This window comes from Anas acuta, chromosome 10 (assembly GCF_963932015.1).
Source record: "Anas acuta chromosome 10, bAnaAcu1.1, whole genome shotgun sequence".
In the NCBI taxonomy this organism is placed as follows: domain Eukaryota; kingdom Metazoa; phylum Chordata; class Aves; order Anseriformes; family Anatidae; genus Anas; species Anas acuta.
In genome coordinates this window covers 15,862,301-16,150,658 of record NC_088988.1, presented here as the reverse complement: position 1 = coordinate 16,150,658, position 288,358 = coordinate 15,862,301, and the positions used below count along the sequence as shown (strand labels likewise).

At 38.0% G+C, this 288,358-nt stretch overlaps 4 protein-coding genes and 4 long non-coding RNA genes across 26 annotated transcripts in view; 2 read left to right on the top strand and 6 right to left on the bottom strand.

The window, feature by feature from the left end:
* Positions 1-50,674: 50,674 nt before the first annotated feature.
* On the bottom strand, positions 50,675-73,102 carry LOC137861956 (uncharacterized). Of its 2 annotated transcripts, none has more exons than XR_011099949.1 (3): positions 72,926-73,102; positions 71,857-71,977; positions 50,675-50,733 (listed from the first exon to the last, which is right to left on the bottom strand). It is a non-coding gene; the product is annotated as an uncharacterized lncRNA (long non-coding RNA). The 2 variants fall into 2 exon arrangements; XR_011099948.1 differs by lacking the exon at positions 50,675-50,733 and adding an exon at positions 60,003-60,205.
* An 11,219-nt stretch (positions 73,103-84,321) lies between these two features.
* Positions 84,322-103,058, bottom strand: LOC137862023 (uncharacterized). 2 transcript variants are annotated; one of them, XR_011100012.1, is made up of 3 exons: positions 99,031-103,058; positions 86,079-86,183; positions 84,322-85,374 (listed from the first exon to the last, which is right to left on the bottom strand). It is a non-coding gene; the product is annotated as an uncharacterized lncRNA (long non-coding RNA). The 2 variants fall into 2 exon arrangements; XR_011100013.1 differs by having other exon boundaries at positions 86,083-86,183.
* A 148-nt stretch (positions 103,059-103,206) lies between these two features.
* On the top strand, positions 103,207-196,090 carry CHD9 (chromodomain helicase DNA binding protein 9). Of its 14 annotated transcripts, XM_068693652.1 has the most exons (44): positions 103,207-103,341; positions 110,956-111,027; positions 111,707-111,792; positions 119,053-120,656; positions 121,594-121,602; positions 129,518-129,523; positions 142,052-142,111; positions 143,337-143,674; positions 152,754-152,865; positions 156,358-156,504; positions 157,886-157,954; positions 158,041-158,096; positions 158,666-158,783; positions 159,318-159,404; positions 160,795-160,932; positions 163,085-163,206; positions 164,558-164,801; positions 165,922-166,098; positions 166,898-167,041; positions 167,695-167,950; positions 168,747-168,957; positions 170,999-171,194; positions 171,808-171,975; positions 172,533-172,712; positions 174,229-174,339; positions 175,042-175,238; positions 176,548-176,747; positions 177,237-177,396; positions 178,325-178,414; positions 179,347-179,450; positions 179,563-179,680; positions 180,318-180,375; positions 180,707-180,749; positions 180,901-181,120; positions 181,268-181,470; positions 181,739-182,647; positions 184,599-184,762; positions 185,626-185,898; positions 186,706-186,874; positions 187,715-187,854; positions 188,340-188,561; positions 189,313-189,441; positions 191,687-191,791; positions 192,619-196,090. In XM_068693652.1, exons 4-44 carry the CDS (start codon positions 119,220-119,222, stop codon positions 193,480-193,482), a joined length of 8,754 nt encoding a protein of 2,917 aa, XP_068549753.1. In that variant the 5' UTR covers positions 103,207-103,341; positions 110,956-111,027; positions 111,707-111,792; positions 119,053-119,219; the 3' UTR covers positions 193,483-196,090. The 14 variants fall into 14 exon arrangements, with proteins under 14 accessions (XP_068549753.1, XP_068549746.1, XP_068549743.1 ...); XM_068693645.1 differs by lacking the exons at positions 121,594-121,602; positions 129,518-129,523; positions 142,052-142,111 and having other exon boundaries at positions 184,602-184,762; positions 185,626-185,850; XM_068693642.1 differs by lacking the exons at positions 121,594-121,602; positions 129,518-129,523; positions 142,052-142,111 and having other exon boundaries at positions 184,602-184,762.
* A 3,272-nt stretch (positions 196,091-199,362) lies between these two features.
* Positions 199,363-221,082, top strand: RBL2 (RB transcriptional corepressor like 2). The gene is made up of 22 exons (XM_068693653.1): positions 199,363-199,640; positions 199,781-199,911; positions 201,175-201,375; positions 202,798-202,862; positions 207,539-207,667; positions 208,241-208,401; positions 208,507-208,571; positions 209,276-209,462; positions 210,373-210,539; positions 211,217-211,326; positions 212,303-212,406; positions 212,763-212,900; positions 213,420-213,584; positions 213,822-213,933; positions 214,546-214,818; positions 215,292-215,566; positions 216,111-216,287; positions 216,452-216,523; positions 216,905-217,019; positions 218,087-218,289; positions 218,715-218,879; positions 219,578-221,082. Exons 1-22 carry the CDS (start codon positions 199,407-199,409, stop codon positions 219,746-219,748), a joined length of 3,420 nt encoding a protein of 1,139 aa, XP_068549754.1. The 5' UTR covers positions 199,363-199,406; the 3' UTR covers positions 219,749-221,082.
* LOC137862022 (uncharacterized) lies at positions 213,358-222,561 on the bottom strand. Of its 3 annotated transcripts, XR_011100010.1 has the most exons (4): positions 221,852-222,561; positions 221,365-221,406; positions 219,290-219,419; positions 213,358-216,983 (listed from the first exon to the last, which is right to left on the bottom strand). It is a non-coding gene; the product is annotated as an uncharacterized lncRNA (long non-coding RNA). The 3 variants fall into 3 exon arrangements; XR_011100009.1 differs by lacking the exon at positions 221,852-222,561 and having other exon boundaries at positions 221,365-221,484; XR_011100011.1 differs by lacking the exon at positions 221,852-222,561 and having other exon boundaries at positions 219,290-219,397; positions 221,365-221,481.
* A 3,498-nt stretch (positions 222,562-226,059) lies between these two features.
* AKTIP (AKT interacting protein) lies at positions 226,060-238,406 on the bottom strand. Of its 2 annotated transcripts, none has more exons than XM_068693656.1 (10): positions 238,255-238,406; positions 234,662-234,775; positions 233,219-233,424; positions 231,200-231,264; positions 231,012-231,112; positions 229,610-229,698; positions 229,437-229,535; positions 229,115-229,222; positions 228,658-228,718; positions 226,060-226,994 (listed from the first exon to the last, which is right to left on the bottom strand). In XM_068693656.1, exons 2-10 carry the CDS (start codon positions 234,701-234,703, stop codon positions 226,884-226,886), a joined length of 882 nt encoding a protein of 293 aa, XP_068549757.1. In that variant the 5' UTR covers positions 234,704-234,775; positions 238,255-238,406; the 3' UTR covers positions 226,060-226,883. The 2 variants fall into 2 exon arrangements, with proteins under 2 accessions (XP_068549757.1, XP_068549755.1); XM_068693654.1 differs by having other exon boundaries at positions 226,060-226,991; positions 238,255-238,383.
* A 516-nt stretch (positions 238,407-238,922) lies between these two features.
* LOC137861896 (uncharacterized) lies at positions 238,923-246,373 on the bottom strand. Its single transcript, XR_011099912.1, has 3 exons — positions 246,151-246,373; positions 239,728-240,129; positions 238,923-239,490 (listed from the first exon to the last, which is right to left on the bottom strand). It is a non-coding gene; the product is annotated as an uncharacterized lncRNA (long non-coding RNA).
* Positions 246,374-281,859: 35,486 nt separating this feature from the next.
* The window catches only part of RPGRIP1L (RPGRIP1 like), a 70,940-nt gene continuing 64,441 nt past the window's right edge, over positions 281,860-288,358 (bottom strand). The window contains exons 25-26 of the mRNA XM_068693790.1: positions 286,261-286,394; positions 281,860-282,444 (exon numbers count right to left, since the gene is read on the bottom strand). Of these exons, the coding sequence (XP_068549891.1) occupies positions 282,341-282,444; positions 286,261-286,394 (238 nt within the window). The 3' untranslated portion in view covers positions 281,860-282,340. The remainder of the gene's footprint in view (positions 282,445-286,260; positions 286,395-288,358) is intronic.

Genomic DNA, 288,358 nt, shown 5'->3' with positions numbered 1-288,358 from the left:
AGGGTATGTTGCTTTGTGTGAGCTAACAGGTACCCAGGGCTGTTCTGATGATGTGATTGGGACTCCACGATAAACTGATTTACTCAATACGCTATGAAACCATAGGGCAGCAGAGGGACAGGCACTGAGCTCTGCACTCTGGGGACAGTGACAGCACCCAAGGGAACGGCACAAAGCTGCATCAGGTGAGGGTCATGATAGGTGCTAGGAAAAAGTTCTTCACTGAGAGGGTGGTCAAGCACTAGAACAGGCTCCCAAGGGCAATGGTCACAGCCCCAAACCTGCTGGAATTCAAGAAACATTTGGACAACTCTCTGACTTAGAGTCTGATTTGGGGCAGTGCAGTGTAGAGACAGGAGCTGGACTCTATGATCCTTGTGGGTCCCTTCCAACACAGGATATTCTAACAGGCCAAACCTGTTAAGTTATAAATAAATGCATCTTCCTTTTTCACAATGGAATTGCCACAGTGGTTCTTAAAGTAGATTAGTTTTACCAAACATTGTGTGCTGTAGGAGCCTTTTCTGATGGATGTGATAAAGCAGTGTGTGTTCTGACTCTGTGAAAGTGTAAACATGCAAAGCAGCACATTTTCCAGGGTTGCATAAGAATAAATATTATCTCAGAGTTCAAGTACAAATGGTCTTTGATTAAATAAACTGGGTACTTTAATTTTTATGGATCTATAACATTGATATTTAATGTTCTGTTGTTATAAATGATAAATGGAGTTTAAACACACATAACAATAAGATATTAACAACTATACTGTAACTTTTGTCAGGCAGTAATTTGCATTTAATAATTTCAGTCATTTCATTATTCAGAATTCCTATTTTCCCTTTTGGGCTTTTTGACTCCTCTTTTCCTCTGTGCTTAGGTTACTTTCTCAATGCAGCAAACTATTGGGATATAATGGTTAAATAATGTGAAATTGCACTGATGCCAGTGAAATAAAAGTGAGTTTTACAAAACCAAGTTCCTTCCCTGAACATAATAACAGTAAATTTCTAGTGTCCTGTAGTGCAATATCCATTAGATTTATTATGTTGCAATTCCCAATCCCACTAGTTCTGCCTGAGGGTGAGTATATTACATTTCATCACAGTTTCATTTTCTCCTACAGATGAGAAATGGGAATGCTATTGCAGTTATGTAGCATGCATGTGTTAAATCTGATCTCTAATAAAATCAAACACATCACAACTCACAGCACTTTAGCACAGCGTCGGCAAAATGAAACACCATCTGTCATCATGTAGAGACTGCCTTATTGTAACACAAAATCAAACTGCTCAGTGTGAACATTGTTATTTAATAAATGGGTAAATGGAAACTGATAATTATGAACTTATTTATTTTAAATGACTGGTTAAAGCTACAAAAAATGCATTATAACTTATCAATTAGATATATGGACATTATACTAACACCAAGAGCAAACATCCGTAAGTCAGAATTTTAAATGCATTTAGTGAAAGAGAGATAAATATGTGAAACAGACACTTTCAAAGACCTGTCAAAATGTACGCTAAGGATAGGAACAATGAGGCAAAAAAATCATTGCCTGTACTAATGTGACAATTGTAGTTTCTGATATAAAAACAGCTGAAGCCTATGTTGTTAAAGCATAGCAAGCTGTCCAAGCTGATAGCAACTTGTAGCAAGCTGGAAGGTTTAAAGATGAAATTAACATCAAGCTATGGTCTTAATGGGCTCTAATGCTAAAGGTTAGTCATCATTCTAATATTAACTGGATTTCTAGGAGCTTCTAGTTTGGCCTTTTTAATTCATATCAGACTCAAGAACGATGTGACATATTTGCTGTTAGAGAATTAATTACCTTAGAGAAAAAAGCATTTGTCAGCTAAACTGTTCTTTTCAATTGGCAACAACAGATAAAACAAGACTTTGTGTTTATAATTACAAGAATCTGGATTTGACAATTTAAATGCCAGTTTCTAGGAGTCTCGGTTTGTTTTTGCTGTTATAACAAAAACCTGAGTCATTTACCCTCAAAAAGGGACCTTTATACCCAGAATATGAAGGTTTTGAAGAGCTATTACTGTATCTACAAAGATAACGTGTTCTGAGAAAATCTTAATAGTCCCATTGCCCTCATAGCACATCTAAAGGACCCCTGAGCCTGGTACGATGTCACCAGAAGTGTCTAACACAGGAACAGCGAGGTTGCCTGATGTTTCAGGGAACAAATAATGCCAGTCAGATCTCCCAGGTTTAGCAGTGAGAGTTCTCTGTCCTGATGATATTGCATCATGACCTGAGCAACCACTAGCAATTCCAGCAGAAATGTACTAATGGATTTGCATTTAGGAATATTCTGCTGATTTAAGACTCCGGTTATTATAAAAATTTCAATATAAACAATAATTTAATTTTTTTACCTATTCATTTTCGGGTTTTGTTGCTTTAAGGGTTTTGTTTGTTTAAAAAAAAAAAAATTATAAGTAGTGTTTTCCCTTGGAAAAAACCTTGTCCCCTGTTCTGAGCATGCCATTTATGGAGCTTTTATGCATAAGTGGGTGCAGCCATGAACAGAAATCCATGATTTCTGCAGTAAAAATGAAATCTATATGCGTGGTTACATTTTGTATTCCATTTATTAGACTGCAGATGCATAAAAAATGGACAAATAATTGAATGAGAAAATGCATTTAGCCTTAAATAAAATTCTCAGCATTTAAGACTGTAACAATCCAGACAGTTATTTCTTTGGCTTGCCTTGCTGTTCTTAGGCCTTGAAGCATCTCCATACAGCAATACCTACCAGGCAAGACCCCAATAAAACTTAGGCACCAAGTGGTAAAATAAAAACAGTGAGTGTCCTTTATCCTGCGAATTCTCAAGGCACCGTACGATACAGCCATTTACCTACCACTGAAATGCAGCCACTTGCAGTGAGAAACACAGCAGCTGTTTAACAGCCCACATTAACACTACGCAGCAGTCTAGGACAGGCGGCAAGGAAGAATACCCTATTGAGATGAAAGTGGAAAGAGAAATTACAAAACCTAACTATAATTACCAGGGTTGGATTGAGGCCAGGAAACAGTCACTATAGCATCTTGAATAACCACAATAAGTCTGCAACTTGGTTTTATAGCTCAGCCAGGAGATGGCATCTCAATCAGCACAGAGCTCTCTAAGACCATACTGGGACACTGCTTTTAGTGGAGAGCAAAAGGGAAATTAGGGATGGCGTATCAGCTTTATGCAGAGTTGTCATGGTTCTCGTTGGCTAAAATTAGATCTTGAACATTAATTTAATGTAGAGTTTTTGTGTTGATTATATCAGATTAGGAAATTATACAATCATATATGAGGCTTTTGAGAATAGCGAAATATTCTGCACACAGGGAACACTGATATACTTTCCGTATGTGCTTCATTTATGAAAGCACTTATACAAGGGAGCCCTTAGAGAAGTAACATCTTTCCAGGAAGACTCTGGAGGTTTGGTTGCTAGGAAGTTACATATGCTTGTGTTTTTAATGAGATTTAAAGTATCATGCATTATATATTATTTTCTGCATTTAGGATGTTCATTATTTGGCTTATTTGTACCTCATTTTGCATTTCTGGCATGTAATCTCTCTGCATACAAAATATCTTTTATAAAGAATTCCCTAAGAAATTTCAGAGATTACATTTCAGATTTTTCCCCCTCAAAAAAAAAAAAAAAAAAAAAAAAAAAACACTCATATAGCTTTTTCCTTTATTGACATCTGCTGCAGGCATTCATTCATTGAGAATTTGTTTCTATCAACTTAAAGAATTTATCTTGGCCTGTACTGCAGTAACTATTAATGAAGACATTGTGTGCCTTCTATCCTTTTTTGTGTCATATATCATCAGAATCCTTCCAGCTTGGTTTTCAGAAGATATGTTTAATGTCTGTAGGTTTTATTTCCATGAAAATCACAGAAGTAGTGTTTAAAGAGAATTTTTATAAAGATAAAATACTCAGCTTCTCTTACCTTTAAACATTAAATTTTACAATTTACAAGGACAGCAATTGCACAAAAGGAATTTAAGAACTATTTAGTTTTAACTGCCCATCTCAGGAAAGCAAATCATTATGTAAATGCACAGAGCCAGCTTTTTATATGGTCTTTCTTCATTTGCATAATAGAGATGCTAATCAAAGGTCAAAAAATGGCAGCAAACATTTCTGTTGAAAGTAGAGAATGATATGGCAAATAATTATGATGGCAGTTTTGGTCTAAGGAACTGTTTTGATCTGCAAATAGTTTTCAATAATTTTCAAAACTGCATATTTAATATTCATTGAAAATGATAGGCTGGCTTTTCACCAGCTTCCTGTACTGGTATTGGATTGCTACTACACCTACATTACACAGAGAAAGAAATAGAGCAGTTTCAGCATTTTAACTTTAAACACAATTTGAGAGGTATGAATATCATAATCGGTTTGAATATTTGTACAAGTTGTATTACAAGTGCAATAATATGAGATGTTCTGATCACTGCATTATGCGCGTAACTATTATTCATTGCTGAAATACCTGGGGCTGGCCAGGTGGCTGCAATACCTGTGTGCACACAAGCAACCATACACCTCCAGTGTTGTGCTGGTCCCAAGCACTGCCAGTGACCCTATTTCCTGGTTATGTCCCACTATCTCCAGTTGTCCCCCCACATCCCCACTACTCATGCTAAACTCACGCTTGTTTTTATTTTTTCCTCCCTCTCCATCACTGCAGCCTGTTCTGACCAACCCAGCCAGCCTGCCATAAGATGACAAGAGTATGCTAACTTATTTTAGGAAGCAAAAAATGTATTCATATTCAGAAAGAAATCTCTTGGGAACAGAGGAAAAACATAAGAACTGGAAACCTCAGAGCATGCCATATTTCCATCTGGTGTATATCTTCTATAGCACTGTCCAACAGGACACTTCCCTCTGACCAGTCAGTCTCAGAAATTGCTAAGGAACAGTCCCCTTGGTCCTCCTCTTGGACCTTCTCCCTCTGGTGAAGTACTGGCTGCATTGAACCAAGGTGGGCAATGCTTCCCCAGCCTGCTTAATTGGCATCTCTTACCAGCTCTGCTGCACCTGTCTACTTCCAGCGCTGTTAAAAAACCCTTATCTTCTAACAAAATAGCTCACCTTGGCAACAAAATCTATGACCTAGTCAGTGAACAACCCAGCACTGGTGTGTTGGGGATTATCACAGTAACGGGTATAAAATCACTCAGAGAAAAGCTTCTGCCACTTCTATGAATTCCTGCTGATCATCCATCTCTCAAACACATGTAAAAAAAAATATGCAAATCTGAACTTTACAACTCAGTTTATACCTGGCCTGGACTGTATTCAAATGCTAAGCCCTACCTTTCATTTTATAGCAGGTAGGAGGGCACAGATTATAGTAGCTATGTATTACAGTGGTCAAGGTAATAAAATCTCCTGTTGCAAACACCTCACAGGCAATTTGCTATTATAATTGCTTGATACGTGACAGGCAGTCAGTATTTACACTGTTTTATCGTTAGCGATAAAAAATTGAAGGCTTTATACCAGTACCTGCTCCTGCTATGACATTGAAAGAAACTCATATGAGACAAATAAAATATATGAAGTGGCTTTTGATCTTCATATGTGGTTTGTTTTGAGAAACAGAAGCTTAATAAAATTTCATACACGAAGTTAGCATCAGGTTTACTTAGTCTCAGATAGAGTCATACTGGGCATTTGCGAAAGAAAATTTAAGTCCTTGATGAGAGAAGTTGATAGCTGTTTCTCTAGAGAGACTGTCATGAATTAAGCTCAGTTTCCATGAGCAATCCCTGCACACATATTGGTAGATGTGGGAACTTTTGCCTGGTTCCCAGAGTTCAACACATTTCATGGCAATGAAATTAACAGGTATAACTTGAAAGGAATGAAATGTTATATCTGGTTATTTCTTTTGAAGTTTCAAAAAAATGACTTTTTCCACACTGTAATAAAGCATAATTTTATTCCTTGTATGGAATAAATAGAAAAGCGGTCAGTGCGGAGCACAAGTGGAAGGAGCAACCCAACAGTAAGAACCATGACTGCATAAGCACAGCCATGCTAATGGTACTCAGCATCTTACTTGAGGCTTCCCTTCCCATTATGATTGCTTTTGCCAGAATACTTGTGCACTTACTGCACTTCAAACACATTGCATAATACCCTAATTTTAAGTCTAGGACTATCTACAGAGTTCTCCTCTTTATTTCTAAAGACTCCCTTAAAATGTTTGATCTGCTACAAATGTTTGAAGAGTTTGGTGCGCAGTTGAATCGAAATGATTCCTGTGTTGGTTTGCTTCAGATGAAGGAAATAACTTTTTATTTACAAAAACACAATGCTTAATCACATGCTTTTAAAGGATAAACTGTAGGCAATGGCTCTACAGGTTTGAGAGTGCAAAATCACTGAAACACAAAACTGTAACCCTACATTAAAAAAAATATTTGCAAGTTTGTATTCAGAACTTCCCAATGCATGAGACAACTCAAAGGCTATAAGCATTCATAAACATCAACCAACCACCATACGATGTATAAAAATTATGCCTTTTCTTTGTCTATTCAAAATTTGTTGTCAAAATAAAATTAAATGGCAAGATTAATCCTGTTAGTGTTTCCAAAGTGTGCTTTCGGTAACATGGGCATATGCTCTGTCACTTATTTCTCCTGTCTCCTGCAACACTGATGGACACAGCTGTGTGCTCCCAACACCCTCTAGCATATGGAAGTGTTCCCTACATTCAAAAACTGGGAAACAGAAGCAGAAAGTTTTTAAGAGTCACCCTGAAAATATACAGAAATTAAACCCACTGCTCATGGTTATGGGGATCATACTGGAACACGGATAAGCAAACAGATAATGCCTTAAACACAAAACTCTTCTAGCTGCAGCAGAATATTTACTGTCTGACCTGCAGCTCCCACACTCCACTGTTGTATATAAATCACATTTCTGCGATACAGGGAGATTTCACTTGCAATTGCAGCAAAACCTCATTAAAATGAACTGGCAGACGGAATATTTCTACCTTACAGAAAATTGGTGAAAAGACAAGAAAATATTCCTCGCCTGCACTTGATATTCAAACATTTTCAACCACTCTAGTTGCAATATTTATGTTGTACATATAGAAAGATGGATATATCCAAGCTGTAGAACACAAAGTCAATATCCTTCCCACGTACAACAAAATAAGCCATGTCTTCTGTTGCCTGCATGCACTTCTGCACACTGATTTACAGTTAAACTGCCACCACAGAAAACTGAAATAACTCCTCAAGCACAGCTCACATTTTTCCAACCAGTTTTTTGAAAGGTGGCTATTAATTCCCTCTGAATATTTGACAGAAAGCAAACAGGTTATTTTTATGAGTTGATAAACTCATGACTTTAAACTATCTTTCCTCAATTATCAGTAATGTGTACTGTACACTTCATTTGGTTCTTTCTTTGGAACTGAGTTAAAGAATAGTAACCACATATATGTGTGATATATAACCACAGCTACCTTCTCACGGGAGTTCATTACTCAGCAAAACTATTCATTTAATTGTACATAAGAAAAAGTGTTGATTATTCCCACAGGGAATGCCTTTTTAGCTTAAGTGCTAAGCTTCAGTCCATCCCTGGCAGAAATAATCCTTTCTGCAGGGAAAAAAAAAAAAAAAAAAAAAAAAAAAAAACACCTTTGGAGGATTAAATGACAAATTCTGAACTGAGAAGCTGATACTGGTACTCTGTTCCTATTATGCCTGCAAGCAGGGTATTGTTTGGGGACCAGAAGTAGGAGGGAAATGGTGATGGCAGGATACTGTGAGAAGACTGCCAGCCTGGAAGTTTCCTCACTCTGCAAAGCAGTAACTTTTCCATCTCTGAATGGCCCCATTGGAGAAGATCAACATCTGAAAAACCACAGCCTACACACTTACATTTTAAGAATGCATCTTAAAACAAATACTGAGTCCTCCTGCTGGCTTGCTGTCAGAGCAGCGTGTGCAGCCTGCAGCAGGGGCAGCACTCAGCTCCCCAGCCCTCAGATATTGGTACCCTACAGCGACTCATGGGATTTTGGCAATTTGATCAAAGGTTTTCTCCTCAGTGGAGAAGTGGCATTTTAGACCATTTCAGCAAAAGCATGCCTTGTTAATGCATGTACGTAAATTATTCCATATTGTAATCTAAAAATTTGAATTGTTTCACAATTGGAAATCTGAACTTTATTGGAGCTTTGACAAGCAGTCGAGCTCTGCTGAGTCCGTGAGAAGCCTCTACACCAGCTACATTGCTATTCAGTGAAGGAAAAACCAGCACAAGTATTTTATACCTTTAAAACTCATTTGAGCTGGAGACATGATAGCTGGGGTAGGCAGAGTTCAGCTTCTGAAGGCCCTTCTTGATGGCATACAGCCTCCTGGCAGCAGCTAACATCAAGCTTAACATACCAAGAGGACCAAAGTCAGCAAGTTGCAAGCAAGCATTCCCCAGAGGAGGGCATTTTGCTTGTGCCCTCTCTGTGAAGGCTCCCAGCAGCCTCACATTAGCATTACCTGCCCTAAACAGAAAGAAAACTCTGAAATTAGAAAGCTGATGGCAGCAACCTGCACACCTGAGCAAATGTACAGTAACACGTTTGTCAGTACCTGCTGGCTCCCAAGGGCACAGAAAGGGTCCTGGACAGGTTGCTGGGTTTCAGCCTATGCTGAAGCCTGAAACCTCATGCACCACTCCTGCTCTGAGAATACCTATAGCTATTGCAAGACCCTTTTTCTTAAAAGCTGAGATTTTTATTTTATACATATGTATTTATTTTAAGAACCATGGCTACCTGGAAAGGCAATCCCACAACAAGAAACAATATACTACAACTTTCAAGCCATCATTCTAATGGGCTTAACAGGATTATATCATGAATCTCCAGTTTAAATTTACATACTTCAAGAATATCATTGTAGGCCAATAAGCATATTGAGTATCTATCACATTTGCAATAAAACCTGAACAGAACTACAAAATTGACAGCATGTAAAATTTTATCTTCTCTATGACAAGAATGGTTGATTGCACAGAGGTTCAGAGTCTGAAGAATGAGACAAAGAACTGAAGTTAAAAACTTGCCAATGGGTGATGAAAGAAATGCTCCAAGAGGAAAGGTGAAGCTTTAGTAACTTATCTTGAGAAAAGCAATAGACTTCCGTCCAGCCATAGAGGGGATTTTTAATTCTAGATGAATGTTGTGTTTCATTTATTAGTCTTAGAAATAAAGGAAGAAAAGTAGGCAAAGACATTTCTCTGAGCCTAGGCACCAGCCAGCTTTCTCAGAGCATAGGTACCAGCATTTTACCACTTGGGTATGGGGAGGCATGGCAGTGGAGAAAGAACGTGGGAACATTTTAGTATAGCAAGAAGAAAAATAGAGATAGAAAAATGCTTTGTCTCTCCCCTTCTCTTAAACTGTGCTGCACAATCTAGGAAAGGGATGGTTTTCTCTTTCAAAGAGGATTTTAAGCAAATTTGTGCTGACACTACTATTCCCCTTTATACAATTTGAAGCTGGTTTCTAAAGGGACAAAGTATTTGATGTTCTGATATCAAGACGTGTGAGATTTTTCTTAGATCCTCAAAGTGCAGGATGACAGCCTCAGAAAAAAATGAACTGATGACAGAAACTAAAGAAGAGGCGATTTCTTTCTTCTGGACATTTAAGCTCATTTAGTAACTTTTACCTAATCTTTGTTATAACTCAACCATAGACTAGAATATAACACACTATAGACAGAAAATGGAACTTAAATGTCTACAAAAGGAAATGCAACTTACATGAGGTAGGTTATAAAGTCATTAAAAAAAAAAAAAAAAATGTTCAAAAGCTTTGCAATGAACCAGGGAGCACTAAAGGCAAGAATTTCTGCAAACCCTGAATAAAATCCACACTAAGCTAAGGGCCTCTTCCTGGTCTATAATCAGTTTATATTCACTAGGTTTGTTTTTGAAGTAACAAAGGTGGGTTAATAATCCCTGTGCTGTGTTCCTAGGTATATCACTTATTACGTTCATCACCAGCATGGAGAGCCATCCCTTTGAAACTGGTCACCCACTCACTTTAAGCCCAGATTTGCCTCAGGGACAGTAACAAAGATATTTCTGCCCTAGGATCATTTACTTCTTTCCTAATCCCTACACCAGCTTTGACACCGGCACAAGAGTGAACATTCCCCAGCAACTTTGGTGTTCCAAATCAGTTTCTCAAGTTGTCCATTGCAATACTTCAAAACCCAAGAACAAAGAACTTACACACCTAAGGCAGCTGTTCCACAAACAACAGGCAGATAATATCTTTCCAGACAACAAGAAGGTAATCCAGAGGTCTGGTACACCCAAAAAAAAAAGTGGAAGAACTTCAGAAAGACAAAATTCACATCAAGCGTACGCAAGATAACCTAGTAAAATAAAAAGAATTTTTACAACTCTTTGATGTAAAACTTCTCATTGGTTAGATTAGAAATACTTGTAATATGAGAAACATCTCTACCTTATGTTGTCCCTCTTTTCAACCTCAGTTCCAGAAATTTGATTTTTTTCTTGCCTTACTAACCAGTGCTAACACTTTCAGGATGGACAGTTGGAAAAAACACAAGTGAAATACTAACCCCATAATCATGAAAACAAAACAATGTTTAAACAAACAGCTAAATCATAATCCTGAGCCAACGAGCTGACTGTTTACCTTCAAACATCAAAATGGAAGTTGAAGATCACCTAAAAAGCTAAATTTTAATTGAGGAGAGACAGCAGAAGGAATTTAAGTTGCATGGATTTTAGAAAGGTCACCAAGTCTCTGCTTCTTCCTCCATTCCCTTTCCACCCTTCTTTCAGTCTTTTATTTCCCTCTGCACCACACAACTGAAAAGAGCATTTGGTCCAAAGTCATTAAGTATGGTATTGGGGTGAGCCACATATGTGGATAGGGAACTGGCTTAAATGTCACAGACAGAAGCTGTTTATGAGGCAGAGCAGTTTGGGACAGAGGGATTAGTGGAATGCCACAAGAATCAGTATTAGGCCCATTTTTGTTCATTTTATATATCACTGACCTAGGACATGAAATATGTATGAAGGTGAAGAAATTTGCTGATGAAACAAAACCTAAGAATGGAGCCACTAAAGACAAAAACAGAACAGCAATAAAATTCTGAATGACAAATAGACGAGGATCACAAGCTGATACTGTTAGTGGTTTCACTGGCATCTGCAATTCATTGTAAGGAAAGATAAGGTTATGAGATTACAAAAAAAAAAATAAAAGGTAGTGCTCTCTCAATAGCCATATGTCACAAAACATTTATCAGGAGTCGAATATGGTCCTGGTACTGCAAAAAACTTGAAAACCATCTGCACAAGGATTAACAGTATTTAAATTAATAAGGCGAGAGAGATTCTAGGATAGATACAGTAAACAAAAGTAGGACTTGGAATAAATCACTCTAATACTACAAGGGAGACTCAAAGCTACATTTGGAATGCAGCCATAGTCCTTGTCCCTTTAATATAAGAAGAATATTATGAAAGTGAAGATATGAAAAAGGCAATCAGAATATTACAGAAACTAAAAATTTAGTTCACTTCACAAAGGAGTGAGCAGCCAGTAGACCTTGGGTTAAAAAAAGATCTTAGGGGATGGAAATCTTTTTGAAATATAAAGAACATCAACTGGAGTATAAAAGAAAGAATACAACTACCTAGAGTGAAGGAATTATAGTGATTTGAAGGCAATTTGTGAAAGTTATTTGTCTCAATAAATTTATTTACAGATTGCATAAAGTGAAGAGATATAACACACCAGTACGATGACAACCAGCATTGCCTGAAGAGCTATTCCACACGATGGTCAGGAGCATTGTATGCCATGCAGCAGTCCCACTGCATCAAAAGTAATTTCACACCGTGCTGTGTGGGTCACCTGGTAGATGGTGGTCAACACCACAGTTACCCAGAGGAAAAAATAATAAAGCGGACAGATCAGAATTACTAACTCATCTACTCCTACTGCATGTTCATCCTAGACTATATTAATAGCACAGAACTGCACTAAAATTAATGAGGTTTTGAAATTGCAAGGAATTTTATGACTGATAACACACTGTGGCACAGCACATCCTTCAGAGTCATACATTATCCCCCAAGGACTACACAATATACCAGGCCACTGAGGGTTCCCTCAGCTTTCTTTCCAGGATATCCTCAGTTCCTTTTACCCAGGTCTGATCCACCTCTTCCTGAAATTAGTAGATAGATTCCTAACAATTTCAGATGAAAATAGATTGGCCCTCAGTTGCTCGTGAATACATGCAACATCTTCAGAATTACTACATGGCATGACAACGCAAGGTGAGAAGGCAAAAGAGTATATGATTTCTGTTGCAATACTAAAATTTTAATTTAAGAAAAATCTATTTTCTTAGCCTGTGTGATCTTCTCCTACCAACCTTAGTAACAACCAAAACCAGATTAATGTTATTAGAATATTATAAACTTTCATTATGTTTAATGTAAGAATCTGACAAGAGATTATATTAAATACATTTTCACCAAAATTAAAATCACATTGGAAAATTAATCCTACATTTGTCAGCTGTAATTTCAGTCTCTCTGAAGTGATTGTTACAAATTGGAATCCTAAGAAAAACACCACACTAGGTACCTATCAGCCAGATAAAGTGAATTTGGAGAGATGAGTTCACTTGATTTGATAGCCACCTGCAAATACACAGGTTGTGTTCTTGTCATCTGCACTAATTATCCAGACATGACTGGCTCCCATTAGCTCTAATATGGTCTCAGAGGAATTCAACAGCAATGCCTCAGGTTGAAGGGAGAGAGGGAAGGAAAAAAAAAAGTGGCAGTTATTACTCACATCTGGCATCTTTTTCTTTCCCCCCCTCTTTAGTGGGAAAGCATCAGGTGCTACGAGCAGCACAGAATGACACTCTTCCCTCAAAGGTCTTACTGACCTCATGGCCAAGCAGAACAATCGGAGAAAACATGCTTTTGGGGGGAACCTCTTGTTCTGAAGTCTTTCCTGCATTTACTCCATCTTCTGTGCCAGGAAAAGCACCAAAGTAGCTCAAAACCAGGAGAGGAGCGGAGCCAGGAAACTTGACACCTGACAGTGCTCTCTATTTTTACTACCTGTTGAGTAAGGAAACCATTTGGATGTGATTTTTATTTGTATCATTCCTGATATTCCCTAATAAAATCATAAGAAGTTCAGGGTAGGGATCTTTATTTTACACCCCCCTCAAATCAAGATATTAGACAAATGCATGTTCATTTGAATTGTGAGTGCATGTGTGCAGTTATCAGTGTATGTTGGGACAGGTGCAGAAACTTTTCACAATCAGTTGATTAATCACTGTTGTCACTGGGAAACTGAAAAAAGTTTTCAGACTACTTTTGTATAGGACCTGCTCAGAGACAGTGATTCTAGTGCAACAGGACAGTCACGATTTGAAACAAAAAACAAAAAAAAAAAAGAAAAAAGTCAACGGGTCAACGGCCTTTATAAGACAACCTGGAAATACTTGTATGCAGAAATTATGGTGGTGCTACAGCAGTGTTAAGCTGAACTTGCTGAATGACGATATTGCCTACTTTAGAGGAATATGATATTCCCTAAATAAGCTATTTAGCTGTATTCCAAAAAAAAAAAGTATATATTTTGCAACCATTGATTCTTTTATATTGCAGTTGTTATACATCTTGTATAATTATAGTGTAATTTAGCAGGTTACTTATTGCAATGACTTCACTTCTATATCAAGTTTGGATTTTCAAGTGAGTTATAATTATGTACCTGTTAAAAAAAGGCATGTGATAAGATCTTGCATAAGTACTGTTACACATGAAATAATTTAAATAGGGAAAGTTTCAGTGTTCCAGTTAGTGGAATAGACAGTGTCCTCCTTCAAGGACACTATTTATGCTCTTCAGCGTGGCCATGACCAAAGTGCACATGCACCTAAAACAGGAATTAGATAAATTTCAGGCTAGAAGGATTTCACTCTTTTTGTGCTGATAGAAGAGACATCACAAGGTGCAGTGCTGTGGAGATTCAGCACTTAAGCATAGCAGGATTTGTCCACGTGTAAACTTAGAAAATTCTGTTTACTGTGTCTGCAAAGAGAAAGTATTGCTATTGATTGCAAATAATTTTATACAGATGTTTGCTTACAGGCAAGTAAGCCTAAGAGACTAGAGGAAAAATAGTGATACAGATCAGACTTGTCAAAATCTAATTTAGCAGTTTTTGATCAGAAAGCAGATGACAACTGATGACTTTATGCAAGCTGTTCTGAAATGCACCACGAGATGCCAAATAAAGCACAAAAGGAATGCTTCCAAAAATACAGTACATGCCCTCAAAACCTTGAGTTTTAACACAGATGTTATTTTAGTTATTTTCAGTCTTTCTTACAGATTACTTTTAGTTTCTACAAGACAGCAAAAAGAAACCTCATTTTATTGAAACAGATCCTAAAGTGAATAATCCATTTCCCTGGCTCCTAGCCTCTACACATCATATCTTTTCAATGCCTAACCACCACTGATATCATCAAATTCAAGGTATCCATTATTCCATTATCCATTATATGATTCATTTCTAATGAAAATTACCTTTGCAGTCATCTTTGTTAAAAAAAAAAAAAAAAAAAAAAAAAAAAAAAAAAAAAAAGCTAATATCTGCCTCTAGGTTCCTGCCTTTAACTGCAACTGCTTCTTCTGTTCTTTTTTTTCCCTAAATGATAACAGGCTGTCAATATCTCACTCACCTTTTTCAGGTGCCATAGCACATATGGGAGGGGTGGAGGAAGTAGAACAGAAAGTTGCATCCAGAATTCACTGAATATTGAAAAACAATCTACCAACTGCACATTGGTTTGCTTACAAATAGCCCCCAGCACTGCAGAACTAATAAGCTTATCCTCCCACCCTCCCAAAAAAAAAGACAGTGTTGACCCCACCGGCTGAAAATGACACCACAGAAAAGCAAACAGCATCTGAGGTAAGAACAGAAAATACTAAATCATGTTCATTTACTGACAATTTTGTACTATTTCCAAAGATAATCCTGATGTCAGAGTTGACTAGTCAACTAGCTATTAGTAAGCTGAAAGCAATTTTAGCTACTTTCAGTAGCCCTGATAAACTAGTGATTCAATATGTCAGCTTGAGAGTGATGAATTTCAGCGGTTTCAGAATGAATCCTACAGTATATTATACATGTCATAACAATCCCACTCTCTCCAGAAGTTAGTAGTCATGGAATATATCACACAGTTTGACAAGCAAATCTCTCAACAAGATCTACGTTTATTTCCTATGACCTACAAAGCAACTCTTATCACAACAAATGGAGCAAGCCCAGCACATCTCAGCATAAAGACAGATTGAGACAAATCTATCTACGTTACAGAACAACCTCAGAGGACTATCAAAGTAAGCTAAAGATATATGCGCTCTCTCACAGTAAGATTTTAAAATCTATCTTAACTCAAACTAGTATGTTCACAGCTAAGCGAGAAAAGATGTGCCAGGAACTAATTAGGAAACAGATAAGATCCAAGGTCTTGGATTCCGTGTATTGTACTAAATAGCATCCTAATAGCAAGATATGGTCAACTGTAATTTTTGCCAGAAGTAACCAAGGAAACCACTTATCTGAGTGCATACATGGAGGGGGGGAGGTAGCAAAGGAATGGACTCAAATCCAAATTCAGAAAACTTGGAGAGCTAGCTGAAACAAGCCTCCAAAAGATGCAGCTGTTTGGAGAAAGAGCTTATACATATTTATTGAAACTTTTTTTTGGTCTAAAAGCACAGTGAAGACAAAGCAGATTCTCATACAGTACTGAGAATAGTATGGCAGTCAATATTGGTCATGAGGCAGTGGTGTCACAGTAATTCATAGTGAGATTCATGTTTTGGTAACTTCTGGATCTTTGATAAATCTTGCTTACAAGACTTGAACGTCTCAGCAGCGTTTATGCAAGTAATCTCAAATAGTCAGCAACTACGTCTATACTACGCTCTGCAAGATCAGCTTTCTGAGAGGTTGTAAACACAGCAAACATCCTCTTCCATTTCACCAGAGCATGCCCCACACCAGTCAGTTCAGTCCCACCTGGTAGCACAGTGACACACTGGGCTTGCACCACCTCGGGTGCCGGGCAGCAGACATCGGGTGCCACCAAGAACTTCTGCCTCAGAGAGCAGCATCACACAAAGGTTTAAATACAGGGCTGCTGAACTGAGACCAGTCTGAAAACTCTCAAGCCGCAGCAATCACAGGATGACTTCCTATTTGTAACAGCGTACTGTAAGCTTTCTTCCTGGCACTGCAGCACATTCTTGAATAACCTCATGAATTAATGCTGTAGATGCCTATTTAGAGCTAACCTTGAAAATTGTCCAGGAACGTTGCTGTTGTAGGGTGTATGCATCATTAGAACATGATCCAAATTCTTTAAAATTGAGACATGCAAGCCCCCCTGCAGTATTTTGTCTATGTTTTACAGAGCATTAACTGCTACTAGCTCATTTGCAAGATATGAATTACTAGCTTTAATTTACAGAATTGCACATAGTACCTGCATCCATCCATGCTCCAGTGTCACTGCTGACAACTGCGAATATTCTGATAGCCTTCTGTAGGAATTTGAGTATGTCTAGATGAAAGGATTGCTTCAGAAGTACACATGCATTCAGTTCTAACCGAAATCAATGAGCATTTAGCATCTACCTGCCTTGAAAAAGATCGAGGTCATCTTGATTATGAGGCATTTCTTATCATTGAAATACGAAGGCTATTATATATATATATATGTGTGGCTTAGGACAGCAGGCAGAGTTGCCAGACTTGGCTTTTCTTTGTGTTAACTACAGTGCTCCTTATGGTACTTTTCTTTAGATTACTACTGTCACTTTACCATTTATTCACTACAAAATTATTGAAAACTTTAAGCATACTGAGTTCATTCATTTGCAAGTGTAAAAATAATAAATATACCAGTGGCAGAATATTGACTGTGATACTGTTTAACTGTTATGATGCCTGTTTGGTAAATGAGTAATTAAAATGAGCCATTGTGTAATTGGTTGCACCATAATTGGTTTCTGGTTGGTTGTTTTTTGTATTATTTTTTTTTTTAACTTAAAAAAAAATAGAACTAGATTAGAGTAGTGCAGCTGTATTGGAATAGAGAGGGAAAAGAGGGATGTCTCCATGCAAATTCACAAGCAGAGGGAACACTTTTCAACAACTTAAAACCCAGCTGCACAGCTAATTTGCCAAAACATTTTTTTTCTTCTAAAAAATAAATAAAAAATACTCAGTTTTACAGCCATATGTGAACACGTCCCAACTTCTATCTGCCTGGTAGTTTGGAAGGGGATGCTACCTTCTCTCCACATTTATCTATTTAGATGAAGTGGGAAAAAGTCAATTGCAACAAAGATGGAGCGGAAGTCAGTGTGGATCTGTGTAATTCAAGAGGCAGTGCCACAGACGGGAAGGGAAAAGAAACCGTGATGTAGCAGAAGAAAATTGAAGGAAGATGGTTGCAAATATATTTCTAGAGGGTAAGGGGAAAGACACTGAGATTGCTCTTTTTTTTTGGCTTAATGAATAAATCATTTTTGTTTCCTCCCCCCGTATGCACCTGCTGCTTTGAAAAGCCCCTTCCACAACCAACAACTGAACAGCAAATGCTGCACAATGACTCAAATGTTGCTGGAGCCATGCCAGCAAAAATTACCACTCTTCAACCAAGATAAACATCATATTACTTCATTACCCTTTTAAAACATATGCAAATTAAATCCATTATTCTTTTTTCTTACAGAAATGAAGTTCCTTTGGCTGGAATTCAACGGCTCCCTTTGTCATCATTGACCATGAATGGGTGAACTTCATGTAGATGATGCCCATTTCCCATCTTTGAATCAAACATTAATACCATTTGACAGTAATAAATAACATTTATCACAATAGGGATCTACTAATGATTTTCCCACTAAGCTGGCTCATCAGAACCTATCAGCTGACAACTGCATAAATGAGATTAGCATAACAGCTGCCTATGACAAATGTATCTAAATCATTTTAATGCCAGCTAGCTCTTTGATCTCCCTATCACGTTGTTGCCAAAACTAAATCCATTTCTTCAAGATACATGTTGTTTATTACAGATACATGTGTATATCCCACACCATTATGGACTCTAGAGCTTTCCATAATTAAAAGAATTAAAACCACCGATTGGATACTGCCACTACAGTGTAAACTTGCAGCAGTGCACTTCAGAACAGCATTCCACTGCCTATTCAATCCGCACCTCTCTCCCAAATTGTAGGATTCAGCGCCGAATAGCTGTGTGTTGCTCTGGCACAAAATACATGTTTTAATGTAAATACACGTATTAACTGCTTTGTGAGCATTAGTTACGGAGGCATCATTTTCATACAGTTAAAACTAATTCCCAGTAAGATAGGACTTGGTTCCATGCACACGTCAACACAACGAGTCTTTGTGTGTGTTTGTATGAATGCCAAAGCATCAGCAAGAACAACTCACTGGTAGTGAACTGTGTTGGTGCGTTGACTGCTATTGAAGGGATGCCTGTGAGACCCACACAAGCTCATGACAACAGCCTTCAGACTAAAACCAATGACAGAAGTCTTTGTTGCACCTCCACAGCAAGGTTTTTAAAAGCACCTCACCAACTTCCAAATCCTGCCTTAGCTGAGTCAGAGTGCTCCCCACTGCCTAAATTCAGGTTGCCAGTTGTGTAGGGCCTTAAGGATACAGATGGCTTCTCTGAGGTCCAGCACACATGGGAAAAGATAACACCTAGATGAAGTCATGGTGCTTCGGAAGCCAACACAGCATAAGGAAAGAAAAAAAAAAAAAAAAAGAGAACACTATTAAAAAATAGGTTTTCCTCAAGGCATTTTTTGGGAATATTAAGTTGTAATTTTCAAAAATATTTACCTCCCAACTATTCTACCTACAGATAAGAAAATATATCTACTTGAGTCTGCTGGCATGTAGACATTTCTTTAAAAAAAAAAAAATGTTCCTAGTCCCCTGTTTCGAGCCATTTTGGAGCCACCAATATCTTGAAACCTGTCAAAGAATCTCCACTGACTTAAGTTTGGATTACTGGTGACTTTACATACAGACTGCCTTCAGGCATACCTACACTCGAGTGCCCTTGATTTAAAGCCCAACTGTGCACACCTTGCCTGGACTGGGCGCCTTCACACAGCACATTTATTTTGTAGTTCATTGTAGAAATTTGCATGTGTTTTCCCATCTGTGTTTTCAGGCAACTTCTAAACAGAAGTAATCATAGCTATTTATACATAAACCATCTTAATGGCTATTCTGTGAATAAATAGAATGCAAACTAGGTGTCTGTGCTGCATTTAAAGTTAAAATAAATACCCATTTACACAACCAGCTAAGTAAATTCTGCAACATGAGTCTTTTAACTTCAACTGAAAACCAAACTAGAAATATTGAGTTGCACCAGAGCTCAGTTCTCCTAGAAGTAGCACCAATTCACAGTGGAAAAGGTTTTCCTTAGAAATATTAATTTTGAAAAGTTTGAAGGGTTTTGCATAAGCATGGAAAATGTGCAAGTATGAGAACTAATGAGATTGCAGGCTGAGAACTGTTACAGTATTCCAGTTAGAGTGCTCTGTAGTAAATATCTTGTTTTTAATGCTGTTAGATTCACAAGCACTTTGTTCTTTCTTGCTTTGCAATTAAAATTCATGGGATGTTTTCTCCACATATTTTTCAAGTCTGCCTGCATTCTCCATATCTTACACAAATTTCTGGCCATTTTTTCTTCATGTGAAATGAACAGAATGCATGGTCTTTTTTTCCAAGCCTTTTGTTTTCTGAAGCCGGCCATTTTTCATGGATGAAACTGAGGTACACACTTTCCGTTTTGACAGCATTTCTTATCATTCCCTCCAGTTAGCATTGTCACCTTTAATTATTTAATTCTGAAGTACAAGGAAGGCTGATTTATATCCATGAAGTATAATTACAGGCAGATGGAGGGCTTGGAAAGTAAAAACACTGAACTGGGGGTGTAATAAGTGCCTGTAAGCTTCCTGAGAGAAGTCCTCCGTGCCACCAGCTAAAAACAAAAACCCAAACAATTTAAACTAAATGAATCCAGGCTGTTGTAGGCACTGAGTTAATGAAAGCGAATATAAAACTAATAAAGTGCATTGGTTGTGGTTGCAAGGTAATTTAAAATGTTTTCAAGTACAAATGATGAAATGTGTTTGTATTAATCAAAGTCATCTTCGAATGTGCCCATGGTCAAAAAGGCTTTTTTTCTTCCTTCAAACCTCCACTTCTCCTGAAATCACTTTGACACAAGTCCACTCTGCATTTTGAAGAGAGAAGCGCTTTCTGCAGTTCTTTCATATGGTAATGTACAGCATATTTTCAGCTGCCTTTTTTTAAAGTTTAAACAAATGGAAGGCTTATTAAGAAGATATCATAATTACATGCAGCTATTTTACTAGCTCTTATCTGAAGCAAAAGCAAGCAATTAGTTGAGAACATAAATTCATTCAAGACACTTACTGAACATGAGGGAATAGACCAATGGGAGAAAATAGGCCCATTTTACCGTTTCATCTTCCCTGTAGGAAGACAGCAAACAACTAGCAAGCTACCACCACCTACCAAATAGCTCATACGCTTGAAAAATTAACTAGGATTTCAGAAGGCTGCAAGATGGTTTAGCAAGTGGCCAAACATACCAAAATTCACCTCAGTAGTCCCAGCTGGAGGACAGTTAACCAGACAAACAAGAGAGCTGCTGTTATAATACACAGGAAAACCGGGACAGGCTCGAGTGGTCACCGGTTTGGTTCTCACCCGCAGAAACTGAAGCCCGCTGCTTTCTTAAGATATCACTTCATTTTCAAATTATGGACCACTGAAGAAGTAATACTAATACATCAACATAAGAAGATTAGTGCTTCATTCTGAATGCAGATACCAAATGGAAAATATTATGACCACTGTTAATGCTTATTCTGTTTGACTTTCTCTGCTTTTTAAGCATTCAGTTCTCTAGAATGCAGATCACCGCCTTCCCCCGCCCCTAGCATGTGACACATTTCACACGTTTAGCATTAGGCACATGAGCAGTGGTACAGGGTACTCTGGAACCATTTGTGAGATCAAGTTAAGCACCTGCTTAAAGGTGTTAGCACGTAAGGACAGCCTTCAGGTTTAAAACTGTCATCTAGACCCTCAACTGCAGCCATCACTCCCTGCACAACACAAAGCTCTGTTGGAGAAAACCCCACTGAGAGTACACAGCTGTCGGGATTTAAGATCTCAGGGACATGGCCAAGTTGTGACCTCCCAGGGGATGGCACAAGGCAGGACAGACCAGAGCAGAGGGCACAGCAGTGGGGGGAACAAACAGGGAAGAACAGGTTCCTTGTGGAGACACCGCAGTGCTACATCCAACAGGATGCTGAGGACACCAACATCACTGTTCCAAAGGCAGACCTGGAGGCCAGGGACAGGTGAGGAGCAACGTGCAATTTGACCACAGTTGGCACAGTCTGGAACCTGCAAGGTAATCCTCCACTGGGAGCCTCTGAACTCAGAGATAGTTCTTCAGGTTTATTATATAGGAAGCTCAGAGATCTTATTACCCCTGGTAATCCAGACTAGACTTAATACATAATGGGTTACTCCCTATCCTGCTTTACTTTTAATATTCCTTTCTGATTAATACAAGTCAAGTAAAAATAATTAGAAACAGGCAGAGGAGAAGCATCTACTCCTCCCTTTTTGTCAAGTGGGTAACCAAAAAAAAACAAAAAAACACCTTGAAAGCAACCTAAGATTTTTCCTACTTCTATTCACACCATATACGTAGAAGTTTCTCACATATTTAAGACAACACCTTCATGCAAATCTTCTCTCTCCACAAAGATAGATAGGATATTTGTGCTGGAATTCGTTAATGTTTTCCAAACCACTAGAAAAACAACTGTTTTTCTAGCAGAAGTATTTGGCAGGCACAAGGGCAGAATAATACTTCATCTTTCTGTAGCTGCCTTCACTTGCAAATCTCAGTAGTATTAATTCATTTTGGAGAAACACTAATGATAGTTTTTTTCCTCTTGTCATCGATTGGGCTCTGAATATTTCTTTTAATGAATGCGACATAATTCATGCACAGTCACTACTGAACCTAGCAAATTCATAATTAGTGACAATTTTGCACCTGCTGTTATGGGTAGATGCTGTTCTCTTTAATTTAACTTGATACCTTGATTATTCATCGGAAACGGCAGGAGATGCCGATTATCTTACATGTTTCCTGAAAAGAACATAGCACTTCCAGCTGGATAAATACAGAAAAAATGTTTTCAAGAATTTTCCAGCAATCAAGACACCAACCCAGCAGCGCACACGTTGGGCCATTGCATACATGAACATCACCCCAAGGATGACAGTGATATTTCATATACTTAAAAGTGAATATGATAATAAATTTGACCATATTTTTAAGCTAAGCTACTAGCTGAAGTTGGAAGCATTACATGTGTTTTATGCAAGAGATGATCCTGCTGGAGTGTGTATCTGACTCCAACATCAATCCTACTACAAAGATATCTGAATTTCGAACCACAAATGCCATGGGGTAGCTTGAGAAGTTCTTTGTGATCACGAGGAATGGATTACAGACCAAAGAACGGAGCACGGTCCTGCTGGATACATGTGTACTCACAGCTGCACAAATTTCTATTTCTTAGCTCTCTTTACCCTACAACGCTCAAGTGTTAAGTATATCTGACAGTTGAAGCACATTTTTGTTCTCTAGACCTAATATATAGAGACTGAGTCTCCCAATAGCCTTAACAGTTCTTCCTGCTAGGAGCATAAAAGCAGCACTTCCAAATAGGGAAGGGAAAAGGAGTCTTGTGTATGGGCACACAAAGCTTTATGTCCCAGAACCAAAATAAACCCTCTGCTACCCCTTCAGTAGTTCAGACCCAGAAAGTCAGAGCACACAAAGGTTCTGCTGGCATTTGAGAAGTTTTTATAGCCCAGCCTGGATCAGCTGTGAAATGGTACATCACACACGGCTTTCCAATTTCCAGTTATGCCTTACACTCCAGCATTCAAGGCACCAGAAACCTAACACAGGCCACTACTAGTGGATGATCCTACAGTGATGAAATCCCTGCTAATTCCATTGTCTTTCAAAACAGTGTTTACTCCCTTCTAGAAACAATGAGCACCACACCGTATTAAGGAATCCTTTCCACCCTCTTTTTTTCTTGAGGACAGGTGGGTCAGTGTTGGCAGCACAGTGCAGGGTGCTATAACGCATGTCATTTCAGTTACCCTTACTACAAATGTTGTTTAAATACTTTAAATCATGACCCCTTCCTCAACTGTAACCAAGCAGGAGGGAAAAAGGAAAAAAGCATTTGCAACCTCCTTTATCTGGCTGACAGATGCATAATAAAAAACATGCAAGGAATAAAATTCTTGCTTGGAAACTGTGCATGATCTTTCAGAGTACAAGTTACATTTGAGATTTGATTTTTCTGGTCGTTTCCTTTAAAAAAAAAAAAATAATAAGCTACATCCTCAGTTAATCTTAACCTACTCCAAAATCAAGGCCACTTGATCCTAGCACTGCTAGGATTCTTCTTCCATCTCAGCAGGGGAAGCCATACAGTGTATTCAGACATTGTTTCAGGTGCACCTTTTTGCATCTCCTCCTCTTTGGAGGGATCCTACAGACATTACATTTTTGCTGAAGGATAAAACTCCCTACAAGAGAATTGTGTGTTGTGAATTGGTTCCACAGAGCCAAAAATACAGGCCCAAGTAGGTATTTAAAAGTAAATCTGATTATTTTCCTAACGCAGCCTATAAACTTACTACGTAGTTTAATTGCTCTCTAGATAACTCACATTACAATTACCATAAACTGAGTTCACTACTGGAGTATTCACAGAAAATGCCATAACTTCATAATTACACAGATATAATGGGAATTAGACAATAAAGAAATGCATACCCAAGCATTCCTCCTAATATCAAATAATTATGTTTAGGTAGATACAGAACCATCAGCATACATGAGCACACCACTGACTTCCTTTTAAATTATCAATTCCGTGATCTCTAAATTAAGAAGATTACATAACTCTTGAACAGATCAGTGTCAGAGGCAAGAAGGGGTATTGCTCAGAGCTAGCGTTGTGGTTTCACCTGAGATAATTTTCTTCCTAGTGGCTGGAATGGTGCTGCCTTTTGGGTTTAGGATCAGAATAATGCTGCTGACACACTGGTGGCTTATGTAGCAGAGCAGTGCTCACGCAGAGCCAAGGGCTTGTGCTGCTAGCGAGAAGGCTGGGGATGCAGGACAAGCTGGGAAGGGACGGAGAGAGAAAGCAAAGGCTGTGTGGTGCTGAGCTGCCCACAGGTTAAACCACAATAACTAGTAAGCTGGTACCAGGAACTCAATCTAGGCCATTAAATTCCTCTACTACAATAACTACAAGTCAATCTCTTCTGTCACAATACAGTCATATGAAGACAAACCGAATTTGCTCTGAACAACTGTCTCTATCTTGCCTGCAGCTAATGAAACCTTCAAGTGCCACCAAGATGAGCACAGTGAACACTGCAGAGGTACAGAGGAGTTTTTTTATGTTGGGTGTATTCATGTAAAACGACATTGCCCTGTGAGCGTCTCGCAGACAGTGAGGTTGCATTGGACATGCAAGCTAGGAGCCTGTCAACTGCTCCTGTTCTTCATCAGCCCCTTTACCAACCAAACGCTCCTGCTGGTCCTGATGAGAAGCCACAGTGTGAGAGTTGCTCTGGTGCATACTCATACATGTACATCAATCTAGGCTAAGGATGCCAGACGAACAATCCCCACACATACACTCCCATCTATGAAGACAGTGGTTTCTCCTACAAGAAAGCCATTTCTCTGTCAATAAAACTCAGCTACTACAATGAGATATTTGCGACAGTCACGATACCTGTTACACTAACTGCTGGAGGATTTTTACCTCTTTGCTCAGAACAGTAGTTTGGATCTTTATATCCCATAGTTGGAACACAATGAAACACAGAACCATGCATACATAACATCAGTCTAATACCTACCCTTGATAGCAGGTTGTGCCTGCATGCTGGTTCAGCTTTAGCAATTCAAGTGCCACATAAAAAATAAATTTGCATTCTTGAGTATTCAGTTTCAATGGGTGACTATAATGAACACAGACACATTGAATACAAAAGAAAACACTGGAAAATCAAGGACTTGCTCTTTAATCTTCTAATAAATGTATTTTAAAATGTTTTCTGCTGACTCAAGGATTGCTTATGTAGATTAAAATTCAGTTTTAGCATACACCAAAAAAGCCATGAAAATTGCATCTTAAATTCTGTTGATATGCCAGGATTTAAGCTCACTATTTCTGATCCAGGCCATAAAAGATTTGAAAGGATTAAGCAACTCCTCAGGACATGCAGAAAACACCATCTTTGCTGCTGTAATGTAGCCATGAATATGTCCTCATGAGAAATGTTTCTATCCATTTTCAATCATGTAAACACATGTCAATTGTTCAAACCTATGGGAGAAAAACAAGCTGCTTTTCCCCCTTCATCTGTTGTTCAGAAAGTTGCTGCTTTGTCTTTAGAGCTCTGCTGATGCTGCTTTCAGCAAGCCAGAACTCCATTGTTATAGCCTGTCTTTTCATATGCCTCTGGGGACTGAAAGGATGGTGCAGATGGTAAACAAACATGCTTTATCGTCTTTGAGCTTAGACTGAGAAATTCAGATTTGTTTTTCATTTCTGGAGTGCAACTAAGCAAAGAGATCGCTCAGATTTATAATCAAGCTGGTTCTCAGTTCTGTGCAACTCTTCTGTGCTTGTAGCGTCTACCATAGATATTTCTCAGACACAAAAACTTGACTGGCAAGTTTTAGCGTTTCGTTATGTACCTAAATGTCATCAGGCTATTTCATTCTGCTTACGCATTATAAATGTAAGTCAGAACTCTAATGAAATGAATTCATAAAACCTGAAGCTTCATCTCATGTGTCCTATTCACATATGGGGCATGGCGTATGAATATACCTGAATTAGCACACACCAATTAAGGGCAGAACTTAATGACAAAATAGGGGTATGCTTCCTTCACTGTATTGTGCAGCTAGCTCTCCACCTGAAACTACTGATTCCCTACAGAATGCTATTTTCAGTCATATCAGAAATCTAGATTATCTTCAACATCAATGAAATAAATTGTTTCAATGCTACCAAAAACAACTTTATGCCTATCTGACCAACATACATGTAGATCTAAAGTGTAGCATGTAATTAGAAAGAAACAGATTTTGGTCAAGTGCAACATTTTACAGAAAGATATAGCAATGAAACAAGAACACACTCCATTTGTTTAAACTATCATTAGCAGAAGCGTAAGTTGTTACTACAACATGCTTGATATTTGCTAAATGGCATAATAAGAACCACCACGTTCAGAGTCCACAGTCCTAGAACTAAAGCTGCCAGCTTAATCTGGCACATCAGAAATATTAAAAACTATGCTAGCTACAAACAGTTAATCACTCAAGTTGTAAACCAAAAATTAACCCTCTGGATAATAAGTCTGCTCCCTGCAGATGTCACCACTTACTTAAGCCAGAATGATAGGATCCATGTATGTCACACAAACCACTAACCACTGAACAGTGTTTCCTACTTTCATTAGTCCTACTGTGAAACATGATGCTTGAAGACCAAACCTATATTCACCAGTTGCTATTGCAGTGACTATTGGTAGAAGATATTGTATTTTGGAGCAGCAAGAAAATTTGAAAGATCTAATTTCTTCTTAGAGAATAAGAGCAACAAGACTGAAGTCACATATTAATTGTGAATTTATACCATATTCAAAAAGAAAGAACCTGGGCATTTTTTTTGTTTGTTTGTTTTTTGTTTTGTTTTTTACATTACTCAAAAAAATACCAAAACTTGGAAATAGTCATGCTGCTATTTTAGATAAAAATTTAGTGTCTCAGCTACTTTTAAAGCAACTTGAACCACAAAGAGATCTGTACTAGTTCTGTTCTCGCTATACAAGTTCTATCCAATTCATCTTTCTTTCTCACAAATCTGCCACTATGATGCAAGGACAGATGCTGCAAGTCATGCTGGTATGGATTTCAACTTGAAATTTGCCTTTGGAATTCCATCATTGTGAAACATTGACAAATTTCATACGGAGAAAGTTCTAGATCCTTCTGTTTTAGAAGGTGAGGAGGATACAGCCATAACATTTATCCAGCCTACAAACTACGGGCCTTTTGCTGAAAACAAAACTGTATACATACTGCTGTATACACCAATATGCATACTGCTGTATAATGAAATTGCTGTGTCTCTCCTTTAGCCTTCACAGGTCAGAAGCAGTCCAGACTCCCAGCAGTCTACGTACCACAGCTGAAGGTAATTTTCCAGCTTCTCTTGTTTGCAACAGAATGTTGCATATTTTTCGTTATACAGAATTTCTCCACAAGCCTCTGGAGAGGCTAGTTTTATACACAGTTGCTCACCATCCAAAGCTGATCATATCACTCGATTCACACAGCTTCTTGCTTATAAGGACTTTCTCATCCTACATTCAGGTATTTCAAAGTGTTTTCAGATTTCAAAATGTCTAGTACAAGCTCCTTTTATTCAGCTGGGCACTGGAGAACTCTCATATGAAAAAACAGTAAGGTTTTCACCATATTATTGTTCGCTTTCATCTTCTATTTATCACCATGTCTTCAATTTCATCTCTAAATTACAGAGCTAGGACATTCTGATAGGCACAATTGCTGCTGCTCAGTTTACTACCTCCTGTCAGTCCTTGATTGCTTCATGACTTTTATTCATCACAGCTTCAATTTATTCCTTGTACAGAGTGACCAAAGCCCAGAAAAAGGAGAAAAAAAGATCAGGAGATTGCTGTAGTTAACTCTTCAGGGAGGTAAAGAAAGGAATAACTTGAATAAAAAAAATCATCTAGCAGAAGTCACAATAGCTCAGTGAGTAGTGTATGCATGTTTACCAAGTTACTTTTCTAATACGTTATTCTGCAAACATTCATCTTCCATCTGGTCCTTTTATAAAACTTACTTTATTTTAAGATGTAACAGGAATTCTCTGTATTTCCACCTCTTTACACAAGGGTTGTACTTGCATTAACATGCTTCCAACATGCAACAGAAGCATGCTTGTAACAGGTTGCTAAGGGGATTTAAAAAAGGGGATCACTGATTTGTAAGCATTCAGAGATTTTGAAATAATTGGCTTCAGGCCATTTCTAATATATGATTGAGGAGGTTATCTATTGAAGGCCCTTACTCCTAGTCAATTCACTTTGAAGTGGAGGGCCTCACGGAGCCCCTCAGTGTATCCAAGGCTTAGAAGCATATCTATAGAGAAACACTGCAGAACCTCCACACCTGGATAACATCTACAAACCTACAGATCTACAGAGAGATTTACCCTGCCAACATATAATCCATCACATTCTCAAACATACAAGTTTGAAGGGGATCCCAGAAGTGGAGACATCGGTAGGTGTGACGTTAGCAAGTGCCCCACTGGAAATGGGGGTTCTGCCAGCCAGGGAGCACGCACCTGCAGCCCATCTACCCCGCAGGCTTTGGCCTAGTGGGGTGCACACATCCCACCACCATGCACACCTCAGTCTTTCCACTTCTGGTTTTATATACATGAATATCCACCACAACCACCTTCCTTCCCATTCCATACGAACTATTCACCTTATGCAGGCAGTTTTTTCCTCAGTTTCCTCTCAGACTGCAGTGGCCCACTGAAGCTTCAGCCTTCGAGTCCCTACTCAGAGAACCGTGGAAGGAGCAACTTGCCCTCAAGAGCAACCTAGTCGGCTGCTGCTCACCCTTGGTGCCAACAGCAGTACGGCAGCAGGGTGGCTGTGCTGAGTGCCACCTTGCCCAAGCAATGTCTAAATTCTCACTTTTCTACACAGAGACAGAGCTGAGGTTTGGGTCTGTGCAATGACTGAAGCTGGTGGCACACTAGAAACTGAAGGGACCTAGAGGAGGACAGATCCACAGCTGCATTTAGGTATCACTGGCAACTCATTAAAAGGAGCTGAGCAGTCAGTAGCCTTAACTGAATATTTTGTTGAGACCACATTGGTAGGATCCAAACTTAAAATCAAAATGCCTTGGGGCAAATAAGAGGTTTTCTTCAAGTATCACCCTACACATACAGGTATGCACTAAAATGACAAACAGAAATGGATATTTCTCTCATAACATAACAATACCAAAATTAAATGATAGCATTTCAAACACACAAATCTTCCAAAAAACACCCCACTGGAGACCTATAAAACCAGCAGCAGAGGCATCCTGGTTTATTTAATCACTTAGGGAGCAGCTTTATTTTTCTCCTCTCCTCCCCCCATTAAGTTCTTCTGTTTAAAGACAACCTTTATATAACAATAATTTCTTGTTCGCTGGTACTTACAAAACAAACTTAATCAGATATTTATTTGTACCGCTTAATATCTGAACATGCCTTCTCACCTTAATAGTTGTCAGATGACACAACCAGTAGTCATCTTTAATGCATTTATGTATAATTTGAGGCAGGTAGGGATAGGTATTATTCAATTACCTGTACCTTATGTTAAGACATGCAGTCTCTACAACTCCATTCTGCCATATTTTGTGTATATCATGCATCTGTTCATACAGGTCCACTAGTACCTCAAAATATTTATATTTTTGCAAGTTTTTTCTTTTTTTTTTTTAAAAACTACACTATCTGTTGCGATTCACTTTATGCTGAAAGTTAGCTTAGCAATATGAAAATACAACCTGCCTACAAAGTATGTCAATACCACTTTGGAATATAACTGATGATGATGATAGGCATCATTTGTATGGAATCATCCCACAGGCAACATTTTAGAAATCACAATACAGCAATACACTGCAATAAGCCCGGTTAGAGAAGTGGCTCTCTGTATGGAAGGAAGAACATAAGAAGAGGTAGGCAAATCAATACTATCTAGTTTTAAGTATGCTCAGTGTTATCTTGTGCTACTACATGATAGATTTGGCTAACATACAACATAATACACCAATACTTGCTATGTCACCGAACTTCAGTGGAGAGAAAGATAATCTAGTGGAAAAAGCATCCAACTAAAATGTTGGAGGGCAACCTCTTAAGGGCATAAATAACAAGCACAATAGCAATGAATAGTTTGTGCTGAGGTTTAATTCTGCTTTTAATATGGTATCACCCTGTGCTGGTAATGATACAGAATATCTTTATCCCAACAGATCCTCTAGAAGCAGTGACTGATACAGCTGAAGGAAGAAATCTATATCCTGCCATACTGACTTGGGACAGCTCTGCCTTCTTTACAGAACCAAACTATCTCTCCACAAGATCATCCAAGGTTTTGAAGTATATAGCCCCACTGATTGCTTGATAAGAATGTTCACGAAATAATAATAATAATAAAAACTATTTAGATTACACCTGAATACATTTAACCTCAGAAAGAACACTAGCTATAATCCCTGCATTTCTGACGGTCTGTTCAGATTTACTTGTTTTGAAGGGTCCCCAATGCTTGCTCACAATTGCCCAATTTCAGGTTAGAACCTGAATAATGCATCTCTAAAGCATTATTAGGATTTAACACTTATTATTTGGACTCTTATTAAAAACAATATTTAAAAGTGCACCTTTTCTATTTCCATACAAGAATTGGTAGCAATTATTTTCTGTCCAGCTTGCCTTTAATGCAAATCTGATGTGTGAAAAAAAGGACAAAGATAACTAGCAGAGGTTATTTTAATAACAAAAAATCATTTCATGATTAACCATTATACATATCATATTGCAGCATGGGATCATACATAATAGCAGCATGAGAGAACCTGTAATAGCAATATGAGGGCACTGCTCAGGGGTTTAGTGTGCAGAGTGAACAACTGTAATAAAAAAGGTGAAAATCATGGAAAAAAAGGCCACAATTATGGATACCTTTTGAAATGGAAGAATAAAGGCTCAGAAAGTGGTATATTTAAGTACTTTTAAATGTGTTTGAAACTTTTATATCCTACTCAAGTCTCAGTTTTTAATGAGACACCACAGATGAAAAGGGGACAGAAATAATTTTGAATGAACAATCAGGGGAGTACTTGAAAATCAGGAACATTTGAGGGGGTTTAGGGAAAAGCGTTTAACAGAACTCTTTGCTACAAAGGTTGAAAATGGTTCTCACTTATAATATCACTGTTGAAATAGCTGTAATTACATCTATATCTTTCACACAAAACCCATACAAAGAAAGCACTATTGATCTAAAAATCACAATTTAGGTAAAATATATACATCTCACTAGAAATACTTGTACAATATTTTCCTTAAATTCGTTTAATATCATAAGAAAGTGCCAGAATTACTCACGGCAATTATACAAGAGATACTGCAATTTCAAATTACAGTGAAATAATACAGTGCCTATTTATCAATTCAGCCTCAAATGTTGTCCTACTTACTGCTTCATTGAAATTGTAGTTTAGATATTGTATGTGCCCATATTTTTTCTATAGGCATTTCATTTAAAATATGCCTTGCCTTCATTAGAATACAGCAGAGGCATGAAGTGCATAATCTACAATTCATATAAGGCAAAGGGCATCTCAGAAAGATATTTCGATAGCAAATTGAGCTGGAAGAAAGCGTTTCAGTTCAATTCATGAAAATGAAGAGATTTCTTTTTAACCTACCTATCTCAGTGTTCCATGAGCAAGATTTAAGAACAGATGGAACAAAATTTTACAGATATAACAGCAAACATACCAGTAAAAAAAAGCTAGATTCTCAAATGCTAAGGCATCCAAAATCATCTCTCATTGCATTATCAGCAAATTTTAAAAGACCTGTGCTCTTTGCAGTTGTGCACCTACTGTAAAATTATATCTTAACAAGTTCCAGAGGTCTGTGGAGGAGTTAAGAGTTTAATACCAAAGCTGAAAAGTTTGCTCAGAACATAAGCAGCAATTTCAAGTGGTGACATCCAGCATTATTCATGGTACCGTGAACAACAAAAAATAAAATAAAATCAAGTATGAGTGATATAAGAAAAACAGTATTTTATCTCGGGTCAAAAGAAACACTGTCGAACTCAAGTCCACAAGTAAGATTACTCCTTTTCCAAAAAGGGCTCATCATGCAAATTCCCTAAAACACCAAAACCTGACAAATGTAAGTGAAATTCAGTAATATTTCATAAAATAACCCTATGATGAATTGATCGATTTCTTTTGTGTGTCATCTGTACATTGATTTGTAGATTTCACATTAAAGACAAGCTGATAAAGGTAATGTCCTTAACTTTTGCAAGTTCACTTATTGCCAGAAAACCTGATGCAAAGGTGACATTGACAACTGCTTCAAAGCAGGGTTCTTCTGCCCCTGACACTGCAAATCCACTTTAACTTCTCACAGAGATCTAATACAGTTTGTTTGCCAAATCAATATCTTTGGAACACTTGCTCCTCTCTGAGGTTTAGAAATGAATGCCTAGACCAGTGCACCTTGTTAGAGAGAAAATTTTGTCTGCTTTTTAGCCAAATCAATACGACTTCGAAGAATAATATAGTAAATCAATAGTAAATATCTTCTGGATTTATCTTATTGAAAACTGATTTACTATGCGGGCTCTTGAAGCAGTCTATATTTGTGCTGTATTTAAATTAGACATTATTTCAGCAGACTGAAATATAGCTGCACATGACTTAGCAAAACGCATTCAATGCCTGTTAGAAGTATGGGTTGTGACTACGGTGCTCAACCTGCACCTACTGCTCTGTAGTCTTACTGTAGGTGCTACCATAAGCTGGCAGTTACCTCTTTTCATTGAATGAAGTGGTTCAACGAATCTCTACTTTGATCAATTACAAGACATCGAAATACATACAGAAGTCTCACTCCCTAACAGGATTACACTGACAGTAAATGCGAAGGCAGGAATAAAAACAAAAAACCTTCATTACACTCACAGCACTTCAGTACACTTACCCATTCTTACACGAGTACGTACCATGACCTCTGAGCTATTCTGACATACTACCTCCAAAAGCCATTTTTTCTTAGGTTTACAGTGCCTGATAATTAACTTTCTGTGTGCTTCACCATCATGCTGTCCTACAGTCCAGGTATTATGCTTCTAAAGCAACATTAAACTCTGCAGAGTCACTCATGCTCCATCCCCAAACACCGCACTGCTCCTCTCGGGCCTACAAGTACATTCAGGCCTACATTCAGAAGCAATTGATTTTGTTGCTCTGTGGTATGTGCAAGAAATACTGCTAGAATGCAGCCTGGAGAGTATTTGGAAGGGTACTGAAAAACAAATCAGCAGAAAAAAATACAGGAGCTCCGGAAACAATTTTTTGTATGACCTGAAATGAAAAGATGTTCTGAATAACACCCCATGGAAGCAGATTGGAAAAAGCATATTTAACAAGGATTAAAAGATAAGAGATTTGAAGATGAGTTAGAGCCTGGAACAGAAATACTGAACACAAGTGTAATCCTAGCTCTGCGTTATCGTGTGGCCTTCATAAAGTCAGTTAGCCACTGCCTGGAGAAGCAGCTTCATGCTCTGGCTTGTCTTCCTCTGTATCAATGTAAGTGTTTAAGTTAGACCGAATATGTGCAAAGCACACAGAACACATTTGGTATGTTACTTTCCCAGAGTTTCAAGCAACACTGTTCTGCACACGTGATGCCAACTGGAAGAATGTGACAAAAAATGCAATCCCAAAAGACCGAGACTTTAAATGCATATTTAGCACTACTGTATGCATGACTTATAAAAAGCATCCCATGAGGACAAGCTCTATTGAAATTCAAGTCACAGTTCATATTAAGTCAGTTTATTGTTTTCCATCTAATAAGTGAATTACTTTAACTCAGGAACTGTTTGTACATTGAAATGCTATTTCTTTATGGATTTTTATTATTTTTTTATCATTATTACTATTTCAAATACAGGTCTGGACAAAGAGTATACTGTAGTATTCAATAACTTTTTCTTTTTTTTCCATCAGGAACAACAGAAAATGCTAAGGGAAAGGTAGATGCAGACTTCTTTGAAAGCCTGCAATTGTGTCACTACAGAATTTGTTTTTGCCTATGTCCTCCAAGCCATGCTTTAATACGAAATTAATTTTATGACTGTATGATCATGATGTGACATTTTATTCCAACACAGACACCTGCATAACCTGTGGATAGCTTATGAAAACCAGACTTCTTGCTCCTAGTGCTGCCAGATTATTGGAGAAAGATGTAAATATAACTTACACTCATGCTCTTCAGAAGAAGCAGCACAGAATTTACAGAGTATGATGAGTACTGGTATAGCTTTAGCTCCTCCTACAGCTCCATGATTGTGTCACAACCTTCATTAAGACCTGAGGCGCTCTCAAGAGCACTGGAAACCCATGCTACAAATACCAGTTCATTAAGAGTCGAATAGGGGTAAGCTTCCAAACAATGATATTCCTAATAAAAATTTGAATAGTTTAACACATTGCACTAGCTGTTCTGTGCATCTTTTTTGGTCTTTCAAGAAAGAAAAAGTCAAAGGACAGGCTCCATTCCTGTGCAATTTACAAGCTTGGAAACGTGAGCATGCCTTTTCCATCTCTCATGAAGATGAGATTTAAACCCAACCATTCTTAATGTATTACAAGAAATACAATTATTTGAATTAGTTTTTCATAAGTTATATCTTCATGAATATATTGGTTCATGTTTTATTACCTAAAAATAAACTATAGCTGAAAGGGGTGACAGAATAAAGAGTAAGTCATGGAATAAAGGGAGCATCTGACAGAGGTGCTCCTGGTTCATCAATGCAGAATTAAACTGCTAAGTTATGCTAAGGGAAAACAACAACTACAACTTGAGCTCAGTACCAACTAAATATAGCATCCAAAGGGACACAGAGGGAATATCCTATCAAGATTGATAAGGATCTAATGGTTTCCACAATATTCTCTGAAGAGGAAACTATTTTCAGTAACATAATTCATGTACAGTAATAATGCCAACGGAAAACAGTATAAAAGCATTTAAACGTGCAAAAGATTAAAAAATGGTCCTTCTATAAACATCTTTTATAGACTTTCCACCCATCCATCATCAGAGAGGTAGAACACCAGGTCTATGCATCAGATCACTGATGGAAAAGGAGTATAATGGTCAGAAACAGAGCATAAGGACACACTACTATTTTGTTGTATTGGGGGTGTGCTTGCTTTAAGATCCAGTAAAAATAAAAACATGAAGTTGCAATACAGTACCTTCACTCAAAACATCTCAACTGCAATTGTTGTAACACAAAATGCAGTATCTGACTAGGTAGTGGTAATAGATGTAGTTTTCCCAAACCCATAGTTTTGCCATACTTCATTCATATGTACGTACTAAATTCCAGATGTGTCACATAGGTCGCTCACCTTTTAAAATTAGAGCTATACAATAATTTAATTATACTGTAAGTCTTACCAGTACGACTAAGTGCAACTTTATTTGGGGGGAAAAAAAGCTTTTGAAATAGTGTTTTAAGTTGCTTGTGAAATACAGCCTTATAATGAAATCCTTCTTGTTCTCAAGATATAGAACACTCTGCCAAGTCAAATGTTTAGAATTATAGCCAACAATTCTATTCTGTTTGTAGTACAGTAGTACAGTACATTTTCTGGCACATGCAATTTTTACTTTAATTATTTTATTCTGGGGAAAAGAGTACAGATTTATTACCAAGGTGGACACCAAAGGCAATATTATTATAGTTCTAACAGGTAAATAAACCAATACATTTCTTCAAGCCATAAAGCAACTAACTGCACTCAGAGAAAATAGATCTGAAGAACTGGAGCAGAAGAGTTCAGAGGGGAGTTACAATATCATTCTAAGAGCAAAAGGGCTGTATATCGCTCAGAGAAAATAGTTGACTTCCTTAATATCTACTCAAGTTCTAGAATACACCAGTAATCTGAATTAGTTAAAATTATATCTAATTTTGTTCAAATAATTTTCTCAACCTTACAATATACATATTTTTTTATATATATTTTTTTTCAGATGTTTTCCCTCACTGACATTGGGATACAGCCTTAAATAGCTGATCCAAAGGGTTAAGTTGATTAAAATTATAAATGACAGTAAATATTCCTGAGTAAAGTAATCAAATATTTGAGTAAAGGGGGTAAAGGGGGGGGAAGGGGGAGGAGAACAGGGTAGACTCATAGACTTGTAGAGTAAAAATTCTGTAGTTTTATTATAGTCATGATTTAGCTGAAATAACAATGCAGTATCAGATCACAGAAGACAACATGAAATCTATCTTTCATATGTTTTGACATCTTAATATTTTATACATCAAATTCAAAATATGTTCAGAAGCTCAGAAGGGGCAGATAAGATGCCATTCTACACATCAGGGAAATGGAGCCATTTCTGGATTGGTATTGCAGCAATTCAGCAGCACACATAAGTTTTTAAGGCAGGACATTAAGAATTACTGTTATTCATTTCAAATTGCTGCCGATAATTACAGAACTCAATTGCAGAGCTGGAAATACTCCAGATATGAGAGGTGCTAATACCTTTCATCTTACAAAAAAAAAAAAAAATGACATGCTCTAACACTTTTAGTATACTGCCTCTTAGCACTACACTACGGCACAAATTTACAGCTAATTTGAAGAAAAGAGCAAGGCACCTTATGACAACATCATTACCAACAGAGAGGAAAATCTGCTTTAAAGTCACCCATCTAAGTAGATGGAACATCTACACATTTGTGAGGACAACGGAATTGCAGCCAAGATAGCTGGGTTACAATGCCTTTCTGTCAAAGATAAATAGGTAAACAGAACCTTAAACTGAGAAAAAAAAAAGTACTACCAACACCACAGAATTGCATTCAGCTTCTCATTTGTTTTTGTTGGTCTGATTTTTCAGCTGACTTCAGCCAAGATTTCCAAATCGCTTGCCATAGTTAGAAGGCATTGCTGTAAGAATCACACACTGTCAAAAAGAATAGAGCCACACCTCTCTTGCTTGGGCCTGCTCACTGCCTGAGCAATGACCTGAATAATGCCTTGAGTATTGCTTGGGTTTTCTAGAAAAGCACTGAGTTTGACTAAGCTCTTGATTTAATCTGGCTCAGCATACACTGGCAATACTGAAAACATGATTTGACCACAGATCTCTACCTGCACAACCTATTAGTCTAGACAGATCTTCTTTGGATTGACTACTCTGCTTAAAGATCCTTACTCTTAAATATGCTGGAGTTTTCATAACAATGAAGAAAAAGCATTTTATTATAATCAAATAACTGTTATTTGCAAAATTGTGCGTCAAATTTCAAGATTGTACCTCAGATTTGCTGTTGCAGTCCTAGCCATATGATCACTGCAAAGCTACTCAGTCACGTATAGAAAAAGGAAATGCTAGAAATAGGCAACTCAAATGCTCTTTACATTACTGGTCCTAAAATAATAATAATAATAATAATAATAATAATAATAATAATAATAATAATAATAATAATAATAATAATAATAATAATAATAATAATAATAATAATAATTTAAAATAAATAAATACTTGCTTTTTAAAAAGTAAAAACAAGATCTTAATTACCAGAAGTCATGAGTCTCCCATGCTTCCTTTAAACTTATTCCATAACTGAGCAGTATCATGCAAATAACAACACTGATGTGCTACATAAATTATGCTCTTGTGATCTGTAATGGCAGTAAATCACTAAAGAGATATTCAGATTAAAAAATAATAATAATAATAATAAACAAAAAAAAATAACACCGACATACAGACAAAAACACACACACAAAAAAAAAAAAAAAAAAAGATTTAATTGGGTTTGGGAATTGTAACTATTTCATGATGAAGAACAATGGAGCTTTGTACTTATGGAAGATTAGTCTTCCATTGAGTTTTTCAACTATCATATATATATAATTTAAACAAAGTTACTTACTCCTTTAGTAATAGCATTTCTTTCAAAACAAAGAAGGAATTTGAAGGAGAATATCCCAACATTTAGAATAGCTGAATTGTAAACAATATACATAAAAATTAAGGAGAAAAAAAAAAAAAAAAAAAGATAGCTTACAAAGTCAAGCCTTTAGATTAGGAAACATCCAAGTTAATGAATATCCTGCCTTACTCAGTGCAGAGAATGGCAGTTTGCTTAATGAGCAGCTCTTCAGTACGTGGTTTCTTTGTCATTGAACCAAAATGACTCCCGCTTTATTTATTGCAGTATTCTTGAGGCAGTTAGTTTTTCCACATAATTTTTCTTTAGCATTCATCAGTATTCTCTCCTACATTTTACCAAACATGGATTAGTATTGACTTCTCATACTATTCCCATGAGGTGAGGATCTGGTATTTGACATGACAATACTATTTGTTGCCACCCAATTCACGTATTATATTTTTTCAGGTACAATTTCACAGAAAAGAGCCTTTCTAACTACACAGCCCTGATTCATCAGAGGAGATGCATGCTGAATGAGGCAGACATCTCACAAAAAGAATATAGGATTGTAATAGTCTATGTTATAGAGTCACACCAACACTCACCAGGGACATAAGCAGGGCTGGAATTCTGCCTGTAGCTTGACAACCGAAAAACCAGCAGTAGCAGAGACATCACAACATAGCTTCAAAAGATAGCAGTGATTATTTTTAAAATACCTACACCATTTTTCTACTACTATTCACCTCAAAATTCTTACCTATCTTGCAGTCCAGTATGGTATGTTTCTCTCATCTCATCATTCCTGGTTCCCATTCTGCTGTTTACACAAATCTGCCTTCCAGTTCTAATCAGCACTTGATTTTCATCTACGACCTCAGTCTTTCTAAGACTGTTTGTTCCCATTCTTATGGCTTTCTCCTTATTTCCTCAGACTTGTTACCTACATCATTCCTCCTGTACTGCATTACCACATTATTTCTTGTGGTTCTGATTACGAGTTTCTTTAGCCTTTTATTTTTTAAAATAAAATCTCTAGCCTTCATAAAAAATAGGGCTGACAGCACCAAACATAACTTTGTTATTATTAATAGAAAAGCCACAGGTTATGGTGGCTATAGTTTCTACAGTCACTCCCACCCCAGCAAACTTTGTATTTTTAAGATTGGGTTATGTGCTCATATATTAGCAAATTCATTTCGGAAACCACACAGACGATCACAGAACAACATGGTTTTAACACTTTCACATTGCTTTCCAAAGCATGAGGAGCCAAGCTAACTGAGCAGAGACTGGCTTGAACTATTCCCTACTACTGGAGTAAATACAACTGAAAATAATATACTAGGGCCAAACATTAAACAGCAAAAGATGATGACTGAAGCCACAGGTAAAAATCAAAGCGCACATACTACTCTAAGTACAGTAAGAAAAACATTAAAACAAAAGCAATTAGGAGTTTCATCCTTCAGATACCAATTTAAATTTATTATACTCTAGCAATGTTTAAGTGGTCTCAGCAACTTTTAAGGAAAACAAATATTACTAGAACTTGCATTTGGACTCGTACTTTTTCTCTAAGTCAAAGAAAATCACAGACATCAATCTAAATGCAAACCTAAGCTCTTCATAGTTCAAACAGGTAGGACTAATAGAACAGTATACAAATAGAGGTCAGAATTGGGCACACCACGCATTTTCTATTTGTTATTAATAGCTAGATTACACCCCAAACTATTATTGCAACAGGTTATTTAACACTGCTCTGACAAGCAATTCAGCTAACCTGTTAGTATTATTACATAGAAAGCAAGTTCACAACAATAATAAAACTGTATCTTCATTAACCGTATAATTATTTTTTTAATATAAAATGGCAGAAAACCATCTTCTTCTTTCTTCTCATTCACCATACAATTGAAAAACTGACTTATGCAAGACATCAGGTAGTGACATAAAATGAATGTAAGGATCCTAGTTTCATTTTCAGTTATAAAACATGGAAACTCATCTCTGACAGAGCAGAACAAAATCTAGCCAGGAGAGTAATTTTTCAAACATCTAGCCATAAAAATAGAATGATCAACTGTATTTCAAACCCAATCATTAATAATAGAATGATTTTGTTCCCAAAAAGTACAGGTTTTATGAGACTATTTGAGATTTCACAATGGAATCTCTATCAAATAACAGTTTTATCCCATGTACTACATACATATGCTTCCCTGCTTGGCATGCAATTCATTTAGCATTACAAACACATTTCTAAGTGTATAGCCAAGTTTACTGCTACATCAGAAAAGTGTTTCCAGTATTTTCCAGTACACCTTGGGAAACTTCTTGTCATTCAGCAACTACATGTTCAAAACAGATTGACTGTTACACCTCAGCTAGGTAGACAGGTGTAGGTTTATGGAAACATTCTAAGAAACATGGAGCATGTTTTTTTGCTGGTTATTACTGTAAAGAAGGAAAGAATGATACTACACAGTTCTACTCTACGTGACTTTTAATGTTTTATCTAAAGTTGGTATCATCAACTTTTATACATGATGATGGAGAGGACTGTTCATAACAATTCACTGCAAAGCTAAGAAGATATATTACAGAAAACTATTCTGTATATCTGTAAAATACGTGCATCTGAATGTGAAGACATTTACAATAAATGGAGGGAGAGGGAAAGAAAACAAAGTTAAAGTTGGAGAGTAGTCTAATCAATGAGCCAAACAGCCACTGAATTTGCTTCGAATAGCAATTATTTTATCACCTAAGCATCCTGCTTCAGCCACATGTTAAAGTCCTATTCTATGGCCAAAGGAAGAAGTTATTTTGTAGGCTCATATTGCTATTAGGAGAATATGCAGAGTGTGGGGAGACACTTTGCACAAGGGCTTGGTGTCATCAATGAGTTAACAACTTTTGCAGTGGTGTGGTGTGACAGATAGTGAACTTGAAGTGGCATTTCCCCAAAAGCTGTGTGGTCACATCCTGTGACCCATAGATGATAAAGATAGACAAAGGTTTTGTGAGCATATTATTGACACCTAAGTCTGATTTGTCTGAGCAATTCACCTTGAAGCCAGCTGCAGACAGCAAAAAGGAAGTAAGAGGTGGAGCTGCAATTTCTTTTTGCTGCTTTGCTTGGCAAGTCCTTCCAAGATGACTCAAGCCAATCTGTCTGATCATACACACCGTTCGTATTTGCACATCCAGTCACATTCTTCCTATAAAGCTTCAGAAAAAAGGCTCTGCCTTGTCAAGAGTTGTATCCTGTCTGGCCAACGGAAAGGGAATTATGTTGATCAGGTAGAACTGTAATTAAAAAGATACAATAAATCTTGTCCCACATATATTTCTAACTACTGGTTAAAACTGAACAGTAACAGTCATCTCCAAAAGGCCAAAGGAAAAACTGCTCTGGGATTGAATCTGCTATTCCTTTATTTTGAAATAAATGGTCAATACCCGAGCTTCACTGACATCAGTAGAAAAGCTCCTATTGACCTATGCAGAGCATGGATTTTAGCCAACAAGTCCGATAGCACATTAGGTCCCATTTGTCTTGAAGAACTTCATTGAAAGAATTATCAAAAACAATTAAAGCAGCCTGGCTGAAGCCATGGTAAAGATGCAGCATGGATGCATCTGACATGTCTGCAAAGCTAGATAAAGGCTTGTGTTCTAGGAAACAAAACCAGCAGAACTGAGCAATAATATTTCAGAGATAAGAGTGTAATTTGAGTATCAACACTTTCAGGGAAGGAGCAATTAAGAGAAATATTGAAGTGCCTAAGAAATAGCTTTGTGAATCCTTATGTCAGACTTCTAAACAAGAGAAAGTGGGTTTTACATAGCACAAGAAAGATCAGCTTAGATAGGAAACCAGCTAGTGGGAAGGAAACAAGTGTACTGACATTATCTTAGATATTTGAGTACTGCGCTGGATATTTTTTCAGAAAACTAAGCCATGCTATGCAGTTTAGCATAGAAAACATTGTGTTCTCCAAAACTGAAACATATCCCACTCTTTTTAACCGTCATAATTTTTATGTTTGAATGACTATGTGGCAGTTACTTATAGGAAAATATATACTCTTCTCAAAGCATTTCTCATTAAAGTATGCCTAGCTGAGTACTGGCACAAAAAAGAGATAAAAGAGTACTGGCACAACAAAGATAAAAATTAAGTCAATTGAATTACAGGCTGCAGTTTATTCAAAACAGGTACCGTACACCTTTCCTAGACATGTCCCCAACAACAACAACAACAAAAGATTGCTTTCATTTTTTGCTAACTTGCTGGTTTTGTTTTATTTTGAACAGATTAGGCATCTTTATCACCCCAAAAAGAGCATGCTGATCTCTTCACTACCTAAAAATAAAAACTTACATATAAAAATGCATTATTGTGGCAGTTTGTGTAAGAAGCATAAGACTTTATTGCTTAAAAAGATCATGCAGTTATTTGTGTGATCTCAGTGGAAACAGGCTGAGCTTTTAACAACTAAAGACAAAACTAAATTCTGACTTTCTGTTGAGCTAACTAGGTTACCTTAACATATCAAACTATGTAATGTCTTAGACAATTCATCACAAGCATACTGGCGGGTCCAAAAAAAAAAAAAAATGTTGCTGAATGCTGGAAACAGTTTACAAGAATATGAAAAAAAATATATATAAATAAATGTGATGTTGCAAAAGCAAAAAGAAAAGGATTCTATTATGTCACTACCAAACTTCTCTAAATATTCTATCACTGCAGTTAGGACTATTTCTCTGGATTACAAGTCATGCTCCAAGCCACAGTTACTACGGTAGCTGAATTTACCACTGAAAAGATTTGTCTTGGTTCCTAAACATGCTTTTTTAAATTCTGAGTACTAACTAGTTAAGAAAGTAAGGAGAGCATTCTTAGAAACTGTAGTTGCTTATTTAAGTACTCTTTTCTACTTGTTGTCTATGAGCGTGCTCAAATGAAGATATTATACTCTAGTTATACTAAAGCCTGCAACTATATCATTTACCTACAGCAATTTATTCAAGGTTTCATCATCGCGCTGCTTTGAAGCTGAAAATGAAAGAGTTTACATTTAATGAAGACCATCTGAAGTGTCCCCATTGCAGCTGCAGGCTCTGTAGAAACTGTAGTGCAGGAGGCAATATGCTGTATTGTAATGCAGATTTGCTTAAGAGTGCATCTGCAGCAACAAGATCATTTCCCATGGTCTTCACTGTATTTCTTCTATTATTCATAGAACACAATGTAAATGAAGCTATAAATTTTAGCACATACTAAATGTAGAAAGATAATGGAAATTGTGAATTATGAATGAATCACTGTTATTGTGATTCCTCAAGGATTCTGATGTAGATGATTATATGCATGCAAAGACACTGTAGCTAGATTTCGTTATATTGATCTTGAAAAATGATTTTAAGAATATTATAATTAATATACAGAATTCAGAGATTTGTTTTTCATGACAATGCTAAATACAACTAACCGTCAAAGGCAATTACATATCAATGCTACCTAGGGGCAGGCAAGCATACTTGTATTTAGGATTACTGAATTGGGAAGAGAAAGATAATAGCTTGCAAAAATGTGTTTCCCAGCTACCCACATGTGTTCTTTCACATTTAAATAAGCCACAGGCAAAGTTTATGGCGCATTTTGTAGTGAGCACATTCATATGCCAAGTAATAAGCAGTAAGATAGGGGCTTTTTTGTATAGGGTGGCTGGAAGTAGTTTCTTTAAATGGAAAAAGTATTCTTCTGCAAATTGCACAAACAAGCAACCTACAAATATCAGTCTATTTGCCAGATTTATTACGATAGCAAGAGGTATTAATTATTATTCTTACCCATTAAGAACAGTTCTGTTGGTGATATGACCAAATTCAAGAGCTGTTTTAATTCAAACATGTTTGGAAATTAGTAAAATTATTCACTAAAATTGCTCTAGCTATAATCAACATCATCAAAACACTTGCAAAACCTTAGGGCAAGTCTGGATCGCACCAGATATAAACAGTAGCAGATGCATATTAAAATGGATTGGATCCTCAATTTCTCATGCATTTCTGAATCTCTGGAATCTGGATCATTTCTCAGAACAACCTTTACTCTATTTGTAACTACAGAGCAATTGACTGACTGTCATCTAAGTAAACTTGTTGACTTAAATACAATTATTCATCTAGGAAAGGGATAAACAAGACATTTCTTAACAATTTATTACTGCATGTGCCTGTGATCTATACCAAACATCTGCACCGTTTTGTGCATTTCTGGGTCACAGACTTCAGTTACCAGGCAATGCAGGCACCTCACATATTCCTGAATTCATTAGCTAAGTATTAAGGGCCTCTGAGTCCTTGTCCATTCTTCCACATTCGAATCCACACAAAGAAGTGAACTCTGAAGAGAAGTAAGGGATAATCATGAAATCTGTGCACCTCTTTATATTCAGCACAGTCTCTTTAAGTTTAGGCTAAAGCGTATATGGCCAACATGTAAAAAGGCTTTGACACATTCTGCTATGGAAAAAAGTAGGATATGAAATAATGACAGCTTGAAATATGAGTTCTAAGGACCATGCACACACAGGAAATAAAAAACAAAAACAAAACCAGAGTAAACAACTACCTGTACTCAGGTAGTTCCACCAAACTTGAAAGTTCCCAAATGAAAACACCATTAACTGTAAGATATATACTATGTTTACAGAATTAAATATAAACAAACTTCAGATGACTATTAAGGATTCCTAATATTTGAAGTACTAGATTTTTTTTTAATGTGTATTAAACTTGTTTGCATTAAGATTTTTACCATATTACTTAACATTTTCATTTGTAGAAAAAGCCAGTTTCACTGTTCTGTTGCATATTGTTGGATGTTCCATGCAGTATTAAACCTAATGCTCTATTCTTCACTTTTCTTCACTATTGACCAGCAGAGCTGTAGGACTCTAACAACCTGCAATATGCCCATGGTGGTCCCCAGCTTCTGACAGCCTGACTGGCTGTGAGGTCCAAGACCAAGGGCCAACTCCAACTGACTGGGACAGAAGGGGACACACAGCATGAGGAGTTGGTATCACCACTGCTCTATCGAGGACGTTGGCTCACTCCAGTGGACATTCATTCAAATCCGTAGGAACTTCGCTGTTGCTGTTAGCACACACATCTCCTAGAAACCCCTAAAGACCCTTCCCATTCCAGGAGGTCTTCAGAGTGTGTCACAGCATCTGTCAGAGCTAAAACTGCCAAGTGAGCCAGGCAGACAGGCTGCAGGCCCAGCCTCCATGAGCTCAGCACCACAGCGCTCCCCTCGTGCCAACTGCCCCCTGTCCTGGAAGCCACATCCTCTCGTAGAAGGTGGGGCCACTTTCATAGCTCTCCCACACAAGACCCCTACAGCCTGTACAGTTCAGAAACTTTGTATGCTAAAGAAAATTAAATGATTGCTTCCAAAGCATCTTTGGTATCTTTTAATCAATTAGAGGGGAAGAACTTTAGGAGCCAAACAAGAGCAGCAGTAATTCTTCACTATTTCCTGCCCGTGGCATTCATTACAGCTATAGAGGAAATGACTACACAGAACATGGATTATGTATCACTGTATAAACATGTCCTTTGATCTGGTATAGGCATTACATTACTTTCACATACATTACATACATCAGCTTTCAGAAGTAACATTTAAAAAAAAAAAATGTTTACTTGCAAGGGCTCTTGTGAAGTTAAACTGGGATGAATAGGCAATTAAAGTTCAGAAACAGATGTAATTAAAAACACTTTCAAGTAGTTTTGTACATGGTTAAGTGATTCTCACCATATGAACTTTAAAACTGTTGTGCATAATAAAGAGAATAACTCTGAAGGGAGCACATGGTTTCTTGTCTCTATCAGTCAGGGGGGTTGTTAATGCCTGCTACAGAACCAACTGTCCTGATGGCACAGTTGTTTGTGTTTTCCTTTTTGTTTGGTTGTTTTTTGTCCTCATCACCAGATGTATCAGGATTTAGAGATACATTTAACCACGTTTCAGAAAAGCACCTGATGTTTTATGAAGTCAATTTTATACTAATGCTATTCAAAAATCAAAATTCTAGCACCAAACAGCAAGCTTAGTTTTGGTTCTGAAGTGATAGTCAACTCAAGAGCAGGCTAGACCAAATCCTCAAACCCAGACACCGTTTAGCTCTAGCAAAACTTATTCTCTACCAATTCTGTTGTTCGTGTCATTCTGTGTAACTGATCAACAGCAAGCTTCAGTATGCATACCAGCCTCAATTAAAGATTGATACAAAAACAAGTGTCTGCAGATTTTTATTTCATTTAAGTTCAGCAGATTCTTTAAGTGTGCAATTTTCCTTCCACTCAGTATGAAAAGACATACTTAATTTTATTTTTATTTAAAAAAAATCACAAAAAAACATCTAAGTATGAAGTTGGTTGCTACCACTTTTTGAACTTTTCCCAATGTCAATTCATGAAGACAGAGGAAAATTTTTAGAAGAATTAAAGCACGGTTATTTATTTGAATTTGAAGCCCTGTTGACAAAAATGTTCTCTGATAACATCAAGATTGATGATGATCACACACCATTTGTGTTGAAGTCAGACAAATGAAATGCTTAAGAAGAAATCCAAGAAAGAGTTACACACCTCTGGTGAGTTCAGTAGTCACAAGGACACAACACACCAGGTGAAGTCCTGGTCATCAAGTATTAACAGTTACGTGGTCAGTGCACAGGTTCTGAAGGAATCCGATGTTAGGATTTGATTATTGCGTATTTCAATGTGTTTAAACAGCTCTCCTGAGAAAAACATTAAAGATTATGGTCTCCAGAAGCCTGTATGTTAGGCACTACCTTTTCTGGTGGTTTATGAGGAAGCCAAATGACAAATATAAGTTGGTATGTCAAAGATAATATGACACAGCAATGACTGGGAGCAGAGCGTGGGAGTCCTAACTACCTCCTGATTAAAAAGTTACTTGCCATCTGTTGAGCTTTAGAATAAAATTAAAAAAGGTCCTGTGCTTCCAATGGTGCTTCAAAACTAAGCCTCTGCTCCAACAGTAACCTGTATTTTATAAATCTAACTCTATGTATTTACAAATAGTGAGTCACAAACAAAGTTTAGTTTTCCAAGGCAGATACCCATTTGCACCCCAATAAGTCTTAAATAGGGTGTATTTTGACCAGTTAGATGATAAAAACAAAAAAGGCAGTATTACAACAGAGCTGCTGTTACCAGAATTTCATTTTATAGCATTCTCAAATTTAAATTACTCCACATACTGCTGTAAAAACATTGTTCTATTACTAACATTCTCAGTGTGCTTTTGTTTTACGTATTTTGCCATTTGTCCATAGAAATCCGTTTTGTAAAACATATTGGCAGACTTGTAAAAGGTGATTTATGGTACCATTTAAGCACTTATCACTTGCTATTCATTATTGCAGCTACACGATTCTTATGGGCTACAAAACACTAAGCATCTCAGCACAGCAAACTTTTTTTAGTTTAGGAGGGTTCATTATTTTTCAGACAAAATATTTTTTTAGTGGCTTGTTTATTAACAAGTCCATCTACAAATGTACATCTACAAATGATCTCCTAATTCCTCATTATTCATCAGCATGACAAACCCTTAGGTATTAATCTTGAAAAAAATACAGCTAAATAAACTTTAAGCATGAAAATAGCTTCCAATTTTCTCTAGAGATGTATAGAACTATATACTAATTGTTTTTTTCTTTCAAAATTTGAAGTGATAGTTTTAACTACAAATTTGTATAGCTAGCTAGCAAAATAAGCCCTTGTTGGTTTTTTGTTCGTTTGTTTGTTTGAAATAACCCTTCCCTAGGCCCCAGCTCTGTATAGCAGTAATTTTGCTTTTTCTACCCATAACAGGTAGTTTAATAACATCCCACACTTCTTCAAACTTCTCCTTATTTTTACGCATGGGCCATAGTAGCTAGAACAGGACAATCAATGCTTTTCTACCAGCTCAACCAGATTAACTCCATAGACGCTACCAACACTAACTAGTGAAGTAGCCACCAGACAGCAAACCCCTAGTATAACAGCCTTCGAAACTGCAAACAGAAAAATTACTTCAAAGTAATTACTGCACATGCAAAGTTCAGAATTCAATATTAAAAGGCTGACCAAGTGCAAAATAAAGGTTCTCAAGTACTTCCAAGTTTAATGACATGTAAAAAATGATAGCACCTCAACACACCACAAGTCACTGTACATATTAAAAATCTTTCTTCTGTGCAATCCCGCTCTGAAAACTCTGCAGAGCCCTCTGAAAATACATACCTGCTCTGTCAAACACGGGACCTGAAGGCACCAAAGTGTAAAAAAAAAAAAAAAAAAAAAGTGAAACCTCCCTCATAAGAACCCTGCACACTAGATTTAAAAATAGATGGCATTTGGCTTTTGTTGGAATTACAGGTGTTAATTCAAATAATTGAGCATGATGTTTGCTATCATTTGAAACTAACATCAGTAAGATATTAGAAGACACCTCCAACTGTACTTGCAAGAAAATCAGTTTGGCTTATGGGAAAAGAAGCTATTTACTTACAAAACTGATGGATAAAATCTCCTTCTAATTTTTTCATGCGTGTGTCATGCATGCATTAAGTTCTATGAGCAAACATTTCAAAGCCTATTTGAGGTTGCTGAGCTACAACAAACTAAACTAGCATGTTGTTTACAAATCATCTACTTAAAAGCAAAGTAATGAATAGTTAGGAGCATCATAAATCACTCACATAAATGTTATACTTATCAAGCATAAACATACATAATAAACATACATATCACAAAAGCAAACTGACAAACATATAACCAGGAATTTGAAAAGCTTTTTTTTTTAATTTAAATATTACTTTTCACATTAATAACTAATCAAAATATTAAAATAAGCAGTAATAATAGTCACCAACTAACACTTGGTTTTAATAGTTTTACCTGGGGGCAGCCACTGAAAGCCCTTGTCAATCAAGCACTTGGTTTGGTTTGTACCAGCTGCCACACAATCCCTAACCCCTTTCTTCTGCGCACAGGATAAAGGACAATCATAACTTATATAAATACCTTAAATTGAAATACTTCCTCATCAAATACTAATTGAGTTTTCAAAGATATCAAAAAACAGAAAGTTTGAATGAGGAGTGACAAGACAATTGTGAAAAAAAAAAAAAAATACAGGGGCAAAAAGAAATGACTAAGAGAAAACTGCTAAGACATAGTAAGTATTTCTAACAGCGTGCAATAGAAACCAGTTTTTAAATCTTTCTTTGTCTGTGATAATCTTCAAAGCCTCTGTTTTGAAGCCAAATAAAATCCCAATCTAGCACTAAAACAGAATAACAAAAACTAGGACAGAAGTCTAAATGCACAGAAGAGTTCATTTTGTTTGAAGCAAAAAAAAAAAAGATAACACAAATCATCCAATTAATTTCTTATGTTGGACAGAAGCAGTGCTGCAAGGGGCCTCAACACACTTAGGTATTTTAGCAGGTGAGCAAGTATAACTGTGCACATGATAAAAAAATCCGTACAACAAAAGCATCTGAAAAATGATGTCCCACATTCCCACACATTTTAAACTCAAAATCAAAAAAAAAAAAAAAAAAGTTATCATATACATATTCGTGACACTTCAAGTTGGAAGTAGAATGCTGAGAAGGGATGATGAATCACTGTTCAGAAGCCTGGATCTCAGGATGAGGATTTAAATGTTCTTTCCAAAAAGGCTCATTGTCCTTACATGATTTTTATTTTTTTTTTTAATTAAAACCAATAAGCAAATAAGCTATTCCACTTCACTATTTCCTATATAATTTTGGGGTGGAACTTTTAAGTAAATGCATCTGCAAAAGCACGTTTATTCTCAGAGTATTCTGCAACTTCTTGTTATCCTGCTGGTTTGATCAATTCATTTTTTTAAATCAATACAACATGAACTTCACTTTGACTTGAATACGTCATTGATTTATTTTCAGTTATACTAACTTAACTTTGTTTTTGTGGTATTTTTTTTAATGCTGAAGATACTACAGTAGAGTCAGGTACTGTGGCTTACTTATTTTTCCATTAAGCAGTCAAACTCTAGATAGTTGAGAATCCAGGTGGAATTAACCAGTCAATCCAAACCTGTTCACCTTTATTAGCCTTTGCCTTTCATTTAAATATAATCCACTGAGAATTTTAACTACAATTAGTGTTTGCACTTACAGTGGAGGGACTTTACCTTCATCATACCCTTCTAGTCCACAGATGTGTTACATGATAGTAGTAGTATACACACTAACTGAATGCATAAGCAGGAAAATTTTTACCTTCAAATGTAGCTTGGTGTATGTATCTTGGGATCTCTGGACCTTCTTCATGTCTTATCCTGTAGTTGATGAAATTGCAAGCTGAGAATGTGAATTATGCAAGAAAAGGGTATCATAGGGAAAGCAATATTTAAAAGCAACTCAAAAATCATGCAAGTACTATGAAATTCAGAATTTGGTTAAGATTTAGATTTGGTTATATTCTCTGCAAGGATATCTTCCTTTGGGGAAGAATCCACATCTGCACAGAGGTGAACCCCCCTTCCTGTTCTGTGTACTTTTTCAATAAACCTTATTCCCCTGACTTCAGCAAAGGCAGTTTAGCAATAGTAAGTTCATGTAGAGCCATTGCCCCACATGACCCACATAGGTCTACAAGAGTTAACATCATTTAGGTCACATCCTGCACAATCAGCATTAAAACATCTAAAACCTCACAGGTTATTCTGTAGTAACGCACCAGACCTTTTCCCCATTCGTAACTCTCACATCCAACTTCTTGCTTAATAGTTGCTGTCTCTGGATTGCTACTCACCACTTGACTCATTTCTGATCCCAGCTCTATTGCTGGCTTTCCTAGCAGTTGCTACAGTGTGTTTTTTATAAATAACACAGAGCAGAGAATCTGCCTGTGATGTGGAAACTACAATCTCTAAAGAATCCATACAAAAAATACTCAGGCACCTCTCTATTTTTGTATAAATGTAAAATAGCAGTATCTTGAGATTCTCTAGCTCATCAACCATTGCAGGATGACTGAGTGGCTGCTAGAGAACTTCAAGAATACCTTGACATCTTGTTAAAAGCTTCTGATTTGCTGCTTTGGAAACAAATGGCTTCCTTTATAAAGGTTTACAGCTTCATCCTTCTACATACTATACCAAGTGGCTACAAGTCTATGCTATCATACCATCCAACATATACTTTGTGAAAATAATTTTCTACTTCAGCTATTTTAAACCAAGTCTCAAAGGTATTCTAATATATCTGGCTCAAAGTATGATTTTTTGCCATGTTACTCACTGCTGACAAATTACTTAACTGGGAAGATTAGAAAAAAACATTTCATCTCCATTCTCCAGTCTTTCCATTCCTAGAAGGCTTGCCAGGCTAAGAAATAACTATGGGGAGCCCCCTGTTAAAATGCTAGCAGTGATAATACACATTAATTTTCTCCACTGTCTCATGAGTGTCTTCATGCCGAGAAGAGAATCGTAGTTTACATATTGATGAGAACAGCATAAAGATACTTCCCTGTAGCTTTACATGGGCAGTATACAAGAATAGGACTGCAGGGTTCCCCAACTCTCACCTGAAGTTTCTGTGCAGAAAGGGACACATTTATAACCCCCTACTGCTACAAAGAAGAAAATAATCTGTTCTCCATGCCCACCATGAACAGGACTAGTAATGGGTTTAAATTACAATGAGAAAGCTTCAGTTTAAATGTGAACAAAACCCCTTCTATTAGCAAAGACTAGAAGGGATTGCCTGTGGAGACTTCAGTCTCTATCATTTCTGATCTCTAAGAGTAGCTTCGACAAACATCTGTCCTAAATCTTGAGCTTTGAACTGTCCAATACATTAAGCATGGCAAGGTTCCAAATAAGCTCTCCAAACTGATGAGCTCTCCTGCAGTTTACATATGCAATGCTATTCAAGCTATATTAAAAGCTACTTTGCAGCAGGTACAATATTAAAATCTGAATTTTATTTTATTATCATCCCTGAAGGAATGTGAAATACATTAAAATAGTGTTGTGGGCTTGATTAAAACCAAGCAAAGATCCATCATCACTTTGTAACTTCCAAAACTCTACCTATGAACTCAGTAGCAATGAGTTGTACCTACAAACTCCATACACTGAGGAATAATTTGCCATCAGTTCACAAAAGCTGAGTTTGACCAACTATAGCATCATAATTGTTATAACCACTATATCAAATAGTCAGCAAATAAACACGTTAGGTAAGAGAACAAAGCAAGATGAATTTATTAATCTTTATTTTGAGATTACATTGGGAAACTGACTAAAACAAACAAACAAACTTAAATACGAAAGCGAAGGGTACATGAAAGTAGCTTAACTACTTGATTAACATATAGATGCTGTTTATCCCTGTAGTCTAGTGCAATAGCAAAAACACACCCAGAAATCTGAAGCACAACACAGACCCCTTCCAGAGGGCATGAATTTGACTTACCACTATGTGTGACCACGAAGACTTTCTGGAGTCGGGTATTTAGCAATTCCTTTATAAATATTACTAGAAAACAGCTTTGCAGCACAGTGACCATTAAGATCTTGATCAAAAAAATCCTTATTAAAATTACAATGTTTAATACAGTAAGAATCTTTTTTTTTCTAACAGGCAAAAGAGAGAAAATTTTTGCAGAGTACCTGAGCACAGCCCTCCACAGCTGAAGTCGGTTTTGTAGTTGACCAACTATTGGCTACTTTGCACTCTGTAAGCTGAAAGAAGCACAAATACAGGAATTTGGGAGAGCAAAAAGTAAGTGCTTGTGTTCAGGTAGACTTGCTGCAAGACTTGTTAACATGGGGACGGTTAGCAGGTTGTTCCATTTGGCCCATCTGTTGTACTCAAGGTTGATTAAATTTGGGGAGGAGAAAAACAGAGTGAGGTCCATCTTCTAGCATCGTATACTTGGTACCAGGCAAGCATAAGGGACAGGAGAGGATTTCACTAAGAAAGCTAAACGTTTTTCAATAGATTTCTTATTTGCCTGTTGACCACAGAAGCGACACACAAGGGAACAACCTGACATTTTGATTTTGAACTTCTCTTCCCCCGTTTGTGACCTGCACTGGGGTTAACATTGTGTTATTCTGAGACTGCATCCAGAAGCCCCACAGGTCTTTAGACTTGTACAAAAAGAATATGTATTAAGTTAACATCTTCCCGATTGCATTCGGCTTACTGTTTAAATGCTCAGATGTAAACAAACATGCGTTACTAGCTGAACATGGCTTAGTGGCCTGAAATTTAACCTTCTTCAATAATTTCACTGGTATATTCAAATAAGGACACGGGGATGAGTTGTAAAGCCAGTAATATGCTTCAGAAAATGCTTTTCAAAATAATCCATTGTAAAAAAAAAAAAAAATACAGGACTGCAGCTCTGCAGCACAATTAACAGGAAGCACAAAGATCTAGAATGAGAACCATCTTGTTCTGGGTAATTCAGAACTGCAAGCACTCACAAAAATCAAACAGCATTTTCCCTTTGAAGCACAGGGCTACTTTTTTTGGACTTTGCATTTAGGAAGTTAACAGGATTGGTCAAAAATCCACAAGTGTGCCTTTATCAGAATCAATCCATCATGTCTGAGTTCCCAGACATACAGGATCGCATTCTCATCCTTTCTATTGAAATTATATTTGCTATCAATTTTAAATGGTGAACCAATTCTGTTCAATGATGAATGAATCATCACTGCAGATACCAACAGCACAAATAAATTACAGTCTACTGCTGCATTGTATCCTTTTGGGAAAGCTGCCATCATTCTTAGTACAGAAAGCTCATGTGTTGTAAAATTATTTCTATCTTAGTTGTTACACAATATTTGAAATGTCCTTTTTCCTCAAATGGGCTTTTTCCCCAGCTATGTTCTGGATGCAGCTCTCACTTTGCATTTAAGCAGGGTTTCAGGTGAATTAAAAAGGACAGATATGGCAGCCCTAAAGTAATATATGAAAGTCTTATTGTATTAGTCATTTTTCCTGTCATTTTGTATTAGTGTCATATTAGTCTAATGCAATACTAACATGATACTGAAATGTTAGCATATTACAGATTACTCAGTGTGTCAAGCTTGAGTCTGATCATATTACTTTGCTGTGTGTATTTCAGTGATGAAACCCTTCCCTCCCACCCCCTGAAACTGTGCAGGACTAACAGAAAACATAAGGCACAGACTGTGCAGCAGTCTCAGGCTCGTATAATAGGTATTAACATCTCCTGTGCCAAATGAAAGGACCTAAGACAACTGACAATATTGATTCAGTCTAGGCATTTGTTAGTACAAGTAAGGTTTTCCTTTTTACTTTAAAGTGATTTCAAGTCTTCCTGCACAAACTGAAGAATTACCAAAGTAACAGCATTTGGAAATGTTCCATGAGAGGGGAAATCCACTAAAAAGGTAAAAGCGTTAGATATCCCCTCTGAGTCTTCTTCACAGTTAGCCAGGAACTACTAGATTTTTTAAATTTTTATTAAAGTCATACAGTTTTCACAGAATCACAGAATCTCTAGGTTGGAAGAGACCTCTAGATCATCGAGTCCAACCTCTAACCTAACACTAACAGTCCCCACTAAACCATATCCCTAAGTTCTACATCTAAACGTCTTTTGAAGACTTCCAGGGATGGTGACTCCACCACCTCCCTGGGCATTCCGTTCCAGTGCCTAACAACCCTTTCAGTAAAGAAATTCTTCCTAACATCTAACCTAAAACTCCCCTCTCTGAGTATATTTTATTCCAGTGACCTAGCATCAAGTATGAAGTCAAATGCGTAACCGAACACTAGAAGATGCAACTGGGTTTTCTTGGTCATGTCCTGGATAATAATCATATTCAAGTAAGAGTACGTAAACAAAAGCAGAACAGAAAAACCAATCAATCCATATTACTGTTCTCTTTGGTGGTAAGCATTAAAACCGTGTTCTTGGAACTTGTATTTGAATGATTCAAGCCCCCAGACACAGGTAGGAGTGCAGGGGATGACCACAACAGCTGGTGACAGCCATTATAACGTGTGACATTTCCTCTTCAGAGGAAGAGGTGCAGCCAGTGTTTGTTTCAGAAGTCCAGATCCCTTGTTCATTTACATAACTGAAGCACTTCAAATATTTAAGTAACATCTAAAAAGATTTAAATAGATACCTTATTGGAAACAAATACAGCACACGAGAAAAACAGACCAAAGCTGCTTCTTAAAGATCTTTATTAGGCTTGGTGGGCATTCACAACTTTGAAATACCTTTATTTTTAAAATTGCATTCTATAGGGAATAAACCACCAGCTTCTTGTCTACGTTTAACTAGATGTTGCAGTGGAGCGTTTTTTCATATATTAAAGGTTTAACATGCATACCACACTCACCTCTGTTCAACTACAGAATGATATCAAAAAAGCTCCATTTGGATTATATTAGAGCAGTGTAAACTGCAAAGTGACTCCTGCCATCAAACACTATAATTTTTATCTCCTCATATGTACAAAACACATGTGTTTGTATACACACAAGAATTTACTTCTCATTCACGTCTTTAATCTCCTAGCTATCCCAGGCACAGGTGGGCTTTTGTACAAAAAGACATGGTTTGTAACTACGGAGCACAAAAAATCATGACAGAACCATGCTATTGAGTCTTCAGAGCTTTAAGTGATTTTAGACAGCCTATATTTTCTGCAAGGATCAGAAAAGAAAGTTTCAGCCCAGGCCTATGGCTTTAAGTCAAAACTCAAAATATTAGGTTTATATATAATCAAACACTACAGGAAGCTAGACTACCAGTTTAATGTCATTTCACTGTACTGAACGAATTCTAAGCATATGATTTGATGAGCAGAGTTGTATTGAATTTGGATAAATATTTAAAGCTTTTCAGAGTCCTATGTAAAATCCAATAAACACATATTTGATCAAACTGCCATCTGCTGGGTATTCCTGGGATTTAAGTGGTTTGGTTGAACACACGCTTCTGCGTCTGAAAATACTCTAACAAGAGCTACGAGAAAATCTTTCCATTTCCATCACGTTTTTAGCAGTTAGGTTTACAATAAGTAACTGCACTCGCTCCAGCAGAAATGCTGTCAGCAGCAGCACCACAGGACTGGGCCATGCCACTGCTGTCCTGTGTCCCTGCACAACCTGCTCGTCTTGCCCACATGATCTCTTATATGCGGCTTGCTGTGGCCAGCTCAGTTTGGAGTCACTTCTGCAGCCCCTCAGCAGAAAAGGCACACAACAAAATTCACGTGACCTAAAGCCACGTATATCCAGTAACAGCACAATTTAGTAGAGGTGCTGACTGCCAGGTCAGGAAGACAGGGAAAAAACAAATAAACAACCAAATGCACAATGGTAAGAGAAACATGAAAGACTAATAAAGGAGTAATGACAAATTATTTCAACTACCTAGATAAAAAGGGCCATCTGTAACAGAGGAGCAAGAATGCCTTTTCCAGGCCATCAAAAAAAATACTTCTCCTTTGAAGCACCCAAGGTTGTAGCTATCAAAAAGCAAGACTATCTTGATAGTGTGCTAGACAAATTTAATAACTGGGGTCAAATGTGCAAACAGAGTGCTCCCGGAAAGCTCTAATTACAACTAATGGTGGTACGCTCAACTTTTAAGCGAGGTTTCAAATTCAAACAGCCTTGAAGGTGTAAGAAAAATAACTAAAATCTTCAGGCTTAAAAAAAAAAAAAATAGCAAAGGGAAGCACACAGTAAAGAAACACCTGTTGTTTTCATCTTCCAACACCCCTTCTGCAGAGAGGGCAAAGTGAAACTATAAAATACAAAGAGCCATCAACTGAGCTGATCTGACAGGCTGCTCCAGAGGGGCTCATTGACAGCTTTCTTACAACTTCTCCAAAGCATTTTAGTCTAGGCACTCAGACCTATCTCACAACCCCAGTATTTCACCAGCTGTTTCTTTCCTCAAGTCCCTGATTACATTTTAAATATCCTAAATCACCTTTCTCAATACTCATTTCTAGCACATTCAGGAGGTAGAGCTCCAGGTACCACAATTATCACTGAAACAAAAGAATTCCTTTAGGGCAGAAGGAGATGATGGTGCATTGCTACATAAAGAGTTGCTCCATATAGCTGGCAGATCAGAGTTTAAGAAGGTACATTATGCACCTAAGCACGCAAAAAGCTTCATGGAAAAAATACACAGCTAGCCATGGTACCTGATGCTTGGGATCTTCCAAAAGGCAGGGCATCTGCCAAGAGGAAGCACAAAGGATGAAATACTTGTGACAGGACAATGCTGAAAAATAACTGTCTACAAGAGGTTTTTTGCTTTAAGAATATACTGCAAATTAACTCATTTCAATCTACTGTATGGTTCCCATTGGGGTTTGCATGAATTATTAGGAAGACATGCAATTTTCCTCACTTGAACACCTACAGAAAGTGTATGTTATTTAAAAACTCACTGGGATAACAGGGTGGAAGGGCAGACTTCTAACTTCTGAGGTTTTTCAGAAGGCTAACCTTCCATATGAAAAAGGAAGTTTGAGGGGGGAAGAGAAATTTCAACAAACCAAGTCAGTCAAGTGTTATCATTTTCCTTTTGAGCACAAGCAGAATTTAAAGACACTTGAGGAAGACTAAAGAAAATCCAGTCTGTATACGTAGCTATCTTGTGTAGAAAAAGAATATACATGAAAATACATACTAGCTTATCACACTTTGATATTGATATAACTGTCTTCACGAGAACTTATTATGATAGAAGTACACATTAAAAAAGTAATCATCACAATCTGAGTTTAAAATGTTTAATCCGAGTTAAAAATAACTGTTATGTTGTAGTTTTTGTATTACTACAATACCAAACTCAAGTGCAAATTGAACCAAAGGAATTCAGCAGAACACCAGATCAGGTTATACTACACCATAATCCTATTCAGGACCAAGTCAGCTATGCAGAATCGCTGTTTGTCAATGGAGAATGAAACAATCCTTATGTTACATAAATCACCATGAAATGCTTGGGGATACCGATGGGTGGAAAGTGCTAAATAGACGTTGTCATTTAACATTGGTCTTTATCTTTTAAGTCCTACAAAATTCAAATGCATGTGTGGGCTACAATCCCTGATTTTATTCCCCTCTGTCCACAGGGATGATTTACAAGTAGTAGAGTTGGATTGCTAGTCCTATGTGGCATTTTGCATACCATCAGCAAGTGCAAACTCTGGTATTTCAGAATTAGAAAATACTCATCTTCTGACATATGCTTAGAAAACCTGCAGCCATTTTGATTAGTACAGGCCCATTAAATTCTTGGGAAACTGCAGTAGGAGAAAAAGCACAAACTGGAGCTAAAAAGGGTACCTCAAAATCAGTGCACCACAAGTCAACCACATAAAAATGCACCTTATATCAAAAGCCAGATATAAAGTGGTGTTCTGGCTTCATGGAAGCGAGGTTTACAAAATACCTGGGTCAAAATTCTGTACTCTTATAGTAGTAAAGTTGTACTGAGACCAAAGACAACTACCACTGCTCTGTTGTGAAAAATGGCTAGTATCTATCCAGTAGCATAATGTGTGTATAAGGGTTCTCTTACTGACTACATGTTCTCAAATCTTCAGTTAATCTGGATGAGGTACATGGTAGCTATCCAATTTGACTTTGAATGCCGAGGCAAAGCACCAAGCAGTAGAGAGTCATACTGATATCTTTATATACTACATAAATGGTATCATTTCACGAATGTTCAAGCCATTGCAAAGCCCAAGAGATTTTTGATTTGGCTGGGAATACTTGATTCAAAATATTTTAAATGAGCAAAACATCTACCAGTTGTTCTAACCATCATATTTGGTGTATTGTAGCCGTTAAGCATATACTGTTTACAGCATGTGAGTAATAAATTGGGATTTTGTTTAAGTAAATGGTGAAAAAAATGACTTCATAGAACACAATCTATTTTATAAAGCCACCGTCATGGAAGAAATTAATGAACATTTTCCTATTAGAATGCCTAATCATCCAATACTACTCCAAAAGCAAAGCAAATAATGAAAACTGTATGACCCTAATATCCTTTTCACATTGTGTTTTTTCATTCTATGACAGTTGCATAATTTAAGTGATTAAGTTATCTTTGCAGGTATCACTTCAATTTAAGAATACCTAAATATTTTAAGTAATGCAGCAAGTACCACCGCTTTTCATAGCAGAGTCAGTGCTAAATAACCTGGAAATACTTCAGATGTTATTAGTGCCTTTTTTTTTTAAAGAAAAAAAAAAGCTGCACTCATGGAGAGAGCATTTGGTCCCCATTAATAATAAATGCTAGAAAAAAGATACCAGATACAGCAACCAGATACACTTTAACATATATTCATCCCGTCACACTGATGTGCAAATAGGTGAACTAAAACATACTTTTGTTGTACCTCAATTACCTTCTTATATAACATTAAGTAAAAGTTAACTCATAACTTTTCCTGGCATTTCCTCCCTCCATTAACCAAAGATGTACTTGCCCTGAAAAAACATGCATCTCATAAACAGGATAGATCAAATTTATTTTTTTTTTTTTTGAGTTATTTAACTAGAACATATTCTTATCTACAGTTGGATTAACTTGGGCTGAAACTCTCGTACAAATTCAAAGCTGCAGGTAGTAGAGGTCCTGTTACCTCCTAGTTAGGATAGGCTGGTCAAGGAACCTGTTGTTAGGGCTCTGTCCTTCAAGGCTCAGAGTATGTCTCTTACAGAAGAGATGACCTTCACACTCTGGCAAAAGACCTGTGAAACAGAGGGCACCCAAACAATCTACTTCAGGCACATGTACCCAAGCATAACAACACCAAGAGCTGAAGACATCTCTTCCTAGTCAAACCATTCTACACAGATTTCAGAAGTGCAGGCATAGGCAGAGTGAAGGGAAAGCAGAAGTATGCGATATATTTTTCTGTTTCCATTTTACATATTATGAAATGAAGGGGAAAAATGAAAGGGTTGCCATGGAGAACACAAGTTTCTCATTATTGAACACACAAATTAGGTGAAAGAATTAGAGAGAGGGCAGATGCTAAATACGTGTTCTTCTCGAACTCATTCATACCACTTGTATGCTCATATTCCTTCAATTTATTCATGCAGATCCCTTCAACAGGTACCAGAAGGAATTACACAGAGCATGAATATGTTAAATTTGGGTTTGTTTTTCAATGAAGTTCATTTAACCTGCAATTTCCATATAGTCTTATCGCAATGTGAAAACATCTTTAAAAAAAAAACAAACAAACAAACAAACAAAAAAAAAAAAAAAAAAAACAAGGAAAACATGCAGTGGTATAACATTCCTCATAATACAGAGCATATTGCAAATTCACAAACAGCTCCACACAACTTACATTTCAAAAACAGATAAGTATGCCTGAGAAGGACATTTTCTTGGGGGGGGGGGCAGGAAGTAACCACGTGAAATACTGTGGTGTAATTGCATAGAGTGACTAGGAAACCAATCATAACTAAGATATGCTTGACTAGAGTCACTCAAGCTCCACCTAAAAGACAGAAAATAATATCAATGGGCCTAAGAGAGGGAATGTGAGGGAAGTTGCCATCATCAGAGGAAATACCATCACAAGGACTTCTGGGATCAGTCGACGGGCTGAGCCTCTCTTCTCCCCTCATTGTGACACCTTTGGGTGAGATTTGAACACTTGGTTATACTGGGTGTCTCTGCGGAAACTTGGAAATCTCTACAGAGTCTTTCTGCCTTTTAACATGGTAATATCCAGGCTGTGCACCTGTGTATTTCATGCATGCTACCTTGCTTTTGCAGACAGTAAATTATTGCCAGCAATCCAAAGAACCTGTGTACATTTTGCTGTAATGAATTACACTTAACTGCATTGTTCCTAGCCATGATAGTTCTCACCGAACGCGACTAGAGTAAGGGCATGATACTTTATTGGTGCATCCATGACCCGTGATAGTTCAGTGCTCTGAATCTGACCAGACGCATATCGGTTTATGCATTATTGGTGAATCTGTGATTGTGATAGTTCAGTACCCTGAATCCAAGCAGACCCGTAACAGTTACTCGGCTACACCCCTGAATGCAACAAACATGACTTTTTAAACATTGAAATATCATATATCAGAAGTAAGCAGTTAAATTTTGCATGGTGTAAATCATGAAACAAGTCAGAGTACAGTCGTCTGATGCAACTTCCATTAAAATGGTAAAATAAGGATATATAAGAGAAGCATCTTTACACTGTGAGCAGCTATAAAAACTAATATTAGGATCACTATGACTAAATTCAGAAAAAAAATATGTTCTTTAGGTTCCATTAGCATGAACCAGATCTTTGTTTACAGTACAAACTTACATACTGAAGCAAGTAAGAGAGTCCTGAATATTTTATCCTTTAGTCATATGCTTAAACGAGTTAAGCATTACCTACATTTTTTACTGCTTTTGTCAGAGGTAAAACAAGGAGAAGAGTTAAGCGTTAAAAAAAAAAAAATAAATAAATAAATAAATCCTAGTGTGGCTTCCTAACAGAAGCCTTCAGAAGATGAAGAAAATCAGACTTTGCTCGATTTCTTTCTTAGGAGAGCCACTAGTGTTCATAAATGCCACGCGCCAGACTATGCAAAACACATAACCCCAAACTACCGACATCTCCAGTCAGTGTTGGACCCACTCCTACCAGGGTACTTCGAGTCACTTCCAAAAGAGTGCAAGGTTTCAGAAATTGAAAAAGTATTGCCAACTATTACAACTTTAGTAACTGTGAGAATCTAACACTAACCTCATGGTATACATGTTTATCACTTCTTATTTTTGCATCTTTTTGCCCTTTCAATTCTACAGTGTTGTGAGACTACTTTTAAGAGCACAAGAGCTGAAAGTGGTGGGAGAAAATGACTGAAGCTATTTAAAAACGTACCTGATACAGTACATAAACTGTTTGACAAGGTACGTGAATACCATCATATGAGGAACAAAGAGCCTTTATTTTTTAAACATTGCTTTTTACACTTGATGATTTTGCCTGTCATTTCAGAACCCCTTGAATATGTTTGTTAAAACTCATGTTCACATTAACTTTTGAAGGTTCACCTTCTATTTTTTTTTTTCATTTATAAGCTTTCTAAGTGTCAGGGACATTGTTAACTGTGAATGGAAGTGGATCAAAAAAGCCTAAAATAATTTGTGTAGCAGTGAAGGCAGAATGCTAACTGATCTCTGGGGTATTCTGTTCAAAGCTGCCTTAAAAAAATTAAAATTACTTCCAAGTTCAAAGAAATGTAGTAATGCATAGTTAGCTCCAGACTGAACAGTATATTAGGGAACATCTTTAATATAGGCTAACATAATATTTTTCCAGACATGCTATGCTGGACATGCCCTACAAATGCAAAGGTTGCTTGTTTTGTAATTCCCCACCCTCTTCCCCCTCCCAAAGTAAAGGAAAGCTGAGGTGGGAAACTTGCTAGGACAGTTATCAGTATTTGCTTGAAAAATAAAGTAACAACAGTAGCTAGTGAATTATTTCATCAGAGCAATTTGGTAAATAGTTTCCATATATTTCTTGTTGATAGCAAGATACCTTACAGGAAAAACATAACAAAATTGCATTATGTAGTCTACAAGGTAGCAGCGGCGTGGCCCACACCACTAGCAGCCACACCAACAGTAGAAGAGGTTTAAGACCTTGCTCCCTGAAGATTCTCTTATAGCAGACTCATGAATATTTGGGGGACAGACACTTAACTACTTCATTTATTTTGATATTCAGAACAACTGAGGGAGTACAGTAGTTGACAATATGTCAGTTTATTATGACATCATTATAAAATATATTTTTTAGAGTTCAGCACAGACTGATTTTTCAGGTTTCACCCATAGAACACCCATTATTGACTTCCAAATAGATAAACAACATGTTTTCCTTATGCCATGATTACCATTAAGTGCTTTAAGGGAAACATGCTCAAAATAAATACTTGAAAGAACAGACAAACAAAATTTAACATCTTGTCTCCAGTAGCGTACTAAGGACAGAGGTTAGGCACAACAGCGGTAAAATTCTGTCTTCAAGTTAAGATGAATAAAGTTTGCCCAAGAATTCAATAAACAGCGTTTAAACACTGTTCAGAAAGCAACCTCCTAACTTCGTTTCCCTTTGTTCCAGCCCCAGACATATGTTGCATCTTTCATGTTTGAACAGGAATAGCTGAGGTAGCCAATAGCAGTTAATTTCTATTAAGTAGAGTGATTTTATTGTTAAAATTTAAAACCACAACTCTAAGAAATAATTCAGAATACATAGGTATTGATCTATGAAGCTCTGGCCAGGTAAATTGCAACCAAGAAGAGGGCCAGTTTCATTGAATTAAGAGTTATTAATAGTTGTCTAGCTTAAAACTACTGTCATTCTGTACAAAGTACTAGGGATGTTTTACAGAGAATGTTCTATTGATGCTCATGTTACAACCAGAGAAACGTAAAATTGAGGTGATAAGCACCCTCTTTTAAGAGGTGGTTATTCATTTTTACAAAAAGGTTATCACCTTACAACACATTTGACACTGAGTGTGATTTTTTCAAGTAGCATGAGATATTTAAACTGTTATGCTTGAAAATCTGTAGTAGAAATAGGGGCAAGCTGAAATTTCAACGTAATTTAAGGTCTCTCAAATAAAGAGCATTCTACCATGCTGCTCCCTCAAGGAAACTGTGGAGTCCTTACACAACAGATTTTTCCACCATAGTTTCTTAATAAGCAGTGCACAGGGATTATACACACAAAAATCTTCCATATGGAAATCTAACACTGCATAGAAAATAAGATTAACTCTGGCCCCAGTTCTGGGGAAGAAATGCTGGCACAAATACTGTTCTTACTGCTGAATTAAGTAAATACTCTGTTCTTCAAGCTGCACTAATACTTTACACATTCACATTACTTTTCATCCTTGTCAAACTGTTGCATTTCTAGAACTCTTTTGCTTGTTTTGTAGCTTCATGTAACTAGTCTTTTTTTTAAATATATATATATATTATTTTAATAAGTATAAAATGAAGAGTGTTTTCCATAAGAATGTGATTCTCTAAATGCTGTAACATCAGATTTCCTGCAACGTGGATAATTTTCTGTATTTACATAAAATACAAGAAACGTGCACTTACAGCATTCCTGACTGCTGGGGGTTTGAAACATTTTAATTATGCTGATAATTCAGTCCTTCTTAGTATTTAGTATTATATTTATTTACTATTAAGTTCACACATCAGATGGAATTGAATGACAAGACTCCTACATTTTCCCCTCCACTTCTGCCACAGAATCTTGATATGACAGTGAACAAGCAATTTCATCTTGTTTAATGCATCTGTCATTTCTACACTGTACTCATATAAAATTGCACTTAATTCTATTTTAAAAAAAAAACACTCACTGGTCCTGGAAGAAAAATGTAAAAAGTATAAAGCATAAACTGCATAAGAAGCAGTTTAGAAAAAAAAAAAAAAAAAATCCCATTAGAAAACACTCAAATTCAAATGGCCCAATAAATTCACAAAATTATATACAGTTGTGAAATTTGAAAATAAGTGAAATGCTAGAGAAAAAAAAAATCTCTTACAGTGCAGTAAAACCATGTTAAATTTGGGAAACCCAAAAGCAATAATTACGGATGGTTAAGTTTCTGAATATTTGTGCACAAAGCTGTCATGACTATGTACTCTTCAAAACAAAAGAAAAGCAGAACTGCACTTAAAGAACTTACAATAAGCTACATTGGGAATAGCGTATACTTAGGATTTTAAAGCCCCATTAAAACTTAATAATTTGAGTCATTCTGAGGAGAACTACCTAATGGTTTATAGAATTTCTTGTCTAGACTTTTATGAAGATTATTCAATAAAAGAGTCTAGTACATATTTACAAGAAACAGCAATAATAACAGATTTAGCAATAATAACAAATTTACCTATAAATCAAAACACTTTAGTGAGTCCTGTCATTACAAAAACTGAAATTTAGTCCTTCTGCCAATCAATATTGGAAGGGGTGTCAGATACCCAGCCTTTTTTACTTGGCTTCTAGGATTCCTAACATGAAGCCTGTCTCAATTAAACACAACAGAACATGCCATTCTATATCTGATCCTCTGATTCTGATTGTTTTTGCAACAAAATGAAAGTAAGGTTGGCAGTTTACAGATTTCTTCTGTGTAAGCAGTGGACACAGCCTTTAATCCTGCATACATTTTCAATTAGCATGCAGTCACCTACAAAGCACAATCCAGTTTCATAAGACTATATGTTGTCAAAACAGACTCAGTTTTATAGTATTAACCCAACATTACAATGAATAAATACCAGTTAAATACATGAAATGTAGATATTCCTAAACAGTGATTTTCATGTCACTGTACTTTTCTCCCAGTTTGAAAGGCAGGTGGACCAGCTCATTATTGTGTAACTATCAGCTGCATTATTTCCATTAAATAAGTTTCTTTCAAGTCTATCAAACAGCAGCACCCATTAAGTTGGCCAGGAACAATTTCCAATCACTATAAAAAACAGCACCCCTATTCTGTATCATTTTATCCAATTTTCCTCAATTTATTATTTTTTAAATGCACAATTTTTCTTCTATTATTACAACAAATCTCCTTTTCAAGTCATACAACGTGATGTTACTTTCTTCCTGCAGCAAACAGTACTAACAGAAAGTAGAAGTGATACTAAACGTTGCCCACAACTGTAATGGAATGTCTATGGAGTCTGACTTTCTACACTAGACTAACTACCACTCCCCCAGATATTTTTAATCAAGCAGAAGAAAAGAAGTAGCTCTGGAACTAAACAGGAAAGGATTTTTCACATTTAGCCTTATTATTTGGGGGGAAGAAGAATGCAGAAAATACATGTAAGTGTTTAAAAAAAAAAAAAAAAAAAAAAAAAGAGAGAGAGAGAGAGAGAGAAAGAAAGAAACAAAGGAAAACCAAGCAACACCTTGTCTTAAACTCCTTCTCCCAAACAGTTCTTCCCAGTTCAAAGTCTTGCATTGAAATATTTCAGTTCAACCTTCTGGTGATGTCCCAAGCAAGACATCCAAAGCAGAATTTGTGAAGGACAATAGCAGAATTTGTGAAGGACAATACACAGGCTTGATGAGAAACAAATACTTGTACACTTATGATACTGAAGATCTACGCGGAATCAGTTCCAGAATGAAATATTCACTGCTACAAGTGTTCAGCCAGCAACCAGCTAGTATCGTAGTACACAACGAACTCCTGCTGCATCATGAAAAACTAACTTTGTCATGATCAAATAATGGTTATACATAGCAAACCATGAAGTCAATGTGGCAAAAATAAAATACATGATTCGATTACTGAGGAATCCATAAAACCAACACAAGAACACTGCAGCATTCCGGCTCTTACAAGCTGTTTGCCAGTAAAACATTCCTTTCAATACAGATTCAATATTTCTACTGCTGCTCAAGCATCTTTTAAGCAGTGTCTCAGGTGAGCAAAAAAAAAACACAGGTCATTGCTTCATCTGCTACTCAGGGAGAGAACTATACATACAATGTGACGTTTGGCAGTTTTGTAGTTTTTTTAATGTATAATAGGTATACATTTGTGTTTATGGAGAGAAGATGAAGCAAGTTGTTCCTTGCACTTGGGACAGGAAGATTTATAACTCTTTAGTTCCTGCACAAGATTGTTCTACAGACTTGGGCATAGCTGAAAGCACTTTCCTGCCCAAACAAAATGCATTACTGCTTCATTACACAGCTCTGTGAAACAAAAGGTAAAACATTCATCTTCCCTGAGCTTAAGATATTTTTAGGAACCTCAGTGAAACCTCTCAGCTGCTTGCAGGTAGCTTCACACTGTAGGGGGAGGCACTGAAGGAACAGGGAGAGACTGGTACACTTACACGTACCAGCTCAGGGTTTCTGTAGTGTCAATTACTTAAAGCCTTGATATGCAGTGTTCTTATCTGCTGGCTTAAACAAATGCAAATTTATGCAGCATAAACAGCAAAATTGAAACATACCAAGATAAAACTTTCTGGAATAGGGTTACATGAGACTTCCATATCTGTGTGATCTTACGAGAAATGGTAAACAGAAAAGAGAATTAACTGAAGGCCTTCACAAGTGTTGCTTTACATTGCTCCTTTCAGATATTCCACAGAAAAGATCTTCCTACCATTTTAAAGCATTTCCCTAAGCCTTGTCACTTATCAGATCTTACATGTAGTTCTGAAGCATTACAGCAGCAACATAATTATAGAAACTTTTGAGACAATCTTCACATCTCAACTTAGTTAAGGAGCAGAAAAACGACACTAACAAAGCTACAGAAAGGAAACAGAATGATGATGGGACAATGTGAATCACGGCATTGTGCCTGCTGCTGCATGTATAGGAACAAAATCTGTACACTTAAGAGAGCAGCTAGTAGAGGTCAGCCAGAAGTCTGGCCCTGATTATTAAAATGTAAGCAATTAAGGTCTTTTACCATATATTTTGGCTCGTTCAATTTTCCCTTTTGGTTAGGGCACTATTGTTAAGTTCATTAAACTGCAGTCATCTCCCCACCAAACAGACTTTCTATTAAAAGGTTAATAATGGTCATATAAATTCACTCAAACATATCATTCTTTTTATAATAAAAAGGTGGAATGATGATCAGAAATTAAAATGATGCTTCACCTCAACAATAAATGTGTTTAAAGAGTATAAAGATAGCAAAAATTAATTTTGGAGTGATCAACTCCTGAATTTAAATGAATATAATTATGTAATCATTAAATTACTTGATGGACTTCATTAAGCTTATTTCTGGTTTTGATGTCATTTTTCTTTCCAATTAACTCAGCTGTTAAGATTAATTTCATATAACTAGCAAAAGTAAAGATCAGAGCCAAGATTCACAGCACTTAGGTTAACAGAACACCATACAGAATTGAAATCGATGACTTCTGCAGCATGAATACAGATTTGCTATGTCCATACCACACTAACTACTGCAAGTCCATAAGAAAAGCATTGTTTTCTACATTAAATGCCATCTAATATAATGCCACTTAACTAGAGTTGCCTTAGAGCTTAGTGTACTTGATTCAAATCTTAATATTACAGAATCACAGAATTTCTAGGTTGCTTTCAGGCATGAAAACAATGAATGGATGCCTTACATAGGTGAGAAATCTGTAAAGGATTCACACTATATTATTTCATTAGTATTGGTCTGTCATGCAACTCTTTAAAATACCAGATTCTCTCAAGTTCCATCCACCCTTTGATAATAGAATGAGTTTTACCAAGGAGATGCAAATCAAGGCAAAATGTTTTAAGAAGTGGTGTGTCTTGCTCCTAGGAAAAAAAGTGACCATTACCATTAACTATAATCCCCTGGAACTATTAAGTAATTACACCCAGCACCATAAAAAACACATTTCTACTGCCGCACTAACTGTTGTATATGAGTGAGAGGGAATAACATCTGAAACCAAAGTCAAGATGACAAAACAGATTTGCTTTTTCACCTAAATTCTACTTACGAACATGTAGCCTGAAATCTGTGAAATATCGAGATCTATTAACAGGTCAAGTTCTCTAAAACAAATCATCCATTTCAGCAGAAGACAGAATTTAAAAGACATTGCCCCTATGTATACATGTATTTCAAATAAACTTGACTGCTAGAGACAGACTGCCTGTTACACGCTTACTTCATCTTATCTGCTAAGAAATTAACAATGACTTTTGTTTGAGTCACTGCAAACAGTAGTATATCACTACCAGAAAACAATTCTCTTCCACAACCACCTATGTACAAACTGAGTCACAAAACTCCAGCTGAAACCTGTCAATAACTGTTTTGCTTTACAACAGCCTGATGCTGTAAGGTTCAGAGTACCTTCAACTTTTATTCAGATTAAGAAAGATGTGTGCCAAAGTGCTCACTTACATTAGGTGTAGGACAGTCAAATTAAGATTGTCTTCCAACTCAGTTGGAAGACAAACAACAGGATTCAAGTCATTTTACCCTACAAATTCCCAAAGAAGTTTTTAGAAGTCTGAAGATGTGCCTTATCATATGTAGCACCATGTGACTGACAGCTACCTGTGCTATACAGAGCAATTCAATGTATTTAGCTCTTTTTTTCACAGGAATTTCAAATACTGCAAGTCCACTAATATGTGATTTTAAATAACAGTGTATTGTTTACCTTCAAGGGAAAAACCATTGCATCAACACTGCCCAAGTTAGGGAAAAATAAGTTACAGATATTTTAGAAAAATGTCAGTTTACAACTTCACAACCTAAACAGCATCAGGAAGATACAGATAGTATTACAGATCATAAAAGGTGAAGTAAATAAAATGGAAAATATATAAAAACACATCAAAATCCAACCCTAATCTGCAGGTAAAGCCTTTGCATCCAGCAGCAGTTAGATATCAATACAGTTCTTCCATTAGGGTCTAAAAACATCAATTCAGAGTTGTATGAATACATGTTTACAAAATACCAGGTCACAAATTTAATTAAATTCCTGAGGATTCTAGTAAACTTGTGTCTACTGCTCCTGTTTTCCTGAACAACAGATAAATGAGGTTTCTAATGTAAGCTGAGGTTGGTGGTTTGTCTGTCTGTGTGTGTCTGTGTTTTTTTGTTTTTTTTTTTTATTGTTTAAAACATTTGTTCCTGCTTCTTAATTGAACAAACAATGTAGGAGCCTAGTTTAACAGCACTATAATCCCCCTACAGGCAACATGACCAAAACTGGTCAAAGTCAGTCATGCTCATGATAACCTGATAAAAAATAAATAAAAAGGGATTTTCTTTCTACCACAGAAATAAAGCCAGTAAGCCAACAGAAACTGTGGTGGCACAGTAACTTACTTTATGTAACTGATGCTACTCTATCACCTGTGCTCCTATGTGGTTGGATAACATACCTGCATTCCTTGAGAAGTATTAGCCCAACAAGATTTTACTGGATATGATGTAGCAATATCATGGTCCTTACATTCAAATACATTGCTAATCCAACACATAAAAGCAAAATCAATACAACAAACCTTGTTTAGGATCTCCTGTCATAGTGTCAGATGTAACTAGAGGCAGATGATTGGTTTTGTGGCTGTAGATACAGGTATTGCCACATAATCAGAGGATAAAAGGTGTTACCTATTTTGTGAGTTTATTCCTTGGTATTTGCCAAGATTTACCGGATGTTCTTTTCAAGCAGTACCTAAATATTATATTTGGGTTATATTTTATCACAAATATACACCCATGTATACAAATGGATGCATGTGTACAAAAAAGCAATGGGTTAGTTGGATTTGTTTACATCACACTGTAGCACAAACAATGTTATTGAACCATAACATTCAGATAGCCACCACATTTTTTCCAGTAGAGTTGGCATGAAATCAAAAAAGTAACAATGCAAGATTTGCTACGTTATACTTCATACATTGAGCTAGAGCAATGATTATTTAAGTAGTTTCCACACAGATTCCCAAAATGCTCTTTATTTTCTGCTCTTAAATGGGAAAAGCTTGCAGTGAGTTATCATCAACTAAGAGCATCACCTTCGGGGCTTTTTGTTCATTTGTTTAAGCTAAATTAGTTTCTGATCTATTAAGATTTAAGAAATGAATTTTGGGGCCTGATCTTGTCAGAAACCTATATGGAGCTACTGGGAGAGTAAGCTGCAAGTTTCCAACAGTTTAAAAGCAGGCCCTTTTGTGGATGATAACCACTGGAAGAGTAAATTTATAACAACACCCATTTCTTTAGTAATCAGATCTTAGGAGAGACAGGAGGAACATACATCTGTAATATCAAGATCATTGAGGAAAAAAAGAAAAAGGGAACAGAAAATCCTACTTGTCATTAAGAAATCAAATTTGTACTCCTTGTTTTGAATCAGAGGAACATATTCAGTTTATTCTACTAGACCAGGAAAAAAAAAAAGGGATGATTTTTGAAATAATTTTGAAATAATTTTGAAATTTACTAAAGCCATAGGATTTAGGTCACCCCCTTGAAGGAGAAGAAAAAAAAAAAAAAAAAAAGGACTATTTTTTGCTGGCTTAGTAGCAGAATGGGAAAAACAGAATAGATTTACAGATAGATATAAGGGAACTGAAAGCTAGAAGAGTAGAGTCATGATGCTTCTTCTCATCCTCCAATGTAGCTCCCTAACACTTGCTTCACTTGCTAGTAGTATTTACTACTTTGCATAATGGAAAAATAAAAGAAGCTGCAGAGATGCAAGGAAAGGAATAAAGCAGCAGATTAGCTACACATAGGAAATATCTAGAGCAAATAGGTAAATAACTTAGCTCAGATTCAGAGAAGTCCAAGTAGACACAACTTACTGGGATCTGTGATTTCAAGCTTCTGACCAGAATTGTCTTTCAACTTGAACGTGTAGAGCAGTAGTTGCCGTCTTTCTTCTCCTGAAGTCATTATAGTTCAGTAGTTCTTGTCACAGTCCACCTGAAGCAGAGACAACACAAAGCTCTAGTACTAGGGGAAAAAAAAAAAATAAAAAAAAATCTATCTTATATCTTGATTCAAAGAACATCAACAGATGTTCCAGAGATCTGTTAACTTATGCTAATACAATCAAATACAAATCAAGACTTCGCTAATGCAGGTACATTTGTCATCACTATTCCATACCTATCTATTCCCATATCAATTGTTTATTTTAATTGAGGTAGACTAAAAAAATGCTATGGGCAGCAATTAATGAGTGGCTTGAGGTAAACTTAATGAAAAAAGATTATGCTTATGATGTTTTTTTGTCCTCCTCTTCTTCCTACTTGAAATTATCAATATACACTATGTAAATATGTACACATTTATATGTATAAATTTTGTACATAAAAGACAGACTTGAAAGTAGAACCTTGATGGGTTGGGTTTTGTTTCTTTGTTTTAAATATGCTTTAGACAGTCCCAGCTGCTGGTTCACAGAATTCAGACTCCAACTCATCCCTGCCACTGGTTTTATACTTATGAAAATATGATCAGAAATAATGGCAAACACTGAGTACAGGGATTTAACTGTCTTAACTGCCAACTGCCAGAGATTTTTCACATTTGCTTCCAAATTCATGGACACTTTAATCCATTTGTCAAGACTAGGAAAGTCTTGGAGTTACGTTGAGTCAGCAGCTGGCTGCAATACTTGCAAAGAGCCTGATTCTCCAGTAGTTTTTATACCTGATCTGATTCTGAAACAGCTTACATTTGCACCATTTAATTCAAAGCTAAAAATGAAAACAAGCACATGTGTTTTCTCTACAATTTCTTTATAAAACTCGAGTTAGAAACAGGAAAGTAGATATTTCGTAACATAGAAAACTTCTCTGATTAGCTTCAATACTGTAGCGGTTCTTAAAATCTCTTCTTTAATGCATCACGTTGTTTTTGACATACCATGGTACACAATATGGCATGACACAGCTTATGCACCCTGATGTGCCATGGTAGAAACAGTCAACTAGTACACCTGAAAAGGTACTTCTGTGGAAGATGCTGACCGCGTGGCAACCCTGTTCAACCACGACAGAAAGGGGCAGGGGCAGTATGGAACAGGACAGGAGGGAATAGGGTCTTTATTAGCCCTTAAGTGTTCTGCAAGCTACATGCTCACAGCTTTAATCTATATATTACTAATTAGATCAACAGGTTTTCTGACAATACTGATTAGAAGAAAGCACTAAGCAGATGCTTAGCTCACAGCTTATTACAGAAGGCACAGGTGAACACTGAATTAGATACGTGTTGTACTGATCCGTCCAATGATCCCATGACCCATTAGGTTGGCTGCCTGTATTATGTACTGAGGCTGTGAAAATGAGAAGTCACTCAGCACTTCTGAGTGGGAACACCACCAATAAACACATTACTGCCACACATCAGTTATCTGGAAATAACAGCCTCCCAGCCCATTAAGAATAAATCTAAAATACTTCTGGAGGAAGAAAACGAAGATACTGCTGCAATTTCCAGCATATCTCCAATGGGTTTTGTTTATTTTAACAAACAAATTACACCAGAAATGCTCAAAAGGTTAAACTTGGCTTTGGCTGAATTGCCAAAGGCATTTGTGGGGTAGTGGTGGTCATGTGCTGTTACATGTCTAAGTTCCTGCCATCAAAAGTTCCTCTTCACTGTTTACTTAGTTCTTTAGGTAACAGTTTTGAAATTATTGGACCATCCCTACACATAAATTACAACATATGCTCAGTAGTAAAGCAACGAGATCACCTTGGCATTTTTGAAGTCTAAGTGCAGTCACTCATGAACTCTAGAATCAAAACAAATAAAGATCTCTTTCACTGCTGCCTCATTAAGGAGCTTTCAGGACACAGTGACAATAATTGTCTTCCCTTCCCCCATTTTTTGCTTTGTCAAATTCCAGAATTATGCTGATAAGTTAAAGGAATTTAGAAGGGATTTGACAAGAACAGATAGAATAGAATAAACATCTGTGTACTGAAGTGTTCAAAGTTAAATAAAAATTAACTCTGCATTTAATACCAATACTTTCAAAAAAGAAAAAAACCACGTCAGATTCTCAAGGAAAAGAATAATTCCCTTGTGCAGAATAACCTACTCAGCTTGATTTCACAATTATGGACTAACTTGAAATATTTAAATGTAAGTTTTCAGAATTCACCTATTACAGGACTAAATATGATATGGTCAGACCAGGTCATTAAGTCATATTAAGAAAACAAAACGGGAAGAAATAGACATACACATTCTCTTTGAGGGTCAGAGAGCTACAGACAACTTAGTGCAAAAAGTTCAAATATCAAAAGTCAGATCAAATGCAGTACAGTGATAACAAAGCCTTAGTTTCAAATGAAGAAGATGACAAATCTTTTGCAGAAGATTAAGTTCCCTCTGATGAACATTCAATAGAGCTATAGAGTGTGGGGAACTTCAGATCAATAACCAGATTTGCTATAGCAATTTAAAAATGAAGCTGGGAAGTATCAGCAGTAATAGTGTATTTAAGCAGATGCCTGCAGAGGTTCTCTCTAAAAAGGACTCTAATGAGTTTACACTCTTACTCCACCTATCGTATCCAGAGGAGTAGGAATCTAACGATTGTTTGGTCCTCTTGCAGCAGTTAGTGTCTTATGCCTCACTAGATTAGATAAATGAGATAATTAAGGATCATGTGGAAAAGCTTGCTAATGATTAAAGCAGACATTGAACGAGCTTTTTACGTATTCATCTTCCATACGATTCAATTCTACCTGATTTACATCTGCAGTTGCACGTTTGTGGATCATCATATATCGAATAGCAATTTGCTTTTCAACTTTCACACTTTACATACATGAGAAATCTAACTAATGCCACTGTACACTGCTTGGCAGATACACCAGGCGGACAGTAAAACCAATGTTTCAGCAGGAGCACATATTTCTGAAATATGAGAGCACTCTAAAGAAACAAACAGGTAGTCATACTGACATGCAAGCCTATAAACTGTAAAAGCTCAGGAGCATCATCCACACAACCATACTGTCCTTCAGACAGTAAGGTGGTGATATGGTGGCAAGAGTCTTCTCTTGTAAAGTCTTTTTGTTACCTAAAAGAGTAGATAAGTTTCTTCCAGACAAAATGGAAGACTACGGGTTTTGAACATATGGTCAGGATGCATGAATTTGGGTGGCAACAATAATAATGGTATCTGTACAGGCTTCCCAGCTCATTAGTCCCATGAACTAGAAAAGGTTTAGGAAGATAATATCCAAATAACCTCAAGTTAGGTTTGTTTTGATTATACATTATGACCATGACCACACTTACAGCCAAAATAATCCCAGGAGCAGCAATTTTGTTGTTGGAGTAACACTGTAGCTTCATCAGAAAAGCTTTAAATAGGATAGAAGAAGCGAGAAAAGAAACAGCTTCAGAGATCGTCAAGTTAATAAGTAATTTCCCATTGAAAATGTTTTCTTTAGATCAAACTTGTAAAAGGTCACTTTTGAAAGTAAAAGTTTTCATTGGTTCTACATTTTTTAAGTCAATAAAAAAATATCTGGTGTTTCAGTATAGGTCTTCTCAAACGAAATAAAATTCAAAGGAATCTCAATCTTACCACAAGGGCAATACTTTTAGACCTATATACACGTAGTATCTGGTGTCCCAGCAGCACAATACTATTTTGTAAAACAAAATCCATGATCAAGAATCGATTACACCGTGTTTCAACTGCATGTTTCCAATTTCTAATGCTTGTGCAGTTGCTTGTAAAGCTTTATGCTTACTGCTGCTTACCCTGTTTTTTGGGTGCAAAAAAGGGAATCTCACCACACTTGAGCCCAATTTTAAGCACTAACTTACAAGCCCAGGGAGATAACTACACAACAAGGAAACACACAAACTAATTGAACATGATAGCTGCGATCAGCTGACTTCATCTTTTTATATCCTAAAAGCTTTCAAAGTGTAACTGAAGCAAGCTTATGGCCTTCTGTTTATGGCCTAGCAGAAAGTTGTCTCCTACAGCAGGAGAAAAGGTCATCATTCCCCAACTCCCTCCCTTCTCAGAGGTCTCTCCAACTATCCCAGCAAACTGCTAACAAGGCATATGTTGAAGGAGAAAATAGTACCATCCAAGATGAATTTGAATTATCTGAGTCTGTTCAATATTTAGTGCTTTTTTTGTATGCAAATATATTATTCCAAGTTTACGAAATGCATTTCTACACTTAAATACCAGAAAGGCTAAATGTGGAAGCTTCCCCATATGAGTAGTAGCACCCTGCAGAAGGAAACTTCAATACGGCCAAAAATGGATGCTCAGTTCAAGAAAGTGTCCATTTAAAGCTCTGAAAACACTGAAAAGATGTTTAAATCGCTAACAGAATTACTCATTTTTACTTTTTTCCCCCCACCTGACCTCATTTAGCATAGTGGAAGCCTGCTTTTCCTGGTCTATTAAGACTTCAATAAAATCATTCATTTACAGTTAACTGCAACAGTATTCACATTTAGACCTGAATATTAATTGACTGATAATGAGATGATAAAGCTGCTTTTCTCTGCAGGTGTACCAATCAATTTCGATGAAACCAGAGCATTTTCCTGTACTGAATCTGAAATTAAAAAGTGATTTATATTTTCTAATAAAGTGGTTTTCATTGATCTCCTTCTGAAAAAGTATGGTTTCATTTGCACCTTTTTAAATTATAACAGTTTCCGTTTTCATATAAATGATTTTCCAATATTTTTGGCTCCAATTGATGATTAGCTTTGATACAGCTTTACAGAGTTAAAATCTTCCAAATAATTTAGAACTTTTAATAAACTTGAACATTTCCAGTCAGAATGAATCTGTTTTAAAAGACAGCGTCAGGATCACTTTTAAGTACATATAAATGGAGAAGTCAAAGAAAAACTGTTTACTATTATTAGTAGTCAATGTCACTCCAAAACTAATATGTCAAAGACTTTTACCAGCCATCAGTAACGAACTCCAGCTTGCAGCAATTCAAAGTATCATTATCTACTGAAAACTTCTAGCAGATGCTTGAACTAAAAGCAATTAGATTTCACTTCAAAATTATTGTCTTTCAAGAGATAATAATTAAGGAACAATGAAAAGAATGCTGGATTCTGAATAAGTGTCCAAACACCAGAGTCAGCAAAGGGACCAAGCAAATTGGGTGCAGATAGCTTGCTTCAGTACCAAAGGACCACAAGAGGAAGACGAATGAAAATGTGAGGTATGGGGTGGAATACTTATATCTATAAACACTGCTTTGCACTTGGAGAAACTGAGGACAGAAGCCTGGCCCCAACAGCTCTCAGCTCTGGAGGTCTGGCACCTTACTGAGCACAGATGCTCACCAAGCTGCCACCTACAACATGTGCAAAATGCAGAAGCACTATACAATAAGAAGGATCAATGCTTAATATTTAAGCAACTGGAATATAAAGTGTTTGGGAGTGTAAAGAAACTGACCTGAAACAAGCAAAAGAGTTATGTTTTCTTAAACAAGTGAGAAGCAGAAACCAGACCATCTTCAGCCCTCTCAGTGACTATAATCACCATGCAAGTAACTACTAACACTGCAGGTGACCATGAACTCAGCCACCTCAAAGTTTTTCATAGCAGTAAAAACATTCTTTAAGGAATCATGTAGTAATACTTATGTTTCAGATACCAGAGGAGTCCTAGATAAACTATGGATTTGCAAGTGCCAGCCATCCAAAAAGCAATTACTCATCAGAATACATAGCTCATAACACACAACCAGCTTGAGTAAGAACATTGCAAGCAAGAAATGCTCAGTTCTAACATCTATTTTACCAGAAGATTTAAGCTCATCAGACTGGATCTGATGCCAACACTTCAGACAATCATCCCAGAGCAAGCCAAAGTGAAAAACACGCAAGCCAAGAGATTTCATGGGTCTCAAACACATACATGGAGCCTGACAGATAACAAGAGGTTCAACACAAGCTGCAGAAGGTTTGAATAAAATGGCCCAGGACTAGGAAGCAGACTAGGGCAGAAGAAGCATGATCAGGAGCCAGGAGTTCAGAGCTACAGATACAGAAATGATTCCAGGACCCGGGAGCTAAAATTGTAAAGCAGTTTTAGTGAAGGCCAAAAGAACAGCTGAGATGTAGCACTCAGTCTTTCACAGGCTTCTCTTGAATGATCTGTTTGGAGTAATATTTGCCCATCACAACAGGGCCCAGGAATTTAACCAGATAAACAACAAGTATTCATAGTAATTACTTGAGACTTGTGGTAGATGCCTTAGAATAAATTCATCAGAAAAAAAGTAATTTTGGTTTGACAGAAGTTACAGAAGTCAGATGGATCAATGAATCAAGGAAAGCAGTAAGAAAATATTTATTATGACAACCTCTAAGTAAATTTTCGTATACTTTATAGATGACAAATTTATTTTAATTAGAGATCACTTCTTACTGCAGAACTGCTTGACAGATACAGGAAATGGCTTGCAGTCACAAAGTCTGCTTGCAAAGATTCATGGCTTTTGGAGTTTTCTAGAGCTGTATGCAAAAAATCATGAATAAAACATCAGTCATTTTGCTCTGGTATAAGTATTTCATTTGAAGAACTTAGCTTCTTAATGCTATCATCTAGCCATACCATACCACCATGCATTGAAAAGTAATTAATTTTCTTACTCCACTGTAAAAGTGAAATGAATTAAAATTGATTTTCAATCTGAATTTTCAATGGTAGCCCTGAAGTTGTTTCTCTCCGGTTTGTTAAGGATCATCATCTAATGGAGTAACTTGTGATGATTTTTAACCACAATTTAGAAATACGTCTTACATTCGAAGAGGAGTACGCAGCCGTTCAATTTATTCACACCAAAAAAAATGTGCATCTTCAGCATTATACTGAACTCTTCCCAGAGTGCTCCCATCACATTTCTCTAAAGCAAAGCACAAGTATGTTTTTCAGCCATTACAGGAAAAAAAAAAAAAAAGTACTAATAATTACTGTAAATTTCAAAGTATCCAGAATCCAGAGGCAACACGTATTACCTGAAAGGTCTCCAAATAGGATCCTCCATCAGGTCACTGCCCTTACCTTGTCCTGCTGAGCTTCTTTATTTTTAGTAGGTAGTTTGTACCCTTTAGGAGCCATGTTTAACACTAAAGCTGTTCTAAAATGTTACGCAAGAGCTCAACACAGTCAAGACTCAGAGGAAGTCTGCTTATAAATACAGCTTCCATAGCTTAGTGTTACAGATAGCCCAGGAGTGGCCTACAAGCACTGGTTACAACGCAGCAATGACAACAGCAAGTGTTTCAGAACTTAAGCACTAGGTAGAAGAATACTTGAGGCATTCAATTTATAACATCTGAAAAAAAAATATGCATTAAAGACCTGATAGTTAGCAATATATAGCTTTTCCAATTCGGAAACTTCTACATGTAACACTGGTTTCTTGCATTTTCCCTACTAGTCGTCAGGAAAAGCTTGTGTACCGCATTCCTCTACACAGCGGTGGCCTTAATTCCTTTTACAACATCGCCCTCTAGCGTTTATTGCCCTCAGGTATCTTCTGGAAGCAGCTCATTTCCCTTGCTTCAGTGATTTAATACTTTTGAAGTTTAATACGTCTTAGCAAGCATTTTTGTAGGCAAAAAGTGTTCAACAGCTGGGAGAGGAGATGAAGGATATGCAGATAAGGTCTCACTTAATTTAACCCAAACTTCTTGGCATTTCAGTTCACTGTAAGAAGTATAATTTGCATATAGGAAGGACTGTTAATCCTGAAGAACCAGAGCACTCATCTCATCACAAATTTCAGTTGAGACTACTGATTTAATTCTCACTCCATGTTGTCACAAAAGTGGAGAATGAGACACATAGCACATTCATAGGCTTATTTGGGCAATAAACTTGAAAGGTAGCATTTCAGTCAATCTTACTAACCTTATGACAGAATCATAGATGATTTGGGTTGGAAGGTACCTTAAAACCATCTAATTGCAAACCTCTGCCACCTCCCACCTGCCCAGGCTGCCCACAGCCCCATCCGGCCTGGCCTTGGGCACTTCAGGGATGGGGCATCCACAGCTTCTCTGGGCAGCCTGGGCCAATGCCTCACCACCCTCACAGTGAGTAATTTCTTCCTAATACCTAATCTAAATCTACCCTTTTTTAGTTAAGACCATTCCCCCTGTCCTGTCACTACACCCCCTGACAAAAACCCCTCCCCAGCTTCCCAGTAGCCCGCTTTTGGTACTGAAGGCCTCTGTGAGGCCTCCCTGGAATCTTCTCTTCTGCAGGCTCAACAACCCAATCTTAAACTGATTTTACTACAGAATGCAAAGTTTTTATATTAAAAAGGGGTTGTTTATATAATTTTATACATACAAATATGTGGGCACACACTTAAGGATTCAGGATACAGGTAAGTATTTGAGAAATGTAAGTGGTTGTCCACCACTACTAGATGGCAAATGAGGAAAAACAAGCACTGAGGCAGTATTTTTTTATTTTATTTTTTTTTTTATTTCCAAAAAGCAGGTACTACTGGGACACAGCAACATCTAAGCGAGGAGTATCTGTAATTACATATGCAAGATGAAGGCCATCTGTTACAAAACATTACAAACCTCCTTCCCATTACTCTCCTCCCCCTGCTAGATGGCATGGTGGATTTACATAATGCCCAGTAAGAATCTAATTGCAAAGACAGTGATACCATGAGTCAAAGGCATGTTAATATTTTACAACCAGCTAAGTAAAAAGACAAAACAACCATTTCTATGTGATTTCAGCTCTAAAAAGCAATGGAGTGACAATTCAAAGAACTGCAGCAACCAAGCTGGCTTTAGTTTAAGTCATTACCTATATGTCCACACAGATATAATTAATCCTGTTCCATGACACCCAAAGCTAAATTAAATATCCTGCCTACTTACGATGTAGCATGTTATTTTTTTTTTAGTCTTATCCATAAATACAATTGCAAGCTTTCCCTAAGCATGTTCCTTTTTTTGTTTTTTAACATCAGAATTCCATATGCTCCAACGATGATTTGTGGTATTTTTGATCTGGATCAGCAAAAAGCTTTCATAATATATTTTTATTCATAATAGACAACAGTGGAAAGTAACAACAGCACAGAAAATAGGATAAGAATGGTTACAGGTGAGAGACCGAACTCATAAGTGAAGACACTCCATTTCAGGAGTGAGGGAGGTATAATTATAGATCCTTGGGAGATGGATCAACTTCCTTGCACAAGATGGGAAGTTGGATGATCACTGAAGGCTGCATAGAAGAAAGTTATTTTGCATTTTTCAATCCCCAGATCAGCTCTGGTTTCCAAAATTGTGGCAAATATTTTATTTCTGGGATCACTGACAAGACTCCATAGACTTTCTATTAACTGTTCTGTCCCATTTGCCACTCTGTAGCTTTCATAATCAATTATCCACATGCCAAAATTCAAAGAACATGCTCTCAGTATCGTTATAAAAAATGGTGTTATTTTGAGGGCAGCAGGACACAAAAGACCACACAGCCCCAGCACCTGCTCATAAGGCAGTTTTCAGTCATCTCCGCAACTGTTTGCTTATCAAAGACTTGCTCAATAGATATTTACTAACACTTGCCCAAGTAATTGTTTTCCTCCTCCTTTGAATGTAAAGCAATAAACCAACCGTTTTTCCCTCCCAGAGACAGAGAAGCGATGGGAAAAACAGAAAGCTCAACATAAGGGCATATAGCAACTCTCAGAGATAAGATTACATAATAGGGTAGATAGGAAGAGTGCAGGAAGAGTGAAAACAAAACCAACAAAACCCTTGATGTTTGGAGGTCAAGTACTCTCACACCAGACTCCAAGATCACGTGCCTACCACACAGCTTTCCTTTCCTTCAGTGTTTGTGGTGCATCATAGCACAACGCACAACCTTCTGAGCTAGTACACACATTGGTAGCAGGACAGCTAGCTAGCCCTGCCCAGGGCTCCATGCTGCTGCTTGTGGTCCAGTTCTCAATATCATTTCAGATATGAACAAATGGGTCTGAATCTCCCTGACAGTATCACTACAGTTCATCTATTACAACAGCCTAGACCCAAAATCCCAAGCTCTGCAGAGCAGTTCCTCTGATGTGCAGACTAGCTATGCTAGATGAGTAAATCATGAAGAACATGGTAGGACAACATTTTATAAGCCTTTTTGTGAGGAAAGGGAGACACTGTTGAAAATTACCTAAGTCTGAGTTGAAAGAAGCCAAAAAGCAGTTACAGGATAATCTCCTAGGGAAAAGAGGAAACTAGGTATTGTATCCAATGTTAAAGAGAAACTACAGGATGTTGAGTACCACTAGCTTGGTAACTTATGCCATCCTCTGTTTAATTTCCAGGATGTAAGAATCAGAAATATAATATGCTTAGAACATTATAAATAATTTCCGTACTAGTAGCTTGTAGTGTGTACATAGTAAGTTCTGAGACTTGAAGTCTGTATCAAGAAACGCTAAATCATTATCTGGCCAATGCCTTAAGCTAAGTACTTGAGGATCAAGTGCCATTTTAAAAATTCATGTTAGAAATGCCAGCTGTGAAGTGCAGGAACTGAACTGGTAATCCCAACAGAAAGAAGTACAATTGTTCTGGAAGCACAACCTTGCCCTCCCATCAGGGAGTAAAGCTGTAAATATACCACTTTAGGGAACACTGCACTGGGTCACTGGGAGAGCAAAGGACATGAAGTTCTCCACATGACCATTCAAATAATAGATACCTATTAGATACCAAATAGATACCTACCTCAGGTCCCAAGCTACCACTAAGAATATAGGATCCAGTGCGTGAGAGAAGAATGCATACACAACAGATATGCAAGCAACCGCCACAGGCTGCTGTTTACATTGGCCACCTGCCACTCCCAGCCACACTGCATGCACCTTTGAAATGCCGTGGGTGCCACCAGTCACTCGGATGAAGAACCACCTGCAAAGTATTTTCGGAACTTCTCAAACTAATCATCCCATAGTACTCTAAGGTAAGACACTAGCCCCTCCGCAAGTGTAGCAGTTAGACATCCTTACAGTGACGGTAACTCCTGTTGTAAACTTCTGGATTTGACCCCTAGGAGCTTCAGGTTGCTAGGTGTACCCACGTACCAACACGGTCTGGTAGCCTACACACTGGCAGTGAAATTATGCACAGGTTGCTCTAGCTAAATTCTCAGTTTACACAGTGAAAGCAGCTATATTTCATACTCTCAAATGAGCGTCGCCAGCATTTAAACAAGATATGCTAATGTAGACATACAAAAACACCAACTAACATGCATTTGGCTAAAGAAAAGCTCTAACAATCTGCTGAATTATGGCTTAATTCTGCCAAGTGTCAAGTTCCCATTTGGAAGCGCCAACCCCCTTTAACTTGTCTTCACTGGCTTTTGAGGCTATAATGCACACACAGCAAGTAGTAACAGATCTGATCTTTCCTGCTTCCCACCACCACCTCCATGCCAACTGAGGTATGCCCAACAGGCGTACTGAATAAATTATATTTACTGAACTCAGACTACTCATTGAATATACATCTCCATGTTAGATACCCACCACAGCAAGAAACAGACCGTTAAGAGAGGAGTCACCTTCTGTTATTCCTTCTCTACCCAACAGTTAGTGTTACCCCTTAAGAGACAGCAGGTTTTCATTTGTGTAAGACACAGGATTTAAAAGCTAAGTTTTTAAGCAAAGAACACTGACAAAGCACATCTGAAAAAGCAGAAACAGCAAACAATTTTTTTAGCTCAGAAGTACATGAATTTAGTTAACAGAAGTGTCTTAAACACCCAGCTTTACCCTCTAGTCAGTTTGAAGTGCTACACTGCCAACCCTCAGAAACTTAGGCAGATGACCAAATATATCATATATATGCCCCTTTGAGAGTTGAAGCCAGATCCTCTTCTTTTCTAGAGTTTGTCCACAATTCAGAAACAGCTAGAAGTTTCTGAATTGTGGAAGAAGTTGAGGTAAAACTATCAGACACCAAACTCAGATGAATAGGCTACTGAAATAACTTTAAAATCTGCCTTATTTATGAAAAAAAGTTCCAGAATATACTGTTCTTGAGTTGTTACATATGGCAATCAAGAACATTTCAGTGCTATTACAGAGCAGGCATCCAGCCTTTCTTGTAAAGTGAGTGCGATACTTCATTAAAGATGCACACCATCCACCGTTTAGTGGACACACAATAAAGATTTCGTCTTCTCAGAATGGACATATATAAACACTATTCACAAGTGCTTAAATCATGAGAAAACTAGGAAATGCCAGACTGTCTTTTAATTAACAGTCCAAAGTTAAGTATAGGTCAGCCCACAAAGAAATGTACACCAAGGTGTGTGCATGTCTAAGCATGTGCACATCCCTCACTGCACGTGTTCAGAACTGAAAGAACCAAATATGTTACAACATTAATTTACTTGGTTTACATCTTCAAGCACAGGAATTGTTGCACATCTTTTCATCAACAGGACTGAAGACTGATTATAATCAGGATTTTTAAACTGCTCAAAATTCCAGCACATCAGATCATAATGAAGTGTAGTAAACATGAAGGTATATCAATGGATCAACATGCACAGTTTGGAGAATAGACAAAACTTCACATGTAGTTGAATTTGTATATACTGAAGTACATTCATGTTTATCACATAACACTTTCAGATTATTCAACATATATTATTGCTATTTATACTTGTCATTACAATACAAACTTAGTCAGAGTCAAAATCAACAAATACATACACATACATTAAAAAAAAAAAAAAGTCAGTTAATGCCTTAGATTTAGGTCTCCATTGATTTCCACGAGATTACTTCAGACTTCAGTGCAAGTTTCCAGGAAGCAATGTTGATAGCTTGCTTCTTCTGCAACACACAAACTTCTGGGTATTCACACAGGGAATCCATCAAATTCAATGGCATATCGCACCATCGGCTGTAAATACAGACTTCCTTCAAATCCTGTATGAAACTCGACTTGATCTGCACAGTCTGTCAGTAATACAAAGATCAATCCCTTCAAGCACAGAACACCAATAATTAAGTTGCTTACTTCATAGCTGCAGTTTGTATTTGAAGTACATCAATATCCTATTTCAACTTGTTCTGTCACAAGCACTGTCCTTCAAAGCCAAATTCTGGGCAGCATCAGCAGTTGTTTCTGTGCAAGGGTCATCTTTTTCTTCTTCTTCAGGCTGTTCTCCAGGTTTTTGGACAGATTCCACAACTGCTGTGCTCTTACTGGTATTGCAGCCCATTTTGGTCTCAGTCAATGAAGGTTCTGTGATTTTTTGGTAGAAGTCTATAGAAGGCTCACTGCATTGAAGGAATGAAGTACAAGGAAATGAACTCCTAGCTAAATAGCATTCCCTATTGTATTGTTAAGAGCAAGTATGTTTGGTTTCTGTGACAACACACTGATCCTGCTAATCAAGCACTGGCCAATAAAGAGCTACAGTTTAATGCAGCCAGCAAAAGACAATTTTTGCTGCCTTTCTAAAAAGCCTATGAAACTGTTCTTCACTCATATTTTTCCTAGATGAGTAACTCATGATTGCTTTGCCCAAGGAAGCCTATTTTATTTTATCTTCTAAACACTCTATAGTTTAGTTACTAGGAAACAGTGCCTTGCTACACACACACAAAAAAAAAAAAATAGTCACAGCAGCAAGTCTATATATTTTTCTAAGCATTTTCAGTATTGTAATCTATACTACTAGGTTATGTAGACACCTGACTTAAGACACTAGTCTTGAATAGAAAGCTATGAAGTTATACAAATCCATGTGCCCAAAAACACTTAAAATATCAGCTTGAATATTAAGTCTAGTACAAAACAAAAAAAAGCATCCCAAAAATCTCACTGAAGTAGCTGGAAGTTTTCAGCTGAAAAGCAGGAGTGAATGAATACACTCAGAACTCAAGCATGCCAAAAACAGCAGGTCTCTACCAGAAGCTAAACCAATAAGCCAACTGGCATTCTAACCCAACATTCAAACAATTTTCTAATAAAAACTTACATACAATGAGCTCACAGTGACTGGCTGACTCCTATCATCTATCTGCTACAAACTAAAGCCAGTAGTACCTCCACGCGCAGGTCAACTTCATTGGTGTGTTTCCCCCTATGAAAAGAGTTATTAAAAAAAAATGCAGAGATATGTTTAGCTAAAAAATCATATTGATATTTCACACAACTATATAGTAGGTAAGTGCTCAACAGTACTAGACCTTATAGCCACAAATTGAACCCCACACTAATTAACTTGATCTTTCATAATCAGCTATTCTTAATATAACAAGCATTGGGACCACGGTTGCAGGGTTGCCAGTACACAACGAAATAGGCCCTTATTTTCTAGACCTAGAAAAAAAAAAACAGCAGTAAACTTCATTACTGGGTGTTGATCTGCATATGCTTGCAAACAGTAATAGAGATACATTAAGGTGAGCTGTCTTAATGTGAAGGATGTCCATATGGGGAACAGGGTACAGGTGCCTCAAACATGCTCAGCAGAAATAAAGGGAAAGTTGCTCACTGTTCCTTTGAGGCAGAGGCTAAATATATTGCATGATATTTAAGATTCCCCCCAAATTCAGGAGAATCAGACTTGTGCATCTGAAGCAAGTCCAAGCACCACCACGCAGTTTAACTGCACAACTCAGTGCTTCTCAGATGACTACTGCTGCCCAGCTACCACCAGGGACGTTGCTCTCTGCTTCGAGGCTTTTGTGTTATGTTCCCTTTTACTAACGGCTGTTAGGCAAGAGGGTGTTTTGTTTACATCATTTACTACCTCCCATTTTATTCAGCTAACATTAGGAACACCCACTTATCTTTACAAGCATTGATAAGCCAAGTTACAGAGCAGGAAAAAGTTATTTAAAAGAATATTACATAAACTTGTGTGCTCCTTAGGTATATCTGATTTGCTAGTTGAATTTCTACTGTTACTCTTGGCATTTAATTGCATGTGCAGCATAGACACCAGAGCAACCATAACCTAGTCACTACATTGTAGAATTTGTACCTGCCAGATTGATTTAAGCCAAAATGTCTGATAAAATGAGAGGAATATGGAGCTGTTCAGAATCTGAAGGCACGAGTGTATTTTCTGGGTTTTGTAGGAAAACAGGAATATGACTCTACACTTCTGTATTTCTGCATTTGAGTGCTTAATCCACATTAGTATACTTCCTCCTTTGAACGTGATTACTCCTGTGAAAGCAGAATAGTTATAAGGATGTAAAAGAATCGGGCAAAAACTGATTCCCAGAACTCCTTAAGTCTGCCTATGTAGGAATTAACAATTCTGGAGCATTTACTGCTCCACCTTTTCAGAACACTACCTCAAATTCCCCACTAGATGGTAGCTGAATACTATGCTGATTCTGCAGTATTACACAGCCTAGAGTAGCCCTAGGAGTTGCACCTGATTACAATTTTTAAAGGATTACTCCCAATATCTTTTAAGAAAAATAAAACCTTCCCAGAGGTGGCACTGTCTTAAATATTGACTGATTTACGTTTCACAGAAGTTTTGAACCAGGAAGTGAAATCCATTAATGTCATGCCTTTGGCACCAGTGAGTCTCTTTATGTGAGCATGGGCTTCATCAAAATTGTAGATCTTGCTAAAAATGTACCTTGTATCTTGTCACAGATGGCTTCATCATACATTTTTCAGAAAATAAGGGAAGGGGTACTACAGGAAGTAGGATAAAATCAGTTTAGGTGGGAGGGAAAAAACTGTCCAAATGCTCTCAGGCATGAATACTCATCACAACATGCAAGCAAACTGTAGATGCTCTCGGTTCTCAAATCATTTGTTTCGAAGGTTAGCAGCCAGAAGCCATGGACCCTAAAAGCTTTGTTAGCATGAGAACCTTAATTTTTGTACTTGAGACGTGAAGTCTAAGTCTGTTGTACTGAACATAACAAGTTTAGGCCCAGACCTAGATACCATTCTGGTTACAAGAGAGAACAGAGAGCTTGGCACTGCAGCCTTTCTGAACTGAATGCACCCACACCCTGCGCCCTGTTACAACCAGTAGTCTAGGTGCAGCAAGAACCCTTCTTATAGGGGCTGTACACAAAGGGGCTGTACAGACAACCCTTCGGACCAGCCTGCAGGTTGTGGCTTCATTGCCTGTAAGGAAGCTACGGTGCTTACAGACAACAAGCCAACACCATTTCAACTTCCTTGAACGGCTATACATGCACCTTTCACTATCACTGTTAAAAATAGTCTTTATTATTTTTTGGCAACATCTATGTCCTTTTCTCTTTCTTTTTCTTTCTCAACAGAAAGCAGGTTTGGATAAGAGGCACAAAGATAATTACACTGTCCTGCAATGGTAGTCTACTTCGGCCTCATTGCAAATCACTTGGTTCAGTCTGTTCTGTTTGTGATAGTGAACAAATAAATGCCTGTTTGCCAGCTTTTGCCATCAGAAATCTTTAGAATATCTTGATTTAACATATTTACTTCCTTCTACTGTTAAAAGATAGCATTTTCTGGAAAGCTCTTCATTACAACCCCAAAATTAATATTGTAAAATTCCACAACAAGTTTCTTCAGAACAAGCAATCAATCATTCAGCTGAAGTACTCGTGTCCTGCTTGTAGCAGCAGGCTCAAGTTCAGTGCAATTCAGATAGCAAACGTCACATATTAGAACTGGACAATAAATGCAGAAGAAGGTTATCTACAAGTGTTTGAAGAAGGCTTGAGGTGTATTAATTACACTTCTAACCCATTCCTCAAGTTTCTGGCCCCTCTTCAAACTGGCCGCGCATTGTTTTCACATCTGAGTAGCAGTCAACATACCGATGTGCTACAAACTTCAACAACTACACCACTGCAGCAAATTCTTGTTCCCATAGCAACACTACTAGCTTTCCATCCCATGTTTCCTTTAAAAAAACTTGAAATGCGTAATAACCAGGCAAATAGGAAAGTCTACTGCACAGTAAGTTCAGAATATTGCTTCTCCCCATCTTTATTGGATTAATAAGCTAAAACAAAGTCTTTTTCCTTTGTCTGTCTAGTAACAAAATATTATTTATGAACTACTTTACAGAAATACCCTAAAAGCAACAAAGCAAGCTGCACATTGCAATATACTGAGCATGCTGTGCTGCCTTAAATGAGTATATTCGTACTCTTTTCTTCCCATAGAAATAAAGGAGATCATCTCATTAAACTCATGAGTAATCCACCTTCTCCAAGGTGGAAAGACTGCCTAGGTAAACCTCATTTACAAGGACATCTCAGTGCTTCTTTTAAGATGTGAGTTTATCAACAGAAGACAGCCTCCACATGCAGGTACATAATCAAGTTATTTTAGTTTTGGGGTTACCATAAGGTATGACTTCCCCACTGCTGTTCTCTGTGCTTCCTTTGCAAATAAGAAGTGTTAAAATTTCCAGTGGCACAGCACATGCTGTCACCCCTCCATTTCTTTACCAGAGATTTCTGAAATTGAATGGCTCAGCTGGAACGGTGACACTCCAGCCTTAGATTAATTATGGCTCCTTAAGAGGATAGCATAAGGAACAGATATTAAGTAGTTGGACAAGAAATGACTCCCTGGATCCCCAGCCCTCCTTGCCTCTGAGTCCTAGCTGCTGTTCTGTTGCTGTCACACACGCCCATGTTGCTGTACACCAAGAAGGAGGAACCACGACAATCTGTTCTCTTGAAAAAACACAAGCTGTGTTTGGCTGGCTAAGAAAAAAAAGTCTGTCAAGCTAGTAAATATGTTACAGTACTTGACAATTTTACCAAACTAAGTTTAAGAAATGAGCTTTTGGAATTTGAGTGAGCCATGTCACTCTCTGAGCCTTGTATTGTATGCTTCATGAACATCATAAAGGGAGGTATCGTTGTAGAGGTAGATGCCAAATTCCTGCTATCTGCTAGGTGAGGGAGAGAAGCAGCACGTCTGCAATGAGACATGACAGAGGTAAGGACCGGAGAGTGTAAGCTTTTTCCTCTTTCTCCAGAAGACTTACGTCTACATAAAAAAGGACTGCCAATTTCCTACACTAAATGGGTATCTGTCATAAGCCTGTTTCCTGTTGCACTGATAGTCTTGTTTCCTAGTCTGATATTGCCAACTCAAAATTATGTCCATTAACGATTTCACAAGTAACCAGCCAGATCACACAGCTTCCTTACACATTGACGAGTAGGAGAACTCTTCAGGATCTTTAAATATCAGGGACTGCATTGCACCTTAAGTGCAATTTCACAAGAAAAGAAACCAGTCTCCTCTTGGCAGCTAATGAATCCTAGATAATTCACACAGTTTTTGAGCAATCCTGAAGCCTAGATTCATGTGCCCTAATTCCAAAATCTGCATTAGAGCAGAGAATTAATGGGCTGTTACACAGCTCAGCATTGCAGAAGTGAGAAGCTGGATATTCAAGTACTACCTCAATACCTATAATACTATGTCAAATACAAATCATGTCAAATCAGTACCTGCAAACAGATGCAAGAACAAACACTTTAGAAGTGAATAACTGTATTTATTAGAGGTGTTAACAAGGCACACACTTAGAAATAAAGATCCCTTTTAATTTAGACTGTTCTAATAGTTAACTAAATAGCATAACTTCCTGTAACAATGAAGCAGAAAGCAAACATTTTAGATTGACAAACTGAAATCATGGTCTTTGTTCCAAATTACCAAGGTGAAAAAAAAATGCAGCATGGAGGCAGGTCTTATACTGGGGACAGAAAGCATAATCAAAAAGAAAGAGAAAAAATACAGAGTTCAGGCTGGGAGATTCAAACTAAAGCACAGGCTGATAATGATGAGCAAGTGCTGCTTTTCCTGTAGCTCATGAAAGAGCTGGGAAGTTTCTAAGGGGCAGGGGGGTGCTGGGGTGCAAACACATGAACCCAATTATTTCAAGATCACAGCAGGATCTTAGAGCACAGCTTCATAACCTGGGAATTCCCATTCTGCACTCCTCTCAATGCACGCAACTCTCAAGTGCCTTCCCAGTTTCCCTTCACATGTAAGTATTGCTTTAGCTACCTCAGAAATAAAGAGTTATTGCCCAGGCATCCACTGCTACAGTAGCAGCATTTGGGGGGTCTAGAGGGTTAGCAATCTGCACAACTAAGTGTAAAAGCCTGTTAAAACATTAGCACAAGCAAGTAACAAATTCCACAAACCTGCTGTTCAGAGCTTCTAAAATTGTTGTAATATATTTTGCATAGTACCTTATCTAGCTGAGCTTATTTGTGACTCCAGTTGTTCCATTATTTAAAATTATTAGAGGTTCACGAGCTGTAGTTATTAATATAAGCATCCATATCAAACATACTCTTTGTAGTTTAGAGGCAGCATTCCTAAGCAGCCTGATACCCCCACCAGATGAAAGGCCTTAAGTAGGAATAAAACATAACCTAAGCCCGTTCTATTGCAAGTTTGAGTCCAACTGAGATCTTATACCAACTGCAAAGCTGTGAACCAAGGCTTTAAGTATGGAAATCACCTAAAGACTCATTAAAAGTAAATATCAAGATGACAAATTCACAAATTAATTCCAAGACCAACGAGTACCTTAACATTCACTTTTGTCAAGTGGGAGATTTTGTTTTGTATTTGTAAGCTAGAGCAGCAGTATTCAACCCAATTTATTCCAAGTCAAGCAGCTTGTGTATTGAAGGGGTCAACCTGTACAGCTGGAAATAAGCATGTTCAAACCCAACAATGACACTGGTTAAAAACATTAAGATACACATAGGTTAAACAGACATCAGACATTTAAAATGCTGTTGGTTCAGCACGTTCATGAAAGAGCTACAGGTTAACAGCTTACGTCAACACAATCAATACCCTTCCAAGTAGAGGGTTATTTTCTTTTATCCCTTTGTAAATAGCTTCTTAGTCTCTCCTTTCTGTTATTTAATTTATCCAATCCTATCTTCTGTCCACTGCTACCTTTTTCCTCACCAAACACTCCCCCATGCTTTGGCCAGTGTAGCTATGTTCATAACCACCAAGCTCTGCTCTTGTTCTTCCATGCCCAGAAGTTCCAGCTGCCCATAAGAATTATGCCCACTGCTTTTGAATCCTTACAACACAATTATATACACCACTATATAGAAATAAGATTCTTTAGGAGTTGAAGGTGCAAAGATCCAGAGCAGAATTTTGTAACTAAGCTACGGAAAACTGAACAGAAGTAAATTTAGAAGAATAAAGAGCAGTACTTCTCTGTGCCTTCTTCTATATTTGAGAGTCTGTTCAACTCCGTGCAACAATAAATTTGAGATTATCCAACTGGATAGTTGGTTGTTATTGACATAGTCAATATGACTATTGACATAGGCCCAGTAGTTATTAAATCATTCTCTTGAAGGTTAAGAACAAAACTTCTAAACACACCAGTTCCAAGCCCTGCAAGCATCCCATTCTCAACTCAGAACAAACGTTCTACGTGTGCTAGCATCTGTCTGGCAGGATATGGCCAACAGCAACGACCAGGACCAGGACCACTCAAGTCAGAAAAAGCAAAGGCAACAAGTAGGTCAGAGCACCAGACAGTACCATTTTTAAGCAATCTAAGCAAAGAGTTTTCTTCTCTAACAGCATCTGAACATAGATCAGAAAGTTTCAAAGAAAAATGCCCCAAGATTACAAAACACATTTGTCTGTATCACAGGTGAAGAGCCTCCTCCCTGCTTTAAGGGACTGGTGTTCCCCTCCTCCCATTTCACACTGAGCTCTTCCCTGCAATAACAGAGAGACATCTTGTTTAATTCAAGTGATTCCTAGTTCCATCTTGAAACAGCCCAGTTTGGGACAGGCCTGAACTGGGGCAGGGCAAAACACTACCATGCGGCAAGCAGCTGCAGCAGGGCTTTGGGGTCTAGAGCATAAGCCCCTATTTCCAACTTTGCAAAGTAGGTTTATGATCTGGAATTCAGGCTCCAGTCCTCATATAACTGACTGTTAATAGCCAGCTAATAGGAGCCAGCCTTTACAAGGAGCCAGCTACTTGGGCTAGCTAGTACTGCCAAGTCAGACCATACCACTTGGACTGCCTACCTTTACAAATTCACCGTAACACTCTGATGTAGTTAAATGCTCACCACATGGGATAATATCAGATTTGGTGGGTCACACACACTTCCCCTGGACAACAGTTACAGAAATTTTTTTAAAAGGACTCAACATGGCACACAGCAAGTGGTATCTGGCTTTGATGCTACAAACGCCTTGACTTGAAGACAATTGCTCACATCCCCACAGCTCAGTCTGAACTGCCAGAACTCAGTAATTGTCACTGGGATATCAGGTTCTCATTGTTTTAAAAGAAGTCTCACTTTTTGATATGTCCATCAGAGAACTGAAAAAAAGCAAGTTAATATTCTTCAGATAAAACCTATTCTAGAGATCGCAAATTTATTTTACCTTAGTTATCAGAAGGCTTTTCTTAGTCTGCTGAAAGACTCTACACTGTCTATTCATTTCCCCTGTAACCCTTTTTCTCACTATTTAAATGACTTCATTAGCTTTTGTAATTCCCCTCCTCCCAGCTTGAGTCATAATCCTGTAGTGTGTATGCTTCTCAAAAAGAAATAAAAAAATTACATATAAGTACAGCTTTTCCCCAGCAGATTCTTATGACTCCATTAGCTATTCACGTAATTCAGCTGTGAATATGCCTTGCCTATTCAGCAATACATGCTTTTCCGTAACACAGCTCACAAGTTTCTGTGCTAACCAGTAGGAAACAATTTCAGATCTGAAAGTCACTATGGCAAATTGGAAAAACACCTTGTTAAAACACATTTCTTCAGCAGGCAGTCCCTAAAATAACAGCCATTCTTTGGGTTGCCTGTCTTCCATTTTCCACTGAGAAAAATCATTCTAGACCAAAAGTTTAAAGTTTCTTTAAATCCAACAAGTGCATGGACTAAAGGTAACCAATACAAAAACCAATACAAAAAAAAAAAGTCTCTCCTTTAGAGTTCAAACAGTTATGTATTGATAACTTCAGTATTAGACCCTATACTTTCATTTTGCTTTAAAGGACAGGATTAAATGAACCCCCCCCAAACACACACACACACAAAAAAAATATAAATAAAAAAGCAGTTTGCAGAATTAGTAGCAATTCACCCACATCTAATCATTCTTACAGGAGTTAGGCCTTGAGGCAAAAGAATGCTATCAAGTGTAACGACAAACATGTTCTTACTGCTGTTTGCCATACTTATTGGACATAATAAACTTGATATGCTGGAGGCTATAATTAATCTCTACTAAGTGAACACTCCTCTTATGATGATTTGTCTACTGAGCTGTCAAAGAACAATTAAGGCTTTGATAAGTAAATAAATTAGTTCATTACAGTCCCTCTTCTTCTTTAAATGAGCTCATAGATTATTATGTGGCTCTCCCTACTCCAGTCATCAGCAGCTACAATTCTTGGACCCAAAAGCTAACACAGACACTCCTTTTCAAACTTCTACATTCAACTTTCTCCATTACTTCCACTAACTTCAATTTCATGTTGTGTTTAAAAAGAGTTTGCAATTTTTAGTGCTAAGAACTAGGTTTTAAAATGAATGAGGCTAGACAGTAACAATATTATTTGCCTTCTGTTGCTAGACCTCAGAGCAATGCTTACATCTCACAAGAACGTGCACAAAAGTAAAGTTGCAGTGCCCTCTTGTGAGCAGTCAAATCTCATTTTTGCAGAAGTACTTTCAGCAGTGATAGGGTGAGGGGGGTGCAGCATTAATGCTACAAACTGAGCCAAAGTAGAAGCATTATACTTTTTAACTGGTTACCTACATATGGACACACACAGAGTTCTCCTGCTTCCTGAATAGCATACCTGAAACCAATGAAGATATTTGTAAAAAAAGTTAAATAATATTTAAAATCAATTGAACTTAAGAAACAGGGGAATAGATTCATTCATTTATCCCTTCAAAACTTTGAAATATGAAAAATCAATACCAATTGCTTCAAGCTGTTATTACGGGCCACAATCTTGTTTTATTAAATACCATTAAAAAAAAAAAAAAAAAAAACTAGCATGTACACACACATATGCAAGAAGCTTTCCCTACAATTTAAGCATTAGGTAACAAGTGATGAGGTGCTGGAGGTTACAGCAACTATTGTTGGAAGTTTAAAACAAAAAGGGAGCAAGGATGTTGTAGTAAGGAGTGAAAAAGCAATAAAGCAGTCGAACCAACAAGCCAGTACAGCCAAATGCAATCCTAATTCCTAGATGGCTGTGAGGGAAGCATCAGGAGATGGCAATTAAAGTCTGTGCAGATAAAGGAAGGCTACTCAGATAGAACAGACAGTTAGAAGTTCCCAAAGGTCAGCGCTCTGTCATCACAAAATCCAATTTCTATTATGCATCTTTAGGAAATACAAGTACAAATATCTGGATATTCGCTTTAGTTTTGTGGCATCAGTCACAAACTAGACCAGTGACAGAAAGCTCAGAAACAGTACCTCACAACTGCTGTCACCTAGGATCCACACATTAGAATTAACTTTCTGAAATGCAGCAGTCTTTGCCAATATGTATTTTGTTAGAAAATGCAAATTTTGTTTCTTGTGCACAGAGCTGGTTTACTATGCACAGTAATAGTCAACAATTCAATGAAGACAATCACTGCTATGTTTAACCTCCACAATGTTTCCCTACAGTTTCCTGAGGTAATGTTTTAAAAGACCTTTAAGCTTAATTTTGCCATATTCTTGCACTTCATGACTAGTAGTTTCACAGAAATTAAGCTTAGCATGAGAAACACAAGCCAAAACATTCAAAAGTTCTTAAAAGTTCATCTTACCACATCAACTAATCACTTCTAAGCTGATATTAAATATTTGATTTCAGCCCAGAGAGTCAAGGTCCAAAGGAGCTTCGTTTGTTCAGGCACAGATCCAAAGAATCATTTTAACTGAATTTAGGTGCACGGGTCCAAATTGCTGCAAAACCCCAGTGAAACGAAAGCACTCTTCAGCGACTTCCTAAACCCTCTGGCAGACAGCCACATCTCTGTTCTACCTTCAGCTCCCCAGTTGAGAGTTTCAGCACTGCAGATGGGGAGAGCTGCTGCTGCCTGCTTGCACTGCTCTTACAGCACGCTGGGATCACTAGGGATTGACGAAATCCCTGGGACCAAATGACTGCTGAATCCCACACAGCCTACCCTGAATTTGTCCTCAACGGAAGAGATGTAAAACTTTCTGTTTGCAAGCTGCACCCTCCCTTACTTGTTCCATACTTAAAATTGCAAGGCAGGCTCAGCAGAGCCACTGCTGCTTTGCACTACATGAACCAACGCGGTCTCTGGTCTAGACGGGATGATTTCTGCAGGGTGTATGTTTTGGGTGCTCAACTGCACAACTCACAGACATTAGCAGCTACTCCATGATACCTCAACAGCTCACAGGATGATGATTTGTCTTGTGACAAGCTAAATGGAAACAATGAAGTTCACACAGTACCAAATTTATTTTACAGGTAACTTGAAGACCAAGTCTTGTGTCTAACATATACCAGGCCAAGTTCACTTCAAAAATACAATGCATACACCAAAAAAAAGTCCAAAGTTAAAAGTTGTCTAAGACCAGGTGAGTTTCACCCCAAGGTTACAAATACAGAACTACAGAGAACACATTCTCACTTTCAGTTTCGTGATTACTTCAGTATTACCTCAGAGCAAGTTTGAGGATGTCTTACCCAAAGTCAACACTGACAAGAGACTGAATCACCGCTTCATCGTCAGTTTTACCAAAAAACCTATGATAAGCCGCATTCCTGTTGTCAGGCAGCAGAACAATTGGCTTGGCATGTTACATCATCTGGATTTATAAAACGGATGCCTGAATATGTTGAAGATTGCACAGGAGGTTTCTGAATATGTTCTAGGGATCTGAGGTTAGAAAGCAAGCTTCGAGAAAGGAAGCTCCTGCCAGTCCCCCAGACTGTCCAGGTCTCTCAGTGGCAGCCCTGTCTTTGAGCAAAGCAGCCTGTCCTTCTCACTTCAGCATCTTCCAACACAGATGTTAAACACAACTAGTTCCACCATGGATCCCTGGAGTATTTTATTCATTACCAGCATTTGCGCTGAGTACTAAGTACTCCACACCTGATCATCCAGACAGTTTTTATTTTCCTAAAGTCCAAAAAAAAAAAAAAAAAAGACAAAAAAATAGTTTTTTGTCCATGTAGAGCATAAAATCCTTAGGCATATGAGTATTGCAGGAGATCGTATGAAAAGCCTCGCTGAAGGTAAGATAAATGACATCCACTGGTAATTTTACCTTAAAAAGAATGCTTTATAGCCTATAAGATTAGAAGCTCTTGCTTACCAGTAAAAGGACATCTTTAACTTCATTACCAGCTAAAACACAGCTTTAAAAGAAAATGGGCTTCTAACAGCTACACAGTTATCTCCAGAACCATCACAAGAGGGCAGCAGAAGCTTTCTACACGTACAAAGTTAAGCCATGCGGCTGGTTTGAGCACCAGCTCACGCAGCCCAGTCAGGCTCTGCAGTTCCCAGTGCCATCAGACAGATGAACGCCTCACACAAAACTGAGGTACCAAATCCAAGTTCTTCCAACACCTGCCTGTGGCGGTAGAGCTTTCCATACACAATTCAGTTTCCAGAGTGTATTTCACTGGCTTGGTATTACAGAAAAAAAAAGAAAAGGAAATAAAGAGTTACAGAGTTATTATTAGCAGTTCACTATTTGTTACAGTACACTTCACATAGAAAGAAGAATAAATAGCATTTTACGCCAGAAGACTGCACTAAAACTTAATGTTTTAGGAGTTTACTTCATATGCCACTCACAACTGATGACACTAACATGAATTTCTTTTACAAAGTATATATGGGACTCAACATTCAGAGGTGCCTAAGAAAAGCCAGTACACGGATCACACCAGCACCAGAGTTAGTATGTTTCATGGCAAGTTTTCAGGGGGGCACAATACTAACAATTGGTTTTACAACTAGTTTTAGACCACAACAGCAGTCCCGAAGCTAGAACCCTAGTATGGTTAGTGGAGCTACACGGGGAAGTGCCACAAGCCTATCAGCAGTAGTGTGTAGTCACCCTAAAGCAGTAACTCTGTTTATGGGGTAACTTCCAGATGATAGTTTTGTTACTCCTTCAAGAGAGTTGCTTCCCTACAGCAGTCCACGAATACAGCAGCTGACAAGGTAGTAACTTACTCTGTTTTGTACACTCAAGCTACCCGAAGAGTTGTCTAAGCCTCCTTTTTAAGTACTCTGAAGTGTTTCCCTATTCAGTACTCAAAATGAGATAAAGCCCTACACTGGCACTGACCTGTCTTCCCACTCCTTCCCAATCTTTCATCAGAAGCCACAAGTCCTTAAGATGTATCTGATTTTCCTATAGTATGAGCTCACTGTTTTCACATGAGTAAGAGAACCAAAAACCCTCACCAGGGAGTAGAAGCTACCACTAAACCCCTGCCCATCTCTAAAAAGAAAACCCTGTGGCTATAATCTTTGAAGTAGTTTTCCCAATAGATTTCAGTAGATTTTCTTGTCTTATAACACCTGAAAACAACTGTGCTTTTTTTTTTACTATCAAAGTAAGATTTCTATTACCAGGGCAAGTGGCAAAAGAGAACAGAAGCAAAAACAAACAAACATAATACTTATTTTAGTAGGAGGCCGGCTATCATCTCATAGCCGGGAAATAACCTCCAGAAAATAAAAAATCTTCAAGAGCATAAGATTTCAAAGAAAAAACTACACTTACTTTAAACCCTGCAGTCAAATATCAGGTAATACCATATCCATTCAATTTTTGGTAATGTAAAGAAACAAAAAATCGAGCATGAAAACAAGAAAAATACAACAATAATAATTTATTTTTTTTTACTACATGTTCTCAACAACTGGTCTACTAACATGATTTTAAATACTCACGGCTATTTTCAGATTATCGTAGCCACTTCCAAGATACTTCTGGACTTATGAATCTCTAATACGTTTCTACTTCAATAACATCTCCTTACTTGCTATTTCTAAAGCGATTATCTTTACTTTCTTTCTCTTGAAAACTCCTCCCCATTTGACTCCTCTATTGAAAAAAAGCAGTAAGGCTTCAGTGCTATCTTATGTAACGCAATGAGAGACAGGTGACCTCAGTCCTGTGCTCCACCTGATCATCAAAACCTCCAGTTCTGTTCTTGAATCAGCTACCTTCTTCCTAACACAAATGCTTAGCAGTGGTTCTTTACCACAGTTCCTGTTTAGACATGATCTTTGCAGACTATGCTTTAAACCCTGACTCAAAAATCTCATCTCAGCACCCAGACTCACAAAGTATCCTCAGTCTACCAAGAGATGAGTGATTCTCTCAAAAAGGAGCACAGCAAACAGTTAAAAAAAAAAAAAAAAAATCCACAAAACTGGTTACTACCAACAAATCCCTAAAAGAAAAAAGGGCTTTTTTAGTTTCTTACTGAAAACAGGACTTAGACAAAAATACTTTTTCAGTAAGTTCAGATTCTCAAACGTTCTCCTCTCATACTGCCTATTTCATGGCAGACTTCATTTTAGTACTACAATTATGCTTTTATCAGCTAGCAGTGTACTTGTGACTGTCATTGTGGCAAGCGGAGAACCAAACTACAGATGTAGGTGTTGGAGAAACAGCAGTGGAAGCAGCATTTTGATATCCCAACTGCAGGGTTACTTAATTCACATCAGTAGTTTCCAACTGCCAGGCAAACTTCTAGGACATATCAGTCAGAATCAAACAGTTTGGGTGCCGAGAGGTTTCCATGTTACAAAATAGGTTGCCTGCAAGTATAAACAGCAATCAGATTTTTATTTGCGGTTATTTATGACAATATTCCATCTCTTTTTGATCCAGACCCTTGGATGCAATTGTCCCCACACACACAGTCAAAAGAATTAAACTTAGTGCTAACCTAAAAAGATTTATAACCATAGTCTGGTTTACATCTGCCTCTGCAAGGCCATGAGAGAAACCATCTGCCTCTACGCGCTCACTTTGCATCTGCAGTGTTTCACATCTGCAGGTGTGGAGCACAGCTCCTCCGTGCAGGAGCTCCCGTGTATATTTCAGATCAAACGTGTTTACAAACTGCCAGCCGACAACACAACAAAACAAAGTAGACCTCCCCAGCTTGAACTGTATGGGAACCTATGACTGTAAATAAGTCCAGAGGTAAAATAACACGAGCTTACCCTCACCCTGCAGATTTGTTAAGGGCTCCAAAAGTAATCTGAAAGTGTTCTCCTCCATGTTCGTGCAGCGTGTTGTAAAGGCAGCGCACCGGGTAGCCACGAGACATCAACCAAGGCCCAGTCTGCGTGGCACTGCAAGTCCTCACCTGCATCACAGATTCCTACCAGGCTTCTAGAGAGTGTCGACAGAGACATATGAAGAGTTGCTCTAATAGCTGCAATCTGTGCAGGCAGCCGCTGTTTGCTTTCCCAAGTCCCACAGAGTGGCTACAGAGAAGGATCAAAGCAGTCGCTGTGGCAACAATGGGATCTCAGCAGCTGATGCAGTGCCTGCAGACCTCATTCCAGTCCTGACCTCAATACCCCTACAGCAGCTTCCATGGATAATCAAAGGACAGGAAACCAGGCAAGTGCAGCAATCAATTTCCTCTTTTTTTTTTTTTTTTTTCTTGGAAAATTTTATCCTGCACCCAGACAGGGTAAAAGATGAGCCAGTAAAGTGTGGGACTTCTCCTCCTACAGCCTATGATGCATGCAAGTGGTAGGTCCCAAGGCAGAACGAGTTGCTGGAGTTCTGTGGGAATCCAGAACACAAACATGCGTGTGCTCTAACTGCTGTAGGTAGGACATCCATAAATAAAGGAGGGGAGACACACCGTATTCTTCCTACTTTATCAAACCCAATATTTTAGAAGAGTCATCTGTATGTATTGATAGATCAAAGCATTGCAACTAGCTTGTGAGGGAACAGTGGTGGTGAGAAAACAAATATCTCACAAAATGTATGAAACCAGCTAAAATTATAATTGCTTTAAATACTGGTAGCCTTTTGGATGGTGATATAAAGTGACAGAAGTTTAGCGAAATTGAAAGAAAACATTTAGCACTCTGCAGAACTTCTGTGACAGTGATCCCCAGAACTGATGATATGTTTAAGAAAATGAAACCCCAAACAAAAATCTACATTTAACTCTGCACATTTAAACAATCTGTGTTTTTTTTTTCCTTTTGTCTAAATGCTAAGAGATTCATGAGATTCAATTTTCTTTTTCAGCAACAGAATAACCAGTCCCATGATCCTGTTTCCAGTCATTCATGTGATTTATGTGATTTATCATTCTAAGCCTGTGTTTTCAACTTATGACATTACCATTTAAACTATCTACATCTGAAAACCCTTCACACTGTTATAATTGCATTGATAGCTTTATTAAGGATGCACTATGATTGGCTGGCTAATTGTACTAAGAGGATAAAGGTTGCCTTTCTTTTGAAGAAATACTTTTTCAGAGAGAACAGAAAAGTAGAGACATATGTGCTTTCTTCTCAAAACCATGAGGACAAAAAAAAAAAAAACCACCAAACAACAGGCACGTTTATTTTTTGAAGTTATCTTCCATTGTTCATCAGAGAAAACATACAGAAGCAAAACCTATAGGGCTGGCTAAAAGAAAAGAACTTCTAAGAGAACTTTAGCATAACTGTTAAAAGCAGTCAGAGAAAAAAAAAATAAAGCTTTAGCAATGAAGGAAGCGGAAGAAGGGAAATAGAATATTAGAAAGCTGAAACTTCAATTGCTTAAAGGTTTGCATTTTGAAGTAATGGAGAATAAGAACCTATCTTATGTTTCTATCAATATAAGCTTATTTAAGCTATTTAGAGATCCTAAAATTCATGTATTATGACATGTAGTTATCTGAACTACGTAAGAAATCTGATATTGGCTATAATAATAAGAACTCTTTTTAGAAGACAGAAGCAACAGGTTGCAGAGAACTAGAAGCGCGTCCCTAGTTCCCTTCAGCAGGCTGCAGAGGATGCCGAAGAGGCAGATCCCTGCTGCCCCTCCCCGCACAGCCCATGCAGTCCTCCTGGGCACCACGCTGAGGGGAGGGCGACTCTGGGAATCCCCCCGCACTGCTTTGCATCTTCAGTCCTCGGGGGAACCAAATCTTCTCGCTGAGGCCTCCTCTGAAGAGTTGTATAACCGCTCACCTGGGGAGCTTTTAATCTCCCCCTGCTGCACCCGGTGAGGCAGCAGAAGCCCCAGAGCCGGGTGCCCCTTGCAGCCCCCCCTGGCTGGAGGTGATCCCCTAAGGACTCCTGCCCAGGACCTGTTAAGAGTCACCTCAGTGATATGATCTCTAAGCGTTTTGTGAGCTGCTACTCCTCGATTTGGATCTCCAAATCAATACTCGACGTGTGAAGTACTCGGTTTTGCCTGCCTGCCCCAGACGCCAGTCAGTGTGGCAGGGGAGCCCCAGGCGCCGCGCTGGCACACCCGAGGAGCCCCTGTGGAGAAAACCCCGGCCCTTCGCGGCGTGCCCGCGGCCCTGGCGGCGCTGCCTTCCCACACCCACCCCTGCAGGGCCGCGGCTGCCACGCCAGGACCACGACCGAGGCCACCGACCCGCAACCCCCCCCCCCCCGGCCGCCCTCACAGAGCGGGCAGCAACCGCCCCTCACAGCCCCAACCCCCCTCTGAGGGCTCAGCCGGGAGCGCCCCGGGACTCCCCATGCCCGCTCCCCCCCCGCCGGGGCCTGCCGGGTGCAGGCGGCGGGGATTGGCCGCAGCGCGCCGAGGGGGCCATGTTGGCTGGCCCGGCCCCGCCGCCCGCGCTCCATTTTATCCCCTCCTTCCCCCCCCTCCACTGCCACCGCCTCCCCTCAGCCAGGGCCGGGGGCAGGAAGCCCGCCCCCCCCGCCCCGCCCCGCGCGCTGGCCCCGCCCCCTTTTCCTCCCACCCGCGGGTCCCCTCAGCCCCGCGCCGCCGCCGCCGCCGCCGCTCCCGCTCCCTCCCCCCCCTCCTCTCCCTCCCCTCCCCTCCCGCCGTGTCAGCGCGCGGCGGCCCCCGCGCGCCGCGGCCAATCAGCGCGGGGCTGAGAAATATGCAAATGAGCCCCCCGGCCCGGCCCCGCGGGCTCGCTGGGGCCGGTGGGGTCGCGGCGGCGGCGAGCGGCTGAAACTTCGGCACGGCCCCGGCACGGCCCCGGCACGGCCCCGGCAGCCGGCGCGGCCCCGGTAAGCGCCCGCGGGGAGCCCGGGGAGGGGGGCGTGGGGCCGCCGGGGAGCCGCCGCCGGGCTGCGCGTGCCCGCGGCCGGCCCGGTGGGGAGCTGTCAGGCGCGGGGCATCCCCCGCCGCCCCGCTCCGCTCCGCTCCCTCCCCCCGCGGCCGCCCGTGCGTGCCGGGCAGCGGGGGAGGCTCCGGGCGCCGCCGCCGCCGCCTTGGCGTAATGGCGAACCCGGCGGTGAGTACGTGCGAGAGGGGCCGGGCTGCGCCCCGCCGAGCAGGCCGCGCTCCGGGCGCACCGGCCCCGGCCCCGGCGGCGGCCCCGGCCCCTCCTTCCTCCTCCTCCTCCTCCTCCTCCTGCTGCTGCTGCTGCTGCCGGGAGGCTCGGCGCGGCCTGCTCCCCGCACGGCTCTGCCCCTGCTTCCGCCCCTCGGCCGGCACGGCCCGGCCCGGCCCGGGGCCGCCGCCGGGAGGGAGGGAGAGAGAAGGGGGGGGCCGGGCCGCTGCCGGGGGTGAGGGGCAGGGATGCGGCGCCCGCAAAGTTTGGAGGGGGAGAACGGGGCCTGGCCCCGGGGCCTGGGCGCTGCCAGGTGAGGGGAAGGGCAGGGGGCGCTGCCCGCCGCGGGGAGGGCGAGGACGGGGCTGGATGCGCCTCGGCCCCCCCGGCGAGGAGGGGGAAGGGAAAGGGAGGGGAGGGAGGGGGGGGCTCCCCACAGCTCCTTGGTTGAGGGGAGCTGGGGTGCGGCACCCCCAGGGTGGGCAGCGGGGCGCCCCCCCCTCGCTCCCCGCCCAGGTGGGCAGAAAAAAAGGGTTTGCCAGGCGGGGGAAGCCGAAAGGGAAAAAAAAGGAGGCGGCTGTGGCAGCCCCTGGGCTGCATCCACGGCAGCAGGAGGTGGGGAGTGGGGCAGGGGAAGGCCGGGTGCTGGGGAGGGCGGCCGGGGGCTCTGCTGGGCTGGGGGTCGCTGCTGGGAGGGCAGCCCCAGGCTCCTGGCCGCAGGTCCCTGCTGCAGGGGTGGGAGCTGAGAGCAGCCGTGGGAGCACGGGGCTGGGATCTGTTGGCTGGCGTTTCCCAGGTAGCAGGCTGACTTCCTTGTGGGATGACAAGGGGAGGATTTCGAGGCCAGCTCAGCACTGCAAATCGTGCTGGGTGAATTGGTGGCGTGCATCGTTTCCCACTAAAGGGGAGACATTGCGCTGGTTCTTCCTGAAGCATAGAGCGGTGAAATGTGAAAAGCTCGTCGTTCCCTCCTCGCACGCGTTTTTGTGGGCAGGGACACGAGGCAGGTGAGGAGAGCAGGCTTCTCTCACTTGGCTGCATGGCTCTGACACGAAGGTTGATGTGTGCACTTTCAGTTCTCAAGAAGTATTTTGCACTCCTCACTGTCTTCGTATAAGTGCCATAAATCTTCAGCAACTACAAACTTCCTTCAGTTCGTGAAAGTTGTTCAACTTCAGCACTGTGAGGAAATAGAGCTCGGTCTTCCTGCCTTACGCAGAAGAAATCTGAACCCTTTAGCAGCACTGTGCGTACTCACGGGGCACAAAACAGCAATCTACATCCATAGAGAAGGTTTTTAGTTCTCCTTGCGTGTCTTTTTCGAGAGTGCGAGAAGTAGCCATGAAAAGTAATTCGCATCTCAGGAAGATTAGGCCCATCAAATGTGAGACCTTTCTGCATCTCTTTCAAGCTGTGTCATTTGACACCATCGAGCTCCTATTTGGTAGGTGTGAGGTAAAATCATTCTTTCACTTATATTTGCATACAAATGATTGCACGGTTAGCATTCAAGGCAGAATGTTAACATTCAGTCATCCTTGAGAAATACCTGGGTTTTTACCTGGCTCCGAGTTTTGATGGCTTGGTACGTAGATCAGCTTTTTGCTAGATTCTTCCATAGGATAAATATTTTTCAATTAGTAATTATTCCTTTTATATACTTTGTTAACTATTAAAGAATGAGTAGCAGCAGTTAATATCTTTTGGTTTTATCGACTGACAGAGTTTCTACCACCTCCCATTTATACTTTTTTCTTTCAGGCTTAATAATGACTTTTTCATTGTTCCTGCATCTGGCAGATGGGACTTCCAAAGCACCACGGACTTAAATATGCAGTTTTTGTCATCCAAAGAGCAAAAATTAATATACATGGCCTTGAAAGTTAACCAATGCAGGGAACTGTGTGCCAGGCGAGGGCACACAGAGAAATTGGTGGGAAATAGAGTGGACTTCAAGCCTGGGGTATCGGTAGCTGCCCAATTACAGCCCACTGTGAACCCTCTAACCTTACACTAAATGTGAGGGAGCTTTCTCTTTTTAATGAGAAAGGGGGGCAAACTGCCTCAGTTTACTGTGCATTTATAGTATGATAAGGACAGGCACATAGGTGGTTACAATGCCTCTGCTGGTTTACTTCGTGCTTACTGGTTTGTGTTTAACCAGGTAGTCCCATTTGTTAGAATTTATGCTGCTCTTCATGGTGAAGGTGTGCTACCTCCTCTCCCTCAGATTAAAGCTGTTATTTTGGCTGGAGGAAGAACTGGGATTTTAAGCCCCATAATTTTTCAAGGATTTTGAGGGATCTCAGCACCTACTCAGAGCTGCTGGTGCTAAATGCTCCTGAAGATTCCTCCAAGGGTTCAGTCATGGAGAAATCTTGATGAAGGCAGAGTGTTGTTTTTAAAAACTATTTTTAGTGATGTTATCTAAGTGATGTATGACATGAGCCAGTACTAGGAGACTACAGAAGCCCTGAAACAGACATTGTTCATTTGTTTCCCTGTATAAAGAGAAGGAAAAGTTAGCGATGCAGGTGGATTAAAACAAAAACATCCACATGATGCTTTAAAATTACCTTATTTGTGCAACCCATAAAGTAAATGGCTGCACTTTTGTTCTTGTCTTAGAGGGCTAGTTGTAAGATTTTTTTTTGTGTATCTCACAAATCTATAATACTAAGAGTTAAGTATATTAATCCTTCAGACACTTCAGCAGTAAAGGTAAGCTGGACAATTATGCATGTATTTTATGGGTCAGAATTTCTTACAATGCAGTTCCCTTTTCTTCTTTTTCCTTGGTATCAGGCTTGTAGGTAATGGCCAGGTGTTCAGACACATTTCTTTCTTGGATACTGTTCATGCAGTTTAGGATGAGAAGTTGGATCTGATGGAGACAAGCGGCATGAGCCGACACAGTTTGGGATTGCAGTATTAGACTTCTTTCTGCCACTGTTGTTAACTAAGGTGTCAGTCAACTTTGGGCCCTAGGTTCTTAAATTGTTCAGTTGAAGTATGTTTTTGGGTTTACCTGAGATCTGGTAACTTTCACGCTCAGTTTCTTTTCTAACCAAATTAGTTCGTCAGATAGGTTGTATTCTTCTGCTCAGCTGCCTTCATTTGTCCTTTTCTATAGCCTCTTCTATCAAACAGTGTGCTTAATGAGCACCTAGAAATCTCCCACTCCCAGGCTTATCTTATGTGCTCTAATTCCGTTTTCTAGTGCTCTTCCTGCAGTTGGTGTCAGGAATGCAACGGTAATGTGTATGTGTAAATGGGGGATGGAGAAACCAGTTGTCTCTTAAGCCAAACATTCAAGAACTGATAGTTAGAATTACTGGAAATATTTTAGGATGTTATTGGAAGTAATAACTCTTTCCCATTCAGCAATATAAGCTATTGTGCTAAGGTTTAATTCTTTTGGCCGTACAGCAACCACCAGAAATGGTTTTCAGCTCTTTGAATGAAGGAATGGCAGGATTCTCTGATTTTTTTGCCCCATGTAATCAATCCATAAATGTGAGCTGGCCAGATGTCAGAAAGGCTGAACAGAAGACTTTCCTAGTTACAAAGGTGTGAAGAGAGGTCTTTTTTAAGCAGTTTTTTTCTTTTAAGTATTGCATGACGAAGTATGATGTGGTTTGCAATGACCATGTTTTCGAGGAACTGCAGAGTTCAAAACTTGCGGAAGATGAGCTTTAAATCAAACACTTTTAAAATGGTGTGGTTAGCAAAGCTGTAGCTCAACTTCAGAACCTTTTAGCATCTCAGTAACACTTTCAAAATGCATGTGTAGTAGTATTCATGTGGATACACAGCTTTAGAGGACCAGCTTTAGTGCTGAAGTGAAAGGCTACTCTTGGGTTGAGTTCTCCTTTAGTGCTGCCTTTGCTTTGTTACGAGGCTACAAGAAAAGGCAGTTCTTTTAACTCAGAATTCAGCAGAAATATTGATAGGATGTGACACCTGTCAATGAGCCAATGCATTGATCTTCAACTTCTCTCTTAGGATTTACCAAGAAGTCAAGTTTTCATGTCTTTAGACATGAAATAGTAGTAAATGCACATTACTTTTATTTTTTTTTTAAAGAAAATAAGGTAAATATTTTTGTTTTCATCTTAAATCAACAGTTAAGGTTTGCAGCCAGATAGAAAAATTTCCTTTTTTTTTTTTTTTCTGAAGACAAATAATATTTTTTGACTTTGTTCTTTATCTGAGTCATATTCAGAAAATTTAATAACTCTGGTTACCAAATGGTTTCCTTCTGCAGTGTCCTGTTGGGCATTTTTCCTTGTGTTGCACGAGCAGTGTTAGAAAACTCAGTTGTGTTCTGGTCACTAAAATTGAGGGAGTTTTCCACAATTTATTCTGCAAGTGGCTTTTATAGAGCAAATTATTTTATTACATTTGGTCCTTAACGTCTCAACAAAGAAAAATTTAAGTTTCATAGAGTTTAGGTCTGTGTAGTGGCATGAAATTTGCCTCTGATACTCCATTTTTTAGAGGGAATCTGAGAGGTAAATTGGACATTTTTGTTTTCCCTTACCTTGTAGCGAAGCCACGGCAGTTGGTGGCTTCCACCAGCATTGCCACGTGTTGGGGAAGAGATTGGGCCTGATGCCATGGGGCGCCGTGCTGCTGGTTTCAGCATCCAGGTTTTGGAAGTTTTTTTTGTGTTTTTTTTTTTTTCTGTTTTGCAGAAGGTAGGCTAAAATCTAGGTTCAGAGCCAGAATTTCAGGAAAGTTTTTTAAGAATTAACGCTCGGTTGCCCTTGAGAGACAGATGAGTATTGGCCCATTTCAGCAGGGGAAGTGTTTTAGAAGTCTGCGTTGTCACATGCTTGTGGCAAAGGATTGGTGTTACAGCAGGAGCCCAGATTCTCTGGCAGTCTATTGTAAGTGAATTCAAGAACATGTTCGTGAAACAATGAAACAAGATGATAAATGTTATTTTGCTTGAGATAATATCATTTTTCATCATTTTCTTAAGAATAGTATGTTAAACTAGTCACAAACTCAGAAGGTTTTGCTTAGCATGTGCTTGGGAAGGACTTTTTTGAGAAACTTGGATACCAAATTTGCTTGAAAATAGTTTTAAAGGAGAAAAATTACATGCAGCTTTGTTTCTGAAAGATACAGATGAGTGTAATAGGTGAAACACTTGATGCCAGCTTGTGTAGCATGAACCTGATTGTCCCAACCTGTTCTGTTGAGCAGAGCGCTCATGGCACTGATGTCCATGGTCCTCTTATGTCCTCAGCTGGTGGTGTCCAGACTTCAGTTTGTGTTGTTTGGTGTGTTTTGGTTTTTTTTTTTGCAAATTTTTAGGAGTTTCTCTCTGTCAGTGTCAAGTCTTTGCTACTGTTGGTCTGTACTCACAGCTCATTTGTAGAACAGACGCGAGCCTTTGAATTGTTCTAGTTGGTACATCCAGGTCATAAAATTGCAGTAGTTCATAAAGATGCTTATCAGATGAGAACATGGGAATTGTTGGGAGTTAATATGCTAACAGATTGTGAGCTGAAAGAGGGCTGTGCTGTGAAGTCTTTCTGTCTCTGAAGGTTCCTTACGAAATCTGGTTTTAGGCCCTGTGAAAAGGAGAATGCTTTTTTCTGGTTTTCAGTGCATTCATTTCTCTACCTCTTAAAAACTGCAGTAAAGTTCCTCAGGAAGATAGTGGAATTCAGAAATGTGTCTCGGGTATAATGCTGGAGTTCATGATAAAAGCAGCTGGCAAATAATTAGAAACCTTCTAATTGCACACACAAGAAATTTAGAGAGCACCGAGAGGTTTTTCTTTTTAAACTTAGAGGGAAGCCTGTGCAACTGCCTTTCCAGTGATCAGATGTGTAAGTTACAGGGACGTTACACTGAATATCTTGTTCTAACTCTTCTGAGAACTAAAGAGCCCGTTCCTATTCAGTGCGGCTATGCTGAGATTTGTGGGCAGATCTCTTAAAGAGAAGTTACTCTGCAGAATGGTATTTGCACCTGAAGAAGAGCAGACTGGGAAATTCTGTGAGCTGTATTAGCAAAATAAGCAGCACCTCTCAAGTTCTGAAATTTGACTCTTCCCTTTGGAGAAGCAGAATGATGGTAATGTTTAAAGAGCACAGCAAGTTATTAGAATAGCTTCCTTCAGTAGTCCTGTGGCAGAACCCTTGAACTTTCTAACATTTATGTTCAGTAAAATAAACTGGCTCAAGGATAAGCCTTACACGCTTTACAAGATGCTTCTTGAAACTCTAGCCATCTTCCAAGCTCCCGAACAATTGTACCATGTTGCCCTTCTCCATACCGCCTTTGTTATTGTTCCTCTGTTGAAATTAATGCCTGCAAAATATAAATGAGAAAATGGAAAGTGTGTGTACACCTCAGCCATTTTAATGCAATGTCTAATGCCAAAAGGCTAGGTTAAACCTGAGCTGAGACATTATGCACTGAAGCAGCAAAGGCACATGTACGTGTTTTGTTCTGAGCAATGTGATTTGAGGGCAGTAACCTTTGGCAGATAGGGTGAGAGAAGGAGTTGAAAAGAATAATTTCTCAGTCTGCTGCTGCTAAGTTCTCTAAAGGGTATTTGCCAAAGACCTAAGACAAAAACACACAAGGATTTTGTATAAAACTTAATGCACTCTTTAATTAAATCTAGGATGGCGCACTAAGAAGTGGAACTTAGGGTTAAAATGATTATTTTACACTATTTGAAATGCATAGCTTATATCCTGTTGCAGTAATGTGTATAAAAGTCTGCATTTTGGGGTCTAAAATGAGAAAGGTGGTTATTGTTCAAAATCTTGTGCGGAATCCTAGTTCTCTAGGATTCCATCAAGAACATGAGAAAATCCTTGTGCCCATAGGTTTTTGTGCATGGTTTTTGAGTATTTCATGATGAGGTTATGTTAGTTGGTCAGTGGAAGATAAAAACAAAAAAAGTTTCTAAGATAGCCTAATATGTCTGCATCTAGTTCTACATAACTTTAGTTCTGGTTCTATTTAATATAAGCTTCCTCATGTATCAGCAAATTTTCACAATTTAAGATTTAGAAGAAGAATTAAGACCATGCTCCAAAGACGGAAACTGTACAGAACTTTTTTTAACCATACAGATATGTACATAATTGTGTAATTAAAAGCTCGCGTACAACATAGCTTAGTTGAGAATCTGGGGAGACAGACCTTGTTTTGCATCTTAAGAAAGCTTTAAGTTCCTTTTGCATGTGTTTGGCACTCAGTGCAATCATCAATGATTCTTTCTCTGTACGAAATACTACTTATATTTTACTGTTAGAATAATGTATCGTAGTTCTGTTCTTCTATTTACATACATTTTTTCTTCTTTTCAACGTAGGATATTTCAAACTGCTAAGTACTCCACAGTTGTCTCCATATTGGAAGCTGTTCAAGGAAGCTGGCCTGAAGAGTAAGTAATATCTTTTTGTTTTGAAGATTTCTGAACACACTGCTTCAGGGAGGACAGCTATGTTTTCTGATAGCAAGGAACTTAAGATAGTGCTTGTCTTGTATAGTAGTTACAGGTTAATTAGACTTCTGTTTTTTACTGCTTCGGTTTCATATGTAGGAGCAATTACTTGATTGAAATATAATAAATAATATTTTTCAAGCTTTTATTCAATTAATTTATATATTGTACAACAACTTTTAAATAAACAAGTTTAGGAATTAAAGTATATTTTGAAATGCTGCATAGTACTTGACAGTTGAATAATTTTGAACTTGATTCTAACATCTGGGTGTGAAGAGGACTTTTTGCATAATGGGAGATCTATTTGACATTACATAAAAGGATAAATGTAGTAATAGTATTCAGAAAAAAAAATTACTGGGATGTTGCAGTTTTTTGTTTTTTTTTTGTTTTTCTCCCAAAGTTAGTAAAAATAGGCACTTCACTTCCTTATTTATGAGACGTCTATAACAGCATGGCTATTGCCGATTGTACATTAATTCTGGTGTTCTTGTTTTTATGGTATCTATTAAATAATTGAGTTCCAACTGTTGTATTTGCATAATAATATACTATTATTTCAAGTATAATCTTAAAATTGGTTTTGTGTGACTTGTTTAATATGTTTCGTTTTCAGGTCTCTAATGATGAGGTGCTCATCTGGCCATAAAGAGCATCTCTGAACTCAATTCTTCGTTAAAGAGATGTGTTCTGTATTCATGGGTAAGGAGTTTCATCTTAACTTGCATGCTTTTATGTAGTATCTTGTGGTATATTGTTAATTTCTAAGATTTTAGCAACTGGTGTTGTACAGGTTCATCAGTTACTCAGTATAGAGCTCCTTAGGTGCATGTATGGGCTCTTAATTTTGACCCAAGCTATTCATGCAACTTAGGAGTTCTAATACCTAAGTATCAGTGGTCTGGCTTTCATATTACATTAACTTTTGGTTAGATAGTGGGACAGAGTTTTTGTATATAGGTGAACAATAATTCTAAATAATTACGATTTGGTCAGTGAGTTTTGATTCCTTTTTGGATATATACAACAGTTCTATTGGCTTTCATTAGACATTTACCATGCATCTGTTGAATTTGGAGCTCTAGAAAGAAAAGAAAACAACAAACAAAAATAGATGTGAATTGTATGTAATTAAAAAAACAAAAACAGTTTTTCAGTAGTAAAAGCTGTATCTCATCTGAAGAAATTTTTGGGTGTTACTCCTACTTCAAAAAAGTAGAAACAAAAAACTTGCAAAAATCCTACTAGAGAATGGGAGTTTTTCTAAATGCTACTAATATTTTAATCTTTGTAGGTCTCTAAATAAAACAGCTAACTTCATATGTTGCAGAATTTGGTATAATGTGTTCCCTTCATATATTAAGCACTGCTTGTTGAAATATCATTTTGAGACTATAAAATAAACTTGAGTTATAAATTAATGTTATAAATTAAACTTGAGTTAGAAATTAATGGATCCTTGAAGAAATACATGAAGTACCACAAACATTGCTGATATCATTGCACGATGTCATGGAATTTTATATATAAAAATTTTGTGATACACCTTCTCTTTGGTGTGGTTTTGCTCTGAGCTTAAGAAAAGCTGTTCTCAATGAAGGATCTGTCCCATACGTAGTGCCTGCCAATCTCTTTGATAATGGTAGCAATTTGGCATTAATTGCATTGAAAGATGTTTCATTTCCATGTGAGATGTCCTTTGTCACGTTGGTTCGCTTGAACTTTTATATAAAAACTTTAAAAGTGTGTAATTGTCATTTGTCATTTATTTTTTCCTGTAAACCTTCAATATTTATTTCCCAGAGGCTACCTGCTTAGGGGAAAGGAGGAGAGGTGTTAGATGGCAGTTATTGCATTTGTGAAGGGTACAAGGGGGAGCAGTGAGTGATACGAAGCGTTTGGTGTAAGCAAAATAAGTGCAGATATGCAACCAGACCACCCTGTATCCATATGGCAAGTACACCCCAGTCAGTGTGCTCTGGTTGTATGCTCTTACTCAGAGTTGGAGCCGTAGCTGTGGACAGGAATCCCCTGAGAATTTAAAGCAGTTTCAAATCTTTTTCTGACCTTCAAATCAAAATATGAAGGACTTATCTTTTAAGTATTTAATATAATGTCTCTGAACTCTTTAGTAGAATAGAGTTCTAAACAAAAGTATCATGTTGAGGGTGTGACTTTATTTAAGGTACAGTTTATTATTCCAAAATAGTTAGAAATGCATATATATGAAAGGCAATTTTAAAATTAAAAATGCATACATATATATATATACATACACGTGCATGTATAGATATAATACACAACATACTAATATAATATGCATTGTATAAATTAAATGTGGATATTTATTCTCTGTTCAATGAAACAGACTACCCAAGCAAACTTTTTACTGATTTTAGTGATACAAGAAAGAGAAAACTCACCTCTTTGATCTGTATTTGCTATAGGTACCGTAGCATTCTTATTCAAAGACTTGCTTCTCTCTTTCTGTTAGAGTCTAAAACAGTTCATCTCTACTAAATGTCTAAATATTCTTTTTCTATGCTCTGTATTTCTTGAATTTGAGCGAATTGTTCTGTCCCTTTGTGTATTTTAAATTTAACATGCACATTGATCTTAAAATCTATAATATACTATCATTTATATTGAGCATCACTGGGAAATTACTTCTGTATTTAATTTACTGCAGCTTTTTGAACTCAGCCAAAGCTTTGGTTATAATTAAATCAGATAAATAATGATAGTGTAAATGTAATTTATTTCTAATATTGGGGGAGGGAAGAGCCCTATCACTTCTGAATATCGTGCAGAAGTGATCAGATTTTTCAGTATTGTTTCTACCACAGTATACCTCTTTTGACATAGTGTTTCATCTATTAGATGGGCAAATGATACAAGTCCACCTGCCTGTCATGCTGTTGTATACTACATAAAATTTAGCAAACAAAACTATTTTTCAGTCTTTCACAGATCTTGTTTGGAAGCAAGTCTGTTATGCTTTGTTGTCTTGCTTTAAAACAAACAAAACAAAACAAAACAACAAAAAAACAACCTGTCCATGCATATAACATAAAACTCCTCCCTAGTTATGGCCATCTGTGTTTACCTCTTCTATTTCCTTTACATGTAATCTGGATTTCTGTTATGTTATGCTTGGATGACTTCAGTTCTAATCTCTTCTACTAACTTGTCCCCAACTTATTTCTGAGGCAGCTTTTATTATGTGTCTGGATAGCCATTATTTCAGCTTCTCACATAAAAAATGTCCATCAAAGTCACCTGCTTCCTATTATCTGTGATGCTGTCATATGTCTGTCATGTGAAGCTGCGATACTCAGTCCCTCAAAGGATGAAAGAGGAGACGTCATTAGTAATGTCTGAATCTTTACCTGTTTGGCGTGCTCATAACTAAAGCAGCTAGTTTGCAGTTGTCGCTTCATCGTTAGTAATCAACAATGCAATTAATGAAATAATCAGGTTTTATTTTGCATTTTACTGCTACTCTTCATTGACTACTACTTCTCTTCTTGCAAGGAAAATTTGTCTTTTTCTTACAAGTTCATTCTTTTTTTGATATATGTGATAAAATACATTTTTCTGTACTTTTCGTCTGTTTATTGTATCTTCTCCCATTGCCTTCATTTCTGCTCTCGCTTGTTCCTATAGCTATAGCTTGTCTTTTTGCAACTCTTACCTTCCACACATTAATCTACTCTAAAAGAAATTCATCTCTTTGAGACTTTCAGGCTGTCTTTATTTCTTCTTGGCCTTTCTCTCTGACTAGAGCAAAAAAAGGTTGTTACTAAACTCTGATGGACAGCCAGAATGGAGAAAGTTTGCTTTTTTTTTCCCTTTGCAAGAAGTTACATTAACCTTTTTAACTTGAAACCTCCGTTTCCTAACCTCTGCTCTGGTATCGATTCTGTCTTGTTGCACGCGGACTTTTTAATGAAAGGGATCAAATAGGGCTGAGTGTACCCTGCTTCATTTCTAAGTGGTTTTGGATATAAATAAAACTTGAGAAAGGTGTAAAGTTTAAAGAAGTTAGAATTACAGAAAAAGTAAATGAGCTGATTTTGGAAATTAAAAGGAACAGGAGTAGTTAATTGATTTATATTGTTTGTAATAGAAAAGATGTTTTTACAAACATCTAGGTTACCAAGTTGTGTACTTTTAAATGAAAAACATGAGCTATGCAGAAGTGAGTATATTTTCATTCACTTGGACTTGTAAGATCCATTTTAATACCATTTCTTCTGTTTTAAAACTTTGGTTTAGATCTCTACTATAAAGCTTATGCTAAGAACTAATAAATTATAAGTGTTCTGTTTAATGAGTAGTGAAGTGATAAAAATAGAAGCTGGAAGATGTTTTTGTTTTAATTCAGGTATGTTCGCAGAATAACTTGATACTTCTTGCATGCTGTGCTTTGTATGAGGTAAAATTGTAGAGTTAGCAGTTGGAGAAATTTAATGTTTAAATGAGAAATGCTTTAGAATATACAAGGATGACAAACCTTGAAATGTGTTTCAGCATGTCTGAAGAACACATCTGATGTTTTTTCTTAGTTCTTGTTCCGTTTTCTTGCATAAATCAGCTTGATACAAAATTGAGATGTTAGAAAGAGAGAAGCTAAATGCTAGTAAGGAATATTGTTGGATGTCTCTGGGTTCCACTATATTAAAAAAAAATAAATAAATAAAAAGTGCAACACCGTGGAAAATTACAAGTTTACCTAATGTCCTATACTTGGTAAATGCTGTTGAAGCAATTCCAGCTCATAGGGGGGCAGTAACTTCTTAAACTCAAGTAAAGAGACTGTGGTCTTCTGATTGCTTTGTCAGTTTGTACCTCTGGTGTGGTGCCCTTTTTATTTTCTAGAATTTCTCCAAGTAGGTCTTAGACTTTGCTGTTGTAGAAGGATCTTAGCAACTTTAAGCTGGGTTGAGATTAATGTTAAATCAGTATAAAATAATGGTGAATTGAGAAATACAAAGTATTACAGTTAACTTAGTTTCTATAGCAAGTGTGATTATCACAAATTCGGGGTATAAGGGGCATGTAGATGTTGAATTCTATTTATGAAGAGAAATCAAACTGGATTGCTGTAAAATAGAATTATTAACCGTAACAGTGTTTGCTTGATGGGAAATAAATAGTTTTAACAAAACAGTGTTGGGATTTTGGGTGGGATTTGTTTGGTTGGTTGTATTTTTTATTTGTTTGTTTTTTACATTCTGCCTCTTGTTACTGTAGTTTGCTTCATTGAGTAGGGATTCAAAACTGGTTTCCCCATTCTGATTAGAATGTGACTGCAAGAGGAACTTGTCTTGAGTGAGAAGGGTTTTGGAAAAATACTCATAAAATACTGTCTGCACTTGCATTGTTAAACCTCTGGTTGTCAAGTACAATAGATGAAAGTCTTAAAAGCACTTATTTCCTAAAATGTTCTTCTGCCAGCCAGAGGTAAAAGAATGTCCAAAATTCAACTTGGTACAATAGAGTTGTTGGGGAAAAGAAAAGGCTGGATGAAAGTGTGCTAAAACCTAACTGTAGCTGCTATCATTTTCTGGGTAAGGGGGAGCAAAATAGGGGAAGAGAAGCACTTACAGCATGTGAAAGTTTCCATGTGAGAATCTTAATGTTTCATTAAGTTGGATGTGAGAAGGCAGAATTTTTTTTCAAGGTAGGGACGGAAAATCATGCTTATGTGCCAATTTAAATCAGAAGTGTGCTGTGGTTTGCCTTCATGTCCCTTCATGATTTGCAAGCTGAGCATTTAACATTTTCATATATAAGTACAGCAGAGACACAAGAAGCACAGTCACTAAGTAAGTCTGGAAGATGACTGAGTGCAAGGGTTAGTTTATCCCAATCAGGTATTGTTGAAGTTCCCAGGTATGCTTTTCTTTGGGCTGAAGAAGCATGATGCATTTTATGGACAGTGAATTAAAAAGCTAAGTGTAAAAGTACTTTTCTGGTCAAAAGACAAGGTGTCTTTGCAACAGAGTTGTGTTCAGGCTATCTGCAGTGGTATTCTTTTGAAAATAAAGTGTTTATTTTTATTTTTTCCCACTTGATCGTTTCTTGTCTACATAACAACTTTTGTCATGATGTATGACATGCATCTGCTTAGCCTGGAGAAGTTTCTCGTGTGTCTAGCCTTCAGATTTCTCATTTGGAAGTCCATCTTGTTTGGATGCTTGATGCTGACATCTTCAGGTTACCTTTTCTTTTTACATATACGAAGACTTTTTGTTTTATAAACCCTTTGCATCTTAAAAGATATATTAGAAAATATATAATATATTTTATATTGGAAAAGTTTTGTAGTCTCTTTATTTCTTACTTTTTTTCATTATCATGTAAGGAAGTTGGAAGAACAGGGATGGGAAGCATTTCTTGTCTTTTGAGCGAAGAAGAAAATTGCCATGAGGCAAGCTCAGAGTTACAGTGCCATGACTGTAATGATATTAGTTTTTTTTTTTTTTTTTTTTTTAAGTTATTCAGCAATAAAACACGGAGAGATTGTCTGGTACGTGCTTTTTCAATACATGGACATTGTTACTCCTGTTTGATTCTTCTAGGCCATTGTATAATTAAACTCAAGAGTGTGTATAATATTTACTGTGGAGTTGCTGAACTGTACATCACTTACCCCACATAAAGATATTGTACATCTGGTTGTATCGGTATCACTAAAGACAGAAGAATTTTTTTTTTTCCCCTCAAGTTTTTAGTACAAACTGAATAGCCTTTCTTATGAGTCACAGTGAAACAGAGTCTATCTGGGCATAACCAAGGAGCTACGTGCAGTCTGGTGAGATGGTTATGCTCAGTCCCAGTATGTAAATTTATATTGTTACAGGCTTCAAAGCTGAGTTTTTAACAGTTGTGTCCTCGATAACCTGGAACTTGACATTTTACACATGGCTACTTTAATTACCATCCATCTTTCCACAGGTGGGCATCTATTAAATTAGATTATTCTGTGGCTACAATATTCTTTCCCTGTAATTAATCTTACTTGGTTTTATTTTCTTAATTAAAATAGCTTTGTTCCCCAACTTATCTTTTGAGTTGAAATATCCTAAGATGAGAGATGATTCTATTAGAAATGCTACAAATGCTTGAAAACAATGCAGGTCTTTAGAGGTGTTGGTTTGGCGAAATGCAGATAGAGATCTTTCCTCATCTTTTTTGGTACTTTTCTGAAAAATGTGTGTGTTCAGTAGGTCTGTTTTATTCTATATCTTTTACTGACTAGGGGATATAGGAGCTCATCTAATTCATCTTGGCGTAGCCTAGTTGAATTACCTAGCTAGAATAGTGAAATAGTTCAGACGTGGAAGTACCTGAACATGGATCTTTTAATAACAGTGCAGAAAAATAGTTATTGTTAAAATGCTTACAAGATAACACATTCAAATTCCATCAAATATAAATAGTTGCCTTACTAGATCACTTTATATTGGAAAACATTACTGCCTTGATTAAAACAAAAAGTGTTGTAAAATACGTCATCCGCATGGATCCTAGTGTTGGCTTATCTGTCTGAAGGTGTTTGGTATGGGGGAAGTTGTCATTCCGTTGAATTTGATCATAAGCAAATTAATTTTACTTCTGGACTACTGAGAAACACAAGTCTGTTACAATTTGGTATCTTTAATGAAAATGAGAATCTGAATTTGTGCTTAGATAACAGCAAACTGGAAACAATTTGAAACCCATATATTTAAAACATCAGATTCATAAGGCTTAAACTATAAGAGCTGTAGAGGACATTTGCTAAAAGCAAAAAACAACTCTTAAGTGATTTGTGCTTTACCTACATTATTAAAATTATGAATGAAATATCAAAAATCCATAGAAATATGGGGAAGGGAAAGGAGGTATGAGGAATGACTTGAAATACAAAGCAATTGTGTGTAATTATGCTTCTCTTTTTTTCCTCTCCCATAGGATGCTTTAACACTTTAAGACGAACATTTCATCAGAAGCACTAATGGATGCTGGTATGCCTTGGATAAGGTGGTGACCACTGGATGTAATCTGTTTCTGTTTACTGCAGAGAGCCGAAACTGACTCCTTTTGGAGTTGAGAGAAGTTAGCAGTACAGACCTACCAAGATGACTGATCCTATGATGGATTTTTTTGATGATGCCAATCTTTTTAGCGAGACCTTAGAAGGTTTGTCAGATGATGCCTTTGTTCAACCTGGACCTGTTTCACTTGTTGATGAATTGAATTTAGGTGCAGAATTTGAACCTTTGCACATAGACTCCTTGAACCATGTGCAAGATGCTCAGAATCAACAAAAGATGAGTGAGTTTGAGCCGCTGAATCAGTTTGATTCTTTGAAACTTCACCAAGTAAGTACGTCTTTCAATAGCTCAGCAGACAACGTCTTATCGCCACACTCTCAATTCAACTGTTCACCAATTCATCCACAAACCCAGTCTAATGGGATGTTTCCAGATGTGGCTGATGGTAGTCCTATGTGGGGTCACCAAACTGCCACGACTGTTTCGAATCAAAATGGGTCCCCCTTTCACCAAGGACATTCTCAGTCTATGCAGCAAAACAAAAGCTTTGTAGCACACCATGACTTTGCCTTATTTCAGGCTAATGAACCGCAGCATCAGTGTGCCTCACTACGATCTCAACAAAGCAGGAACAACACGGGGCAAGATGCTCTGAGTCAGCCAAAAGACTTCCTGGAAGTTAATGTATCTACTTCTCACAGAGTCAACGTTAACCACCCACCTCCAGTTTCTAATCCTTCAACTTCACAGCAGCCTCTGTCTGTTCAACAGTTTTCTCAAACTGCAAGTGCTTCAATACATTTTTGTGGGAATCAAGAAGGAACTTTTGATGGACAGTCCCCAACTATTACTCCGTGTTCTGTCAATAATAGCCAACAATTTTCATCTCCTTATTCGTACTCTAATAACCACATTTCTCCTACCAGCCTTCTTCAGTCTACAACAGCTCTTTCTAGTAGCCAGCAGACACACCCTATCTCTGACTTCACTGGAAGCGATGCCTTTACATCTCAAACAGGGACCAAGCAAGAAACAACCGAGCACATGTTGAATCCTAATACACCTTTGAATTCAAGTAGTTTTCAAATGTTGCATTCTGCGCATCCTCAGGGCAACTTTAGTAGTTCAAAACTTTCTCCTGTGAATATTAATTTTCCAGCTTCTGCTGGTTCTGCTTCTCAGATAAGCCATTTCACAGACCCTATTGAGAGCAATGGTTTTACGTCTCTGGATGAGAACTTACTTCATCAAGTTGAGGCTCCAAACGAACCGTTTACAGGACTTGACCCAGATGACCTCCTTCAGGAAGACCTTCTGCCACAGTTTGATGACTCTGCATTTGTTCAGGATAGCACAAGCCATGTTTTAGAGCATGACCTGGAACACCATATAAGTCCCCATCAAGTAACACAGGCGTCTGATATTGGTCGGGCACAGTCGCAAAGTCAGATTCATCCCTGGCATTCTGCAGTTTCCAGTCAGCATCTGCAAGAGAGAAGTCGTATAACCTTACAAGGACAGGTATGTGGGGGTTTAGGGGATGGGGTTTTGAGCTGCCTGGTTTGGCTGCTCTGGTATTGGTACTTGTGCCAAAGCAGGGTGACTGGAGATACTGAGCTTTTGTTGGTAATTGGTCCTCAAGAAGTCTGCATAACTCGTGGTTTATGAAAAAACTGTCGATGCAAGCCTGCTTTCTCTTCTCCTGTTTTCTTAGCATTGTAGAAAACCAGATTTATATGACCTGAGATAGTTGTTCAGAGAAAATGGAGCCAGTCCTTCTACTGCATGTATTTCCTAAGTACAGCAGAGAAGAACAGTTGTTTTATGCTTCAGGTGTAAATGTCGTGGCTTATTGTCTTTTAAAGTACTCATAGCAGTGCATTTTTAAGAGCTTTAATAAGAGGTACTGGTGTGGCTGATTGGCTTTGGTCCTTTGCTTGGTAACTTTGTGCTCATTGTCATTAACTAAAAATACAGGGTTTTTTTTGTTTTTATATGATCGGCAATAATAGAAACGGCTATACCTATTTATTTCATTACTTTTGGGTAAAAGAAAAAAATGTGCAGTTGTTCTTGCATAACATGCGCATCTATTACATGTATTAAAGCCCATGGTATGGAGGGCATGAAAGCACACCAATTATTTTGTACTGTTCTAATGGCATACAAGAGAAATTAACTTTGCAGACAATGGTTTTCATATTATCTGAAAAGATAAAAATTGTATGAACATTGAAGAGTTTAGAAAAACAATCTTGCAGTGACATGAATATATGAAATGCAAGGTTTTATAGACTTATTTTTAATGTTTTCTCTAGTGAGCTTAGTGAATTTTCAAGTAGTTTTAATTGGTTGTGATAGTAAGTTCTTTCCCCCCCCCATCCCAAACACTGACCCCTATCTTCATCTGTATCACCTTGTCTTTTGTTGAAGGTGTGTGAGCAGTAATAAATTGAAGTATAGACTGGTATTTTCTCTTCTGAGAGTAGCTAAACTTTTCAATAACTAACAAGAACAACAAATACCTGTTGAAGAAGCTAGTAAAAGTTCTCTATTCACAACTGTGTAACCAGCAAAATCATTTGTTTTGATTACAGTTATTGGAAAACTCACTGTGCAAGATTGCAGGAATTTTTAGCACACAAAAAAATGTATTACAAAAGAAATTGTATCGTGAATATAATAGAGATGTGGTAACCAAATACACAAAGAACTATTTAAAATCTGTAAGTCATTTAAGCTGGTGCTGCCGTTTATGAGACTGGTTTAGTGACTTTCCATTGTTAAGGCTTTCTTTGAGTGCCATCGCTGCATTAGCTGTAAGTTAGTTCCTGAGTGCTGTTGCCTTTTGGCACTGCTTGGTAGCTTCAGGCCCGAATTTGATTTGACAGGAATGACTGAAACTCCTACTAATGGTTTGGCAGCAGGAGCTGCAGCTTCTGTATGATGCATCTACATATTCAGCCGCTCTTGCTGGTAATCCGGGGCTTCTAAAAGCGTGAGGATGTCTGTTCAAGTCTGTGTGCATCTGAGCAGTAAAAATGGGAAGATTTTTAAATGGTGTTTTAAATTCTAGTAGGAATTTAGCTTCTAGTTGGGAGAGGAGAGAGGAAATACCAATGTTTTCTGGTTTTCCATCTGTGCATTTCAAAACAGAGGCAACTAACATCAAATACGTACGTGCATGTGGCCTTAAAAAGCTACAACTGTTGTGTTACTTCTCTGTTCTCTTTACGGATGCGCTCTGTACCTTACAGTATGGATTGGTGTCCTGTTGGAAGAGTTGTTGGGAAGGAAAGGAACTCAGTGGCTGAGACTTGCTTTAATTAGTTTGCAAGATACATGTCCTATGAAGGAGGCATTGTAAAATGTGCCATTGCTTCGTGGCATTGGCAGTGAGATGAGGCTCTTACACTTGAATCTCTGGGCCTGGTTCAGTAGATGACCTCTCCTCCATTACAACCTGGGCTGATGTGCATGGAGCATGTGATCTTCATTTCCTACAAGCGAAACTTTTGGTGCTTCAGTTGGTGTAGTGCTGGCGTGTTGCCCCTAGGATATGCATACAGCAGTGTACTTCAGATGAGCTCGATGGATGGAATGATGCAGTAGGTACAACCTGTTGGCGCTGATGTTCTTTCTTTTTTTCTTTTTTTGAGGGTAGGGAGTGAGTAGAGGAGGGCACAGCCTATGTGGCTCCTCGTGTTGGTTCTGTCCGATATGAGCCCCTAACACGGGCACGGAGCTGGGCTGCTGGTAGGGCACTGAGGTACTGCTGGGTTCTGCTAAAGCAACAGAGCCCAAACTCCCTGCCATGGGGCTGCAGGGCAGAAGCCAGAGCTGTTAGCTGCACCCTCGGGTCTCCCATTGGTATGAGCGGGATGTGGCTTCCTGGAAAAGCGGCAGTGGCAAGAAATGCATGCGTTGGGATGGTTTGTGAGGAGTGCGTGGCATACAAGCCAGGCAATGAAAAGTAGGTCTCATGACTTTTTCTGGTGCTGTAATTTTTCTGTAGCGTACATCAGAACCTTTTTAAGACTGTATCAGCCTCACTGACAGCACCGTCAGTGCCTTGTTTTGTAGCCTGGAACAGAGGGAAAGTTCTGAGACCTGTACAGCATGTTCAAGTGTTTGGGAGGGTTGCTTTGGTTTTGGTAGTGGCGGGAGAAGGACGCATCTTCACAGGATTTCAGCTCTTTGTTTCGTCCTTTTTACTTCCTTCTGGAACTTTGAAATAACAGTGGCAGAAACCAGGTAGGCATATCAGCTGCTGGGTAGTTTTTTATTACGATTCTAGGGTATGAAATAAATGATATAAATTGGTTTCAGACTTTAAGTTTATCTAACAGAAGAGATGCTTAGTGTTTCCTCCAGGAAGTGGTTGTGCAGTGGGAGCTGTCATACAGCTGCAAGGAGCCCATCGATGGGGGAACGATAGGGGCAAACCGTGTGCAAGTCTCTCTGAGCCTGCAGCGTGCGTAATATGACTTAGTAATAGTATGGCAACTGGAGGAAACAATTACTAGTGGATTTAGTTGTTTTCAGCAGTTTTGCTTTGATAACGATTGAGGGGTTTTGAAAAAGAGCTATTTTTAAATTTTGTGAAGTAGTTGAACTGTAACTATTGGAGTGGACCCAACATTAGACAACCAAATGTCCCCAATTGCAGTGGTACTAAGATCATTTAAAAATGAGACGAGATGAAATACTTGTGACTCCGTTGTTTGAAAGGAAGCATGCTTATCGCAGTGTAACTTGTAAAGCTATTCTCTCAGTACAAATTAATTTAAAAATTAATAGTTCAGTGTAATAGTGCACAATTAAAAACAATCTAAAATGTCTTATGCTGCTGTTATACTTTCTATGCCTGCTGTAATTAGATTATAATTGTAAATATATCGTGCCTCTTAATTTTACATCATGCATTTTTCATCATAGTTTGATTATGGGAGCGAAATGAAGTGAAGGAATACACTGGAGATCCGTGTAGTCTCCCCCTTGACTAATATAACGCTCCTGATCTTTTTGCCTCCTCTTAAAACTGTTTTGAAAATATTCTCTTTGCTTTTCATGAGTGTGAAAGAAGGTGACAAATGTAGGTATCCATGTTCAGTTCTGTACGCTTAGAAGAAAAGGAAGTTGAGGTGATATTCTGAGGTTCGTAGTGGCCTGAGAGAAGGTTGCCACTGTAAGGTCACCCCAGGGCCTTCCCTTCGCCAGGCTGAGCAGCCCCAGGTCCCTCAGCCCCTCCTTGTAGGAGCGGGGCTCCAGTCCTCTGAGCATCCTCACGGCCTCCTCTGGACCTGATTCAAGTCCACGTCCTAAGGCTGGGGGCCCCGGTGCTCCTCTTGCTACATATCTCAAAGCTTAATGGAGATTGGGCTGGAAAATAATACTTCATTAATGGTTGGGAGCACTACACGACAAGGGGTTGATCTCAGCTCTTAGTATCAGGTGAATCTTTTTTCTACCCCTTTTGTGACTAAATGTTTGGCACCTAACTTGATAATTCAGTGTATTCATGAAGTCCACTATCTTGCATCTGACGTTTGCATTTGTTTTTGTTCTGTTGTTGTTTTGAAACTGACTTGAAACTTGAAAGTGCTGTTCTGCTGGCAAGTGCGTGCTTTCCTACCGCTTGTTTCAGAGCAACAAGTGACGCTGCTTTTAGAGAGAATTTATCTTGTCCTTATTGAAAGCTTAGGAAGAAATATTGACCATACGTCAGAATGGTGTAACTTGATGCATGAGGATATCGTCAGAGGTGGAAGTTTCACCTGATCAGAGGACAGGGCACAGGCTTTGCTGAGATGCATGCCCTGCGTGGTCTCAGCCTTTCACCCGTGTTAGCAGCTCCCTTCCTTTTGTATCAGCTCTAAATTTGGTTTTGCAAGTATCCCTTGGATTATCCCACTCAAAAACCTCTTGCTCTGCTCGATTGCCGTTCTATTCATATACCAGATCTCAAATGCAAGACGTGCCTAGGAATCAGTGATGTGTTGTCTCGGTTAGCTATGGTTGGCCCAACAAGCCAATTCATTGCAACGTGCACTTAAGGAAGATGTATAGAAATGAGGGCTAGAGTATTCTTCAGAATGCATTTCTGAAATTCCACGTAGTTTATTTTTAAGAGAGCCCATAATGAGAAATATTTTCAAATCCTGAACTGGTGTGGCTGTATTTAAATTCTTTGTAGCAGAGACCGGCTTTTCTGCATAGTAAGCTTATTGCTCTTAAGTGTTCTTACGAGACCATGTTGTAAAATTATGATCCTGTTATTAACGTTGTTTGTGAAGCAGTGTATGACAGTTTTCAGTGGGGCTAAGCATAATAAAATCTGTGACTCAAAATTTGCCCTGTTTTGCATTATCTGAGAACTGAAATCTAGACATCTGGTGTATTGAAAGCACTTGTATTTGGTGGGGCATTAGCTTGTAATCTGCAAGTGGTGTTTTTTTTTTGTTTGTTTGTTTTTTTAAAAGCCCTTCCTTCCCCCCACCCAAAGAGAGCCCTAAAAACCTCATTTTCTTCTAAAATGCTGTTAAGCATATCCATTGTATTTATATTGTACTCGTTCCTTTTAATTATGGTTAATTTTATGGGTGATGTCACCACGTTAACAAATGGAAATCTGTTTGAACTTGCCTTTTAAACACTTCTAGGAGTTGCGTGCTCTGGATTTACTTCTGTGTTTGAGGAACAATTTTCACCTTCCTTGTAGTTGTAGCAGCTTAATAAATTGTCTGCCACTGTGAGGCAGCAGAATTCAGTTGTCATCTCCCAGCACCTAGCAGGTTTATCATGTCTGTACAAGTAACAAAGTACTCCCTCCGCTGACCTTTTTTGCACCGTATTTCCCTGCTTTTTCGCTTTCTATTTTCAGAAGGGCCCACACAAATGGGAGGAAGTGAAAGTGGAAAGTGGCAAAGCTGTGTCAAGTGTGTAGAGTTAATGAGATGAGTAGGGCATCATCTTGGAGCTGAGTAGCACAGTTCCTGGAATGAGCAAACTCTTTCAGACTCTAACTGTATTTAATATGTGTTTCAAAACCAATCTGTGGCTTTTTGCCATGGATGTCTTCATCACTCAAGACAGCAATATTTTGCTAGCTTTACAGTTGGATGTATACGAAGAATTTTGTTTTTTATTTATTTTATGCAAATTTTAGGTAAGCATTTTATACCCCCTATTTCTTTTTAAAACGAGAAATTGCATAGGATGGGGGAAAGGAAATATGTGTGTATGAAATTGGCTTGTAACACATTTACTGATGAATATTTGTTGATATATTTAAATTTCATCCATTTTTTCATTTGCCTTGCTTTTCTTTAGGAAATACAGCTGCATAACAAGGGAAGGACAGAATTGCTGGAAAAATGTACCAGGCTATCTGCTTTAGCATTTTAAAAGCTTTATGAGTTTGTCAGTAGCTAACATCTCCACCAGTTAAAATGTTTAATCATTCTTCTCATTCGGTTTTGAATCATGCTAGCTGTTGCTAATGCCTGTTCTTTTTTTTGAAGTCTCTCTGAACCTTCCTCAGTTGTCAAATAATTAGGCTGTCCAATTCTTTGCGTACATTTCTTATTTAAAAAGCAATACCTGCTGTTGTAATGATTGTTACAATTTAAGAATGTAATCTTTCCTGAGATAATTGCACACTCATTAAATGACTGTAATAATTGTCTTCAAAATGCTCCAAAAGAGAAACCTTTTTGTAAAAAGTTGTTAATGGGTGGCAGGCACAGACAGGAAGCTTCTGTCTAGCTTAGCTTACAGGGGTAATCCTCCAGGGTGAGACAGGTTGACAGAAGTAAGTAAAATAGATGATCTTAAAAAAATGCACAAATAAGTAAGATTGAATATCTAAATACTTATTTGCAAACAGATGTCTTGTTAACACTGAAGAACCGTAAAGCAATGAGTAATGATGCAATGGTGCAAGCTCAGTGTCTGAGCTTGGTGCCGAATTAGAAAGGGGGGAAAAAAGGAAAATAAAACTTGTCTTGAATCGTCCTCTAAAGACAGCAGTCCGTACTGTAGACTGTTGAAGCAGTAGTTCAGTGTCTGTTTAAAATACCATTAGATTAAGGGAAAAACTTTATGGGGAAAAAGCTCCCTTCTTACATCATGTGTTAATTCAACCATTTGTGCTGTGAACTGAACTGCAAAACTGATTCAGGAGCTGCGAAATGGCTTTTTGTTGCCAGAGCTGTTTCTCGAGAATACGAGTTGCTGACTTGGTTTGCTGCGTAGTTGGACAAAACTGCACACGCTAGAGACAGCGGCAGCGGGAGAGGAAGGCGTGATGAGCTGGGAAGCACCTTGTGCTGCAGTAAGGCAACCAACTGCGTGCTGTCACGCGCCTCAGATGCTCAGAGGACATCAGTGGGCTCACAGGGGGGGACTCTCCCTTGGTACTGGCGGTGACCAGCTGTCCAGTGCTGTTAGCTAAAGCCTGATATGTTGTTTTTTTTGTTTTGTTTTGTTTTTTTTTTTCCCAAAAGGCTTAAGGCATAGCTTTGCCTCCAAAACTTCCAGAATACCATTCCACCTTGAGACATTTTGTAGAAGATCAGTGTGTTTCTAAAGCGTTAGTGAAATCTTACTGCCAAAAGAGAAGCAGAGCTTTTAAAGATGTTAACCAGTGGCCTGCTTTTGAAGCCAAAGAATCTTAAGTACATTTGGAATTCATGTGGCTTTTATACAGGTGTCAGTGTGTTATGTGCACTCAGGTTTTACAATTTCTTTTAGCTGTAACGTTAAGTCTAAATACATAGAGAAACCAAAACAATTCCCAGCACTTTGTCCACTCAATAGCCTTCCAGAACTGGGGGGGTATTGTTTACTTTGTAGTTTATCTAGATAAAAAATTTGCACAAGCTCCTAGCTGCATGGATTCCCAAGACAGTATCTATCCTTATGTGCTGAGAGGGGATTGAATTTGGCAACTCTTAAAGAAAGTAAATACAAGTGAGTGGGCTTCGAGGGTGGTGGGACTGAGAATTAATATTTTGATTTGAATAAATTTGATAAATGAATCTAGGAACATAGCTTTAGGCTAGGAACAGTTGACAAGTCCTATATTTTTTGAGCGTAGTGTAATTTGTAGTCTACTTATTCATGTTTCTTTCATAACTGTGGTAGGCTTTCTTTTGCGTGGGTTATTTAGCTTGTGCTTGCACTTACTTTGGTTTTTTGCTCTCTTGATGTCTTACTGTGAAGGCCAGCATTTTAATGTATATTCTAGGAAAATGTTCCAATCTTTTCTGTAGTGCCTTTTCAGGAGGTGGTAAGGTAATTTCCATGTTAGTAGCATCCTGCATATGCATACAAAATGCTATTGAACAGCAAGCCAGAACTAGTTTCATAGATTAGTAGAAAGACCTACTGTAGGAGATGTTCATAACATCACAACTGAGTTCCAGTTTATATGCTGGAAAGAAGTGTTGCCCTTAATGTTGAAGAAGATACCTCACTTCTTGTCGTTCAGAGCATTTTGTTTGCTTCTTTTGTTGTGCTTGGAAAGATTGTTTCAGAAGGAGAATTTCTGAATTCTAACCCCAGGCTTGAAGCCCTGTGTTTGTTCAGAGGTTCCAGGAGCCTTTCTCTCCAGCTGTAGCGTTAACAAGTGGCAGGTCACCAGGCTGCAGTTCAGCATTCGTACTCGTAGACAGAACTGTGTCAGGGATTGCTTAAACACAACTTAGAGCCCCGTGCACACAGACACAGAGATGCTCTCCAAAATGTTTTTGGAGTCGGGAAGTGTTACAGTGCTGAATGCTTTAATAATACTCAGATGGAGCTGTGAAATTGAAGTATGGTTTTAACATCTGGCCTGTCATGATTTATTATGGGAGAGGAGTACACAGAGGGAAGTGCCAGCTTTTCCATGGTCTGTGTATTGTTGTGATTTTTCTGCAAGCTTTACACTTAGGGACCACTGATTTTAAGTTGTGCTGTCTTGGTTTTAGTATGATTAAATTCACCAGTAAAAATGTAAGTTTGAGTTCAGCATATTCAGACTAGAGCAGTATCTCTCCTGCTGAAATTATCACTTAGCCTGTGCTTGAGCAAGGGATTGTTGATGCATGGGAGCTCAGTTCCTGTTCTGTAGGACAAGCATTGCTTTATCTCTTCCTTTGGGGATTTTGTTCTGGGATAAAAACCATGTCAGAATTAAGAGGTGATGTTCCAGGCATAACCTGAATATGTGCTCTTCTGTTCTACCCCCCGCCTCCCTGTTTTATGTGGCTTTTGATGTGTATTTTTTTCAAAGTCCTGCCAATTACAGCCATCTGAAATGAGATCTGTCCAGGAAGCTAAGTGGCATGACTGAAAGCATCATCGTGTGACATGAATATGCATCCCTATGTGGATAGGGAAAGGTGTCTTTAACATCTTCTCATTGTTGGTAGGATTCCATAGAGAGATTTATGTGTACAAGCTTAACAAAGTTTCCTAAAGTTTGTTTTATTTTAAGTAAGCAGAGGCAAAATCAGAAGTGTGTCTTACTGTCTATAAGATTGGTAAGAACAATTTTGAAAAAAGATTTATTTTGAAGTTTCTGTGTTGGAGCTCTTACTTCTGTCATCCCGTGGAGGATTCTTTCACCTGCAGTCATTTTTTACTCTGAAATCTGATCAAGCTCCTGATACTGTACAAGAGGCATATTTTATGGTGCCAGCCTGCTGGGCGCTTTCACTTAATAGAGTTTAATTGCAAATGTGAGTGGGCTTTCACTGACTCTTGGAGATTTGGGGACGTGGTGAGTGAACCTTCCTGGTCGGGGACGGAGACAGGAAGGTGCTGGTGTCCTGGCTGTGCCACAGGATGTCCTTGGCAGCACCCGGCCATCTCTAGCCAGCCTGTCTTTCTGTGTATGGTTAACAGCAGTTGCTGTTGACTCAAACTCCGTTAAAGATGATAAAAATTTCATTTGTCTTGAGCCCTACACCTAGTCTTGTCTCTTGTGCAAATAGCCAGCTTTGGCTGAGATAGAAGATCACTGCTAGGCTTCCTTCTAGTGAGCTGTCTTAAAACTTTGTTTGGTCCCTACCAAAAGTTCCTACTCACTACTGTTTTTTGTGGTTAACCCAGTGAAGCTCTTGGGTACTATGCTCTCTCTCTCTCTCTCTCTCTCTCTCTTTTAAGACACTTCTGGGAAAACAACAGCTTGTTTTTTCCTTTGCCTGAAATTGAATCCTGCTGGTCCCCTATAGTATCCCTCAACTTGTGAGCGTTTTTTTCAAAACAGCACCTCTTTTTAATAAATGCCTTTTCTGTGGGTGCCTGGTTTTCCCTATTCATTGAGAGGAGTGGGTTTTTTCAGGAACATTTGAGAAACCTGTATGCAGGAGTAGTTTTGTTAGGCTTATATGTATGCTAAAGTGCTCTTCTTTTACCTTGGATATTCTAGCACCTTGGCAGAGAAAGCCATCAAAGTAATTCCTTGAAGCTGACACGGCAGATATGCAAGTTAGTTTGAATTGAAGAGGAAGAAGTATGTCCCCCTTTGATTTAAATGGAAATATGCTGTGCAGTCAGCACTGGTTTTAATGATATGTGACTTCCTAGCTGGTAATGTTAAAAATAAATTGCTTTTCCCAATTTGTGTCAGTGTCTTCTAATGTATCGAAAATGCTCATTTTTTTTGTTTCACTGAAATTGCAAACATTGAAGACATTCTGGTTACTCTGTTAGGTATCAAGGAATCCTACAAAAATGCCATGCTCACAGATTGAGTGAACTTCTAAACTTAAGTGCTTTTAATGAATAAACTCCCTATTTGTAAATAAAGAAGTCTTGCATGTAAGACTTACTGAAGATGTAGCTTGTTTCAATTCACAGATAGTTTATGATCAGCATTTTCCTGTTCATGGGGAATTAAATCATATCTTTTTCACATGTTATCTCTTTCACAGCACTTGATTTTTTTTTGTCATCAACAACCAGTGAAAGTACATGCTGTTTTTAAATCATAATAATAATAAAAAAAGAGGGTGCTATCACAGAATCATTTCCTGACATTGCCCGAGACAATGATCGGTTGCAGCTCCAGCGGCCTTCATGTTCTCAATGAGCTGCTTGGCTTCGCCTCCAAGTGAACTGTAAGGCCGCATCCATTCCGCGTTACGAAATTTGAGTTGGGTTTGGTAAGCCACGCTGTGAAAACATCTGATGGAAGAGAGCCCGTGTCTGTACTTCGGTTAATCCGCAGTTGCTCCTGGGGCCTAGCCCAGCCTGCCTTTCTGTCAGTAATTGCAGTGAGGTGTGGAGACAAGAGGAGGGCAGGTTCACGCTAGTTCAGTGGAGCTGCTGCCTCCTGCCCTTCGCTCCCATCGCCCCGGCAGGTTGAGTGGCTCCGCTGAAGAAGCAGAGTGCAGAAATGAGAGTGAGGACGGCTCCGTGTCTGCCGCCCTCGCCTGCGGCTGCCTGGCTGCAGTGCTTACACGCCTCAGGCTGTGGGGCAGGCAAACCGGAGGGCTTTGGGGGGAAGAGCATGAGGAAACAGTGGCATCCTTTCCATAAGGATGAAAGGGGGTTGGGTTTTAATTATAAAAATCTTCTCTTATGAGGCCATTCACATCAGCAGAAGGTGTAGAAAAGGAGCACTTGAGTTGTGACCAGAAGCAGCCACCCTTCGGGCCACGCGGTTTGTTGCTGCGAGCTGTATGCGGGCCGTGCTGCTTGCTGGCGGTAGGTGTGGATCATCAAGGTGATCAAAAAGCTCCTCGTGTTCTTTTGGGGGGTTATTTGGATGGCTTGGGATTGTCTTTGTTTGGTCTCTTTGTCCTCCCTCTGGTTGGTAAAGAAAAGCAGGAGAAAATCTCTCGGCAGCGCACAGAAGTGGTGGCAACTTAGAACATGAGTGGGCAGGCAGCAACTTGGCAAAATGGCAAGGGGAGAGCTCTGCTTTTTTTCCCCCTTGTTTGTAATTGTTTTCTCTCTTCTTCAGGCTTTCGCAGCCAAATCTTTGTAGTTTTACATTGAAATCAGCATTTTTAAGGGTTTTGCGGTTTTTTATAGTTTCTAAACAGAAACAAAATGGCTTCATATAAGACCCAGAAGCCCAAATGTGAATACTTTTTCAAGTAATATGGAAATTGACTGAAGGCTATTAATCTGAGTAGGGCCTGTGTTGTTTAAATTGCAGTGAAAAGGTTGGATAAAAGCTGTCTCAGCGTATTCAACCTGCCTGAGTTTGCACACCTTTGTAACGCCCGCCCTCGTGTCAGTTTTAACGTGGGGTAGTTTTATACACAGAAATGGCAAATGGTAGGCACGTCTGTAAGTGCTTACAGCTGCAAGGATCAAACATAATTGCGTCTTCAGTTTTCACAGTGTTTATTTCACAGTACACGCAGTAGTTCCTATCTGTTTTGCTATCAAGTCGTTGACTTGAATTCTATTACTTGGCTGCCTGGACAACAGCACATAGGTGCTGTGGGTCAGGATTGCTGCTGTGCTTCACCTGTGGGTTGGCTCTAGTGGTTTCTTCTCTGGAACACCCAGAAGTTGGGCTGATGAACAACTAGCCTGCATCTGCTTGATAGACTTGCAAGGGATGGTCTTTGAGCTGGTTAGTTACAGAGTTCCAGTGGATTGGTGCCAGCTTATTTGAGCTGTTGTCAAAATTGTCTTTAAAATAAATAAATAAAAATGGAATCTTTTGGTGAAAAGGAAAACTTGAAGAGTTCAGTGTATTCTGTGTGCAAATGTCTTTTTGTTGTATATCGTGGTTGGGGTGTATCTTATTTCAGGTGTTAATTTTTCACTTTTTTTTTTAGTTAGAGATTGAATTTATTATTCATAAGACTCTGATTACAGAACACTAAAAGTCTTTCTGGGTTTCTGAGAAAAAACAAGCTTGGATTTTATTTGGCTTTTTGTTTTGCTTTTTGATCATTCTTGCAGTTTTGGAAAAATGCAAATGCTTAGCTAGCTTCCTCTTCTGACTCATAAGGCCTCCAAGTAAGCTGCTGCATTATGGCAGATCTTGTTCCTTTCCAGAGAGGCACTTTCTGAAAGATTCTTTCCCATCAGAGACTAACTTCCTTTCTGGCAGTAAAAAAAATAAAATAAAATAAATTAAGTTTTAGACCACTGCATCAGACTTGTCTCTGCATTTAAATCTGCGCATGTGAATTCTTCCTGACTTCAGACAGCCAAACTTGTGAGTTTATTACCCTTTCAGGGTGGGAGCGATAAAACATCAAAAGAAAAAAGAAAAAAAGTGTAGAAAGTAGTAGTTTCTGAAACTGACAGGAAACTATCTACAGCACTCTCCTCTTTGTTTTGTTATGTTATTATGCATAGAGAATTGAAGTAAATTTGAGTATTCAGGATGGAAGTACAGAAATTAATTTTTTTCATGATATATTATCCTAAATCTTACATTTCCTGTATTAAACTTTTTTTTTTTTTTTTTGAGAGAGAGGGAGGAGTGATGAGCCCTGTGTTTCTGTGAATACATAATTTTCTTGAATCTCCAGAATTGGTTTATTTTAATTTATACATTGTAAAGTTCCTTTTCAATCATGTGTTAATTCTAGAGAGTGATACTAGGCCTTCACAACAGGACCAGTAGCTTAAACATTGTAAGAAATGGGTCTGTACACTACAGCCTTTGCTGTTTTCCAAGAGTTCAGCCGTTCCGTAACGTGGGCAGTTCAACCGTCCCGTCAGTTGGGCAGGTTGGAGGCGCTCCGATGAGCCGCTGGGAAGGAGGACCAGGAAGCTCAAGGTGATGTGAACGCTGCTCAGCTTGAGTTTACAGCAGGAGTAACAAACCGGGTGTGAAAGATGGAGATTTTGGCCACTCAGATCAAACAGCTGCTGAAGAAATCTGGGTCCCAGTAGGATATCCGTGGTTCTTTCCTTTTGATGCACTGGAATGGCTTCTGGGATAGGGGGGAGAGGAGGGAGGTAGCGAGGAGACTGCTTGGAGAATTGCTGACTGCTCTCTAGCAGAGGGAAGTTGAAGGTTTCTTTGGTTGGAGGAGGGACAAAGGGAAGAATGAGAAGATGATGTGGTGTCCAAGGGCTGCCTTTTGCAGCTGGTGGTCCCAACACCTAGAGCATCTCAAGTGGATGCTCAGAGGTCTAATGAGGACTGAGCTCATTTCCTTGCCCCACATCCTGCTTAAATCCTATGTGCTTCATGCCAGTTGCCAAAGAACAGCTATCTCAGAGACGTACCTAATTTGGCTAAATTTGATCGATGGGCTAGAAATTACCGAGAACTTGGAGGCGTAAATGCACAACCTGGTATGACATGGTTGTGTAGCCTTGCTTTTTTTTTTTCTTTTTTTTTAAAAAACAAGCTGGAGGAAAACTGAGCAGCTGTGAGCTGGGCAGCTGCTTCGCTGAATGTTTTAAAGCTCAATCTTCCTTTCAAGACACAAGTCAAAGAGTGTGTGATTACTGAGGCTGCCTCGGTAGGGTTCTGGCTGCCACGGGATGTGTTGGATGAGGTGCAGTGGGACCAGGTCTGGCGGTGCCTGCAGCGTGCTTGCTGTCAGCGAACAGTTGTGATGCTGGCATTTCGACTCTCCTTGCTCATGGCACCGCCAAGCTGCTTTTTAGCAATTCAGCACATAGTAGCAGGAATAGAAAATGTTCCACAGTAAGCTTTTACTTGCTACATTGTGTTGCTATGTGCTATATTTTCAAGAGACCTGGTGTTTGCAAACAGGGAAGAGGGAATACTGAATCATTCTCCTGGAGGAAAATTCAGTTTCTATTTGTGTATTTATTTTGGTGGTGATTGTTTATGAAATTTTATAATAAGCATTTGTATATTTATCTCTTTTTGCAAAGCCTCCAAAAATAACTCGAGGAAAATGTCTGAAAAGATGACTTACCTTGTGGGAAGAAAAAAACAAAACTAAAAACAAAAAAACACCCTTCAGTTAAGTCATGTAGGGGTTTCCTGTTGCTTGCTTCCATTTTGTGATGTGGTTTTGTTTTTCCTTTATCAGCATTATGAAAGTTAGGAAATAAAGTGTAATCTTATCCTACTTTTTTTGAACAGAGAACACAAGCTCAGTAAGCTTTCTTCATTTTTAAAATTGGATATGTTAGGGTATTTTTGTCTAAAGGAAAGCTTACATTCAGTACGGTAAAAATTATTTCTTACCTTCCCTAACAGCATTTTATATTTACATGTAATATCTGTACAGGGAGTCCCCTAACTTTGGATCTACAATATAATGTAAAATTCAACTGAATTCAATCTTGTCAGAGAAAAGTTTTGTACAGAACAAAGTTAACAGCTTATTCTGCTTTGCTCCCGTATTGTTACTTAGCAGGTTCTTGAAGCACTTGATGAGATGATGAGAGATGATTTTAACTAACCCATGTTCAGTGGTGAAAGACTAAAAATCACTGCAGTTTGGGTTAATAATATATTTTTATGGAGTACAAAGGACTTTAAAAAAAAATAATAGGTAAGTTGGAGAGAGCTGTTCCATTTTGCTGCTTTGCAGCATTCTGCTCCACACTGTTACGGAAGCTATTGGACTTCCTTGACCTGTTAAATAAAAGTTGTCCTATTGCAAAACCAGGAGTATGTTCCAGCAGAAGCTGCCTTTTACCTGTACTTTTTAAGAATATCTTTGATGTTTTGAGATTGCAGTGGATCAATACATATGTAGGGCTTTGTTTGGGGGTTTTGTACTCTAATGTCCAGTCTCTCTAAAATCAGAAAGATCTGTGTTGTTTTCTTGTCTGTATTTGGCAAATTATATTACACATCTATTTTCAGATACTTGCACAGGTCCTGTGTGAAACCAGTGAGGTGAAACGTGACATTCCTTTTATAGAGTATTGAGTTAAGTGAACTTTTTTTTTTTTTTTTTAAGAGGTTAAATAATTGTAAAAATTGGCAGGTGAGCTAAGTCGAGAGTATAAGAAAGAATCCAAGTAGGGGTGCTTTTTCTGTTGGAAACATTCACGTATTTGGGGGAATAAAGCTAAGACTTTTGGATCCAGAGGACTGGCATTAGAAGCTTTAGAAAATCTGCAGAGGTATGGCATGGCTCCAAAACTGCTCTAAACTTGAGTAATTCAAATCTACAGTGCATTCACAAGTCCAGTTGACTTGAATGTGGTTGTTACTTTTTTCATACGTAGGAGCAGGGCGTTGAGGCTCACGCTGAGTGCAGCGGTTCTTCTGGCAGGGTGCCCGCCCTGTGGCTGCAGCAAAACCCCTGCCGTGCATCAGCCTGGGATCAGTGCAAGTACTCAGTGCTGCTAGTTGGGCATGTGACAGACAGCACCTGAGAAATGCTGCCGAGGAAGTTGGTTTTGTTGGTGTATGTCATTTTCCAAATAGCTGTGTTCGGTGCTACAGACTAGAACAAAAGAAATCGGTACGTGATGGGCACAGCACTCCAGGCCACTGAAAGCTGACACGCATCCAGTGCAGTAGCTTGGCAGGGTGAGCAGGATGAGGTTCTCAATTTCTTTCATTTCCTGGCAGTTTAACACGCTCCATTACATAGTGCTTCCTTTAAGATATACTGGGAGACAGTTTTTATACCACAACTGAATAGTCAGAAAAACAATTCACCCTGTTTGGTGCTGAGCCCCAAAATGCCTCTGCTCAAACAAAATCTTCCACACACAAAAATGCACACTACAGATTCATTCTCCAGTATCAGATGCTGCCTTTGCAGCAACAACCTGCTGGTGTGCGTGTGGGACATGAAAAGCACTTGCTTCTTTCTTCCTAGGAAGATGACTAACATTGCTGGCCTTTACATTACTGTTTTCATTTCTACGTAAATTTAAAATTTATCATAAGCCTAGTGTTAAATTTGTGGTAAGGTATGACCTACAGTAGCCAAATTTACATTCAAAAGTGCCTATTATACAGACACAGACTGTTGGCTCCTCACTTTGCTGTAGTTGTCAGCCATTCATTTATCAATGTTACAGGTAACAAATATGGGAGACAGCAAAGGTATTTTTTTTCCTGTATCTTTTTTTTTTTTTTTTTTTTAATCTATCTGTAACACTTCAATGTTAATTCAGATTAGGTTTCATATATCTATCTCTAAAATTCTGTATCCCTGAAACACTGAATCATTTATAAGAGCTGATAATAAGATCCAAGCAGAGTGTGGAGTATTCTCAGCATAATGAAAGAATCGCAATTTAGAATGCTTCGTTGACTCTCCTATTAGTTCCATATATACACCAAAAAGGAAGGAAAAATTATAGAACCCCATGGATCTTCGTTCAACAGTGCTCTTAGTTCTGTAGAGCAATCCCAACAGATGGTATGGGGCAACTGTTGAGCAGAAAATAACAAGCAAGTCAGAAAGAACTCCGAAAGGGAGGAAAAAAAAAAGGTTTTCTGGAGAAAAGAAACCCTCATGCATGTTTAGATGATCTTTCTGTCAGTTGTGTGGAAGCAGCTTGATTTAACTGAAGTTTTTGTCACAGTAAGTCATCAAAAGACAAATCACTGCCTCTTCTGGAATTGCCATTCAGCAGAGGATTCTGCGTGCACGTGGGGTGACGCATTTGTCTTGTAAGCGATCTTCTACAAATAGACTCTGTACAGAGAGTGAGCTGGTATCTTCTTTTTTAATAGATTTCTTTTTGATTATAAAACTGTCTTAAAACCACCACTAGAGTTAATTATGCAGGCTTCTGTAGAGAAAAAGATTTTAGAATACTCGAATGGAATTCAGAAGTCATTGAATTGAGTTCATGCAGTTTTTGATTTGCATTCCTAACTACAGTTTTGTGATTCAAATGATGTATGTTCCTTTAAGAGTTTTCTCTGGGGTAGCTTAAAGCAATTGCAGTTTCCGAATTCTGATGTGATTCTAATAGGAAAATATACAACAATCTAATTTGAACAGAAATAGAAACGATACTGATCACGATCATTTTTACTATTCTTCCTATATTTGTGTCACAGCTGGGATATTGATACTATTTTGGTGGCTTGACATGCATAAAGGGATTCCTTGTTTAGTAATAAACAGGGACAAAGATGATGAAGTGGTAATGCATGAAGATCAGGTTTCCAGGTGGCTAATTTTAGCTGCTTTCAGTGCAGTTGATGTCAAGGTCATCTTGATTTGCCTAATGACCTGGTAGACTAGCAAGAACTTGTTATGCTCTTGCCATACAGGACCTCGTGCTTGCAGATCTTCTGCATCTTCATGCAGATGTCTGCTGCCAGTAGAAGGAAGAGTCTTTCAAGGCATTGCAAATGTAACCCTTAGCTTTCTATTTTTTAGGATGGTTGGGATCATAATTTATTTTGTAGTGGTAGTTGCTGTTCGGGTGAGCTGATCCACAAGTGAAAATAATTATTTATTAAAAAAAAAAAAGACGGGGGTTATATAATTGTAGTCAGGAATGTGTGACTAATGAAAATACCAGGGAAAAGCATCACTAGGCCTTAGAGTAAGTACATCAAGAATGGACACAACTCAAGAGAGAAATTTGCTCTTGAAGACTGTGTGCACACGGAAGGGAGAGCCATACTGCTCCAGCATGGTACCCGTGCCTACTGCCAGGCAGGGTTTCGTACAGTAGAAGCAACACCTTGTCCATGGAGCAGGTAAGGCAGCACCTGGGAGGGTTTTCTAGGAGATGGAAGCTTTCCCTATGTTAAACTCCTTTTTTTCTTCTTGGGACTTCCTTTGTAGTGATATGCAGGGGATGTGGAGAAACCGTGTGTTGTCATGGAGCAAATTTAAAGTGTGTTTAGGTCTTGAAGGGGACGTAAGGAAAAAAAAAAAAAGACAAGCACAGCACAAGCAGAGGTTTGTCCTTGCTGTGGGAAATGCTGTTAGGCCAGAGAAGTGCTGGGCTGATGAAAGCCACACTGAAGTGTTGCAGAAACTCCTTCCTGTGAAAAGCCTCCCTGGTACAGTATTCCCAGCTATCAGGAAGACTGCTGTCACGATTGTTTCTGGGTATCATCTGGTAATTTGATTGTTTTTACGTGAGTTTAATTAAGATACCAATCAGACGTGTCGAGTACCTTCTGCCCCTGTAAGACACCACATCGGTGTCTTTTCAATGCCGCTGAAGGGAAGATGCTTTGCTGGCAGCTGTGAATCAAGGCATATGTAGGGAAGCCTACAGCTCTCGTTTTATCTGTTCCACGCTTAATATTTCTTAGGGATAGCTCTTCCACGTGACCAGCAGGCAGCCCGTACCTGCTGCTGCTAATGGCTTTAGTGGGCGGCAGCGTGAAGCTGACACGGGATTGACGTGGTTCCCCACGTCTCCCTGCTGCCACAGCTCTCAGAGCAGCAGCAGGGAACTGCCAGGAGCTCGGTGGTGTCCTTGTGCTGCTGCTCGCCAAAGCTGTCAGCAGCACCACACACCCTGGAGCTTGCTCCGTGCAGGCTCGAGACAACATCACGTTGGTTTACGTTTGGCTCTATCGGGATGATTATCTTTGCAGCCACGAAAACTAAAAGCATATTTTTCCGAACAAAATATTCAGTTTTTAAATACATCTGCCTCAGGGTTTTTCTTTCCACCTTCTCCTACACATTTGTCAGCTAAGCATTTCTTTCTCGATGCTGATAGATGAAATAGGTTTGTAAGCCACTGGCAAAAGGACGTGTTCCTTGAGGGTGTTTGATCGGCGTCCCCTCGGAGCAAGGGGAAGGGGTGTTTTTGGCTTGGCAAAAGGCTTCGTCCTTTTCCTTGTGGATGCTGTGTAGCTTTCAGAATTTATTTCCAGTGTGCATGATTTTGTAACTGCTTATGAGTTTATTTCAGAATGAATTGGTAATCAAAATAAAAGACCTCTGCAGCATCAGATCCTTTATGTCACTGTGGTTGCTAAGTACATGCAGACGTTGTCCTTTGTAATGCACGGGTGGTTCTGGGTCTTCTAATCTAAACTCAGTTGCATTGCTTTCCAGTTTTGTGTTTTGTGACCTATGTGACTTCCCTGATGGAGGTTTCACTACGGCTTTATTTAGCTCAGAATGGCTGGCTGGAGCCTTCCGGTATCTTTGTTGGTGTCATTCCAGTATGGTGAGAAGTGGCACAGCAAAACCGAAAGAGTACGTTCTCAGCCCTCTAACCAGCAGCTGGCTTACTGTTGGTGGAGTGCAGGAGATGTAACTTAAAAACAGAAGGAATACTATGGAGTACGAAGCAGTGGGCCAGCCCCAGGAATTAAAACACACAGTAGCCTCGTCCAGCATGCTCAGGATTTTACAAAAAGACAGTAAAACAAGTTGTTGAGGAATAACTTGTGGGGCAGCTCTGAGGAGATGTAGCCTGAGAAATTTCATCCTAAAGTAACAAAACACTTAGGAAGAGGATTTCAGAAGAATTACCCAAAAGCTACCATGGTTATTCTTGCCCACTTAATTATCGGGCAGGCTTTTTCGTTTGTTTGCAGCCCTAGAATGGTTCAGGGAGGCCGTTCATTCTCAAAGTCCTCTAACCGTACCAACTTCAGTAGCATTTGGCTTAGAGCTGAAATCATACTGTGAGTGCCTTAGGAAACTTCTTTTTGTTTAACTGATCTCAAAAAGCTAAAATAGTGCATTATTTAGCATCGTCCTGAGTTATGAAATGGTAACTCTGCAAGATAAATGACAGCAGTTTCTGTTATATATTGCATAACCATAACGTGAAAGCATCTTGGCTAGGGTTCTAAAAGCAAAATTAAAATTTAATAATTCTCTGTAGTGAAGCTGCATATGTGCAGAAATACCTTCTGAATTTAGGTGATACTGTTAACTAAAGGATTGTTTCATGTGCCGGTACCGCTAGTGTACCAATTGAGGTTCATTTTGAAGTGAATCTTAAATAGAAGTAAAATCCTGGTCAAGTGTAAGGCCTAGTCTTAACAGTCAAAATCCTAACAGAAATCATATCCTGAGCTATTTCTTGATTCTTTTTTAGTGGGCTTCTGAGGAGGAAAAGAATAAAAGGAGGTTTTGTTAGGGAGTAGCTGTGATGACAAAGGTGGGTTAAATAACTCTGGAGAGTTATTTTTTAGTAACTTTTTTGAGAACACATGTAAAAATGCGTCTGTTCTTTTAAAATAGCACTGGAAACAACCTTAAAATGGGGAGGACTTTTCCATAAAGCCATGTCCCATGTAACTGGGGGGGCCCTCACCACAAGGTGTGCGTAGTCCTGGGCTGGGGGAGAGGCTGAGATCTCGTTCAGGATTTCTTCCTTCTCTAGGAAGCAGCGAAGCCTGTGAACGAGTCCTGATGTGGTCACTGGTGCTTGCTTACAGTGCTGAACTGCCTTTGGAAGGGGGGAAAAAAAGAGCAAGGTATGTCGGAGGACAAACTGGCTTTGAGGCCCAAGGCTCGGAGTGCAGTGTGCGTCGCCGCCCCCCGCGTCGATGCGAGACCTGGAGCACTTCAGGGAAGCCCCAGCCCCACAAACGCTCTGTGCCCCCGGTTTCAACCCAAAGCCAGGCACAGCAGCGGTGTACGGCGAGCGGTGGAAGGGGAAGAGTTAATCCCTGTACCACATGTAGGGAAGAACAGTCCGTTGGGGGTTAAATTGCAGAGCCTAATGGAATAATAACTGGTAGCACCATCTGCTGGCCTACTTCCGCAGAAGGAGTCAGTATTTTTAACGACATCTCTAATATTCATGCTGATGCATTTTGATGCTTTGTGCATTCATTTCTTTCTGTGCTTTGTTGGAATCTGGCTATCTGCTTACGGCCCGGCTGGAAGCCCCACTGCTGAGGGGCGGCAGGCGGGCTGTGCCCTACCTGAGTGGGACGATCGGTGGACGGACGCCTGCCAAGGGAGAAATATGTTGATAAATCCCAATGTGTGTTTGTGGAGGGTTGTGCATATCTTGGCTGCAGCTTGCTAAATAGGCCATTTAGCAATCTTCTTTCAATGCTTTTCTCTTGAGCACTGCCTGGGGTGCTGAAAAAGCAGAGGGCAAGCCTTTGTCTGACGCCAAAAATGTCTTCAGTGAAGAGGCCAAGAGGAAGGGTAAGTGAAAGCCTGAATGAGTGGGAGGAGGAGGGGTTCTTTGGGCTAAAAGGCTAATGGGATTGAATAACCTTCCTTATTACTGGCTGCTGCTGCGGGAGCCGTGCTGCATCGCCATCTTGAGCTTGTGGCTGTTTTCTCGAGTCTTGGTTATTTGTTATAGCCTGTAGGCCTTAAGGTGGCATTTTAGAGAGTGATCCTAAACCCTGCCTCCTTCCCGCTGCCGCAGCACTGCTATTAAGCCTTTGATGAGGCACGTATAGAAAATGTATCCAGTGAAGTGCACTGGATTTGGCCTGAAAATGTGTTTGGAAATTCCTGGTGGCTTTTCTTCGTGCTGTAGTCAGAGGCGCATTTACGGGTGAGAATGTAACATAACTGTTATCTGCTGGTTGTTTTTTTTTTTTTTTTTTTTTTGTCTGTTTGAATAGGAAATTCTTTCCATTCCTCAAAGGGGGGCGGGGGCAGGAGGGAAGAAAGCAAAAACATGTCTTCTGCTCTCTTTAAAGAGCGGCTGCTCATTTGGAATTGAATTCTTTGCGTAAACAACCTGCATCGATGAAATAGTGCTTAAAAACCTGAAAGCAAAAACAAGACGTGCATTTTCGAACGAACGTACTATGTTGATCTAAATAAAATGATCAGAAAGCAGTATTTTTGGGTTGATACAGAGCTGCATGGGCTTAGTTTTGGTTTTGTCTTTTTTAATCTTGATTTTGTTCGGCATCAATTCTGGTTAGCACTGAGTTGTCTTGTGGATATTATGTCTACCATAAGATCTTTGTGGTCCTGGTATCATACCGAAGAAGAAATACTGATGCTGTTACCTTTGGGAGTTCTTGGCTTTCTCAGATTTTATGAGAAGAATATCTACTGGAGATATCTGAGATTTGTGTCAAACGTATGGGAATGCTTGGAAGGTTAGGGATCGGTGTGTCTAACCACAGAGGAGGAAAGAACGCGGAGAGAATTTTGTGAAGATTTTTTTTCCTGTTTTTCGGTATGCAGACTGCTTGTGTAAAACCAACAATTGATGTACTTATTCTGAAACCCACGCCATTCTGTGGTAAAAACAGAATTTCTTCTTTGTTGTGTCTGTATAAGTCTCTGCCAGTTTAATTTTTTATATGCAATTCTAGATTAAAAACACTTTTTTTTTTTCTTGTAAGAAATAATTCAGATTGTTAAAATAAGGGAATTTTGTTTACTTTGTCTCTTTCTACAGCCTCCTTCCTCCAAGAAGACTGATGGTTCAGGATCATATACTAAGTTGCAGAATACCCAGGTGAGGGCAATGTCTGAAAAGAAGCAGAAGAAAAAAGCAGACTCTGAAAGTAAACAAGAGAAGGCAAATCGCATAATATCTGAAGCAATTGCAAAAGCAAAAGAGAGAGGAGAGAGAAACATTCCACGAGTAATGAGTCCTGAAAACTTCCCCAGTGTTTCAGCTGAAGGAAAAGAGGAAAAGAAAGGTAGAAAAGTTAAAACCAAACCCAAGGACAAGGAGACCAAAAAACCAAAAACTGGTTCCTCAACCAAAATTAAAGAGAAAACAAAAATTGGGTAAGTAGATTTAAATGTTGTCTTCTCAGATTGCACATCTGTGATTAAAATGAAAACTGCTTACTGATAATATTCTCCTTCGCTGCCTACACAAAATTCTTCCTAATTAAGTCCATGTGTGGACTTTGTTGTTCAGGAACAAGAATGCTTTGTTTTCCTTTCAGATAAAATCATTTTAGAACTGTCCTTTGAAAGGAATGGCTTCTGTGTTTTAAATCCATTTCCTACATTTCTTTATACTTATTTTGAAGTATAAACAACACCAAAGTATCTTAGTGTCTTTTCACCTACTGTTGTAATCTGTTCCGACTCCAAATTAAGTTCATCTGATATTATAAATGCTGTCTTTATCAATTCTGGTATATATCTTCAATGTGTGATACTTTGAATATTCTTACAGATACCACACGGGGTGTTATAAGTAAAGTGCATATTGGAAAATTTGAATTCTAAGTATTTTGTAGCCTTCAGTCATATCGACTTAATCTGCCCTCTTAAAGATTTTGCAGACTCAGCTGGATCAAGCTGGGTTGATGCCCTGGGGGTGAGAAGCCTTCAAAAGGCATGTTAGGTGTTAGATCGCTGCAGAACATTCGATACATGGCACTCCTCCTGACTTCAGAGCTAACCTAGTTCTCCAGAATACTTTTAAAGGAAACAATGTGATTTCCAGTGTTAAGTGTGTCAGTCAGGACTTGAAAGGGAAATTTTAGCTACGATTAGATTTTTGTTTGAAATGGTATGCCCTTTTTTCAGTAACAGACGTAGGAACTGGCATGTCTGTCCATATTTAAATGTCTCATATGCATATGTATATTTTCATTTATACGGAGGAGAAATGAATGCTCTTTTAATCAGCCTATTTCTCTGTTTGCATGCTCCAAACAAACCACTTCCTTGAGAAGTTACCCGATAGTATAAAGGTTACTATTCTAAATATAACTTGATTCTTAACCTGAACTTTCCTGGTCTTAATTTCTTTCCCTTTAACTTAAGGGTTTGCAAATGAATGCTGCTTATACTTGTTAGCACTTCATTGTGGTTCCTTCTCCTGCTCTCCCCCTTCACCCCTCTGGTCTTGTTTAAAGGCGGGCGAGTTGGATATGTACTTCCAAAGTTGATTTCCCTTTCACGTTTCTGAATTTACTCGTGTTCTATAACAGGTAGGCATTTTGTGGGTCTTTCTAACCAGGAAACTTGCACACTGTTGTTCAGCCACTGTCAGATTCTGGAACCTTTATGTGAATTGCTCTAGGTGCTTTGTAGCCGTTTGTCTAGGTAATTAACAAAACATACTGAAAAAGAATCCTTATGATATGCTACATAATTCCCATATTTTTGCTGCTTTTTAGTCAGAATAGTGAAACGAGCTTTTACCTTTGATTAACACTTCTGCATTCGGTTTTCTGTCTTCATGAAATGCTTAGCTGTGCACATCAATTTGCATCAGTTCTCAAGATTGCACAAGGTAGTATCAAATGACAAGCAGACATTTGTCAAACTGGGTTTTTAAGTGATGTTTGTGCTTGATCCCAAGTACGCTGAAGCTGGCAGACAGCTTTAATTCGGTACAGTCAACTCTGTGTAATTTTGCATTGAGCTGCGAAGGTTTCCCTCCCTGCTATTTACCAGTCTAATCGAGTGCCCCAGCAGCATGCTACCTTGCAGCATGGGTAAGTTCAGTTAACAACGTGGGACAGATACCTGGAGAATTAGAAGTCAGGTCATATTGGAGAGCTGTGAAAGTCTTCTAGAGCCACAACTTAGGGATTCTACCAAATTTCCATATGCTTTAGTGGACTGCTGTAAATCTAATGCTTCTGGACGTCCATGTGCTTCATTTTTGTATCTGAATAGCTTGATGTGGTTTTATGTTGTGTTAGCACTATTTTACAGTTTTATAAATAAATACGTATCTTTATATAAATAAAATACCAAGTGTTTAGCATGAGTGTAGGGAATAGCACACACCCTGAATAGCACTAATTGCAAGAAGGCTCTGTTTTCTGTTTTAAAATAATCCTACCAGATTCTGTTTTATTTGTAATTGTACCTATTGATCTTATGGAAGTAGAACACTTACTATAGTATGGCTAAAACTGGCTATTCGAAGGTGATTAAGAAAGTTTGGTTACCAAGGTTTTTAATAAAATTTGTTTTACCTAGGGAAGAATGAAATGAAATCCAATAATTCGTAAGGGTTTTAGATTATTAAAACACGTTTTCTAAAGGTTTCTTCCTGTCTTACATTATTAGAAAAATACTTAATGAATCTCAGCACATTCTGCAAATTGTGACATCAAAATAGTATTAGGATTTTAAATGTGTGGGTTGCTACATCCATTTTCCCCTTTATCTTAAAATAAAACAAGCTCCCATTGAATCTTGGGAGAAAGTTCTACTGTGTTCAAGTAATACTTTTAGAAGATTGAGCCCTTTATTGGGCAAGGAGACAGGAGGACTTGAATTCCGTGAGAACTTCTGTGTTTGGGAGGTGGTGTGGAGCTGTGAGTGCTTGAGAGATGTGAAGTCACACTCATTTTCCAGGTGACTCCTGTTTGGCTTTAATCTCATCTCTCACATCCCATTGTGCATCAGACGTAGCCTGTCCAATACAAGCACAAGTGTACTGTGTACCTTCTCTGGTCCAGTACTCAAACAGCAAGCTCGTACGCAGATTGGGATCAAGGATTTAACGAGGATCTTAGGTCCCGACCGTGTAGCATGTCGTGTGCTCCTCTTGAGGAGGATTGAAGTACAGTTACTCAGCTGTGAAAATGATGTGCTCTGCCTGGCTCACCTGGCAGAGCTGGAGCTGGCACACTAGTTGCTGAACAGACCTAGTTAAAATGGCCTGCTAGCCAACAGGCTTTGGTAAAAAGGAAAAAAAAAAAGTGCATTTAAATATAATGCAATATAACTGTTACTGGCATTGAGTAGCCCTCATCTAGGATCAAGATAAGTTTTAGCTACCGTGTTTCTGGATATCGGGGACAGCATGATTTTAATCTTTTTCTTCCTAATTAAGCATAATTAATTGGTATGTCTTCGGGGGCTTCATGTTAGCTGTTTACCTCTTCTGTCACGATTCCTTTGAGATATACAGGTATATAAAAAAAATAAAAGCCACAATAATTGTTTTCAATTGATCACTGCTAGTTATAAACTACTAGGAATTACTTTCTAGGCAGGCTATATTTTATTTCTAAAGGTTCCGATTAAGGTTTTTTATCCTCTGACCCACTGAAGTCAAAGAAATAAGACGTGTTCATTTCAGTCCTCTGGTTTAGAAATAGAATCAATAATTAGTAAAGCTTTGATGCTGTAAGCATTGCTGAAGATAAATGACTAAATTCCTTTATTACCAAAAGTGTCATAAGTGTATGACAAATTATTAGCTGTATAAGGATGCATGTATAATGTATTTAGTATTACCAGATATGGAAATGGTTATCTTTGGATGTTCATTACTGATAAAGCTAATTGTTTAAAAATTAAGTTACTTTAGTGGTTTCTCAGGACTGCAGAACTGCTTCTCATGTACTGTTGATTTAGCAAAGCATATTGAGTTTTAGAAATCTAAATACTTAATATTTTTGCATAGAACTTGTATGTATTTACAAGCATTTGAGCTGCTTATGATTCCAGTTCTTCCATTTACAGTGATACATATTTAAACTCGAAAGTCTACCTTTAGCATTTTACGTAAAGGATAGAAGAATTAGGAATTTGTGAACGTTCTGTTGTTCAAGAAAGTAGATTGGCATTTAGATTTATAGCTCTCAACGTACTCCCACCTACTCAAACACAAAATTAAATATCATGGTCCTGATTAAAAGCAGTAGCTCAGCAATAGTGATATAAAGGGCAATATCATTAGACTATATTTAGGATTTTTTTAATCATGAGGTCATTTTTTGTTTGTTTTTAAATAAATAACTAAATAAATTTCCCCAAACCATAGAAATTAGATTTACAAAAGTTCAGTTGGGGGTCATAGCCCATAAGTTCAAAACTGTTTCCCATTACCAGAAATGGGTGTATCATTTCATGTGCTAAAAGGACAGTGTTGAAGCTTTTTGTATTAACCCTTAAATTGCATAATAATGAATCCAGGAAGTCCTACATGATCCTATTCACATAGTAAATATTATTGCCTTGAAATGGGTCTCAGATGTACTTTTTAACAGTACAGAGCCTTTTTAGGACCCAAGACCCTGGTAGAAAAATCTTTACATTATCACTTGTTGATATGGTACTGTCCAGAGGGTTTGAATTCTTTCTAAACTCAGCAGCAGGAGATGTGGGGATGGAAGAGAAAAGGGAAGTGATTCACCTATTAGCTGATCCTGCATCATTTAAGGTTAAATGTAAGAACTTGGTCAATTTCCTAGAAAGTAGACATTGTCAATTGTCTTGTATGTTTTATATAAGTCGGGAAATGCAGGCTGTATGATCTATGCTCAAGTAGAGGAGATGTCACTGAATGTCTTTGTTCAATCAGATCATAACCCTCTTTTTTCGTGACTAGAAATCACACACATTTCAGATTCGATCATCTTCCTGGGATGTGTTTGCATTGAGCTGTGACTCATTGGCGTAGTTTTCTCTGCTCCCAAACTCTAGTTTTGATGCACCAGTTGGGTTTAAGTGACAGAATCTGAAGTCTGCTAACCTACTACGAAGTATTTGAATGCCAAACAATATGGTCTTATTAACAACAACAAAAAAACAACACTTGTTTTTTCTCTTGCATTATTATTCCAGTTCTGTCTGAGCTTGAAATGGCTGCCTGTTCCAAGTAAGACTAGATGAGTGTTTTAAAAATCTGTCTCCAATTCAAAAGTTACTAATTGGAGACATATTTGGAGGAGACAGTGGCTAATATTAAGGTGTTGATATTATTTATTAAACATGTTAAAAGGATGAGAGCAACTGTTTTCATACCATCAATATACTTCTCATTTTAAGAGGATATGCTATCTTGTCAAGGAAATATCTGCTTTCTGTTTTGCCAATAAATTGGATTTTTAGCTAAGTTTTTGGTGATAAACACTAATGATGTAGATAACCAGCATTTTATTACTCATGAGTTAATAAAATGCTTTGACTGCAAATGAAGTATTTGGGAGGCGGCTGTTCGGACACTAATGATTAGTTATTTAGTGTTTCTTGGTTTTGAGAAAACAGAACTGAAATGATATTTTAAAAGTCAGCAATATCTTTCTGTTTCTTACACCCCTATTACAAATTTGCTGTTTTCATTTTTTTCCCTCTTTCATACTTGCTCACGTTCAATATTTTGAAGGCCTTGAGATTTGTTCTCATAATTTTAAAGCTGTTAAAAGTGCTGACAGCTCTTCCATCACATTCTTCTGCTATTAAACAGGAGGAATGGACCAGATTCTAATTAGTTGTTAATTTATAGGAAAGTAGTTACACTGTCCAGAGATTTGTTCCTCAAATAGTGGTTCCTGGTGCTCTTGCTGATGGCTTCTGTTAGTTTTGAGACCTAAATTAAGAGTTATGTGCTAAGGATCAAGAGTAATACTGGCTCCTCAGATGGCTTCTTTCTAATCTCTTCCATTTGTATACATTGCTCAACATTTTTGGTTTACTTTAAAGATTCAGAAGAAAAAAAAACATGTTGAAGCAAACTACAGTATTTCTAGATGTTATGTAATCAGATTTTAAGTTTAAGAAGGCGAGAAAAAATGAAATTGGAATGGAGTCGAGTGGCATTATTTATTCTGTGTCTACAGTGTGCTGCTTCCTTTTCATAGAAACAGAATAGATAGTTTCTGTTCAGAACAGTTTGTTTCAGCATGGAAAAAGGGATTTTAGCCAAGGATCTTTATGCTTTCCTGCAGAAATCTATAAACTGGCAAGGCAACTTGCTCTGTCAATGAAAAAATTTCACAGAATTGATCCAGTTTACAAGCTTCTGAAAGTCATTGTTTTCACATAGCAGATTTTTTTAGAAGTTTTTGGCCAAAATATGAGCAGATTGCATTTTTACTAAGAGAAACGCACGACTTCAGCACCATACTGTCATTCAGCAACTTTTGATAGCAAAGTGCATGGTAGTTCTGGGCACTGGATCAGAAGGAAGTGAAACTGCAATTATTCCTCATTGGCATCGTATCCACATGGAGGATGAAACGTTCTGATCAGTAATGTGTAAAGAAGATGTTAAGAAAATTTCAGGGAGATGCATGTGAAGAAAAGTACTGAGGGTAGGGAATACAAGATTAAGAGAAGATAACAGCTGATGGACAAGTGGAATATTTATAAGACTGCAGGGACGGGTCAAGAGGTAAGCACACAGGGAGACCAAAACTACAGAGAAGGAAGTGAAAAATGTGCAAGAAAAGATGTAGAGAAGTCTGTAGTCCCCAAACAAGCCCATGTTCGAAAGCTGGATATCTGCTATTCCGTGGATAACACTAGAAGCTGTAGGAAAATGGTCATGGCCTTCATAACACTGTGCTGCTCGAACCCAAAAGGAACCTGAACCTAGAATATTAGGCACTAGGGTATGAAACAGGGATGAACGTAGTTGCATAGGTACAAATGTTTAATGTGGCAGCATGCATTTATGAAATATTTTAACTCACTGTTATGTAAAAAGAGTCCAGATTTGGATTAGGTTGGCCAGAGAGGTATCAGCTGTGGAGATGAGCAGTGCTTGGCAGGGCAAGGCCCTGTCTGCCCATGGCTTTGAGCAGGAATTGGACCAAATGTCCTCCCAAGACCCTGTCCAGCTTCACTTGTATTCAGCGCTTAGTTAATGAAGGAATATTTATTGGAGAAAAATAATAATCTACAAATTATGAGTTCAGTAGTCTGAATACATTCTATGTCCGGTATTTCAGTGAAAAGATCAGCAAGGCACAGCTAGAGATGAGCCCAGCGTGTTCCACTTACTGATTACAGAAGGGCAAAGCTTAGAATAGTGCCTGGCCAGGTCTGCCCGGAGTCTCAGCTAGCCTGGTATTCTATCTCCAGCCACGGTCAGAAGCAGATGCAACAGGCAGGATTCAGGAGCAGGAGAAGCATTCCCGATGCTTCTTCATGTTTTCCCAAACTCCAAATGTGCAGCTCAAGAACTTGGGGTAGGGATGGTTTTGTCAGTTCGCTGGTCTTCCAACAAATTCTATCCCACCAGTTTGTCACGTTTCCCTTTAAATCAGTGGTAGATGGTAGTATCTGCAACTCGGTATAACTAGGTTCAGAAAGTCAGTTGGTTGTGCCTTGCCTATACTACTTCCAAAAATATTAGCTAATTGGGCACGTTAGCTGATAAGTGCTGATATAACACCTTTAAATTCTACAGAAGAAAGTGAGATTAAAAAGGAAGGAAGTGGTTTATCTAAGCCTATCTCTGGAAAGAAGCATATTTAACAAATATCTGAGGATCCAACAGTATCAATACATAAATAAACTCCTCATTAGCGATGGAAAAGCAATGGAAAAATCCAAGAGCCTGTTCTCATATACAGTGGGGAAAACCATTGTATTCATTGTTGAAATTATTTCCAGCAATTATGATAAGTGTTTTCTAAATACCAAGCTGAGGATGCCTAATGAAAAGCAAGGACTTGAAGACCAGGATTTCCCTCTGAGCAGGCAGCTCTGCGATCACACTCATTGCAATGTAATTTCATCGTGCATTTTCCAGCGCTGTTCAGTTCATAATGAAACAAAAAAATGGGAGTGGAAAATATTATCTTTATTTTCTTTGATCTTTCCACATCTAGCGGCTAAATACTGAAAACGTGAAAACGTTCAGTGTTTTAAAAAATGTCTGTAATCTTTTGGCAGCCATGTTGTTTAATCCTACCCATAATATTTTGGTAGTTTAAGATTTTCATTTTCTTTCTGGAGTGCTGGTTTGGTTGTAGTAAATACATGATAGTTTTTTTGTTTTTTTTTTTTTTGGACACTTCCAAAAAAGAAAACCCAGAACACATGAGATAAGTGTTTCAACCACCACCGCATTCTCATCAGTGTCTTTTCAGGTGGCCAATATATTGGATGCTACTTTGGCATAAAATAACTCAAATTGTCTGTCTAAAAGCTATTGTCAGCCATTTAATTTGTGCTGTTAATAGCAGAGACGTGTGTGCCGGAACAGTTGTCTCTTTCTCTGGTACACAGAGCTGATGATCAGATACTATGTGAAATATGTGTTTTAGGACAGATTTTTATGTCTGTGTTTTTGGGTAGTTTGTAATCATTCTGTGATTATTCCACTGAAAACATATTTGAAGACTAGTGTTTGGCACATCTCGAATATGAAAAAAGAAATATTTTGACACCTTTTAAATACAAACAAATTAGATGACATTGGTACCATAATTTGTAGTATAACCTTTAAAGCTCAACTGAGAAATAATTGGTGCTTTTCATTAGAATTTAGCCAATTTCTTCAGCGCAGTGTTGGCTCTCGGAGTATACTGAGTTCTTAGAGGAGACAAAACTACTGGGGCTTGAATACAGCTTCTTTTTAATTTTCCTAAAGGCAAAAGGATTCATGTAATTCTCTCACTTTCACCATTAAATGACTAGATTAAGCATACAAGCTTTGCAAGTCAGACAGCTTTGAATTGTTTAAGATTGTTGTCACTAGCTAATCTATTAAATATTGATAAGAAAAGATATAGTTTACAATGAGAGGTTATTTGCAGCAAGTTATTTACTGTCATCACCTGCAGATGATAGGTATGCCAGTTTTTGTCTGTGTAATTTACCATTGTCCATTAGTTTAAATGTTAGATTTTACATTTCAGTTATTCATTTATAGATATAAAATATTTGATAGAGGAGTGTAAGGTAGTTGGATAACTGCTTACTTGTAGAGAAACCCAGACACATGAGTAGAAAATACCTAGTGTTAAATTGTAGCTTTTTGTTTTGAGAAGTATTTTTCCTTTTTAAGGGCGTGGTGCTTCCTGATTTTTATAGTAACAAGTAATGGAATTGCTAGTCTGTGGCATTGTTTTTAATCTTGAAGGTAAGTAAACTTAGTATATAGCATTCACTTTTTTTTTTTTTTTTTTTTTTTTTCCCCTAACAGAAAGCTAATCATCACACTGGGTAAGAAGCAGAAAAGAAAAAATGAATCTTCAGATGAGTTGTCTGATGCTAAGCAGACTCCGCAGCGGCCAGTGAAAGATGAAGACTCGCAGGTAAGCAGTCAGGGTTTTTCTCTTTAATTTGTATGTGCTCTTATGTCTATAGGCTTTCTTTTTCCTGTCTCTCCAAAGAATTATATTTCTGTTGGTGTCTCGTGAGTTACTGTCTTTCTCAGTAATACATGTCTCTCATTGATACAATCCTCACATTATCGTCTACTTTTCCCTTTTTGAAATAAGAGAATCCTGTAGGTTAGAGACCCTCTGTAGTAATGGGACATCAATGTCCTGCTTGCATCTCCTGCATTTCAGTACAGAAGTGTGTAGATTTGAGACTGTAAGTACTCATCTCTTGAGTTGGCTGTTAGACCTGATGCCTACTGTGGGTGACTTTGTCATAAGAAGGGGAGAATGTGGTAACTGCCCAATAGAAGGGGCATTTATCAGTCATATCGCTTCCTGGAGAACATTTAAAAGGCCTGTGGCAAACTTTGCTCTTTTTCTAAGCACTGCTTCGGTAGAAACTGAAGAATTACTTTTTTACAGTGTTGGATCAGAAGGAGCTATGCTCAGTGTGCTGGCAGGCTCTAGTTGCTTCTGAAATGCACCTGAAGGAAGTGCAGGATTAAGAACTGAAGGGGTGGGGTCATTCTCTCCTGGCATCTCTCCCTTGTAACTTTTCTGTCTTCATTTTTTAATAGATTGCCCTGGTATAGTCACTTGATCATTTACAAACTTTATGCACAAAGAAATATGAACTGTGTAAGAGATAGTACCCTATCTATATGCGGATTAGTAACAGAATTGCAACTCTGTTCCTTTGGGCGGACAGCATTAAAACCTAAGGTTTCATTCTGAAGATGCACAGGTTTTTATTCTGTAGCAATTTCATTGAAGGGGATGTAATCAATATTCATAATAAGTTTCTGAGTAAAAATTAATTGCGTGATCTGATGCCAATGTCAGAAAATAATCATGAATTGCAGAGCTGACCTTTAGTATTTTGCAGATGATAATGCTGGGGAAAAGAGGATCCAAAGCCATTTCCAAGAATGGCTTTTTATTAATTTAAATGATGAAGTGCCCTAGGTAAAGGTTACCTGGAAGAGACTGTGGAATGATTTATTCCTCAGGGTATTTGTCTTGGTGTGGAAGGCCCATTTGGCAGACTTGAGAGGAGGTGAAAGGTTTCATGGTTCTGAAGTACTGCAGCTTACCAACAGAGTTCTGTAAACACATGAATATAATTCTTTGGGTCAACAACTTTAATACAAAAGACTGAAGTTCATTCCTTTTTGGTTATTGTTTTGGAAGGTTTTTTTAGCTATTTGATTTTTAGTATTAAATGATCCTTGTATGAAGGGAACAGAGGGTGGAGACACTGACGGGTGGAATGGGACAGCAAAAAGTCATGCTGCAGAATGTCACGTAACACTGCTCTGCCTACCTACAAGAGTTAGGGAGCATAACAGGAAAGACATCCGTTGCTTTACTTAAGTCTCTGCTTTAATTCATTCTCCGTTAAATATTTGAACGTGATTTTCTTTTCCTGTTGCAAGTAGCTTTCTATTTTAACCCAGGTGGGGAAGGTTAGTGTATTTTTAGGTAATTTTCCCTAATTCATTTGGTATGTTTAGTTTCTCAGTAAGTGTATTCCTTTAGTATGTTGATTTATGTGTTGGAAAAATGTTCAGTACTACTTTATTTTGTTCCTTGTATCATTTTTATGACCATACTTCTCAGCACAGGGAAGTATACAGCCTCTTTCAAACAAAAGAGGTTATATAAATACTTTGGAGAATGTAGGTTTGTAGATGTTTTGTTAATCATTTTATAAATTCAGAAAAGACATACTGAAAAGGATTGAAAATACATTTTAATGACTCAATAAGTTAAATAAAATATCAACAACGACTTAATGAGTAAAACTTGAACCTAGTTCTTAACCCTTTTGTTCTTAATTCGTGCATCATTTTGCATTGCTTCTATTAACTAGCCATTTGTATAAAAGCTTGCCTACTTTCTGCAAAGTATTGTTGATTTAAACTATACGGTCACATTCTTAGAGTTTGTTTAAATCTGAAGTTTATTTTTGCCTTAAACTACCCCCATGCACACTTACTATCAATGAATAGCTAGTCTGGTTGTTTTTCTCATGGAAAGTTGACTGTTTTATGCACATTTAGTTTCTACAGAAGAATGGTCGGATGCTCACTCTCTGATGTTTACTGTATTGTATAGATTTTACAACTTCTACCTTACTAAAATACTTCTCAAATAGTTGTTAAAGTATAGAAACGTCTTTTACCAGAGTGCAGCCAGACCAAGGCTTGAGTTTAACAGTCAGGAAGAAAGTTCCTGTGCTGCAATCGTACCGTTGCTTCATTTCTGCTCTGCAGAGGCCAGCATGACCACAGGATGTTGGGGTTTGGTCTATCCACAACTTTTTCTTTTCCAGCTGGTTACTGCAGTATACTGCAACCAGCAGTGGCTTTTCCTAAACAACAATATGCTTTCTGTGTAGCTCAGTATAGTAAATTTTATTAATGTAAGCTGTTGTAGCTTACATTAATAAAATAATAATAGCTTAGATTTTATTTGTGATGATGAGTTCTTTAAAGCAGATTGCAATGTTTTCAAATGTTAGTGGCTGTATGTTAACTGACTGTCATGATCCTGCTATCACTATTTATGCAGTAGGTTTACAAGTCAATCATAGGATTGACTTTTGTTTAGGACACATGCAGTGTCCTGTAAATTTGTGCTGTGGGGGAAGGAAAGGATACCTGAAGGTAATCTAAGTTTTTGACGCCTAAACAGAGACATGAGAAGAAATTGCTGTCCTAGACAGTATTTCTTTAATATAATATAACATTATTTCTCCAGCTGGAGCTTGTTGTCCTCAGCTGAAACAAGAGTGGAAGATAGCGAAAAAGCTGAGTAGGCAAAATACTGCGATAAATAAGTTTGATCAAGGTGGAGGAGAAAGCAGAAAAATGAATAAAGAAACAAGCTATTAACAATCAAATCAGAGTTGATCAACAATTTAACCAACAAGATCTAATAATCTTTCCTCTTACTGTTTTTGAATATCTTCTTAATTTTCATATTACTGTTGTTTAACAGAGAAAGCATATGTTGCATCTTTCACTGAGATTCTTGAATTGGACAAGAACATACAGCTGTTCCGCTGTTTACTGTTTCAACTGCTGTTGAAATACTGATGCTTTCTTAAGGGAGATCTATTATGTGTCAGTTTAGTTCACCCACACTCAAATTACTGATCTGTGTTTGCTTGTGAATGCTAAAAATAAAAGCATCAAATGTTCCTGTGAAAAGCATTAGGAAAAAAAAATAGTCTAATTGGTCCAAAATAGGATTTGGCTACTTCTTTACCCTGTGGTTCACATGCTTGATGTATTCCATCAGATGTTGGCCACTGATTTTAGATAGAGCTGAAGTATTGCTTAAAGAACCCTGAAAATTGCAGTTTGTGTTGAAGGAAGTTTTTGGTAAAGCCTCTTAGTTTTATTCTACTCCATGCAGAAGAGAAGATCAAATCGTCAAGTTAAACGGAAAAAGTATGCTGAAGAAGGAGAAGGAAAGCAATCAGAAGAAGAAGCTAAAGTTTCTGTGAAAATGAAAAAGAATTCAGCTCCTTTACCTGCTGAACAGCCTTTACAGTTATTTGTGGTAAGTAAAATCTACCTTGGTCAGTAGTAGGAACTGCCCAGTTGTCTCAAGGAGTTCAGTGAATAAAGCTCAGAATTATCATTACTAATCTGCAGATCATTCAATGTGACATCTTGCCAAGGTCTTAAGAATTGAAATAAATGACTTAGAGCCATTTTCTTTTTCTGTTAAAAGCATTTGCTGACTTAACAGAAATTAGGGATAAGTATAAAGGTAAGACAAAGGATAAGTATGGCTGGAGTAATGTGCTGTGCTTTGTTGGTACAGGATTAAGCTGTGCACTACTGTTATCATGACTTCCCAAAATATAAAATTAGTTGAGCCTACGGGGACCTCCGCTTAGCAAGATTTTAAGAAGGGTGCTCCTTTCCTTCCTTATTCTCCCCTCAGGTTCACACTTCAGTGTTTAACTTGTGCCAATTCTGGTACTTGAAGTTGGTGTTGAACAATTCCAGGTAAATAAAGTGGCAGGATATAAATTTTACAGAAGTGTTCTTGAGACAATTGAAAGAATGTCCAAGCTGTAAGGGAGATGCTATGGTTGGGAACAAGTCGGACAGGAGGGAGGTTGACCTTATTGGAAGCAACCTTCAAACATGGGCTCACTGTCTCTGGGACCACAGCTTGAGTGCTGGCAGAGCTAAATAATCCACTGTCTGTCACACATCTAAGCCCTGCTGGAATTCACAGGCATGACCTTGTCTGTCTGATTCCACAGCATAGTTCTGCTCTCTGTGTTTAGAGTAAATCTATGCTTGACATATTATGCTACAAGGTTTTTGTTTTACTAACTTTTTAACCTGTCTACTAGAGTTCTTGCTTCTCCATCTCTGTGTAATGAAGCTCAGGGTATGTTCACTGTATCAGATTAATTTAACAGGGCATACACAGTGAGTCTGTTTCTGGAAATCACCATTGCTTGCACAGTAAGTGTGTATGGCAGGTGAGCACTGAGTCGTCTGGTCTTTGGAAGATGAACTGAACTTATATGTCTCTCTGGATAGATATTGGCCTTTCTTTTAAGATAAACATCTGGCAGTTAACCTCCTGCATCCTAAGAAAAATATTTTGGTTTAGTATGGGAACATATTTTCTTGGCCTAAATAGTAGTAATCAAATACTAATATTAAATAACATAATGACAACCATACTCATCTGCTTTTGCTTTTCCATTAAATCTATGTTGAAGGAGTAATATTCATCGTACTTTAGATTTGTCTGCCAGTATGGTAGAGACTGCTACTGGTAAAGCTCCTATTTACCCTTGCTGTTGATCTTTTAACAAGCCATTGGTGCTGATGAAACCTTTAAGCCTGATCAGCTTGAAGAGAGAGCATTTACTGCTATTTATAATGATGTCATGGGTTTTCTACATTTATAGGAGAATCCAAGTGAAGAAGATGCAGCAATTGTAGACAAAATCTTATCCTCTAGGATAATAAAGAAAGAAGTAAGTGATTGTCATTGGATGAAATTGCATATTTGAAAATGGGTTTTGCTTCGTCATTTTACAATTCTCTGAAATTTCCTTTCTAGATATCTGCTGGGATGACTGTAGAAACAGAAGAGTTTTTTGTAAAATATAAGAACTAGTAAGTATTAGAGTTGTTTCACTGGAGCTGTTGACTAAAGTAAAGACCATATTCATCTAGATAAGTTTTGTGTTGTTTGGAGATTACTTGTGATTGTTTTTTTTGTCTTTTTCACATTTGTCTTTGTAAACTTCAAATTTTAAGATTTATTTTATTTTACCTATGTGACTAATTTTATTAGATTCTTGCTGATAAATGTAACTTAAGCATTTCTGGATTCACATGTTTTTGGAGTGTCAGGTACTCTAAAAGACCTTTATTTAACTTCATTTAAGTTCATGTTAAATGCCCATGCTTTTCTTCTCAGATCACTTGAAAGAGATTTAGGAATCCATAGAGTTCTTTGGATCTTAGAACAAAAATATACCACCTTAACTAGATGCTTTAATATGATTATTCGGAAGAAAAGATCTTTAATCTTTACAGTGAATTCTGTCTTAAATGGTAAAATAGTCTCTTATTTGAGTGAAATTCTGTTTTATAAACTATATTATTTGTACTGTGTGTTAAAAATAGATAGTAAGCTTTGGCTTACACTAATATATTAATGTTAATCTTTGTAATTTTAGCTCTTATCTCCACTGTGAGTGGGCCACAGAACAGCAGCTTTTAAAGGATAAGAGAATCCAGCAGAAAATAAAACGGTTCAAACTAAGGCAAGCACAAAGAGCTCACTTTTTTGCAGATGTGAGTATGAAATATGCAATTAAAATAAGCTGCTTTTTTCCTTGTCAAAATTGTGATTAATATTAGTTTTTAAAATACAAGAACTGAATGCTGAAAAGTGAAGTTTAGCCATCGCGACTGGGTGTTGGGTTGCAGCAGGAGGTGGCTTGTTTAACATAATTCTAAGAGCACCTCTTCTTGAGTCACTGAGCGAACCTGACTTGCATGTTTTAAATAGAGGATTATTTGGGTTACTACTTAAGTGATAAAGAGGGAAGGGATATTTTAGTGTGGCGAGGTTCTCTGCTTCCAAGAGCGCACTTCATGCCTAAATGAATCTGCGTAATGCCAGATCCTTCTTCAGTGCCAGTTGTCTCTTGAAAAGGGTGAGGGCAGGGTGGAGTTGCAAAAAAAAAAAAAAAAAAAAAGCCTCAGTAGTCCATAACTATCGAATTCATACATTCCTGATCGGATTTTGTGTATGATGGGACCAAGTCTCAGCATGTGCCACCTTTTTTTGGCCTCTCAACTAATTTTATTAATCTTGCATTGCAGATGGAAGAAGAACCTTTCAATCCTGACTATGTTGAAGTAGACCGGGTATTAGAAGTCTCTCTTTGTGAAGATAAGGACACTGGTGAGGTAAATATATCCTAAAGCAAATCTAGAAGGTGCACCTCTGATATTTGTATTTCTAGCAGGTTTTGGAGTAACATTTTCATGATTTTAAGCTTTGAAGATGTATTTAATGAGCCATGTCAATCTTGTCATTTCCTATGCTAGTCATGTGTTTTTTTTTTGAAATAGAAATCACAAAGTGCAATGGCTTCTCTTTTTATTAGTATTAATATATAAGAGTAAATAAAGCGTAGGTGGTTATTAATATAAATGCAAGTTTTGGTAAGAACCATGTGAGTTCAGACAAAAGACTGATCCCATGTACAGTCCTGCCTCTGATAGTGATGAGGGATCTGCTGAAAGAAGCACAAGAAGGCAGGCCATAAATAGGTCCAGTGGTGATACCTTCTTCCTCTCTAATTCCATCCCTAGCCTTTTGACAATCAGTGATCTAGAGGTTTTTTGATAGCCACCAGTGTGGCTATCAGTGAACCTTTTTCTCTGTATTTATCAAAACTCTTGTTACCCAGCGTACCTCTCCTGGAAAGCTATTACAGACCAAGAAAGCAAGTTTTAAAAAATTAAAAAAGAAAAACCCGTCAAGCAAATGAAGTGCCAAAATTCAGAAAGTGTCTGAGTGACAAGCAGAAACCGAAGACAGTAAATTTGTCTATTTAAGGGTGTTGAAATAGCTGTAATAACTTAATCTGTTCTTTCAGATAACAAACTGAGCAGACTTTTAAACAGTGATTTCAGCTGTAATCTTAAAAGAAGGTTGAGGGTTAAAATTACTTCATATTGTGTGCAGCAGATTTGACATTATTGTGCTTTTAGAAAACAATGTTCCCCCCACACTTTGCCCTGAAAACTTTTTATTTAGCTTCTAAATCTTTATTTACTGATTCAAAATAAATCATCTGCCTTGGTTCCACCTTTTCAGACTTCTCTTAAATTTTTATTTAGGTCTACTGGGAGATAAAGCTTTCTGTTATATATAAGAGATCTCTGGTTTAGGTGCACTCTTGAGTGCTTTGTTTTAGGCTTAGGTAGCCTGATACAGAGAGTAGAGGACATATTCCAGGTGGTTCCTCTGTGTTAAATTCTTTTTTTTCTGTTCCTACAAACATCACACTGTAGTAATTTATCTTCCCAAAGACTGAAACTTATTTGTGGGAAAGTGGAATTGAAAAGTACTCTGTGGGTCTACACCAAGTAGAAGAGTATGAGAAGCCAAGGATAAGTAGGTAGTTAAAAAAGAGCCTCCACAAAACACCATAAAAAGTATCAGACATGTATTTTCGTTTCTGGGTCTGTCACCTAAGTTAGGTCCTCAAATAGTAAGGTATATTAACTAAGGTATATTAGTATGTATACTAAATTAAAAGCTGATAACATTCAGAATTTTCTTCTGCAGCCTGTTATTTACTATTTAGTAAAATGGTGTTCGTTGCCATATGAAGACAGTACGTGGGAGCTGAAAGAAGATGTAGATCAAGCAAAAATAGAAGAATTTGAACAATTGCAAGCTTCCAGGCCTGATTCAAGGAGATTGGTAAAATTATACCTAATTTACCTGTCTGTCTTGGCAAATTGGATTTGATTTTCCTGACTGTAAACTTCTGTGTTTAAAATGTAAGGCTTATTGACAATCTGTGTAAAGGATCTGTGTGCCTTGTTAGCTAGGAATAATAATGTTTTCACGTAGGCATAGATAAATATCTAAATTGTTACTCGGATTAAAAAAATAAAAGTTTTTTTGTTTAGGAGAAAATATGAAGTGTTAGAACTTGCTGAGCCTTTAACTGAATGATGAACACCACATTGAATCTGGCTATTACAGAATCTAAACACCATTAAAATGAGGAGAGAACGGAATAAAATGAAAACATTCTCTTGTGGAGAACGGTTAAGTCTTGTGCTTCAACACTGAAGGAAATTAGCAAACAGGCCTGTCAAACAGATTCCATAATTGCTTCCTGCTTTTATTTTTCCTCTTTTAATCAAGGGCTAGCTGAAAGGAAGAAAAATACTTCTAATGAGGAAATTCATGTTGTCTTTAAATTATCAATCTTCTGTCTTAGAGAAGGAGGGGGAAAAAATACTTTTTCTATTTAAAGTCCTGTGTGTTATTGGTCATAGCTCACTTGTATTTAAGACATATCCAGCGTGTTGTAGTGCGCTTGTTCTAATTTATTTTACATATCTGAATATGCACAGTATCTTTTTTTATAGGCTTTGGATTTTATATTTCTCTTTTCTTTTATGTTCATATAATGACAGAGGTCGTAGTTAACATCTTCAGATTACATTATATAATTTTTTAACATTTATTTAAAATCCTGCCATTTTGGTGTGCGGGAAGAAGGGCTTTATACATCTCCGTTTACCGTATTTGGCTCGGGGAGAAAAAAGATGATTAAAGCGCAACCGTCCAACCGATAGGCATCTCGGCATCAGCAGCAAGCGGGTTTTGTCCCAGGCTCCGGCACGTACGAGGAAGTATGTGCTGACTGCAGCCCTGCGAGCGGCAGCGCGGCCGCTCCTGAGGCTGGGCAGCGGCCAGATGGCTGCTCGTGCGCGAGGGGAGGAAGCCGCAGCTGCTGGGGAAGGACAGCCGCTGCCGCGGGGACGTGGGGGCAGATGCTGCTGATGCTGGCAGCAGGCGCACCAATTGCACGTCTGCAGTTCAGATTCGTCAGATAAGGCCGCATCAGCGTGGAGCAACAGCGAGCTTTTAGAAATCCTGAGTGATGTCAAAAGCACAGCTGATCAGAGAAGCTTTTAGGAAGAGTTATTTTGCTTGACTTCGAGAGTTTATTGACACTGAAACTTAGAATCTACCTGAAGAGAGTCTTCTGCTGCAATCCCACCTAGCAGCAGTTTGTCTTTTCTCAGTTGCCTGCTATGAGCTAGTTGCCACCCTGTTGAGCTTTCAAGCTTGGAGCTAGGCTGGCTGTGTAGCCTCTCAGCTGTCTTCTAGTTTGCTAGGGAGATGAAGATAATGCACCTTGATACGGTTACAGGTCTGTTGTGTCATGTCCACAGTATCATGATCCTGCCTATGCTGATGCTGTCTTTCATCCGATCTCGTGGTGAAACTGATTCAGGGAACTAAACCTCCCTGTATTTACACAACCTTTTTGTATTCCCAGCATTGGCTTTCTGAACTAGCTGACTCTGATCAGGTTGTGGCAAGTTCTGAGAGGAAAGGGCAAGATCACAGTTAACTCTGTAGACTGCCCAAGCTATTTCAGGACAGCTTCAGAACCCAAACTTACTCAGACTGGTGATCTCGAGAAATATCACCTAAGTATTCAGGTGCTTGTAGTTGTGGGACAGCTCTTCTTAGAGCTTACCAAGTCAAATTTCAAAGATTCTTGCAAGGTTCTCTGAAGGCTCATCTGAATGAATTAGTGTTTCAAATTAGCAAGGCCAAGCTATTTGTATGTTTAATTTTAGAAATCAATTGCTTGGTATTATAATCTCAATAATTTTAAAAGTATTAATTTAAATAAATAAAATATGAATTTCAGGTTTCAGCAAACTACTTATTAGCAAGTAATTTCAACAGTGACACCTTCCCAATATTAAGAGTGAATAATTACATTGTAAATCTCAGCTGTTAGACTGGAGAAGTAGTGGGTAGAACTGTTTTGGGGAAGAAAAAAAGTGTGCCAATTTGCATGTGTGTTTTTCCCTTGAAGGACCGACCGCCTCCAAACTCCTGGAAGAAGATAGAACACTCCAGGGAATATAAAAATGGCAATCAGCTCAGGGAATATCAACTGGAAGGACTTAACTGGCTCCTATTCAACTGGTACAACAGGTACATTCATAGATCTTTTTTAATGCAAATTTTACATATGGGGGTGAACAAGTGCTACAGGGTTGAATACTGTTTTGACCAAATATATCTTAGCTTCTCTGCTCACAGCTAAAAAGGTATAACAGGAAAAAATGGGAAATTTTCTTCCTTTGAAGCTGTGTATACAGCTATGTTTTTTATCAATAATGGCAACAAAAAAAAATTGTAAAGAGAAAAACTAACCTAACTGAACATAAATTTTCAATAGCTTGAGGAATTATTAAAAACAAACAAACAAAAAAAACTTCCACCAAAGTACAAACTTCGAGAATTTTTGGAACTGGAATATAATTTTGTGTTATTCTCTATCAAAATACCCAAATAAAATTACTTCTTAAAGGTTTAAAAAAAATTATAGTCTCACTGCTGCACTTTCATCTTGCAAAATATTTTCTAGAATTAGTATATGTTTCAAATATAGTTACCTCTTTTCAAACATAAGACTAGTAAATAATTATTTCCTTACATTAGAAGCTAATTTAACTTCCGTTCATAAATACAGTATGGTATTAACTGGAGTATAAGTGCTTTCAGGATTTTTTCCAGAAGCATGTCTCTGTATCTAATTCAGATATCTATTCATGCATTGTCCTGCTTGCTTTCTTTTCAAAGCATCTGTTGCTTGTCCTTTAGAGGCAATGTCAGTGAGCATACCATTTTACCACATAAGTTCTGTGATGTGCAAAAAAAAAAAAAAAAATTGTCTTAAGCTCTGCGTAAGGCACTCCATAGCAGTGTGAGCACCTGTGCAAACAGCAAAGGGTTGGAATACATGGCTGAGGGTGAGCAGCTAGTGATTCTTTGCATAGCAATTTGGTTATATGCATCTGTCTGAGTTTGGGAAACGTGGGGGAAGTTTGGCTGTGCTGTTAGGATATCCTCTGTTAATGTGAGGGTAGCTGGGATACTTGCCATCTGTGACTATTATGGAATCTTCATTGATTTCTAGCAGACTTGTCAAGGTGAACATACATATAGGAAATCCAATTAATTTAAATTCCTTTAATTGGGACAGATACAGTCCCAGAAGAATATTTGGAGTAATTTTCTAGGAGAATGTCACAGAACATTCCATTCCTATGGTTTTGCCAGTGCTAAATGGAACTGAAAACTTGTGGTTTTGTGTGCCAAATTTATTCTTTGCCCTTAAACAGGGAACATTTAGGAGCATCGTCTGCAGTACTTTGATTTTGACTATTGTTTTAAACTGGTATAGTTGAGCTTTGCTTTTATATTTTTATCCATTTGAATAATAGCTTGAATACTGCACTTTCTTTGACCTTAATAACAAATAAATATATTTTACTTTCAGGCGAAATTGCATTTTAGCGGATGAAATGGGTCTTGGCAAAACCATTCAGTCAATTACATTCCTCTATGAAATCCTCCTGTCTGGTATAAGAGGGCCTTTTCTGATCATAGCTCCGCTTTCCACTATAACAAATTGGGAAAGAGAATTCCGCACGTGGACTGACCTTAATGTTGTAGTGTATCATGGAAGTATGATCAGCAGGCAGATGATTCAGCAGTACGAAATGTACTTCAGGGACTCCCAGGTATTGTAATGTTGCTTGCATTAACTATCTAACCCAAAGACTGCCTCAGGTAGTAGGAATGAAAAGTACGTTTTACATTATCTGTACATAGACTTAGAGAAAGTCATTGTACGCCCCATGATGCATTTTAAAGCTTTTTGCTTGCCTAAATCTTTAACATATGCTTACTGAGTAAGTTTTGTGAAAGTGGTTGCAGCAAGATATATGTTGTTTCAGTAAGCTGAGTGATTTTGCAGTTGAATAACAGTGATGCTGATACACATGTGGAGATTAAAGTGTATGCAGATGGTTGCAGTTGGGCCCTGAATGTGAAGAGCAGTATGAACAAAAATACAGCCGATTAAGCTCTGTTGCCTTTATGTAGCTGTTAATTTCCTTTCCCTACTGTAAACCAGCCTTGCCCATGTACAGTTTGCTTTTCTGTCTTAATTACTTTACGTTAATTGATAAGAAAAAAGACCTGAAATCTGACTTTTTAAGTTTTTTTCTGTGTCTATGTATTCTGCATAGACAAACATTTTATTTTTTAAAAAAACAAGGCAGTTCTGTGAAATTGATAAGCCTGGAAACCTTTTTTTTAAAGCAGTTCTAGATATTAGATACTAAAATTAAGTCTTGTTTCTCTAGGGAGTTACTGTATACTAACTGTCTTATCGAAGGCTTTCCGTATTCTTTATCAGACCAGTGGAGTAAAGCAAACTAGATAAAAGGTGTTTGTTTAGTTGTCAGCTGATATTTTTATTACGTAACCGTGTGACAGTTAAATGTATTACTGCCATATTTTTACTGGCTGTTTTTTTTCTGTTAGAGAGTCTTTCAGATTTTCACAGATTCAGAAATGTAGTACTGTCAACAAACACCTTAGAAAATGTTTTTATTATATGGGCTATATCAGTAATTTTGAAGTGGTTAGAACGTGACTGTTGGCTAGACAATATTGAATTCCTGATGGTGGATAATTGTTAGTATTAATTGCAGTGTTAGATAAATGTGTATGGGATGACAAAATGTTCTATAATGTAAGAACTAATGTCTGACTTTGGGTAAGATTTCAGCGACAAAATCTTTGAAATGAGTAGCTTCAAGATAATATAAGTTTTGTGTTGACGAATCTCTATAGGGACGTATTGTTCGAGGTACCTACCGATTCCAAGCCATTATCACAACCTTCGAAATGATTCTTGGTGGCTGTCCAGAGCTAAATGCAATTGAATGGCGATGCGTTATAATTGATGAAGCACACAGGCTGAAGAATAAAAATTGCAAACTCTTGGAAGGACTAAAATTAATGAACCTTGTGAGTAACTTTTATTTTACTTCTGTTGTTTGATTTTATTTGTTTCCTGTACAACTAGTTATGTACGATATGATGATAAATCACAAGCTTGCTTATCTGTCAAAAAGAGGCCTTGAGCAGTCTTTCTATGGAAATACCTGTTCCTGATGCTCTCTATGAATGCCTGTATTTTTGAAACCTGATACTGGTATGTTTCTGATGGAAAAGAAAGTGTGAAAAGCTCTAACTGTAAGCAGTCTATTTCTGATGATCCTATTGTATACCCTGTTTAGATTACAATGCTGACTTCATTTAAGATGGTCTTTGTAATAATAAAATGTTTCTAATGCAAACGTTTTTACATTAATGTTTAAACTATCTTATAGCTTTTTTTTAAAAAAACAAGTTAGTTAACAATAAAAGCAAGCAATGCTAGGAACAAATTCCTGTTATTTATTAAGGTATAGTCATTTTCTAATACTGTAGTTCAGATTTTGCTTGATACAGTGGAAGATTTTAAAAACACTACAATGAATCTTAAGTGTATACTTTCTGTAGTATGAAGAGAGGGGATTATATGGGTGAATAGTACAGGGAAAAGTTGAAGTATTCAGTCATTTATTACACATGAAGAAAGAATTTAAAGAAAAGCTGTTTGAAAATACCATTCTTCTTCTATGGATTCTTTTATCTGTATTACCTTTGCACTTAGTGACACGCAGAGCTGGTCATATGAAGTTATGACAGTCAGACTTCACAAAATAAAATTCTAGCAAGTGTTTGCACTTAAGTTACGAGACTTTTTTGTTTCCTTTTATAGGAGCATAAAGTGCTGCTGACTGGCACACCACTGCAGAACACAGTAGAAGAATTATTTAGTCTCCTTCATTTTCTTGAACCATTACGTTTCCCTGCTGAATCTACCTTCATGCAAGAATTTGGCGACCTTAAAACAGAGGAACAGGTATTGGAAATTGAATTAGTTTGGTTTGAGTTTCAGTATCTGAATGGGTGATTTGTAGGAGAGACTCTTGTTTTGTATAGGAACCATTATTGCTTCTCCCCTTGCCCCTTCCTGTGTAACATATCAGTTGTTTTTTTGTCATGCATGTAATATTCCTAAATCATGCAGGCAGAAGAATGTAGTTAAATATAATATTTTGAAGTTATTAAACATGTCAAGACGGTTTGTTAGGGACATTCTGAAAAAAAATCACAATTTAAAAATATTTCTCAGATGTCATTTATGTTTATTGGGAATTTAGTTAGAGCTTAACATTTTTGGGAAAAAACACTGATAAATTTGAAAGCAGAGTATAAATTGCAGAATTTCAGTTAATGTTAAAGAACTGTGTTTACATTTTTGGATTGATTTTATAAGTATAGGAAGTAAACAGGGAGAATAATAAAACCTGAAGTTTTCTGCCTTTGTAGACAGTTTGCAAACAAATGCTAAAAAGATACACCTTTCTTTTTTGAAGTACATCAAACGTTTCTTTAGTAATTTAAAGTTTAAAAATAAGACTATGAAATATCTTCCAGATAGAATATATAAGTCCAGAAATGAAAAGTGATGCTGAGTTCAATTTTTTTCCCCGACAAACTTGATTCATTCAGGTTCAGAAACTACAAGCTATCCTGAAACCCATGATGCTCAGACGGTTAAAAGAAGATGTAGAAAAAAAGCTGGCTCCTAAGGAGGAAACTATAATTGAAGTAGAACTAACTAATATTCAGAAGAAATATTATCGAGCAATTCTAGAGAAAAATTTCGCTTTCTTATCCAAAGGAGCAGGGCAAGCAAATGTACCAAATCTGGTTAACACTATGATGGAACTCAGAAAATGTTGTAATCATCCTTATCTCATCAAAGGTATATACTTTTCTACTTTTATTGAAATTATATGACAACTTTTTCTGGCAATCTTTAACATTTTTATCAGACTTATGAAGTACTGGGTTAGGAGGAAATGTTATTTGACAGATGTAAGGCAAAGCTGTGAGGCAGTTGCATATTTGAGATGTGAAATGTGAGCTTGTTGTTTTGTACAATTCCACAGAACGTTTAGAACTGATTACCGTATTAAAGTGTTACTTGACTTTAAAAGCAGTATGAATGAATGCTTCTAAAGCGAACTTTTGAAATTTTACTACTTGCAATAGATACAGTCTGTTTTGGTGTTTGTTGCTTTTGTTGCTCATTTTAGATGTTTTTTCCTGCTTGCAAGAAAATACACCTTAAGTTCTTAATGTTTTTGCTATGTTTTCAAATATAGTGGGACTTTAAAAAAAGGTTTTCAAAATACTGTTCTTAAGACTCGTGTCCCACTTCAAATATTACAGAGGTAAATGGGCTTGTTTTGTTTTTTTAAATTACTTTTTTACACAACACTTGGAGTAGTATTTTTGATTTTGCAATTTGGGGTTATTCATCTAATTTTAGATATTTTTTTTCTGTGTTCTGCTTAAAAATACAAGACTTCTTTTCAAAGAGCATAGAAATAAATCTTGTTAGACTTGAGATCCATCCAGAACTCTGTTCCGTCTCCAGCCTTGGCTAATCAGGGACCTTTGATTAGTACAAGCATTGATTTTGGTAACTTATTCTTCTATGTATATGGAGATATTTGTGTAGGTATGCTGGTAGACAGAGATTTATTCTTTGATAGGTGCTGAAGAGAAAATCCTCGGAGAGTTTAAAGAAACTTACAGCCCAAGTGCCCCTGACTTCCATCTGCAAGCAATGATCCAGTCTGCTGGGAAATTAGTTCTTATTGATAAACTTCTTCCAAAAATGAAAGCCGGAGGCCACAAGGTCCTTATCTTCTCTCAAATGGTGCGATGCCTTGATATTTTGGAGGATTACCTTATACATAAAAGGTAAGATACTTCATGCTCTGTCTTTGCAGTATATTGATGTCAGTGGACATATTTTTGGACATTGTTGTGGGGATAACAATACAGCATACCAAAGATGGGAAGCTTGGTGTGTGTTTTTATTGCTTTGTTTTGTTTTTTGCGAATCACTAACTTACCATGTGATGTCTTATCAGTTGTTCAGCAACAGCTGGACAAATTCACAGAGAAACTGAAGCTGGTTGAGTTTCAGTTTGTTGCTTTTTCTATTAAACATTCTTTAATATATATCCACACTGTTGGTATTACTTATCAGAAACCAACCAAATTCAAGCTCAACACTGCCCATCCAACCTCCAGGAAGCATATAATATGTTCTTTACATCATGCTGAACTTGGACCAGATATGGGTAGCACAGTTCCTTACTACAAACTAGGAAATAACTGGAGGTTTAATTTCTTTATGAATGTGAAAAATGGGCTTCCTATCTTGCATAAATTAGTACTGCTTTGAATTTTGCAGCAGAACGGAAAACCAGTTTGTTTACTGCCAGACATAATGCAGCTCCTTAGATGGCCTTGTGCTGTCGTGTGTAATAGCACCCTTTGGTTATTCTGTTGACTCCACTGAAACTAAGCACTTACAGATGTACATGACTAAGTACTATACATAAAGCCTTAGCACGTAAAATCTGCCCTTAAACTCAGCTACAACCAGTAGCTGCTATATCAACCTGAAAAATGAAAAAGGTTCTGGTTATTTGTTAGAAATTAAATACTATTTTAAAATGTGTATCTGTCAGTAAACTGCACAGTAATACAGTGCTAACATCTAACAAAAGAATAGACATGCCTTCATGCAGTGCAATACTGGAACGGATATTGGAAATTGTTTGTAGATCACTAGTATCTCTTTTTATCTTAATTGTATATAAAGTACACGATTCTGTGCTTTTTGTTTCATGAATGTAGTTAATCGAACTGAGCTTAACGTTTTGTATTTTGTGTGTGTTCACTTCAGTACACTAATTGTAACTTCATAGTGGTGCTTACAATCCAGTATGAAACTATTCATTTTTTATAACTATCTGGCAAGATTTAGATTGGTGCATGATAGGTACAGGTACAATCGTGTGATATCCACAGAAGCTGCAGCTCGCTTTATGCTGTTGTTTGATTAGAAATGTTAGAGTGCACACATGATTAGACTTACCAGAATTCATGACTGTAGGAGATGGCTGCCTGCCAAATAGCCTGTGGTCCTGTGGATTATCTGCTGTCCCATTTTATGGCTGATTAAAAGAAAAATGATTGTGAAGCTTTTTAACTAGATACACACTCGGCATCTTACTCTATGTACGTTTAGAAGTATTTGCTCCCTTTTTAAGCAAGACAGAGAGGGTCTGTTTCATTTCCAAAGTTTTACAGGGGTCTTGGTAATTATCAAAGGTAACGGAAGCGGGAATTACACTTCAGGCTTCTGATTTTGCCACTTTTAGTTTAAGTAGTCATAGATTCATTGATGCCTTGATAAAAGATAGTGAGAGGTGCTGTGAAGTCCTTTTTGTTCTATTTCTCTTGGTCTTGCCAGAATCGATGTGCAGTTTGCTGAATGCCAGCTCACTAAGTATTCTTTTGTGCTGGTTACTTGGTTACCCTTCCTGTGCTCAGACAAGTTGGTGTGTAATACAGAAGTACACTGCCTGCTTCTGTGGCCACAGGCTGAGATCCAAGAGTAAGATGGGAAAAACTTCTAGGTGCCCCCATTAGTCTTGAGTTTGTGGTGTCTTTTAGTGCAACTAAATGCCGTGATAATGTACATGTATGTTTCCAGGTATGTATAGTCAGGTACTTGCTGTAATGGACGAAGAGCATCTCTTAAAATATTTGCTGTTAGGACTTCCTGATGTACATTAGTACTACCATGCTCTGTCCTGATTTCTGGTAATCAAAGTTTGTGACCTTTTATTCACTGTAAAAAAAAAAATATGCAGGCAGATTTGTTCTAATCCCCATTTAAACTATGAAAAACTTTGTAGTGATCTGTGTGTGTGACAATTTCCAGATATTTATATGAACGAATTGATGGACGAGTACGAGGTAACCTCAGGCAAGCTGCAATTGACCGGTTCAGCAAACCAGATTCCGATCGCTTTGTGTTCCTTCTGTGCACCAGAGCTGGTGGTTTGGGCATCAATTTGACTGCAGCAGATACGTGTATAATTTTTGATTCTGACTGGAATCCTCAAAATGATCTGCAGGTAAATTTGTTTAATATTGAGATGGAAGACATTAAACTTGGTTGATAGAAATTTGGTCTCTCAGAATGTTCAGTCTCTGTTGTTCATGTGCATCACATTTAAATGTTCAGGTTCGGTTCTGACTTTTTCTTTCAAACTGATTAAATGCACAATACAAGGAAACTAAGTCAGCGAGTTTATAAATCTTTAAGATTTTGATGACACTATGAAACCTGAGACAGCAGTGGGGTTAGACTCTGCATATATTGAGTAACTGTTTACAGAAATAGAACTGTTCTATTTAAACTTAACATGTAGAAATGAACAAATTAATATAATGGAACAGTGAACTAATCAAATTTAGGAATTGAATGCTGAAATTGAATACATTCTCAAGTCACAACTTTTTAGAGTTTGTATCTGGAGATCAGATAACTTTGGGGTTAGCATGTCTTTTTTGTCTAGTGCTACTGGGAGGTAAATACCATTCAGTAGCACATTCATCTGCATTTTTCTTATTACTCTGATTTTGGAAAAACTATAGGCACATGACTTCTTTTTAAGTTCATATTTTCTTAATCTTACGTTATTCCTAGATCGATCTAAATTCTTACTGTTCTCCCTTCATTCAAAGGCTCAAGCCCGTTGTCACAGGATTGGTCAGAACAAAGCAGTGAAGGTCTACAGACTGATAACTCGTAACTCATACGAAAGAGAGATGTTTGACCGAGCAAGCCTGAAACTGGGACTCGATAAGGCTGTCTTACAGAGCATGAGCGGAAGAGAAAACAGTGTTGGTGGTGTATGTAGACTTACTTCCTGACATAATTTTCCTTTTGATTTTGTAATCTACGTTTTCTGATGTAAGATAAGAATAGTTGAAATAATTTACAAGTTATTTCGGTAATAACGTAGCAGTTATTCTGGTAAGTCTTCCTTGGTTTTGTGCCTCTTAAGGTAAACAATGTCAAAGTTAAACAAAGGGAAATTTTATTTCTTGTTTTCCTTTTATCTTCCTGTATCAATATAATGTGTTACTTCAATATAAGGTGAGATTTACATCTAGCATTAAAGGGTAGGTTTTTAAACCTTATATTCATCCCAGTATAGAGACTTGCCAAAACTAGAGACAGGTGCATGTATAAGTGGGTACTGTAAAGACCGCAAATTACTTTAGTGGTTAACTAAATTTATCTCCATCTTCAATAATCAAGATTTTAAATTCAGAAGTTACAAGACCCTGTTAGGTTGTAACTAACAAGACCCTGTTAGGTTGTAACTAAGGGAAAGGAAGAAAGAAAAAAAATTACTTTTGGAGATCTTTTCTAGTTTTTTTTAATACCTATTTTATTTACTCAGATCCAACAACTCTCGAAAAAAGAAATTGAAGACTTGCTCCGAAGAGGTGCATATGGTGCCATAATGGATGAAGAAGATGAAGGCTCTAAATTCTGTGAGGAAGACATCGACCAAATTTTGCAGCGCCGTACTAAAACTATCACAATTGAATCAGAAGGAAGGGGCTCCACATTTGCCAAGGTACAGAAGCAGCAAGTTTTTCTTTGACAGCATAGGCCTGTAAACTTAATTGAATGTTATAAAAATTTATACTTGCATAAAAGCAGATGACTTTTGTATGTGCATCTGTATGTTAGGTACGTTTTTTGAGATCTTATTTATATTATTAGCATGTGCATGTAGCAAAATCCAATTTATGCATACACCTTGACTAAATGCCAGACACAAAACAAAGATGAAAGTTGTGTGTTCTGCTTTGGAAAAGGGGACTTGAAGGACATAATGGGCTGCAGTAACCAAGAATATTAAAAGACTTCAGTTTATAGATTCATTCATATTCGGATATATGAAGAGCAAGGGAAAATGAATATAAGACAATTTTTTAATAAGATTACAGATAGTTAGGCTTACTCTAAATCTATTTATACATGGGTTGTAGTTTTAATCTGATCTTTTTTGGTAAGAGTTTTGAAAAATCAGATAATACATATATATTTTAGGAGTAAAGATAAAAGGAATAAAGGGGGGGGGGAAATAAGAATATAAGGCCTTAAGAGTAACACTGTAAAAAAAAAAAAAAAAAAAAAGGACAAACTCTGTTTCTAATTTGTGGTGGGTATAGGAAAAACGGTAATTTTGTGGCATCCAAAAACCTGTGCTGGAAAATTGGATAAGCAGAATGAAGAATAAACTTGAATCCTTTAACTTCCAAACTTGCAAAAATGAACCTGAACAAATATAAATTAAGATAAATTTAGAAAAAAATCTCAGGCAGTATAATCAAACTTGGAGCATGTGTCCTTCACTAATGCAGTAATGTGATTGTTACATTTAAAAAAGATGTGAAACAGAAAGCTATTTAAGCTGATGTGTATGTACTATTTTGAAATGCACATTTATTGAGGATCTCTTATATCTTGCTTATTTGTGAGTTAAGTTAAAAAAAAAAAAAAAGCTGTCTGAAGAAGCGATATGTAACCAGTTACGGAACATGATCTTGACTGTCTTTTCATCACAAGAATTAGAAAACTTTATTATTTACTTCTTTTTTTTTCTTTTTTTTTTTCCAAAAAGTGGTGTATTGTTTTTTTTAAGGCCTTCTGAAATTAAGCTTATTCCATGCTTTCAAGCTTTGATTGTTGGTAGTTTAAGTACTCCTTTGAAATCTCCCTCAAGCGGGTACTTTTTGCATGAGATGAAATCCCCAAATGCTGATAAGCCTCTTCAAACGATTCTATTTTTTTCCATTCAAGTAATTTAGATTCAGACTTGGAAGCAGAATAATCTTGCTGCTTAATGTAGTTCTCCCCTGATGGTGCATAAAAGTTCATTAGATTTTTCTGATATATTATGGGTATGAATTTAAAAAATTAAGGGGGAGGAGAACTTTGAGTTGCTTTGCACCGTTAGTAACTTCTAAAGGCTTAACAGCTGCTCGGGAGATTTTGATGGAATAAAGTTACGCCGCACTGATGCATTCAACTCTACAAACTTCTCATGAATGCTGTTGGTAAGATATAATTATATTTTTTTACAGGCTAGCTTTGTTGCATCTGGAAACAGGACTGATATTTCACTAGATGATCCCAACTTTTGGCAGAAATGGGCCAAAAAAGCAGAAATAGATATAGATGCCATCAGTGGCCGAGTAAGTATTTCTCTCATATTGTATCATTTTTTCCATGTATGTGCTTGCTGTTGAAGTCTGAGAAAGCAATATAAATTTTTGGTGCTTCTTTGTTTAATATATCTATGAACCAGAGTTTGTGTGATGGTTACTTTGTGTGGATAATCAACCAGCAGATAGCTTTAGTATGTCTTAGCTCCCTGTTGTCCTAAAAGAGTTTGGGCGGTTTTGATTTTTTGTTGAAGTCCTGGAGAAGGTTGAAAATGTGTAATTGTTCTGATTGCCTTGTTTCTTTGGCTGTAACTGTTCTGGAATCTGCAAAACAGCAGACAGAGTTGTAATTACTGGTTTTACAATACTGGAAGTTGTGACTTACACGCAAAGACATTCCTATGAAGTCAGCTCTAAAAAGGTTTCATTAACCCTTTTTTACTGATAGAGGCTACATCATATGTAGTCTGTGGAAGTATTCAGCTCAGATGAAATGTTCAATATGGCTTTTAAGTAGTGTGCTGGCATCGTTGCATGAAACCCTTTTTTTCTTGTTGTTGCCTTAAATACTACAAAATGTTTTTACATGCTTTACAGGTGTTTTCCATGATGTCTTTGCAAAAGACCTATTAATGACATTAGACAGAGGTTGTTCCTTTTTGAACTAAAGCAAGCTATTTACAGAAAAATTTCCAACTGTTTTTCTGATATGGTTTGCTGGAAATTTTGCAGAACAGCCTGGTTATTGATACCCCAAGAATTAGAAAACAAACAAGGCCCTTCAGTGCTACAAAAGATGAGCTGGCTGAATTGTCTGAAGTGGAAAGTGAGGGTGAGGATAAACCGAAACTCCGCAGGCCGTGTGACCGTTCCAATGGATATGGAAGAACAGAGTGCTTTCGTGTGGAAAAAAACCTACTGGTCTATGGGTATAGTATACATCCTTCTTTGTTCTAGGAAAAAAATAAAATTAAATTTAAACAAATAAAAAGAGAAAAGAGGGGGAAAAAAGCAATTGTTTTTCCATGTACTAAATTGTATTTATGGGGAAACTTACATTGGTGAAGTACAGATCCTGACCAGTTAATAAACAGGTATTTTTATAGTGCATAGACACTATATATATGGCTTTCTTAAGGTATCCATTGGATGTGATCCTAAGCATTTGAAGATGAATTACTTTTTGCAGAAATTCTAAGGAATAGTAAAATATACCTAATCACACAACTGTAATTTTAGGTGTTTGCTTTTGTAGCAAGACTAAGATTCACCTTGGTCTTTTGGGGGCTTTTGGGTATGGGAACATAAATGGCAATATTTATACATATTGCAGTATTGCAATATGTATACATATTTATACATCTTGCAATATCGAATAAGCATGTACTGATGGCATTCATAGCATTTTTACCTTTTTCCCTCCCCCCCTACATTTAAAGGAGCTCATTTAAATCTTTGTTATGCTTTTATTGTTTTAATTGCTACCCTCTTTGTTGTTTATTCTGTTAAAATGAACTACATACAAGTTTTAGATTAAACTTGCAATAACCTGGTGTGTCTATAGAGAGATCTTATTTAAAATTTGAATTTTATTTTATGAATAAATTTGATATAATCATGGTGCCCTGTATAAATCCTTCTGACAATTCGCAGTTGAAGAAATATTAAAGAAAACAGGTAAAACCCTTTCTTCAGGGAAGGGTAGACACATCTAATATGGGCACTCAAGTAGTCTCTGTAAAAAAAAATTACTATAAGGGCTGCAGGCAGGCTTAAAACTGTATACATAGATTTCTAAAATAAGCTAATGAACGGCTTGGTAACTGTCTTGTTCGTAATTGCAGAACATCTTGCACTTCCGTGAGGTTTGAATAGGAACTGAAAATCTAACCAGTCATTTTAAGCATTCTTATATCAGATGTTGTGATTTTATAAATAAAGTCTTAGGTGTTCTTTTCATACACCTGAAAAAATAAATGACTGCATGTTATCATTGAGTTCCAGTGAGCTTTGTGCCTAAAACGATCTTTTTTTTTTTTTTCTAAACATGTAGTTTTTGTTTAAAACCATTTTAAACGGGTAGTCTTGTTGGAAATGTTACTTTCATATTTCCACTCAGTAATTTAAATGGAAGGAAAAAATAGAATTTATCTAAAATTTTTAGTATTTCTTTTTATAAAATAAACCTGCTGCAGTGTTTCACTTTTACGTGCTAACCTGTGATTCTCTTTGGACTAGGTGGGGTCGCTGGAGAGAGATTTTGTCACATGGTCGCTTCAAGAGACAGCTAAATGAGCAGGATGTGGAGATAATTTGCCGAGCTCTCTTAGCCTACTGTCTTGTTCACTACAGAGGGGATGAGAAAATAAAAAGTTTTATATGGGATCTCATTACCCCAACAGAAGATGGGCAAACACGAGAGCTGCAGAATCACCTTGGTAAGGACCAAAGTGGTTTTGTGGTTAAAAAGCTTCGCATATGCATGCCAGTGACAATGGGATAAAAGCAGCTAAAAATTCTGAAAGTGTGCTACTTGAAATAGGTATCTGGAGTAAGCTCCATTTAATTCAACCGATGGAAAATGTGTCATTTCTGCTTCACTTTGTTTTTTGATTGCTTAACCAAATGGGTTGGTATACTGTATTTAAGCTTTTTTTTTTCATTTTGGTTCATAAGAACCTATTTTGTTTCAATGTAGGTGACGACATGCTCTTGTCTCTGCCTCTATCTCCTGCTTTGTCCCTAGCTTGTGAAATGTAATTCAGAGATGCTCTAACAGACCAAACAAAACAAAACTTGTATTCACAAGCTGGAAGGCTGGTGTATTTTCTAGTAGGTCACAATATTGGTATAGGATTTAGTAGCTATAAATATCACAGGTTCTGTACCTACCTGTTGCTGTTATTGTATTATTTTAAATTATATAGGCCTATCAGCTCCTGTGCCTAGAGGAAGAAAAGGAAAAAAGGTGAAGACCCAGGCTAGCACTTTTGACATACACAAAGCAGAATGGCTTCGAAAATACAATCCAGAACATCTGTTGCAAGATGAAGGATACAAAAAGCACATAAAACACCACTGCAACAAGTAAGCAGTAGTTGAGTGTGAATATTTTTTGCTTCTAATGTAAAGATTTTTTTTTCTTCTAATTCCTTGTTGTCTTAGACTTGGAAGTACTTGTGTTGCTATGAAAAAACAAGTTTTCATGGTGTGTGTTTGATTAGGACAAATGGGCTGTATTATACTATGAGGCGAAATGAATATTTCGTATTAAAAATAACCTTATTATCCTTTTTAAATAAACTGTATGTTCCTACATTGCAAAGCTGGGGGCCTGAGAGAGAGAGGATCTTGCTAGCATGTTTTTGGAGCCTTGTAGCAGCCAAAGACTAAGGAACTTGAGAACGCTTAGCAAAGAAATTGAAAGCGCTGAAGTTGTTGCTCCTAAATCTTTTTTTTTTTTTCCTAACCTGGTATTGTTTCTAGGCTTCTGAGAATCTGAGCTGGCTTGCTTGTTGAAAGCTTATTCACAACGATGAACGAGGTTATTTTAGATAAAGCATTTCTTTATAACAAAGCTTGTCATACTCTGCTTGAAAACTTCAGGCAACTATAGACAAAAATTGAGATAAAGCATGGACAAGCCATTGAGGTCATGAACTAAATTTGAAGTGAGGAGGAATGAAAAGGGATGTGAAAGATGTTTATTGTCAGCCTGTTGGAATCTTTTTAAGGGAATCTTCCAAGTAGGAAGAGGGAAATAGAAATTTGCTCTTAGCAGTAATTTATAAAGCAAGTGAGTATTCTGCTGGCTCTGGTCTTTCTCTAGGATTTGAAAGGTATTTTGCAATGAAACAGTAGCAATAAAAAAGTGCAGCGTGACTTGAATTGGAGGTTATCTCCTCTCATAACTGAAGGAAGTATGTTTTAGGAAAACGGCTTGTAAACCTTCTGATGTCACAAAAAATAATGAAAACTTTTAAAGTCTAATATATCTAACCTTTTTTTTCTTCAGGGTCTTGCTTCGAGTAAGAATGCTGTATTACCTAAAACAAGAAGTCATTGGTAATGAATTCCAAAAGGTGTTCGAAGGAATTGATGCCAGGTGAACTATACAGAGGGTTTTTGCCTGTTTATCTTAGATGTAAACCTATCAAATGAAAATTCAGAAGTCTTAGACCCAAATAAAAGATGTTGCAAGCAAATATTTCTATTTTTAGGTTGTGAGGAAAACATGTTTTTATTTGCCACGTTAACAAAACACTTTGTGTTTACTTGACACAGGAAGTCTTGATTCCTATTTAGGAATCTAGCTATATGAAATTATTAAAAACAAATAGAATGAGAAAGTAAGTGAAAGATGAAATATGTTTGACATTCTAATTGGCAGGTTTTCCTTGCCTCTTTATGCACACTTTTAGTTAAGTGCTGCAAGTTCTATTAATTTTTTTATGGAAGAATTTTTGTGTAAGAATCCTTGAGCTCATGGCTGCAAGAATTTGCAGTAAATAGGAACTTTGAGTTGGGTTCAGAAAGCTGTTATAAACATGTATGGAGTAGTCCATCTCGTGCTATTAAACACAAAAGCAGGTAATATTTGGTTTTACTAAGGTTGGTAAACATGAACTGCTAGAAATTGGCAGAATTCAAAGAGAATATTGTATTCTCCTTCTGTTTTCGTATTCTTTCCCTGTTACTGGTCTCTGCCAAATACAAAATACCAAGCTGTCTGTCTTGTATTGCTGTTTAATACTGTATTGTGTAGCTTATGTACCTCTTAGTAGCATAGTCCTACATTAGTTAACTGTTACTTGCTTTTAAATACCAAAGTGCATTTAAAAAAAATATATATATATCCAAAGAATCTTTACAACCTTCAAAATAATCTCTGAATTGTTTTGTTGGACATGGAATGTGGTACATGGGTCTTTGAAGAGAGGAGTTTGAAAACCTTCCATAACATACAAATTCCAAATTTAAAATGTATTTCTGCCTCTGAATATTACTGATGTCGATGCTGTTGGTGATTCTCCTTAGTGAAATTGATGTTTGGGTCCCTGAGCCAGATCACTCAGAAGTTCCTGCTGAGTGGTGGGATGCAGATGCAGATAAATCCCTTCTAATTGGAGTTTTTAAACATGGTGAGTAATATAAATGACTGCATATGTACTTCCCCATCCCTCAATATCAACTTCTACCATCTTTTCTTTTATAGTTTACTTTAAAAGATGACTCTGTGCCACTTTTTTATAGGTTATGAAAAATACAACACTATCAGAGCAGACCCAGCACTGTGCTTCTTGGAAAGGGTTGGCAAGCCAGATGATAAAGCGGTTGCTGCTGAGCAGAGAGCAAATGATTATATTGATGGGTAGGAGTGCTTCAAACTGAGTGTGAATGTTTTAAGGACTTAAAGTAAACAAGACTCAATTTGTGTGTGTTGTACTTTGTTCTCCTCTTAACTAGCTTTATGCTAGTTTGATGTCAGTGTTGTGAAGAACAGTACTTTGAGCAGAGTTAGAAGTGTGACAAAATTTAATTATCTGGGATTTCACATTTAAGGGAGAAATACATCAACTTTATGTTAAAAGGATTGCGCATTGTGCTGCTACTTAAGAAATAATAAATGCTGAAGTGTACAAGCCTTCAGAGGCTGAATACTACAGATCTATTTAACTTGATTTTAGGTTGGTCACCTTGATGTGTTTTCATGTGTAGTTAACCAGTGACACCAGTAGATCACTTTGAGTATTACTGGATAACTTCTGAAAGAGAGAACTTCTTTACTCATTGCTTCATCAATGATATTAGCAACTGTGCTCATAAAGAATATGAGTGAGACAGTAAATGGGAGGGGGGGCAGGATGTTATGAAATACTTTCCTTGTTTCAAATATAAAATTAAACACAGTGCATGTAACTAAATTGAAACGGGTTTTGCTTGATTTGAAAGAGTGTAAGGTCTTCCTGAATATTATTAAAACGTGTTTTGTGTTGAAACTTTAACAGGGACGTAGAAGATCCGGAATATAAACCAGCACCAGCATTGTTTAAAGATGACATAGAGGTATAACAGCCATCTATTAATAGCTATTTTTAACACGCTTAAAATGTGTTAAATGTTATAATGTGTTTCCATCTTTTTCTTGAGCAAATAATTACATTTTTCTGTGTTTTTCAAAATTGATAGACCTTACTCCATGCTTCTCTGCAGTTGGGGGTGGGGAACAGGAGCAATTTACTGCGTAATTGTGTTGTGTGCCTTGTTAGCTGCCTGTCCAAAACTCACGTTACTCTTGTTCTTTGTCATTATTTGTAAATTGTCTACAAGAAGTGCATTTTACCTAAATCCTTGGAGAAGGATACATTTATTTTGTTTCACTTTTGTTTTTCTACAGGACGATGTTTCATCTCCAGGTGATTTGGTAATAGCAGATGGAGGTAAATAGATAGAACTTGAAATCTGCACCTTATTTTTGGTTGCTTAATTCCCCTGACTTAACTAAAACTTGTTGACATTGCCTTGTGTAGACCCATGGAGACGAGCAACGATTAATTTCTTTATTTTTTCTGTGATTTTGTCTTAATGTAGATGGACAAATGATGGAAGGAGACAAAATCTATTGGCCCACCCAGTCTGCCTTAACAACACGTCTTCGACGCCTAATAACAGCTTATCAACGAACCAGTAAAAATAGGCAGGCCCAGCAGATCCAACCAGCATTCCCAATACAAACTAGTATGATGCAGCCTCCGTATGAAGAAGCTGCTCTAAACCCAAAGATGGCTGCTAAGATAGAAAGACAGCAAAGGTACATGCATTATAGAAATGCAAATGTTTATGCATACTTATTTAAAATATATTTAGAGAGAAGTAATTGCTAGCCACATGATATAGTGAAGAAAATTACAGTTTTGGTTTTTTGTTTTGGTTTGTTTTTTTTTGCTTGGTGGTGAAGGTGGACAAGAAGAGAAGAAGCTGATTTCTACAGAGTTGTGTCCACATTTGGAGTGGTATTTGATCCGGAACGGGGACGATTTGATTGGACCAAATTTAGAGCAATGGCTAGGCTACATAAGAAAACTGATGAGAGCTTAGAAAAGTACCTGTATGCTTTTATGTCAATGTGCAGGAGGGTCTGTCGTCTCCCCTCAAAAGAAGGTGGGTGTATATATTTTTATCTTTCGTTTTCTCTTTACTTTTTATTTAAAGTGTTTTTCTTGATTATTGCCTTCTTTGTTCATGTATTCTGAAATAAAAATGGGGGTAAAGAAAATAAGTAAAGATCTTAAGTGAAGCGTAAAATTATAAGCTTATAATGGGGGAACATAACTGATTGAAGCCATCTACTTCTAGTATTGCTTTGCAGTGGTTGTTTTTGTTTTTGTTTTTTGGCAGATTCTCATCTTTTTGTTTTGTTTTAAAACAGAACTTGTAGACCCGAACATTTTTATCCAACCGATTACAGAGGAGCGTGCTTCCCGGACTTTGTATCGCATCGAGCTCCTAAGGAAGGTTCGAGAACAGGCCCTTAGACACCCCCAGCTGTTTGAGCGACTAAAGCTATGTCAGCCAAACCCGGACTTACCTGTCTGGTGGGAGTGTGGGACTCACGACAGGGATTTGCTTATTGGAGCTGCTAAACATGGAGTTAGCAGGACAGATTATCATATCCTTCGTGATCCTGAACTGTCATTTATGTCTGCCCAGAGGAACTATAGTCAGAACAAAGTGGCACTCTCAAGGACTTCTACTCCGCTCTTGCATCAGTACCAGATGGCATTAGCTGCTTCTCCTCTTACACCGCAGTCAAGATTGCCAGATGCTAAAGTGAATGCTCTCGAGGATGCAAAAGTGAAAAATGAAAATCTGAAAGAGGATGCTCAGTCTTCTGGAGAGGAATCTATGTCTACAGAGGAGACACAGACGATAATGAAATCTGAACCTCTGAGTCCAAAAAACGGCACGCCAGTACAAAATACAGACCACAGACCTAGTGTGAAGACTGAAACAGACAGGCGCATGGTGGCAGCAAGGACAGAGCCTCTAACTCCAAACCCAGCTTCCAAAAAACAGAGAGTCAGCAAAAGAGGATCTGACTCTAGCTCTGACTCAGACTCTGACTCAGATAGATCATCCTGTTCTTCCAGGTCATCTTCGTCATCCTCTTCGTCTTCCTCATCTTGTTCACACTCTCGATCAGGCTCTAGCTCTTCTTCATCTTCATCTTGTTCTTCAGCATCTTCATCCTCATCATCTTCATCATCCTCCTCATCGTCCTCATCATCATCATCGTCTGAAGAGAGTGATAGTGATGAAGAGGAGGCACAAAAACGTGGTATGTTGGTAGTCTTATTTCTGAAATTAAATTTTTAAATTGAACAAATTAATTCCTAATGGAAGAATGTCCAAAAAAGGTTATCGAATCCCAGAAAAGTAAATGTAAGCAGTTTTGCTTGATCTGAAGTGAGTCAGAAAAAATTCAAGAGAGCTTTTTGCTTTGCTTCATATCAGTGCTTTGGATGAGGTAGTTGGTTTTGCTTGCCTTTTTTTTTTTTTTTTTTTTTTTTTTTGCAAGTGTACAAGTTTGTGATGTAAGCTGCTTTTTCTTAAAAACTCGAGGTGGCAGAGCAGTGTACTTGCGCTGAAAAATTTCAAACACTTAAATGCATACTTCAAAACTGCAGTGATTATAGAGTATAGGACCCAAGAACCCGTAGAGACACTTCTGGAAGGTTCAAAGTAAAAACAAAAGCCTCTGATCAGTGAAGTGATTTGAAAAGTGCGCTAAGCCAACCAATCATTATTTGAAACATTCCTTACTTTTAGATACTCTGACCTGGACTCGACTTTTGCCTTGTTCAGACTCAGAATGTGGAATTATTTCTCTGCTCTGTGATAATAAATGGTAATAGAAAAGAGAAGAGAATGAAGTTAAGCCGTGGCATTACAGCATGACTAAATAAGCTGCCTATTCTCCCGATACCTCAAAAGGAAATATTTAATCAGATAGATCCTGTTGTTCTTTGGAAATGACAGGTAGAACCCTTAGGGTTAATATACTGGGAAAAGTGGGCAAGTTAAATGCCTCTTAGGCAAAATAATTAAGATGCTGCTCCCTGTAGCAGTGGGAGGACATGTTCAAAGGAAACAGCTGTATGAAAAAAATAAAAGCAGTGAGAAAAGGAAAGCTTACATGACTTCGATCTTCAGTTCTAGATGGTGGATACCATAACATGTGCTGCAAGTCAAAATATTAGCCTTGCTTTCTGCCAGCTCAGTCTGTTTATGCAAGTAATTGTGCCATCCTCAGATGTGCAAAATCTTAAATTCTTTCTGTGGCTATTTTACTGTAACTTGGTATTGAAGAGATTGGCAAATGCTGGAAAGCTTCTCTTGAAATTCATCTGTGCTTTCAGTTTTAGGCCCAGTTTTTGCATCATACGTTGCGTGGCGGAACCTTTGGTGTACTTTACATATTTGAAACATAGTTTGAGAGAGTAAAATAATACCAGGTCACTGAATACATAGCTATAGCTAAGGACAGATATGAGTTCAGTAGAATTATCCTGCTTGTTTTGCTGACGTGGTATTTCCTTGTTAGGCAGCACCTTTTTTCCAGTGTGACTGTTTACGTATGACATAGTGAAACTTCTATTGTGAGATGGAAGCAAAAGTAAAATAAAGATGAAGAGAGAAATATAAGAAAGTCAGGGGACACACCTAAAAGTTACTGGTGGGGGAGAGGGGGGAAATCAATGATTTAAAATAAGTAAGTAAATAAAATTACAATTATGCAGAAGTGCATTTTCAATATGAATGAGTAAATTAGAACATCCGATGTTCCATATAGTAAATGAAATGGCATTTTAAAAAGTAGTATCCCAATAGATTTGCCACACTCTGGTAATAGACACCTTTCTTTTCAATCTAATTCTGTATTTTAATATGTTTACCTGTAAAACAAAGTACTAATTTTAAAGTAAAAAAGGACTTCCTATCAGCTTACCGTGTAGCATGCCCATTTTCAAATATCTCAAATTTGGCATGTTAAGCTCTCAAAAAGTTAACAGAAATATATATATATATATATGGAACTTACATGCGTAGGAAAGGGTCATCAGTCACACTGAAAAAACTTGCAAATTAATTGTTCAGTGTGATTTGGAGTTTGGACTTTCTTTGAACGTTACTTGTTACTTGTTACTTATGTGTTGTTTACCTGAGCCTCTTACTGTGAGCCTATTTTTTAACTTACAACATCAAGTGATATTAGTGGTTTTATTTAGCAGAAGGAACCGCTCATATAAAAGCATATGATGAAGAAAGTGTAGCTTCTCTGAGTACAACGCAAGATGAGACGCAAGACAGTTTCCAGCTGAACAATGGGACACCAAATTCCAGTTACCTCCTACAAGGTGGCTACATGTTGGCAGCATCCTATTGGCCAAAGGCAAGTTTATCGTACTACTTTGAAAATCAAGGTTAAACAGGAAGGTGGGCTGTGACATTAGTATTCAATTAAATATGCTAACAACACATCACAGAAGATCTTGGGGGGGGAAACAATTGACTTCAGGGTAAATTATAGTAAAGCTGCAGTTAAGCAGTTTACACATCAGTTGTAGAGCTGTATCTGTACATGAGATAACATTCACTTGGGAAGCAGAATGTGAAAGAAAGCATATGTTGGATGTAGATAAGATAAATGACCAGGTATTTGAGTTTTAAGTCAGTGATTGTACTCCTTAGAGTAGTTCAAAAGTATGTCAAGAGTGAAATAGAGCAAGAAATCATTTATGCTACATGTTAGAAACTATTTTATTTGGGGATGTCAGACACCTCCCGCTACATTGTAAAATCCTAGTAAAATCCTGAAGTTGTGCTGAAGTATAGACTGGGTGAGGCAGTGATCTAATACAGCTCTCGTGTTAGAATTTTTACTGTGTGACTCTGTATGTTGAAATAGTCCAGTATATGTGGAAAGATAATTGTACTAATGGACTGCAAATTCATCTTATTTGAAATAAGTTCTGGATAGTTTTAAGCTTTTTAGTTGTGTCCAAATTTCTATGACTGACATAACTAATTTCAATTCTGTGGTTGATTGTTTGCTTTTCGGTCTTCCACAATATATTTTTTGCATTTGAGCGTTATGTGCTTTTTTGCTGTTTTTCAATAGTCGGAGAGAAGATTCATGTGATTTGGTTCATAGTTAGGAAGTTCACAGAGCAGTTTGTTGCATACTACATAAATGTAATTGTATGCAGTGTCACTAAGCATTACACTTACAAAAATGCTTTCTCTGGTTTTTAGGATCGAGTTATGATTAACCGGCTCGATAGTATTTGTCAAACAGTGTTGAAAGGTAAATGGCCTTCAGCAAGAAGGAACTATGACAGCAATACGGTGGCATCTTTCTACACAACCAAGCTTCTGGATAGTCCGGGTGCAGCTGCAGATTACAGTGAGCCCAGTGCACCAACACCCCCTCTTGCAGGTGTTAAAGAAGAATATGATCAGTCACCACAGATGTCAAAGGTGAAGAAGCATGTACGAGAAAAGGAGTTTACAGTGAAAATCAATGACGTATGTTTATTTTTATTGCCCTAGGACCTGATTGCGATTGCGGTGTGCGGCATGCTTTACCTGCAAGTGGCTGCCTGCTCTTATTCTCACTTCCTTCACACACTTGTTTGTGGGTATTTGGGTCTGCTTCTTCTGAGGTTTTTGGGTTTTTTTCATTGTTGGTTTTAGTTTTCATAAAACTCTGGAGGGGAATCACCACTATTTCGCTCTTTGAGTTGAAATTTTGCTGTTATATTGCTTCTTCAGACAGCCTGTTTTACGCATTTCCTTAAAAACTGGGTTTAATAAACAGTATTTCTGTTTGGCTTTTTTGAACATTTCAGCATATCCTATTCAGCAAATAGTTTTTTTTCATGGCCTTTTAGAGAATTACAGGCATGTTTTCAAGCTAGAATGTAGGCTAGAAGCTTCAAACGTTTTTCTTATCTATATTTTGTGACCTGTTGGTAGCATGTAAAAAATACACAAAACTTTTTTCTTGCAATTGGATTTGTTACTTGTTTAGGATAAGATCAGGTAGGCAGCTGTTTAGTGTCTAGATTTTTCAATTAGGATGTTATGTGAAGATGTTGTATAATCTATATTCTTAGAGGCAATTCCACAAAATTTCCAGTCAGTTTCCTTTACATGGAGGAGAGTCAAGACTAGTTTTAAGGTCTAATGTAAGTTCTTTGTTCTTCATTAACTCCTCTGGAGTAACCGTTTGTATTCTCATACAAACTGAAACTCATACAACAAAAATCCTGATTATGAAGTAGTCGTTCTGCTTCAGAAGAGACTCTTCTAACCCTGGGATTTATTTAACAGGAAGGTGGTTTGAAATTGACTTTTCAGAAGCAGGGACTGTCTCAGAAAAGGCCATTTGAAAGCGAGGAAGGTGCATTGGGACAGCAGCAATACCTGGCTCGGCTACGTGAACTCCAGAACGCTTCAGAAACCAGCCTCGTCAACTTCCCCAAATCACTTCCTGAATCGGGTATATACTGTGAATTCCTAAAATGTCAGAGGACATGAGGATTAGTAATAAATCTTTTCTTCTATGTTCTTCTGTTAAACTCCATGTATATAGGCAGTGGAGAGAGATGTTGGCAGTGTTTTTTTGCTCTAAACTGCTATTTAGGGGAATTCTGTGCAGTGTGTTAGGGAATGTGGGCACCTGAGTTAGGATATCAGACCGCGAGTACTCTCACAGTGTCAGTTAATTGTAAAATTGATTTATTAGAAGGATGCCATCTTGCATTTTAAACACCCCCACAAGAAGATAGTAGTAATTATAAAGCTCATCAGTCTCCACTGTAAATAATGAGTTTAAATTACAGCTTATTACAACTAGTTTGGAAGTAAAGATGAACAATTCTAGACTTACGCCCGTGTTGTCTTTGCACTCTTCATATTCTTGCCTGTGTCTCATGTAATGAAACAGTGGAAGACAATAGTCTAGAAGAAGGTTTGTGGCTTACAGCCAAAACCTCATAGTTTATTTTCATAACAGTAAGTGTATGTGGCTAATTTAAAAAGCATTTGAATTTAGCAGTTAAAAGTTGGATTAAAATATTTGTAGTATTAGAATTGGGTGCTTGCATTAGGCCAGATTCTGATCAAATGGCTGTAATTGATTGCATGCTTATGCATATGAAAACATCTCCTTTGAAAATACCATCCTTAGCTTTCATTTTCTGCTAAATATATTACATGTTGAAATTATCTGCACTAGCACAACTTCAGAATTAAAAGAAAAAAAGGAAATAAAATTGAAGTGTTTCCTCTTATGAACAACTTAAGCATCGACATGAATTTGGCTGTGTAATTTCATTAGGTACTTCCAGTCACATAACAGCCAGCGCCAACGGAGTGATAGTCGACAGTCAGCCTGCAGTCAAAAAGAGAAGGGGAAGAAGAAAGAATGTGGAAGGAGTTGATGTCCTCTTTATAAATAGAAATAAGCAGCCTAACCATGTAAGTAAACTCCATTCTGTATCCAAAATAAGGCCTAGATTACTGTTAATTCCTTACCTGAGTGTAACTGGTTGTCAACATTCAGTGAAAAATTAATTACACGGCTGTTTTTTCTGAAACTGTTCACTGGATGCGTGTAACTACACCAATAAGAACTGGTGGAGTTTTACTAAAATATTAGAAACATTACAATTTTTTAAAAAATTCTAGTTTTGATAAGCTGTTTTGATTAACAGTGTATTATTAAAAACTTGATATTTGTCTTAGCAACACCTTCTGATGTTACACACGTTCGTGTGTTACGGGACCTGATCTTACAGGGATTTAAAGGGAGCTTATCTTTATGCACCTAGTTAGTCTCCCCGAGTCCCTGAGTTTGCGCGTAATGATCTGCAGGACTGTGGCCTTCATTGTATCATACGTGAAATAATCGTGGTGGTTTGCCTTCTATGGAGAACTTAGTCAAATGTTTTGAATTTCTCCAGGTTAATCCAGGTATTAACTCCTGCCAAGTTGCTGCAGGAATAAACCCAGCGCTCACCTACACGCAGTCACAAGGCATGCTTGATGCAGAGAGTCCAGTTCCTGTTATTAACCTAAAAGATGGAACAAGGCTTGCAGGTGATGATGCCCCCAAAAGGAAAGATTTAGAAAGGTGGCTGAAAGAACATCCTGGCTATGTTGAAGATTTAGGAGCTTGTATTCCTGTGAGTATTCCTTTCAGCTCTACTTCAGTGAAACAGCAAAACATTTCTCATAAAATACATTTCAATTGGTACTGAATGTTTCATGGAATTACTCTGTCTTTCTTTGTTCTTTTTTGTTGTTTAGGAAGGAAAATGTCTCATTTTTCTTACACATTTGAGCTCTACAAGCCTTTCATTTATTTCCCTTCCTTCCAAATGTAATTGCTAAGAAAAGTAATACTAAACAAAGAGATTTGATATTTGTATAGCTGTACATAGGATTTACAAAATTATCTAAGATAAGAAACCTAATTAGCTAATCGATATCATGGTAATATGAGAAATTATGGGAGCTGAAAACATGTAGCAGGTTAGACTTTACTGTGGGATGTACCCCCTATCTGCATTACAGGGTATGGTAGTGATCTTTATGTGGGCGTGATTTTTCTCAAGTTACTTCTGAATTCAGATTTGTTGATGTTGAACAGAATGCCAGAAGTCTTATTTATGACATCTTGAATAACAGCCTTATTTCTTCAGAAAGATGTTATAATACAAAAAGAAACAGCATCTGTGCTAGTTAACACACTGATGAAAACTGAAAAAATATTAAAACAAAACAATGGGTAGAAGCTGTTTCTTGGTCTTCTCATTACATAGTTGTGATTTGTAAATGAATACTGGTGTTAACATGTTTCTGAAAGTAATTTTTACCACTTTTTGAAACAGTTATATCAGAAACATAATTGGCTTTGTAATTTCTTTATAATAGAGGACACAGCTGCATGATGGGAGGCCCAAACAAAAAAGACACCGTTGTCGAAACCCTAATAAACTGGATGTTAATAGTTTGACTGGTGAAGAACGTGTTCAGCTCATAAATCGAAGAAATGCAAGAAAGGTATTCATATTGCTCTTCTCATTTATATGTTCCCCAAATTAAAAGTTATCTGAAATAAGTCTAGTATTTTATCAAGTGTAACTTTGTGTACAAATTAAAGGTTTTCTGTTAGGGGTTTGGCACAGAACAAGAACATAGATCACAATCTTCTAGTAAGCATTTTATGACTATGAAAACGTACAAGATACTGCTAGGAACTTACCTTGTGGTTGAGAGTGAATTGAACACTCAGTATATTGCAGTATTTGTGCCACTGACTAACACAGAAGCATGGCCACTGAAATCTTTTGTTCTGTTGTAAAGATGACTCTTTGTACCTCACTATTTCAGTTTAACTGTCGGACTTGTTACAGAAACTTTTTCAGGGAAAGTTCTTAGTCTCTGTATAATCTCAATCTACTTGAAGACTAGCAGCAAAGACAATGCTTTTAAAAAGGACCTGTTTTTAAATTTGACGTTTTTTTTAGTGTAATTCTTTGTATGTTCTAATGAAATAACAGCATTCTCAAAAATTCTAAATTCTGGGCATGCCATCTCATTTTTACATGATTGCGTTTCAAAAAGATTAAAAATAGATTGGTAGTGCATCTCTCATAGCATCTTGTCTATTGGTATTGCTTAAATCCTGTGTACTGGATCATTTTGCATTTTTTCTTTATTTTTGTTGTTATCTCTGTCATTCAACCTTTATGGGTCACCAGCATATATGCATTGTACATAAAATTGCTAGGTTTTGATCAGGGGGTCAAAAGTAGTGGTTGTTGTTTTTTTTCGTCTAAAATTTGAACAGTGGAAGATGGGAAGCCAGATGCTGAATACAAGTTTTCAGATATATGAATATATGGTCAAAGTTCAAAAGATGTAATGCACTTGAATGTGCTTTGGGGAAGGCAAAAGGGCCATACTCAAGAAAAGCATATAGAACATTCCTGTTATTTATGGAATGAATTTAGATACTTGGGATGGTGTCTCTGAGTGTCAGTGTAGTATTAAAGCAGCAATCCAGGGAGAGTCTTCGAGGTGTTGATTGCATCACCTTCTAGAGCATTTTCTCTGTGTTGCTGCCAGTTTCTGTTAGAGAGTAGTTGCAAGGAAAGCAGTTTTTTTTATTGTTACTATTATTTTAATGCTGCCATTAAGGTCAGAAGCTTTGTGTGTTTGTAGAGGAAAGTGAGGAAGAACTTGGGTCTTTAATCTCTTCCATGCATTGGGATAGCTGCTCTGAAGAGGAACCTCTATGGTTGCTAGTCTCTTGAAAAACACTTCTCTATAGTAAGCTGTGCCCTGAGGAATCCTCAAAGTTGATTACTGACAAATGAGGGATTTGGTCTTTGCTTGCTGTAAGAGCCTATGTTTTCATGATGGCTTTTTTCTTTTCCACACCCAAGTTGAGATGGTCTTCCTCTGTTACCTTATTACTCGGTTTCCCCAGTTATAACCTGCCCCTGACTTACCTTCATCACTGAACTCTCCAAAATATTCTCTCATTTTCTTTTCTGAATTACATATTTAGTAACATGGGGTGGGAGGACCATAAGTAGCCTAGGAAATGTGAATTTAAGCTGCAGTTTATAGACAAAGCTGAATAGATACTGCAAGTCTTTCCCCTCTCTTTCAGCCATTTCTTCTTTCTTTCTGGATCATAGAATAGAATCATAAAATAATATAGATCTGAGTAATACTTGTGGTTAATTTGAAAGCTTACTTCCTTGCTCATATGATTTTATTAAGACATGCTGTCTAGCAGTCATAACTCAAAAATTACCTTCTTTGCATGGAAAAAATACATGAACTTCACAAGAGAAACAGAGCCTCCCAATGGAAGTATTTTAGAAGCAGACTGAGATAAGAGTGATATAGTGAATAGATGAAAAGGTGAACAAATGAGATTATAACTACAAACTTGCTATTACTTGTTCACTATTTTCTATTCATAGCGTTGCTCTTTGCTTTGTTACATGTTTAAATAATTTCCTGATGTTTAACGTAGAATGAATGTTAGATACTGAAGTTGTGGCATGTGAGTGTAATGGAGGAGTTAGGGCTTAGGTTGAGAACAAATCAGGAGTGTCTCACATATACCGACAGAAATCAATTAAATGCTATGCTATACTTACTGATAATTGTAAGACTGTATGTGTGTTGTTCTATGAAAGACAAAAATGAAACAGTGTCAGTTATGGTTGCTGCCTTTTTTTCTTATCAGAAGAGAAATATTCACTAACTTCTCTGTTCTGTTTCTCAGGTGGGGGGTGCATTTGCTCCCCCTCTGAAGGATTTGTGCAGGTTCTTGAAAGAAAATCCAGAGTATGGAGTGGCTCCTGAATGGGGAGATGTTGTAAAACAGTCTGTGAGTATTGGCAAAATGAGATATCTGTGGCGTGGGGGGGAAGGCAAGGTTTCGTTTCTGGTATTAAATTATATTAAATGTGGAGTATGAGTCAGTGTTAGCTTTTTTTTTCAGCTTGGTTCCTTAAAGTGGTTTGCTGGCACAGCTGTGAGTAGGCGGAAGAGAAGGGACAGTAACTGGCAACCCCAAATTAGAGATTTGGTTGAAGGTGCTATAATGCTGTGACTTCATCTCATAAATGAGGGCTTGCAGAGGTGAAGTAAATAGTATGCAAGCCTTAAAAAGAAGTGGTCTGAATCCCATTTTAATAGAATTGAAAGTAGTGAGTCTTTATTCTTAAGTTTATGGATAAGATGAAATATAAAGACATTAAATAGATACAGGCAATAATAAAAAGGACTTGGAGATTGGTCTGTGTGCAGTCACACGTCTATATTTAACCTTAAAGTGATTTTTTTTTAATTAAGCGGTATCAAACTAAGTGATTAGAATGTGATAATATTGCAAAGCAGTGCTATGTTTTAGGTCTTGAAATGAGTGCTCCTCTAATTAGCTGTATTTGGGTTGATGTGCAAACGAACGTCTGAAGATGAGTTAGCAATGGGTCTGAGAAGACACCTGCTTAGACCTGGCTGTAGAAATGTCACTTGAGATGTTTGAGATGTGATAGCACAAAGCCACCATAAATTCCAGTGAGCGGTCTAGAGATCGAGCTGCTGTACCAGCATACTGGAATCATCTTTGCCACCGTTACTGTATGCTTGTGGGGTTTTACTTCTGGATCTTTATGCTATCAAAACACTGATGATACACAATGTTTCTTGCAGGGATTTCTCCCAGAAGTTATGTTTGACCGTATTCTCACTGGGCCTGTTGTGCGGGAAGAAGTAAGCCGGAGGGGAAGGCGCCCGAAAAGTGAGATTGCTAAGGCAACAGCAGCTGCAGCCGCTGCCACTGCTGCGAGCGTGTCGGTTAACCCTCTGCTAGCTAACGGACTGCTGCCGGGAGTGGATCTGCCTAGTCTCCAGGCCTTACAACAAAACCTGCAAAACCTGCAGTCGCTGCAAGTAACGGCGGGCCTAATGGGAATGCCGGCTGGCCTAACTGCTGGAGGAGACGCCAAGAACATGGCCGCCATGTTCCCCATGCTGCTGTCAGGGATGGCTGGATTACCAAACCTGCTGGGCATGAGAGGACTTCTAACCAAGTCTACGGAGTCTATTTCAGAGGATAAAAAGGGAAATGATTCAAAAGAGGTGGATATAAAGAAAGAAAGGACAGAAGACCAAAATACAGATACTGGTGGTGAAAACTCTGTTTTGAGCTCTCCTTCGACATCCTCTGCTGCTGCAGCTGCCAATCCTCTCTCTCTTAACCCATTACTTTTGTCCAACATATTTTATCCAGGGATGCTTCTCACTCCAGGCCTTAATCTTCATAACCCAGCTTTGTCTCAGTCTAATATTTTTGATGTACAGGACAGTGAAAGTAATGACACGGGCTCAGCCAAGCCCACAGAAGAAAAGGAGGAAAATTCTAGGGTTAGAGATCAGGAAGACAAAGGGGGAACAGAGCCAAGCTCTCACAACGAAAACAGCACAGATGAGGGTTCAGAGAAAGCAGATGCTTCATCTGGATCTGATAGTACATCATCTTCATCTGAGGATTCAGATTCTAGTGATGAAGACTGACCCCAGACTCTGCACTTAAATTATGAACTGATTTTGAATTTATTCTTTAATTATTTCATTGTAAATAACCCAGTGTTGAGTGCATCAATGATTTACTGACCGAACATTTCAGTATTTGTTTAGAAGTGCAAACTGCTTTCAGAGACGTTTTGCATGTAATATTTCTTGAAGTTCATAAGTTTCTGAACTTGTACGTACTATCAAATACACAATGGTGTAAAATTACAACAAAAGGCATTATAATTTTGTTGGGGGGTTAATTTTATGAAAATAATGCTCAAGTAAGAGCTGTATATTTAATATATTTGCAGTGAACACAGAATACTTTATGCATATTATTGATTTAATTTGAATATAGTTTTACAGCCTCCTTGACACTTATAATTTACAGATCAAAACTCAGCAATAATTTGGGCAGCTAATGAATGTCATGAAAGCTGTAGAATCTACATCACCATCCATTGCTTTAATTACATGAAAATGCTCTAGTGTTGTGATGCACTGCTGTTTCCAATTCAGGTACAAGTGTGTTTAAAAAGATAAATTTTTCCCAATCAGCCAATTAAACTGGCTACCTGTTACCTCAGCTGAGTTAGTTTAGGAAGTTTACATTGGTTTCTATTACTTGTTTTCAGGTTTTGTTTTGTTTTCTAAAGACATCCTGTATATCATGTTAAAATCTGAGCTGAGATATGACTGTTGGTGTTTTTTTTCCCCCCATCATTACAACTGTTCTGTGACAGCAGTAAGGGGGAAATAACAACAAAAACTGTCTTATCTCATGCTACTTGGCACCATATAGATCTATTTAGTTTACACCTTGCAAAGTTTTGGGCTCCCTCCGCAGAATTAAAAGTCCCCAAATGAGGAGTAGTTTCCCCAAGACTCAGAAGAGGCAAACTGTCATAAAGTGCCACTGAAAAGACCTTTCAACACTGCATACTTCATGTAAAAATTGTTTGTTTGCTTTGTTTGTGTAGATTTCTATTTGTGTTTTATGTCATAAAACCTCCTGGAGTTACCAGTTAATAATGGTAAATAAAGTATAGATAGTTTTGAACTCCTTTTGAGTTTAAACTTCTCTGCAGATTTAAATCTGACTAAATATTAAATATTACCCCAAATCATTATTGGGATATCACTTCATATGTTATGCTGAGTTACCCACTAAAGAAAAAGCACTTTGAATAGTAAGGAAGATAAATTATTCCTAGAAACAACAGTAACAGGGCATAAAGCATCTGTTGAAGTCCAAAACCTTAGAACCCTTTACTATATAAAATCTGTCTAAATATTTGATGTGTGATCTGATCCCTCCTCCTTCTTAAGCTGCTATTACTCTGACACAGTAGAGGCCCAGATTCACATTTACAGAAGATCTGAACTGACTGAGATTTCAATTGACCTTAGTTCCATCATTTGCAGTCCAAGAAAAGGCAAGTGTTAAGAGAAAATAGATACAGGTACTAGTAGAAGTCATTGAAAAAGCTTTACAAAGGGATAAATTTAAAAATAAAAACAAAAACTGTATATTTTGATATAGTTCTGTTGCTTGCTTGTACAGTAAAACAACTGTGTTGTTTTTTTTTTTACCGAGAACTTTACCAATGAAATATAAGTTTCTATGTGCAAAATAACCCCATGATTAGAAGCAGTATTACATGTAATTACACAGCTATACAAGTACCATTTGGATTGTGCTGGTTACATATTTTCCCAAATAGTATTCTGATTTTTGGCCCTTCATGCAGTGTCTTAGCAATAGTGAAAATTAAAAACTGCCAAGAGAAGGGGGTAGCAATTCTTCATCATGGAAAAAAAAAAAAAAAAAGGAAAGAAAAAAGTATTGCATATTTAATATTTTGCCCTTTGTAATATAGCACTTTTATTTAACTAGGATGCATCTATGAAATAGCCAAAGTTCTACAAACAGTTATTAACTTAGTTTGCTGATGGATTACGTCAACAATACCATCACTTCCCACCCTTACCCCACAAAAGAAATCCTAAATCTTGTGGCTAAAACCTAATTTATATCAGATTTATGAAATAAAGTATTTTCCTAATTATGCTCAAGTGAGTTTGGTTACCATTCTAGTGATTCTTTCTATGTAATAAGGCAATTACAGTTTCAAGTAATGAAGGCTGGTACAGACTTGAACATAATGTATTGGGTTTATTTTTAATCAGTTTGAACCAGAAGGGGAAAAATGTCCCACTATCAGCTAGACTATATGCAAATACGGTTGTATAAAGTTAAGGGTTATAAGGAAACCTCAGTAGAATTACACTAATACTGAAGTTAAAATTAAAAGGATATCCAAGGTGATGATAAAGTGTGTGTTGGTAGTTACTAAAAGAACCTTAGCTGTTATTGCCTTGTATTTCTATCCCTTGTTTCAGGCTTCATGATCCAAGTCTTAGTCCAGTTTTTCTTTTGGACATTTGCAATATTTGCCAGTTGTGTTCTGTGTAGTCTGAATTTGCTTTCTGTAGTTGAACAAGCGTCTTAAAAAGTCATTTGTAATTTATTGAATTACTTTCTATGATGTTCTATAGAGCAAATGGAAGTTTAATTATTTTTTATTAAACATATTCTTTGACTACCCATGATGTCAGCCTCAATATATGAAAATAATGCTGTGTAATGATTAAACGTGCATCTCAGAGCAGCAAAAGGTAAGTCTCAGCATTACAGATGAAACTGAAATTACTCTTAAGGCCTTAAAAAAAAATCAAGCTTAGGACGTGTGTTGTGTTTTTTTTTTTCAAAAGACAGAAATATTTTACTTTTGTATATTTTATCTGGGGATTGGTTTGAATCCATTTCCTATATTCTGTTGTCTTACAAGCAAAATGGGCTGCTGTTCCAGCCCTTGAGTTGCTGTGGAAGGAGTACATAGTCTAGGTTCTGGTTAGAAATGAGAACACGTCTAATGTTCCTGGGTCAGCATGTTGGGAGTGGACTACCTTTTTGAATCTTGCTTCTCAAAACCCTGTATTACTCCTTTATGTGTTTACCAAATCTTTTAATTTTGTACACAGCACTTAACTATTTTTCATTATTTTTTCCTGCAGGTTACAGATACTTCTTCGGAATGCAGATTGTCTCCTGGTTGTCAAGTGCCTTCTTGTTTTTAACGTATCACTGAACTTGAATTGTGGTATCCTTCTTATTTATTCCACTCTGAATTTTGTCTCTAATATCTAAGCTTCTACTTTTTCAACTGTCTACAGAGGTGAAAAAAATGTGTATGTGCTTTGCTCTTATGTTCTCATCCATTTCTTTTCTCCTTTAAAGTTCTGCAGAAACCGTAATAATATTTTTTCATTTATTTCTAACAGGCCGATTAGAGAACTGTCACAGACTTGAGTAAATAAAAAATAATGTATATTCATAATCCTGTAAATTTGTAATTCAGTCATCTTATTCTGTAAAGTAAAATATGAACAGATCTATCTTCAATGAGATTTCCAAGGAACAGAGGATGGAGGCATGGTTTAATTTCTTGTGCTCCTCTCAAGTTTTTTTTGAAAACCCATCTGGATACATTGATTTGAGCTATAAGGCTGTTAACAGGCCGTCCCAGACAAATTCCTGTCCTTTTTGTTATATTTTGTCCATGTAAATTGCTCTCGAAGTGTTGTTTAGTAATGTATTTTTATATACCCATTTGTCTGTGTAAACAGTTTCTGACCTAGTTCTACTATACCCGTGAGTATCTTAATATAAGCAAACTGTGTCAGTGTAATGTGGGATTTGCACTGCTGCAGTTGATGAACACTTCAAATTTCACATCTGTATGTTTGCAGGGTGTTGGGGTCATGCTGGGATTTGCAGAGGAGAATAATTGCAGTGGTGCAGCTAGTACTGTTCCAGGTAATGTCTCTTGTGCCTACCCCCTTCTTCTGCCACTTCTGCGTGTAAGGGCAGGCTGGTTTGGAAAATACATGGGAACTGGATGTCAGAATCTTTCACCAGTGCTCACCAAAACTTAGAGCATGTCCTCAAGCTTGTTTCAGTTCTCAGAACAGTTTTTGATGTGGTAACTGTTGTCAGCAACTCTGCTTCACGTTGTTTGATCTGACACACCTCTCAAGTAAATCACGTGGCTTATCTACAGTTCAGCTTTTTGCCCCCCTAAGGGAGGGCTTCTAAATCCTGGTTCTAGAAAGAGTGTACATAGACTGCTTTGTTTTTTCAATGCGTCAGCAGTTATAACCTAAATAAGTTGTAATTTCTGTTTTTTCGTTATGAGCATTTGAGAGTTGTGAGGGGAACATGTTGTCCTTTTCAAATGGAAGCTGAAAATTTTCATTGGTCTTCGTTCACTGAGACTTGCTTTAGTAAAACATCAAATGCTGGAAGATTCCTGCTAACATTCTGCACACTGACAAAAAGACATCAGAAGTAGCAGGAGAACTGGCTGTGCTGGGACAGTCCCAGGGGGAATACTGGAAGGAAGCCTTCTGTTGATGTTTCTCCCTGCGGTAATACTTCTGAGTTAGGTTGTCATCTTGGACCTGCCTTGTTGGGACGTCAGACCTTGCTTGTTATCTGTCCTGCCTTGTCTGGGGGTCCCCCTAATTTCTCAGGAGGTAAATGTTAGCCACTCTTCAGAAGTTTGAGTTAGTGTGGGGTCACTGTGTGGGGTCAGTACAGCTACAGCCTGTGCATCACTGCCATTGTTGTTTGGCCTCAAGATTTGCTACCTCTTTCTTGCATTTTGCAGGAAAAATAGTTTCTTATCCAAGTCACCAGGAGATGAAAAAACATGAGGCTGTTTCCCTCATCGTTGTCCAACCCCACTTTGCAGATGTCCGAGTTGTGTGCTCTGTGACATGCAGCTGTGTACCAGAGCAGTGCCACCTCCCTAAGAGCTCAGCTCGGAAGCTGCAGCTCCCCGCTGTGACGGAAGGAGGAACAAAACAAGGAAATACTTACACGTGGAGGCCTTTCATGGTCTAGGAGTATCATCTAAAATTAATTCAAGTCTGTCTCATCACAGGTTCATAAGCCAAGTTTCTGAAAACTGGTAGCAGTGGTTTATTGTCAGAAGGCCTAGCCCTTCTCAGGGACCCAGAGTGAGGGTGTGCGGGAGGGTCCAGTAGAGATTTGCGTAAATTGCTGATGCTGGGGGCTGTAATTCTGTAATTTATTCTGACAACAGCGGGAGATAAAGAACTGAGTCCCGTAGTGGGAACTACTCCATTGACATGATTAGTGATATTTTATTGAATCGTTTACAGCGTGTACTGCAGCCATTAGTGCTGTTCAGCCTTCTTGCTGCTTTGTGAGAGGGGGAAAAAAGAGGGAGGGGAGGGCACGGAGGAACACGTAAATAAAGCCACATCCTCTGGGCTGAAAAAGGTATCGGTCGTTTCAATGTCTGAAGGGTTCTTGTGTGAACTGGCAGTAGACCACTAACGGAAAAACAACACAAGATTTGAGCTTCCTAGAGGAGAAGGGAGAAGCGTCGAGTTCAGTCACGTATTTTAGAGCCCAGCTGCATCAAAAACTAGGGCAGCATGCAGCGGGCTCCCCTTGTTTATCGTGGAGGAGTCCCTTCTCCCTCAAGGCGCCGGCAGAGGGGCAGGGAGCCCCCAGGCAGCACCTCAGCCGCTCAGCTCCCCCCTGAGGAGCCGCCCCCGTCAGGGCCGTGCCCCCCGGGCCCCTCCCTGCGCCCTGGCAGCGCCGCCGCCTGATGACGCCACAGAGCCCGCGCTGCCCGCCGGGAGCCATTCTCCCCCCTCTCCCTCCCTCCTCCCCCACCGCGCCTGCGCACGGCCCCTCCTTGCCGGCAGCCAATGAGCGGCGGGGCTGGTGGCGGCGGCGGCCCGTCGGGAGCGGGCGGCGCTGAGGGGCGGCAGCGCGTGCGCAGGGCGGGGCGGGGCGGCGCTGCCCCCTAGCGCCGGGGCGCGGCATGGCGGGCGGCGGGGGGGAGCCCGAGGCACGGGCGGCGGCGGCCGGGGGGGGCGGCGGCCCCGGGCCCTCCCCGTGCCCCCCCGGCGGGCCCCGCGGGCCGTCCCCGCCGGCCGAGGAGGGCGAGACGCGGCAGCGCTACGAGGAGCTGTGCAGCAGCCTCAACATGGACGAGAGAGCCCGCTCCGAGGCCTGGCTCAGCTTCCAGAGCATGAGGCGCAACTACACGCTGGAGGTGGGGCCGCGGCCGCGAGGCGCCTCAGGGGCTGAGGGGCTGAGGGCTGTGAGGGGCCGGGCCCGGGCCGTGCTCGCCCGCGGCCCTCGGCAGGTTCCCTTCCCCTGACAGCCGCTACACCGCCGCCTTTTGCTTGGCAGGGGAACGAGCTGCACTGGCTGGCCTGCGCCCTGTACGTGGCCTGCCGAAAGGCGATCCCGACCATGAGCAGGGGGACGGTGGAGGGAAACTTCGTGTCCTTAACCAGGATTTTGCGCTGCTCGGAGCAAAGGTAACTCTGCTTCTGGCCAGGTTCAAAACACGAAACCTCGAGGGCCGCTTGTCAGCTTGAAAAACTTAGAAACTGTGGATAAAGGAGGGATGTCATTCTTGCTTCCTGCTGTCACAGATCAAATTTATACAGCAGGAAACTGCACTGGAGCTCACTGCCCCACGAGTAGGACAGTTCCATTTGGGTCATCAGTGTGTCATAAGAACATCGTCACAAGAATGCTGCTTTTTAAAATTAGCGATTAACTTCCTGTGCTCAAAAGGGGAAGAAACCAACCCGTGAGGAACAGTTTTTTGAACACTGAACGAAGTGCGAGCTTCCCACAAGAGTAACCGTTTTCATTGCTTGTGACAACATCAATACCTTTTCACGTTTTTTTCTTTTTGTCAAGACTTTCACTTTTCATCTGTTCTTGCTTTCCGATGCGAAAGCAGTGTCAGGTTCTGACAAACTTTGCTCGAGTGTTTTTGTCTATAGCGTAATGAAGGAGAACTTCCTGAAATAAATGATGTTACTTATCAGCAATGGGGTTGTTTTGTAGCAATTTAGTAGATAAGCAAAAAAAGAAAGCTTATATGACTGCTCATTATGCATTTTCTCCCCCTGTGTCCTTTACTGTTGGAGCACTATTATTTGTCTAAACAATACAGAAGAGTTCCTTCAAAAGTGTTTTTTCCAAATTAGCCATTCAAGGAACTGAATACGGACAAAAAGTTCCTGTGATTTGGACTATGCAAGACTAATAACATTGAAAAAGCGTGCTTAGAAAAAGGAGTGAAAGTGAATGGAAGCCAAATTCATGAATTGAAATGTACCTATGTAAAAGTGGTATGCTGTATTTTTTCCTACTTTGTAGAGCTTTTTAGTGTTCAGTAGAGGTCAGATTTTATTTTATTTCAGTAGATAGATTATTCAGAAAAAATGACAGCAATATGCTTTTATAGTAAGCTGTCTGCTGGAGCTGATGGTATCTTTGTGAGGAAAAGCCAAGAACCTTGAACATGTAATTAACAGGGTCATCAGCAGAGGGTATCGCAACGCACCACGAGCTACCCAAAACCTTGTCCGTGTGTGTAGGTGAAGGACTGGCTCTGAACACTTTGCACTACAGCTGTCATATTTGCAATACCGCTATTTTATCAGTAGTTAGGAAAGTAGCAATTGCTCTTTTGTTGTAAATAAATAAAAATGTATGGTATATTTCTGGGAAAACAAAACAAAACCACAGCAACCTCAGAGATCTAACCTGTTCCATATTTTCAGCCTGATTGAGTTTTTTAACAAGATGAAAAAATGGGAAGACATGGCAAATCTACCCCCCCAGTTCAGAGAACGAACCGAGAGACTGGAGAGAAACTTCACAGTTTCTGCAGTAATTTTTAAGAAGTATGAGCCCATTTTTCAGGACATCTTCAGATATCCTCAAGAAGATCAGCCTCGTCAACAGAGAGGAAGAAAACAGAGGTACCTTTCTGTAATTTCCAGACTGACTTTTGAGCATCACTGTCACAACAATATCCTGAAATTGCTTGGTGGTTGTAAATGTGCTTTCACTGTGTTTTTGTAGTAGTTCTTTCTGATATCGGAGTTGGTCTGTTTGTCCTCGCTTCCCGAAGTTTTAAAATCTTTTTTTCCAGCTTGTCAGATCTGACAGGATGCGTGAAGTCCCAAAGCTGTTAAGTTTCTGTGATGTAGGGGTAGGAAAAAAGATGAAAAATGAAAACCAGCCTGTAGGCAAGAAAGTACTGGTATTTGTAAGGTGAGGAAGGCTGGAAGAATTTGATCGTTTATGGTCCGACAGCCTCAGTAGCTCACAGAACGACTCAGTCTGTTTCACTTCACATTAATTCCTGTAGTTTTCTCCATAGAGGCAGATCTTCTGCATGTTTTAATTTACAGTGGAAGCTTTGGTTCTTTGTCACTGTTGATATTATAAAAGCAGCAAAGTTATGCACTAGCCTTCTTCTCTGGTTATTTTGATCTTAACAAGATTTTATTGGTTTACGCTAGCACTTAAGCACAGCTTGTGCTAAATAAACTGTAAATGTTAGGAAAAAATCCATTTCTTTGCTTTCTTCTTTTTTTCCGTTATGATTTTTGTGAGCATAACTTAGTGTTATTTCTAACCAATAGCGAGTTACAAATGTATTGAGATGTATTAAGATGACACAATGTTGAACCTACAATATGCTGTGTGTATAATATTACAGTTAGAGGAGGAGCCCTGCTAGTTGGCTAGCTTGGGTGGTGAGGTGTGAACTAATTTTGAAAATCAAGTCAGAAGATGATACTTCTGATTTTTGTGTGAAATACATAGTTTTGACATTCCTTATGTAACCTGATGTAACCAAATAAATTATTTAAGGCTGACCAGACAACTGGAAAAATGGAGAACATGGCCTCACCCTGAATGAATTTACCCTGTATTTTGTATACCCTGTAAAGCTACCTATAAAAATGCTTTACCTAAGTACGTAGGTGACACTTGTGAACAAACAGTATGTTAACATCAACACGCTGCGTAATGCATTCCTCCAAGAACACGTACATATACGTGGTTATATCGCTTAGAATACTCCTGAAGAAGGCATTTCAGCTCCAGCTCTCAATTCATGTTGGACTGCCATGGTGACATTCAAATCGTTGCGTGCAGACTGAGATCAGGGTTCCTGTTGTGTCTGCAGTAAAGCACTGTGCAGCCTTTTTATTACCTCTGTCAGGTTTTTGTGTGTTTTGTTTGGTTTGGGGGGAGAGGGCATAGTTAAAGCTTTGGCTACTCCATGGTAAAGCCTAATTTTCTTTCAGAATGATTGACTGTTGTGTGATGTTCTGTCAGCCTCAATTCATTGAGCTTACTCTGTGTCTTGCTCTGTTTTTCCCCAAAAGACGACAACCGTGCACAGTGACCGAAGTGTTCCACTTTTGTTGGGTGCTCTTTGTTCATGCAAAAGGTAAGAGATTTGAACAGGATTAAACACTGTAGACCTGGTTTTGTTGTTTTTGTTTCATATCAATCCCTAAACATGGGGCAGTTACAGGCCTTTTGCAGAAGGGCTCATCTGGTCTTAATTTCCCCAGCTGTATGTTTTACTGCACTTCTGAGGTAAGCTGTATGTCAACAGTAGCTTTTATGTGAAATATCGCTGTGATGTTTCCAACGTTTTGGCAATTTAAGCTGTAATTGCAAGGTAAAATTAGCTGAGAGTTTTAGTGAATTCGTATTTAGAGACAGTTATAATTAATATGAGATATAGATATATATTCGCTAGGAACAAAGAATAATTTAAATTCCTCGTAAATTTCCAACAATGGTGATAATATTTAATGGATTTTTTTTCTGTAAAGTGGTAAGAATGTATCATAAAACTCTAGGTGTGATTACTTTCATGCTGTTATCACAGATAGCGTTCTAATTCTTCTGATAACCTGTCCCTCACACTTTTTAAAAAATGTGCACACAGTAACTATACCAAATAATAATGTACATTACTAAGTAGGTCTGCAAATGTTTTTCACATACGGATGACTTGTCCCTTGCTTTTTGGACATAGCAGTGTATATGCAACTGTCTGGTTGCCTTGAAGACAGATTCCTTTGAAAGACACAAGGGGAAATCCTCTGTTAATAGGCTTCTATGGAAATGTAGCAGTGAAGAGGCAGTGTGTTGCAACGTATGTGTAATTGTTGCTACATATGTATACTCGCTATTGTAAAAGCACCCTTAAAGCCAGTATGAATAGCAGAGAATTGCAGCATTTTTTTCTTGATACTGACTGAAGGACCATAGAAGGGAACAGGAGTTAATCCTTTTGCACAAAGGATAGTGAAGCTCCCCAAAATTTTAGCCTTAAATTGTTCAGTTATCATATAATGTATAGTCTGTTTTCATCAAATCTGGTTGCTGTTACAGTGTTTCTGCTTACCTGGGACTTCAGGTATGGCTTGGGTGAAAGTTCTCTGGGAATTCCATATAAGTCAGACACCTGGTATTAGGCAAATAAGAACAAACTTTATGCTCCGAATTGAGGGAACTTTTGAAAGATTCTTATCCATTAATAATTTCCAGAGAGTTTTTATATTTTTCGTGACTACTTCTTGAAAAAAGCTAGTAGTCTCATTTCTACAAGGAAAGAGAGAAAAGAAAGACTGTGGGGTGTTTGCTTTGAATTTAAAAGTAGAACGGTGTTAAGGTTTGTGCAGTGTGCTGTGATTTCCGTAATTGGTTGCTTTTGAGGATAGGACAGAGTAGGTTGTCACAGTATTGAATTATCTGGTACTCATTTTGTCCAATACAGATTAACCTTTCCTGCTACACTGTACCACAGAGCAGGGGGTTGTCAGCAAGCTCTTTTTGGAAGAGTTACCAGCAATATCACTGGACCATCACCATCATCTCTTTGCGCAAAGATCAGGAAGGCTGTGGTGTTGCATGGGTGCTGTACCAAACACCTGTGTCTGATGTAGAAGCTGCCTTTTCCAATAGGGTGCAAATTCCGTGTTTCAGGGAAAGAGAGACTTCTCCTAAACAAGCATGTTACTTGCATCCTTGAAACACAGTGTTATTTTACATCTTTTATTTGTTTATTTATTTATTTCCCTGCACTCCAGAGTAGTGCTCTCAAGCAGTATGAAACATGTCTGTGCACTCCCCTGAAACAAGAGCAGTCAGTACCGTACCTCTTTCCAGTAGTCAGGACTTCACTTTGTTAGCACACTTGGGCAGCTGAGAGAGTAAGTGGGTCAGTCTGAAACATCTCCGGTTTTTCTTTTCCTTGCTATGGAAACCCCACTTCTGTGGGTAGAGCGGCAAAAGCGCAAAGGGACTAATACGAGTCTTGTTCTTGCTGGATTCTTGGTTGGTATGTTTGAGTAGCTGCATCGTCAGTTAACTACATGCTCACTGGTGAGCAGTTTCAGACATGTGAAGTAACTTTGTAGACTGGAATATTGTGCTGATAACACTGCCAATTAAGCTGAAAAAAAAAATAAAGTTACAGTATTGATGAACTATGAAATTACAAAGTGACTAGTGGTAACTTTATTAAAGTGTGGCAGTACAAAGATGTAAACTGAATGTTTACCATTTGAGGAATTAAAAATTCCTGTTAAGTTTTGTTCGTTGTGTTTTGAGGGTTGGCAGTAACCCTTATCATGGCAACCACACATCAGCGGCAAGTTGAGGCTTGTCACTGTGATATTTCTGCACGCCTCAAGATCGGTGCGTTCAGTTCCACCAGTGCACAAAGTGCAGGTCTTGCTCGCACCTCCGGTACACGCTGCACATAAGATACTGACTGTTCAGCAATAGTGCTGTTCTCGCCTACTATTTTTAAGAATTTATTTTTAAACTCTATAACTTATTTAAAATGTCAATTCAAAAAAGATCTTGTTTTGCTGCACCGAGATAACAGATTTTATCTCAGATAACTGAGATAACTGAGATTTTATTAGTTCATGCTTGGTTGTTGTGGTTTAAGCTGGCCAGCAGCTAAGCAGCATACAGCCCTTCGCTCACCTCCCCACTCTCTCGGGGATGGGGGAGAGAAACAGGAAAATGAAGCCGGTGCGTTGAGGTAGAGACAGTTTATTAAGACAGGAAAATAATAAATAATAATAATAGTACTACTAATACTAATGTATATGAAACAAGTGATGCACAATGCAGTTGCTCACCACCCACTGACCGATGCCCAGCCTAACCCCGAGCAGCCGGCTTCCCCACCCCAGCTAGCCACCCCTATATAATGCTCAGCAGGATGCAGTATGGTATGGAATACCCCTTTGGCCAGTTGGGGCAGCTGTCCTGGGTCTGTCCCCTCCCAGCTCCTGCTGCACCCCCAGCCTGCCTGCTGGCAGGACAGCGAGAGGAGCTGGAAAGTCTTCCGCAGTGTAAGCACTGCTCTGCAACAATTAAACAATTAAAACATCAGCATGTTATCAGCACTCTTCTCATCCTAATCCAAAACATAGCACCCTACCAGCTACTAGGAGGAAAATTGAATCTATCCTAGCTGAAACCAGGACAGTTGTGAAAGAGAGTGGTAAATTATTATCTGAAATGTCACTGATTTAACAAATCACTTGTATGAACATACTGGTAACGTAAAATTAGATTATTTTTGACTGCTGGCAGTAGCTATTGCCGTGCTAGACTTTATGCTTCTGAAATTGATCCTGTCATGAAAGTTACTTTAAGATATTAAAATTTTGCTTTTATATTTAGGAGTTTGATTTCTTTCTTGTGAACGTGTTCATGATTTGGAAATAACTGATGAAAGTGTACAGTTAACACAGATTTCATGTAGACTTTATTATTTTAAATAGTTCAAATTATCTACATTCAAAATATTTTTATCAAACATAGAATCAGAAAACTGGATATAAGTTTGAACAAACAGGTATGTTACTGGTAGAAGAGTGACAAAATGTGTAGGAAAATGCTTTAATCATATATATATTTTGATGTGTCCTACATGAGTTTATTACTATATGGTAGATCTCTTTTGGGAGCTGCCCCTGTTTTTCATTGTGAATTCAGCTAACTGGTTAGGACCTTACCTGAAAAAAAAGAGTAAAAAAATTAATAATATTGAAAAAATGATAGAAAATCATGCTGTACATGTAAATTCATGGAACTGTGATTTATGATATGAATTAACAGCACAGTTGATTTTAGAACTGTTTTCAGCTCTGACCGTTCCTCTCAAGGAATATCATAAACCTAAATGAGTTTAGTAAAGAGTTAGGAATCTGAATATAACCTCTGTGAAAGGTGATAAAAAAATACAAGTATTCTTTTCTAAAGAAAGATGATGAACAAAAATTATATTAGAGGTATGTAAAAGAAAAGTACATTGTAAACCAGATTAAAGATACACATTTGTAAAGATAGACTTTTGTGAAGCGTAAGAGAAATAAAGTTCAAAGTATGTTTGTAATGAGCATGCCCCCAACAGAATTGGATTTGTTTTGAAGAACGGGGGGCTGTTGGACGGGTGGGGGGCTGCAGTTCCCAGGACATCTGAACACTTGACTCTATCCTAGCAGGAGATAAAGTTTTTTGCAACATTCCATAACAATGCAAAATTGGGGAAAAGGATAGTCTCAGTCAAAACCCATTCTTCCCCTTACACGACTTCAGAACAACATTCTGCCTCAGAGAGGTGGAGGAAGACTCTGTTGAAGAAGTAACACTGCCAGGCACAGAGGCTTGTGTTCCCAGAGTTAGGGCAACAAAGTTTTGTCCTTAGGGCAGTTTACATTAGTTCATGCTGCTTCAGGTTACTTAGGTACTGATTGATCAGGTTACTGCGGAAGAGGGAGCCTGCAGTATGCTTAGCAGTATCTCTGTAAGGTTTGTTTTCAAAACAGCACAATGTATTTGAGTTCCTGTATGATTGCTGCTGTTCCTGAAAATGTATTTATCATTATATTTGCTATATGCTAGTGTGTGTCCATTTTACTCCCTCTGTTTCTATCCAGATATTTCCAATCTTAGTCACCTGAATATGTGCTTCAAAGATTCCATTATTGATTGCAATACAAATCTCAGTAGTTTTTTGTAAAATAATTTTAAATTTTTGCTAATTAATTTTAACTAATTTCATGTGTCTTTCTGAAATTGAAGGTAATTTTCCGATGATCAGTGATGATTTGGTCAATTCCTACCATCTCTTGTTATGTGCTTTGGATCTAGTATACGGAAATGCTCTGCAGTGTCCTAATCGTAAAGAACTCCTGAATCCTAATTTTAAAGGTATGTTGAAAAAAAAAAGTCTTTATCCAAAGTCTGCAGGAATTTCTTAAGCTGCTGAAATGAGCATGAACATACATAGTACAGAATAAATTGAGTAATACTCATATGAAATATGGGGGAATTATTGTTGTCTCTGTCTGGCCACACAGTTGTATTCCTACTAATGTCATTTGTGATAATAGACTACTGAATTCTGTAAATAGTACATTAAGTCAAGAACTTAATATACTATGGAAATACCACTGAAGGAGTTTCCAATCTAAACACTTCTGTTAATGACATGTTAACATCTGTGAAAGGGTTCATAATGACAAGGTCGTTGTTGGACGCAGTCAGACCAGAGGGCTTTCAGGAGGCAGCTGTTTGGAAAGCTCCACTGCCCAAAAACAAGGCTGGCACCTTGATTGTTTACATTGAGTGGGCACTGTACAATTAGTTATTCTTTCAAGGGAACTGATTAGTTTACCATTTTAATTTCACACTACCTGGGACCACATAGCACATAATTTTAGTTTAGTAAGAACACAGGGTATGAATTTGCAGGATCAAATAATACACTGTTCTTAATTGTAGGTCTACCTGAAGACTTTCACAGTAAGGATTATAAAGTGTCATCTGATCCTCCCTGCATCATTGAAGAACTGTGTTCATTACATTATGGATTAGTTTTAGAAGCAAAAGGCATAAAGGAACATTTTTGGAAGCCATACATTCGGAAACTTTTTGACAAAAAGGTTGGTCAATACATTTCTGATGCAGAAAAAATTCTCCTTAGTCATTATCTTCAGGACTTTTTTAAGAACTGAAACGTCCATCCTTTGCTCTTAACTCTCTTACAGCTTTTAAAAGGAAAAGAGGAAAATCTGACTGGATTTCTAGATCCTGGAAACTTTGGCGATAGCTTGTGAGTCAGCTTTATTTGTGGTTTGGATTGTATTTGTATCCCCTTGAATTGTAACACAATCGCACTTGCTTTACTCTTGTGTCTTAGCATTAATGCTAGCTAGTTGATTTGCGTATTTCTGTCTATATATTACATTGAATTGTGTTTCAGTTCCTTTTCTTTGAGGTGGTATGGCCTGAGGCATAAGAGGAATGATTCCTTACTATAGCGTTACTTAATGTCTGCTTTTATTCTGGTTTCTATGTGTCCTTGATTTTTTTGTACATAATTGTAAATGTTGGGAACAAAAAGCTGTGGTGGCACACTGAGTGGGGCTCAAGCCTGAGGGAAAAATCAGGTTTGGTGTTTATTCCTTTTTAAACCTAGAGATGCTATGAGCAGGACTTACTCTTTTCTTTTAAATGGTATGAAAATGGCAGCTGCAGGTTAAGGTGCTGTGATGAGTAAGGTTGGAGGAGTTTCCAGCCAAACACCAGTTCTCAGTATTATGTTCCTCCCATGGCCATACCAAATGGCAAGCCAGCAGATACAACGGAAAAATAATGTTCTCGTCGCTGTCATGTATTAGATATTGTTGGTTTTAAATGGTTAAAATAAGTTCTGAGGTAGACTTCTGACAGGCCAGAAGTGTGCTCATTCACTAAACAGGTAAACAAAGCACTAAATAAAGGGGGTTTGTGTCTGTCTTTTCCTCTCTGTTGTAGCAAAGCCATCAACAAGGCCTATGAGGAATACGTCTTGTCAGTAGGAAATCTGGATGAGCGAATCTTTCTTGGGGAGGATGCAGATGAAGAAATAGGAACTCTCACAAGGTGCTTAAATACAACTTCAGGAATGGAAACAGCCGAACGAGTGCAAGTGAAGCATAATCTGCAGCAACACTTTGACAGGGTGAGTCTGACATGGTCTCTTGCTGTTTTTATGGAGAAGACATTGAGTTAGTCTGCATCTGGTTGTAGCAGATGTTAAAAAAAATTACCATCTTTATTGGAGAAGCTGTTCTGGGAGTGCACACAGCATAATTGAGTTACATTTTACAACTGCTTAGATGTATTGTGTAATTTTGTGAGGATTTTTGGGCAGTATTTCTACATGCAGAAAGCAGACACATTTACCTGGGATTACAGAACACCAAAATGTTCTTGAAGATGGAAAAATATCTTAAAAGAGAAGGGATATGGGGCAGGCAACTGAAGGATGTGAGCTCCATCAGTACAGTTAGATCAGAGAGTACAAAAGGGTAACGCAGGCTGGAGCAGTGAAATGTGATCTTTTTCCAGTGTGACAGTTGGTTGATGGCTTTCAACATTCTTGAGGACAAAAATAATAATAAAAAAAATACTTTCTGCAACAGAATGGAAGTGCTAATTGTTTATGCTACATTCAGGAGGACTTCTTTTTTTATCTAAGAGTCATACTTGCTGACAGGAAACCCTGGCTCAGTACAGTTTCCCTACAAGCTTCTGCTGCCTTTGGTACTCAGAGGATGGGAGGGGACTGCTGACGTTTTTTATTTAGGCCTCTTTTGTGCTTCCCTCCAGTATCTGCATTTCAGTGTGAGGTCATTTCTTCTCTGTTCGTGCATTTGCCCACCAGCATTTGATACCAACATCCAGGTGACAGAGGGAAGTCGTTGCTGGTGACTATCTGAGACATGACTCGTTGGGGCTGTTTGATTCCTTGTCTTTTTCCCCAGACATGTATTGTAACAAGAAAGAATTCTAGAGACTGACACTTCTAGGTTGTAAGCTCAGAATTTTGTAACACTGGACAGTTGTGTGCTTATTTTCTGTCTTTTTAGTCCAAATCCCTGAGGATTACAACCCCACTTACTGGCCGCAAGTACATTAAAGAGAGCAACCCGTATGTGACGCCTGTTTCCATAGCAACATACAGCTTGAGCCGCCTTCACACCATGCTGGCCGGGCTGAAAAATGCCCCCAGCGAAAATCTGGAGCAAATATTCAGGTAAGTTTGATGTTTATGTTATATGATGTTTGATAACCAAAAAAAAAGTTTAAAACGTAAGATTATAATAACAAATGTTATTGTGAGATAGTGTAATTTAAAAATGCAAAATCATGAAAGGTTCTGTAGTAATGTAAGAGCCAGAGGGACACTAAGCTTTCAAAACACTCTTTTCTTTATTTCTCTGCCTTTTGTCCTTGAGATTGACAGCTGTAAGAAAACACAATATTTTAAACCCAACTTTCTGAGCTTCTTGAACAGCAAACTGCTAATAGATTTTCTTCAAGACTTTTCTTCTTACTTAGCAGACCTCACTACCTTGCAAGTCGCTTCATACTGTAGGAATTAAAAATATTTTTTTCTCCATGCAGATAAACTTTTACCTTAGGTACTGTGTATTTTAACCCACTTTTTATATCATGTGGAAAATGCTGTTTAAGTATTAAACCCTTATGATGAAAAGATGTGCATATTTACTGCAATATGCACAATAATATTACTACGCTGTGGGTGTTTTACAGCTACACACATATGCGTGTATTTGCAGTGCTGTCTGAGATATTTCCAGCTTTATGCTTTAATCATATTATCCAAATGGTAGATTTTGGTTTTGTTTTGTTTTGTTTTTTTTGGTCTTAGTAGGAATAGGACTTTGAAAATTTAATTTGTATTTTCAGGGCGTGTTCCAGAGATCCTTCTCAATCTATTGCAAATAGAGTAAAAGAAATGTGTGAACTCTATTGCCAGAGTATGCAGTCTGAAGGAGAATTCAGTAATTTTTCTAAAGGTAGGAAACATTGCAGCTGCACTTTAATCTCTATTCATGTATTTCAAAATGCTTATCCCTTTTAAGTAAACTGTGTTTTTATAGAGGCTCTGCTTTAGCACAAGAATATTTTTTCTATTACTTCTGTCTTTTCCTGGTATTCTTACGACATGGCAACATTCAACCCTGTATAAACTTTCATAATTAAACTTGGCTTATATCATTGGAATTTGATACTTCCAAGCTCTGCAGAAGGGAAAGAAAAAGCACTCTCGAGGGTAGAATGGCTTGGGTTGGAAGGGACCTTAAATATCATCTAGTTCCAAGCCCCATTGTGAGAGGGTATTACTTTTCATCTCAAGCATGGGTTTTTGTAATAGTAATGAAAAACCTGACTCATTATATTCTTCAAAATTCCTACAGCAAATTTGGCTTAAATACAAGGTTTAGTTAGTACAGATATTAATTAAAATCTTTCTAGTATAAACACAAAGTATTGTTTGCAAAGCTGTCAAGATTTGTGAAGTAAGCAAAGACGGATTAGAAATTATGAAGATGCTCTTTGTGTCTGTTCCTGTCACCACAGTTGCTTCAGTGTTTTCTGTTGCACAGTGCAAGTTGGATCCATATAGATCATTTCCAAACCGTATTTTCTGAATTTGAAATGTGTGCATTATATTATAGCAATATATAACTGCTAGAATACATGGTGTATTATACACCGTGTACATGGTGTACTTGGTTCTTGTACATGGTGTTTTTACCAAATCGTGGGTTCAGTCGTAAGTTGTTCTGTTCTGCAACCACAAATCTATGCAGGATAGGGGAGAGATACCACAGTTAGTGTTAAGTTTTTAACGTTAGTTAGATTTAGTTCTGCAAGTATTGCAGCCCCTGCCACACAGAAATCCAAGTAAATTGTCTTAAGCTATAGAGATAAAACAAATAAAGATTTTTGAATTGTGTTTCATGATATTTCTATTTAAAATTCCTGCAGATGTGGCCAGTAAGCATTTTCGTCGTGCTGAGGTACTGTACTACAAGGTTTTGGAGTCAATTATTGAGCAAGAGAGGAGGAGACTGGGAGACACTGACTTATCTGTAAGGAAAATTAATAATATTGTGCCTCTTTTTAAAGTTGGATATGGAATAAGGAAATCAGTTGTAGAGCATGACAAACTACTTTTTTAAATGAGGGTAAATTTCTGAAAAGTAGCCTGAAAGTGTACCTGAATTAAAGAAAAACTGTACAAGAAATCATTTGTGTTTGCAAACACAAAGGGTATGTAACATTCTTAAAGAGTAAAAGATGTCTCATTTTGGATTATGTTCTGCCACGTACAAATGCAGATCTTTTTTTAAATGCCTGATACTCTTGGTGCTGAGACAGAATAGAAAGCATTTTACTGTTCTGTTGCACTGTAAATTAAGCACTAAAACTTGCAATTCTCTTGCAGGCAATACTGGAGCAAGATGTGTTTCACCGGTCTCTGCTGGCGTGTTGCCTTGAGATCATTACCTTTACCTATAAGCCACCTGGAAACTTCCCCTTCATCATTGAAATATTTGACATTCCAGTTTATCATTTTTATAAGGTAAAGTGTTTAACAGTTAAAAAATGCTGATCAAGTCATGCATACTCTTGCCTTGTATTAAGTAATCTCCTCACCTAGATGTTAATTTGTACTTGAACTCTTTATTCTCAATTCTTACCCTTTTTGTGGTGACTTTTTTTTTTAATAGCTGGCTGTCATTCTGGGGTGTAGCTTGAGCATTTAAAAATCAAAGTACTGTTTCTCAGTGTCACCCAGGAGCAGCATACCCAAACAGTAACTATCAGATTATCATTTCATCTTGAACCAGCTGTTCTGAACCAGTGCGTGACATCGTTTATTATTTGTTTAGAAAAATACCAATACCTCTCTTCTGATAAACCAGCAGGACAACAGCTGATTGAACCATAGTGATGCAGCCTGATACTTCTACTAGTCTCTTCCCTGAAAATTAGGAATTAGATCTTTCTGTAAGAAGAAACACATGAAAACAAGTATATTACACTTATCGCTCACTGTTTATTTAGCATTATGTGGAGTTTATAATTCTTTGCTTTACAGGTAATTGAGGTTTTTATTAGAGCAGAAGATGGCCTCTGCCGGGAAGTAGTAAAACACCTTAATCATATTGAAGAACAGATTCTGGAAAGCATGGCATGGAAGCAGGAATCCATATTGTGGGACAGAATCAGAGATAATGAAAACAAAGTTCCTAGTTGTGAAGAGGTAAGCACTTCTTTACATTACGTAGCTTCACATAGTTTTCCTACTCAGACAGAATAAAAGAGTGGACACGACATCCTGTACAATTGTTACACTGGTTTTAAGTTAGACTTGGAGTAGTTTTTCAGTGCTCTTCAGTGTTTCATTTTCTTCTATATACTTTGCCATTCAACTGTCTTAGGTTAGAAGCTTTTAAAAACTTGTGATAGAGACATTTTAATAAAAGCACAATTATTTTAGGTAATGCCACCTCAGTATTTTGAGAGATCTGCTGGGAACAGTGTTGTAGGTTCTCCACTGACGCCAAGACGAATAAACGAGGTTCGTGCTGAAAGTGGAGGACTTGGAAAAGGTGAGATTTTTAAAGCATAACACAGTTATTGTTCTTAGACCACATCTTTAGCTTACAAACCTAAATGGTGTTAGAGAAGGAAGCTACTCCGGCAATGTAGAATTAGTTGCAAAACTTGTAAATGGTATTTCTATATATATTTCTATAAGTCAGATATTTAAGATACATTCATTATTTCAAATCAAAATAGTGTTTTGTTAGGGTGGTTTCAGGGTTTTATGTGTATGAAGAGTCTATATGTATGTGTATAGACAAATATATAAATACATATATTCTAATCAGTAGCCCCTAAACGGTTTGTTTTATTGTTATACCAGAATAGAATTTTATTGTTATACCAGAATAGAAGCTCTGCTATATATTTACTTCTGTGAAGCCTGTTAGTTTAGAAAAACATTGAACATTGCATTATTTGAGATCAAGTCATCTGTAACAGTGATTTGTAAGCCATAAATGTAGACAACTTTTTAAAAATGCTTCCAGAAGAATTTGGCTGACAAGTTTTGGTTCTTATTAGATTTCTTTCGTGTATTTGTATAAGAGATTATACAAGAATTAAATGTGTATATATATAAATATATAAATATATATATATTTTTTTTAAATCTTCAGGCCTCTCATCTTCTCCCACGACCCTGTATGACAGATACAGTTCTCCTACAGCCAATCCCACCAGGAGAAGACTGTTTGTTGATAATGATAATACCTCTGACAATGGAACTCCAGTAAGAGTTCCCCAGCAGCCCGTGGTAAATACGGTGCCTGTGCAGAACATGAATCCTGAAGCCATGTCCGTAACTCCTGTGCCCGGCCAGACGCTGGTCACAGTGGCAACTGCCACCGTAACAGCCAATAACGGGCAAACCGTTACAATACCTGTACAAGGTAAGGGAAAAGCAACAGTAGGATTAGGCTGGTTCTCATCAGAGTATTTGTATACAGACAGGTACATTAGGGAGAACAGCATGCCAGTGGTGAAAGAGTAGGTTTAAGAATTAATAATTGGGGAAAAATCATATGCATAGGGGAGCAGAATTTAGAGACAGAACACTGACAGCACAAAGATCTTCTGACTGCCAGCAGCTGTTTATTGAACTTAGATATTTCAATAACCATTCCTTCCTTGACTGGCAGGGCAAGAAAGTAGCATTATTATTAAAAATTAGTTCAATTCCATTATACTCCTGTCTTCTTATGATAAGAATTCCAAAGCATTTTGATGAAACAATTTCCTATCTATAATACGCTATATATTATAAGCAACAAATAAAAGAATTACTTAATTATTAAAACAAACAAAATATCATTCATACCACCAAAACCTGCTCTCATTTCAGACTCTTTTTCTTAAATTACAGGTATTGCCAATGAAAACGGGGGAATAACTTTCTTCCCAGTCCAGGTAAATGTAGGAACCCAGCCTCAAGCTGTATCTGGCTCCATTCAGCCCCTCAGCGCCCAGACTCTTGCTGGTACCCTGAACACCCAGATGACTGGGGCAACGTTACAGCTACCAGGCCAGGTAACTGTGCAGCAGATCTCTCCTGGAGAGCAAAGACAAACCCAGCAACTTGCCACTGCCGCATCTGCCAGGCCCCGGAAGATGGGCTCGCTTTCACTCTTCTTTAGAAAGGTATGTTGCAGTCAGATTTGTTCTTTGTTTAGTTTGTATTGCGGTAGGTCCTCTAGGGCTTAAAAATATTTACTTATTTTTAATAATGGTAAGAGAATATTCAGTTTAAAAGTTAATGTATACCTTAAGTCTATTCAGATACATACCTTAAGAGCATGCAGACCATTTCGCGCTGGCAGGGGAGTAGAGTAACACTGCTCTAGTTCTGGAGTAGATTACAGATGTGGCCAGCATCCGCTTAAAAGTATCCATTTTCTTTTAAGGCTCTTTACAAGAAAGAGATTCACCTTTGAGATGTTCTTATTTATTCAATACAGCGGTTATGTGGTGCTGTTCCTGCACTCCAAATAATTCCAGAATTTAAGCTTCAAACAAATGCTTTCTTAGCATCAAGACCAGTAAACACAAAAGTTAAATTTAGTTATTCTTCTTTTGACTTACCATTTGCACAAATTCTACAGGCTGTACAAGCCTGAACTGTGCTTTAGCTTGGATGAGAAAAGCAATATTGATGTGCTCCTAAGCACAGTCTCAATGTCAACAGGTGTATCATTTAGCTAGTGTTCGTCTACGGGATCTCTGTGTCAAACTCGATATATCTGATGAGCTGCGGAAAAAGATCTGGACTTGTTTTGAGTATTCCTTGGTGCACTGCCCTGAAATCATGATGGACAGACACTTGGATCAGCTGCTCATGTGTGCCATCTATGTAATGTCTAAGGTAAGGTGAATAAAAACACCTGCTGCTTTTTTAAGGCTTAATATACTATGACTACAAATTCCTCAAACAACCTACCCAAAAAACAACCACCCCTAAACAAATCATGGGGGAAAAAAAGAGGAACACAGGAACAATTTTAATCTTGTCTGTTTGTCTATCCTTAGGTTACTAAGGAAGACAGATCATTTCAGAACATTATGCGCTGCTATCGGACACAACCACAAGCCAAGAGTCATGTAAGTACAGTTAATGTTAAATGATGTGGCTTCTGGTTAATTAAATGCCTTTAGGAATGTAGAGATTTTCAAAGTAAAATAAGATTTAATGTTAAATATACGCAGTCTGTGAGCACTCTCCTTAAAGACAGAGTCAAAATCCTGCACTACCGAAAGCTTTTTATGCTGAATTATATCTATAGATGAAAATATTTTCACTTACAAGCTACAGCACCAGTGCCTAGTGATCATCGTAGGAGGCTGTATTTTCCCCTGTAGGAAACAATCTGATACCACAGAGAAGTCTTCTAAAAAGCAGCTCTATCGTGCATATTGTTTCCTGACTCTGTAACTGCACATTTAATCATACTTCCTGTGTTATGCTCCTCTTTTTCCCTGCAGGTGTATCGGAGCGTCCTGATAAAAGGCAGGAGAAGACGACGACAGTCTGGCAGCAGCGATAGCAGCCAGCAGAACTCACCTACAGACAGAAGTAAAGAGAAAAACAAAGAAAAAAGTGAGTGTTTCCAAATTGCCTGTGTGTTTTTAATCCCCCTTCCAAAACATTATGCATGAAGTACAAGTTGGATTTTGTGTCGCCCCACACCAAACAGGTCTTTCTTTGGTACACTTGGATACACCTAAGAACACACCTTTAATGAATTGCTAACTCAAGCTCAATCCTACATTTGAATCAGGCCTGTTTGAATCAGTCACTGCACAGCTTAGCTTCAGTTTACCACAGTGGCGGCTTGAACTCCTGAAATGAGCTGGTACGCCAAGGAACACGTCTTTGTGAATCAGAGAAGACCAGTGCTGGCCCCTGTTCAGCTCCTCATTTACTTATAACCATCATGGAGCTGCAGCAGTTTCTTTTAATATTTTAGCTGAGAAGCAGCAGCTGTCTGGCTTCATAGCTAAGAACAAAGCAGCCACCCACAGCATCTATTTTAGTAGATCTGTTGTCTCTGAAGTGTAGATGAGTCTTTCCTTGACATTTGAACTAACACATTTTCCTCAAATGACCTTCTGCACAGGAAAGCAGGTAACTACTGCTGTATATTCTTACCACCTGCTACTTAATAGATGACAGTATAAAAATAGATCTTAATGTTTTCTGTCACAGAAAGGTGGCAGGGAGGGGAAAAAAAAAAGGTACATACTGTTTGCAACTTCCCACATTAAACCAGCAGGAAGTACTACCAAGACACCTATTCCTACCAGTAGCTGACAAAAGACTGACATTCCTTATTTGAAATTGTGCCAGCTGGCAACTAGAGCAAGCTACTGTTGAAATTATAGCAAAATTCCTGAGAAATGGAGTTTTAGCTGAGCTTAACGCGTGTGTCTGTACATATACTCAGCAGGTATATCTTGAACAACACACTGCTTTTTTGTAAGCAAGGATGCTAAGGCAACAAAATCACCATCTCTGCTATCGACACAAAATTCAGGGTCACCATACTGCAATTTCACAATGTGGTGCACAGCTATTGTGTGAAGCTGACTGTCTGGGATCAGAATGATTGAATTGCCCAAGGCAGCTGTGACTGAATAAGGCAGAGCTTGCTCTTGTCTCTTCAGCTAGCAGAGACTCCAGCCCCGTGATGCGATCCAGCAGCACCCTGCCTGTACCTCACCCCAACAGCGCTCCCCCTACGCCGACCCGGCTGACCGGTGCCAACAGCGACACTGAGGAGGAGGAGCGAGGGGACCTTATACAATTCTATAACAACATCTATATTGAGCAGATTAAAGAGTTTGCCCTGAAGTATACTTCAAATGGGGTAAGTTAACTCTGCTTTTCATTAGTAAATAGATCTTGTTTTGTTGTACATGCAGTAAAATACACTCAGCTAACCTCATTTTAAGGGAAGGAAATTCAAGGGCTTTTCTTTAGTGACAGTAATTTCAGTTCAAGGACATACTCTGGTGCTGAAATATTAAGCACTTCTGTTAATTAATCATGTATGAAATACACAACACCAAGCCATGTCATCTACCAGCCTCGGATACAGTTAAAATAAGTAAATTATTAGTATGGCCTAGAAGTATGACCAAACTTGCCCATATTCAGGCAAGGGTATGACTTAAGTTTGGAAAAAAAATCTAAACCATGCTTAAGGTGACCAACTTACAAAAGCCTTACTGTAGGTAGCTTACTGAGAGTAGGCAGCTCGTACTGAATGCTTTTTCTTTTTCTCTTGAGCAGACCGATTCTCCTCCGCTCTCGCCCTACCCGTTTGTAAGAATCGTCTCCCCTCGCAGAATACAGCTGTCCCAGAATCACCCAGTATACATCTCACCACACAAAAATGAGCCTACTCTCTCCCCTCGAGAGAAAATATTCTATTATTTCAGCAGCAGCCCATCTAAGGTAAGACTAAAGTGTTTTAGTTTGATTTTACAAAGCTTTAATTCTACCTTTTCTTTTTGGTAGTGCAACTGGAGAAAGTTGTACAACACATCTTTCTGTTTGCATTGTTCAAGGTGTACTTTGTCACCTAACGCTCTCCAAATTGACAATTCACATATCTAATTGACAGTTCACATATCTCAGAAGCTATAAAGCAATTAGGTGTCCAAGTTGCTTGTGTACTTGGAAAACTTACCCTTTGCAATGGCACACAAGGAAGACTCAAGAGGCATGGCCATGGTGCCATTTGCTTTCAGGTAACAGGAGGGGTGATTTGGCATGAAGACACTTGGAGGAGTAGAACACTAAGTATGGTCATACCCTCTTAACTGCTTAGTAGAGGAGAAACGTCTCAATGTGGACAGACTTACCAAGTGGATTCGAAACAGGCTGAATAAATCCTGTGATCTCTGGTCACCAAGAATGGAGTAGAAACCTTCCTCGGGAAGCATCTTCTTTCAGGATCAGAACTGCTGCATCTGTGGTGTGAGATAACAAGTCCTAACCACAGGGTTAGTTTGTTACAGCAAGTACATTGTATAATTGCTAGAAATAAAGCACACGTAAGATCACAGTAAAGGAATTAACAATACTTCACTTTTTTGGTAGCCACAATACAGAGAGATAATTCTGCCTTTTTTTTTCCTGCTTCTCCCCAGAGGCTAAAGGAAATTAACAGCATGATTAAAACAGGAGAAACTCCAACAAAGAAGAGAGGCATTCTCTTAGAAGATGGTACCGAAGCACCAGCTAAGCGGATCTGTCAGGAAAATCACACTGCTCTGCTAAGGCGACTACAGGATGTGGCAAATGACAGGGGCTCTCACTGAGGTCAGTGGTCCAGCACAGGAATTCCCTCTCTCCTGCTGCACGGAGCCAGGTAGCTTCACGCATCGCACGGGTTCACCGAGCCTTGCAAACACCAGGCAGTCATCTTTTGTTGTCTTTCCACCTCATGCCTGCCTCCTGCCAGACCGCGCTGAGCCTTGGGACGTGGCAGGAAGCGGCAGGAGGCGTCTCCTATGATGCCTGGGACACTGAGGATGCATTTCAAACTGCAACTCAAACTTGCCCCATCATTAAGCTAATTATAAGGCAAGGGAGCTGTCTTCAGGCTCTGGCTTGAGAAAGCAGTTAAAAAGCTTTTTATTGCTTGGAGGATGCATCCCTAATACAGCTTTCTTACCTTGCAACAGGTATTTACATCCATTTGCTCTAACCAGTCTACTTACACTGTTTTTGTCAGTGCTTTACCTTTTCAGCTTTGGACAAGGAAGTTATGTATGTATCAGACATGGGAGCACTGTGCCAAGATGCTCATATTCAAGGGGGCCTTTTTTTCTTTATAACATTAATGACCTCCACAGAAATAATGACTGACGTGATTTTCTAGGAAAGTCCAGTTGTTCCCCTTGGAAAAGGAAGATAGCTTAATTCAGGGCTCAAAAAAAAAAAAAAAATAATCCTATGTGAGTGGATACTTTTATATTTGGGATGTTCTGTGTGCCCCTGAAAACGATCACATTATTTTGCTTTAATGTCTGGGCACCTTGTATAAAAGTAGCTGATTTTGTTATGCATTGTTTTTAGCTGTGCAATGTTTTAAAGTGAACTCTTGTTCAAAAGGTGGCACTTTTGATAGGGCTGTGAAGCATCATTTTTAAGGCAGATTAGTTTTGCTGTATATTTGCAATGGCACTTTCTAAATGTGAATATTTTTTTTAAAAGGCTGACTTCAGATATTTTTCTTTATTGAAGCAATTTGACTTTTGTATTTATTTTCAAATTGACATCCTATAGCTCCCCTCTTCAGCAAATGGCATTAAGAACTAATTTTAACTTAATGTGCATGCAGTAATGAATGCAGGAAGCTAGAGATGTTTACAAGCATATAAAATTCCTTGAAAAAAGCAATGTTTCTGCAGATTGCTCTTTTTGAGAGTCAGGAACTGGCCATCTCACTTACTCAGGAGGAAGGTAGCCTCCACCTCTTAAAAATGTATACTCAGCTTTTTGTTGTTGTTTGATTTTAAAGGCCAGAGTGGTTGTGATTTTTTATTTTTCTATGGACAAAAATCAGACTGCCTGGGAGAGAAATCCCTCCCCTACTAATAGGATCAGCAAGCACCGCATGTATCAATTAGACCGACTAATTGTTTTAATTTGAAACAAGCATACCAACAAGCTTGGTATTTTAGAATTAAGTCCTTTCCTAATACCTGGTGCGCTATACTATAGCCATGTACTCATTTTCACTGACAACTGGGGACAGTGTTGCTGTTCAATGTAAAATTTAGCACACACTGATTCTGTAAGTTTTTATAATGAAACAATTAAAAGCTTGATGTTTTCACGCATTCCTGCTCCTTTGAATAATGGGAAAGTTTAGGACTTAATTTCACTGTAATTTCAATTAAGCTAAAATAGAAGCATCTTTCATTCTTACCTGTGTAACAAAGGCTGAAGTCAAGCAGCTGTGTAGATGTTTCTGTAAAAAATATTTATGAAGTTGTCAGACAATTCTTGTTACTTCGTACCATTTACAATACTTTGTATGAAAATATTGCAAGTGTATTTTTCAATAAAGAATTTATAAACTCACAATAATGCTCATGTGAAAAAAGCTTCTTATGTGCAAAGCCAAAAATAGCACGTGTCTCCCAAAGGCTAGGTTTGACCAGTTGGCACATAAAGAAAATACCAGAACAGTGACACAGCTGAGAGCTGTAAGGTACGTGATGTGCTTCAAGAAGAACTCTGGACAAACACTGTAATTAATGGTTTCAAATAATACTAAAAAATTGCACTTACTGGTCACACAAAGTGAAAAGGCTTTACCCTTGCCCCAGTTTAGTCACTGTCTGTTGAGTTTCCTCACGTTGGTCTGTTGTAACTTGGTGCCTGCAGGAGGGGAGGGCCCAGCCCTACCTTACCTGGGTGTCACTGCGAGCAGTCATGGGCTGGTGGTGGCCGCACTCCTCTTCCTGGTGGAGGCAGTGGTGGCAGGACAGGAGCTCCGTGCGAGAAGAGGACCCCAGAACGACAGCAAGCTGGTGCTACCTCCTTGTAACATAACAGAACACATTTTAGCCCAAGGAAAGCAGAAATCTTTTCATAAACACTAGCCTCTGCACTCATATCTGAGCTCAGTTAGGGGGCGATTTGTAATCAAGTTAAGAGCTGTTTGGACCAGCAGCAGCCAGGTGCTATTTTTACAACTATGTACTGGTTTTTCTCTGCATTTAGTTAGCTGCCCTGGCCCTGCTTCATGAGCTTCTGCTGGTTTTATCCCTTTATGAAACCAGATTGTTAAGGAACCCTCAGCAATTTAGGATGCAAAGAATAATAGATGCACAATCTGTAGTGTACACTTTGAAAGAAAAGCTAAAAAAACTACTTCAGAGGTGTTCTAAAGAAAAACACACATGTGAATGTTGTCTTTTTTAAAAATCTCAATCAATTACAGACAATTTGCTTCAAGACTTCATTGTTATGCCAGCAGGCTAAAATTTCCATTTCTCTTTCTGAAACATTATTTACAGAACGCAGAATTGTAAAGGCAATACTTAGAAGTGTTTTTTCAAAATGCCACTTCAGCAAAGCATTGCAAGGACAACTTTTTTTAGTTAATTTCTCATTAGTTGACATACCAGCACTAGGAGCTATAACGGCTAACAAGGAGAAAAGGCTTTTGTATCGGCAGTACAGTTTTGGTACTTGCTTGCTTACCTTGCTCCTGGAACAGCTGCTTTTAATACACAAACTCATGCTAGATGACCCAGTTATCCTCTCCCCTTTTTCAACCTGAAAAAAAGGAGATTATTCAGATTATTTATTCTAAACTAAAGAAGTTCAGCATTCTTTAAATAAATGTAATTGTTTCCACATCAGCAAACTGCTGTTAATGTAAGTTTTACTGAGAGAAACCCAGTAACAGCCTACAGCTGTCCATAACAGCTCAAAGATAAAACATGCTCAAACCACCATCATTTTTACTAATTCCTTTCATCATCCTTTCTTGTCATTGCTTTTACTAATCTTTGTTTTCTAAACCCCAGCAACAACTGCACAAAACAATCGTAGCCACATCTCCAGTTGCCAGTGGGCTATGGATTTGCTCCATATTGCTTTACCTCTGCCTCCACCCAACACCATCAGTCCACCAGTAGTTCAGGGGAAAAAATTACTTTTCTGCTTTACACAGCACTATGAATTAAGCTTTGTGTCTATCCTGCTGCAGCTGAAATAAAAGAGCAGCCCAAAATTAGAAGGGATTAAACTTCTAAGCACGTCCTTCAATTAAGTGGCTTAGGAAATTTGCAAGTCAGTGATTTATTACAGAGCCTTCTGAATAATATAATACAAATAGATAAAAACCATCACCTGCCAGTTTAGCCCTGGTTCTGTCTCCCTGCCTAGCTGGCACATTGTGCTCAGCCAAAATTCCAGGCCCATGTCTCTGTTTCACTGAACCTTTCACAAACTGAATTGGAAGTATTTAAATCTCAATTCCCCAGAAAAGCGTAAAACAAACAGCAGCAAGACACTTAATGCTCACAGTATTTTAGCAGCTTCACTGCAGGCTTGTGCCTGGGCTCTCAAAACACGTTCCCCACGCATTTTCCGTGAAACAAAACCCCACCACCACTTTCCATGCAATACAAGCTCAGCTTTCCAATCAGTTACTCCATTTCTGTCTCCTAATCAAGTTCCAACAGAGCTGTGACAATTCCAACACACTTGCAATTCCTCAGCCCATCAGAGTCTGAGATACACAGGCTAGTAGGGGCACCGATGCCACACAGATGCGACAGGGTCAGTGACAGAGCCATATTTTTCCTTTGCACTGAGTTACAAGGACATCCAGAGTTCCTCTCACAAGTTTCTGCAAGTCCAACACTGCCTTCAAGTCCCCTCTCAGTATGCTGTACCCATTCTAGAGCCTCCCTAGCAGAAAAGCTGCAGCCACGCTTCACTGGATAAACACATTTTATAAAGGGTAACGACTGACAGCACACACCATGAGCAGAGCATGGGGTGAAAAGGAACAAATGCCTGTTTAGTGTTATCAGGTATTGCTACCCTAGAATGCAAATAGCCAGAAAAGCTTATGAAGGATTTTTTCCCCCCCACAGCAGATCAGCTTCACAGGAACCAAGAGAAAGGTACCAGAGCAACAAGAAAAAACATTTTCTGAGTATTAAGACAGTTGTCAGGCAGCTGGCAGGCTGCTGCGCACTGTGCCATGCGTAGGGCTGAGCGCAGCCCATGCCCCGGGCACAGAAGTGCTGGGGAAGATGCAAGCTGCACGTGAGCTCCTTCCTGCAGCCCCACTTCTAACAACATCCATTGCCAAACACAGCGTTAAATAAGAGACACCAGGAAAGAGAGAGAAAGGCCCTTCCCCCTGTGCACTGCCTTCAGGTTTGTAAAATTGCTAGTATGAAAAAAATAAAGAAAAATAATAAAAAAAAAAAAAAAGAAAGCAAAATGTGCCCAACCACCAAAGCAGTCTCTTGCAAAACAGGGACTTTGGACAGTCGCCTTCTTTGACCCCAGTCCACATGTACAACCACTCGCAGCAGCTCAGCAGCCTTTCCACTCAACATTTCGGAACTACTTATTGCAACAAACAAGTGAAGTCCCACGCTACAGTCCCAGCTACAGTCCCAGCTACAGCCCGGTCCCGTGCCACCTGCAAGCTCTTCCCTGGCAGGAGAGGCAGGAGCCTGCCTGCCCCTTGCTGCCTCCCGGCGCTCACTCACCCTTTTCTGTGAGGGACGGATGCTGCCTCCAGCCTCTCCAGCGAAGAAGATCCCGGGGAGACAGGAGCAGGAGACAGGCGCAGGGCTGTGCCTGGCGGGGAAGCCAGGAGCCCCCCGGGGCTGCCAGGGGCCAGCCAGGGGTGCCATCAGTGCCCCTGAGGGGGAGCACTCCCATGTTTCCAGCAGGGTTAGAACACCACTTTCAATAGTTTGTAACAAGAGAAAACCAAAGGCAGAACGCAGTGCATTAAAGCCAATAACTATGTGTCAGTTGGCTGCCCTTATTTACATGACCATTTACACAGATCTGCACCTCATGCAAAGAGGCACCAGCAGCTTTCAGAGCCGCATACAAGTTCAGCTGCACGTACCTTTTTCAGAAGCACCTGGCTGGTAACTGAGACTTTGAGTTCCTCTTACTTTAACCTCAAATTTGTTTAGCAAAGAGCCACTCTAAATTGTATTTCTCTTACTATGAGTACCAATGGAAGTACTAAATTTCAGAAAGAACCTAGGCCCTGTAACAGACCCTCTTTATGACTGAAAATTATGGAAATTGAAGGAAGAGCAGCCCCACAGAATGCACCTTTGGATACGCTTTGTTGCCTCAAGAGGCCTGCTGTTCTCCACATACCCCCTGCACTCTTCATCTGAACAGGAATTCCAGCACTCCTGGCATCACTCCAGGCAGCCCCAGGAAACCTCTGCATCCCAAAAGCAGAAACTTGAAAAGGCAGAAAGCACCGTCATGCATTAAGGCTTCAGCATTACCTGGAGGAGAATAATTACTTAATTCATATAACACTATAGAAACCACGCAAGTCACCCTTACCAGCACATTAAGTCAATCGTTTGGTATATTGTAACATATTACTTGTGAGTTCATCGTACCTTTCCTTAAAAACTAGGGATTTGTTCTCAAAAATTAGAAAGCCTGTTATAGGACAAGTGGATGTAGCTTCTGTCAGACAAAAACAACAAAGAAAAACAAAAGCTCACATCGTATTTATACATGAAGTCACCAGTAACTTGTTTGTTGCACTACTGCCATCAGTACAGGTATGAGGAGTTAAAGGAAAAGCACACCAGCTGTAAGAGGCCGGCATCACAAGTACTGAAGCTATAGGGAAATCCTGTTAGACAAGAATAAGACATTTTGCTGGGTTATGACGCTAGGAAGACTTGTGGAAACAAAAAGACTCTGTCCTAAGCTTACACCAGCTTTAAAATGTTTTCCTAGACGTGGAACCAAACTGTTCAACCAGTCTCTGCAGAACATAACAGGGTGCCTGCAAGTACTTGTGCAGCCAGGTGCTTCCACTCCAGTGCCAGTCTTTGCTAAGTGTCTAGAGTACAGATGAACAGAGGGACAAAAGCAAGATCATCATTTCTTTTTATTTTCTTAAGGTGTCACTATTAACACACATTAGTCGAGCTATCCTAGTTATCCCTTCAGTGTGGCCACCTAGGGAATCTAAAATCATCTAAGATTTTATTAGCTTAAGAGACCACCGTTAAAAGCTTGGATTTTAGTGTTTATGGAATAAAAGTCTACTAAGCCTGACATTCTGCTTTCACCCCGTCAGACTAATGTGTGCTTTAGTGACAGCATTCATTTACAAATCAATAATACATCATACACTGAGTGTCATCCTCAGCTTTACCTCTGGAAAGTGCTAAATGGAGTCATTGAACCACCTATTTACAATTTCAAATCCTAACATATTTACAATAGAAACCGAAGTATTTAAAACCATTAAATATAGTGTTTAACTCTGCTATATTAGTTTACATGAACACAGCTTACCTCTGGCATCATATTTCCTGCTAATATTTCTGCCAGCAATTTAAGATTTAGAAAAAAAATTGCTATTCCTGGAGGGAAAAAATAAAAGCTTAAAAACCAACCCAAAACCTCCAGGCATTTCAGAGCCCTGAGGAATTACCCACCCTAGACAGTCTTCAGGTAGAAGTACTGCAGTGTTCAGAGATGCTTCCAAACTCCAGGCAAGCCTTTAAAACCTAATGCATATGTAAAACGTTGAGTCAGCAATCCATCAAGCAGGTTTACTGGAGTCACTGCTACCGTTCAGTTTTTGCTAATCCATAGTCAAGAAGGAAACTGCTGCTTTGCTGTTTCTCCCTCCATTACATTCCCTCCACCCGCAGAAAGTGTTGCGTGCACCACAGTCCAAAAGAGCTAGGTAGGCAGTGTCTTCTCTTCTTTGCTGAAAGGCTGAACTGAGCCAGGCTTGACCCATGAGAGGCCAGAAACATGCATGCTTTTGCAGTGCTGATCTTCTGGCTTCTTCTAGGTAGAAGAAAATTAAAGTCAGAATTATTTGGTACCCCAAACTCTCTTGTCCTCTCCCACCCATTTTAAGTTTGGCAAATACAAGCTGAAAAGTGGTATTGTTTGCTCTCCTCAAAGAGGAACAGAACTAAGTCTATTGCTTTAATTTCTGTGGATGCGCATGGCTTCTGTAGAACTACCCTGACACCACAGGAGAGTTTTAATGTCTTAGTTCACATATTACTACCCCATTATACTGTAAAGATTAAGAGATACTCTTCGGATGGAGCATTTTGATTGGAGACCGTAGCCCAGCACCACTGTACTGCAATTTGCCAAATTTTTTGGTTCTACAGAAAGAAGAGTCAATCCAAATCAAAACGTGTCAGCCATTAGCTCGACACTAACAGCTCCAGCGTGGCTCCTGAGGTACAGGAATTACAACAACAATAACCAAATGAGCCAGGATTGCAGCAGAAGGGGGAGAGAGAACTCAGGACTTGGGAACTTCCTTTTACAGGGAAGGCAAAGAAGATTCTCAGCTACACTGATGTTTTGGAACAAGTCTCCTAAGCCATGGAAATCAGGCTAGTCTTGCTATCGACAAACTACTCCAACAACTGAAGTGCCATACGTGCACTAACACATTCAGAGTGCACCTCCCTGCCAGCCCAACAAGGCCACGAGGCACCATTTCACAATCCTGAGGCACAGTGAATGGAATGACTTGTCACGCCACTCTGGGCAGACCCAGAACTGCTGTTTGCCAGCTCTTGTTTAGTGCAAAGAATCATTTGAAAAATAAAAATAATAAATTGATTGACAGGGACAGTATGTTTTCAGAGAATATTTTTAAAGCCTTAAGTTTTTCAGAATGCAGGCTTATTCCATTTGGCTTTATTTCCAAGAAAAACAAGAAAACCTCTTCTACCCTCTGGTCCTGTGTGCGTTTATATGCTCAAAAGCCATTAGACAGTTACCATCACTACTTCAGCTCCAGCATAGATAAAGGGCCATTGTTTGAGTGTTACTGCCCCTTGGCATTACAAATATCAAAGGTATTGCTCAGGTGAAAGCTGTCACAAACTGTAACATTCTTGCCCTATCAGAGTGCTTTGTGATAGATGCAACTGTAAGCAGCCTTTGATTAGCAGACAGCGCCTTACTAGGAAACAGCACCATCAGAAACGTTAGCAAGGTACTCTGCTTGTGCTGCTTGAAAGGGTTTCAATGAGAAGAAAGCCTTCAAGTTTTTATTAAATAATTAAACATCTTTCCACAACAGAGAAGAACAAAGGTGGGGACTGTCAGGTTATGCAGCACTACTGACCGTGACAAATGCAGGACAAGCTAAACAGGCAGTCAGCAAATCTCTCCTTTCTCCTTCTTCCCTCCCCTTCCATCTCCAAACAAAAAATCTGCCAAATTTGCCAACAATTGTACTCAGCCCAACAAAGCTTTCTAGCTGGCTGAACAATTCATTGCTTAACACACTGAAGTTAGAACAGTGACATAACTGCTCAGTTAGGACTCCAATTCAGTTTCCTCACGACTGCAGATACAGAAAAGGAGTGGGGTGAGGTCTGCCTGGTACGTGCTCATCTCAAAGAGATGCGGAACCTTCCTTGCCTTTTCAAGCAACAAGCCCTTTTTACAGTCAGAATCAGGACTTTGTGCGTACCTTCTGAGTCAACATCTTCTCTCTGGCTTCATCATGTACAGCTGGATTCCAAGGAGAAAAACTATGGAGAAAGTACAGTTCTCTCTTACCTCACAGTTTTGGAAACTAAAGCACAAAGCAACAGTACAGCAAAACACAGCAGTTTTCCTTGGTCTAGTTTGATGAATTTCAAGTCAGCTACAAATCTGAGTTTTCAGTGTTAAAACATACATTTCTTGAGAACTTAACTCACAGTGGCATGGATCTTTTCAGCATTAAATACATTGTCTCACTATTTAAGATTTACTCAATATTACACAGAAGGAAATGAGCACAGGAATTATTAAGGTACTTACAAACATACAAAACAAAAGGACAACCTACTTTAATCTGTTTGCAGGGAAAGGCTTCAATAAAAATTATACCAAAACTTGTTCTCAAAAAATTAGGATGTGGTGAATTTGCTCGTAGTACTTACACGATTGCATAGGGATCCTCTATTTTGGGCTGATCAAATAAGTGACTGCTGCATAGTTTGACGCTGTCCACCACTTTACTTTTGAACAGCTGAATATCTTTTTCATACCTACAACAGAGAAATAAGCGATGTCACTTAACTGCAAAGAAGCACAGGTTTGCTCCGGAAGCACAAACAGATTTGGCAAAGCCTCAAATTAAGTTTCTAATGCAACCATCTCCAAAGGTAAAGACCATGAGTTGATTGTACAGATCTCGTTTCTACACTTCTGTGCAAAAAAATCTCTTAAGAGACTATGTCTACAAACACAGAAGATACTTACAGCACTGCAGCCTCAGGGTTCAGAGGACTAGTTGTGTCAATCTTGTAGAAGACTCTGCGAGCATACATTAGTACTTGCCATATGTGATTATGATTTCGCCTAAAAAAAAACAAAACATGGTGAAGAAGGGAAAGAGCCTCTTTCAAGCTACCCATCAAAATGTTACCACTAACCTCCATTTTGCAAACGCTCTTTTCACATCCAGTTCACCAGACATGGGATCTACTAGCGGATGGAAGACAGGCAGATCAAAAACCAAGCGCTGAGTTAGAAAAAAGAAGAATCCTAACGTTAAAACTATTGGGTGAAGGTTTTTTGGTGGTTGTTTGTTTGTTTTGGTCAGTCAGATGTTGCTTCCAAATACTAATCAACTAGTACTAGATAACAGGAAAACACCCTGAAGTGATTTAAAGCAACTGTGAAACTGTAACCCAACATACCCAGGCTATGTGCAGGGTCTTGTCCTCTTTCATGCTCATTACCAAATCAGGAAACTAATCCTGTGTGCCAACACAGGTAATATCAGATAAAATCAGATTAAAGCCAAAAACAACCCTCAGCTATTAGTGACTGAAAGCTTTTTAAATACTTGAGCTACAAGCAATAGTTTTTTTTATCCTACACATTTTTAAGTAAACTGTGATGTCACCATGGTGTCTTTAGTTGTGCACAGTTAGTTTCCTCTCGCATTTGTGTGCTGCTCCAAAAGAAAAATATTCTAACAAGGTTTGAAAGCCCTATGCTAGTAAAAAACATTATGGATATATGAGAGGCATATGAGTTTCTTTAAAATCTTTTCAAGATACTGATTCCTACTAATTCCGTCCTTTTAAAGGTGATAGCTTTACACAAAACTTGACACCAAGCAGACAGCTTCCTGACATAGCAACTCCTTCTCAGCTACAGCAGTTCCATACACCCACCCCCGATCTTCCTGTTAAAGAAATCTGGCCAAGGGGGCCGGATGCTCCGCTCTGGAAAGAGTCCGATTGCCACATGTGTGTTTTTGTTTTGATGGGGATTTTTTTTTTTTTAAACAGGAATGTAATAACTTGTATTCTTTTCCCTAGAGAAGAAAAAGTGACAGCAGATTATCTATTCCCTTTCCCTCTATTTTACCAACTTTCAACTCAAGATCTTAGTTCTTTGTTTCAATGCATTTTAAAACAGACACAGGCAAGAAATCCTGCAGCACTGTAGCAAGCACAGCACAAGAGCCTGCATTTTATGTTCCATTATAGGCTACTCAGAATTTGTACACTAAGTGCTTCAACTTCAAGTTCCTTGCCAAGGAAGTAGCAGATCAAATGTTGTGGTAAAGAACTGGTTGATTACTTGAATACTCTAATTAATCTAAGCTCATAGAATTCTCTCTACACCAGTCTCAGTAATCAGAGCAACAACTTCCTTCCACAGACATTAGGAAATATATACAAGATGGCTCACAAACATGCCCAGCCAACTGAACAGAACTAGTTCAATGAAATGAGAAGCTACCTGGCGCGTTAACTTTAACAGGAAGCCGGACTTAGAGCACCAGAAAACCCCAAGACACACACAACCATGTCCACTTACCGGGCAGTCTCCATCTGGGTAGTTATCAGGAATATAGACAGTAAATTTAAACACACCATCCTGGTAGAGCCCATGTCTTATGAATATTACTCCAAACCACACTGCAAGTGAGAAAGTTTTCTTGAGAAATTTGAAGAATTTAAAAACAAGCATGTATTGCAATTTTAAAAGTTAAAGTTTAAACTTACTTAATGCTGATCTGTAAGATGGCTGCACGTAGACACCTGGCAGTTTCTGCTTAACAACCAAGGTACTGCAATTAGAATCAGTATTTAGAATAGCTCCACAACTGCATTAAACCTACAGCAAGCTAACAACAGTAAAGCCAGAACGTACGGCCAGTAGTTTAACAGGAGACTTCTTCCACAAACTTATACTCAATTCCCAAGGGCTGATTGCTCAGAGGAGGAGGCAGGTAACTAGCCAAACCATATACTTTCACTCTGCTTTTCCTAGCTCTCCACTTAAGCAGCTATTAAGAGGCAATATTATTTCTCCTGAGAAATAATTTCTCTCTGTAAGCAGAGAAATGGAAATAACTTATTTCCCCGGAAGATGCATTTAATGCTTCTCAGCACTGTGTGATTTCCACTTTTCTACTGAATTCCCAGTTTCAAAGTAAAGAGTAAAAAGAGGATTGCAACTAAATTTCTTTGAACAGAGGCTTGCATTCAATTCCAGTTAATTCTGAAAGTGTACCAAACCTTTAATTTTAAACAAATTTTCAGTTTTAGATAAGACTATGCGGCAGGTCAACCAGGAATCCTACCGGCAAGAGACCAAACAAAGTAACAGAGAACAGAAAAGACAGGCTGGGTATATTAGAGATCTACATCAAGTGATTACAGCATCTCATTAGTAGGGACCAACGCATTTTTTAAACTTGCACTTATTTGTTAATTCATTTCTTGTGAAGATGATCAAATTATCTTCAGTTACTTCAGTCATCAATGACCCTTGAATTAAGGAAAGATTTTCTCCCTCTTCCTTTATTCTTTAGGAAGCTCCATTTGATAAACAACAGCACTGCAGAGAAAAATCGTGCTACTTTTTCTATTTTTCCAATTAATGAACACAAAAACTTCCTTCTAAATCTAATCAGCTACAGTTGTAAGGTATGCAGATTCTACTGAATACCATAAATGATCATCTGAAATACTCACTTCATACGTTTTCCAGTTAGTTGCCATACTGGCCTATTAAATTAAACTCAGCACACTTGCACTAGTAAACAATGATCTTAAAGAAAAGCACTAACACATCTCTCTGCTAACTATTTCCATACTGTACGTGAAATTGTTAAACAAGAGGAATACAAAGTATTCTTGCATGCTGCAGAAGAAAGACATTTTTCTTGAATTAAGAAGTCAGAATCAGTTGCCTGAACACCACGTTTTACATTTAGAGAGTTCTCACTTTCAACTTAATGGTTAAATGCAAGATCTGAAGCTCAGTATTGCATCAGGACTCCAGGGATTTCATTCCAAAAGGCACTGCATACTTGAGAATCCAATACGTCTACTACCGACAAAGTCTCTCCAGCTTTATGGCATAAAACAGTTTAAGTAACCCCATATAACTGTTAAGTTTTGCAGACATACAGCTTTGTGTGTGTGTGCTCCCACAGCACTCTGCACATCACTAGACCGGATCAAATAAAACTGATCAAACTGATCCAACAACAACTCTTTAAATTGCAGTGACTCCTCCCTCTCAAGTACCATTAAAGACAGGAAGACACACAGCCTTCCTAATATCCACTTAATAAGCACTTTCAAGTGTTCCACATCCTAATTCCATTATACAGTGCCCTACCTTCATAACCATCTTCCTACTAAACATCTGCTGGTTTCTCTATTATTGATTGTTTAACAAATGAGGTATTTCTGACCAAAACGCTTTGAGGGTAAGTGGTCAGGTAGACCAGCTTTGGTAGACCCAAAATGTTTTTACTTGAAGACTGAGAAATACCAAAATTCAGAAAATCACATCTAAACACAGCCCTTACAATTTCATCCCTTCTTCTCCCCTGCCACCTCAAGAGGTGGAGGTTGCTGCTCCAGAAGAATTTGGTGTAGCACAGAGTTTTACTGCATTCTTTAGGGGCTGTGGCAGACACCACACAAGCACTAGACCCCTACAAGTTATTTTTTCACTGAAGCATACACCCAGTAACCTATAACAGAAAAAAAATAGTGAAAACCCACAATTCTGCTAGGAGGGAATATTCCAAATAAAAAGGCCCGTAAGAAGCATGTGTTCCATTTGTCGACTGGGATGACGCGGCAGGGGAGGCAGGCTTGGTTATTGGCACAGCGTTCTTTGGGATAGAAGGTAACTGTTTCTTCGTAGAGGTTCGTGGAGGACTGGTTCTCAGCTCTCCAGTCAAAGTTTTCTCTTCAGCTTCGGGTCTCTGTTAGATTAAAACAGAATCAGGGCATGAGAGGTTGGAATTCAAAGTATTTAACATAGGAACATATTTTAACACAGGCTTAAACCCACCCTTAGTAATGACAAGTTTGATGAGATTTGTCTTGGGTTTTGGTGTTCTGTTGTTTTGTTTTAAGTGATCTTGGGTTTTTGTTTTTAGATAAATTTTTATTCAATCAAACCTAGCCTGTAAGTGCAAAAGCAATCAAGGCTAGGTTGGAAATCTGCAGATTAGGACACGGAGGTTTGTACTTATTTAGGCGCTAGAAGCAGGTAATATATACCATCAGCTTAAAGTCAGGCTATTTCCAGCACATCAAGGTAAGTCACTTCCACTGACGCGCATCCTCACATTCATAGACTTCAAAGTCTACGACTTTGAAGAGTCTCTGAGAAGTACCGTAGTAAAGCTGAGAAGAAATCAGAGCTTTCTATGGAAAACTTAGCACAGGTGGGAAGTGAAATACATGAAGACAAACACCCCACTTGGCACTGATTGTGCAGCCTGCTCCCGATGTGGGAGAATCACTGGCCGACAGTGACATCGAGCCCAGGTTAAGTAATTTTGCTCTAACAACCTTTTTATGCCTATGTTGTTTCACATACGTACATACATACACACATAGACTGTTCTACTTAGTGGGTCACTGCTATGCTGCTAGAGATCACTATTAGGTACAGACCTCAAAATCATTCCGCAGGCTGCCAGGACACACCTGCAGGTTACAGACCTGTGACTAAGCTGTGCTGGTCACAGGCACGATTTAGGGGATAGCGTTTCGAAATGCTTGAGACTTGGGCCAGTAGCAATACCTATGCCTTGAGCACCATCAACCAAGTTATAGAATTTTCTCTAGTAATGAAAACCTGAGAAGCAAATAACCTTCAAAGTGCTGTGCTTTTAGACAGAGTCTCACGTAGCAAGTAACAGCATTAGAGATGCAGTTTTGCCAGTGCTCACTGCACATGCAATACCTGGCTAAAGTCTACTTAAGACAGTAAAAAATGTCATAAGCAGCAAGTCCTTCAACCATTTGCACGTTTGTCTTTCCTACTTGAAAATGCTTCAGATAAGACAAGTCATTGCAGCAAGTTCTGGAGAACGCTCCGTTCACAGGCACATTCCAGTTCCTGCAAGTCACAGCCAGCTGACCCTTTTATTGAAGGCGATCCCAGCCCTCAGGATTTAACACCTTAGAGCACCCACTCATTATATCTACCTTGCGCACAGAACTTGTAGACATGCTCCAGAAAGGGTTCATAACGTGTATTCCAAATAAAGGACTGCAATTTTTCTGTGTCTTCCGTTTCGTCAGGCTTCTCTGGTTTACACCCTAAAAATACACAGAATGAGTGTGCATCCTTACAGATAAACAGGACCCAATATATAAATAGGATTCAGATCTAATTTTGCACCCAGCTTTATGTTGCTGTAAAAGAAGAGAGCTTCTTGGAGTTAAGACCAACAGTAGCTAAAATCGCCAGAGCTCTATTATTTATTAGATTCCAGGACAGTACTATAGCTGCCTACACAATATTTTTGCACTTGAACGCCTCCCTTCTTTCTGCTAAAACAACATTCTGAGAAAGACTGCAGCAGATTCTTTGTCTTGCCAACTGCCAAAGACCATCTATTGGCTCAGCACAGTCAATACAGATCCTCTACACACACAAATGCTGAAAGGTATCACTTCAGCGTTCACACCCAGCATCGGACAGCTCTACAACAGCTCACTCTCGCAGCATGGCCAAGGGCTGTCCCTCGCACACACTGCACACTCTGCAGGTTTCGGAGGCACTCCAGCCTGAAAAATCACTGCCATTCCCAGGGCACGAGATGATCCTCCCATGGAGCCTGCATTACGTATGTGTCATTCTGCTTTCATCTGCATTGGTGCCCTGCCAGGAACAGACAAAGCCACAGAACACAGAAGATTTTCTGTAGCTATTTAATGGGCTCATTATGAGCGCTAAGCTTAATGCTCATTAGATCAGCAGTTCAATTACAAGGACTTCAGCAGTATTTGGAGTTTCGGTGTTTCGTCTGTTCAAGCCATTCGCACAGCTCCCCTTTGGGTATAAACTCCAGAAGTCTTTTTTTTCCCCCCCTCTTAAAAAAACGTCTTGTTATTGTTTGTGCAAGAGCTCTCTCGCCTACACCACCTCATCTGGCACTGCCTGTTTCCTCTACTCCTCTTTTTTTTTTTTTTTTTTTTTTACTCCAATCCTCCTGGTTTCCAATATTCCACCTCCCACCCCACCCTTTCTCACTAAAGCAAGTTGTGAGACAGTACATTTTGCTTGATTTCTTTAATATGGAAACACTGACCAAGACAATTCAGAGGATGAGAGGGACAAAGACAGGACAGCACAAGTTATACTGAGGTCAACACCAAGTGTTTTCTACAGCACACAAGTCACCACCACCTGTTCACACGTTGCTTTGAATAGTTTATAGAGAAAATGATAACGTTAAGATCCAGACTCTTCCTAAGACAATCAAAGCTAACCTTGTTAAAAGAAAAAAAAAGAATTAAGCCAGGCTACTTGTCAGAAAAAAAAAATCCTAGCTGTGCAAATGTTTAAAAGAAACTCCGATATCAAATGCAGTTATCTAACTACAGCCATCTAGATACTGAGCAGCCCAGCAGTAAAAAATTGCAAGCACCATTCAGGAAAGCGATAAAAATTAATTCAGTCTCCCAGCCCCAAAGCATCTGAGGCAAACATTCCAGGACACAATTCCTCCAGATATTTTTCCTCTTCAGCAGCCAGAGAGCCGCATTGCTCCGAGCCAGCAAAAACAGAGGTGCAGAGCAGGGGCGTGCTCTGGGACAGCGGTGGGACAGCAGATGTTGTTTTCACCTTTCCCCATCCCCTGTCTGGAAGGCAGAGCCCTGCCAGAGGGCCATGCCACAGGCCCTTCCTCTTACCCAAAACCCAGCCAGACTACAAGAGCGAGATGCTCGGCTACCAAAAGACAAGACGTTTCCTTGGGGACCTTCAGCGTGACCCGAGGGCGGAGGAACTGACGCACAGAGGGCCCGGCTCTGACACCAGCAAACTGCTGGGAGCTGAGGTGCAGGTCGGAAAACAATTAGCTGGAACCTGGAGTGATTACTTTATGGGTTTGGGGGAATTTTTTTTTTTCTTTGAGGACTAACACAAACTGCCCCATTCCAGAACAAGAGCTGAGACACAGGAGCCAAAAAGGACACGGAACAAGGTATGTACATAAAGACCAGCCCAACCTACTACCAGCAAGACAGGAACTGATCTGGAAGCGTGATAACTGCTGGATGCAGTTCCGTCACTGACTCCACCTTGCAGAAAGCAGCCATACGTGCTCAGTACGCTCCCAGCTCTGCTGAAACACTTTGCATTACAGAGATGCCTATTTACAAGCTATTAAGAACCAGTTTCATCTCCAAATAAAGCGTTACTTTAGCCCTAGTTAGAATACAGAATAACTTCCAAAGAGGATCCTGCACAGAGCTCCTTCAGCCAGCTGCACCCCACTAATAAGCGATACACAGCATTTCCCTTAACATGTTGCATTGCCCTCAGCCTCTCCTGTTAGGATTCTATGGATGATGGCGAACTGGTGGCCTTGGAGTGCCAGTCTCCCACGCAGTCACTGAAAAAGCCATTCAAGGTGTTTCAAAGTTGGTTTCTTTTGAATCATGCTCACTCTTCCTAGCTATGCTATACAGGAGCTGAGCACGGTATCAGCACAAGAAACATGGCCTGTAACTGCTTATGCTCTCTAGGTCCTGCACCTAAAAATTTACTACCCTAGATTAATCACAAGTCGTTACAGATAAAAATTAAAATAATGTACTATTGGTGTGTTTCAGTTGGCCTGGTGATCCTACTTCCCAGCACGGAGAAGGCTTACAGCTGCCACGGGAGTGAAATCCCAGCATCATGCAGGGGTGGTTCCAGGCAGTGCAGTCACTCAGTGTCACCCTGCCTACTGAGCCTTCCATGGGGGTACCTGCCGCTACGGCACTCTGTGGGGCTGCACCTACCGACAGCAGCAGGCTCCCAGCAGAGCCCAACGCACTGCCTTTCCTCATTTTACGGGAAGGAATGAACACCTTCAGAACGATCACCCGGGCTCCTCTCAGCACCCACAGAGGCTGAGCAGCGCGCTGCCCAGCATTGCCTTTACAGATTTCTGCTGCTTCAGGAGCCGAGCGCCACAGCTGCACTGCTGAGCTGCCCTCCTCACACGGGCCTTGTGTCAGCCCGCACCTTTTCCTCTAGTGCTTTCCTTCTGCTACAACAATTAAAAACAGGAATACTGTGAAGAGATGCCACTCCAAATGCTGCTTCTTGGCACGGCTTCCTGGCTTTTACAGCGCACTCGCACAGTGGAAGCCCTCCTGTGGCTGCCCAGGCCACCTGCCGCCCGCAGCGGCACCCCCAGCGCCACACGGGGTGGCCGCACTGAGGGCCGGCTGCAGCTGGGCTTTGTGCACGTCCCCTTGGCTGCCCCGGGCAGCTGCGAGGGACCCCGGTGCCTGTGGGGCCGCGCTCCCTGCCCGGCACCGGCGGGGCCGTTGGGGCTCGGGGCCGTTGGGGATCAACCCCCCCCCCCCCCCCCAACCGCCACCCCACTGCCAGCGGCTCCCTGTGAGGAGCGCCCGGCCCCAGCGGCGGGGCCCGCCCCGAGCCCCCCACCCCCCCTGCCCACAGCGCCGAGGCCGCGGGGAGCCCCACCCCGCTCGCCGCCCTCCCCTCCCGTGGCAAAAACGGGGTGAAAAAGGGGGAAATTGGTTAAAAGCCGCGCGCCCCGCCGGGCCCTCACCGCGCTCCGGCCGCGCCGCTCCCCGCCGCCCGCCGCCCAGGCCCCGCCGCCGCCGCCCCCCTTTAAGCCCGCCCCTCGGCCTCGCGCAGCCGGGCCCGGCCTCGCGCTCGGCCAATCGCAGCCCCCCCCGTGCCGTGGCGTCACCGAGGGGCGGGGAGAAGAGGGGGGAAGCGGCCAATGGGAGCCGCCGGGCGCTGCGTGAGGTAATGAGGGCGGCTTCGTTCCCCTCAGCGGGTGGGGCGGAGGGTGCTGCGGGGAACGCCCTTCGGAAGAGGATTGGTCCGCGCGGCTGTCCGTCTAGGGCGAGCGGGCCAATGGGAGGGGGGTGACGCACCTGTCAGGCCGCAGGAAGAGAGCGGCGGGGCGGGGGCTGGGAAACGCGAGCCTCTCCCATTGGGCGGCGGGGCGGAGCGGGGAGAGATGCGATTGGCGGGCTGGGGCGGCGGGGGCGGCCCTGCCTGAGGGGCTGTGCGGGCGCCAAAATGGCGGCCGGGGGCGGGCGGGGAGCGGGGCCGGCCCCTCACGGGCACCTGACGGGGCGGTGTAAGAAAGTGATCCCCTGCTGGGCTGCTGTCACCTCACCCAAACGCATTTGCGGGAGCTTGACGCCTCCAGCAAACTATGTGAATACATAACAGAGGCACGGCTATGGCACTAACACCAGAACAGCGCTAAATAGCAGTGCGCGGGGCATCAAATACCTCAAATAAACCTAAGACTGAATTGGTCCTGCGAGATGAGCTAAAATAAACGAGCCTCAAAATTTACACGGGGGACAGGATTCCCTTCTTTTCCACTATTCCAGGATTCCGCTATTTTCATACTACATGTATATTGGTATTTTAACTGACTAGCCTAAAGCGCTATTCGTATCTTGCTTACCTCAGAAAAAAAGTTTCTTTTTCTAGGGATTAGTGCCTGTTGAAAATAAGTTTAATAAAAGTCCTATTCCTTTTTACTTTATATCCAAAGTTAGGAAAAAATCATCTCAGAAAACTTTTTTTTTTTTTTTTCCATTTCCATATCTCATTATCTGTTGAAGAAAACATATAAACATTTGTTAGGTCCAAAGTGCACAATCTTGAGGGTTTGTTGGATCAGCTTGAAATAGCATTACAGGTTCATTACTGTGTAAGCACGCCAAGAATGTCTTGGAAAATGACAAATATAAGAGATAGACTCATGTGAAATTCATCAGCTTCAATTTTAAATCTTTCAGGAGACTGAAGAGAGAAGCTGTAAAATACAGAGAACCAAATTATTATACATTCATATTTAAATCCATTTTTTTCTAGGCATACTTGCATACCTGTTTCACCCAGAAGGCTAAATGCAGGAAGGAATTTAATTTAAAACAATGTCTTCAGGCTAGCATAGGAACAAGGTGTTGGCCAAGATTTTCCACATACATAGAATCATACCCCAAAAGCACACATCCTCATAACCCCAAACCTAAAATTGCCAAGCACCTACCTGTAGCTCTGCTGCTGAAGGGGGGCCACGATGGCTGCATCCTGTCAGGCATATTCACTATTATGTTTAATTGTCCAGCGTGCAAAGACCCTGATAGTTCTGACTGGGCCAGAATTTCCCCTTGTGGTGGCTGCAGTTTTTAGAAATAGACTGAATGGAAGAGACACGAAGGAAGTTCCATGTATTTAATTAGCTGGAGGGAGTGCGTAGCACCACTAGGTGGTGTTCTGCAGCTGCTGTAGTCGCGTAAGGTGATCCATAGACAGCTGAAGGATGAAAATACTTCAGACTGGAAGCATGAATATGCTGTATGACAAGAAGTGATCAGGGCTTTTGCTGCCAGCTGCAGATAAATATGCATGCTTCTCTCCCACTGCCATTCCCAGGAGTTCTATGGGGACACTGACAAAAGAATTTTGAAAAAATACCATATATAGTTACACGAAACATCACCTTACTTGATAACTATCAGTATTAACATCACTTATTTCCCCCTCCAAAACAAAAGGTGAAATAACGTATTTTCTTTTTTTCAAAGCTAACAAGCAGAATTATAGTCACTGTTAAAAACTCAAAGCATTGAACGTCTTTTCAAATGCAATTAATTCCTTTGTGATTTAGATACTACAAGAAACACTATCATCACTTTATGGAACAATATAATTACAAATGAAAACAGTCAAGGAGTTAGGAGAAGCTATCAGGCTCCTAAAATATGATGGTAAACATACAAGAATACTTTAAAACAGGTATTTTCATTTTAAAGGCATTTACAAAGAAGTCAGTGGGTAAGAGCTTATTTCACAATGCACAGTGGTGGTTTTCTATGGGGAGGAACACATCATGCCACAGTTCTCTCATCATTCTGAAGGGCAATAGCACAAACAAGATCTAGGTAAACTGGAACCGATATGTGCAGGTAAGGCTAGAGCTATTGAACGGCTCAGCCCTTCGTGCTAGGTAATGACAGGTACCTCACAGAACCACGGAATGGTCTGGATTGGAAGGGATCCGTAAGGATCTCCTAGTTTCAACTCCCTTGCCATGGGCAGGGACACCTTCCACTAGACCAGCTTGCAGAAAGTTATTTGGTTTGTGAATGCCTTCCCAAAACTTATTACCCAGAATGGTAGTTCCCATACAGGGCTTCATAGCTTGACAGAAAATGCTGTCCAGACCCATAATTCTCGTAACATGCCCTGGGTTTGGGGTCTCTTGAGCTGCTTTGGCATACTGCTCCGTGCAGATTTCAAAGCATTTCTCTCAGTTCCACTTAGATTTATTTTAGTGCAACACAAGACTGGTAACATAGTACAACAAAGGAAACATCAAATTAGTAAAGACTAATTAGAAGTAAAGGCTCTTAGGGACAAGATTGGAAACAAGTCAAATACAACCCGCTCCTAGCTTACACTTCATGTGGTATTTCTCTGGTCAATTCAGCTCTTCTGCCTCTAAGGTGGGTCAGTGCTGGGATCCAGTGTTCAGAAGCATCAGAAACCCCACAGCATCATCTAATGATACAGTGCCCATTCATGCCTTGCCTCTTCACTAACCTTATTCCTGGCACATGTCATCAAAACCATCCTTCTTATTTTCATATCTTTTCATAAGGTTGAGATAAAGACTGTCTAACAGGACAGAAAAGGAAGGGGAAATAACAAGGATTATTCTCATCCTAAATCCAAAAGGCAGCACCATACCAGCCACTAGGAAGAAAATCAACTCCATCCCAGCCGAAACCAGAACAACAGTATATTTATTTTCCTTGGGGAAGAGATAAGAAGAAACAACCCAGACTGCAACATCAAAATCTGTTATGTAGTTCTTGGGGTCTCTGCTCTGTCAGCAACACTGTAAAACTTCAACTACAAACTCACTTCTTTAACAGAGGATCAGAAATATTAAATATATTTATTCCCTATAGGAAGCCTTTCATCTTGCTAGATTCACTTCATATAAAAGTACATATGTATATAATATCCCATCACTTTTAGATTTGCATGGCTGCTGATATATTCAGCTATGTGAGAGCTTGGCTGTTCCTGAACAGCAGAAGCTAACAACGACCAACTGAGGATCACACCGCAGCCTTCAAACTATGCCTTCTTCAGTATGTCTCATCATGGACATTCATACCTAAATTTGTCTACTGATAAATTGAAATTCCTCATTTTAGATTTTTCCAACCATTTTTGATGGTTTTGAATAAGGTGTTAATTAGACTTACAGCTGTAATTACTATTTCCTTACCGATAAGGGTTTCGTTTGTTTTAAATACCTTCCTTTCATGGATTATTTTGATTCATAATCATGTGAAACATACTCCCAAGCAAATATGCATGTAAACTCACTCTCAGGAATAACTAAGGATTACAGAGTAATCAGATTAAAGAATCTTTTTGAAAAATCAGTTTTGCAGAGAATAGTCATTAGAGCGCATCTGTATGAGACAACCGTGGCAAATCAGTGAACACAGCCCACGTAAACAACCTTTGATCAGCATTTTCCACAATATCATTATGAACTCCAGTTTCTGCTTTAACGATACGATATGATGAGTGAAAAGCAGACCAAAACCAATTCATAACTGTGATTTTCCAGCTGAAAATTAATTTGTTGACTGAAAAATACCTACATAATTTCAGAGAAGATAAGACATAATAAAGTAGGACCATTTTTTTCTCCACTCACACCTGGAGCCAGATTTTTACACAAAAGTCACTTCCCTCCTTTCATCTTCTTATTACTTTCCTAGTAAAGTGACATATTAAGCAGGTATGTAAGTGGTTGGTTATTTAAAAATCTGCATATTAAAGAATTTAGTGTATAGCTGATCAAAGAAGTGAATATAAAGAGTAAAGGCTGTGAGGTAAATATGCAAAGGAAGCTATCACATTCAATGAGAAACAGCTATGAACAGTTACCCAAGATTGTGTCTGTGTAGCCCAACTAATCCAAGTCTAAATCGAGATGGTTTGTGGCTCTTTTGTCCAGAGCACATCATTAAAAATCAGCAAGCTCTAATATTTAGCCAAATAATTGGAACAGGCTCCCCAGGGCAGTGGTCATGGTGCCGAGCTTTCTGGAGTTCAAGAAGCGTATGGAAAATGCACTCAGATGTAGGGTCTGATTTTTGGGTGGTCCTGTGTGGAGCCAGGAGTTGGATTCCATGAAACTTGTGGGTCCCTTCCAGCTCAGGATATTCTATGATAACGCTGAACGTCCACTACATGAAGAAAGAGCATCTATCACAATAGACCAATTCAACCTCACAGCTCAAATCTGAGAATTTGAAAGTTTACACCCATCTTTCCCTTCAGCTAGAAAAACATTTCAGCCATACAAAACAGTACTGGGCTCCTTGCTTCAAAAGGAGTAAGAAAAGGCAGGATATGAACATGACACCTAGTAAACCTTCATGCAGAAAGAGACATGCTTAATTAAATAGAATGCCACTTAGCAGCACTGTCATCGGTAGGGCTCACCTCACCTTTTCATGAGCCAGTCTTGGTCACTAACAGCCCTGTCATGCAGACTGCTACAGGAGGTTGGGCACCTCAGTATTCAAAAGATTCAAAAGACTCAGTAAATAAAAGATTTGTAAGAAAGATTGCTTCTCTCCTCTCCAGATAAAAGCGACATCCGGCACTATCTGCTCAGAGCTCGTAGCTCAGGGCACAGACGCTATGCTTGCATATGGAAACGACTGAATGAAAACTCAGAAACGCCCCTCTCACTCCTCATTTGTTTGTTGCTGTTTGTCTTTAACTATCTGTATTCATATTTATGGCTTAAAGTAAGCAGAAATACCACAGACAGTATATACAGACAACATTTACTGCATTTAGCGCTTTCTAAAGCTAGACTAGGAATTGGTCTGAACATTTACATGAAAGGAAATCAAAGACTAAGAGCCTCACAACCAAGGTACAGAAACTTCAGTCTGCCTGCCCAGTTCTGACTCGTCACAACTAATTGTGACTAGTCACAAATTTATGTTTAAAGGACATTACAGACCAATTAAAAGTATTGAAAAACTTCCTATTAACTTCAATACGACTTCAGTTTAGATGCTTCATCTATGAATAAGAACTTAAGTTGCCCAGGAAATCCTCAACAGAACATTTCCATCTGCATCTGTTTCATTGGCTTTATTTTTTATCTGAACTTTTGTATTTTTTTCTATGCCATCTGCAACCCTTTTTTTGTAGATTAGTTGAAGTTTCTACCTCCCATTCGGTTATTTCTATTTCCCAAAGGTACAGTGATTCTCAATTAATTCAGTCCTATCTTCTATCTCTTTGACAGTTACCAGAAGCACAAAATGTTGGGAAATCTAATTTTTCTTCTCTTTTAAGTGAACAAGTTGTGCCTCTGCAGTTTTGAAACATAGTTTGGCTGTTTGTGATTTCTCTTTATTATAAATTTCATTCTAAAAAAATGTAAGTGTGAATTGAGATTAGATTTAAACTGAGCATGCATGTCCAAACATCATGAGAATTCCTCTATCAAATAAAACTTTCATCTTAATTATCCTTAATAATTTCCACTTTGCTAATATAAGGTCCCTTAATACCTTTGGAAAATGAAGATTATGAAAAAGAGACTATATGAAGATAATTATGTCTCATTTTGCAGAATTTTAAACACCTTCTTCCAGATAGTAAATCTAATGTTAATTAATAGTGGGGTATAATATTAGATCTGTCTCTCTTATGAAAATCCCTGATAGAATGTTCCCTGATGAAGCGGTGTCTGTGTTATTTTATATATTAGTTCCAATTTATAGCAAAGCATACTGCTGAAAAATGTTAAGTAGCCAAGCATTCAACAGCCAAGCAAAGAGCTACCATCACAATTGAATTAATTTTCATTATTTCATTTCAAACTGTGTAATTACAAATAAACTTTCTCTTTCAAGGCCTTTAAAAGTCCTGCCCACTAAAGTTTTGAACACAGACAGGTGCTCTGGGTATTTGGGCTAGAAGGAATCTCCCCATTTGCTATAAATTTAGGAGCAAATCTGTCTGTATGTGTTTGCATGTAGGTGTTTGAACAAGTCTTTGTCTACAAAAGCAGCCAACCAACCTACCAACCAAAACAGAGCAATACCCTAGCTAGGTCATCATGGCAGCTGCACACAAATCTGAGCACTGTATTTTGAGATAAACTGATATTATTTTCATTGTCTATATGTTTGCATGTTCTATATGTATGTTTGAAAAGCCTATCAACTTCTAAAAACGATTTGTCTGGAACTAAGATACCTCTACAAAAAAAAAATAAATATAGGCAACAGTTGCTTTTAAAGGCTGTTGCTACTTCCCATCATAAATTGTATAATCATGCTCTTAAAAAGGAACGTGAAATTAGAACTGACTATAGTACTGCCTTAGTATTTTAGTCTGATCTATTTGCAAGTTTTTTTTTTTTGCTTTAAAACAGTTATATCTCAATCTTTAAACCAAAATGTAAAACGTTTGGCAATGATTTTATTTATGAGTATCAGTAAACTGGTATTAAACATATATTAGCATTAAAAATACTTTTTTGTTGTTATTGTTCCTGTTTTTATCTTTAACACAACTTCAAGGGGCTTTGTGAGTCAGAAAAAAAAAAGGATGTTGAACTGGCATCTGGTTTAAAATCTGTGCTGAATATTTTGTTAGAAATTATTAGGCAATATGAGATTTTAATGCTAGTCTATTTATTAATGACTTTTTCTATTTGTATATATACACAAAACAGAAATATATAGTATATGTCATATCTGTATGTAATTCTGCCTGTAAGATATGCCGGAATTACAGTTTGTCAAGCTGTTTCTTTTCTGGTGCTCATGACCGGGCACAAGTTTCTGTCACTACAGAATGATTTTTTTCTTAGAAGCATATAATGCACAAACACTTTTACAAGGTTTGTTTTGCCCCCCCTAGCTTATCAACCAGGAAACTATATAGGAACATAATAATAATATCTAGACAGTATAAAAAAGGAGAAAGTGAGCCAACACTAAAACAACAGTAACACAACAGCTGCACTTCTGTGTGAGCAAACCATTGCGCACACAAAAGTTAATAATTCTTCCAAGTGCTCATTGTATCTCCTAGAGCCAAATCAGCCACCGTGACAAAATAAGCACATTTAGAATTGAAATCATCTTAATATCAGAGATTAGAAAGGATCAAAACCACCATAAAGATAGGAAAATGAAACCTTCCATCCTTCCTCTCTTAGTGGTACTTGTGATTAATCTGAAGTAAAGATATTTTTTTTCCAAGCATGCTTAGGGGGTTGGCATTCAAATTTTCTGTGATCATCCTCTCTGGAAATCTGGTTTAAAACTTAGTGTTTACTAGATGAAAATATTTCAGTCTGCTCCTGTTGACTAAAATAGCATAGACTCAGGCCTAAAATTACCTAAATAGATCCATATTTTGTGAACGACAAACCAACAACAAGCAAGCAAAACAAAACTCTTTCCCACTGGTAATGCAGATTAAGATTACAGTCATACAGCACTTCTGCATCCTTGGATTACAGAATCACAGAAAGGATCAGGTGGGAAGGGAGCTCTTGAGATTGTCTACTCCACCACCCTGCTGAGAAAAGGATCAGCTGAAGCAGATTGCTCAGGACCGCATCCAGCTGGGTTTTGATTATCTCCAAGGATGGAGTCTCCACAGCCTTTCGGGCAACCTGCTCCAGTGCCTGATCACCCTTGTGTAGTAAACAGCTTTTTGGCTTAGAAATAAAAGCTGAAAGCAAAGGTAAGTTATGAAAGAGGACAGGAGGAGAAACAGCATCCTACAGAAAAATTGCCATGTAAACTGTAGCAGCCATGCAGAGAAGTGAAAAGATGTTTAGAAGTCTCAGATTTGAGAGAGAGAGAATTAATTTCCTTTTCCAACTCGCTATCTCCATCTAAAACTACCTGAAGGAAATTGATATGCCCTTACCAATCTCCTTTGATGAACATTTTGTTATTCAGGAAGGACAATGCGAGTTAGAACAAATCTATACAGCGTCACAGGGCAAGGAAGTGATGTACTTCATTTGCAAGAGAGAAGCAGCAATATGTTACCTGATATAGTGATTTAACAAAGTTTGATTGTAAATAAGACAGTGACTTCAGATTTGGTGGCAAGGTACCTGCAGTTATTTACAAGATAGAGGGTTAAATATTTACAGGATAGAGGGTTAAATCCAGTCATTCAGGAGATCCTCCCTTGCTTTCTAAACTCCTTGAACATCTCGTTGTGTGTTAGCCATCTCTCCTGAAAGCACACTGAGCCCGTTGCAGCCACCAGGACCACACACATCTATCACAACTGCCGCTGGTGGTTAGCACTTGACCAGGGTTTGGGGTGAAAGGCCAGGTTGTGGGGTGAGGGGAGCACACCATCACACACTGCTCTGGGTAACGTGGAATAGGAGTATCCAAGATTATTCCTGAAGCAGTAACAGCCTGGCCAAATAACACTGTGGCGTCTCGCTGGAGCATGCTTCTGACACCTGTGCTCATGTCTGGGTATCTCTTCCATCCTGCCACACAGTTGATGTTCAGTTGATGCCTTTTGCACAGGGTCAGATTTAGAATGCTTTATGCCATAACAACAGACACCAGGGGAGCGCTGATAACAGACCTAATGCAGTTTTCCCTAGGAAATTAAAGTTACAAGCCACAGTGTACTGAGATAATTTTTGATTCATTCCACGGTAGTAAATAATGACTGAGATACCTAGTCAAAGGGTGATCCCAGCTGCTTCTTAGGTATGGTCATTCAAACAAAACACAAGTTAAATACCAAATGCTATACCAAAGAAAAAATGGAAACACAGTCCTACCTTTTATCTCCAAACACAAAATTTTAAAAAAAGCTCAGAATCAGCTGCCCATTACAACTGCTATGCCTCCATGCCCCCCAAAGTAAATATTAATGTTATACCAAACACCACCCTGGTATCTGATGTCATTACTTGTATTAAAAAAAAAAAAAGACAGGCAAAGAGCCATGTATGCATAAAAAGCTGGTGAAATTCCTCATCAATTTTGAAGAAAAAACAAACAAACAAACAAACAAACAAACAAAAAAAAAAAAAAAAAAAAAAACAACTTGGAGAGAACTCAGTTACCAGGGAAAATAAAATAGAAAATGCTGGGAGATAAACATCTTTTTAGTCTAGTGCCGAAAGCCGTAACAAGAACCAATTTCAAAGAGATATTAAGTAAATATTTTAATAGTGAGAGTGATTAACCACTTAATCTAACTACCAGAAGGAGTTGGTTTTACATCCCTTCTTAGATGTAGATTTATTAGAGTATCTTAGAGGAGATTTATTTTGTTTAGCTACTGGGTTCACTTTAACATCGACTGGATGAAGTGGAACAGCCTACCACAAAGTCTGGAGGTGACTTAATGGTCCTTTTGTGGACTTCTCCGAATTCATGGGCTCCTCTGTTTTAATGTGGGCTTTCTGAGTTTGAGCAGTGAAAGAAACACAGCGAAAGAAAGAAATTCCCATGTTAGTATTGCTACAAATCACCATCTCTTTGTGTGTCTGAGAACTGTTAGATCAAATTTATACAAATAGAAAAGATGTCCTCAGGTTCAAGTGCCTTAAAATATCAGCACTTCCTCTGACACACCGACAGGGCTCCACGCAGGACTGAATTAAAAGAGGCAAGCTGAACACTGATGTGTTCTCTTATAGGCAGTTTTAGCTTGGTTTTTCACTTTCTTTAAAACAAACCATCAGGTACTTGGTGTTTGAAATACATTCCAAGCTACGAGTACTTCAGGCTCCTCATGATTAGACCACTGAGATGGAATCACCCCCAAAATGTGGGCTCATTACTATCATCGCATGGCAGGTACTGCTATATTAACTGTGCAGTGAAGGAGCTAAGGCTTACGTTACACACACAGATCCCTCATTTTTACTCCCACCATCCATCACAGCAGAATCTATGGGAAAATGGAGTACAAATCATTCAGGAATTTACAACAGTAAGTTGAGCTAGTTCTGTGCTATGTCATTTCTAGAAGCGGATGCCTTTGTTTTGCACCCTAAGGGCTGCTCATATGCATAAATAGCCGCCTTTTTTCTGCTTCTGAATCACAGTGTCCAGCCAATACAAAAAAGATTATGAAGTATGAAAACTGCACATATTTCCACCACAGAACAATAACAAGATCTATACTTTGATTTCCTGGGAAATAAAAATTGTAGCTATACTTCCTGTCAGCCCATTCCTTTGAACATGTTCTCTTCATAATTTGGGTTTTGAATCTAGTTTAAATGGCAGTTAAAAATTGTATGTGGCAGTACACAATGAAATTTAGCTTGACAGCTTGGACATCAAAACTAAAAATAAATGACTTCACATCCAAATAATAAGTAATAACAATGTTAGCCTGCATAAGAATAGCAGGACTGGATTCAAATACAATATTAATTTTAGGGATATGAGTGACTAGGGAGAGACAGAGGCAAAGAAACAAATCCTTCATATAGCAATAGTCTCTTCTTATCCCCCAGGCAACTGGCTGCCTTTCACCTCAGCGGCAGAGCAATTATGTGGCATAATGACTGCAGTGCAAATAAGCAGAGAGATTTTATTAAACCAAATGAGCAAATCATCTGCGTATTATTGCGATTTGATTGACAGTGACAAGTGTCGAGCAGACACGGATGTGAATATGATAAAGAAGCTTGCAGGAAAGCTCTTGATAATGTTACTCTTGATAAAGTTGCTCGGCAAACCTCTCTAAGTAAATAAAGGAGAAAGAATATGATGCATATTAATTCACATAGTTTGCAACCTGCCACAGGACTAGAGGAAAAGTTGCAATAGGTTCAGCACATGGCATTTCATATGAATTCTAAAATTGCATTTATGAGTCTCATAGACTTTACAATAATATATTAATATTAAAAGTAAAGGTCATTCCACATAACAGTTAAGCTGCCTGAGCTTCAACCTTTATATCAATAACAGGCTTGGGCTGGGGGCAAGAGGAGGGAGAAAACAAGCGGGAATGATCTGAATAATGTAAAATGTTACCTTGAAAGATTGCTGCCTTTTGCTGGGATGTCCATTTACACACTTGTACTTTCAGTGGACAATTACATTTCTGACAGGCCTGCTGTCAGAATGATTAAATCGATACCTTTCATGCAGAGGTATTTGGGCATGTGATGAATTGACACGGACCTTCAGGCCTCTACAGAAGCTGCTCTTACATTAATGGCTCCCTGATGACATCATAGGTGCACGGACTCCAAAGTTTCACATCGTTGTAGTCGGCACAGAACTCAGGATAATTACTTTTGGCACATGGAGTGGATTAACCAAGGTGGCTGGGAAGCTTTGACAGCACACCCATGGAAAAAAAGCAGCAGGAATAAAATCACCTGTGCTCTAATGGTATTAAGATCATGAATAAATGTGGGCTTACAAGTTTAAATTGTTTGACTGGGTAAGACATGATAAATAGTTCTCTTTCCTTCACTCCATTTTTTTTTTTTTTATTATTATTATTTTAAATTTGAATGTGAACAAGCAACAGCTTTATACCCTGCTTTGGTTAACACTTTTCTGCCATCAAGTACCATCAAGTTGAAGATTTTCAGTCTTTGAAAAAGAACTGTATCTGAAAGGAAATATTCTGGTCACATGAAGTACGCTGCATAATGTAGAAAGCATTTCTGATTAATGTTGTAATACTGACTTGAATACCTATTTGGACATTTTTCAAACAGAGCAATTTTGGAAGGTTCCGTATTATTCTGAGCTGATTCCTACAAATTTTGTGCCTTACTGTAACTATGCAAGTAAACTTCAACAGAGGCATCAAGAGCTGACATGCTCAGAATAACTGAGGCTTGGTAAAAAACACTTAATCCCTCTATTACTGACTTACATGAAAGATATCACAGATACATTTTCCATGATGCGAGCCTTCTGATGAACAGTCCACGGGGTATGAACTAAAAATAATAATAAAAAAATACAGTAAAATATTTAAAACAAAATCCATTTGCTATTATATACATGTATGTTGTATAATCTGTTACAATAAGTATTGTATTTACTCAAATATTATAATTTGTCTTTTAAAAATGAAATGATATTGATTCCACCAAAAAACAAACAAACAAAAACAACAACAACAACAAAAAAACACTAGAAAATTCAGTAAAGCACATTAATGTACTAAGCTAACTACAACCATACCAAGTCCCACTGTAGGAAATGAATTAGCAATTTGTGGCTTATATGAAAATCAGAATGCGGGTATGTGTTTTTCATCATTTTAATTGGAGTAAAATGTAACAAAAGTATAGAAACCACTATCTAGACACCAGGATAAAACCATCAGAATTTACTATGCATTAAAATTGTTTATGGTGGGTTTTTGTTGTTGTTTTTAAATATAATTTGAATATAATTCATTCATTTCTTTCTTTCAAGGTAGACAGATTTAAGAAGTACAAACTAGAAATTTTTAGCATGCCTAAAATGCTTCTTTAAAGCATATCCAAGTTGATGCACTCTCTGGTCATTAAATGTAAGAGTAAACTCATGTTAACAGATTCTGATCATTTTCAAAACTGAATCACTACTCAGTATTTTTAATCAAAAAGCAGTTAAATATCTACATAAGTCAATAAGAAGCCCAAACAAGCTTATTTTTAAAATTAATTTTTCCCCTAGGAAGATGTCTTAGATTTTACAATGAAATTCATGTTTAAGTTTTAAGATTTAAACATGAAGTAGATAATTTTGAAATATAAGTTAAGTACTAATCAACTAAAACGATTATATGAGTTTTCTTAAAATCTGTGTGAGCCTTCTACCATAAACCACACCATTATTGCCAGGTTAAAACCAGTGTATATTGTGATCTAAAACGCAAAATTTCTTTTAAGAGATAGCTTACAACCTGTAACTATTAAAAACAAAAATATTAATCACATATTCAAAGTTAACTGATACAGCAATGTTTTCTAAGACTACAGAAAGTTGATTTGAGAAAATATTGTTAATCTCTGTTAATTTTACTGAGATGCTGTTAACTGTTCTCTGAAAAACATATTTAAAGTTATTGTAGGAAATTAATGAAACATGGCAATTTAGTAAAACATCATACTAACGTGTTCATTTCTTGCCATCAGTGTGTGGATGGAGATTTAGCTGGTTACTAGAAAGTTTCAAGATTTTGCCAACCATTGCAAAAAGGAGAAATAAAAAGATCAAATACTTCGTATTTGTTGTTGTCACTTCTATGACACTTAAATAGAATTGAAAATAAATTCTTCTTCCAAGAAGTGAATTTGTTAAGAGTGGTGAAGCACTACTTTCCACTTTTAGTGTATGAATAGAACTTCACATACCTTTCCTCTATCTTCAGGTTCATTTACCAGTGACAATGATATGGTAGGTGCATCCATCCTCAGTTTAAGTTCTATGTAATGCAAACCCACAAAGTTGTTATTTTTTCAAAAATTTAGAAAACAAAACAATACCCCAAAGTTGTGACAAGCGGGGAAACAGGACTGAGATGGAGAATGAATGCTATAGAAGTCTTATTTCGTTGTATTATACCCTTAAAATTGTATTATTATGCCCTTAAAAATAACTAAATAAAAAATAGATTCTTTTCACTTAGATTGGAAACCTGAAAATTTTGCAGCGCACAACATGCATCTGTTCTCTGTAAGGAAGAAATTCAATTTTATTAAAAAAAAAAAAAAAAAAAAAAAAAAATATATATATATATATATATATATATATATATATATATATATATATATATATATATGTCTGTATATTCTATGCAAGGTATGGATATGCAAGTTGAGCAAAACCAGGCATTAGCCTACTGATTACTGGGTAGATGAGCAAGTTGACTCACTTTGTAACGCTTCTTTTCCAAGTGTGCAAATTGCAAACTTTATTCCTTGCAACTGGGGAATCAGGATTCTAAGCTATAGTAAGGTTGGCCTTCATGGAAAGAAAAAGGGAAAAAAAAAACCTATCAGAAGACAGATTTTAGACCCTAATCTAACGGACCTGAGGTTTAGAAATCAAGTGTGCAGCAAGTAGTATTCACTGACCCAACATTTTTCATATCATCAAAATCTTATCTCTCTTACTATTTTAACACAATATTTATGGTTAACAATAAAATGCTAATAGTCTAGTACTGGAAAAGAAATATTTCCAGAACTAAAATATAAATAAGAAATATGTTTTACATTTATTTTCTGAAATATTATTATTTCATTATTTTCAGGGATGCTTTGAGGGAGATAACCAGATGTTAGGATAGCCAGTGTCATGAAATTTGTCTAAAATAAAACTTCAAACTAGAACTGCAACCTAAGGAATGTCTTACCAATCACACCAAGCCTAATTTATTTTTTGTTAAATGTCAGAGAAAAGCATCTTCATATGCTCCGTTATTTCTCAGAAAAATTAAACTGATATGCTTAAGAACCGATAATAATTAAGGATCTACCTTAAGAAAACAGTAAAATTGGTTGCAAAAAGATGAAAATGGAAATATACTTTAATTCATTTTGGCATCATACTGTCCCCAAAGTTAGGATTACATGCTATCAGCTGTAACCTGCAGTACATATGACAATCTTAATTCTTTCAATGATCACGGCAAGACAACAAAGCATACAATATATATAACGATAAGTGTCAAATAATAATTTACCACTTAAATTCATATAGAACATTTCAATCTGAACAGTTACCCTGCACTTCAGGAAAAAAAAAAATCATAAAAAACAAACAAACAAACAAAAACATATGAAAAAACTGATATGAATTCCTCTTTGGGGAGGATGACAGCATTTGTTAAATTGGGCAATATTTTAGAATTACAAAAAAAAAAAAAAAAAAAACAAAAAAAAAAAAACAAAAAACATTTATTACAGGACACTTTAGGCAAGTATTGTTCATCTACTCAGTGAGCTGTAACTCTACTTTACCTCCACGTAATACTTGTGATTAGTTGTGATAAAGTTGTGATTAGTTTCTGTTTTACACGAAAAAGTGAAAACCTGTAAGCAAAGCACTAGGTCTGTGGTCCCCTGCTAGCTCAGAGGACAGAGTGACACCTCCTGAGAAGTGTCCAGCTCACCATCCATCTAGTCCCACCTGTTAGTGTTTGAACTCCAACAAGATGCCTGCCCAAGGCAAGGCGGGACAGCTGGTTCGTGAACAGTAGGGGCATTGCTGGCAGGCTGCACAGTTATTCAGTCCAGAAGAAAGAGTAGCTTTCTGAAACAGCTCATGCAGAGGTCACAGACAATTTGTAAACTTAATCAAATTAGAAGAAACCCTGTACAAAACAGAACAGTTTGTAAAAATTAAAGGCAATCACAAAACAGACAGTCAAATTTTGTATCAACCCTATAATCCTTTCCACTTAAATACATCTTTGAGGTAGGAATCATTATCAAAAACAAATAAAAGTGAACTAAGCCCAAATACATTAGTTGCTCTACTAGAACCTATCAGTTATTTTGGTACTTTCAATGACACTGACACTAATAAACTATAACAAAGATAAGAGTTTTTGTTGTTGTTTTAGAAAATACAAGGTTATTGCACAGAGTGTAAGAAAGCTAAGAACCCATACTGCACAACATATAAACCTCAGCCACTTATTTATTGAACAAATTAAGTTTATAAACACTTGGAGAAAACCTAGAGAAATGAGAGGATGAAGATGGGGCTCAAGATGGCATTAAGAAAGTACATAGTCACACAGCACACATTCATTATCAATATTCTACCTCAGAAAAAAAAATGACAGGGAGGGAATATTCAATGTTCTGAGAGAGGAGAAAGCAACATGGGTAAAATGTTCGAGTATAAATCTCAGCATTGACCTCCAAAGTGGCGCACGGGTAGGGGCAATGCTATGCCTCTCAGTCCTGCCCTGCCTCCGTGTATCCCATGCCCGCCCTCCCAGTCACCCAGGCTGAGGGATGACTTCCCAGACAAGTTAATCCTATTTATGGACCTGATAATTTCATGTCAGTGTATTAGACTTGTGTTCTACACCAAACACCTGAACATTGCAAAAGGTCTGAAGTAGGAGGTTGGCAATAACAGTAAAAGCGGATTTTTTTTTTTCTTTCTTTCTTTAATTCAAACACTCAGAGGAAGAAAAACATGCCTCTAAACCAATGAACATGCAATTCTACTAAAACCAGCATATGCTTAGCCAGTGGATGCATTTCTGTTGCTCAGGGTGGCACCAGAAGTTACATGTTATATTTTTCATTTTCTCCAGTGGTAATTTCCTGGTCATTTACCTCCTCAATAATAATGTTTAGCTGAGTAAAATAATGCTTTAGGCTTTAAGTCTTAAAGGTTCTTCCCCCTTTGCCCCCCTCAGTAGGATGACTGATTTCAGCCCTTTAGAAAAATAAGCTTACTTATGAGACATTAGAGGCATTATTGCCTCCTTTAATATTCGTGACAGTCTCCCACAAATGTATCACAAGTTGGCATTTATTAGTGCTAGGCACAAGTAAGGGGCATGTTATTTGATTTGAATAACAGCTTGGAGCTACAGTTTGAGTCCAGAAATATATTAGTCAGAAACAATCTCATTTAATAACACAGAAACTAATAAAAGAAAAGTATTCCAACTGATTCAAAATTGAATTTATGAATATTGCTTAGCAGGATTAATGATCAAAAACTGAACCTGTTTGTCATGTTATAACAGACTTTTCGATTTAAATGCAAAACTAGAAGTCAATGAGACCAATGGATTGTATATTGCTTTGAAGAAAACCAGTTCATTTTACACATAAGCTTTGAAATTGGCAATAAACTTTAATTACAGGGTCAGATAATCAAATTATAATCAAATAGCCTCACATAAAATCTATGTTTGAAATTAATGAGATACAATTCTACCAGTCTCTAATATTGTACCTCTGAAACTTACTAAAAGACATTTCATTTTCATTTAAAAGTCACCTTAAGGACTTTTCCCTCAATTTCTTCTGCATAGCACAATTTTATTTGGAAATGTCTCATTTCTAGACCACACAGTTCTAAAGATTTTTGCATATGGAAAAATCATTTGTTATTCCGGAGATTTTTTTTTTATTGATCATAAGAATTTTAATATAGCAATATTAGAAATCTTTCAAGTAGATGCATATTTATGCATTTTTAGAGAAAGCCACAGTTCAAATAATAAAGCTGTATAGTTGTTCAAATGCACATACTTATTAAAATTTTCATTTAAGATGAAATTTTTCATGACTGATCTTAACTTGCAAGCGCAAACATATGCTAATGTACACTACCGCATAATTTGTTTATTTTCTGGGGTATGTAACCATTATAATTTCTCCCTAAATGTCTTACCTTACGTGGAAGAAGAAATATCTTACATTTAACACAAAAGATAGAAAGAATAAATCCAAATCTGCTCTGGCTTTCTTAAAGACTTGCTGCGTGGCTTCAGGCAAGTTGCATTACATTTTATAGCTGAGCTTTCTCAAGAGTGAAATGGCAGCTTAGTACAACTTCTGTACAACTTCATGGGGTTTATCATGGGATCTTATTAAAGGGACAATCAGACCTTCTTAAGCATGCAACTTAAAAGTATAGAAAATGCCAAGTAATTATAAAGCAATCACTCTACTTAGCAGCAACAAGTGCTAGATAGCACTCAAAGTAACTTTTAAAAACTTATGCCAAAATTAGAAAACATTATACCAAAAGTAGAATTATAAGATTTTACTACTAAGAAAAATATATTTTTAAACAAATTAACTTATTTCAAGTTTAAAAAAATAACAATTGTAAAAAATAATTATTTAACCTTAATTTTTTAACAACAAAATTTAGATCCATTGCAGAAGACAATCAGTCCTCAGTAAACTCGGGTGTGAATTTACAGAACAGTAGCTATGTACCACATCCCAGTCAAGCCCCAGCAGGGCACTGCAGTCCCTCTAATCTGTGAGATAATCCACAGGGAGAGTGGTTCCTCCAGAACTCTTCTGGGGAAAAAGTAACTCCGGAGCAACTAAGACACATGCACAAAATATCCTGAAGTAAGCTAAAGTGTGAATGAGAAGTTCACAGGTGCTCCCTGGTACCTTCCCATATTAACGACCCAAGGAGAGCAACAATTGGAGCTGCAGAGGAAACTAATTGACAGATCTATAGGTGTGGTGTAGCTTAAATGTCTTTAAATAAATAACAAATTACTTCCACAGTAATATCCCTGATTATTACATATAGAGATATATTATGACCATATTGTGAAATATTAAGGACTGAGATGGGGTAGGAGGCTTTGTAATTCATAGTGCAGCCTTCGTGCCTGTTCCAGATTATTGCTGGGAACATGCATCACATTTGGAATAGCTTTAAAAAATCTTCAGCAATGGGGATTCCCTAACCTCACTTGTGAAATTTATCTAGAACATTACACATCTCACCATTATGAAGTTTATTGTCTTTCCTAAGCGTGATCTACTTTCTGCTAGTCTCATCACTTTGGAGTTGCATAAATAAACACCATCTTTGATGCTTACACAATTCAAATATTAGCTCCCTTCTACTCTACCACATACAGCTATTGTTTGGGCAAGTTATGCCTGCTAACATATTCAAGTCAACCATGAATCAACCACAAAACAGACATAATACGCATTGCTAAAAGCAGAATTTTTGTCTGTTTGCTGATAAACGAGATCGAAAATTTTCACATTTTACATCAAAACTCTGCCTGCCACATATACAAACATCTCATGATTTCAGTCATAACAAACCCATGTTTTGTTCTCTTAGCTTTCTGTATGTAAATTTATCCAGAAAAGATAAACTACAACTGATTACTGATTGAATTCTGTACATCATAACTTTTTTTCCTTCCTCTTATAATGTTTGAAAGCTACATATGCTTCCCCCATCTCAGTTTCTCAGTGTTTTATTTCCTTGCAGAGGACAAAAGCCCTAAGGACAAAAACAATTTATCTAGTAAACTTCTAGAAAGCTGCAACCAACTTCAATTGAACTTGACACATTAGCACTTTCTAGGTCACAAAAGAAGAGACAAAGTCAGTAACTGACCTTGCTTATGAGACTTTTATAAATCCATTTGTACAGCAGCAGTTCACTGGATGCTTTACAGAGTGGAGAGAAAGTCCAGCCCGATATGTTACATGTCAAGACCTTAAGTATCCTCTTCAGACAGATGCTTTTTATGCTGCTGGTGAAAAGGTAAATTGATTTGAATCACACTGGTTAAAAGGCAATCAGCAAGATATCTCAAGAAATAGTTGCTTCCCTACTTTTTCAGCTCCAACCTCTCAATTTTCAGTAATCATTAACTAATTTGGTGGCATTGTTTAGCATTAAAATCAGTTATCACAAGCAGATTAAGGTATAACAACGGGATAGGCTATGTAGAATTTTTACAGAAATAATGCTGGAGGAGAAGGGAACTGTGAACATCTCACCTGCATCACCGTGATCAGATGAAGGTACAGCTCTGTGCAGTGACTGACACAGTGTAAAACAGCTTGGAGGTTACAGGCAACCCACTGTTTGCCAGTAGAAACATATTAATGTGTTCATTTTGTACAAAATTTATCTTCTGAAGTTTGGCCTTTCACCCCCTCCCCCTCCACCCCTTCTGACTTTTCCAAAAAGCTGAACTCTTTCCCTATGAATGCAACACCAAGTTGTTACTATTGGGTATATCGTTACCCCATTTATGACCTGAATTTTGAAAACTAACAAACAAAACCTAACAAAAACTAACAAACAAAAACTAACAAAAAACACAACAGCAAAAAGCTTACTAACCTTCAGTTTGCTTCCATTGGGAGGAAAAAAAAAAAAGCAACAACAAAACACATGTTGAAATCAGGTGTTTGTTTCCTTTCATCCTGGGCATTTATAAGGAATGAAAAGAAATACTTGAACAAGCAAATGGAAATTGTTTCTTCGCTTCTTGCTTCAAAGCCTTCATTAGCCATCATATCATCCAATCATTATGCTGAGGTAATTTTACTGAAATACTTGTTATCACATCATATACTCACTATGAACAATGCAGAATAAAGTCTTGGAAACCAACGTATTCTATTCTTTACTTCTTATATGTATATTTACTTCTACACATGTATTAGTATTTTGTTGGATCCTTTGAGAGTCCTGCTTTTCTTTCTCCTAGGGCTGTAAAATCATGGATGGAGACATTGTGACATGTACATCTAGGTATCCTAGGTGTCTACCTGCTAGACTGTTTAAGTTTTTGCAGATTTATTTCCACCAGTTTAAAAACCATGATGTTATCTCCTTTTTCTCAAAAAAATATGTACCCTCTGATGTTACAGGTCATTTATACTGGCCAGCATAAATAAAATGAGCCTCACCTAGAGGGCCAGATTCTGTTCATTTTCCATGTACCCTGTGACCTGACATATCAACCAAATTTATTTTTTTTGCACACCAATGCCCCATCTTTGCCTAACACCCCCCTTGCCATCATGAATTATTTTTCATCTCATGTAGAATCCTTTAAGAAGCTTTTACTGTGATAGATCCAAAACCCCACAACTTTCTCACATAACCGCTTTATCAACTGCTTGCACAGATTTCAAGATTCAACTCTCAGCAAGTCACAAGACCAGAACAGAAAAGAAAGGCCATTTTTCCAAGTTCACTCATTCCTTTGAGCAACCAATTCCCTACCGTCCTGTTTATGGAAATACTTGCAACTAGCAATCAAAATGCCATACGAATGCAACAGTAGCTTTACCCTGATTACGTTCATGTCTGTGGCACACTGTGGTAGATCTGTAACTGCCTGGCAAGTTTCCCTCAGGATACCTAAATCTATAGAATCACTGAACGAGATGCATGGTCTGTCCTGATCATAAATTTCCAACTACGAAAATAGTCTCTAACCATAGCCATGAGTTACTTTTGCAATGATTTGTCTTTGAAAAACTCCTACCCCCCCATGCCCTCCCCCTGACCTCCCACCCTGGTAATAAGCTAGCAATATCTCAAACCCTTTGTGTTCCTGTGTCAACACTATCCCCAAACTGTAAGTGTTAGCAGCTGTGCACAATATGAAAGGGTTTTTGAAACACAGGGAGACTAAAACAGGAGCAATCACAAGAGCCTCTTTGACTCTCAAAATGCTAAATCACACACTGCTGATCACTGAAATGGTTTCCTTTCCTTACCCAACTTATGTAGTGGTTTTGCTGTTTTGGCCAACCTACAAATGAACCTTTTGTAATAGGAGGCCTAAAAACTCTGAACATATGCGAGCATCCAAAGACTTGGCAAGTTTTTGGACAGCCTCAGCTTTCTTTTCATTGTGAAAGTTTCTCCTTGCTGATTGTATACTCAAAATAATTTACTTATTTTAAAAAAAAACTATTCACATTTCTTTGGATTAAATTTTAAAATCATGCTATAAAGTTACTGTATTTATAAATGCATCGGTTCCTCCACATCCAGATTGTGCATACAACAAAATACAATTTAGCTGGGCTGAGAGAGAATGCAATAATATTCTGTAAGCCTGTAAAACATGGTGACACAAACACAAGACAAAAAGTCATCACTTTAAATGACCACAGACCTTGTCTGCTCTTTAACCAGTCTCTACCTCATCTTCCCCATCTCCTTCAGTTTGCCAATACAATCTACTCTGTAAGAACAGCAGAAACCTGCTACAGTGTTAAGGGTTATATATATGTTCTAATATACATTCATACGTTCTTATATATATTATATATCTTATATATATGTATCTTATATATAAGATATATAAATGATATATAGATATATTATATAAGATATATCATATATAAATATATATATATGTATTCATATGTTCTTATATATATTCATGATATATATTAAAACAAACAAACAAGAGAAACTCTACACCTTCAAAATTGTTTTCAGGAATTTCCTATAGTTCACCAACTGTCTAGCACTGCAATCTTTTTATTTAGTTAAGCTGTATGCCAGGCTGGGAACTTTTTATGCCTCTCGGATTTATCTGCTCTACAAATTGTAAAGAAATTTCCCTTCACCCTACTGGTAGCTGGTAAGTGCATTAGCAACATTTTCCTATATTTTCCATTTTCTGTTAGATCAGTCTTGTTGATTTGGAGCACTACTCCTGACTTTTAATTGCATAATTTTTTTGATAATTTTGCTATTCTTCATTTAAGTGGGGAGCACTGCAATGAAATTAGTTCAGAGATGTAATTTTTGTGCTCATCTCCAACTCCCTTTTCTTGACATTTTCCTATAGCAGCAACTGGAAGACTGATTTTTTGTGTGCCATTTATTAAACATTTACAAACTATTGAAGAAAAAAAAATAACTGATTGTTTATTCATTATTTTAATTATAGAGTCTTCCTTTTCCAACAAGAAAGTCCAGTGTTCAGCATTAGTTACTAGACATTTGTCCCACAAAATTCTTTTTAGATTCTTATCAGCTTTTAACGTTCTTGCGGATGCTTAAACAAGCAGCCAGTATCCTATGCACTTCTTAGCCACCATTTTGCAATCAATATCTAAATTTTCAAGAGTACCAATGAATTGTTCATATACAAGAATTGTGGGAATCATCTTTGCACCTCTCAATTGCAATTGTCTATTTGCTGAAGTGCAAGAATTTCAGAAAACCATGCCAATGCTTTCTGTCTTACCATGTTTAGTGCTACTTTTTATTGCCATTTTTCTTATTTAACTATTTTTGGCTTCTTTTTGTATTATGTATTTTTTTGTATTATGTATTATTTTGTATTATACTTTTCCTTGTTCCGTAAAATAAGGATTTTTTTTTGTTAACCTACACACGATTAATTATTTGCTAGAGTAGCATACAGACAGTAGTAGAAAAAATAAAAATAGTTGCAATTACATATTGCTCAGCTTCCATTTTTCCTCATGAGCAGCTGTTTTCTCCTCTGGTTGACTATTCCAAAAAAAGGAAAGCCTAAGTCAAATGCCAGTTCATATTTGGATGGCAAAAAATGCCAAAGGAAAAAGCACTATGTCAGTCATTTAGTTACACAAGTACTGTAACACTTTCTAAACTTCATCTTAAATTGAGTGTGCAGATCATATCCAATTTGTTTAAAATCAAGGTCAATGGCACCATAAATCAAGAGGATACAAGAAGCCTATTAAGATATTTACATTTAAAGTATGAGAATGGTGCTCATCATCTGAGGAACAATGTTCTTAAAGAGCCTCTCAAACAAGAAATAGTGAGGGGAAAAAAAAAACTAAATTTTTTGAAAATGGAACTTGATAAGTGTGTGAGAAACAATAAGAAATTCCTGTGCCTGTTGCCCTTTTATTAATAAAATGGCTTCAAATTTAAGCCAACCACACCACAATACTGACATATAAAGAAATGGTAAATACAACCTTATTTTCTGGAAATAATTAGAGAGCAGACACTAAATTTGGCTGCAAACCAGTCTGAAGTATATTGTCCCAAATTAAAGGAGAGTGTTTATGATGTTAGGCATGGTGAATCGGTGAAGCCCCAGAAGCAGATATCCCCAGAAGCCATCAATGGTAAGATTTTCTTCCTCATGACTGTAGATGGAGCCATAACATAAGTAAATACCCTCTTGGCAATACAAGTTTGGAATTTTGTAGAATATACTTCGAAGCTTTTCAGCATTTTTACATTATTGAGGTTTTAATTTTCAGTACAAACAATGTGAGAAGCCCACTGTTTTCCTGGTTTCTCAGTCTGCTGAGCTGATTCATTTCTCTTCACAAGTCCGGAAAGAAAGAAAAACAGTTGTCCAACTTCTCTACTGTCCAGCAATTATCACCTAATCTAACCTTCTCTAACAATTTCTCTGCTTAAGGGCACCTCTAGGGCTGTCAGTCCAGCTGAATCCATTTAGAAAAGTAAATCCAAACCTGACTATTCTTACCCATCCTCTACACCCATTATTCCTTTCATAATTTTACGCTACTGTACTAAAAGGTAAGGCAACAGCACGTTTTGTGGGTTTTATTGTAGTGCATATAAAACATACTGCTGAAATATAGATTGTAGGAGTCTTAGTGAGGAAGGAGGGATCGTAGCACCATCTGACTGAAAGATGTGAGATAAAAGAGGAGCTATTTATAGAAATGAGCAAAATATGTCTGCAGTTGTCACTGTGGCTAACAACATTGGGTTCTTGAGTATAATTAATCTTTTCCTTTACTAAAAACAATCGAACGAACAAACAAACAAATACACAAAAAAGTATTGATTCCTTGCAGCAACATAAGCAAAAACCTCCACAAAGCCAAGTGGAAATATTGAAACACTATATTCTTTCATAATTCAAGATTTATTTTTTTCTGCTGCATGCTTTAAGAAGCAACACGTATCACTGAAGTGTCACTTCACAGTGATCACTGAAGGACTCAAAATACATGCAAACTGATAGTAATGGATTCAGAATCACAGTCTGAACATGGAGAGCTCTAACTATCAGACACTTTTAAAATTATTATTTTACAATGTTAAGGGAAACCCTAACTTTAGATCACATCTGGCAAATCTGCCTGGGTCTAAACACTGAGCACCAAAAAGTTCACATGGCCAAAAGTCACTCTCAAAAGAGCCAGAGATAAAAAGGAAGGAACACCACAGCTTACATGCAAAAAGCACAAATAAGGACCCTGTACCGCATGCTGGGAGGGGTTGGGTCACTTCACTCCCTTTTCAGGTCTGCAGTTCAAGGAAACTACAAGCCCCTGTGTTGCCTTCCATAGTCGGAAGAGAATTTCTTAATCCACACTCAAATTCATACAAACTGCAGGTGATACAAAAACTATCAGTTGATCCCAAATACTTTATATCCCTAAATGTGATGTGAAACAGAAAGTTACATAAATTTATTTTTAGACTGAGTTCAGCTCCTGGTAAACATCTGTGAAACCCCTTGTTTTAAAAGCTCTAATTATCCCCAAACAGTATTTGTTTGTTTGTTTGTTTTTGTTTTTTTTTTTTTTTTCATGCTCATGAAAATGAATTTGATTGTCCAATAAAGTTGAACCATTGTCAGTTCAAGTTACAGTACTTAATGATAGAGCAGATAGCACCCTGTGAAGTAGCCAGTACTTCTAAGTTCAACATATTTACATCGATTATAGACTCAGAAGTCAAACAAACTGGAATTCAAAGTACTGATTAGACAAGTCAATTACACACCCTATACATTTCATACATTTTATATTTAATGTTAGTAATTGCCAAGAAGATGATTTTCTGATTTGTTTAACGTGTTACGCCAACAACAAAAGCACTTGGGAATATCCAGACTTACTGCATGGTAATGGATTTTCAGAAGAAAAATATGATGAATCCTATTTATTGTAAATTGTTTCCTTCAGTTGGTCTTGAACTATTTAGTTTAAGAACATACTGTACCGAGTTGCAGCCTAATTTTGTTAATTTCTCTCATTTTGGAGTAAATTATTTTGCAGTCATTTACAAAATGTGAAATTGTTTATAATGAAATGATTTGTTTTTAAACAAATGGTTATCTTCCTATCACTCAGAAAATTTTCCTAAATGACTGATATTAACCCTTGTCAAGTACTTCAATTTCTTTTTTTCAGTCATAAGACAGAGATATCTGGTAATTTTTGCACATTTTTTAATGCAAGGGAAAGCAGTCTGCAGATGAATGATATTAAATTTAGCTTATCCAGATGCTGAGATGTGTTCCAAATTATATTGTACAAAAATCATAGATGTCTGTGCTCTATTTAAATACTAATTATCATATTCTGCCCAAATAATTAAAAGTAAGATTAAATTGCTTTTAAAGGCTGTCCTGTCCAAAAGATGCTCAATAAATTCATGTGAGCTATTTATTATTTTAATCTGTAATCACATACACAATGCAACCTAATAGATCTCTGCACTGTATAAAGTCAAGAGATCCATTTCTCTCTCTCTCTGTATAAAGATAAATAAAGGAGCGAGCAGTGAGGAAACAAAAAGTCAGTTCTGTACTGAAACTAGCCACAGGAAGAGAGTTGCCAGTTTCCTTCACAGAATGCTTTCAAGCATATATCCTAAATTTTTGGCACATAGTCTAACTTGTGTATGTCTTTAAAAACAGCTAGATAAATAAAAATTAGAGTCAACTTAGGTGATTGGGAGTTTTGGTGTCATTTACAATGGTGACAGATATATTTAAAATAACACAATCAAGTTCAGAGATCCCTCCTTACAGCTCAGGTGTTTGAAAGCACTTATTTCAGTCCCTGCTTCATGACTTGGGTCACACGTGAAAAGTTAAATCCAATTTACCTGGGCAGCATACCTTCAGGTGCCTGGCGGCCCACAGAGTGAATCACGTATCTGCAGCTTCTACACCCTGCAGCAAAGGTGGTACATAATTAGGTGTAACAAGAACACCTCCTATTTCAAGAAATTCATTAGTCAAAAGAATCTACTTAGCTAAAACAGTTACAGCAATTTATTTTATTAAGGTTAACATTTCACTTTATTTATTTATTATCTGTGCTAAGGCCTTTAATATATGACATTAGAATTTGTTTTCTGCTGTTCTGGCTTACATTAGATAACCATTTTTGGATTTTATGCAAGACATATGGAAAAATTCATCACTGATTTACTGCACATTTCCACGCATGGTCAAACTAATATCTGATCACTATTGAAGTAGTACAACCCTGCTTGGCAGTGAATATATAAGCAAATTTCCCAACACATGGATGTATGCATCTTTGTGCAAGAAAGCCTCTGTAAGGCAAAATATTTAACAATACACTGCAGCATTTACTGGGAAAAATTATTAGGAAAATTCAGTTTGGGATTTCGCTTCAGAAATTACTGCAACTGAAACAGGTTTTGCAATAAATAAACAAACAAAAAAAGCAATATCTATCTCCAATACTCCATGTACTTTTTTTTTTTTTTTTTTTTGCTTTGACTTTTTCATGCTTTTGAGTTTTATAACTGATATGATAACACTTTGGGAACTTCTGCTTCTTTTAAATAACTACAGAGGATGGCATTCATAATCTTACTATAGAAAAGAACTCTTTGGTTATCAATTAAATATTTTAAATTCCATTATTGGGTGACAATTTACCTATACCACTGCTTCTAAGAATAAAAGGCATTCACTGTGCCTCGGTATTGTTTACAACTTTCTGTCCTAAGCTACTTTTTTGTGAATTTCAGTTAGGCCAACAAGGCCAGTTTTAGTACCTTCACAGCAGGTGGAACGACCTTCACCTCATCCCTATTTTACAATGTGTTTTGTGAAGCTCTTGTCAAGTTACTTCAGAGCTCATAGTGACAATACATTGCAGAAGTTAGTCTCTTCTAAAAATAAGATTTAATTACTTTCACATTTTGTTACAGACAAGCTAATAATTAGAAGGTGTCATTTCACTTAATCAGAAACCCATCCTCTGCTTGAGGACTCATGCAGTTTTTTTTCCCCTGGGGAGGCGGGGAACAAAAAAAACAGAAACAAAACAGTGACTGCTAATGCTGACTTGGGAAGTGTTTAACTACAGGGCATGGTTCACAGATGTTTTTGCATCCTCAATAGCTTCACGGGCAAGATAGTTAACTTTGATGATATGAAAATGTCAAGAAGAATTATCGGGGAGAAAGAAAAAAACTCAAGAAGTTTTCTGAGGTTATATGGCCATAAGGAATCGTCTTTCTTCAAGAAGCAGTAGTAAGGATAGCCCATTTTTGATGAGCAGATGGTCCCCTTGAGTAAAAGGACTCCACTGGTAGAAAATAGAGTATTTGAAAAGCAAAATCATACCTCTTCCTAGATATTCTGTCATGTGTACAGAGTAGTTAATCCATCTTTTAGCATGATTAGCTGTCAGATTAACACATTATCCATGTGAGTCACTGTTAGTCTAAAGCAAGGATGTGCTTGAAGAATGATGTGCACCCACATGAAGGAAGGTTTACAGAGCCTGCCTTACACCACCACTATGGAATGCAAAGCCAGCTTTTTTATTTTTATTTATATATATATATATTTTTTCTAATGCTGGCCAGAGTTCTGCAAACAGCCACTCTCAATCGCTGTAGCATGCTGAGCTGCTACAAGCCTTGATGTGGATTTGAACATCCATATGCAGGCCTTGCATCTGCCACACACATCCACGCATTAACTCCAGGACATACATGCCTCTATTGTTCTAGAGGTTATACATTAAGACATTAAAGAATTTACTTACTCAAAATGCTCTTTAATACATTATTTTTAGCCACTCAAGAGCATTCAACTTCTGGAAAGTCAAGTTTAAGTCAAATCGATTTCATAATAGAACAGGATGCAATCTGTGAACAGAATGCTTTCTTTTATAAATCAAAGTACAGATGAAAGTTATCACAATCAACTAGTAGATGTTAACATCCTATTTGAAAACCACACCCTGAGCATACCTTCCTATTGCACATTTCTCAGACATCAGGTAAAGAAACAAAGAGTAATCTCACCTCAACACAACGGTGGTCCGTTTAAAAAAAATGGCTTCTGGAAACATCCTCATATGAAAGATTGCACTATAGTATGCAACTGCAGCTCAGAGTTAAAGATCTCCTCCCCACACTGTTTTGTTTCAGCTTTATTTTACTCTCCACTCTTACTCAGTGTGGCTTTATTTTTCACTCTCCAGCAGGCCGATAAAGCCCCTTTCTTGCACAGCCTATATCTGTACCTTTTTATAATCTTCCAAAATTAACAATTGAGCTAAATGAAGACAAAGCCTGCTCTGAAACAAGCTTTGTTTGAATACATGAAGATTTGGCAAGAGAAGGAAGCCTTCTTAGGGAAGCTGCTTAGAAGACAAGTCACAGCCAAACATTCCAAGTGGTTTCTGAAGCAGCTGAGGCTTTTGTGCCTAGTCAGTGTTCACTGTCTATGGCAGCAGCTAAAAGCAAATAAAACTTCCTCATTTTCTTTCCTTTGTCTCTCTTTTTTCGGTCATGAGCGATCTAAAGAGTCCTGGCTTTCTCTGCAGACACATGGGACAGCTGGTCTCTATGGGCAACCCCCCATATGCAATACAATAAGAACATTACATGTTTATCATCTAAGGACACTCAGCTGCCATTTGAGTACAGTCCATAACCACTTGTAGCTAGAAAATCTGTAAAAGTCACCAAATTCCACTAAACAACAAAAAAACCAAACAAACAACACTTCGTATGTACAACTATTAACAAATTGGATTCACTCAGAAATAAGCAAGTGTCAGATCTCAGACCAAAGACACGAGACACAGAACAGCTGTTTTAATGCAGCCCTTTCTATCAAAACCAGCTTAGGACAATTTACTGGTTCAAGTCAGAAAAGATTCTAAAATACAGTATCTTAAAGAGCAATCTGATGAACACAAGTATTTAAAAGTGGCACAAATGGTCTTGTTTTTTAAAGCCAAGGACACAGTATAAACCCAACATGTAATATTTGTTGTAACAACAATGCAAATTCTGGTTGCACGAGAGTTTGCATCAAGTCTCTTCAATGTCCTTAATAAACACTATAGGAAAAAGCAAGCATAATTCCACCCAAGCATTACTCTAATCATTCACATCCAGTATATCATAACAAGAAAACGGGGATAACTGTCAGAAGCTGTGTACTTACAATCTTACTGAGCATCCAATGTATTCAGCTAATTAATACATGCCCCTCTATTTCACCTTCTGTCCAACTCCAAGTGACAGCAATCCATAGCCAACACATTCAGAAGCAGTAAGACAGGCAGCAGACAGGGACACAGTTTATGTCTGAAGACTTCCTGAGATCACCAGGAACCTAAAACCATTTTAAATCCATGTTCAAGGTGATATTCAGTATACCCTGTAACTTAAGATATTCAGGTTACTGGTAGCTGCTGCTTCAAACATGAATCCACCGAAAAAAAAACAGTATTTTTTTTTTTTTTTTTTAATGAATTACTGACATAAATATTATTGCAGTACAAAAGATGATGCTATTTCACTTTGATAAATGAAGGTAATTCCTGTCTCCATATTTTATCTTCAAAGCACCAGTGTAGAGGTGGAAAATAATGTGATTTAATGTAGATGATAATGAAATAGCAGAACAACAGGTGAGCAATGAAAAAAAGACAGTTTTTGTATGTGTTTGAGGCAAGGGATTTTCCCGCCCCTCTGGTAGAGACATTGAGTTGTTTCCCCTTCTTTCATTTTACATTTCAAAACAGCATTCTTTTCTAAGTAGACAACAGGAACCAAGGCAAGAAACTGCATTAAATAAATCTCTAAAATCTTTCTAAACAGGCTTCAGGCAATGCTGTACTTTTTCTTTCAAATATTTCCATGTAAAATCAGATGTTAACTCTCTGAGTGAACCCATGTGCGAACGCTTTATTCATCAGATTAATGGCTGTGGAGCAACAGGCAACTGAACGCATTTCCACTCACATAAGGTATTCATGACTTTCCAGAAAACTTCACATTATTGCAACTACTTTTCAGTCAAATATGTGGCATCTAGTGAAGAAAGAAAGAAATTGCAACAGCATTTAATGGGAAACTACAGTAGATGTATTGACACAAGCAGGAATTTGTTTCTCTAACCAGCACCTTATTATTAATTTGACAGATTGATTTTTGGCTTGCTCTACATTTGAAAACAAAACAAAAAAAAACAGTCTTTGCCCTGGGATACTTTAGATTGGCCAGTGTAATCTCTCTTTGGTGTTGCTTTTATGCAGATCCAGAACACAATCAATAGAATTCAGTCAGCTGCAGTGCTCCATCAGCTAAGGAATATGTTACGATAACCTACAGGGTGTAATGACAACCTGTAGGGTAAAAATATACAGGAAAATAAAAAAAGTCAACATTCAATGTCACATTTACAGTCATACTACATATTATATGTGCACCAAATTTATACAATGACTCAAATTTACACAACCATATACACAAATTAATGGTAAGGTGTCAGTTCTGGTCACCTTGATCGGTGGGAATATGGTAGATCTAGACAAGACAAAACATGCAGGTATGACGCTCATGCCACAAGAGCAGCAATGAACTCAATAATATTTGATGTGAAGTTGGCAATATAAAAGTGAAATTAAGAAGTGATTTAACATTGGTACATACAAAGAAACCTGAACTACAATTGTAAATGTCAAAAAGCAAAACCCTGGAAGTTTGGTAAAGTCTCCTCCTGAAGACCCTTTCAACTTTTATTTTTTTTAAGGATTTAAATACTTTTTATTTTTTATTCTCCACTCATTTTTTCCCTTTCTCTCCTCTGAAATATTGCCTGATACCTGCTTTTGGGGTTGATCATCCTACATTTTTTTCCAAAATACTGACTCAGATCTGTTGCTAGGTCTGACCCTGTTTGTGAACGCTTACAAATATCTTTGTCATCTTGCTCTTTTTGTTTTTAATTTAATGCAGACAAATTTACAGTGGATGTTTGGGTTACAGTGAAACCTTGTTAAACTGAACATTTTGGGACCACATCACAGTTCAGACGAGAGGAAGTTCATACTTGTGCAACACAGTGTTTGCTTGTTCAAGTATGTATTTTCACATATACTAATAACTTCAAAGCATATGCACTAAACCCTACATTCTTGAAATTATAACAGTGGATGGAACAACACAGATAGTGGCAAGTCAGCAAACCACAGAGTGATAATTTGATCACTGGGTTGCAGAATAGTCAAGTTCCCCTTGTGACCCCAAACTTAAAACTACAGTTCACAGCCTCCGGCATGCAAGGAATTTGAGAAAAAAGAACCTGAGTAATTAGAATACACAGTCTGTATAGTGCTTCAGCTTTCATAATGCTATTTCCCATACTTTTTATTTTTTATTTTTCCAGTTTAAAAGCATCTGCTATACTGCTGTCCCAAACAGGATTATATTGGATGTGCTATATTGTTGAAGAGTTCCTTTGGGCGTCAATGTAGAAAGCCCAATAATGAAGAAGCTTAAATATATGGCTTAATTTCATGTTTCATAAATAAAATGAGTATTATAAATACTCATAATTATAAATACTCATATTATACATAAATGAGTCACAATTTATATTGAGAAGCCAGGCCAAAGGTCCATCTAACTGATTATCCTGATTGCTGCAATGTCTAAGAACACCTAAAGAATAATAGGGCAAGAATATATGGCCCATTCTCCTAACATTTTCTCACCCTCTACCTATTTTCAGCTCATGGCATTTCTGAGCCACAAGTGGCACAGTATTTAGTGAGTATTTATGCATTTCTCTTCCTTAAACTTGTCCTGTTGTCCCCTGCAGACATGCAAAGCTTAGCCCTTATAGCAACACTGTAGGAAGAGCTGCCACTTCCTTAACCAGTGAATCTTCCAATGAATCCTCCAAATTAGAAACAGGTCTTCTACAGAAGTAAGGAAATATAGAGAGGAGCAACAGGTACTAAAAGTGAAAGGAAGAGAATATGTATTACCTTTAGTAATACACCATCGTCCCTGCAATTTCAGTTCTTGTACAGTTGTGTTGCACTTTGCCATTGACACATCCTCAACTCTCACCACATGCAGCCAGTCAGATTTTCCTACTTTTCATCTTTTCAAAATAGTATTATGTGCTATACAGTTTGTAAAATGCTTTAAGGATTCATTATGGGAACTGCAAATCAAAGATTGGATTTGAGAATACTGTTACTTCACAAAAATATCTAACAAAAATGGTATTTAAATCTTAATAAAACCAATGTGATAAATCTTAATAACAACAACAACGTGATATCAGTTGTCATCTGCTAGAATGTTATGTTTGGCATTTATTACTGAATAATTTAAGATCCTTACATGCAAATTGTTCCAACAGACATAATTTGAAAACAAACATTGGCAAGTGTTTTGTTACCGCTGAAGCTGTTTTCAAGTACAATTTGTGCAGTATAAATAAGAACACATACTCACATTGTGACTAGGACAATGCTTTGTAAAATTCCCAGAGGTTTGGCACTTGTGACTAATTTTTCCTCATGTATTTGTGCATGTAACAGTTCTGAACTGTTAACTCACTTGCAGTGCTGAAGAGTTCTCAGTAAGCATCCACATATAATAATTAAGCTGAACTATCTATTACTATTTAAGGGATAAAAAAAAAAAGGCATTTTACAGTATTCTGAAAAGGTGTTTAAAAAACATAAAATGTATAAACGTATATATTTGTTTCTTAATGTCCACAAGGCTTTGAACAAAAACAAAATTTGTCTAATATATAATCTAATATATCATAGAAGGATACACTATGGTTCTCATATAATCAAAATAAGAGGTCAGAAAGGGTAGTCTAAAGCAATTAACTAGAAACTACATCTGAATATTTAAAACCAAATCTCTTTAAAGATTTGCAACACCCAGCATGGATACAGATTGCTCCAAATTTTATATACTAACTCCAATTCTTTTCCCTTTTTATCTAACAGCATCAGAATTTGTGTGATAGGTGAATCAGAGTCAAACTGTATGATAATATTATATTTCAATATTATATTTAAATATAATATAAATATTATATTTATATAATATAAATATATTATATTTATATTTATAAATTATAATATAAATATCCCATGAAATTTATTTTGCATTAAACAAGCAGTGGAAAAAAAAAAAAGTCATTTCAACTCTAATGTCTCCAATTATATATATATATATATATATATATATATTTAATACATATATACACAATTAAATGCCAAACCTACTTCACACTCAGGTGCAACCCTTAAGAGAACTAAACAGATCATTTATTCGTAGTATTTAATTAGTTCAGTGCTAAGTATTTAATCAGTGCCTAGTATTTAATCAGTTCAGTGCTGGTCTTGGAATGGAGAAAGTATTGCAGTACAGGTCATGATTTACACCAGTCCAAATGCTGCAAGGAGGTACACACTGGCACATAGAGGATCTCTGAGTTACTCAAATCTCTTGGAGCTTATTTTTTTCCCCATAATATTTCCTCTTGCATGTATCATACTTCCATACAAAACTGTAAATTTCAGAATTAAAATATGTTCTTTAAATAAACAGTAAACAAGATAATCTCAAATTTTATTGTGAATTCCTATTCCGTATGTAAATGTCCCATCAGACAGTAGGGGGCAACTTTCACCCACAAGTCATACTTTACGCATTCTGCTATATAATATAACGACACGAAAGGGGTACTTTAAATACTTACCTAAGTTTGTTGTGTGGTCTGTATCAATTTTATAAAATGTAAGGTTTTATTTTCAAACCCCTGTTTTGTTCTCCAGGCACTATGCTGAGGAAATAATCTGGTTTATACATATATACTAAGAGAATGGTGCGAGATGAAGCAAAAAACTACACTCTTCAAGATGTTGAGAAATAAAGAAGTACAATATATTCCTCTAGCTTGCTGTCATAGGATTTGTGAGAAACCAATCTCATAAAGCATATTTTTCCATGCTTGCAATCTGATAAACAATTCTTCCCTGAATAAGCTATTTATAAAAACAATAATTTAGTACCCTAAAAACAAAGCCAGAAGTAATATAAAAGCTAATATAAACAGCAAAGTATTCATTAATGATGTTAACCTAAAAAATAAAAAAAATGTTTAACAATAAGTCCAAGTTTAAGAAGAAATTGATGTGATGCTCTATATCATGTGTAATGTTTTGTATCACTCAAAAAACTAAAATCTTGCTATGAATTTTGCCAGACATGCTAAATAGGCAAGCATGGCATCAGAGGATATATATAAGCAGTCAACACAGCATTTTTTTCAATTGTGCTTAATTATATTTTATTACTGTGATTTTTACTGAATTAGAAGAGAATATCAGTTATGGAACTTAATATGCAAAGAAATGATTTCCCTTTAAAATTCCTAGTTCACTTTTACACTGCACAGATTGGTGAAAGTGAAGAAGTAGGACTAGCCTGAAAGTATTTTCATGCTAAACCCAACCGAGCAGCACAATGCAAACACTTCTAATAAATCCACAAAACCCGGGGCTAGTCTTGCTATAGAATGAAAGCAGTCAGGCTTAGGGTGAGATTTAGTAAATTTGGGCAAAATCATGATTTCAAGTAAAGGATGACAAACACCAGGAATCAAATCACACAGAACTTCACACTCCATTTAAGCTTCAAACATGAAAGTAAAGTACACTAGATGACAAGCTACAATAACTAAGTGAGAAACTGATTGCAAGCTTTTCTTCTGAAGTGTTCTGAGTTCCTTCAATAACTCCGGGAGGTAACTAAATGCAACAGTACTTGCTCAGAGGTCAGACTAAGTGATGATGAATGTCTCTTCCGGCTTTAACCCCAGCCCAAACATGCTATGGATCTGCTTTTTTCAGTTACTTAACTAGCAATTATTTCTCTAAACATAACCCCACCTTAAAATAGAAAACTTCTGTTAGTGCACTTAAGCTGTATTTTTCTTAATAGACAGAGCATAGCATAAACAAGGATTACAAGATGTGAAAAACATCCACCCTCCAGCATTTCCTGAAATGAACTTACATTTTCATGTTAGTATTCAAAAAGCATGTGTGCAACTGGTATCAAGCATTCATGTAGAAACAAAACTAATCATTAAAAACACAGCTAAAGAAAAAAAAAAAGCCAAGTAGACATTTTACCGCAAGAGATTATTACCTCATGATCCTATAATTTATGCTTACAAATTAGTTAGGGGCTTTTTATTTCTTCATTTTTTTAATGAAAGGCTAAGAAATATCTTGCTGTTTTACTGGGTCTCACAGGACTGAATGCCAGGTGAAGCCAAACAGTTGATTTCTACTCCCTTTTTCATGGTTTCACTTCAAATGGACACGAGCTGTCAAGCCACAAAAACATCATTCAGGTGGGACAGCCAAACTGCGGAGTTCAGTTGTGTCCTGTCTCATCCCTCTTACGTGTGCCCCAAAAGCAAAACAGTAGCAGAGGGTTTTGGAAACTTCTTTTCCTAATACAAAAGCTTCAAGAAAACAGGTTCAATGTTAAAAGAGGTGAATGAACAAAGACACAACTGGACTCATGCAAGGAGGAAAAGCTCAGTATGAAAGCTCACCGTTTACAGGACAGATTTCTTTATGATGCTTACTTCTCTCTCCATTTGCTTTTTCATTTCCTTATGATACTTTTTTTCTCCTTCCTTGTCTCCCAGCACATCTGCAGAGTGACTTTCTCTACCTCAGACCAACCTTATCTCACCATTTCATCACTGCAATGCAGCAAACCCGTTAAGGAATACATTTTCCTCAGGTATTTAAAAACTACCAGGCACTTAACTTACTCTAATTATACAAAGCTTTTAGGTCTTATGGGCCTCCATTTTCTTCTTCAACATCTGCCAGATTAGCAGCCAGGCTACTTGCTGGTGTCTTCTGACCTGGGCTGGTGTCTTCTGACCTGGCCATGGTGGTGGCCAGCAGTGGGCAGCACAGAAGCCACACCGGCAGCACCCAGCTTGCCTCTGCTCGGGATAGACTGGAGTTACAAGGCTTTTCTGCAACAAGGAGAAAAATGCCAGCCTGAAAGATGGCCAGACCTTTCTGTTTTCTCCCAGATGATGGGCACTGTTGCCTACGACTATCTTAAATACAACAAAATATTCAACAGACAGTTGTTTCTTCTCTCTAATGGAAAGCCTTATTTTATCACACTTTAAGCATAAAGGTAAAATGAAGACTTCCAGGAAAATGGCTAATTCATTTAATCCCTCATTTGAAAAGAAGCTTCGATTTCAAAAATAGCCCAAGTGCTTTTATTTGGTGCCTTTTCAAGGCTGGTTTCTGTTGAGGGGAAAGGAAGCTTTTGGGCTGGACAAAATAACTTCCACAAGTCCCTTCCAACCTCAGCCTTTCTGTGATTCTGGGATTTTTGACACAGTGCTCTCTGGTTACAAAGATTGAGAGTACACCAAAATAAATTCTAACAATATCCACTGTTATAATAGGGAAATATCCAAATCTGTTGCCTCTTGAGCATGAATAAATTCTACAATCTCTACAAGCTTAATCTCTTTGCTCTACATCTTTCTGTGTGTATCTTTTTCTGTCTCCATGAAAATTGTCAAGAGTTCATTGAGATTTACAATCAACCAAGCATGAGAGCTAAGGTTATAGGCCTAGTAGGAAAACAACAACAAAACCAGTAAATATTTTGATTTACTGCAAGGGTCAGTTTCTCCCAACACCTTTCTATAAATTGATTTTAAGAACAAAACTCATCTTTAATAGAAAGTTTTCTTCCAATTACCTGCTGTAGGAAGATTGCTCCCCAGAGAACGATGAAAATGGAGAAACAGCACATCTCACGCCCTACACACTTCATAACAGTCAACTTCTGTGCTCTCCCTGAACAGGCCAAATCAAAAAGAGATGCTTTACAAAGCTACAATGAATCACTGCTTTCAAATCATGTGTTGTAGGATCCATCCATAGCTGTACAGACACTATGTTGCAGGTCCCTTGCTATGTTGCAAATGTAGTCATTCCAACATTACTCTCACAGTTATATGAAAAGCTTTGTTACTAAAGATTTTATATAGGTAACTGTAAATTGCATTCTAAAATAAATTACTATTTAGTTTTGCCAACTTGTTTGACTTAAACATAGATTGGCTACAAAAAAAAAATATATATATATATATATATATTCTTGCTCAGATTATAATTACTGTATGCTGATATACACGACTGATACTGCTTTATAAATAGTTCTCTTCTTGTATAGTTCATCTAGATGTAAATTATACCAGTGACATTATTGACTTACTGGAAAGTTTCCAAATTGGTCTAGTCTTGGCATACTACAACAACTGCATGTAACACAGAAAAAAGGGTTTAAAAATGCTTTCAAAACATAGGATTTTCTGCATGTTCTCTTCTGAAGTTTGTTGTGGTTTATTTACTACTCACGTTCTATGTGTTGGAGCAGGATGCTGAGTGGTGTTTCCTTTCATCTCTCTGGCAAAATTGCCCTACATTTGGTAACATATTTCCAGTTATTCATTATCATTGAAGTCAAAGGCCATCAGCTATTGTAGACACTTATACTTACATGTAGGTAGTCAGAATATTCACTGCTTGCATGACAGCTGTTCAGAACTAGAAAAGAAACTTCACTTTATCGTGGCTTTGGGTGATTGTTTGCTTGTTTGTTTTTGGGCTCGGTAATAGAAGGACATTTTTGCAATAGTTTTTGCAGCTTTAATGCATACAGAAATCATTTTGCATTCAATAAGAATGCTGGTTTGTCTTGATAGAAAATAAGAGTATTTTCCAAATCCACAAAAATGTTAAACAAATCATTGGTAGACCATGTGCAATACTTGTCTTGCACTGTTGCAGCTGTTGATATTGGAGTACTGGAGTAATATTTATTTTGATAAAGGGAAGGGTGTGGACAGAGGTTCCATGTGTAGACGATCCCTGTTTCTTACAGCTTAGGGAACATAGTTTATTTGTTAATGAATGAAGGCCAAGAAGCGTATAGTTTCAATGTGAGTCTGGTCTTGTTCAATTTATCTGCTTCTTTTTACTCTTAAAATAATCTCAATCTAATATAACAAAAGTAGGAACAAACTACAGTAAACTAGAAAACATGTTACAACTGGAAATCTAAAGAAAAATTATCTGAGCAAATCAAGTTGTTATTTTTTGTTTTCCACAAAACTGAATGGAAGCTTGATGACATACTACAAGACAGTAGGCATGCAAATCAACACTAAATGCCTATAGTTATTTATTTTTCTCTGAAAAATGCTAAATGGCTGAAACAAATCAAGTACTAACTGTACAAACAAGGTCACGTTTATGCTATCCATAGAATTAAAATAAAATTAGGTGATTAAAAGGTATATTATGTGTAAAGGCTGTTTTCACATGCTTAGATCTATACTTGGCTTAAACTGCAAATGAAAATGAAACTGACTGTAAATATTCTATGAAACTTCATTGAACTGAAATTATGTTTAGAAGTATTATCTCTTTTTGCTACCATGAGGACAGTCAGGTACTGGAGCAGGTTGTCCAGACAATTTGTGCAGCTTACATTGTTAGAGATTTACAAGACTAGATTAAATACAGCCCTGAGTAACATGGACTAACTTTACAGCAGATCTTTCTTTGAGCAGCAGTTCCTCCATAGGTCCCTTCTAAGCTAAATAATCCCATCCTACTGCAGTATTGTGGTAGAACTACTACTGTCAAAAGTCTATAAACATTTCTGTTTGACCATTTATAGTCACTTATCCTCAGTTGGTATCTGATACTTTACAATCAACTTTCTTTTGAAATTAAAATTTGCTAGGACTAAGTTAGACCTTGATCCCACAAAGTACTGAGTGCTTGTCGGAAGACTGGTTCAACAATGACCTTAGAAATAAGAAACTTTTAAATATCTCTAAAGCCCTCTAAATATCTAAAGATGCAAGATCTAGGAATTTGGAGCTTAAGAAATAGGACCCAGGTCTCCACGTTATATATGACTTTCATGATCAAGTCTTTTGAGTGCTAAGATTGTACTATGATAAGAAATAAAATATATACCAAATACTTCCCTTGAATAATTATTCTGATTAAATCATACTTGTCGAAGCTTACCGCATCCTATGTTCAAAGATCCAAATAGAATTTAAATTTTGTCAAAAATACCAAAAAGAAACTAACAAAGCACAGAGCAATACAGCTGTAGCATACTACACTAAAAGCAAGTTTTCATCACATACAGAAGTATCAACTTGAATTTAGATTCTGTAGTTAGATTCTGTAGTTAATTTCATAGAGGCAACATCATGCATTCAACTTGGTATTAGTTGCAGGATTTGTACCTACCTAGCCCAGTTACTAAGGTCTGTTTATAACACAAACAGTAATAGGTATTTCTTATAAAGAAGATCTATTACCTTCTGAAACATATCTCAAAAAAATGGACAAATCATTACCATCACCTGCATGGAAACCTCCCTATCTGCAGCATATTTCTCTAGCACTGAAAGGTGTAATATCAAGTTTGTTGCACAATTATAAGTCTGAATTTGAATTATTTTTCAGTTCTGATACAAAACATGAAAATTAAATTTAACAGCTGATATTTAGCTGACATCTTGGGTTATGCTAACTTATTACTATGTCTTGAAACAATAAGAAATGTTTTTAAACAGTATTATCAACATGAATATGGATCATCAGTTGTAGAAGTTTTATCACAGGCAAGTTATTATCCTGATTTTTTGTTGTCTTCTATCCTTATATAACGTGATAAACTGAGACTTACTGTACAGCAAAACTGATTGAGTTCACACAGATGTTACCTTCTTTCATGATGTGCTTACTCTTATGATGTCCACTGCTAGGTTATGGGTTGTAACAAGTTACAAGCAACATGAAAAAGAGCAGGGTTAAGATAAATTTAGGTTTACATATCAGTAGACATACCTAGGACATATGAAGAATAGCACAGTAGAGAATATCACATAAGAATGTATCTCAGCAAAGCTATAACAAATAATGGGAAAACAAACAAACAAACAAGCAAACAAAAAAAAACAACAACACAAAATGACAAAACAGATGGGAAATATACATCATCAGACCTTGCCCACGTCACTGTATGAAGAATTGTCATTGCATCTTTACATCACTTTATACTTTAGAAAAAAAATTCTACTACCACAAACAGATAAATAAATAGCATCATGACAGTATTAGGCATTAATAAAGTCTCTCTTTAAAAATGCAAAAAGGAATGTGTTTATTAACATCTCGTACAAAAAAGAAAAAAAAAAAGATATTTTTTCTCCTTTGGCTAAACAGAACATAGACAGAATTTTTCTCTAAGCTACTTATAGCTAAAATCTGGACAAAACAGCACCAGATTACATTTCCTACTTTCCCTGTGCGACATAGAATTTGGTCTTAAGGTACAAGATCATGTTGGAAATGCAGACTGCTTAACACAAGAACAAAACTTACTAGTACGTTTGCATGTTTATGTTGCATAAGATAATATAATCCATCTGTTGGAAAAATGCTCACTGAATATTATATATCTGGCTTAGCAATAAACATGAATAGAAATCAAGTTTTCAATTTTTTTTATTTTTTATTTTGTTTTAAATCAAAACCTGGATAATAGTGAGACTTACAAAGAAATGTGCTCAGCAACCTGAGGCAAATTATGCATGGTAATGTTGGAGTCACTGAGAACAGTTAACACGATGTAACCAAATGTCAACTGGAATATTTTGCAGTAACTTACCAAAGAGGTCTGTGTTTAATGAATATACGAATGCTTGGTTTCTAAGTTTTCAGCTTCAGATGGCGAAGATTAAGTGCTAAGGGTGTTACTGTAAACGTTTAAGTGAGATGAACATCACCGATTTTCTAATTTTACCACATGGCTTATTTCAGAAGAAAACAAGCACCAGTTACATAGTTCTCCTGCAAGTCAGTAAACAGTCACACACAAAAAAAATCAAGACAATTTGCTTCTTTGTTTATGCGGAGGATATTTAGTTTGGTTTGCAAAGTATTAGAAGAATAATAAGAACCTCCTGGCAGAATACCGCAACTAAATTTCTAAAAAGCCACTCGGTTAATCTCAGTGTTGAATCTAGCTGTTTCAAATTATTGTAATGTATAATAACAGTCTTATTGACAATATAGATGCGCAGAGCCAAAAAAAGCTAGAAATAGTGGCCAAAACGATGAACTAAGAGCCAACCCAAATGACAACAAACATCTGGCCATTAACTGAAGAATGGAGGGGTTTAGGAATGCAGCTGTCTGTGGTCTCCTCCAAGTTCCAGAGCCATGAAATACTGCGAGGATTGGCGAAAGCTGGATGAGAAGCACTATTCCTGAAGATAGTAGGTCCTAAAATGGAGTCAACAATCAGTTCATGGTGGAATTTCAAGATTTCTGTGGTCAGAATATATTCATTCCAATGGCCTCATAATGTACATCAACAAATTAATATTGTATGGATGTCATTTCAAAGCCTACTGAAGACGAAGAGCCATTACTGAAGCCATTAGAGCACAGATGGTTCAAACTATATGCAGATATTCATACTTGCATTTCTGCATTATAGCTACTTTTTTTTTCTCCTGTTGAACTGTAATGAATTGTCTCATAATCTATTCCATCTTCTTGCCATTAGCAGGCTTTGAATGTTCACAAATAGGAGCAAAGAACTCATTTTCCAGAGCTTTAATCACACAAAGAGGGAATGCCTAATTCTCTAAATGAAATGGTCTGTGATCACTGAAGCAGAGATTTAATATATCACGGCAAATTAGGTAGATTTTAATAAATTACTTATCTCTCTGAATACTTTACATATGCTTATAAAGAAACATAGCCTGTTTGCAAACAGTGGAAACCCACAGCCTATAAAACCCTTTGAAGAAAACGACAAATAAAAAAGTAAATTAAAAAATGAAATGTATTATATCCTCGTTCTCAAGAGACAATCCTTTTGCAGCACTGATTCACAGCTCCATTAAAAATATCAATTAAATCCTTCATTGAGATTGGTTAAAAGCTAGAAAATTAACTTTCCAAGCTAGACACTGGTTATTCAGATACAACAATTCACTGTATGTTTGATGTAAGTTCTAAAAGTGACAGAAAACAAACGAAAATGCAGTTGCCTGTCCCCACAGCTCAAACTATGTGAAGCAAAATCTGATACTTTATGGCTTCTTTTTGTGCTTTGACAGATGTTGGCTGAAAGTAAATCTTTTACTGTATAGAAAAATGATTGTGCCTGCCCTCCCCCCTACTTCAAATCATGATAATCATAAACAGCTGATTATAATGTTAGTAGAAGGGCAAAAGTTATTTAAAAAAGGTTGCAGTAATTTAATAAGTCCTGCAACTAGCCTCATTTTTTATATTTAATTGATAGGAACTGCATGCATCAAAGAAAACACATACTGAGATTTAATGTGCATAAAATGGATATTAGCATTTTAAAGAGGCAGATTAACACATTAATCCAAGTAATTTTCATATATTGCTTTTAATAAAATCTTCACAGTATAAAATTCTTAATGAGGCTAATCACAGGCATTCCATTTAGTGGGGTGATTAGGGATAACATAAAAGTATTTTTAATCAGTTTTCTGAGGCTTATGGTTTTTTTATTAAAAATTAAAAATTTGACTTGCATTTTTATTACTGTTTTATGTAGGAAAAAATGTTGAAAATGCAAATAAAGCACATCATTCAATCATGTAGGTATTAATTATTTACAAGACGTTGTCCATTGTGGAGAGATACTTAGCCTTAGGGGGGAAATATAAAAACAAACAGACTGAAAAGTATACAAAACTTTACAACTACAAATCAAGAGTCCTTTTCATATAAATTATACATTAAATATACCATACGAATTACAAAGATCTCATCTTTGAAGCACTATCAAGCATGTATTTACACTGGGAGAAGGAACTTCTGTAGGCAAACTTCCCTTTCATGCCTCCTAGTCATCTTTGCATTCCTCATAGACTGAACGCAGTGCATGGAGGGCTTCCACTGTTACTTTGAGCTTTCCAATTACTGCACTATCATCTTCTGCATCAAAAACTAGAACGAAAACATCAGAAAACAGCATTAGTTAGTTTCATTAAAGGCTTTGGTTTTGTTCTGATAATTTTGCTCAGGATTTGGACAGATGAAAAGGCACCTAGCATATGCTTAAAAAAGGAAAAAAAAATAGCTTCCAGTTCTGGCACTCAGCCCTACACAATTTTGAGAAAGATCTCAGACAGTTTTCATATTAAATGTAGTGGATGGTGCTCAGCCCACTGGAAACTCAGCACTCTAAGAACTAGAAAGTACATCAGTAAAACTATTTTGAAGTAAAGAGAACTATCAGTATGAAAGCTGCCTATACAAATTGTTTATTTTCATAATACATAAACAGATGTTTAGACTTCAGAACCTAAACTGTTAAAGATATGCATGTATGCTTATAAATACTAAGTAAAAAAATATACTAATGAACACATTTTGTACAGTGTATATATGACCAGGCCAAATTAGCCTAGAGAGCTATCAGTATTTAAATAGTAAATTGTTATTTCCATATGGTAAAATGCAACATTATTTTAATTCCAGGCTTCTACGTGCTATAAAATAATGAAGTGTAGACAAAGATGGTATTTCCCCTAGCCTAAACTATTTAACTACCTTCATTTTTGTTCCTACGTGTTTTAAAGTAGTATTTAAAAATTTTATTTTACAGAAATTAGCTAACATGATTTAAAATTGCTCTCTTCTACAGTATCTATGCAAGCCCTGAGGGCCATGTTCTCTGCTGCTTTGATTAAAAACATGCTGCTAACAGTCAAGAATGAGGTTCTTTCCCAGTTCTGCATAAAAAGTAATGAGGCTGCCTAACGTGACTCTAGGAGGAATTTGAATAAAAACAAATAATCTTGACAGCACGTCTCCTCAAAGCAAATTATACAGCAAAGAAATGGCAAGGTTATGTATTTATGAAATGGACTGGGATAAGTACTCTGGGAACTTGCAATGATAATGCATGCTTCAATGACTAGGCTGCTGGGACAGCTCAGAGTAAGTTTGGGGAAACAAAAACCATCATTTACTTTGTTGACAGAGCTATTAGAGGACAGATGAGATGCTATTCTTACAGATCCAAATCATTTCATATATCCTTGGACAAATCATTCAGTGAACTGTCAGCTTAAAAAGCAAACTTCAGAGTGCAAACATAAATACATACATATATATATATATGTATTTAACTTACAAGAACAGCAGGGTAACTACAGCTGATGATATCAGAAAATAATATTAATTCATTTTTTTCCGTTTTAATATAGTCATGTTATCTCTGAGGCATATATATATATATCATATGCCTTTGTATAAGCTCTGTTTCATCCATTCTTGCTTTGTTAGCCTCCTAACTGTTTCAAGTTTCATATAGGCCACTTCCACCCAATTAACAATAAAAAGAACAAGATATGAACAAGGTCTATGTTTGCAGTCCTCAAAAAGAATGAAAGAAATTTAGGGTACCTAACTTTTAAGAATGATTAGAATGGCAGCAGACTAAGTCTCCTCCATCTAGGTATATTCTTTTGCCCTCAAAGCAATATTCACTTCTGAAAATGTGTATAGTATTATTTAAGAATGCCATTTATTGTGCCACTACACAGAATTGTAATCTGGGTATAAAAGCATCCAGATCTTAAGAACAGGACTTTTTACAATGATTTCATTCAAGTAAATGGATCGATATAGTCTACTTTTGCCATTATGTGATATATTGTTATGTAAAATTCATTTTAATTCTCTGAATGCTCTAACTATAAGAAAATATGCTTATGGATGAAATAAAAAAAAAATCTAAACTGTACAGTGAAAAACAAATACCAATATATACAAATCACCTGCCAATTATCCTTTGTGTTTAGTACCTCTTTGGCAACGTTATACATTATCTTTCTCATATGGATTTTTGGAAACAGAACATCCTAACCTACCATTTATTATTGATAGTAACTGTCAAGCATGAGTGTCTGCTCTTTAATTAACAGACAACACAAAGTTTGGTTTATTCCAGACAGGGGATTTCTAGTGTAGTGAAAAAGAAGCCAACAGTTTTTGTTTGCCTTTTTTGTTTTCCCTTTAAAAAAAAAATAATCCTCTATATAATTTGTAAGCTTTAGTAGATTCTTACTGAGAAACAAATCTAGCATTTGCAGTGATGGGAAGAAGTGTGGGTAGGAATAAGCGTAAATGTATTTCTATCTGCTACTATTATCACTTTCATAGGTACAACATACATAAGGAAAAAAAAAAAGTTTGAATATCTTCTGATTAGGGGAAGAAATGATCCTCACTATCCCAAAGCAGCTGGCGTTACATAATAATGATTACCTAGAACAACTAATACTGTATCTTCTGTCTTCATAATCATCTCAGACGACAATTAGGAGTTCTAAGAGTTGCGGGAAAGGTGACTTTCAAGGGTACAAAATGAATTTACATCACTAATCAATCTTATCAAATGCGAATTACAACAAACAGCCCATAAAATCCAGAACACAAACAATTTTCCATGGCTGTGAAATACCTTTTTGGGAGAGATGTGCTTTTGAATATCTACTTGGAGAAAAATTATTGGTGGAGAAAAGATGAAGTGGTTCAGCCACAGTAAGAACAGCATCAAATCTGTCTATTATTTTTCCAGGGTACAGAAATTTGATTCTTAGAATTTTCTTATCATGTTCCCGGAATTTCAACGCGTACTTTCAGTAATTTAGCTACAGAAAGGATGTAAATCATGCAGGATAACAGGAATGGATAAGAAAGCCTATTTCTTTCCCTCACCATTCAGCTCCCCATCACTCAAGGTATGGTAATTAGGCACAACAGTAGGAGTAGCAAGGCCACATTAGCGTGGTATTTGACTGGGGCTAACCTATAATTCCTGCTGTCACAAAGAATACCTTGCAAACATGGGCACACTGCCTCTAGGAATCATGTTGGCTCACCTTTATAGGAGAGTAATCGGTTGCTTTTTTTTTTTTTTTTAAACAAATATACTCTCAGCTTATTCTTTATTTAGCTTTACCACAATGGAGAAGGAGGATGGAGTGGAACAGGTAAGGATGAAAATGCATTCTTGATAACCCTGTCCCTGCTACGTTGGGGGTGAGGAAAGGCTAAGCCAGGAGGATAGTTTTGTTATCTGTCTATTAAAAGACCAAATAACCTTCTATAGTCTTCTTATCTGCTTTATAAAGACGTTATCACAAAACAGAGGAAATGGAAGATTCCACACCTCTTACTCACCTCACCATGCTTTAATAAATCACAGTGAAAGTTCAGTCATGGTTTGTTACAGAATAATGCTTACTAAACTGACAGACCTAACAAAAGTCACCGGTATTTCATTTTGCCTCAAATATGTTTGATATGGAGGATGCAATCTTGAGGTACTCTGGGGATCATAAAATTACTTTCAACAAGATAAAGACATTAGCAATACAGAATTATTGACAGAAGTTTTAATAACAAAATAATACATATTTACAGTCTTATTGGGTAAATATGATGTACAAAATAGAGAATCATAACAAGAAGACATGTCCTAAAAGTTCTTACGTTTTATGAACTGATTATTACGAGCTGGGAATGCTGTTTTGTCTTCAAAGCATTTTTTAAGGAATAACAAAATTACACAGTTTTTGAAGACTTCTTCAGACAAATGTGGAGGCCATTAGAGGCCATGGAGGCCATTAAAGAAATTCTTGTTCAAAGTCAAACAACTACTTACACAGCAAAGCTTGCAGAGACAAGCAGAAATTGAACAAATAATTGGTGGTTACGGAAAGTTACAAAAAATTAGCCTCTAAAACTTACCATCAATATCTTGCTCGATGATGTCCCTTTCCTTCTGGAATATCTCTCTCAAACTGACATAAGCAAACCCAATATCTTCACATTCAAGATCCTGTTCATCTTCTGGGGGATCGGTAACCACTGTAAATAGTAGACTAAACATAAGAGAAGATATATTTATGTTCAGAAAGAGTTGAAAAGTATCACAAAAACGCATTAGAAAGGCAAAAAAAAAAACAACAAATAAACAAAAAAATGAACTATTTTTACAAGATAAGCATAAACCAGATCTCTATTACTGATGTGCAACATTTTCCAAGAAAACAATAGTTTGAGAACCTCTTTTTTCAAAATCTTCTCTCCTTCTTTAGCATTATTTATCAATACTAGAAGAACAGATAGAAGGACAGAGAATAGTCTAAGGATGAAAGATTTTTTTCACATTTCAAACTCCTAGGCTCGTTTAGCTCAGCTATTGAATAAAATGTTCAAGTCACTTAATTTCTTTACATCTTCCCCTGTTCATTAAATCAAGGTTGTACTTATGTGCTTTTAGGAAAATTCATTTATAAACATTTTAAAATAGTGATAGCTTTTCTGTGTTTTTTGTTTGTTTGTTTTTAGATTGTTGACCTTGCCATGCATTTGATGTGAACAATTAAATGGCAAAAATACTCATTTTAGATTAAACATTACGTTTTATTGGTTAAAACCTTTGACAGCAAAATTTGTAAGAAAAGTTCAATTACTTTCATTTAGTCATAAAATGGACCTGTATGATTGTTTGGGCTTGGATACAGAGCATACTAATGAAGTAAAACTTTTCATTTGTCCCCAGTTGTGGTAATTCTGTTTGCAAAGCAAGCTTGAAACACATTGGATTCTTTTTGGACTGGACTAAACTAGACTGAAGATGTGCTCCAGGAGTACCCCTAATGCGCTGCACTGAAAATAGACACTCAGTCAATGGGATCAATTTGGAGTATTCTGAATTCTGAAAATCATCCTAAGAACTATGTACTTTGCGTATCAGACCATTAGCAACAACTGCTTTGCTGTAGAGATTCTCTCTCTCCCACTGGTCCACTCTACTTGATTATGCAGACCCAGTAAATCCTAAGCCATGCATTTTCTTGTCTTTATAATGAGTGGTGTGAGAGACATAAGTATTTAAGACAAACCATATCTAACATTTCCCTGCTATCAGAAATACTAACCATATTTAATGAAGTATTTCCAAACACCATAACACCATGTGCAAAGTATTTAGCGTAAAGTCACTGCGAGTTTTCACACATCATTAAGACACTTGTCAAGAACACTGTTCAAGTCCAGAACACATTCTACAAAACCGAACAGGAACCTAAAGGCAGTTCTCTCAAAATAGTACCTTTCTAATGCTGTATCATAAATTCCCTGTTTCAAGTTGTACCTTACACTGCCATTTGTCCTGTAGTCATTATCTCCAACCAATACACCTCCTATTTTTCCTTAATTGTTCCATTATTGTTTTACACTTTAGACAACAATCAAACAAAACTAGCCTTGAGTACAGCCTGGACACAAAAGCCTTCGTCTATTTATCATCCTGTTTAAATGCAAGCCTGTTTGTTGATCCCAAACATCTAAGTTGATCCCAACAACTATATAAAATATTTGCATTTCTTCTGCGAACTTAAATTACACTCATTGTACTCAAGTATAGTTTTACTGTTAAACATATAATTACAGTATTGTGCTGGAGCTGACTTGAGTTAGTGGCTTGTGCTGGGGCCAAAAGCACTGAGACTGACAAAATGACAGGAATTCTGATTTAACTACTTTTTTGGTATGTCTTGGCAATATTGCTAAAACAGTGAATGCCTGTGAGATTTACAACCTAAAAATGTTCCAATAAGCACAATTCCAAAGGAGTAACAATCAAACTGCACAAAATCCAAGCCTATGGGAAAGACTATCTCAGACAAATAATAATCAAATCCTCCTAAAAGCCTTTAAGTATAGTAACAATGACTGCAATCTGCTTTTATAGCATTTTGGTTTTGTTCTGGCTTTTACTAAAAATATTTATTATTTTGATTATTAAGTACATGTTTATGGCTAAAAGCTGACATCTGTT

Coding starts and splice junctions, on each gene's coding strand:
- CHD9 (XM_068693652.1), top strand. CDS start 119,220: ATGACTGATCCTATGATGGATTTTTTTGATGATGCCAATCTTTTTAGC. Junction 164,802..165,921: donor TGTACTTCAGGGACTCCCAG/GTATTGTAATGT, acceptor GAATCTCTATAG/GGACGTATTGTTCGAGGTAC. Junction 171,976..172,532: donor GAGAAAACAGTGTTGGTGGT/GTATGTAGACTT, acceptor TTATTTACTCAG/ATCCAACAACTCTCGAAAAA.
- RBL2 (XM_068693653.1), top strand. CDS start 199,407: ATGGCGGGCGGCGGGGGGGAGCCCGAGGCACGGGCGGCGGCGGCCGGG. Junction 213,585..213,821: donor AAGTTCCTAGTTGTGAAGAG/GTAAGCACTTCT, acceptor CAATTATTTTAG/GTAATGCCACCTCAGTATTT. Junction 213,934..214,545: donor AAGTGGAGGACTTGGAAAAG/GTGAGATTTTTA, acceptor TTAAATCTTCAG/GCCTCTCATCTTCTCCCACG.
- AKTIP (XM_068693656.1), bottom strand. CDS start 234,703: ATGAACCCTTTCTGGAGCATGTCTACAAGTTCTGTGCGCAAG. Junction 231,113..231,199: donor ATCTTACAGATCAGCATTAA/GTAAGTTTAAAC, acceptor TCTCACTTGCAG/TGTGGTTTGGAGTAATATTC. Junction 229,699..231,011: donor ACCCAGATGGAGACTGCCCG/GTAAGTGGACAT, acceptor TTTCTAACTCAG/CGCTTGGTTTTTGATCTGCC.